Source organism: Telopea speciosissima, chromosome 1 (genome assembly GCF_018873765.1).
Source record: "Telopea speciosissima isolate NSW1024214 ecotype Mountain lineage chromosome 1, Tspe_v1, whole genome shotgun sequence".
Classification (NCBI taxonomy): domain Eukaryota; kingdom Viridiplantae; phylum Streptophyta; class Magnoliopsida; order Proteales; family Proteaceae; genus Telopea; species Telopea speciosissima.
Window position 1 is genome coordinate 12,403,657 of NC_057916.1, and position 288,358 is coordinate 12,692,014.

The following is a 288,358-nucleotide window of genomic DNA, read 5'->3' on the forward strand; positions in this document are numbered from 1 at the left end:
TCATTACAAAACCCGAAACCCTAACCCTAAATCTGCAGAATTTGAAACCTAACCAAATCCAGATATTTTTATATCATAATGACCCTCTAAACCTGCAGATTAAAACCCTATAAACCCCATTCCCAAATTCCCATCCTAAACCCTAATTTTGCCCTAAAACAGCCCCTAATCAGCCCTAAACAGCAAAGGCTTACCCTAAGCTTGGTTCTACTTGGTTCCTAGTGGGATTAATTCCTATTCTAGGATTACATTATTTTGGTATCAAAGCCATGGACGAACATGGCAACCCGGTCTTGCCACAACCAACCATGCCACTATGGCAGCCATGTTAGAGATGTTCCGCAAGTTTACAAAGAGATCGAGAAGGCTACAAGTGATGCAATCATGACTAGATTGCAACACTTGGAAGGACAGAAGAATCCCTCCCGATAGGGACAGCAACTTGCCCATAGAAGAGGACAGTACCAACCCCATTCTCGTGATACAGAGGCCGCCTGACTGAGATGGGAGCCCTAGAGATGATTATAGGGGTTATAGAGATGGACACTTAGGTAATAGGGACAGATTCAGATCACCGAGATGACAGGAATGATAGAGATTATTATGGAGATCGTCGGGACAGACCTAGATATGCCCGTGAACCTTTTCGGGAACACAGAGATCACCACCGAGGCTACAGAGACAGAGATAGAGAAGACCGGACAGAGACAGAGGTCGGCACTCTACTTTTGAGGAGCATATGAGGTCCTACTTCACCGGAGACCAGGGTACAAATCGACGACATACAGAAACCAAAAGGTAAAGCTTGAATAAAGAATTCGATGGTAACTCGACCCTGGTGTTTTATGATTGGCTTGCCGCAATAGAAGACTATTTCGACCGGTATGATCTATCTCAAGAAGGGAAAATGAAGTTAGTCCGTGCTAAGCTTATCGGACTCGCACGTGAGTGGTGGAGAATCGCCGAAGAGAGATGGACTTTAATGGTACGCACTCGCACTTGGGAAGACATGAAATATGACTCCGAGCAAGAAATACTTACCAAGGCACTTCAAGTCTTAGTTGCGGGATAAGTTCAACTCCCTCCGCCAGTGGACCCATGATCAGAATCGAGTACATGAGGCAATTCGATGCTCTTTCTTCTCGCAGACGGCATTAGGGAGGAAGGCATCTAGATGCTTTCCAGGTTGATTGGGTCTATCAAGTGAGATCACAGACAATTGGAGTGGTTGACGTGGTAGATGTTCGCGATTGTTTTGAGAAGGCCTTGAAGGCAAAGGAGTTACTAGCTTCATGTAAACAGCCGGGTTCTACTTCCAAGCCGGCCTACATCAACAATAGCACCTCCAAACAAGGTTCCTCTACAGCAACACCCTCGCCCGTTGTTCCCCACGTGTGGATGACAAGGGCAAGGCTCCTACGGGCCGAAATGACCCTTCACTTGTTACTACTGCCAAGACAAAGGGCACATTGCTAGGGACTGCCCACATAAGAAGAAGCCCATCAACGTGGCTGAAAAGGAAGAAGTTCAAGGTGAAGACGACGACCAAGGCGCAAATTGTATTCACCCACTCCCTCCGGATGATGAATATGATGTGGCTAATTATCTTGATGATGATGAGTTACGAGGTGTTCATGTGGTATGTCAAAAGGCTGCTATCCAGCCAGCATGGCAACCTTCTTCATCCTCCAAAGAGTCGTTGTCCGCATATAAGACTGCACCATCCACTCGAAGATGAACTCAAGCAACTCGATCCCGATTTGGAAGACCATTCCGTGATCTCCAGCCATTCATCGGGGATGAATGCTTTCAAGACGGGAGAGTTGATGCAGCTCCAAGAAGGAAGAAGAAGAAGAAGAAACCCGAACTTTGGGTTTGAATAGGGAGCCGTAGCCTAGGAGTTATATTTTCATACTTAGTTTATTTTTATGTTTTTTAGATTGAACCGGGTTGAAATTGGTTGCATCCAATTGGTTCAATGGGTCCAATGGGTTTAATTTAAGTGAAGAGCTCCTATTGGCTAATAGATTCTTATATCCTATTGGCTAATGGGGAATCTTCTTTTAAATTAATTGTTTTAAGTTAGAGTCTTTTAATTTAAGTTAAGTAGGGGTAGTTAGGACATTTTAAGTTTTAAATTAGTCCAATTAGATTTAAACCTCTCCCTTCCACGATTTTGTGAAGGAGAGGCCTTTAAGTTGTAATAGGATTTGGCCTTAGGCTTTTATTATAAATAAGAATATCGTGGGAGGCTCCCCACGATAGATTTGAATTAAAAACACTGATTTCGTGGCTGGTTACTGCTGCTGCACCTTGCTCTCAAGAGTTTATGCATCCTTGTGGTTCTATCAAGGTGGAAGGGTGGGTGGAATCTGCGACTCTTTACGCCGGACGGCTGGGAGGATCTTTCTTCGAAGGTGGCTTCATCCTTCAACCATTCAAACTGCTGTTAGAGGATTCGAGAGTGAGTTTGAATTTATTATTTTCTGTTTATCCTTTCTTCCCTTCCCCAATCAATTCCTTTTCTCTTCTGTCCTATTTTCATAAACCCTAGAAGACTCTAAACTCTGATTCAGATCTGCTCCTCCATTGGAATCTGATCAGATTTGGACCATAACTTCCCCTCATCACCATCTCCACTCGACCTAGCTGCTGCCCATTCTGTCCATCCAAACCCTAAGATCCCTCTTCTCCATTGACCCTAAAAACCCTAATTTTCTGCTGGGACACATTCAGCCATCAGAAACCTTCCATATTGCAACCGAATCTTCCCCTAGCCCCTCTTACAGTCGACCTTAACCCCTGCCCCTAAATCCTACTTTAAACCATAATTTTAGTTGTTTTTCCTCATTACAAAACCCGAAACCCTAACCCTAAATCTGCAGAATTTTGAAACCTAACCAAATCCAGATATTTTTATATCATAATGACCCTCTAAACCTGCAGATTAAAACCCTATAAACCCCATTCCCAAATTCCCATCCTAAACCCTAATTTTGCCCTAAAACAGCCCCTAATCAGCCCTAAACAGCAGGCTTACCCTAAGCTTGGTTCTACTTGGTTCCTAGTGGGATTAATTCCTATTCTAGGACTACATTACTTAGCTTCAAGTATTAATATCTTCATAGAACTTAATATAAATAACGGTAGACATGGCAGTTGATTTTATATCGTAACAAGTATGAATATTAAATTACCTGTACTGACAAAAAGATAGCTCTACTTATAGTCAATACTTGATATTCTATTTCAGTGTGCAAGGATGAAAGAAATTTGCACTAGATAGGCTGTTGTTTGGTTAGTTCACTGTGCCTCCAATTTGGACTTTTTTAAGGGTGTCATTTCAGATGTCATGGTGAAGAAGTGATCTCTGATTGGGCAGGTGTCCTACAGTTATTATAGTCCCATCGTGTTCCCTCGGAGAAAAGAGGGTGGGGCCTTGGTGCAACAGTTAAGGTTGCTCCATTGTGACCAAGAGGTCACGGGTTCAAGTCTGAACACGGCCTCTCTGCGAAAGCAGCAGGGGTAAGGCTGCGTATACTATGACCCTCCCCAGACCCTGTAGTGGCGGGAGCCTTTTGCACTGGGTATGCCCTTTTTTTAGTGTTCCATCGGAGTAACTGCATAAAAGTTTGAAGGTTGATTGATTGGTAATCCTAAGACATTAGGTATATGGGATTTTATGAGTGCATACAGGCAATGGTATATGGTTTTTTGGTTCTGGCTTGCTGAGGTGAGATTATATTTGGAAAGGGATGCTAGCCATTTTAGAAGCAAGGTTTTAATAACTGTTGGTGATCTTGAAACTCTGATGCTTCATTTGGGTTTTGACTTTCGAGTCTAACTAGAACAAAATCTATAAATCTAGAACTTCAGATAAGATAGTACAGAATAGTAAAAGTAGAGAAATCAGAGAATACAGAGGATTAACATTTGTTTTCCACAAGAATCTTTTTCTTTAAATCCTGATGGAGATCAAACTTTGTTGAAATTTTGACCAAAATTTCAGTTTTAAACCAGTGTTAAACCATACCTGAGCGATCTTCTGCATGAGAGCTTAGTTGTCTTTCAGGGGTTTTTGGTTGGAGGGATGTGTTGGGAGTTGCAGATTTTTCTCTTGGGAAATGGGTCTAGCCCATATGGTCTCATTAAAATAAAGATGAGGGGCATTGTTTTCATATTGAACATCTTGTTCAGGTGGAGCTGTAGACCTGTTACCCCCCTTCCCAACAGTGTAGCAGACTTGTGATTGGCTGTGGGGAGACTGTTCCACTATGAGATCCTTTGATATATCTGTATCTGGTTTGACCCACCTTGTTGCCATCCCTACCAAATTTCTGTTTATTGTAGTGTTTCTGCAGTTCTGTGCATTGTACCTATTGGTTCCTACCAATTATATTCTTTGTTATCCATTAGGGGGGGGGGGGGGAGGACATCCAAGAAATGAAAGCAGTAAACCGCAAATAATAGACATCAAAATGGTTAGTATGAGAGGTTTCTTAATTGTTACATGCTATATATGTTAAATTGTTTGCTTGGGGGATGGGTTGTTGGGTGTGAAACTATAATTGCATTTAATTCCGGCACACATCTCAGATGTTTCATTCCTTGGTTTAGATATGTCCTAATAATAGGTTGAGAGCTTCTATCTGAATTTGAAAATTCTGAACTCTTACTATCATGGATACTTTTTCAGATTAGAGTGCTGTTCTGCTGAGAAAGGAAACCTTCAAAAGTGAATACTCTTTTGTCAAGCCACAATCAGGACTAGGGAGGGCTGCTGCTTGGCAAAGAATGGTTTCCTGCAGATGTTTTTGATATCTCTGCAATGTCTGGGCTACTTAATGTACATTTCCTTCTTTATACTATTCTTTAAATATTCTATGGTATTGGAAATTATGTTCATCTATTGGCTGGGTTGTAACTTTAAGGCTGCTGTACTTTTTTGAATGGATGATTTGATTGGATTCATGTGGGCTAGCTCAATTGCCTTATACACAATTATTAGAATTTATTTCTGCTAATGTTTTGTTATTTACATATTTTTGAATGTTCTCATCCTTGCTAAAATATATACAATCAACTAGGGGTGGCAATTTCCTACATAACCTGCCTACCTGATGTGAACAAGGCTGGAAGTTGGAGAGTTTGGGTTAAGGGAAATTCAATACTATAGGAATTTGACATGACAGACACAGCACATTATTAATAATAAGCGTTATGTCAGGGTTGAGGGTGTGTAACCCTCCCTGCCCTCTTGACATGAGAGCTATTTGATGATGGAAATTAAAAAATATTGTACACATTATACCTTGACATTTATGGATTTTGTGGCTTGGTGCTTTGACTTATGCCTCTCAATGCATGAGGGTTGAAGCTCGAGTCTTTTTATTGGTTTTTTAATTTAAAAGATATTTAGATTACATACAATAGTTCACATTGCTTGGAACTAACACAATTTTGACATGACAAGCTGGGGGGCAGGGGGGCTAAACATGACCCATTTATCAACAGATTATGTTATGGATGGGATCTTATGACATGATTAGTAGACTGATGATCCGCACATTATCTGATACAATCATACAACCCATTAAAAAAGAGCGTCCCGGTGCATGAGGCTCCCGCTACTGCAGGGTCTGGGAAGGGCAAATCTAAGCAGCCTTACCCCTGCTTCGCAGAGAGGCTGTTTCCAAGTTTTGAACTCGCAACCTGATGGTTGCAATAGTGTGCCAAGACTCGCCCTATCTGCTACAACCCATTACTACTCCTATTATGAATTAACAACAACAACAACTGAACCTTATCCCAACTAAATGGGGTTGTCTACATGGATCCTTGCCCTCCAATTAGTTGTATTTGAGGTCATGCTTGATATAAGGCCTAAGCTATGTATGTCTTTCCTCACCACTTCTCCTAAGGTCATTTTAGGTCTTGCCCCTGGCTCTTTTGGTTCCTTCAATCCGAATCAAATCACTCCTCCATACTAGAGCATCCAAAGGCCTCCATTGAACATGGCCATGCCACCTCAAACAACTTTCTTGTAGCTTATCATGTATCAAAGCTACTCCCAAATCAACTCTAATATGATCACTCTTTACTTTATCCTTTCTAGTTTTGCCACACATCCATCTCAACATCCTCATCCCCGTTACACTTATCTTATCTACATGATGCTTCTTAACTGCCAACATTTCGCACCATACATCATAGCTGGCCGATTACACAATACTCCAGACACACCTCTCTCTTTCATCCATCCTATTTTAATTCTCTATGAAACATCATCCTCTATATCACCTTCTATATTTATGATTGAGCCCATATACCTAAAATAATCACTTTGCGGAATCTCCCTCTTTAATTTTCAACACCTCATTATTTGTCCTAAGTATAATTAAATTTACACACCATATACTCTATCTTTGTTCTACTTATCTTAAAACCTTTTAATTCCAAGGTTGATCTCCACAACTCCAAGTTGGTGTTAATCCCTGCTTTTGTCTCATCCACCAAAACAATATCATCAACAAAAAGTATACACCAAGGAAACTCATCTTGAATGTCTCTGGTTAAATCATCCATGATAAGCACAAACAAATAAAGGCTTAAATCTGATCCTTGATGTATTTCAATTGTAATTGGAAATTAACTACCTTAACCCCCTACAGTTTTTACACTAGTCACCACACCATCATATATATATATCTTTAACTATGTCCACATATTTAATTGAAACGTTTCTTCTCTAGTAATTGTCAGATTAACTCTCTAGGGACTCTGCCATAAGCTTTTTCTAGATCAATAAAGACTATATGGAGATCCTTCTTGCAATCTCGAAATCTTTCCATGAGTCTCCCAAGTAAATAACTTCTGTCTTGGATCTTCTTGGCATAAAACCAAATTGGTTCTCCATAATAGTAGTTTCTTGTCTCAGGTGTCTCCATAGTTATTGCAGCTATGAATATCACCTTTATTTTTTTAAATCGGAATCACAATACTTCTCCTTCATTCATTTGCCATTTTCCTTGTGTGCATAATCTTAAACAGCTTGGTTAGCCAAGATAACCATAAATTCCTAAGATCTTCCATACTTCTATTAGGACCTAATATGGGCCTAATGCCTTGCCTACTTTCATCCTCCTTAAAGCTTTTTTTACTTCAGATACCTTAATTTTTTGTACATATCTATGGCATGTGATGTCTTGATGGGTAATGTAGTCTTTCGGGCCACTATTACTCGAAATGTCTTCATTTAGTAGGCTGTAGAAATTATCTTTCCATCTCTCCTCAATATCCTCATCCCTTAGCAATATTTTACCATCTTCACTTTTAATACATCTAACATAGTCGAGATATCTACTCTTCCTTTTCCTTATTTTAGCTATCTTATAGGTAGCATTTTTCCCTTCCTTTGTGCTCAGATTGTTATAAAGATCTTCATATTTCTTTGCCTTTGTTTTTCCCACAATCTTCTTAGCTTCATTTCTGACAAATATATTCCTTTTTAGATTCTCTGCATCCTTAGTCCTTTGCCATGTCTTAAAACTAGCTTTTTTTTAGTCTTAATGGCTGCTTGAACCTCATCATCCCACTACCAAGTCTCCCTAGAAGAATGACTTTTTCCTATCGATTCACGTAGGGTGTCTTTAGTAACCTTCTTAATACGAGTAGTCATCTTGTTTTTCATTGTATTAGTGTCTCCCTCAAAGTTCCACTTTCCTATTATGAATTATCAATACATGATACATGCCCTGTCTTGTTTACTTTTGCTCAGCTGCAGAATCCAAGTTACACCACTCCACTTCATCTACAGCCACTGCCATGCATATTAGCTCACCTAGGTCCAGTTGTACGGATCAATGGGTGTTCTGTTGTAGGATATAAGAGCTTTATTATCACAAAATTTTATCTTCTTTTTCCCTATATTTTTTTTTGATTATATAATTAAGGTAGATGTTCAATAATTCACATATTCTTTTATTAGTTGATGTAGACATGTTCTCTGGGGGGAATACCGGAGTTGTATGTGACTTCCAAGTATGGGCAACTTTATTACTCCATTACAGCAGTCACATAAGAAGAATTACATGGGTCTCACTCCCATTTGGAGACCCACTTAAAGTTGTTTGGTTCCTATTAATATTTTTTGTTGGTTTGTTTTATTTTCTCATTAAAAAGATTTGAGTTGTAAGAGTAATTTGATTTTTTATTTTATTTAGAAAAATAGTAGTAATATTTAATTATTATTTGATGACAGAGTTAAAGTTAGGCTTAGTTCATTGGTTAAAATTTCAATTTTAGTTGTTAGATTTTAATTTTTCCTCTTTTTTCATGTGGGATTGGGGTGGGGAGGAGAGGGTGTTTTGGGTGTAGCATGTGGGAGGGCATGATGAAGGTTTTTGGACATTTTTAAGGGAGGACAAAGGGTCAATATAGGAAAGAGCGGTGGAGTGAAAATTCTAATCTTTGGTGTGTGAAGTAAACTTCAAGCAATATTCCCAGATCTCTTTATTTAGCTAATTTTAAAAATGAATATGTAGCATTTCTATGAATACTTGGGTTTCCATTATAATTTTAATGGTTGGGAAATCAATCTGTTGCCATCCTTCTGGAGGTGCTACAATTTTCAGGTATCAACTCTAATGTCCTTAGACTCTTAGAGAAGCTAGCTGGGTTCTAATGAGAGAGTCTATTCTGTAAATCCACGTTCAGCATGCTGATGGGACAGGTTAAAGCAACAACCTGTTTAAAATGATTTGGGAGTTGATGATTCCCCAGAAAGCTACAGTTCTTCATTTGGACAGTCATAAAAGGCAACTCTGACTGTTGATATAACTCATTCAAAGAGGTTGGGACATTTCAAATGCAAGATGTTTCTGTGACAAGGAGCCTGTTCCCCATGTGCTGTTTTGTTGTCCCTATTCAAGGTCCATTTGGTGTCATGTTGAGTTCTTTGACACCTATTCTGCCTGTCCTTTTAGTTTATCATCTGTGTTCGAAGCTGCAAAGGTGGGGCTCTGAACATCATCTGCTTGTCCTCCAAGTTTGTGGAGTATCTGTTTAGTAGTTATGTGGTTTTTATGGAATACAAACTCTAGACTCTTGATAGTGTGGTGATCAAAGCTGAGGAAGGCATTGAAATGTACAGAAGGTGCTAAAGGCACAGAAAGGCTTGTGGTTTGGTGAGAAGTGCAATGTGCATGCATGAGGCCAATCCCTTATTAACATTGTTGTTGCTGCTTCTCTCTCTCTCTCTCCATATTAGGGATTTGGATTATCATGCATCTTCTTATTTCATCTTTTGTTTTTTCATCTAAATACATTGCACTTATGGTCACAGTCAGCTCTGAACGGATCTTCAAATCTTCCAGACACGACAGGTAGATCTTTTGCGGCATCTTTCTCTTCCCAGTCTGCAGCGGCATCCCCTGTTTATCATCAAGCCGGTGTGTACCTTTGCTGGATCGTTTAATTATATTTCTTATAGATGTACTGTGAATAATTTCATTTCTTGTTGATAGGAACCATACAAGGGCTGCATAACATCCATGGGAGCTTCAATTTTCCCAACATGCTAGGCACGCTAGCATCAAGAAATACAACGCTAAATGGTGTCCCTTCAAGTGGCATTCAGCAACCTACGGGAAGCCTCTTTAGTGGACGATTTGCATCGCACAATCTTCCTGTTGCTCTTTCACAGGTATTGATACTGGCATTTCGCATGCTACGAGATGCTTTGATCTATTCACATCATTTGTAATATTATAAATAATTCTGTTGGAATAGGATTCTTGTACCCAACCCCATTTAGTTGGGATAAGGCTTTGTTGAGTTGAGTTGTTTTGTTGGGTAAGTTAAGTTTTGATCTTTGGTTCTATGCCCTTTGATGCAGATATCTCAAGGCAACTCACATGGACATTCAGGGGTCACAAACAGAGGAGGTACAGGTGTTGTAGGGAATCCTGTATTTAGTAGTAGCATGAATGGAGCTAGTGTTTATATTCCTGGGTTTTTCCCAACTTCAATTGGTAAGCAAAGTACTGTTCCAGGATTGGGAGTCTCTCCAATTTTGGGAAATGCAGGTCCTCGAATGACAAGTTCAATGGGAATTGTTGGCGGGGGGAACATTGGAAGGAGCATAAGCTCTGGTGGAGGATTGTCGGTCCCTGGTCTTGCTTCACGCCTCAACTTGAATGCTAATAGTGGATCTGGAGGTCTGGGTGTGCAAGGACCCAACAGATTAATGAGTGGTGTGCTTCAACCAGGTAGTGGCTTTAGCCTTTAGTCTTATTGGAGTCTCTCATTTTTTTTTTTGGGGGTTTCATTTTGATGAATGCCCCCATTGAATTTTCTAGCTTCTTTATAAGTCCATTTATTCGTATTTGAGGGATCAGATAAGCTATTGAGATCCTACTGATGCATCTTTGTTAGAAAAGGTTAGAACTTAATGTAAAACCTAACACGATGCAGAGAAGAATGGAAATCGCAAACACAATCACACAATGCGGACAAAGATTTACGTGGTTCGGCAAGGTTGCCTATGTCCACGGTGAGATGAGATCTGTTTCACTATCAATGGAGAATAGGATTACAGTCGCTCGTTCCTCACACCTCTCTCAGATTTACAATACAGAGAAAGAACTCTCGCTACAGATTTAGTGAAACCCTATATAGGAAATTTACCGAAATACCCATATTTTCCTTAAAAAACCTCAAGTCCATCATCAGAAGTCAAGACACCAAAACCTCAACACTTAAAGGATTTTCATTGGATTCCAAGCCCCTTCTCTTTATAGTCAGGAAATATGGGTTGGATTTCATAGGATCAACTCTTTAAGAATTAATATGCTATTTTTTACTTTTGCTTCCATTATTCTCTGTTTCTTAAGCATTACCCTAAAGACCTATAATGATTTATCTGGATGTCTGGATTTTATATGCTTTTCAGAACAATTGTCGTTAAGTTTCAAGAAACAATGATAATTTGCTTCATCAGAGAGAAAAAAATTTAAATTTATAATGCCATTTTTTGTTTAATTACTCAGCAGAACCGCAGGGCCATCTCTAATTATTCTTTTGATGGTTTGAACTTTGAAGTTCTAGAAATATGACTAAGAATGTATATAGTAGTTTTTCTTCTCAATCTGATGACAATTAATTAGAGAATGGCATGATAACAAAATACATCCACCAAAATATGAATCAAGAATTGATTATTTGACTTCAATAACCTGAATTAGGTCCATAATGGAGCCAGTAGATCATCAATGTCATCAAATTTGAACCATATCTTTCTTGAAGCATTACTTTTCAATATTTTATCACTACTTGAACATTCACTGTACAACTACTTGTTGCTTTCATTTTTTTTCTTCACGTGAACAGACCATTTTGGTCCTATGATTTATAGGAAGCTTTCTCTTTGTAGATTTCTTCATTTGCACACAAATTTTTGTTGGACCCTCATGTGGACATTGTTAGACACTTGTTTGGACACAGCTGTTGCATCCCACACAAGCACTCTCCTGACATGTCTTTGTAGGATTCTATGTTTTTACTCCTAGTTTGATGTTTCCATTCTGTTCTAAATTCTTTTCGATTTCCTTCTAATTTACTTTACTAAAATGCATTATAATAATTGTGAATATATATTCATATGTATGTGTTGCCCTTTGTCAAACTTACTATTGACTTGCTTAATATTAAGATATATACAAGGAGGCACGAGTAAAAGTACTCGTTCCCCACTTTTCAAATTTCTTTCGGTACTACTTAATTTTTATTACAAACAAAAGTATGGAAGACCCGTGCGTTTATTAGTGTACCTTTGTTCTAGTAGTCTAGTACTCACTGTTTGTGGTGTCATATGAAAACAATTTGTTGAGATAATATGGTTTGAGTTCATTATTTATCTTTTGTAGTTTTTTTTTTTTTTTTTGGTTTTTTATTTTCTCTTCTTAATGTTATTTAGGATTTTATCTTTGAGGTAAGTTTATTCATTTTGTTAAGTGGATGCTTATATTTTGAACTTCTATTTGTAGTACTCACTACTCAGTTCATTATGAATCTGTTTTGGACCAACTTTCTGGTTGGATACCATGTTTACGAAAAATTTTCTTGTAATATTTTTCGTTATGTTCCTTTGTATGCAAAATTTATTTTTCTATTATCTAATTGAAGTGGTCCACTTGAAAGGTTATGTCTCCAAAATGAAAGATGAATTATTTCTATTGCTTTCCCAGCTGATTTCTGCTATGAAAATAACATACACTCTATTCAGCATCACCACAGATGATTTCGATGCTTGGAAATTCATATCCTTCAGCTGGAGGCTCACTACATCAAAGCCAAGTCCAATTAGGGAATAATTTAAGCTCAATGGGAATGTTAAATGATGTGAACTCCAATGACAGTTCTCCTTTTGACCTGAATGATTTCCCTCAGTTGACTAGGCGCCCTAGTTCTGCTGGAGGGCCACAAGGACAATTGGGTAATAAAAATTTAATTTAATATTACTGACTTATTATTTAGGTGCTTATTTCTTGCCAGTGGGATATTATTTGAGACATGAATTTGCAGGTTCTCTTCGGAAGCAAAATGTTGGTGTTAGTTCTATCGTCCAACAGAACCAGGAGTTCAGCATCCAAAATGAAGATTTCCCAGCTTTACCTGGATTTAAAGGTGCTAATTTATTCTTTAGACCTAGGTTATGGGAGGCTGCACTATTAGTCAAGTATTCCTACAATTTGTCTTTTCACAATCTTATATTTCAAGTTTTGTCTGGTGACATCAGTAGCTGAACTTATTGTCGCTGACATTTGCTATGTTCAGTGCAAGTTTTATTTCTACAAAAAAAAAAAAAAAAGTGGACGTTCTGGATGCTAAAATCTATTGTAGGTTAAAATAATTTTTTTGTGCAAAATAATTTCTAGGGAGGTGTTAAGGTTCCTATTCTAGTTAATTTTTTATTTTGGTGGAACTTAGATTGAAAATGAAGACAATAAGAGTAATAGTGTTCAAGAAGGTTGCAATAACTATCAAGAAACCACAAAGTCTTAGATATATACAAAAATTAGGTTGCCCTAAGTAATAGAAGCTTTAAGGAGGATGCAAATAGGCTTAGGCAACAGTTCCAGATGAGGTTTCAATAGAGGTGTGGAAGAGCGTAGGAATCTGTGGATTATCTTGGCTAACTTAGTTGTTTAATAAGATTATGAGCGCAAGAAAAATGCCAGATGAATGGAGGAGAATTCTGATTTATAAAAATAAGGGTTATATTTAAAGGGTGCATCTGTTTGTAACCGGATTTCTTTACCCATCAACTGATGATGTGTCATTAGGATAAAGTGACTATTATTGTAAATTTACAACCTAATCCAACTTCTCTTCTCCCTCTCCCTTCCCATCCGGCACTCCTCCCTCCCTCTGTATTTCCCTAACCCACACCCTTCTCTTTTCTCGAACCCATCTCCTCCTCCAACCTTTGCCCTGCCCCTGAACATGGTTACTATATGGTAGGCAGTGAAGGAGGTTCATACTCCAAACAAGAAACAACAAAAATTGAATGTTTTCTTTTAGAATGATGCAGGGATGGTTTTTCTAATGCTGAAGTCACACCTAATCTAAAGAAGATTTAAGAAAGACATTGGCAGAATTCTATCTCTCTCTCGAAATGGTTTGTCACTTCCAGCTGCCTTTACATTAACATCAGCTTCTACTTCCAGAATAATGACTGGATCGTCCTATTTTCCTGTTGATCAGCGTCATTACCGCCACTTGAGGGTCTCATTTGACCTCTGTTCAAAGCCAAATCTTTGAATTTCCACCAATAGTCAAAGAATTACATGAAATCATTCCACTGTGGTTATGGCTTAATCAGAAAATGTTTCTGTCGATGGATCCTGAAGTGCCGTAGCAACTCTAGCAACCAAATCTAAAGTACTGGCATCGATCGAAGGAAAAGAATGCTAAGCTAGTAAAAGAGCCTTCTCATTTAGTCGTTGTCTCTCACCTAATGTCACCAATATCCTTGCCACTGCAAGTTTTGACCAGCAAGGATCGACGGAGGAGACTGAAACCCTCATTGAACGGGTTAAGTTAGTGAATCAAATGGGGACCAAGCTCTGCAACTCCTCCCTCTAAGGCAAGGAAGAAACATAGTGGGGAAAAAAATCGTGGGGGAATCTTTTAGGAATTTACACAAATCCACAAGCTAACAAGGAGAAGGAGAGGAAGAAGGAGTAGGCCTAAAATTACTAAACAACACATTATCTAAAAAGAATTGGTTAGTGGTGTGGGTGGGAAAATAAGTCCGGTTACAACAAATGTTACTAGTTAACTAATTTGGTTTTATGCCAGGAAGATCAACTACAGAAGGTATTTATTTACTTAGGAGACTCATGGAAAGATGTAGAGAATGTAAAAAGGATCTCCATATGGTCTTTATTAACCTGGAAAAAGCTTATGATAGTGTCCTTAGAGAGTTAATTTGGCAATTAATAGAGAAGGGAAGTGTTTCAAGCAAATACGTGGACATAGTTAAAGATATGTATAATGGTGTAGTGACTAGTGTGAGAGCTATAAGGGGACAACATATTGAATTCCCAATTACAATTGGGTTACGTCAAGGATCAACTTTAAGCCCATATTTATTTGAGCTAATCCTAGATGAATTGACTAGAGACATTCAAGATCAGATCCCTTGGTGTATGCTTTTTGCTGATGATATTGTTTTGGTGGATGAAACAAAAGTAGGGATAAATGCCAAGTTGGAATTATGGAGATAAACCTTGGAATCAAAAGGTTTTAAGATAAGTAGAACAAAAACAAAATATTTAGTGTGTAACTAGCAAGACTGATAAGGAGGTGGTGAAATTTGATGATTGGGAGATACCTCAAATTGAATATTTTATGTACCTGGGCTCAATCATAAATAAAGGAGAAATAGAGGATGATGTTGCATAAAAAAAATAGGATGGATGAAGTGGAGAGGTGTGTCTGGAGTGTTGTGTAATTGACGAATTCCTTCAAAACTAATGTAGTCCTAGATTGGTAGGAGACCAACTAGGAACCAATACACCAATTTCTGATATGAATTAGTAGTCCGATTGGGGCAAAATGTGATTTTAGGTCAGAATTAGGGTTAGGGTTTGAGGTATTGGTTATGCTAGGCAGGTGTAGGGGACTCTGTTAGTGAAGATCCTGAGATTTTTTTATGGCTGGAAATGAGTAGACTTGAATGAGCAGTAAGTTAGGGTTTCGGGTTTTGGAAAAGAGGAAAAGATGGATTTCTAGGGTTTGGCTGGACAGAAGTTAACCAAACTTGAATGGTTTTCTTAGGAGGGTATGATAGATAATCGATCAGATTTGTAGATTGTTCTGACGGTTGGTTTGGGCTGGGCAGAAATTAGGGTTTATGGGGTTTTAATAGAAGTATGGTTTTCTAGGGTTTGAGTGGGAGGATGGGGCTAATCTTTGGATCAAGTTTCCTAATATGGCAGGGGAGTAATCGATCAAAATGTAACAGGTTTTGGCAGGTTGGTTAGGTCTAGGGAGATTTTAGGCTATGGGAAATTGAAAATAGAAAAGAGGGAAAGCTAGGGTTTGGGGCTGTAGAGGATTAGAAATAGAATTGGGGGATGGGGAATGTTTCAGACTAAGTTGTAATGGCAGAATGTAATCGGCAGCAGCTTGTTGATGGAGGAACATGAATAAAAATCAAATCTTTGACTGAAACTAGAAAGTAGAACTTGAAGAGAACCACTCGGGCTTCACACCGCAAGGTGTTGATTGGATCAAACACCAATCCCACCAGCTTTGATCACACACAAAGCAGATCTTCAATAGAAGAAAGGTTGCAGCAACTTGCAAGAGCAGATTTCATAAAACAGTGAGGTAAAGAGAAGCTCCACGGTTGTTATTTATTTATATTGGCCAAAAGCGTAAATTCCTATGCAGCCTAGGAATAAAAAATCTCAGGCTGAGTCTAAATACAAAACACTGCCTCTCAAAAATTCATGCAAAGGTGTGGACCCTTAACTTAAGTTAAAAAGTTTATATTCTAAAAGAATATGCTAAAAGCACTTGAATTGGACCAGTGGTTCAACCGGTTCAATTTAAAACACTAAAACATGAAAATAAACCAAGTATTGGGCTAATCCCGTATGCAACTTATGTACCCTTACTTTAGGTCCATAAAAGTGACCTATTACATTGAAAACACATGGGATTAAAGGTCCAACATGTCTATAACCCAACTCTAGATTTATTTCCAAGGAAAGAAGCCCAATTTGGTGATAAGCCTTCATAAAAACTAAAAGGAAAATTTTATAGGACAGTTATACGACCGACAATGATGTATTGAACTAAATGTTTGGAAATAAAGAAATAACAAATAGATAAACTTAGTGTTGCTGAGATGAAGATGTTGAGATTGATGAGTGGTAAAACTAGAAAGGATAAAAATAAGGATGAACAAATTAGAGCTAAATTAGGAGTAACTTTGAGCCTCTGATACATGATAAGCTACAAGAAAGTTTTTTGAGGTGGCATGGACATGTACACCGGAGGCATTTAGATGGCTCGAATATGAAGAAGTGATTGATTCAGATTGAAGGAGCTAAAAGAGCCAAGGGTAGGCCTAAATTGATTCTGGAGAAGTGGTGAGTAAAGACATGTATAGGATAGGCCTTGTAACAAGTATGCCTTTGAATAGAGCTGACTGGAGGGAAAGGATCCATGTAGCCAAGCCCATTTAGTTGGGATAAGGTCGAGTTGAATTGTAGATTGGAAATAATTTTGCCTCCACTGAGTGGGGAAATATTAGAAATGTAACCTTAAGGTGAGTTTAGATGGTTTCCAAACAAAAATTATCTTGTCCCAAGACAGAATTAACCTTATTCAATTTATTTAACACCTATATTATTATTTCCAGTGGAATTGAAATTGCCGTAGTTGTATTCGAAAGGTAAGGAAATAAGCAAGGAACTAAAACTCGGAACTCGACCCCAACTCGACCTTGGAAAAAATTGAGTTGACTCAAGATCTCGCGAGATCTATGTCAAGTTGGTGTATTTTTTTTTTTCTACTCAAAGGCTGGTTTCGGTGGGGTTTAGACCTAGTTTGGGTCTGAAACTTGGTACTTAGCCTATTTTAGGCCATTTAAACACAATGTCACTATCAGATTTTGCAAAAACAAAATCCAAATAGGAGTTTCATTTAGTGAGCAGCCTGCGATTTTAAAAACTACAATATCTCGTCAAGATCTCGGGTTGACCCAGATCTTGACCCAACTTACGTTATAAAAGTGCCAAATCTCAAGATAACTTGAGCTATCTCAACCGAGTGGCTGCTCCTCTGCTGCAGCCACTGGTTTTTCACGATTTTTGAGCTGGATTTCGTCGGAGAAGCTGCTGCCGGCATCATTCAGCTACACCAAAGAAAGATTAGTGCATGATTTGTGGTTCTTTACATCAATTTTGAAGAACTTTTGAAAGGTAACCATTTTTTCCCCAAATCGTTTTTTTTTTCCAAAAAAATTTGTTCATACCCTAGGATAGGGGACTTGGCATATGCTGATGACAACTCTTATATGACTGTTGTGGCAAATTATATGCAAAATACAACAACACTATGACATGGGAAGACTATGTGGCACAAGTGGGGACTGAATGCGTGATTCAATCACATTTTATGTGATGATAGTTGTAACATTGTTAAACAGATTGATGTATTGTACACTTTAACATTTCTAATGCTTATTTATGTTGTTTTACATTAATTGAATGTTTTGATTGCTTTCTATTACTAAATTATGTGTAGAGTAGGGTATTTTAGTATGTCGTCGCCTACCAACCTAGGGTGCGAAGTGAAACTCCTATTTGGACTTTGTTTTTGCAAAATCTGATAGTGCCATTGTGTTTAAATGGCCTAAAATAGGTTGAGTACCAAGCTTCAGACCCAAAATAGGTCTAAAACCCACCGAAATCAGGTTTCGAGTTAAAAAAAAAAAATGCACCAACTCGACTGAGATCTCGAGATATCTCAAGTCAACTCGGTTTTTCCCAAGGTCGAAACCTGGTCGAGTTCCGAGTTTTAGTTCCTTGATTGGTTGTTGCAATGCATCTCATTGCTCGTGTGTTTTCTACCATGTCACCTCACAAACATGGGCAGTGCTAGTCTTCTCATAGTTTGCTGACTTGGTAATTGACTTGGTCTGTCCCTAAATAGGGGAGTCAAGTCTTGTTGACTCTAATTGTGTTAGTTGGATGAATCAAATGGCTGGCTTGGCTGATTCTGTAACTTGGTGGGAGTCATTGGCAACTTCTACCTACTTCAATATTCCTTCTTCTGGAACAAATGGCAATTTTATCACAGAAAGAGAAAAGAGGAGTATTGTGAAAGCCAGAGTGCTACAAACATAAAGTAGTAAGAAGCTACATTCCTTTAGTATCCGAAAGACTACAAAATGCTACAACCATCACCATTTATCTCATTTACTAGTCGTCATATATTTCCATGTCTACCCTGCAAGAGAGATTCCAAAGCAATGGTTTAGATTGCTGTCTTTGATCCTCACGATTGCCTATGAAAGGATCATTTATGTTGCATACTTACTCATGGAGAAGTTGCAGCCATTAGAACCTTTTATTTTTATGGTCAAATGATGAATTTATGATCATAACAATGTATCTATCAAATTTGACCTTGGGTTTTATGATGATATTGTCTGGCCTCAATCAAACCCTCCAACTCATTTCATGTAAGCATGTGATTTCTTGACCAAGTCATGAAGATCAAGCAGAGGAGTTTTGATAATCATGTCTGATGTCAGTTATCTTGGTTTTCGGATGATCGTGCTCTCAAACAAGATCAGGTTTGATGGATCACCAACCGATTGTTCCAAAGGAATCCAACAGCCAGACTACTGTTTTTTAATATGATGGGTTGTCCCAAAAGCTTAAATCTTGATTTTGGATACTTCATTTAACAAAATGTTCTGATAATTTTTTTTTTTGGGTCAATGGGGTTGGGGTTATGAAAAGGTTAAGAAGATTGCAATGAATATTGTGATGGTAACAAGGGTTTTTGGGCACCAATGAACTCAGTGGCGATGGCTTTTGCGTCAAAGTCCATGGTCCCCTACTGAAATTTGGTAACAAGATGGCCCTAAGAGTTTCAACTTAAATCTGTCATTTTAGAATCTCCCCATTTCATTTTCAGCATGCTTTAGAATCTCACATTTGGGTGGACCAACAATGATGTACTAACAAAAGAAATAGGCATGTAAGTGGAAGGGGGTAATAAGCAGACCTATCCTTGGGGGACACAGAAATATTGAAATATAAGTATTTAACTCAGAGATTTCGTAAAATTGTTTGGGGACCTAATAGCTTGCAATGCCGTTTAACAATTACACAACACATTGACATGTTTGCTTTATGATCTATTGTTACATCTCTTGAAAACCACAGCTTTCTCATTGGTTCCTAATGTATTAGTAATATTGTAGATTATATCTTTCAGATGTCAAAACTGGTTGCATATTTCTTTGGCTTAGCTTCTGCTTTTTCATTGCTGTACAGGAAATTCTGATTATGCAATGGATTTGCATCAGAAAGAGCAGCTTCATGAAAATGCTGTGTCCATGATGCAGTCCCAACACTACCCAGTAAGTATTGGCTTCTATGTGTAAGATTGAGTCATTGAGATGCCTGGTCCATTCTTAGAATACCATGCAATGGTTTGCACTTTTTTTTTCTAAAGAATAAATCGGAAACAAAAAGTAAATACTGTGTTGGCTGACTTGGCTCTTCGCCTCTTCCCAGGAACTACACAAGTATGATATCTCTTGTGCTTTTTAATTTAGCCGCACTTGTTTCGCATGCAGTAAATTTTGTATTGGTTTTTACTTGCTTCAAAATATAGATTGGTCGGTCTGCTGGATTCAGCTTTGGGGGAACATATTCATCTCATCGTCCACAGCAACAGCAGCAACATGCTCCTTCAGTCAGTGGCAGTGGGGTTTCCTTTACTACTGCTAACAGTCAGGACATGATCCATTTACATAACTCTGATCATTGGGTCCCATCTTCCCATGCGGCCTATCACTCACAGGTGATCATTGAAATCTTGTGGAAAGTATTACAGCATTTGGTGCATGACTGCATACATTCACCTCTAACTTTTCAATTTTTGGACCCCTTAATAGGTTCAGGCAAGTGGTCAACCTGGAATTGGATTGAGACCTTTGAACTCTCCAAATTCAGTATCTGGTATAGGCTCATATGATCAGCTTATTCAACAGTATCAACAGCACCAAAATCAGTCACAGTTTCGGCTGCAGCATATGTCAGCTGTTAATCAGTCTTCTGTGGATCAAAGCATGAAGTCAATGCAGGTGCCACAAGCTGTGCCTGATCGATTTGGTTTGCTTGGTTTATTGAGTGTGATAAAATTGAGTGATCCCATCCTGACATCCCTTGCACTTGGAATCGATCTGACGACTCTTGGGCTAAATTTGAACTCAACGGATAACCTTCACAAAACATTTGATTCCCCATGGTCTGATGAGCCTGCCAAGGGAGATCCAGAGTACAATGTGCCTGAATGTTATTATGCTAAACCACCACCTGCTCTACATGTGAGCTGATCTTGACTCTTAATTTCAAGTTGCCTTTGAGATCTTCCCTCTTTTTTTATTCCAACCTTTGTTTGATGGATGCAGCAAGGGTATTTTTCAAAGTTCCAGTTGGAAACGTTGTTTTATATCTTTTACAGGTATATTGCTTTTAATGTCTTAATTTTCGCAACGATTTGTTTGATGATTAAAATGACCCTACTTTTTTTTTGGGGTGCAGCATGCCAAAAGATGAGGCTCAGTTGTATGCGGCTAAGGAACTGTATGACTTCCCAACCAATAATTTCTGCAGTAGTGCATTTGTTTTATGTTACCACTAGTCATTTGAAGGGATGGTATGCATACATGGAGCCCTGTTGCCATCCAAGGGTTTGATGGTTTTTAGTACTTTAGAAAGGGCGTACCCAGTGCACAAGGCTCCCACCACTGCGGGGTCTGGAGAGGGTCATAATGTATGCAGCCTTACCCTTGCTTTCGCAGAGAGGCTGTTTCCAGATGGTTTTTAGTACTTTGTCCTCTCAAAATATTCCGCTTCCTCTTGTGCACTTACAGTCTGTAGAAATATTTGCTCGCTTGTCTCTAAAGGTATAAAATGATGTCTTTAGCCTCCATGACCACCTGCTTCTCTGTAAATGAAAAGCCCTCCACAGTTATTCTACTGTTACGATCAATCATTATCCTTGCATTAGCAAAGGCATGGAAGAAATCTAAATTCTTGTTGCTGACTTTTAACCATAAAGCCCGAAAGTTTGTTCCCCATAATCTCTCCTCTTTGAACAATCATCCTCAACTTCTAGTCAACTTCCTTTTCCACATGTAAAGATGGTTTCACTTCCTCTTCCGTTTTTTTGCAGTTTTTCTAATTCACGCTTTAGCTCTTGCGGTTCTTTTCCTTGCGTTGATATTTCCCATGTTCTTCTTACTCCAGATCTTAATCCTTTCTATGTGTTGTAGCTTTTGATGGATCTAGTGCTTAATCTGCGATAACTGAATGATAGGTCTCATTTTGGTTAGAATTAGATCAATGACCACTTTTGGTTCCTTGGATTTATTTGATCCCCCTTTTTCGTTTTTTGACTTGTGTTTATTCATGGTTTATTAGTTTGTGTTAGGCTTTTCATGGAATGCTTTTCTTTCTTTCGGGTTCTCTCGAGTCTTCTACCAATTTTCTATAATTCCAATCACTTGGGGCAATGCTCTATTGTTTTGCAGGAATAATAGAGGGTGGTTTTACCACAGAGAACACCGTCTGTGGTTCATAAGGGTTGCAAACATGGAGCCACTTGTTAAGACAAACACTTATGAGAGGGGATCCTACATATGTTTCGATCCAAACACATGGGAAACAGTTCACAAGGTTTTGAGATAACACATCCCTTATACTTCCTCGTACAAAATTTAAATAATTCATTGTTTGAAGTTAGCTGCTCCATTGATGAGAAGTTTTTTGGTGCAGGATAACTGTGTTCTTCATTATGAGTTGTTGGAGAAGAGACCAGTGCTACCTCAACATTAACGGAACATTTTTTTCATGTAAATGAAGTTTCAGTTCATTTTTCAACCCCCTTACTCCTTTACCCCAACCCCAATTTTCTTTTTTAAGTACATCGTGGCCATGTGAATATTTGAATTTCCTTTCCTTTCACTGGGCAATTATAACCAGTTGTTGCATTTGTTTTGCTGCTCGTAGCTGTAGTTTGTCTGCCTTGTTTGTCCACAGTTCCTTAACTATCAGCCTGCAAGTATTGCTCTTAGATATTAATATGAAGCCAATTGGAATTGGATATTATTAGCTTATACTAAGTATAAGGATCTCACCCTAACAGCAAGCATAGCTCCTGCCTAAGCTGTAATGACTATGTTACACAGCATCAAACCCAACAGGGCAAGGAATCTGTGAAAAATCAAAACTCTAGGTAGTCTCCAATGTAGACACTAGTGGAGCTCGTGCTTCTGGCCAAAATCATTCTCTCACAGCCTCGGCTTCAACAAGTATTGAAGTTACAGTTTCTCATCTTGCTTTTGCAGCTATATCTTCTCTTGATCTTCCTAAAACCACCAGTTTGTCTGATATTTTCATCTTGTTTAGGGCATCTTGAAATTGTTTTCACAGCAGTGTCTGCTGGGAAAGGCTGTCTTTAAGATACAGATCTATGCTGCTGTTCGAGAGGATTCATTAGCCTTGAACTCCCTTGAAGAACATATCCAATACAAAGTCGTTGACATAAAATAAAATAAAAGAGTTCTGACATTTTCTGAATGAGCAATTGATTGAGCTAGGATGTTGAGTGTTGCCTTTTAACACTAGTCTGTTCCTTGTCTAGGAGATTGACCGAGTTAGAAGTGCGTAGGAAGGAAGTCCCTCCACTGGATTCATCAATAACCTTCTTAGAAAGGATAAGAACAGTTATGGTATTAACTATTTTCTTAGAAATATCTTGAACTGAATCGAGCATGCTGCGCATGATGCCTGATTGCACAGAAACAAAGCACGGGTCACTGTTCCCTCTTCTCAGAACTTTATTGAAACGTTTAGTCAGGTATTATTTGAGTCACAGGGATTTGTGCGATTCTTGAATTTCACGTTCTGACATTAACCCCGTTGAAGTAGAGGAATGTTGGTAATTTTATTGAGGGAAGAAAAGTAGAAAACCCAACACAGATCTTTAGTTTGGGGGGGGGGGGGGGGGGAGATAATCGGTAGTTTGATGAGGAATCTGCACGTCATATCAATGGTGGTTCTGAAAAAGGTTTCATCCATGTGGGGGCACACACTCAATGTAATATAGAAAATAGTAACAAATTTCATGTGAGGAACAATAGTAAACCATGGTCAAGTACAAAGCCCTACCTTCTCATGACATTCCTATTCTCATTTGAGATAGTTTGTGTCGAGTGTCTAACTACTCTCATGGATGGGCTGTGATTTTGTTATCCAATTCTAAATTTCTCTGTCTCTCTAAGTTGTAGTGTTTTAGGGAACGTGTTAGCATCAAAATCCAGTGGAATCATGCAGTGTTTGTACCACGTCATAGAACAATTCAGGCAAATAGAAGTTTGGGTAGAACTTCTATGATTGTATATCGAAAGTTCAAGAAGTCTCTGTAGTTTGTAATGATGAACATTTGGTATTTGTTGCCACTAGGGCATGCTATGGTAGGTAATCTCACTATAACCTTTCATCAGGATGTAGAAACATTTTTACTTATTAAGGTTTTTTTTGCCACCCAAAAAAAATTCCATACAAGGAAAATTGTACTCCAACATTGTGGAGAAGTTCCAACCCCCTCCCCCCACCAACAACGAAAAAAAAACCTTCTATTCAGTCAAGCCAACAGAACGTCAGAACATGGGAAACTCTTGCTGTCAATACGGCCTATTAAACCTCTCTGGTACAATCTTATATCTGTCATTCAGGTGGTTGATTCCACATCGGTTCAATAAAGAACTTGGTTGGGGGGGGGGGGGGGGGGTGGTTGGTATGGCTTTACTTGACGTTACAAGCCATGTTTTAGGGTTGAGTTACCTAGAGGTTTGTATTTATCAGATGGGGTGCTGTTCTCTGTGCCACAGCGCAGGCTGTGCCTAGGAACATGGGGGTGGGCACAATGACCACCCTGCCCCCCTAAGTGACAGGCCCATGTGCCTGGGCATAGCCTGCGCTGCGGCACAGAGAACATTCTCCCTATAAATTGCATCAATTCAAATTTATTTTTTCTTCTTTGATGATTGTACCAATATGGCTTTACTTGACCTTACAAGCCATGTTTTAGGGTTGAGTTACCTAGAGGTTTGTATTTATCAGATGGGGTGCTGTTCTCTGTGCCACAGCACAGGCTGTGCCTAGGAACATGGGGGTAGGCACAATGACCACCCTGCCCCCCTAAGTGACAGGCCCATGTGCCTAGGCACAGCCTGCGCTGCGGCACAGAGAACATTCTCCCTATAAATTGCATCAATTCAAATCTATTTTTTCTTCTTTGATGATTGTACCAATAAGACAATCCCAAGCCTATACAGTATATACACTTTTCTCATGGCAGCATCTACATTCTACAGGCCAAGTGAGGATTCTTCGATCTTTGCTAGATCACCCATTGCCCTAGCATCCTTCCGCTCTCCCTTCCATTCACTTTTTTTCGGACATCTGATACGGCCAAGAGCCAAAGATTCCCCTCACTTAGAGACCATCATTGTCCACAACATTCTCTTCTCTGAAGTGGTGTCTCACTTCTCTTAGGCCGAGTCGGAACAAAATGTTCCAGAATCTCTTCACCGATCGTGTGGTTAATGGGTGATGTCAATGAATCACATTCTTTAGGGATTGTTCAATAACAGCTTTAGAGGTGTATTTAGAATGGAAGAGGGTTATCTGAGCAAGAGGCATAGCAACATCATTTGATGTGAGGAAAGAGAAACACAGAGGTGCCAATGTACCAGGGCCTGCCCAGATAACTATTCTTTTTATACGTACAACCTTCTTTGGATTGCCCCTTGTTTTATTTCAAAAAAAAAAAAATAAATCCAAAATAAACATCAATATATTGGATCTGCAAAATATCAAACAGCAATTATAGCATAAAACCTAACTAATCAGAACCCACCTAAAACTTTGCAAGTCTTTTAACCACAGCAGCAGCAGCTAATCTGGCAGCTATTATACATGTTTCTCTACTAAATCTAGCATAACATGGCTTTCCTTTACACAACCCCCCCAACCAAAAAAAAAAATGCAAAAGTTAACAAACCATCGTAACGAGCCATCAGTGGGAGCACTAGATAACCACCTTCATAGTCATGCAATGACAAAGGCTTGACAATGTTTCTCTGTAATTTTTTACTAGCCATGCAATCTGGTCCATCCAGTTCTTCTACATTCTAATCCTACCTCAAGTATTGGGATGAGCTGAGTGCTGATCCCATTGACTATTAAGTTTGGACAAGATGAAAGGGTCAAGAGGTTGGGAGTGACTTTAGCCAATTTACACCAGCAGCAACAAAGCAGGAACTCAGTGAATGTTGTAGTAATTTCATCCCTACCCTAATCATGTTGATCAACCTCTTCTGACTGGAATTATGTGTCTATGAGAGCTAAGTATTTGGTTTCCAGTTTCTGCCGTGCAAGTGATGACACCTCATCCATTTGAAGGATAAAATAGTTATCAAGGGATTTACTGCACCTAAAACGAGTTATCTCCACTTCCGTCCATGTGATTATTCCTATTTAATGTGCCAAAACCCATTAGAACCCCTAGGATACAAAGAGCTTTTTCTTGGTAACAGACCAAAATTTCATAGGATGGACTTGAAGGAAAACACAAACACACACACTAATAGCAGGGTGCCTCTCCTATCTGCAAAAGCCCCATGAATGTTGCAACCATAGATAAAGAATAATGAAAGGGGAGGAGGATCTAACATCAAAGTCCACAGCCCCAATCCTCAAGAAAAAAACAACTGATATGCCTCAAAACACATCCGAGGTTCCAGCCTAACTAGCCATCACTGCCATGACAATGTTAATCAACTCAACCATATCAAATCTTGGCCAACCTCTAAAATTTCTCCTGCTACATTCCTGTCTAATGTTATCAGTACAAATGTATCAGAACATGCATTTCTATCTTTTGCCAAAACGCATAGAAAATCATGAATTGTCATCAAGATTAGCACAACAAACTCCACAAAAGGCTCAAGAACTCAAAAATAATCTTTGTAAAATTGGATCACATAAAAATGTAGCTAGCTGAACCCTGTCAACCACACTACAAACCTAGGAAAATAATCGTTGTTCTCCTTTGCAGCTTATGACAAAAATATTTTGCCCTTTTGTGACCGATTCCCAAGACCAAGGCCTTGAACTGTGGTTGAGTGGGAGCCTGTAAATCAATTTGGTATCATAAACGAGTTGAGGAGAGGTCCAAAGAAGCCAAGCCAGGATTATATGAATTTGGAGAATACACTCCATTGTCTGAAAAGGTTCAAACTCATGTGTCCCTGCTCAGTTTAAATTGAATACATCCTAAACAGCTGATTAAGCAAGTTATCTTCAACTTCCTGAACCCAAACAGTCGCTCAACTTTCAACAAGTCCAAACTCATTTGGAGAACTTCAGCAATCTGTTTGACTGAGAAAATTGAGGGAGCTGGAAAGCTATGCGTGTTTGGAATCCGATTAAACAGTGTTTATTGAGACCAGCCCAGTCCTTGGTACCAACTACCATGTATAGCATAGACATGTGGGAACCTCAAGTAAACATGTCAACCAACAAAAAATGCTTCCAAATTCTAATTATATACTCATTTTCAGCAGAAAATTGAATGAATTGTGATAATTGAGTAAGCATTCTCCAAATGCCTTCGGAGGACAAGCAAGGGTAGTCTAATCAACCATAAACAAGCCACAGTCATTCACAAATTCATATTTGATCTGATAAACAATGCCATATATGCCCATTTTCTTTCCTTAATGCCAGCCCAGAAGTACCTGAAACCCTCTGGCTAAGAAGGCCACACTCTTCCTCTAAATATTCCATAAACCAAGACCCTTCTCTTGGATAGAAAAAATTAACTGCCAACTGTTGAGTATGTCTTGTATTCCAAGGATCCGAGTGCGATGCGGATCCGCCCCGACCCAAAGGGAGGAAAAAATGAGATTTAGTTCGTGACGCGGAGGGTAGGCCCAACCTGTAGCAAGCAAACAAATCTCTTTGAGGGTTCAGGGGCGTAGTCCCGAGAAATTTTTTTGTAGCTGTATATATAAGGCACTTTTCTCTCATTCTAGGGTTAGACGAAATAACTTATATCTTCATTTTTGCTTAGTGAAAAGTTTGCCGCTGCTCTTCCCGTGAACGTAGGTTTCTCGCGAAACCGAACCACGTAAATCTGTTTGTGTTTGCGATTGTCTTGATTGTTGTTTTCTTCGATCCCATATTTGACTGTCTTGTGTGATTCTGTTATAACACCAACTAGCTAAATATTGTCTTCGGGGTTTTTTTTCCCGCGGGGGGAGGGGGGAGGTTGAGACTATCTTTAGATGTTACCCAAGTTCTGTGAGGAGTTTCTATGCAGTTTCTTCAATTTCTTGCATATTTTTTTAGGGACCTTAGAGAAAGCCTTAATAGAAGAGGTCAGCAATGGAGACTTAACTCAAGGTCATTATACCTCCCGAAAGAAAAGGTAATTCCAACTCTAGTCCCTTTGGAAATTTCCCTTGGTTGGGTGTTAGAAATACCAGGCATTTTTTTATATATAAAAAAGAATAAAAGATAGTGTTGTTTGGTGTCTAACTAGGGGGGGGGGTCCATGTCATTTGATCATTGATGCTCTTTCAAGAGTAGGTAACTACATCCTCCTCCCTCATGTTAACCAGCTTCCAATCATGGAACAAGAACTCGCCGAGATCTTGGTAATATCTCGTTTTTTTGCACAACCGATACAAGATTAGAGGCAAAATAGAAGGAATGCATTGTCTCGGCTGAGATCCCGATCGAGATCGAGATCTTGGAACCGAGAATGAACCAAACCTTTATATAAGATGGACTTAAACTCAACCGAGACCAGTCAAGATCTTGACTGCTCTCGGTCGTCTCGCTGGTTTAGGCAGAGAAGCTCAAGAAAACACCAAAAACTTGGTTTTGATCCCATTTTTTGACGGAAAAAACGTTGGACTGCACGGAGATACTTCAGCAAATGTCGAACTTGCAAGATCTACAACAAATCCAAAGAACTTGGAAGAATATTTGAACATTCCAAGATAACATTTTGTTGATGACTCCATTTTTATGTATTGTATGGAAGAGTACGTGCGATTCTTCAGCAGCACTATGACATGGGAAGCTTATGTGTCACTAACATAGGCTAACTTGCTTCGGCAGAGTCAACCGAGGTCTTGAGGTTTTGATTCAGCACGGCACTCATTTGCATGATAGAATTGGAAATTTGAAATGATGTATTAGTATTTGATGTATAACTATATAGGTGAGAAGTGATTCAAGTGAGATCGAAAGAAGAGTTGTCAGAGGTCTATGTCAAGATTGATGTATTTTACATTTTAACATTTATAATGCTTATTTAAGTTATTTTACATTAACTGTATGCTTTGATTGCTTTCTGTTACTAAATTATGTGCAGAATTGGGCCTATTATTACCAAGGGTCCGAAGTTACACTCCTACTTGGACTTTGATTTTGAAAAATCTGATAGTGTCATTGTGTTTAAACGGCCCAAAACAGGCTGTATACCAAGTTTTATGACCAAACTAGGTCAAAAACCCACCGAAACTATCAAATGAGTTCAAAAAAAAAAAAAAAAAAGGTGCACCAACTTGCCGAGATCTCACCTCAGTCCAACTCTGTTTTTAGCCTGAGCGAAACCAGGTCTGAAAACCGAGTTCTCGAACCATGCTTCCAATATTGACTTTCAGTCCTTTGATTTTTTCAAAGAACTTACAACAGTCCTCCAAGAATTCTACATCCTCCTTCCTCATGTTCACCCCCTGCCATCCTACTGCTTCCAATATTGACTTTCAGTCCATTGACCTTTTCAAAGCACTTACAACAGTCCTCCAAGAATTTATTTGTAATTTATTAAGAAGCCAAAAAAAAGTCCTCACAATTCTTACTGACTCTTTCCTGTTCAGCCATTCCTATCTTCACAAAATACCATTGTATCATCAGCCAACTGAAGCAGGGATACTTCCATATTTTCTTTCAAGACCCAAAATCCTTGAATGAGCTTAATTTCTTCAGCTCTTTTACAAATCTGACTAAAGATATATCTACAACCAAAGCAAAGAATAGAGGAATAGAAATATGCTTACCCAAGTCCCCCCCCCCCCCCTTTGGCTTGGAAAAAAAAAAAATCCATTATAATCTGAAAATATTATGAGGACTTTGAATGTGAAATTAAATTCACATGAGTTGGACTAGTAACACAAAAAAAAGATTTGTACAATGGTCTAATTGCAATCACTTAAGAATCTGGGAGATGAATGACACTCAAGACAAAAGAGTGCTTTGAAGGCAAACAAAAATAGGAACACTTCAGGAAGCCAGACAGATATCTGTGCACAAAACCTGTATCTCAGCATACATCTTAATTTTCTAAATCACATTTCCAAAAGAGAAACAATTCCCAGCTAAGTAAAAGCAATCACAGAATTAAACACATAACGTTATGACAAGTAGCTCCTTTAAAACGAGATCAGAGGTAACTACTAAAATGAAATACAAAACTTACTCGTACTTGAAGATTAGCATGGAGGTAAGACGACAAAAACAGTAATTCCATTTTCAACAGCCAGATCATACCAGAAGATTTTGAGAAGTCGCAACTAGGAACATAAACTCCTCTTCAACAGTAAAGCCGGCAACCCAATTCTCAAGATGTTAACTTGAAGAGCACAAAAGGACATGACAATGAACAAAAACTCCTCTCCGATATCAATTTTAAAGCTCAAACTCTTCATCCCGAAGAGCTGCCTCCGCAGCCTCTTCTTCCTCCTCATCAATGACAAAGTACTCGTTCTTCTCAATCGGCCGAAACATATAAAACATTACCAAATAGAAAGCAAGACTCGCAGTCTCCTCTGCGGCATTGCTTACCCACTGATAATTGTAAGAAGAAATAGTCCTGAGCGCAAACACGACAATCCTGGTGAAGTACAAGTAACCAATCACAACTATGTAGAACTGCCGGAAAAGGGTCAACTTGGCCAAATTCCGGGCAGCCTTCCCATCAGTCTTAGAGGTCTCCCTCAGCGACCTAATGGACCACACGATCGGGAAGATAATGGCGCAACAACACACGATATCGACCAACAAAAACACTTGATTCCAAGTGACCCAATCCTTGATGAAGGGCCCAGTCTCCCCAATCACAACAGAAGCCAAGTTGGCGAGAACCTGGAGAGGGATCACGATCATCAAAACCTTCTTCTCTCTCTCCTGCAAGAAGGGCTTAAGGAAAGACCAACCCGTCCCAATCAAGACGATCACAGTGAAGAGCAAGACAACCCTGAGAAACTGGAATATGTAGAAGAGAACATCCCAACCGTGAGGGGTCCCAGTGACCTTAACGTAATGCTTATCCTCGGCGGCGCAGATCAGATTCAAGGCTTTCATGAGGAGGAGACTGGCCATGAGGATATGGATCCGGTGAAGGGAGAGCCTGTTACTGTAGCAGACGTAGATCCAAAACCCTAGGAAAGCGAAATACGCGAGTGAGAAGAGGAAATAAAGCATGGGCAGCTGTGTCTGGCCGGCCGGCAGGTAGTCCTTGACGCCGTTGTCGGTGTTGAAGGTCTCTGTGTGTACGGTCATGGTGACCTGGCTCTCTGGGACGCAGTTGGCGAAGTAAAGGCTGTATTCACTGGGGGTAGAGACGGGGTAAGAATGGTTGAAGTTCCGCTGGGACAAGGAGAGGTCCTTGAAGGTGAAGAGGGGAATGGTGTAGCGGCTGTCAAGGATGCAGAAATTAGGGTTCGGTTCGGCTTCCAGAACGACCTGAATGAGGGCTTCTTCGGATAGGAGGAAGAAGCCAAAGCGGGAGAGGTCGGTTTGGGAGGGCGAGGAGTATGAGACATCGGTGACAGAAACCATGACGTGGCCGGTGTGGGTGAAGCCAAATTTCTCGAAGAGGATCATGCCTCGGGAGTCGGCCGTGATCTTCAGGTTTGTAATCTCTGCGGAGGCAAAGGTGAGGAGGAGAGAGAGGAAGAAGATTTGCAGGCTAAGGCCATTTTTGTTCATGATGTTCAATTATGAACCCTGCAAATGAAACGATCCACGATCCCAATCGGCACCCTTTCTTACTAACTGATTGAAGTGGTGGTGGTGGCGGTGACGCTGTTGCAGCTTTGGCGGTGGTTTTCTTATTTGCCTTCGGCGTTAAGAATACGACTGGAGGACCGAGCAGGCGAGTATAAGATGATGGTGGACTGAAACCGAAGCTTCCTGTGATATACCAGGAATACCCCCTAAACATCATTTTCTCTCTCTAGTCATCTTCGTTCTGCTGTGTGGAATAATAGTTGGGCATTTCCTTTCGTTGGATTAGAACCTTTAATTTACTTGGAAGATAAGTCCTACGATCAGTATCGTGACACTTGCTCACTGGGATAATACACTTTCAATTCAACTATATATTTCTTTTTCGTGTACCTTTTGATGTTTGATTCCTCCTCCCTTTGGGGTGTTAAAATTCACCGGTCAGACCATCTGCAAGGGTTTTTTTTTTTTTTTTTTTGAAATTGATATGTACTTGATTAAAGATTTCAATTTAAAACATGAATTGAGTTTCCTAATCAGGGTTTCAATAATCAAGATTTGATGGATGATGATTGGTCAAGAGGCGTATCACTGTAGGCGCTCACATTTTCTGGCTTTGCTGGTTAGGGGTTTTCTTCGCTCCCTCTTTTATCAAGAATTCATGTGCTGCTCGAAAAAAGTCTTCCATTTCTGTCAAATGACCTTGAGTCGATCCTGAATCTGTTCAATTCAGTTTAGCTGGTCTTTGCCTATTTTGATTGATTCTGACCGATTGCTTATCAATTCTAGTTTCCTTTCACCCATGGCATGGTGAAGATGTAGCTTTTAATTCATGGGAATTGATTATCTTGGATTGAACTAAAAATAAACGTTGCGGTGGGAGTTAACAATGATATTCACTGGATAATGATAAATCTAATCATAACATTAAATCACCTTGATAATGAGATTCTCTCTTCACCCTATATTTAAATCATGTGATCAAGTTATTCGCATCATCTTTTTCATCAAAAAAAGTTGCATTGTATGCGATGGGTGGGTGGGTTTCATCCCACATCGGGTGTGTGTGTGGTGGGTGTTGTATATATCCGTCATTCCACGAACTTAAAAGTCTATTAACCTTTAGGGATTGGTATGTGGTTTGTGTGATTACACTTTCATTAAAAAAAAAGTTATTTGTATCATCTCGAGGCTCGACTGAGATAGTAGTTTATAATTTTTTTTTTTATTCCCAAGGAAGGACAAATGGGGTAAAGGTGGGGGATACTACGTGAGGAGCAGGGGTCTTGAAACCAATAACACTTGGGGGGTAAGGCTCTAGTGCGTTATCCACCAACCGTTTACTAACGCAATTGTATTCAATGGTTTATAAGATATACCACATGCGAGTGTTTGAATGACACCATTTAAAACTTTACACATTCTTTTAATTGCCACTATTGTCTTATTCTCTTACTCTCAAAAGTTTAATAAAGTAAGACTATAAAAGAGTTTTTCAAAATAATTTGAAAGTGACATATCATTATGTCATTTTCAAAAACTATCATTGCCATGCATATATTTGAGTATATATGTGAAATAACAATATTTTTCATCTCATTGAAAAAAAATTTGGCGTACCCTCCCCTACGGAAATGGCTCCCCTTGCCCTCCCCTTCCCTCATTTTCCATTGGGTATTGCTACTAGCTCCAGGACTATATAAATATTGAGGGGGTCTAGAATAAAACACAATTGCATCATAGGATGTGGCGAAGTCAACAAGCTAAACTTGGTCAACATTTGAAAAACCAAAACTATGTTCAATGGATGGCGAACATATGCTAAAATTTTCATGTTCAAAAATTGACAAGTGGTTAATCAAAATGACCCTTATCGTACTAAATTATCACTTAGCCCCTAGTAAACTGAAAATTTTCATGCAATCAAATACTCTTGCATGCGCTCTTATTGATCCCCCACACTCATGCAAGGGCTACACGATTATACAACAATCTCTCGTCCTAATAATTATTTCCAAATATGCAACTATTTTCTTACGTAAAAAGGATGGTGGAACCCTAGTTTTGGGTGATTTGACAAGTCAAAACATGGTTAGTGAATTTTATTTTATTTTTTAAATCCATTCATTAAAAAAATTATTAATGTCCTCACTCTTTGGAGTGTTGATTAGTATCTGCTTTAATATAAGCTTGGTCGTTAGCTCAGACTTGCTTTTCACACAAAACAAATGGATATTTTTAGTGGACAGTTTCGAACAATTTTTTTAAATCATATTATTTTGACATCGATTTTTTGGTTAAGATGGTCCTTGTAACGGAAAAAAAGTGACCGGATCAGATTATACCACAAGTTTGATCATATTTTCAAAATTGTGGAAGTAACACAACCAATAATTAGTATAATGCAAGTAAGGAAACCCAAAGAAAATGCAAGGTTTCTTAAAAATAACTTGTAAAATTGAGACAGAAATGAGAGATAGGAAAAGCAATTTGGCTCTCCTTCAGCCGTGGTGGGAGCCGGACTCCCACCTATGAAATGATCAAAACACCACCTTATTTTGCTGGGTTGGACCCTCCAGCTCCCGCCACAGCGGGAAGAGAGCTAGATCTTAGGAAAAGACATTTTCTCCATCTATGGGGTAGGACATCCATCCACAGTGAATATTTCTATCCCATGGTTTTATGCCTTTCTTTTTAATAAAAAGATATTTCCAATTGCTTTCTTGACCAAAAAATATCATACATATATGTGCTAAGGCAATGTGATTTTATAATTGAAACTATGTATGTTGTGTACATTCCGGTCATTGCCCTCTACTTATTATCATGCTTTATAAATAAATTAAGGTCCTCATGCATTAAAATAACTAGTTGATAAGTTATACCAACCTTTGATTTGTTGTGTAGCAACGACCATTGCCATCAATTGATCATCACCACCATCATCTTTTTCCATCAATATTTTGTTTTATTTTTCTTTTTCTTTCCACCCAGCTAGCCCTACTCTCTCTTTCACGCACACACATGGGAGTGTCTGAATGACACATCTATAAGTGTATTTATAGGATTTATTCGAGTATACATGTGAAATGACACTATTAACCTCATTGAAAAAAAATGTAAATCATACTAAAAAAACAAAAAAAAAAAAGTTACAAATTATTTGGCACATTGAGGGGGTGTCAATAAGAAAATCTACTTATGTATGGGATTGTCTAAATGACACCTCCATAGAGGCGTCTGCATTACTTGTTTAACAAATAGTAACAAAAATGAGCCTGTGGTCTGAAACACCAGAATTGAGAAAGTCAGCTTCTGCATTGACAAATTGACGGACCCAATGCCGATTCACCAAAGCTCTATCGAGCAACCTTCCAATGAGGATGTCTACCTGCCGGTTAAACCAATTGAACAACCAACCAACTACTTCATATCCATGAGCTCCGCATCAGTTATGCAGTCATTTCTCTTTTCCCATAGGACCAAGGCCTCTTCTACTTAAGTGTTTGCTGAAGCGGGGGGTGGGAAAGGATAAGCAGGGAAGATGGGGAAGGGAAAAGGAAGGTGTGTTTAGAATTGGACATCTTCTTTTGATTGCCCATTGTCTTATTCTTAAAACCTTTTTAAATCAAAGATAAATAATAATAATAATTTTAAAATGACTTATCATTATGTCACTAGCACATTTTTGTAATATACATTCTAAAACTAGTTAATAATTGAATTTTAGCATTTTCATTTAAAAAAATATGAATTTTAGCAACCTAGTATTGAAAAGAACCCCATTTGGTGGACAAGAGAGAAATAAAAAGATAAAAACAAAATCATTGTAAGGCAAAAATAATGGTGAAAGCAATGATGAATTTACGTGTCTTTTTTTGTTTTTTGGGGTATCAAACAAACATTGTCTAACACCTCATCACATACCACATTATTGAAATAAAATTCCAAATTCAGTACGTTACTATAGTATATAATGAGATATCTACAATTCATACAATAATTTGTCAAAATCAGCTTACCATGTGATCATGTGATGACTCCATTTTCTTAATTGAGGACCATTATTAGATTGCTTGCTTATGATCTATAAATCAATTGGCTCGTACTTGGAACATTAAATAACAACTGTACGTGTACCATGCATGGTTGGTGGTGGTCCCCATAGGTTTTAACGGCGTAGATGCGTTGATTATTTTTGTGGAGCTTGTTCCTAGAAAGAGTTAAAGGTATGTTTTGTTTTGTAAGAAGAAAAAAAAAGGAGAAAAATGAAAAAACTTGAATATCCATTTCTTGAAACCAAACTTGTGCTAAATAGGAAGGAAAGAGTTGAAATTGACAATTCCCGATTCCCGAGTTACCTACTACCCTCCCAGAACTGAGATGAGATATACAACACGTGCACGTTATATAGTCCTCTTTTTAATTTTTTTTAAAAAAAAAAATCTTCGATGACTGAGGTATTTCTGTAATTTAACGCAACGTTATGGGTATTTAAATAGATGTACTCGGCGGATAACAATTTATTTTCGTGACTCGTGTGCCAACTCCGCTCGTTGTCCTGTCCACCCCAACTCCCAAACGCCATTTTTAACTTCTGCGAGCGTTTGCAGGAAGAAATGGAGAAATAGCTGCAGAAAGAAGGGAAAAGTTGAAAAGGAGAGAAAAAAAGAAGAAAAATGCTAAAGCTGTGTCAGTCGGCAGCTCCCAGATAGGTATTTCTTCTTGTTGCGATTGTTCGCACAGGACTTTCTCCATTTTTGATTTCCTGTTTTGAGTTGTGAATTGCGAGTTGCGATATCAATCTGAAAGATCTCTTGCCCTCATTTCTTGATTTCTAGATTTATTGTTTCTTTCGATTATGTTTTGGTCTTTCCCGCTCAAATGGTGGTAGAAAATAGGATTCGCTGGTTCAAAATATCTTCCAAAATCATAACTTTTGGTTCTTTTTTGTTCGTTTTACGTGATTACGTTGATTACTGATTTCTGGTTTCAAGAATGTCTTATTTCTTGTAAATTGTCTTCGTTACGTTGAGTATTTGAGTTTCGTGTTTCATGCAGAAATTGGAATCTTTACTGAAGGATATGTTGGAAACAAATAGAAAACGAAAGGCTCTTCTCTTCGTCTGGTTGTTTCAGATATCGTTTATTTTAATTTTTCTGGATTTCATTCTTGAAGACGAAGGATTAAGGTCCTAGGTAGTTGCTTAGGCCTTTGCTCGACCTTCCCTCCTCCACCAACAAAATAATGTTGGGTTATTAGCTTGGCTGGGAGGATGAATGTGGTAGGTAAGGTCGGGAGCATCATTTCTCAGGGTGTTTACTCTGTTGCTACCCCATTCCATCCCTTTGGTGGGGCTGTTGATGTTATTGTTGTGGAGCAGCAGGATGGGACCTACCGGAGCACCCCTTGGTATGTGCGATTTGGTAAATTTCAAGGTGTCCTTAAAGGTTCTGAGAAGATTGTTCGCATCTCTGTAAATGGAGTAGAAGCTGGTTTCCATATGTACCTTGATAATTCTGGTGAAGCGTATTTAATTGCAGAGGTTCTGCCCAGTAAAGATCAGAAGATTGACGGGCTTCAGAAGAATCCTGAGGATCCAGAAGTTCCACAGCTAGAAAGTAATGGCAGCTGTAGCATTGGTAACGACAGTAGTAATGATAATTGCGTAAGTCTTAGTCGAGATGAAAATGCTGTATCCAGTACAGAGGAATTTTTTATTTCCAATGAATGTCTTTCCTTAAATATAGACCAAATTGAGAATGTTGAAGCAGCTAACGAAAGACAGCTATATACATTTCAAAGCGACAAATCTCATGGAGCGGATTCCATTGGGTCATCAGAGTTTGAGGCTTATCGTTATGAGAGCTTAGATCATGTTGAGAATGTTGTGGAATCTCAGGGTCAAGACTCAGAGGTGGTGTTGGTGAGTGTGGATGGGCACATACTGACAGCACCAATCTCTTCATTGGAACAAAACACGGATAATCTGCAGTTAAGTACGCCACAATTTCATCTGGGTCCAGGTGACGGAACCGACTATACTGGAGGCAATGAGGAGTTTTGTACTGGTGAAGATGGATGGGCTGCTGATTATTTGAGTGATATTGATGTATCTGCACCTAATAGTACCTCAGAAGGCATACCCATATGTGATGTTGACAAGGCTGATCAGAATCCTTCTGAAGTTTGTGAAATTGCCAACAAAGTTATCCCACAAACTCAAGATGCTCAGACCATTGAAAGCATCAAAAGAGATCATGGTCACTCAAAGAAAGAGATCTTTGGGAGTCGCTCAGATTTCTCAGATTTACGCATTGGAGTTGCAGATGCTCAAAACATTGGTTCTCCATGCATGGAGGTGACCACAAAACAAGGCACTGAAGATCCACTTGCTGTTTCTCCTTCCAGTCTTCCAGCAAAGGAGCAAACTGAAGCCACAAATGATCCCGTATTCAATGCTGGTATTGGGTTATCCCTACCTCCTAGTCCAGGTTCTGCCGGCAACAGTATATCTGCAGGTTTAAGCATTGATGTTGAGGCTTTTGAGAACAATAATTTGATAGATGAGAGATCTGATAATGATGATTCTGACAGCATGTCTGTCCATTCTGTAAGCAATGATCCAGGATGGAAGGATGAACAATTTGGTGTAGCACCAGAAGCTCTTGGGTTACACCGTAGTCCAGGAGGACCTTCGCTTGAAGAAGAATGCAGTCGCAATGAGATAGCAGAAATTCAGAAAGGAGCTTTAGGTGGAGGAATGGGTAAGTACCCTCAGCAGTTTTTAACCCTGAAAATGGACTAAGACTTTTATGCGTGACTCGTTAATTATTATTCATAATATTTCATCAATCCTTTTTATGGCTTGTAGGATTTGAGATTTCTCTATGTGCAAATCTTCTTTATGCTGGAATGGGGATGGGTCCTGCTGGTGTAGCCTTTGATGCACATTGCATATCTGAAGAGGAGTTCAAAGCTTCTGCGGCATTGATTACTAAGAATGAAAACCTTATTGTTAGATTTAAAGAGAGGTACTTAACATGGGATAAAGCTGCTCCTGTGATTCTCGGAATGGCTGCATTTGGTTTAGATTTACCTGTTGAGCCAAAAGATGCAATTCCTGTCGAACAGGATGAGTCACCAAAGCCCCAGGAAGATGATTCTGGAGCCACTTCCTCACCTTCTAGCCGCAGATGGAGGCTTTGGCCAATACCATTTAGAAGAGTTAAAACTCTCCAGCACACCACCAGTAACTTATCAACTGAGGAGGTGTTTGTTGATTCAGAACCTGGCTCACAAAACCCACCTCTGGAACCATCTCCAACATCCGGGGGTGACAGTGAGTCTCGTCATAAGCAGATAGTAAGAACAATTGTTCCCACTACTGAGCAGATTGCTTCTTTGAATCTTAAAGAAGGTCAGAATATGGTAACCTTCAGTTTTTCTACCAGGGTCCTAGGAACTCAAAAGGTTTGTCACTCACATCTATAATTGATACTTATTACTGAAAATGTTATCAGTTGAATTGCCATCGGAGGTGCTTTTTAATTGATATATGTTGCGATTTTTTCAACAGGTTGATGCCCATATCTACCTGTGGAAGTGGAATGCACGGATTGTCATCTCTGATGTTGATGGGACCATTACCAAGTAAGTTTACATGGATTGCTCTGCTAATTTATTGGGTGTCAAATCATGCTTAAGTATTCTGTGTCTCTCTCTGTACCATTTTGGTTTCTTTCCCCGTTAGTTGAACTTGTTTGAGGTTCAGATTGGTGAATGGACCGACTTGCGCTAACTCTGCATTCCTTTTCTACAATCATTGATTGAACTGAATTTTTTTAAGTTGGAATTGGCTGCAAAGAAATAATTTTTTGTAAGAGATGCTTTTGTTGTTACCCTGTTGTGGGATCACCGATGAGATTTACGTTTCTTGAGAACACATTTCCGTTGATTTCAAGCATTTGTTGATTCCTTATAAATCCTCCATTAGGACCATTACTGAGAGAAGTATGAGATTGAAAAATCTGTCCTATCAACTTTCTCCTGGTCTTGGATACTCTTTGTTTTGTTATTTAAGGCTCTGTTTGTTTCCAGATAAAAACCATGTAAAAGGAAAATTTTCAGGTAAAAACTAGAAATAGGATTTACCTTAAAAATGTTCTTTAGAGGGGCAGATATAGTAAGTAAATTCAGTTTGAGAGACATGCTAAAAAATTTTGAAGTTTCGGACTGTCAAAGTGGGGAAGCATACTGGCTGAAGCGCTTGGAAGGATGAGCAACAAAAGATGGAGATGTGGATGCAACGGCGGGTTGCAACGGCTGGGCATACCCGATCGTGGTGGCGGAGCTTGCAGCGATGGGTAAGATGCACAGGCACTGGTGTTCGTACAACTACCCCATCAAACAAACAGGTTTAGAGTTGATTGGGAAAGAAGATGGGTGATGGGAGATTTTTTTCACCTACTATATGGGCTTTGAGCCCATTTGTTCAAAAATGTTATAAAAATTATTTACACATAGATAGTTACCAAACTTATTTTTCATTCTACAATCTATTGTGTTTAGCATTTACCAAACAGTTTTTATTTTTTGATCAAAAAGGTTTTTAGTAATGATTTTTTTTTTTATAAAAAAAATAGGCCAAAAACAAAATGAAAAATGATACCAAAAAGACCCTTAGGCAAGATATGTTCCTTGTGAATTGAAACAGTATCAATCCTTGATAACCAGAAGAAAAGAGAGATGGGAAGAAGAGAATGGAGAGAAGGAAGAGGGAGAGAAAACTGGACGATGGAGTGTGAATAATCTCCTATCGTACCAGCAGCTTTATTGATAATAAAAGTCGATGAATTACAGAAGGAATGAAACACTTAAGCCAGCTATTCCTGAGGTCTAAACACAATAGGAAACTAACACCTACTTACAATCAAGGTTCTAAAACTCGGGTTTCGACTAGGTTTCTACCATCCAGAAAACAAGTTCGTCTCGGTTTCGACCGAGGGACTTTCTCCAGGCTAACTCGAACCTTGGTTTCGAGGCCCAAAAGTTGTTTTTTTTTGGCCTGATTCTTATTGTGTTGCCTATTTTTGACATTTTAAACTCAATCCATGCATTAGTTTCACATAGAGAATACTAAAAATATTACTTGTGGTTTTGATCCAAGTTTGATATTGTATATTATTCTTGGACATGATATCGAATAAGGTTTAACCGGAACATAACTCCTTCAATATAAATGAGAATTAAGCAATCTTGGATTTGTTAGAAAGCTTTGTTTTGATAGTTTTCCAACAATTCCAAGATTGCTTAAATCTGATTTATATTGAAGGAGTTATGTACCGATCAAACTTAATTTGGTGTGCGCGAATGCTGTCAAAATCGCTCTGAATGAAGAAAAAAAAATTTGGACATCAAAACAAATGAATATTTTACCACACTCTTGGTTTTTAGCAATGTTTTACCATATTAAGATTTATGAAATTTTTAGATTTGAGAAAAACCCCAGCATTAGAAAGTTGAAAATTGCACCTACCGTCGAAAATCCAATTTTTGTTATTGAACTGGGGGGTTGACTTTTTTTTCTTTTTGGAATTTTATTTTTTCACTATTTTTTGGATTTAAATAGGGGATATTTGCTTATTTATGAATAATATCTTAAGTAAATGAAATACAAATACATTTACTTAAATGATATTAGACATAACTAAGTGTCTGGCCTGGTTTCTAGCATAAATACCTGCCTGTCCTAGTTTCGATGGGCATATGTGTCAAAACCACCGAAATTTGGTCTAAACTAGTCGAAATCATCGAAACCCGGTCGAATCCAGAGATTTTATAAAATCCCCCTTCAACTAGTCTCGGAAACCTGCGAAACCGAGTTTATTCAGTGGTTTCGACAGGTTTCAGTCAAGTTTTTCTTCCATGCTTACAATAGGTATCAATAATAAGGAAATATAACGAATATCTAAACTACTTAGACAATGAAAACATTCCCACGGTTCTGAGGTCCATGGACACCCATGGACCTCCAACAGAGACTAACATGAATAAGATGATGTCCTGTTACAATTCTATCCTTACAATCTGTGCACATAAAAAAAAACTGAAGTTTTGAGGATATCCTTTAGTCCAAACCAACTGAAAGGTTTGGTGGCAGGAGAGAACCTGCGACAAAATATGTACCATACACATAGAATATTCATTACAAAACCATCATAATTATTCAGACCATAATATGATCTTATCAAGTAATTTGCAACAAATCCAACAATAAAGGTAAGGAAGATAAATTGTTTGGAGCCAAACTCATTAATCTGCCATAAATATAATATTCCTTGTGAAATACATTAAAAAAATCAAGATTTTTTTTAAAATTGTTGGATTCACAAAGAAAAAATACAAAGCCGAAAATGGTATCCCTGATGAAGGAGCATCTCAAGCTTGTGATGATGATGTTTCTTATTTGGGAAGCCCATATTCAACTCAAGGGAGATCACCTTGTGACTTGTGTGGAATAATCTAGCTGAGGTTACTTTTGAATTTCTGGTCATCATATGGGTTATTTCTTTCACTTCTCTTCAGATTTATTTTTGGAGAATCAAGGTTTCTCTGGTTAGTTTTATTTTGTCGCTTAAAAGCTTATTCAGTTACCTTTTCAAAGAGCGAAGATCTGGCTATTGGAGTTGTATTAGGAAAGTTATGACCATTAAATGGCAGTGGATGGTGTCAGTCTGATGGATTTCTAGTTAATGAAGTAAATTTAGGTTAGGGATTTTATTTAGTCTATTTCGTAAGTCAATATTTCTATTCATTGGAAAGCATTTAGCATTCATGGAGTTTCTAGGTTGTAATTGCAGTCACAGTAGGAATCTTAGTTTTATTGGGACCTAAGTAAAGATACCTAATGACATTATTGAACTGAAGTAGGAAAGGCTGGGAGTCTATAAATATATCATTTCCGGAGTTCTTGCATTTGTTGGTTATGGAATGATAGACTACTGGGTTGTTGCAGGAATTCTTTGGTTCCTGATTATGGTTAAGCTATCACTGTTGTTTAGTTGTTTTTGTTTTTATTGATCTTTTCTTCTTGATTACTTTGCCTGGGTTAGTTTCTCGATGTTTTTAATATTCTTCTTTAAATATCAGATTTACTTTCATTACGTTTCCAATTTCATTAAGAGTGGGGTTTGTTTTGATTTCCCTCCAAGTCACTGGGACTGAGTAGTAGCATTATCATGGTTGGACCATTATGGACCACTCTGGAAACGTAGGCCAAGGAAAACTGGGTGTAAACCTGGATTTCGGTCCAATAGGGGTATTTATGGATATACTTATACAGTTATACGTTGTGGACCTGTGGTTTTTTTTTATTATTTATCATTATTAAATGTTTCTCACTTCTCATCTCTTTTGTCTTCATTTCTTCATTCGTCTTACTTTCAGTCAGTTTTCCCTACTTTGTTTTGCAAGGATCCCTATAGCCGACCCCATTCAGTTGGGATAAAGCTGAGTTTGTTGTTGTTGTATTAAATGTTTCTTAACCACCAGTCATCAGTAGGAGTTTGATGACTTGAAAGCTCTAAATTGATTTCAAATCTGATCGTGTTCTTACCGCCAGATTCAGTTTCAGCAATTAATATTTATTTTTGCTGGTTATTTTGAGTGCTGGTTGATTGGATAATATTCCCAATTAAAAGAAAGAATCCCTAACTAACCCAGTGTATTACCTCATCAATATTCCTGTTATTTACAACTAAGGCCACATCCTTCCTGTTATTATCTAAAAGCCCCCTATTCATATATTGATTCTGTTTTACTCCCGGCTTGATTGACAATTCTAGAGAAGTCCTGTTCTCTTAAATTTATTTACCCCTCTTTCCCCGGGTCCTTTATATCTTCCAAAAGGGTCCAGAACTTCAATATTTGCAGAATTGCCATTGTCTCTTATATTTGTCACCTGTGGCCCATAGCAACCCAAAATTAGGGTCTTGGAATTGCATTAGAGACCTAACTAAAGATTTTCTTTGTATTCCTATTGTCATATAAGGTCCACTTATTGATTAACATTGAGTAGATTTTTGAGAGCAAGAGGCATCTTTGCAATGACTAAAATGGCCAAAGGAGGCCTTTTTTTCATTTCTCTTAGTCTTGGATCAAGAATTACTGCCAAGTCAATGTTGAATCAGATTGTCAGGATCGGCTGATCCTTGAATTATTTCCTGATCCCACCCCAATAGATTTGGTCGACCTCGTTCATTGCAATCCAAATCAGGAGATGCCACCATACATTGGATCAACCTTTCGATTGACCTCATTTTTTGCAATCCAATTTAAGGGATGCCACCATTGTACGTTGGCGCCCCTTCTGTTACCAACTCAGATCATGTGGCATGCTATATTTAGTATCTCTACGGTTTCCTAAACTAGAAATTTTAGGAATAAACACTAAGGGAGCATGGTAGTGGCATGGGTTTATAGCACAGGAAACTCTTGTCATTCTTATTCCTTTATATATCTAATTAGTGTTGTTAGGTCACAACCCATATCAGGCAGTGCCACCCAGATGCATTGGATCTTCCTGTCTCATCCCAATCTGAGTGGGGACATTTTGCTCTATGACCTCTAAGGTTATTAATGTTGAGAATCCGCCTCATTTTTTTTTTCTGCTGGTGAATCTATGACTTGTTTCACAGGGAAGGGAACAGGAGTGTCCACTGAACGGGGCATGGGCTGTAGGGAGTAGCCCCACAGTGAGAGGTTCAACTCTTACCAATCTTCTTCCTGTTGTGTCTGCTGTGTGTTGAGAGCTTCTTTTGGCGGAGGGGGTTAGTTTGGGTAGAATTGAATTTGGTAGATGGGTTTGTTTTGGTTCACCGAAGGATGTAGGAACGAGTATGGTGAAGTTTTCTTTGTTGTCTTTATGTTTGTGGGTTGATCCTTGACTCCTTCAAAATTGTATAACCAAGAATTTGAGTCTAATATTTTCTGTTGATGATCAAATATGTACAACAATATGTGTAATCAGTATGCTGTTGTTTATAGGCAGCAGTCTGCATGATGCATGTGTTTTGGTGAGTTCTGGTGTAACTCATGTTCTAACAGCATGGACAGAGTGGTCAGCATGTGTCTGATCTACTTGTGATTAATAAATTTGGATATGGTAACTATGGTTGAAATGTTGCACCATGCTAACTTCATAAGATAATAGTTGTATGTTCTCACAGACTACTACTTTTCTCCCTGTTCTTTCTTTTCTATCTCAACAACATTCTTAATTTTGTGGTTGTAGTGGTCAGATAAGGGTGAAACCTTTTACTTAGAATTAATGCCTTCTTTTCTAATATAGTTGACGCATGCTTTTAAGGTCGGATGTCCTTGGTCAATTCATGCCACTAGTGGGGAAGGATTGGACGCAATCTGGAGTAGCACGGCTTTTCTCTGCCATTAAGGTATGTTTTCTTTTATATTTCAACATCAATATTTTCCATAGAATTTGTTCATTTCAAAACACAAACTTATATTCCTGAAAATAATTGGATGTTGGATGTGTTTTTTTATTGATAACAAGTGAAAATATGAAGGTATTGGAGCCCCACAACCTAATGTGAGACCAAGTCACAGACTCACAGTGACCTAGTCTCTAGCAGGATCTCAATAATTATACCAACGGGTTCTAAGTTCAGACTTACAGTCAATTATAGACACCAAAATCAGATCTGTAAACAGTAGGTTTAACTCGGGGAAAACAGTAGGTATTCAAACCCTAAATAATGGTGTCACTAGATGGGGTTTAATCACCAACCGAAAGTAGACCTCTAAGGGCTGATCAAACCCTGGAAGTCTCAGACCAAAGGGGTTACAAGCTGCTGAGATATTGCAAACTAATGAAATTAGAAACTAGGTTCAGAATTAGAAGGATAAGAAATAGGACTCAAACCAGCTAGCAGATCTAACCCAAATTGGGATCGAATGGAGGGGATATAGATAGAAGTTTGTCCTCCAAATATTACTGAAAACAATGGTAGGAACTCAAGTTCCACAGGGTTGAAGTTGCAGCAGGAAAATAGAAACAAAGCCCAGCCACAGGTGTGATTTGACTGTCAAATCAACAATTTTGGTAGCAGCACTTGAGGACTTCAATATAGACTTGAGTAGATGATCTCAGCAGCACTTCTGGGAATCGGATGATCTCAGTTGTGAACAGGAAATAAACTCAGAGTAGGGATTAGAAATCGATGGAGAACATATAAGAATGGGGATAGGGATAGGAGGGGTTGGCTATCTCAGCCTATCTCAGGACAATGCATTGCAAACAGCAACATAACTTTATTCATTAAATCGTGGGCTCTCAAGAGCTGATTACAATGTTTATATAACCTAATGACACAGACAAAAATAGAAACTAAACTCTATAAAGGATTCCCAACAAAAAATAGAAACTAGAGTCTAACTAGGATTCCCAACAAAAATAAAAACTAGAGAACTATACTAGGATTCCCAATTAGGATTACAACTCAAATAGGAAACTAAATAAAAGTCTAATAAAATAAAACCTAACATCAACTCCTCTAAGCCAGCTGTCCAGGTGGGGCCCATATCACTGTTCATGTGAACAGTAGTTTCGTGAACAGTGTTTTTGCCCTTTTCTTCATGTTTTGATCTACATCATAACCTTCAACAATGCCAAGGAGATCAAACCCAGGAAAGTGCTTGAAAAAAAAAATATCAGACTATGATTTTTCTTGAAATATCCTGTACTTATATCCCTAAGAGGTGTTTAAGAAGGATTATTTTTGAATTTAAAAATAAATAGCAATTATATCTGTGATAATTTCAGACTTGGAACAACCAACCATAACAAGAAGAAAGAGAGAAGAAGAGAATAGGGAGAGAAAACTAGAGCTACCTATTGGAGAGAATAGGTTAATCTCCGTAGCAGTGTATTATATAACCAAAACAGAATATAAAAATTACAAGTATGCGCCCCATAACTTACATAACACATAGAAGATCCAAACCAGCAAAAATATTACAAAAACACCCTAGCGATAATAGTACTAATGTTTTAACACTCCCCCTTAAGTTGGAGCATAAATATCAATCATGCCTAACTTGGAACAGCCTTGAAGCACACTTTTAAATAATGCTTTAGTAAAACTAAACAGATCACCAATCTGTTGACTAGAGCTAACAAACGTTGTGGAGGTCTACTTCCTTATCACAGCATCATGAACAAAATGGCAATCAACCATAGTTTTCACGGCTTCTAGGCGGCCCAAGCATTGGAGTGGGGCCTGAACGCAAGGCAACCAAGGCTCGCCTAGGCGATGCCTTGACAACTATGCAATCAACTTCAATATGCTTAGTCCTTTCATCTGCAGCGTATTCTTCGGGAAGACAGTGCTGGTTTGCCCGTCCTCAGAAAGTAGAGTCTTGTTTTCCTGGTCTTGCTTGTATGGGTTTGGGCCCAGTGTTTGTTGAGGGTTATGCTCCTTGGGTTGGGGTAAGGCGTCCCTTGTATTCTTTTTCCAAATTTTGACATTAATAAAATTCTAAGGGCTGGCCCGGGTCCCAGGTAATATTCGGGATTTTTAAAAAAAAAATTTAATTACTAGCAATATAGATGGCATCCTGATTATCATGGTACATGTGAATAGGCTTGCTAGTCAAAAAACCAAGTCATAGAAGAGAAGATTTAAATCACATCAACTCAGCTGCAGTATGAGCTATAGCTCTATACATGGCTTCAACACCAGACCTCACCATTGTGATTTGTTTCTTATTCCTCACCACTAACAAATGTACAATAACCAGTGGTAGACCTCCTATCACCTTAAGCACTAGCCGAATCAGCATCTGAATAACCAATAAGATCGACATGGCCATTGGGTTTATAAACAAAACCTTTCCCCGGAGCATCCTTTAAGATAGTGAATAATGCGACATGCAGCCTCCCAATAAACCTGCTTAGGTGATTCCATGAACTAGCTAATAACACACTAAAAAAAAAAAAGAAAAAAAAAGCCGGGTCTAGTCACGGTAGGATAAATAAGTTCACCAACCAGCCGTCGATACTGATGCTTATTTGCAAACTCCTTGTCGTCACAGGTTGCGAGCTTTTGATGAGGATCTATGGGAGTATCAACAAGTTTAGAGGCTAACATACCAGTCTCAGACAATAAATCAAGAACATCCTTCCTCTGAGAAAGATTAATATCCTTTTTTATTTTGAACAACCTCAATGCTCAGAAAATACCTGAGATCACATAGATCCTTCATTTGAAAATGTTGCTGTAAATAAGTTTTGACATTTTCAATTCTAGACAAATTATTTACAGAAAGAATAATATCAACATAAACCACCAAAATAGTCACCCTGGAATCCTGATGAAGAACAAACATGGAGTGATTAGAGTAGCAATGTGCAAAACCACAACCATGGCAATTTTGCTAAACTTGTCAAACCAAACCCTTGGAAACTGTTTCAAACTATAGATTGCCTTGTGAAGCCTGCACACTTTCCTTTTATCCTCTCCCTGAGAAACATACCCAAGAGGTTGCTCCATATGGACATACTCACATAAATCACCATATCGAAAAACATTCTTTATATCTAGTTGATTCAAAGGCCAGTCAAGATTAACAGCCAATGAGATAAAAACACACACAGAGTCCAGCCAGACGACAAGAGAAAAAGTCTCAAAATAGTCAACACCATAAGTTTGAGTGTAGCCCTTGGCCACCAAGTGAGCTTTAAGCCTCTCAACAGATCCATCATGGTGATACTTAATGGTATAGACCCAACAACATTCATCTAGCTCCTTAACTGGAGGCAACTCAACTAAAGTCCGTGTTTTACGACTTAGCAAAGCATCCATTTCTACATCCATAGTCGATTTCCAACTAGGATGAGATAGCGCCTCTCGGTAAGATTTAGGTATAGAGTGGGCAGATAAGGATAAAGCAAAAAAGCCATGAATAGGAGATGGAAGATGGGAGATAAAAACATACGTTCAATAGGATAGGTGACCAAAGAACGTTGAGTGCACGAATGAATAACTTGGCGAAGAGTAGCTTTTAAGTCAGTAGTGGTTGATGACGAAGCAAGACCTGCAGATAAAGTATCGGACTGTGTGGCGGGCGGCAAAGAAGGAGCAGCAGCATCTGAAACAGATGTCTTAGGATGACATTGATAAAGTTTTAGTGGTTGTGATGAAGATGAAGAAACTGTAAGAGGAAGCAACACAGGGATAGGTGGAGAACTGACAAGATCAGGTTCCAAAACATGACTCTCAGCAAAGAAATAAGGAGTACCTTCAAAAAAGGTAACATCATCATTGACAAACTGTTTCCTGGTTACTGGGTCGTAACACTTATAGCATTTCTGAATATGAGAGTATCCAAGAATGACACATTTGGCAGCCCGAGGAGCAATTTATTAATGCTAGGGCTCAAATTATAAACAAAACAAGTACAACAAAAAATTTGGGTTGGCAGGGAAAACAATGGGGTGTTAGGAAAGACAACCCACATAGGAGACTAATTTTGAAGAACAGATGATGGCATTCAGTTAATCTAATAACATGCAGTCAAAGCAACATCTCCTAAAAAGTCTTAGGAAAATTATATTGGAATAAGAATGAATGAGCACTTTCTAGCAGTTTCTGATTCTTTCATTTGGCCATACCATTCTCTTGAGGAGTGTAGGAACAGTTAGTCTGATGAATAATACCATACTCAGAACAGATGGATGGAATTTCATGTTGTGTATTCAAGAGCATTATCAAAGTGAAAAACTTTAAAGGTTTTATTTATAAAATCATTGAAGACAGACAAGAATTGTGAACGATCTTCAATAAATACAACCTAGTCAAACAAGAATGATCATGCACAAGAATAACAAAATACAAAAAACTAGACCAATTTTTTACACGACACGGACCCTATATACCTGAATGAACCAAAGAAAGTAAGGATTGACTGCTAACTACATCACGAGAAGGAAGCATTGTACGATGATGCTTGCCCAGCTCACAAGCTTTCCACTTAATAAGGGAAATGGATTTGCAACTAAGAATCATCTGTTGAAGCATGGAGAGAGAAACATCCATATCCGATAATGCCATTGAAGAGGGAAATTACTATTGGAAGAAGCAGAAGCGGTTGTAGAAGACAAAACATCATCATGATAGTAGAGACCATCCTTCTCATGCCTTCCATCAATTGTCTTCCTTGTTTACAGATCTTGAAACATAATATGATGGAAAAAAGCATAACTGAACAGTTTAAAGATTAATTAATTTGACCCATAGAAAGAATATTTAAAGGTTATTGAGGGCTTGAGGCACATGGAGTAGGAGAAACAATACCATGACAAGATATGGGAGTAGAAGTTTTGTTAGTAAGAATAACTTGAGAATGATGACTAATTTTATGAAAGGAGGATAACACATTTGACTTACCAGTCATATGAGAAGTAGCCCCAAAATCAATACCAAGGAGGAGGAGACGAAGAAGCAAGTAGCGTTGTAGTACCTGTATGAGCTAAAGTAGTAGTGGAATAACTCAAGAATGATGACTAATTTTATGAAAGGAGGATAACACATTTGACTTACCAGTCATATGAGAAGTAGCCCCAAAATCAATACCAAGGAGGAGGAGACGAAGAAGCAAGTAGCGTTATACTACCTGTATGAGCTAAAGTAGTAGTGGATGAGGAGGTGGATGACTCAAGCTGTTGGGCACGTTTTTGTAATTGAGTGACCAAATCTTCACGAGAGACAGATGCAGATTGACCACCTCTAGATGAAGAAGAAACATTAGTGTCATTTAATAACCCCACATCAGAAGTTACCTCCATCACTGAAGTATTAGCTAGTTGTTGCGCCCACTGAGGTTAGCCATATTTAACCCAACACTTGTCAACTGTATGATTGACCTTGCCACAATGCGAATATTGATGCAATGCTTGGTCAATTTACTGTCCTTTACCTCCACCAGTGCCATGTCCTCGACCTCCCCTTGACCCAAAACTTACAAGAAAAGCAGAACCACAACCACCTGCAACAAAGGTGGGAGTTGTCCTTGAAAGAGGAAGATGAATCAGACTTAGTAAGAAAGAGAGATACAAATCTATTAAATATGATAGAATGCTTCATTCATAGAGGAGAATCTTTCACCGCCAAGCATTTAAACCAGCTAGAAACTTGGCTACTTGAAATTCTACATGTTGGGTTTTCAATAAATATAAGTCAGTTGTGAGGGGCTGATAGACATTAAGTTATTCCCACATACCCTTGAGGGTACTGCACTATTCATCTATGGACTTATCACCTTGCTTGAAAGAGAAGATTTTCTCATAGAGATCATATACACGGGACATTTGTGTCTTGGGAAAACCTTTATTTTTGAATCATCCCATTCACCTAACATTGGCAGCGATTGACGAATCCATATTGTTCCACTGCCATACAAGAATTGTATCATTTTCACACATCCACTCCTAATAATCCTTAGAGTCAGTGGAGGGAGATTCTGACATTAAGTATTTTAATTTCCCTTCAGCATTGATATAACATTTACCGCTTGTGACCATAGAAGAAAATGGTTGGAGGCACCATTAAGCCATATGGCAGTGATTTGGACATTCACAGAGTCCACAGAAGACTTTGAATCACCCATTGAATATATAACAGAAGCACAATCAATAAGAGGCTAACATCAGCCGTGCTAAGATAATAGAATCAACTATTGACTAGTGAGAAATTCACAGAACCAATTGCAAGTGATAAAAAAACTCCAATAAGAAAAACCGCAAATAGTAGTAGCAACCAACAGTAGAAGAAATTGTTACCAATTGTGCTGGTAGAAAGCAAGGCACAAAGGTGAAAGACTAGACAAAACAACAGCAAGAACACCGGCCGCAGGCAGCAGGCTACTAAAAACTCCAAAAACCAAAACCGCGGAAGACGACAGTTCAGCATTAAGAGAATTCAAATAGCTAACTAGCTACTAATCAGCACGTCGGATGTGGCAAAAAAATAGGTTGAGTATAGGGCAGGAGCAGGTAGTTTAACAGCCCAAAACCTTGGACCAATCCAATGGCTGCATGCGTAGTTACAAAGATTGATCAGAAAATAGAAACTCACAATTCCAGAATTTAGAAAGTACCAGGAAATACCAACCCATTTATCTGATCAGCACCATCTTCGGATCAATAGAGGAGTCTAGTGCATAGGGATAAACCCTAAAATATCTCATCCATCCAACGGTTAGATTGCGAGACATGCCCAATATCAAGTTGTCAGCCAAAAGGGAGAAAGACAGAGGAACCGCAGGCTATATTTGACTTCAATATCTGTTGTAAACCTCAACAATAGTGTAGAAACTCCATGTGCAAGGTGCTAGCAGTACTCCATGTAAATATCCACCATCAACATCATAAGAGTTTTTAATGTTATATCAACTAGGGTTTCACACACAAGGAAAACAACATAAGTTGATATCATCAAGGCCCTTCAGAGTTTCTTCTACAATCCCAGACAGATTAAAAGAATCAACCAAACATTTCTGTCTCATCCCTAAGAAAGAAGGTACTTCCTCCATGTCAGACTTCAGCCCCATCTCCATGTGCAATCTATTATATAAGTTTATTGCCAAAGTGCTCGCCAATCGTCTCAAGATGGTAGTGGATTCCCTTGTTAGTGACAACCAATCGGCCTTCATCGCTGAAAGAATTTTTTCAGATAACATTCTCCTTTGTAATGAGCTGGTCCGAGGTTTTGATAGAAAAGGCCATTCCCCTGCTGCCCTCACAAAGCTAGATATTCATAAAGCCTTCGATTCCTTAAGATGGGACTACATTGTCAGCGTCATGATCAAGATGGGCTTCCCCCTGGTGTTTGTAATTTGGGTTTATCATTGCATCTCCTCACCTATCCTCAGATCTCGGTGCTTGTTAATGGTAACCCTGCAGGTTTTTTTCTACTTTTCGGTTGGGATTCAACAAGGCTGCCCCCCTATCTCCCTTTATCTTTACCCTAGCCCTTGAGGTCCTATCTAGTAGCATCTAATCTAGCACAGACCAGCAGCTCAAGATCTCCCACCTGGCATTCGCTGATGATCTCATGATCTTCTCCAAGGCAAATCTCCTCTCGATTGAATCTATTATGTTGTGATTGAGGAAATTTAAAGGGTTGTCGGACCTCTGGATCAATCTCTCAAAATCCTTCCTTTTTTTGGTGGGGATCTCAGATGCTGATAAGACTATTCTACATGAGAAGACTGGCCTCTCTTTGGGTCGTTGTCCTATCAAATACTTGGGTTTACCTTTTATTCCTGTTAGGTTGACTGCTCACCAATGCACTCCTATTCTAGATCTCATGCGCAAAAGGCTCTAGCTTTTTGTCACCTAGAATTGATTAGATTGGTCCTTCAATCCTTTTACATCTATTGGTCTGGTATCTTTGGGCTGCCTCAATCTGGCTTCTTAAACTGCAGAACCACATCTAAGTTATTTAACTCAATTAATTTTTATCTTTCAAGTCCAGCCCATAGAGCTGCACTGGATCAGCCCATCCTTTAGTTGAGGTTTCAAAAATTATTAGCATTTCTGTCACCATTTTGAATGAAAAACAAAAATGGTGCTTAGTGTGATCTAATAGGGTCAATTTTAGTTCTATAATATTTCAGTTTTGAGTCTGTTGACATGAAACACCTTTTGTTATGTGAAAATGGAATTGATTCCAATCTGCATTTTATTGCAGGAAAATGGTTATCAACTACTTTTTCTGAGTGCACGTGCAATTGTTCAGGCATATCTAACCAGAAGTTTTCTTCTCAACATCAAGCAGGTACTAAGATGTGCTGGTTTATGGTATTTTTTATTCTGCTAATTTACTCTCAGGGCTATGGTAATTGTCGAGTTTATGCTTTGCCCCTTTTAATTTGATTTCCTGATGACTGAGGATCAAGGAGGCAGAATCTGTGAGGTTAGGCCCCTTGTTGGAACAGAAACTGCTTAAATTAGAATGGCTTCATGCCATCAAAAATAATTTGTCCAGGTGTCCAACGCGGCTTTGTGACCTAACTCTGTCTATGGAATAGTGATCTAGCTGTGTCGCACTAGTTTGATTTTCGCATGCCTGTACCAATCGAAGGAAATTTAGTGGCATTTATGTCTTCTCTAGACTGTGACAGTCCCAGGTAGAGCTCAACTCAACTCAGCTAAGTCTTGTGTTAACTAATTGAGTTCAGTTGAAAGAATCTTATTCCTCCATCCATTTTACATAGGACCATGATGCACAGTACCAACGAGGAATAAGTAGAGGAAGACCTAGCTAGACCAAGTCAGTCCAAATCGTGGGTCAGTTTTGAGTCCAGTTTGCTTTCTTATTTTCTGATTTGAAGTATTAGTAGTACTCCTAGCTATTGTGGGAGTTCTGTTCCTAAGCTGATAATGCAAGTCCTAGCTCTAGTAGGGCTGTAGGAGTGCCAATTTGGCCATGGCATCAAGTCTTTTCCCAGTTTTACTTTGTTACTTTTAATTCCTAGTTAGTATAGGATTATTATGGGTCATTACTGAATTCTATTAATAGGTTGTAAAGGCCACACTCCTCTGGTCAGTGATTCTAGCAATACAATTTCCAGTTTTTCTGCAACTTTCTATTATGGATTCAGTGGTTCAACTTAGGTGGTTTCTCAAAGGAATTTGGTGGATTCTAAAGCCACCGCAGGTGGATTCCTGCACCTTTTTCTCTCCCGTATTCTTCCACTATCTTCCTTCTAGTTTTCCCAAGTTTCCAAGTCAGTTTTGTGACCCAAGTTCTAGCTGGCAGCACCCTTGGCTTATATTTCTGCTTGCTTAATTTGACTATGTCTTATAAAATATAAGTCAGTTTTGCAGTTGGACTTTCTGGTCTCATTCCCTGTGATTTCCTTTTCTTTCTTTTTTTCCCCTTCCAATTTATCTTCTCACTTGTTGGCCATTCTTCTTACCTGCCCTGTTTTTGATATTCTACTTAGCAGGGTTTCTTTTGTAGATCAGTTGGCCTCATTACAAAGGTCACTTGACCAGAGTTAGAAGCCAAGGAGATTGTCCTTGTGAAAGTTGCTAAATTCCACCTTTTCCGCCTAAACTGGTTTAATTGTTCTGATATTCTGATTTCTTTATTTCTCACATTTAATTCCAGTTTTTATTGCTTTACAGTTCCTATCCGTAGTTTATGCCGTAATTCCATATCTGTCCTATTCCCATATCAAACCCTATTGTGCTTGGAATTTCACCCCTTTGCAAATTCTATCACTAAAGAGCCTATTTTAGGTTTTTCGAGTACATGTTTTTTCCTTAAATAAGCACCATTTTTCCCCTCAAAACATCAATCCAAGTTTTTTTTGGGTTTAATTTTCCTTCTTGTAACGCGCCAAAAAAACGGCACAGTACCGGCCCGCCTGGGAGATCGGTGAGGTGTCCCCACTAAGAGACGGCCTAGTACCAGCGGGTTTGGGAGATCGGTAAAGGGGTGCAAACTTAGTCCCACATCGGCTAGGGAGGGAGATCTTGAGCTATTAATAAAGGGTGGCCTCCTCTACTTGGTAAGATGCGTTTTAAAGCCTCGAGGCCCATTGGGTCAAAGAGGACAATATCATGCCAAAAGAGGGGTTGGGTTGTTATAGTGGTATCAGAGCAAACTCTCAACACCGGTGGTGGGGCCACAGCGGGGACGCTGTGCCCGTAATGGGGGAGAATGTAACGCCTTAAGAAAACGGCATAGTACCGGCCCGCCTAGGAGATCCGTGAGGTGTCCCCACCAAGAGATGGCCTAGTACCAGTGGGTTTGGGAGAACAGTGAGGGGGTGCAAACTTAGTCCCATATCAACTAGGGAGGGAGATCCTGAGTTATTAATAAAGGGTGGCCTCCTCTACTTGGTATGACGCGTTTTAAAGCCTTGAGGCCCATCGGGCCAAAGAAGACAATATCATGCTAAAAGAGGGGTTGGGTCGTTATACTTCTATTGTCTTCAACTTTCAGCTTATCAGTCCACACACATGCAGTTATTTGTCTTTGTTATTCATGGCTCAACAATTTCAGGTGAATTTTTTTTTCATTACTCTCCTTCCTAATTCTACCCTTTCTATTCCTGCAAATCATCCATTGCAATATCGAGATCTTGGCTATCCTCTCTTCTTTTTTTCCCCCTGCCTGGTTTGCCCAACACTCTATTCCACTAAGTGTGTCTGGTCTTATAGCAATCCCATTAGAATTTTCCCCCAATTTTAATAGTATATGATGATTACATTGCTCTAAGAAAGCACCTCTCAATTTCAATATTTCATACATCCAACTTAATTCCAGGGCCAACTTCCCCTTTGATCTTCCCCTTTTTGTGGATGACTAAACCGAGATATAGGGAAACTGGAAGGGATTTTTGTTATCTCTTAGCCACCAATCTTTACTAACATCTGAGCCTTTTCTATGTTGACTTGCACTAGGCATGTTTTCTTTTAGACAAGCTTATGTAAAGTCCTTTTGATTGTCAAACTTCCATAGGTCACCCCCTTTCTAATCTTATCAATCAATGCTACTGTTAAAGTCTACCGGTATAAGGTAGTAAGGGGTACATGACCATATGTACCATTGGGATAAATATGTGTCATGTACACACACTTATGTAGCTGACGGTATATGCTGTTAATTTTTTTATTAGTAGTTTCTAGATAGTTTAGTTTCCTATTTCTAGTCTGATTCAGTTTCCTACTCTTAAGTTGTAATCTTAAAACCTTATACCGGTTGACTTTAACAGATACATCACCAGGAACAACATAAACCATGGACCTCCTGGTATAGCTTTGACAAATTGCCCATAAAACAACTCAGGGTAGGGCTACTAGGAATATAATTGAAACATCTATTCCCTTTAATTAATAACTCTTATGGTTGCAGGATGGAAAAACATTACCAAATGGGCCTGTTGTCATTTCACCTGATGGATTATTTCCTTCATTGTACCGAGAAGGTGCGATCACAATCATCATATATTCATATCACAAAGTGAATAGTTTTGTATGCTTTGAAATTGGTTTATTGTATTTGTTAATCTATTTATTTTTTTATAAGAACTGTATAATCGATTAAGTTAATATTGGTTAGAGGGGAAAAAAATAACAATGATCATAATACATGCATGTATTGTGTAAATTCACTCTTTCCATTTGTACTATTTCAGCTACTTAAACTTTCACCAACAAAATGATATGTTCAAGTAGACAAATTACTTGTGTTTCTCGCTTGAAAAAGCTTGCAAAGGAGGGGTTTGAATCATTCGGTAATGTTGCTTATCAAGGAAAAGGAAACCATGTTATAATGTTGATATAGTGATTCACTGCAAATTTGACTGTTAACTAATTTCACCTAAAATGAAGGTTATTCTTGTAAGTTGCTACCTATTGCCATATGAGATTATGCTCATTAATCTGTTTCCCTGCTGCTCTGTTTGGTTGGAAGTGGAAGGAACTGAAGGGAAATGTAATTAAAACAAAACAAAAATGAAAACAGTTTTAATCGCTACCAACAATGATTGCATAACTAACCTAAAACATTCTCAAATCTAGTAATTAAATTTTACATTAATTTGCAACCAAATTCTTAGTATTTGGAAAAGTTTAACTACCATATTTAGTAACATTTTTAGTTACAAAATAATGAGTACAATTTTCTTTTTTTAAACTAATTTTACTTCCCTTCCCTCCCTTTTACTTGCAACCAGACAGAACTTGCATGTTTTATTCAGACGGAACGATATTTGATAAAGAAACAGTAGAGACTACGTACAGGATATGCTGTGGTTGACATTGTGATGGGCTTTTGATAAATCTGGGTAAAGTTACAGTTGATTAGATGATCTTGACACTTTGGTGATAAGGTGATTACACTCAGTCTGGAAGTGGAAGATTGGAGGCACCGTAAATATTTTATACAATTTGAAGTAGAACTAGAATGAACAAATTTTAGGAACAACTTGGCACTTCCTGTAGTAATTTGGTTTATTTATGTAATATTTTTTTATAAATATTCAATAAGTTTATGAAATTTAATTTTTAGAGTTTTTACTCCAACTTATTGGAAACTAGAGTTCATATTTAATACTTGGTTAGAAACTTAAAAATTAAATTATTCTGAACTCAAAAGGTTTCTAAAATCAGCATAGTGGTTGATTGCAAAATTGAACTGATATTGTAAGGATGAAAGCCCTCTCATGAAGAGCAACACCAAGCTCCCCAGAAGAAAAGATGAAATCTGAGGCCTTTGGCATGCTGTTCAACTGATCAGTCTTGAGGCTTAAAATTTTGTTGTTGGAGACATGCATAGAAGGCAGTGATGTGCCTGCAGGAGGATATTTTCCGTCACTAGGCTCTGGATACTTTTTAAGTCATTATTGGTGTTAAGAACTTTCATGTTTTATAATTTTATCAACGTAGACCATGATTCTTTCCTGTCATTTGATTTAACTGCCGCAAAACCAGTAGCTTGGGAGCCTATGAATGAAGGATTGTATCCAAATCACTAGTCCTTAAATTGTTTTTATTGGGCTTTGGCTATCTTCTGTAATGTTGTTGTTTTTGTTGCTGCTACTGTTGCCTATTATGTGTTGCACTTTTGTTTATTTTTCGGCAATAATTTTCTTCTGTTCTTTTTATCAAAAGGGGAAAAAAACTGTTGCAAAACCAAAGGCATAACTCTGTATTAATATTTTTTGTATGTTAGCATATGGAGCATAATAGTCTTGTGCTCTCCAACATGCAACATTTGATATGCTGCCTGCTGCCTGTCAATGTATATATGAAAATACTGATAGACCATGAAAATTTCTTTCTCAAGGTGTCTAAGTATCTGTGTTTTCTAACATGCGATATTTGTTATGCTATGTCTTGCAATGTATATGTTAACGTATACGCACACACCCAAACATACCTCCCCCCCCCCCCCCCCCAACTAAAAAAATATATATGCTTCTGATCATTGCACTTAATTTTTCCTTATTGTTGACAGTAATAAGAAGAGCACCTCATGAGTTCAAGATTGCATGTTTAGAGGTAATATCATAACCAGTAAAAGACGCCTTGCTAGGGACTATCAAATTTTTCTATCTTATAAGATTGAATAAAACTTTACATTATGCAATTTTGGTTGCTGATAATCCTTCTACTGATTGACTCATTACACTTTGTGTTTAGGATATTAAAGCACTTTTTCCTAAAGATTACAATCCATTCTATGCGGGCTTCGGGAATAGAGACACTGATGAGCTCAGCTACCGGAAAATTGGGATCCCAAAAGGCAAAATATTCATTATCAATCCTAAGGTATTTTTTCCTTCATTTTCTTGTTAGATTTTTCAAATTACACTGCATTTTTGCCAACTTGAATTCCTTCACCAAACTTGGCAGGGTGAAGTAGCCATCAATCACAGCATTGATGTGAAGTCATACACCTCTTTGCACACGCTAGTCAATGACATGTTCCCACCCACTTCATTAGTTGAGCAGGTGAGGAATTTTCAATCCATAGGAATGAAACACGAGTAAAAAGTGTTTGTCATTTGTCTTGCATTTAATTATTTATTTAACCTATAGGTATATGTGAATCTTAAATATATGTGCAGGAGGATTTCAACTCATGGAATTATTGGAAAATGCCACTGCCTAACACTGATTGACAATATACGTTATTGAGAGTTTTTTTTTGTAAAATCAATTGGGGCAACCAAGAAGGTGGGAGGGTCGGGATTATTTTCACGGCCTGCACTCCAATTTGAGAAAAAGAGAAGAATCCTGGTATGCTTGTTCTTTATTCATTAATCATTTCAGGTGACGATGATGTCATAATCTGTATACCATTTTCTTCCTAATGGAAATTTTAGGTGCCAGGTTGGATTAAAAGGCCTCAAATACGATAAAGATTTTGTCACTATGATAAGTGCACCCATGTTAACATTCTCTCATGTATTGTTCTTTTTAATAGAAGATTTATTTATTCAAACAGTCTGGGTATTCTGGCCTTGCATCACCAAACCTCAGAGTATATAATACAGTATCCGGATGGTTGCTGTCCACGCCAAATAGCATACTTGAGTTGAACCACAAAATTTGCTAAGCCTTTTTGGATCAGCATTCCCGTTTTCTGCATCTGTCCTTATAGGTTGGGTGAGTTGCTTTTGGAAGAGGATGGCTTGGTTACTTATCAAAGAGTTCCCAGATGATTCACCAAGATGATAAATTAACCATCTGATGCTACAAAGAATTGGTCATCAGAGGTTATCTTCCTAATTTAGTATCTGGGAGCCTGTTTGGGCTCAAGGGTATACAAACTGCTACTGGTGTTATGTTGAAAGAGTTGTCTGATAATAGTCTTCCATTTACATTTAAATCGATTCAACGCTTGTGGTTATGTTAGTTTCCAACTACCGATGTCTCGCTATTGCCTCTTTGTTGCTAGTGTCTGAAACTCTACCTGCTTCATTATCACGTATTATTTGGTCGATGACCAGGGCTGCTTGCAATTTTCTGAGTTAATCATGATCTAGTACTCTGTTTTCATTCAAAGAAAGAAGAAAATCAAAATTTCAGGCAAGAAAAGGTGGGGCTCTCTCTAGTCTCCCCATCCTGCATCCGCTAAGAACAAATGGGTAACTGATTAGAATGAAAATCCATATCCAACTTACTAGAATATTGGATATTGAAGCTACAATATTCAGTATTCCTTACTAATTGTCTAATCTATGGAAAAGAAATTGGAAGCAATCTGCACCAATTTACTCTGAGCGACCTTCAAGCACAAGCAGGAAATGCACTTAGTGTCATGGAAAGAACTTACAATTTAAAGGTAGATGTGGAGTTGGAGCAGCTGGGAGCAATCGACACTGTCCTTTTGGGTAGATGATCATGGAGACTCGAGGAGGATGGTAGCTTGTGGTAGAGCATCATTAAAGCTAAATACGGTATCGTAAGGGGATGGAGCACAGGAAAAGTAACTACTCCTATGGAGATGTGATACGTGCAAGGACGGAAAGACTAGAGAAACATGAGAGAGGAAGCGCGTCTCTTGGCTTTAAGGAGGAAGCCATACTACAACTTACACTATAACTAACCACACTTTAACTTGCACAATAATCATGAAGCCGCTTATGCTCTCCTTGGATGTCACTACAAGCCCATACAAGCTATGCACATAACAAGTTGCAGTTTGCAAGGAATAAGGGACGTGTTTCCTCATCAGTATGGCCAATTGCTCGTAGGGATGAGTGACAGAGTCCTGTTCTGGTTCGATTCTTGGAGAGGTGACAGTTCTCTTAAAGATGAATTCCCCAGCATTGTTACGTCCCAACACTTGCGATATTTCCACTAACCAGTTAGTGTGTACTCCAGCTTTTGAAACAGGTATTACCAATCCTGAACTAGTAACTCTTCTTCAACGTCTATTTGCCTGTTAAACTTGTTACGTTCCAGCATGATAGACGAGTACAAACATTGGCAAGGAACGACTACTTCTCAGTCAAGTAATTTTTCTGAAGCTCTCTTGCCCCCTAGAGAACCTCATTTTCCCTAAAAAGAGATCTGGCAGGTTTAAAGCCCCATAAGAATTGGTTTTTTCACTTGGACGGCAACCAGAGGATCCAATCTGATTCTTTTCTTCGGTTTAGAGGCTGAGTTGGCAGAGTTCCCCGTGTTAAATCAAACCCTTTAACCTATCCTATACTAGGCTGGCCCAATCTAGCATCCATACACTAGAGTGGGCTCCATTAGACACACAACAAACTACCACGCTTCCGTAGCCGTCATCCTCAGCGGCTCTCACTCAGATAGCCCTTTCTTGACAGTTTTCACTCTACTCCATGTAATCCTCCTAGGTAGCCCTTTCCATGACTCGAACCCATGATATAGTGTTCTACTTTGATACCAAATATTAGGTACTTGCCCGATACACCAAAAGTTTCAGAGCAGAGTGGCATTGGTTGATCTCTTGTTTGTTCTCCTATGGCTTATCATTACTCTTCACGCAGTCATTCCATAATTTTGGGCTGATCCCTGGATATTCAGAGGTATTCTTGCAGCTTGCAGAGTGATGAACCTCAGCCGGAGAGGGAAATGTGTGTTTTAGATTGGTCCTCCTATGGAGTCAGAGTTCTAAGAATCCAAATCGGATCAGTGAAATCCAACGATTCGGATCAGAATCAACTGAACCCAATTCCGACTAATCCCCGACTGATACGGCTGAATCAGAATTGCTGATTCCTCGTAACCTTGGATGGAGCGGACAGCCTGAGTTTTTCAAGCGATATTTAGAGATTCGTCTGATATTTTATCTTCAGTATGAAAGAGATTCGCTTACTGGTGTCAGCTCAGTAATCCGTTTACAAGTTGTTCTACCAAGCACCCAAGGTTATGTTTGAAAGTCAAGAAAAGATGAGAAAAAACATAAGGGATAATTGTCATTCGCCGATTCGGACTTAGCTTGTCTTTTATTTTCCTTTTAGGCTTTTCCTTGGTCATGGATTTAGGCCCTCTGCTATCGTAGCCTTTGTGGCTTTTCTTCAAAATAAATCTGTTCTCAGAAAATGTACTGAGAGGGGAAAATCATAGATTTTCTCAAATCTTTGATTTTTTGAGGGTTTTTTTTTCTTTCAAAATATTGTCAATCCAACCATAATCGGTAAGTTTAATTGATTTCTGCAATTTAGCAACTACAAGAAGTATAGACTCTGCAAAAACTGAGATCCACATACATTTGTGTCCGATCGTGGTAAACCAAAACCAGGGTTGATCCAATTCCAAATTGAATCACCCAATTTCACCAATTCAGATATGGTTTTTAAAACTTTGGGGGGTGAGGGGGCGGCGGGGTGCGCAGGGAAATACAAGGAACCACTAAATTAAGTGAACTGCACACCACAAAGTATCACAATGCTACAACTGAATATTAGAAGGTAGAGCTGACCAGTAGTTGCTTAAGAACACAAGTGAGAATTTCGTAATTCACAAAATGCATTCTTAAAAGCAAAAGACAAGCATTGCTGTCCACGCAGAATAGTTGTAGGTCCACTGCTGCAGCATGTCAGTGCCATCCCACCCTCATTATGCCTCTTCGAATTGAAGGGATTCTCTGTTGATCTCTCAAGGTAGAACTCAAGAACCCCGATAATATTTAAAAAAAAAATGTTTCGTTAAAGAATCTGTTAGCTCATTGCTTTAGTTACAATTATACACGAGGAGATGAAAATGCTGGTAGTGAGCTTGGAATAAGTCCAGAGCTCAACTTGTTCTGGTCAAATCCAATCACAGACCATGGCAGCTTTATCTATAACAAACCATAAAAACAAGAAATGGTGGGAAAGGAGATACTAGAGAAAAGGGAAAACTGAAAAAGAAAGAAAAATACGGCAGCACTAGGCCAGTCTTATTCAGTAGCCGATGGACAATTGGTCGTATCAACTGTAACACCTGAATCCAACTAAAAAAGTTTCAAAGATTATCACAAACTGCTTTTGTAAAATCTGAGGTTGAGGAGGTGCCTCCAAGGTCAACTGTTCGATACTTCCCCTCTGCTATTGTCTTGATGATGGCACCGTGGATTTGTTCAGCTTGATCAGTCAGTTCCAAATGCCGTAACATCATAACACCACTCAACAGCAAAGCCGTAGGATTTGCAAGGTTCTGGAATTATTAAACAGTCGGATGAGAATCTATTTCAGATCAGAGAACCACTATGTCAAACCAGATATCCAAGAACAGCTCTAAGCCTCTAACTAATACAAAACACCCATGCAATGCACGTTGACAGCTGTAGACATTCCAATGCCCTTTCATAAGCAACACACAAGACCATTATGTGCAAATAATACAACTATGGACGAACAGGCTAATGGTTTGTAGAGAGTAATGCATGCTAATATGCAATTATGCATGTAAGCAGGAGCAAAGCATATAGCAGAGGCAAGGGAGGGAAAATCATAGTTGCATCCATGTTATAAAATCTATCATCACAATCTTATCACAAGATGGACAATCTTTAAAAAAATGAACATTTGGACTAAGCATCGGGCCATTATGGCATAGCAATTGACGGTTCCAAAATCGAACTATCCAAAAACCCTGATAAGTAACATAAGATAAGCTCAGGTCTATTATATTTAAAATTTATGTTTGGAACCTAAGAAATGGTGATAAACTAATGACTACGGCATTGATATGTGGTGTTAGAGGTCTTTAGTTTGCATCTCTTAATAAGCATATTCTAAAATTGAGATTTTAAAACGAAACATATGACTAACTACTAATATCTTAATAAAGCATATTTCTAAAATTAAATTTTTAAAATGACATACATGGTTAACTACCTCATGGCCCAAAGGGGTACAACCATCAAGCTCGAACAATTTGAGTGATCAGATTGTTTGAACTGAAGATCTGGTATGTCAGTCAACAATTTCCAAGGCTTGGCATTCCAAATAGCTCAACCATGGTCTAGTTGACAGTCAAAGAGAACACTGGGATAAATCACAGTTTAGCTGCCCAAACAGTCAATGAAATGCTGAGATTAGTGTGGTAATGTACCGTATACCTTAGGGAAAGTAGATTTCCTTCCAAGAGGTTATCAATAACATACAACTGGTTGCCTAACTTGTTAGGAGATTATTATTAATACCTTATACGGTACGAAAATGTACCACCTAAATTGAGTGGAATCATTGAGTGGAATTATCATTTGTCCTGAAAGGTTTGCAAAAGATTACAGTCTGATACAAATCTGTGTGTAGAGAGGAGAAAACCATAATGGATCTGTTGTAACCAAAATAATCTTGGGTAAATTACATGACACCCCCTGAAAATCGAATGATACTCAACTCACCCCCTGTTTTTTTAAAATACTCAACCGTCCCCCTCTACAGTAACGGTGTTAACTTAAATCAAACCAAAAGGTGAAATGACATATTTACCCTTTAGATTTAAACAAATAAAACAAATGAAAATTGATTTCCTCTCTCTTCCATCTTCTTCTCTGCTAGGGCATTCTAAGCCTTTCTCTGCTACGGTAAGTAGGTAAGTCCTATCCTCTCTCTTCCATCTTCTTCTCTGCTAGGGCATTTTCAGCTGCAATCTCTCCTTCTTCTCCCCCTATTCTCTCTATTATCTCCTGCTATAAGCCCATGGCTATTCCCATTGTTGGGCAGTTTTTCAAAGATTTGAATGCAATTTTATGGAAGTTCTTTGTCTTTTCTTTCTATGTTTATTATCTTCTATTTTCTTCTTTTCCTGCTACTGTTTCCTTACCGGATTGTAAAAGGCTTAATTGATCTCTCGTGTAACTGATCGTTTTGGTCTGAAATTGCGGGAATCAGTTCATCCACTTGGGGCGACTAATCCACTTGCATTTCGTCTCCTCAAACTTCCTCTCCTGCAAGAACCAGACCTCTGACTATTCTGAACCTGCAACTACTGCCAGTTCTGATTTCAGAATTTTCCTGAATATATTACCTGTTTTCTGGTCAGATTTCAGTCGGGATTAAGAGTTTAGGGGATTGCAAATCCTATCCTTAAGTTTCATGTTGGATGAACTGGAACATCCATGTTTGTTCGAATAGTCTGTAGATTCATAGTTTTCTTGAGATGCTAACTGAACTTATGCTTATCCATGGCTACAGAGATGGAAACTTCATGCAGGAAAGCTTTCAAAGGTTCAAGATTCTACCAAGCAGTTCTTAATTCATGTCATCAAAGAGTAATGAATTATGTTAATTTTGTTAATCTCTATATAGGGTACCCGCTAACCAAGTGGTACCTGTACCCTCATAGTGAAAATTGAAAATTTTGGATGGCATTGACAAGGGGGAAACTTTGACTTCAATTTCAAGAATATATGGGCTATCGATAAAGGTAATTGCAAAAGTTAATGCAACAATTCTTGATGTTGACCTTGTTTTCGAAGGACACTGCCTCAACATTCCTTTCCCTGTTTGTAAGGAGAGTCTAATGGTAGGCTTTCTTCCATGTATATTTTAATTTGGTTTATCTTCTCCTTTCATATCCATTGTTTAATTTGGACTTGATTTGTGGTTGAAGAAGAAGGTGAAGTTTTAGTTCAACCGAGCAACCAACCCAAGACTTCTTCTCCGATGCATTGCTCGACTGGACTGGCGGAGAATGAGTTGCAGGTCATGTGAGGAAGAGAATCTATTTTGGGGTTATTAGAATCAAGGGTAAAATAGTAACTCTACACTGGTCAAGGGTAGTTTAGGGATTTAAATATATTTAGCTTGCTGACTTCATAAGTTAACCGTATAAAACTAACGGTAGGGACTAAAATGTAATATAGGGCTCTAATACAGGGGGACGGTTGAGTATTTTCAAAAAACAGGGGGTGAGTTGAGTATCATTCGATTTTCGGGGGGTGTCGTGTAATTTACCCAATAATCTTTGTAGTTGAGTGAATTTCATAATTTGGTATTTATCATTTCAAAGAACCTGTAACAATAAAGGCCCAACTATTTCTGTTACTGGGACAAAGATGACCTATCCTATGTAATTTAAACTTGTCAAGAAAGTAAGCAAGACAATTTAAAAATTGTCCTTAGTCCTAGAGTTTATCATGTTCACTTTCTACATGCATAGTTCCTGCTGAATATGCTTTGTTCATACACGATACATACTTGGTCTGTTAGAAAGCATCACACATGTCCCATGATCAAATCTTGCCACTATAGATCAGATAGAAATCGAGTGTGCTATATAAACTAAACTACAAAGGGCATATTATTTTCTGGGTTAGCAAGTTTGACCCTTTAAACCAAGGCCAGAGTCCAGACAAACCTAAAGAGAGAGAAGGTGAGAGAAACACAGTAGTGATGCACTGATGCTAGTTACCTAGTGTAGACTTTACTAGCCATCACTTTTTTGTCTCATTGGTCATGTTTATGGTCTATAATTGACATACACAAAGTGCAAATGAGACGGAGCATCCAGCCATTTACTATATCCACTAAGGTGATTTCAAATTTAAAAGGACAGTTAAAATTGTTGGGGAATCACCTGATGCAAATAGCTTTTCTCCTAGAATATTCCATTGCTTTCTAAACATCTAAAACAGTTTGACAGAACATATTGGTAGAACAATTAAAATTGAAAATTTGAGCGAATATGATGTGTTCTAGGGTAGATAAGATAGGGATTAATAGAATACAATGCCCAAAGGACAGAAACACAGCAAAATCCCGACAGTACACAATATGACAGAATTAGAAAAAGTCAAATAAAACAAGATCCACCAGTGGGATGGAGCTGATATTTGGACCGAAGAGGCCATCTAATATGACAGCAACACCATCCAAAGGAAAAACTGATCCAAGGGCTGGATCTGTTGCAATGAAGTGTAACAGAAATAGAAACTTAAGGACCAACAGAAATTATAACTAGAACGAAATGTCATAACTCCACATCAACAGAACAGATGGTCATCAAATTTAAGGCACACAAAGTACTAACTGAAAAGAACAACATACTAAAACAAGGGATCAATCCAAGGGCTGGATAGTCCAGAATAGAACGTTAGTTCCCTGCAGTCAGAATAGCAAGTTAACAGAAACAGTGACAAAAGACCTGCAAACAGGGAGCCTCAGTGAACATTCGATGGGCAGGTCAGCAGGGAAAGATATATGGAATATCAAATATCACACTAAAATCGTGGACTGACAAGAGGACCAACAGAACAGTAAAAGAAAGTGAACTGTTTGGTGACTGGACAGCATGGGAAACCTGCAGAAGCAATATAGAAGTGATAACTCAGTCCATAAAACCCAAGATAAAAGTGGGAATAAAAACCTAAGAAAATAACCAATGATTTGCTTTGCTGGAAAGGAATTGACAGAAAGTAGCAAAGAAGACTAAAAGAGAGAAGATGGAGGAAGAAAGAGGGAAAGGGAAATATGACCTAGCTTCTACACCAAGGCCTGTGGTAGGGTTCACCACCACCCAACCTACGTTTCAGCACCTATGGTTGCTGCTCCATTGAAGACAATTTTTTTCAATATTCCAAAAACCGTGGGCCCTTGTGGCCCTTCCTCTTTATTTATAATGAGCATAACACCATTACAAGAATACAAACTCCCTATGTGGGGAGTAGCTTGGTTGCCAAGCAAGTTTAAAAAAACTAAACAATGAAAATAGAAACTCCTACTTAAACCTAGCTATTAATTAATTAACATTAGAAAGCTATAGAAACTAATGGAAATAGCAACTAGATAATTAGAAACTCTAAGATCTTGGCAGCTTCATCTTTCCTACGCCACCTGTCCATATGGGGCCCACAAATCTGTTTAAAGATCTCCCTTTAGTGCTGCTGGGTAATGGCTATATGGCCAGAACATGGGCTAAGTTGTAACTTGATAGATGGGCCTGATATGGGCCTAAGTGACTCAACACACATGGGCCAAAACAGGTTGAAAATAAAAGAACTTAAGGACCTATCGTGGGGCTGTTTAAAACCATTGATTGTGGGCCTGATTTTAGCCAAGACATGGGGCTAGTTGGGCTGGCCCTTTCTCTATTGAAGCTGGTCTTGCACTGCATCAGAATATCCAGTACATTAATTTACATAACACACCAGAATATACTGAGAAGCCATAAACATGGAATAAAGATAACTCATTGAGTAGAGTTCCCTATGTAGAAGGAAAAGAAGAACGCAACCCCAAGCTAAGCCAGTGAAGCAAGCAAACTAGCCATCGCATCTACTCAAAAAAAGGTCAAACTTGACCGTAATCACCAAATGATTCTACATTTTCCCTTTAGTGACGAGCCTCTTTCATACTTAAAAGAATTAGACGGTCGAATCTATGGTGAGTTCTCATCTACCAAGGGGCACATGGTGGCAAGGCAATCCCATTTTTGGAACCAAAGAATGCACCCATTATTCTAACTTGCAGAAGTTATGCTTGTTTTCCGTAACCTATCTCATTTTCCTGGACAGTTTCTCCGATATGGGTCTTTCTGATCCCCATGCACACACATGAGCCTGCACTCAAGCATGGCAAGGGTACAGGGGAACACGGCATCCTTTCCCTTGATAAAAAACAGTTAATTTTATCGGCAAGGACTTGCTGCATGAGGGATGTGCAGACGGGATTGTATGTGTGCATACCGCACATGCTAGCACTAACAATCATCAGAGATTCAGAGCCATAAATTTGTGAAACATGATATGAAAGTAAGAGAGATAGGTAGATACTAATTAATGATTGCATGACTCACCTTCCCAGCAATATCGGGTGCTGAACCATGGACAGCCTCAGCAAGAGCAATGCCTCCCTCGCCAATGTTACAGCTACACAAGGTTGAATAGATGATAAATGATATATTTAACTATTTGTATAGTGCAGAAGAGACAAAAGGAAAGATTGATACCTAGGAGTCAAACCTAAACCCCCAACCAAGCCAGCGCAGAGGTCACTGATGATGTCTCCATACAAGTTAGGCATCACCAATACATCAAAAAGTGCAGGGTTTTTAACAAGCTGTTCAGAGAGAGACAAAATTAGCAGCAAGAGTGACAAAGCAGGACCACTAACTTAATGATATAAGTTGCTACAGTAACCAAACATCAGGAAAGAATCAGTGATCGGAAAAAGGTAGGCATTTCAATAATGCGTGCTTCGAACTCTTTAGTTCTAAATTCACTACTCGTTATCTAGATTTTATTTTTAGGGAGACCTTCCCACAAGGGCAGTGTAAGAAGGAATCTGCACGCTACACCAATGAGGGTCTGGAGAATGGTACCATCATAGGGTCCACATGAGGCCCAAATGGTCAGAATAGGAGAGAGTGTCAGTGTAGGGCACACTGTTTATTATGTGAGAGGGGTCTATTGGAATCAGCACAAGGACAGCGTATGCTTCCTTTTCCCTTTATTTTTGTACCTCAACATAGGACTCAGACACAAAACCTGTGGCACAGAAGAGAACTACATGCCGCTACTGAGCCCCAAACCTTTGGCACATAACAGAATTCCATGCCAGCTGTTGTGCCTGATTTCCCAGTTTATGGGTTCAACTTGGGCATTAGCAAATGCAAACAATACCATCATACAACAGTTGTCGATAATGACTTCCTCATAGTCTATCTCCGGGTACTTCTCCGCAACCTCACGACAGCACTGCACATAAACATTAAAGATAAACGAATAAGCACAAACCACCAGCAGCCAACCAGGTCGGGGGAAGATGGAACCGACCAGAGGTTGAGTTTGTGTATCAAATGTCAACATACCTTAAGAAAAAGACCGTCCGTCTTCCTCATGATGTTGGCTTTATGGATGGCAGACACCCTCTGCCTTCCATTAGTCTTGGCATAGTGAAAAGCATACTCTGCCACCCTCAGACTTGCTTGGCGGGTTATAATTTTGAGACTCTCAACGACACCTCTCACCACCTAGTGTACCACAGATGTAAATAATTCGAGTGGTTTTGAAAGAAACTGTACAATCAATTTATATGAGGAAAGGGTAAAAATAATAAATAAATAAATAAAATGCATTTGCCAGAGTAGAACTTACCTGATGTTCAAGACCACTATATTCTCCTTCGGTGTTCTCCCGGATTGTGACAAGATTGACATCATCGTACCGAGTTTTGTAGCCAGGGAGGCTGTAGCAAGGTCTGACATTAGCATAGAGACCAAGTTCTTTCCTTAGAGTAAGGTTCAAAGACCTATGGCCTTTCCCAATTGGAGTAGCCATGGGCCCTTTTAACCCAACTTTATTTCTACGCACAGATTCTAGACTTTCCCATGTCAGAAAACTCTCTGTTCTTGGGTCTACCTTGTCTCCCACAAAATGTTCTTCCCATTCTATGGGTACTCCAGCAGCATTAAACACCTACAACACACCAAGAAAATAATTTGGTATGGTTTAAACCACAAAACATTCTAAAATAAATCACTTGCAATTGAAAAGATGAACGTTACAGCCAAAGTAAATACAGGGACACAGAATGAGAGTAAGCAAAGGATAATAAGCATCTGCCCTGACAGATAAATCCAATCTTCAGCTGAGCAATTAGTGGAATGTAGAGCTGTCAACAGGGAGGTGCAGAGCAATTAGTAGCATGTGAAGCCGTCAACAGGCAGGTTTGGAAAGAACCCAGTTAATATTAAACCTATCCGATAACAAATATATCAGAACAGAGCCAAATGAACCTGGATTGTAGAGCCCATTGAGTTGGGATAAGCTGAGTGTGTTGTTGTTGTAGAGCCAAATGAACCTGGATTGATGTATCTAAATCGGTACAATAAAGCGCAAGACCTAGTGTAGTAACCTATTAGATCTGGTTAATTTTCATAATGTATATTTCACACAGAAGTGAGAGAACTCCTTGAGATTGGCATCTCTAGGCAAAGGGACAGCTTTGGAAGGAAGGAAGGAGCAGGATTCAAGACTCTTCAGGGACAGCTTTAGCCATGTGCGAGTTGATCAACAGGATTACCATGCCAGTAGCTAAGCAGGCCTCAACAAGGAAATATGATCAGTATTACCAACAACAACCATGTTATGTATGTCTCACCGCTCCGACATTTTTGGTGGCGACCCGAATGGGATTTTTTCTAAGGTCTATGATGGTAGCAGAGGGCCCGCTTGGAGGAGTATTACCCTATTTTTGTGTCTTGTTGTGTAAGCAAGTTAGAAGTCGATTTTAGGGGTTTTCATGTTAGGGTTTTGAGGAGAGCATAGTTGTCAAGGCGTCGCGTCCAGGCGCCTTGTTTGCCTACGTGGGCGCCTTGAACGCCTTGCTCGCCTAATTGGTGTCGCCTTTCTTTTGGACCCTCTACAGCGCCTTGGGTTGCTTAGACGCCGTGACAACTATGGAGGAGAGAGTTATTGCTGCCGTTTGTAGGCGTAGCACATCACATTGGTGTGTGAACCACGTTAAATCTGTGTGTCATCTTTGCTCTGCTTTGTTTTCTATTCATGTTGCTTTGGTATTTGTTTTAACAAACCAGCATACTCTTTTAATCACATAACTCAACTGACTGAGCCTCATCCCAACTAATGGAATCAGAGATACTTCTACTAGGGGCTCAATATGTTGATCCCTCCTGCAGGATGAGTGAAGCTGAATTTGTTTCTCCAACTGGAATCCAATATCTTCTGAGATAGGCAGGGTAAAACTTGTACGGCCATACTTCGGTCCAATTGGAAAAGAAAAGTTGTCTAGATACAGCTTTTAATCATCTTTCACCATGCTGTGGCATTGCATTTAATATATTTCAGCCAGGTTGTACATGGTAGTACAAGGGGACTCATCCTACGTCATTAGATCAATGAGGAAAGGAGGATAGATGCCCATGAAAATTCTCACATCTCATCACACATCAAGTCTTTGCCCACCTCCAGGAACTTCCCGTTTTACTGAATACTGATGTCCTCAAAAAAGGGTGCAGTTGGTCAACCAGGTATTTGCCATGGGTTATCTATTCCATTCCAGCCGAGTTTCATCGTCTTTAACCTTATCATGTATCATGTAGTCTGTCTAAAGTCAACCTACTCCATGTAACCATTGAGGTTACCCACATACTTTGTGCGGGCCTGTATATTCTTATCTCTAGTCACAGATCAGAGTTTTGACCTCGTGTCTGGCACTCGCCAACAAGTGGTTCTTTTACAACGAAAATTCGAATGGCTTCCCCAAATTTTACCCGGAGCATCGAATGACCGAGCAAATTAATTCACGAGTACAGTTAGAAAATAAAGAAAGAAATAGAAAGAGCAGAAAACAGCATCCGATGATCTGGATCATCGTCATCATAATACCAATAATACGGTATAAAGTCAATAGTGACGAAAAGAAAGAGCGGTGTTTGGGTGCCGTATATACACAGAAAGTCCACGGAGGTGAAGAATTTGAACGAACTGATGAATCGGAAAGAATAATAAGAAAACAAACATGTTTACGTACTGGTAGATTGGGAAGTCGGAAGTGAAACCAACCTGCTTAACGGATTCAGCGATCTCAGGTCCGATTCCGTCGCCGGGGAAAATAGTAGCCTGGATTGACTCTGAGGCATCAGACGATAGTGCTCGAACAGGGGATGAAATAAGCCTCAATGAAGAAGGATTTTCGATCAACGCAGTCGATATCTGCCCGGATTGACGGCCACATAGAACGCGTCTGAGGATTTGCGACGCCATGGCCCTCTCTTGGGTCGGAAAAGAAACCCAGAGAAGATAGGAAAGAGTATACAGGCCCCCCAAAAAAGAGGAATAGTCAGAGTGAGAGAGAGAGAGAGAGAGCGCGGAAAGCCTTAGAATAAAGGACAGCACCGATATCATTTATAAAAATAAAAAGTAAAGCACTGATTAAAATAATAGATTAATTTGATGAAGGAAAAACAGAGAGAAAAGCTCGATATGGTGAAGGCGCGGTGCTGCGCAACAATTAAAAACTGCTTCTCAATGAAGCCATGAGATGCTGTCACAATTCACAATTCACAATTCACAATTCACAACCCTTTGGCCGCCTGAATATGGTTGAGGTCAAACGTGAATAAAGACTTATTAGATTCCATTATTTACAAAAAAATAAAAAAAAATGCCAAGTGGCATGTTAAATGGAGTTTAAATTTTAAGAACATGTAGATGCCTAATCCCTTCTCACTAAAGTTTTAATCAAACAAAGTTTGTCAAGTAGCAAAGTAAAACTTTGAAAATTCAATACCATGGGAGAGCGCATAGCAATGGTCAGAAATAATAAATGTGCATGAACATGCCCATACAAAAGGAGTATGGTTGAATTTGAGTCTAAATTTTGTTTTCTTTGTGTATTATCAATATATGTTTTCTAATAAAAAAATTTATATTTTTATTGAAAATTAATAATAAGAGAAGATCTTGTTATAACCAAGGGTAGTGAAAAAAATAATTATAACCTTGCTTTTTCTTTTATAATCAAAAATAAATAAAAAACTAAATGTTCATAAATACATTGTTATCATGGAAAACAGAGCAATACTGATCTCTCATGGCTACATAAACAAAAATATTGCAAAAAGGTTAAAATGTTAGCATTAGTCAGAGCTTTAAACTGAATTCCAATGGAATTAATGGAGATATATAAAAGTGTAGGAGTTAGAAGCCAAGGCCATGGTATTGCTTCTGGCAAGGAAAGGAGACGAGGACTTCTTTACTATCACTCCAAACTTCTTTAATCTTGAATTTCAATTGAAGAGCATGATTCAAACCCTTGGTAATGCTTGTGATATTGGTTTCCAAAATCTGTTCTCTATCAAGAAAACCTGCAGTCACCAAAATTATAACGTTACTTGTTTGCCCTTTTAGTATATCACACTTCCTTTTTCTATGGGGTAAATCCTATCATTTCATATGCACAATGATAACTTGCTTACCCTTTTAGTAATAATAAGGGCTCTCTTTGAAATCATACTAGAGAGAACCCTTATTATTATTTTGTTATTGTTATTATTTCTATCATTATTATTGTTTTTTTGTTATTATTACTATTATTATTTTTCAGGGGTAGGGCAGCATTGCGAAAGGAGGTATGTTGAGAGAGAGAGAAGGCTTGTTTTGTTTTATTCTTATTACAAATATCAAATGACAATTTTACCCTTGTTATAAATGCATGTTCATTAAAGTGTTAAATGTGAATACTTGGAATGCAATTCTTCCGAAACAGGTGAAGTAGCTCCTCAACTATTTCAAGATTCATACTGAAATTGATTTCAATTTCATCAAAAAATAACGAGCAAAAATCATACCAAACAACCTTTCAAAATCGGATTCACCCTCTGAAATAATCCTTGAAATCATACCCAATAGAGCTTATCTTCGAACATAATCAATAAATTTATTCTTAATAAACTCTCCCTCGCTGTCGAATTGCAAAACCTTGTTCTGATAGTCAAAATGACATGCCACGCATTTATAATAAAGCATATAACTTTTGAAAATTTTAGACTTCAACTTTTATTTTTTGGTGCAGAAACCCCTCAAGAGTTATATTTTAGACTTCAACTTTAAAGTATATATTCATGAAAACCGATATTAATCATCCACAAAACAAACATAATAACAATAGCCAATAATTTTTCTATCCAACAAAAAAAAAAAACAATAGCCTTTAACTGAAACCACTGAGATTGGTGTCCGGCTCCTCTCCTACGACCTGCCCCACCTCCCTCCCTCTTACCACACACAAATGGGGGTGGACCCCCTACCCGAATAACCTGCCCAGGTGGGATCTGGATCCTTTAGATTGGTCTACACAAATCACAATGATTCACTGGCACAAATCACAATTCTCATAAGCTGAAAAAAATGTAACAAGCAGAGTTCTCTTAATTGAAAACTATTACAAATTGATTTATTTTTTGAAAAAATGACAACAATTTTAATCAATCATTAATTGAACTGTAGGAAATTATAAATGTCCCAAACGTTGATGCCATAAGTGTAGTGAAGTTGATAATAAACAAAATCATTTATTTGTTTATTATCTCCCATAACAAATAGGCCACCTCTACATGGCATCGGGCTCGTCTCCAACGGGCCTCTAGCCCCTGGGCTTGCATGATCTGCAACAACATTTGTGTTCGAATGCGGATCATGCCAACCTAGTCGTTGGATGCTCACTGGGCACTTCCTGGGCTGGGTGCTTGCCGGAGAGGAGCTCTATACATAGTCCCATCATGATCAATTGTCTTTTTTTTTTTTTTTTTGGGTGAAACATGATCACTTGTCTTGTTGCCCTATCCTTTATAGAGAAACCATTTGCAGATAATTCTCTATGAGTTGTCCAATAAATAGAAGAATTTTTTTGTCATTCTTGGAACGTATAGAACATTATCCAACTTAAAGAAATGTTGCCAGAAGACATAACAGTGTACCGAGTATGACAAATATCTAGTAATGGGCCATTCCCAATCATAATAGTAACCGATCCATTATAAGGCTTAATATCAAAAAGCTTACCCAAATCGATTTATTGTATGAGTCATGTAAAGTTATACCTAAAAAAAAAAAAGCTCTAGAATTGATGTAACGGGTTAAATTAAGTTTTTTAACCTATCACATATTAAGTTGGTTAAATCTAACGCTCATACACTAGATCGAACCCCATTACACATATTTGGCCAATTGGATTGATTATATTGAGAGGATCTGCAACATAGGGAATTGAATATGTTGCTACCTCCACCAATACCATCAGATTACAGTGCTACTATTACCCCCTTCTTTTGTTATGGTCATGCTTGCCATTGTTTTGTTGGCCATTAAAGGTCATGGATTGCAATCCATCATATTGTTCATTCAAGCGGAGATCATATATTCGAAGTCTGGAAATTACAAATTCATAAAGGAAAACAGGATGACTCAAATAGACCTTGATGAACCAACCATATTATGTGCCTACATAGGAAAAAAGAACCATAAGAGGCAATGTGACCCCTACGCTCAAACACAGAGGGGCGTGAAATGATCGCCCAATCCCATAAAAGATCAAAATTCCACCCCTATTGATGCTTAAGCATATGCTCCCATTGGAACTCTCCTACTGGTGCAGAGGCCACACTGCTTTTTAGGGACCCTCTCCCTTATTTATATTCATTGTACTGTAAGACAATATATAACCACTTGCATTATCCTAGTAAGATTAAAAAATGTTTAGGAAGAAAGTTTTTTTGTGGGGGAATATATCATCCATGCGAAACCAGAAGGAGCGAAATGATCACCCCATCCTATGATGTCAACCACTCAATACGTGCTCTCATTGGCTACCACAGGTGCCGGGGCTACACTCCCCTTTCCCCCCACAAAGAACACCGACCCAAAATGACCCATTTGTCATTCTTTCTAATCTCCCCTTGAAAATTTGCCACATATGATTAATAAAATAGCAAAGGATATGCGTCAAATTGATGTTGACCCCCACGGTGGGAGATCTGGAACAGGAGCTTTGCACCCGGAATGGGAGGGGAAGACGGACCCAAAAATCCAAACTACCGGACAGCTGAAAAGATATCGGGGGAGATACCGAGACGATGACAGCCGGAGTCCCTGAACCCTTTCACACCATTATTAAAGATGGTAAAATCCCAATTGCAAAGGTCCCTTTCTCTATTTTTTTCGCCGTAGTACTCCTCACATGCATGTAAGTTATAGTCTCTGAGAGATACCCAAAGCTAAACCTCGAAACTGGGTCGTTGTCGTCACCGTTTCTTATTCAGTCTCCTTGTCTGTCACTTCCTCTGCAAATAAATAAATTAGGAGCGAAGAGATTAAAGTGTCAAGGCGAAGCCACTGACACAGCCACAGATATAGACGGATTGACACGCAGTCTCTCTCTCTATCCGCTGGTTTGCCCTAATAAGAGGTGCTAATGTCGTGGTTGAGATCCGTGGTGAGCAAAGCCGTCGAGGTCGGTGGCAAGAACGACCTCACTCGCACCGTCAGGAGCTATGCCGATTCCGTAGTCCAACACGCCGGTCAAGCTGTTGTTGAGGGCGCTAAGATTCTACAGGATCGCATTGTAATTTCCAGCACACTCTCTCTATTCAATGAAGAAGTTTTTTTTTATGTTCCCTCCCTGGGTTTGTTCGAGCTGGACTATAGATGAATCAACATTTGAAGTCGTGCAAAGTTAATATTTTGTTTCCATGAATATAAATATACTTGTTATGGTTTAGATCACTATGCCTGCCGATATTAGCTGCCATTGTTCCTTAGCAGCATTCACTGGTTAATTGTTTACATCTTTTGTCATTAATTCTAGGCCTTAATCTCCATATTGTCTTTATTTTCACTTTACTTTGCATTTTATAAAGGATTTTAGATGGATATTTCGTCATTTTTCTCCTTCCGTTTCTGATAACAACTTAATCTTAACTTCACCAGCTCTTCGTCCCCTCTAGACAAATGAATTTAGTTTACCATTATCAGCTCAGCTAAATTTTGCTTATTTTTAATTTTGTTTCACTCATAAACCGGTCAATAACATTGGTCCTTGCCGGAAGAACTTATCAGAAAAAAGAAAAAAAGAAAAAAAAAAGGCCCTTGCATGTCGCCGGTTGATAGGTTAAAATGTCAGTTTCTGCGCAGTATGCGCTTCTCTCACCTCTCTTGTAGCTAACTCCTTCTGGTTTGTGGATCACCCATGATGATTGTGAAAAGAAAATTACATCCCGGAAAACTCTCCCCTCTCTTGTAGCTAACCCCTTCTGGTTTGTGGATCACCCATGATGCTTATGAAAAACTAATTACATCCCGGAAAAGAAATGGCATGCTTATGAAGAAAAACCAGACCGCAACAATGTTGGAGGATGTTACATGCATATTTTTTTTTGGATGAATAAAAATTCATTACTAAAAGGAGAAACAAGAGGCCCCCCTCCCCCAGGGTGGGAAAGGATGCCCAAAGAAAGAAAAAGGGATACAACCCTGCACTAGAACGAGTGCGAGAGACTCCAAGATTTAACAATAAGGCGATTACGGGGAGAGTCAATACATTTGAAGAGCAAAGATGGAAGCTTGCTTTTGACATCAAAAGAGATGGAGTCCCAAATCTGCTGAAAAGATCTAGAGTTGGAAGTCCATCTTTTGACATTGCATTTCTGCCAATTATGGTGGATTGCGGCGCCAAACACAAGTTTACCCACTAAATCACAAACTGAAGAGCTACCGAAAGTCATGTCATCCTAGATCCACTCAAGCTGAAGAGGCAAGACCTGACGCCTAGACAACCATAAACGTGAAAGGAGGCCCATCAAAATCTTGAAGGAGAAAGGGAAGTTGAAGACGAGGTTCTCAACGTCTTCAATGGTATTCCAACAGAGGATACATGAAGTAGGCACTGAAATGTGTTTGTGGAGAAGAAAACATGCGTTGGGAGGCAGTAAGAGAAGGCACACCAAGTGGTGAAGTTGTGGCACGGGATGTGAGCTTTAAAGCAGACCAATTTACTCCAACGGGCTAGAAGGCCTTGAGTTTTGATGAGATTCCAAGCCAACTTAAAACTAAAGAGGCCCGAGGGAGAGGCTTTCCAAGTAACCAAGTCACCTGATCCAACTGGCCTTTTGGGAATGCTGATGAGAGAAGACCAAATAAGAGCCAAATGGGGAGAAAAAGCCATCGGGGGAGACCAATCACCATCCAAGGTAATACCGGCGACCATAATAGTCCTAGAGGACCCCATGTTGTATATGGTTTGGTCACTCACCAAGTGGAGGAGAATGCCTAGAGGGTGCCAAGGATCAAGCCAAAGATTGGTGGAGGAGCCATCACCAATCGAGTAAGAAATAGACCTAAGAGCAAGAGGCCTCAGTTTCAAAATCCTTTTCCAAACCCAGGAAGCATCTGAGGGGATGAGGACCGTCCAGATAGAGTCATTTCGGAGGTGCCGAGAGTACACCCAATTGACCCAGGTACTCTTATTCTTTTCAGCTAGCTTCCAAACCAATTTGATAATACTTGCAGGGTTAACATCTCTAAAGTGCCTTAAGCCAAGGCCGCCCTCCTTTTTGGGGAGGCAAATGGAAGCCCAAGAGATGGGATGGAGAAACCTGGTGCAATCAGATCCTTTCCAAAGGAATGAGCACATGAGGGATTCAAGCTTCACAATGTCTGTCTTATGGAGGCCGAAAATGCCTGTCCAATAGATGTAGGTGGATTGGAGAGTTGATTTATCAATTCAAGGCGGCCAGCATAGGAAAGTAATTTACCTTTCCAAAGTTGGAGTTTCTTGCGCATGAGGTCAAGCATGGGGGTACAATGGTGAGTAGTTAGTCTGGAGGGGATCAAAGGCAGCCCAAGGTATTTGACTGGGAGGAATCCTAAAGGGAAACCAGTCAGGTTTATGAGAGAAGCTTTAATTTCATTAGAAACCCCAGATAAGAAGAGAAGAGATTTAGAGAAGTTGATGCGGAGGCTGGACAGACACTCGAACTATCTCAAACAGGATAAAGAGTAGCTGATAGAAAGGGGGTCAGCCTTGGAGAACAACATGAGGTCATCGGCGAAGGCAAGATGGGTGAGATTGAAAGCTTTGCAACGGGGAAGGGGTTAATGAGGTGAAGGTTTGGATGCTGCGGGAGAGAACTTCAAGGGCAAGGGTGAAGATATACGGGGAGAGGGGACAGCCTTGGCGGATGCCAGTAGTGGGGGCAAAGTAGCCAGCAAGAGGTGGGGAGAAGAGAGGCTGTGAAAGACCCAGTTGGTGAAAGAAGGGGGGAAAGGACATTTTGTTGAAGACATTGACAATGAAGTCCCAACATAGGGAATCAAAAGTTTTGTGGATATCAATCTTCATCAGAGCAAAAGGGGGGGGGGTTTGTTTTCCTTTCAAAGCCTTTAACAATTTTGTGGTAGAGGAGGATGTTATCAGTAATAGAATGACCAGGGATGAAAGCTGATTGGTTATTGCTAACAAGGGAGTCCACGACCATTTTTAGCCTATTAGCAAGGACTTTGGCAATGAATTTGTAGAGCAGATTGCTGCGGGCAATGGGGTGGAAATCAGAAATGGGCGAGGCACCTTCTTTCTTAGGGATGAGACAAATGAAGGCGTGGTTTATCCTAGAGATTTTATTCGGGAGAAGAAGAAGCTTTGGATGGCTTTGACAAGGTCTACTTTAATGATATCTAATGCAAGAATGTCGACCTCGAACCAGTGAGAGATCGATTGCAGCCAGGATCAACATGATAACGATCTATTAATGGTGTGCTATGGCAGCAACCCTTGAAGATGATTGGGAATTGAATTTGGTCTTCAAAGGGTATCTTCACAATAGTTTATTCCAGTCACAGAAACAGCACAGCAGTGTATATCAAACAGGGAAGGGAGGAGAAGAGAAGATAGAAGAAGGGGGTAGGGGGATGGGCTATTTCAGCCCTCGGTCTCTCACTCACAGCTATCCCAGCTGTTGAACAGGGGTTTTACTCCCATAATCGAGTGCAAGAATGCCTCAAAACTTCATTCATTAATTCTATCCCAATCAATTACCATAGCTGCCTTTATGTAGACTAGGCTACAAAAATAGAAAGTAAGTAAAACTTAGCAAATTTTTGGAAAATAGAAACTGAATGAAATTAGAAACTACTAAAGGCTATATAAATCAGCCTTCTAAACATGCAATGATAACCAAATTAGAAACTACTTAATATAAACTGAAAATATAAACTAAACTATGGCATCATTAGGATAGAATCTTCCTCCACTTGATGGGCCCACAAGATCTTCTAAAAATCAATCCCAAACAAGACAATTTTTGGCTTTGACACTGTTCACGTGAACAGTGAAGTGAATAGTGTTTTAGTTTTCAACTTGGGTCTTCTAGAAGGATTCCCATCAAGGCAATATGGGCTGTGACACTATTCATGTGAACAGTACCACGTGAACAGTAATTATCGACTCTTCTCTTCTTCATGCTTCGAGCTACATCAATATCCCACCAAGCAGTGTGAAACCCCTTGCAGAAACCATCTGGACCGAGAGCTCTATTGGCCTTGTGGGAGATGACAACAGCTAGGATTTCTGGCTCAGAGGGGATGGCCTGGAGGGAGGCAAGCAAGGGATAGTTTTGTTGAGGAGACCATCCGGGATGGGAGTAGAGGGTTAGCAGATGGAGGGGCTGAAGAGGTGAGAGAAGTAGCCCACAATTTCAGCTTTAATGTCCTCCACTTTTGAGAGGGTTGAGCCATTTGAGGAAACAAGAGACACAATATAGTTGATGTTTTGTCTAGCCTTCAAAGATTTGTGAAAATAGGCCGTGTTATAGTCTCCAAGCTCCAACCATTTGATGCGGGATTTCTGTCTCAAGAAGCTCTCCTCTGGGGCAATCAAGGATTGGAAATCCAAGGAGGCTGATTTCTCTTCTTCAGCTATGGAGGCATTTTGGAAATCAGATTGGAGTCTGGATTGGATGTTAGTCAACTTAGACTTGCAGTCAGAGACAAGGGAAGAGATGTTAGCAAAAGTGGAGTAGTTCCAAGCCTTAAGAGCAATTTTGACGTTCCGGAGTGGGCAAAGGAGACGAGGGGTGAGATGGGGAGGGATAGGTTTAGCCCAAACATCAGAGACAAAGGGGAGGAAATCTAGATGGGAGGATCACATGCCAAAATATTTGAAGGGTTTATTGTTGGATGAGGAAAGTAATGGGGTTATGGTCAGAGATGCCAGGAGGGTTAAAGGTGGCTTGGGAGGAAGGGGAAGTGGTTCACCGTGGTTCATTGACCAAAACTTTGTCCAGCTTACAAGCAATTCTGGCAGCACCAACTCTCCTATTATGCCAAGTATATTTAATGTAGTTCTAGATTGGAGGGGGTCCAACTAGAAGCCAATAACCAGGATCTGAACTGAACATGTAGTTTGGTTAGGTCAAAAATCAAAATAGGTGATTTTGGTCAAATTAGGGTTAGGGTTTAATGGGACCTAGTGTTTGAAGGTAGGGTTATACTAAGTTGGTGTAGGGGAGTCTTCCAGTGAAGGTCTTGTTAAGTTTAACAGGTCTAGGCCTTTTAATTAGAATCGGCAGCAAGGTTAGGGTTTCGGGTTTTTGAAAAGAGGAAAAGATAGGCTTTTAGGGTTTATGATGGTCAGATGAGGGAGCAACTTGGATCGAGTTTTCCCTAGAATGAGAGGAGAATTCCATCAAAGTTTGGTGTGATTTGGCTGGCTGGTTTGGTCTAGGCAGAATTTAAATATTGGAAAAATCGAAAACAAAAGGGGCAATCTTAGGGTTTGGGTTATGAGAGGATTAGAAGAAGAATTGTTGGGGATGGGGATGATTCAAACTCACTGTTGTTGCAGAAAATCTGTGGCAGCAGCTTGTTTGATTGGAGAACTTGAATAAAAATTGAATCTTGCACTAAGAATACCAAAAAAAAGATTCAAAAGAACCGCCCGGGCATCACACCGCAAGGTGTTGATCGGATCAAACACCAATCCCATCAGCCTCGATCAAACACAAGACATTCTTCAAAGGAAGAAGACAAAGTTGCAGAGCAGCTTCAAGAGTTAATTTCTTTTTAAACATTGAATGAGGGAAAGAGGAGCCCCATGAATGGCTTTTATTAAAGCCTTAAAGCCAAATTACTAATCAGACTAGGGGATTAATAAGCCCCTAGCCGACTCTATTACAAATCACAGCCTCTAAAATTCATGGAGAGGTGTGGACCCAAAATTATAATTTAAAACAAATAAAAGAAAGGTGCTCAAGTCACTTAAATTGAACCGCTGGTTCCAAAACTATTTTGGACCAGTTCAATTTAAAACTCTAAAACATGAAAATAAACTAAGTATAGATGCTAATCCCGTATGCAACTTAATTACTCATACTTTAGTTCCATAAAAGTGACCTATTACATTGAAAACCCTTGGGATCAAAGGCCCAACATGTATATAACCCAACCCTAGACTTATTCCTAATGGAACAAACTTATTTTGGTGATGAATCTGCGTCAATATTTCAGCTCCGTCCATCTAAGGTCATTTATCCCAATACTTTCAAGGCAATCATTGAATGCTTCAACGGAGGATTCTAAAATGTGGTCTCCACCTAGTTTCTCGTGACTAAAGCAGATGACATTAAAGTCACCTCCCAAGGCCCAGGGAAGGGGGTTAACTTGGGGGGCAATGCAACGAAGGGCTGACCAAAGAGAGGTTCTTTCTTTAGGGCAGTTGGCTGCATATATAGCACTGAAGAAAAAAAGGTTGTTACCAAGGTGGTCAGTGATTTTAAGGTGGAGAAATTGGGAAGAGGAGGAAATGGGATGGATGCGGACAATGGAGGGGTCCCAAAGACACTAGAGACGACCATTAGGATGGTGGGACTAGTTAGAAATGAGGGACCAAGTTGGGGCAATTGCTAAAGCCATCCTCTAGGCATTAGGCTTTTTGATTCTAGTTTCCAAGAGGTAACCAAAACCCGAATGAAGGGCTTTAATACGGGAACGAACTTCTGCTTATTTGGAAGAGGATTTCAAGCCTTTGGTATTCCAAATAACACAATGATTCATTTAGAAGGAGGGAAGGGGGCCAACAAGCTATGTTCAGAGTTGAGGGAAGCAGGGGCAAGGGTGACGATGTGACGACGTTTGTATTCCTGAAGGGGAGGGGAAGAGGTCGCAGGGCCGGGGGGGAGGATTTCGAGTGGAAGAGGATCTAGTGCAGGGACCAGAAGTAGGGGGTCGAGATTAAGAGAAGGGGTGGAGTTGCAGGTGGCGGGTTGGAGAGACAGAGTTTGAAGGAACAATTGGGTTAACCCGAAAGATATGGGTCGGGTGGGTTGAGGAGGATGGGGTGGACTAGAAGAAAGGGGGCAGGCGGTTATTTGCTGAGGATGTTCGAGTAGTGTTAGGCCGATAAATGGGCCCAAAGGAGTGAGAAGTGAGAACTAAAAATGGGGCGGCACATGAGAGACTTGGGGGTAGGCTTCGCGAGGGGATATGACGAGATAAAGAAGGGGGAGAAGGTAATAACGGGGGGAGAGGAGAGGGAATCGACAGTCTCTTGTCTGGCAGAAGAGAGAGAGTTGAAGGGAAAGGGAGAGGAAGAGGATTGGAGATCGCAGGAGGTGCGACAGACTGGGATATCAGGTTAAGATCAACGACAACAAGGGGGCAGGGGGCAGCAAGGAGTCTGCAGAGGGTTGGTGGGAGGGTTGGCAAGGGTATTAGGGCTTGCAGGGTTTGCAGATAGTTCGACTTTAGAGCATAACGTTAGAAAGCAGTTGTGACCAGAGAGGTCTGTTGGGACGAAGGGACCAGCAGTAGGGAGAGAGTTGGAGCATTTTGGCCACGAGGGGAGGTGGATTTTGAAGCACACCGGTGGTCAATTTTTCTAGGATGGTGGTAACGACGACCACATGATGCAGAAGCCGAATCAGTTGAGGGGTTGCTAGAGAGTGGCAATAGGTAAAGGGATGAAATGCCTTTTTGGGAGCCAAAAGAGGGGTTGCCGGGAAAGCAGGGAGTGGCGGAAAGGGTTGTAGCGACAAGTTGGGTTCCAGAGGTTTCAAGGCAATGCAAGGAGGGTTGGTGGAAGAGGATAAGGGGTCACCTGTGATTGGGGCATTTGTTGGGTGAGAGGCACATTTGCCAGGGTAATGGCCAAAGACTTTGCAATCGTGCAAAGGGGAGGAGACCAGCCGAAGATGACTTTCTGTTGGAAGGTGAATCCCATGTCATCGACAACCATGATAGAGGAGGGGAGAGGAGCATCAACAACAACTTTTGCACATATTATAGCATAAACCAGTCTATCCTTCTTCTTTGTCCTTCCGTCTGAGTATAGGGGTTTCCCCCAGTACAAAGCACCCAATGTTTAGGCCATCCTCACACTAGAAATGGAGCAAGAGACCTGGGAGAGAAATCCAGAGGAGGATGGAGGTCAGGTCGAGTTTGTTTAGCTAGAGATAGTGGTCACATTGACGGAGAAGGATTGGGTTCCGGCCAACGTTCCAAGGGCCTCCTTCAAGAGCACAGGTTTTGTCCCCATCGTCTGAGAACTTGAAGCTAAAGAACCCATTGTCAAGGAGGAAAGTCTCAATCGAGCCCTGTAACTTCCATCGTTTTGTTAGGGAGGTTTTGACTATGTGGAAGGGTGGGTGAGTGCCTATGAAATGGCCTACAAGGCAATTTTCGCATTTACAAGCTTCATTGAGCAGGTGCTCAGAGTCATAACGAGCATCCTTGATGGAGTAGATGAGGGTGGGAGGGACGAAATGCAAGGGGAGACCTTCTTCTAACAACGTTTTGGTCTGATCAAAGAGGGAAGACCAGGCCAAACCGAGGGGGTAGAAGAGGGGCAAGAGAGCTGAGGGAGGGGGTGGTAGGCTGAGGGAGGTGGTCCCCGGGTGGCGGCTGCTCCCCCACCGGACGGACGACATGGGAGGTCAGGCAAGAATTTTGACTGTCCAAGTGAGAATTTTATCGCAACATGCGTAGTATTCGTAGTTGTCGGGGGCTTCCCTGTCTATGTTTATTTCTTGACCCAATATAAGGGGAATGCGCTGCGTGGAGCCATGGATCTTTATTGGACATAACTATAATTGTGCAGCAGTTATTTGTAATTTTGTATGAAATTGTATTGTTTTCTAAACACTCTCAAGACCCATGAAAATGTTTCTGAGGGTCCATATCGATGCAGACTGACAAGATGTTCCAAGTGATTTATAAATCCACTTAAGATGTATACAATTGGGCATTGGCCTGATAAATTTAGAAGATTATGACATAAAAGGAGTTCCTTGACCTAATGGTGGTGTAGTCGCCTCCCTTTTGGTCTTTGAGCTGAGTGTCCACATGCTGCACAAGCTGAAAAGAGTGAGTTATTGTTGATGGAGTAATGAGTAGGCACTATTAGTAATCGATGCAGACTGACAAGATTTTCCAAGTGATTTATAAATCCACTTTAGATGTATACAATTGGGCATTGGCCTGATACATTTAGAGGATTATGACATAAAAGGAGTTCCTTGACTAAGGTTGGTGTAGTCACCTCCCTTTTGGTCTTTGAGCTGAGTGTCCACCTGCTGCACAAGCTGAAAAGAGTGAGTTATTATTGCTGATGGAGTAATGGGTAGGCACTATTAGTAATGGAGGTCTAATTGGACAGGGAAATGAGCTTAAACCAGTGGATCATTGGTATATGCAGCAGTGTATTGACATTGAAAGGTATTTTGTCCATAAGTGAGTTATACTATACATCGTATTGATGAGTCATTTCCTGAAACCTACTCTATGAATGGATACAACAGAATGAAATTGTAATGCAGTTCAAGGTTCTAGAAGGATTCTCGAAGCAAGTTCTAAGATTATAAGAATCCTAATCTAACTCACTCTTATAACTTAGCAAGCTAAGACACTGACTCCTACTAACCTCGTACTCAGACCTCACCCACCTTATGGGCTTATAATTAAGGCCCGTCATATATATATATATATACCCTCCAGGCCTTCTTGTGTATTTGTATTTCCTCTCTCCCTCCTTCGGCGGCTGTTGAATATATATTGGGAGTGAATAAATAATTCATTAGCAAAGAGAACGAGGACTCCAACAGCCCCCGAAGGAGGGGAAGTGGAAATACAAATACACAAGAAGGCCTAGAGGGAGGAGAGAGGGAGACCCCAGGAGACAACAATATGCTTGTTCTTTGGAGAATCATTACAAGAAAGGGGGATAGTTGAAAGCTTGGCTTTAATGTCGAAAGAAATGGAATTCCAAATTTGGCAAAAAGACCGAGAGTTGGAGGTCCATTTCTTGATATTACGCTCCATCCATATATGATTAACAACAACACAAAAAGCTAGCTTCCCTACAGTATCACCAAAGGATGACCCTGCAAAGGACATGTCCACCCAGATCCACTCCCTGGCAAAAGAAAGGATTTTGTGCCTTCTGAGCCAGCACTTTGCAAGAATGCCTTTCCACACAGAAGAGGAGAAGGGGCACTCAAAAAAAAGATGACTGATATTTTCGACCGTGTTCTAGCAAAAGCAACGTGAGGAGGAGATAGCCATTTGCCGGTGAAGAAGGAAGGACTTCGTTGGGAGCCAGTTAGAGAAGACTTACCAAGCTGTGAAATAGTGACGAGGGATATGGTGCTTGAACCAAAGGAGCTTCCACCAAGGAGATAAGGAGCCTCTGGATCGAATGAAATCCCGAGCCGCCTTGGAATTGAATATACCAGAGGAAGATGGAGCCCAGACAACTCAATCTCTCCTTCCTGATGGTCTTCTATGAATAGAGGGCAAAGCATTCCACACATCATTAAGCGTCAGGAGAGATGAGGTTGGAGGGGCTTAACCATCAAGATGGATGATGTCAACAACCATGACCTGCCTAGAAAGACCGGAGTTGTAGATAGCTCTGGAGGTGACATAGTGAAGAAGAACTCCCATGGGATGCCAGTGGTCCAGCCAAAGCTTGGTGGAGGCCCCATCATCTATATGGGATTGGATGGCTCTTAAGGGGAAATATGTTGAAGAGCCGGGATCTTATGCCAAACTCAAGAAGCATTGGACGAAACTGAGACCGTCCAGATAGAACCAGAACAAAGCAGCCAAGAGTAAACCCAATCCACCCAAATACTTTCCTCCTTATTAACAAGCTTTCATATCAACTTGGTAATGCCAGCTGAATTGACATCTTTGATCCTTCTTAGGCCCAGGCCTCCCTCCTCCTTTGGAAGGCAAACAGAAGCCCATTTGATGGGTTGAAGGAATTTGGAGGAGTCATTTCCTTTCCAAAGAAAAGCAGCCATGAGAGTCTCAATAGATTTGATGGTAGTTTGAGGAAGCCCAAAGATGCCCGACCAGTAAATATAAGAGGATTGCAGAACTGATTTGATAAAGACTAGCCGACCTGCATAAGATAAGAGTTTGCCTTTCCATAGATGGAGTCTCTTTCAGATGGCATCAAGCATAGGGCCATAGGGGTGCATTGGTGGGCAGAGAGCCGAACTGGGATCAACGGAAGGCCCAGATATTTGACGAGGAGGAGACCAATGGAGAAACCTGAATTTTCCGCCAAAGCTGCTTTTTCCACTTCAGTAACCCCTGCCAATAAGAGAGATTTCCTAGTGTTGATACCGAGGCCTGAAAGAACTTCAAATTGGTGAAGACAATCCATAATAGTCTCAATGGAAGACAAAGAGGCCTTGGAGAAGATCATGAGGTCGTGACTGCACTGCTGGACGTGTCTAGCATGCGGGTGTGCCTGTCCTTGGCTTGCCTAGTTTTGGCTTGTTTGGGCATGTCTGTGTGGTGCTAGCTACTAGCCAATGCTAGGCGACAATGGTGGCATTACATGGGCGAGTATGCTGTAGGTTTGGCAAGCCTTCGGTATTCTTTGTGCATCAAGTCCCTTGTTCACATGTTAAGTTTCAGCCAAAACAGAGTTGGCCAAGTGGCAAAGTAAAGCTCTTAAAATCTTGTGAAAAAAATGAAACTTTTCTGAAAAGAAATGGATGGCTAACAATACAAGGGAATCCGCCAATAAATGGGAGGGTATATGGATGAATCTGAGTCTGAAATTTGACATGTGGCCAATATAGACCATTTGCTAGATATCCATGTGGTTGAAATTGCCACATCAACACATAACCCCCTTCCATATGGGAAAACTTTGTGCTAGATTAGAGATACCCTCTAGTCTTGCCAGACTAGAAAACTTGATTAAATTTTTTAATTCTGTTTTTTTTTGGCTGCTGTTGTTGGGTTTTCCTTTCTTCTTCAACAAATATGTCACCTTGTTGATGAAAAAAAGGTAATTTATATTAAATCATAATTTGCCCCCTTTTAATCAATCTCTTTGTAGAAGTTATATTGCCCATTCTGAGTTTTTCTCTGTAAAGCATTCTGTCTTCTGCATTTAGCTTTGGCTAGTTTTTCAATATCCTATGTAATTCCTAAAATATTGCAGGGCGTAAGGAATTTCAAGAATCTTAGTCATACTATGAAGAGATTGGAAGAAGTTTCTATATCTTGCAGGGGACTAGAAAGAATTCAGTTGTTGAGAAGATGGTTAGTTGCATTGAAAGAATGTGATAGACAATCTGGAAGCTCTCATAATGATAAAGAAAAAGTTCATGAACAACATCAGGATTCGGTTGAACCTATAGATTCTGCAAGAAGTCCTTTGGTGAGCTAACCCACTTGCTCTTTGTTATTACTCTTTCCATTTAATGTTGTTTGTATGCTGTAGGTGGTTTCCTAGTAAGTCACTAGATCTTTGTACAATCATACTCCACTTGTATTATTGGATCGAAATGTTGTAACGCACACAGTTGGTTAATGCCAAATTCATCATCTAGGTTTGGTAATTTTTGTGTAACTGAGGGATCAAACCTTTGGTCAATAGCTGGATGTACTGTTACTGAACAAATTCATGACAATTTATTTTTAAATTTAGTATCTGTTGAGTCATTTAAACTCATGTTCTTTATTTACCAAAAAAGAAGAAGAAAGGGGGTAGGGACTCATGTTTTCTCCTAGAAAGTTAGGTGCTCTGTTGTGGACGGACTACCATGCTACACATAAACTAAGATAGTAAAATCGTAGTTATCAGGCTTGGACCAGGCTAGATGGTTGAACCTTCACTTGCTCATTAGGACATTTCGAGGATCTTTGACTCACTTTCACAGGCTAGGTTGTTTAAACCAGATGGTTTTCATTGGTTTGGATTAACTGGGTAAGTCGGTCTAAACTTCGTTTTATCTAATTATGTCCTCCTTACCCGCCAAACCTCGTCAATCAAAACCTCAACCTGTGGTTTGTTGAGAATGGACCCTAGTACCATGGGGGTACAAGGGTAGTTTGGGTACAAAAGTGTTATGTGTGTGGTTGCCATGAATAGGAGGATTGTCCCTATCTTGGTATCTTAGTATTAGTGTTCTATAAGTTTAGGTTTCTATTATTAAGGAGTTTAGTTTAGTTAGTTTGCTTTATTCTCTAATTTAGATCTCCTAATTATAGTAGGAGAATTTCTTGTAGTCTTTATTGGTTATTGTTATAAATACAAAACTGTGGGAGAGGAGCTCAGTACATTGAGTTCTCTTCTTTTCTTCCCCATCTCTTCTTCTTCTATCGTTCTCTGGTTTTTCTCTTTCTTCTCAGAATTCTAACATGGTTTTCTGGGGAAGGATCTACTGCAACCAGCACCTGTGTTGCCTGTCAACCTTGATTTGGTTGCTGCCATTGAGAAAGGGGTGGGATCTGAAGAGAGATCTGCATTAACTGGCATCATCACCTTTCTATGTTACCATGGTTTCCTCTGTTGCCTGCAGTAAGAGTAGTTGGACTTTTTATAGTGTGGGATGACATGAAAGGACATAATCCGAAGGCAAAGTGATGCAGATCTTGGGCAGAGGGTTCATAGATCTTTTATGGTCTGGGTGGGTTAATACTGAACCAGTTTTGACCCACATCAGCCTTTATGATTGGAGAATTCAACTTCCTAGAATCTAGCATGGTGGAGTCCAATATGGAGAGAATTGGTTTTGCGATACGGAAGTTATTCCATGGGAGCTATTTTAGGAAATTTTATATTCCAATTTAATGCCAGCATGAAGATCTTCTGGTGTGGCCCATTCTTTAGAGTTTTTATGAAGTGCAGTTGCTGGTTTCCTATAAGAAATTGAATCGTGAGCCAGAACCTAGCTTGCGTGGCAGAAATTTCCTGATTAGCTTGTAATCTTTTGTTTCCTGTTATAGTATGTTACTGCCCTGTAAATTAAGTGCAAGGCCACAGAGCCGATAGGATGACGAAATAGAGTTTGAGATGTTAGTTTGGTAGTGAAGCTGGACGGGTTGCAGTCTTGTAGAGTCCCACTGTGGGAAGCAGTGTTGCTGGGTGAGATGCCTTGCAAGTATGATCAGTGGGATGCTGATTGAGGCTTAGGTGGGATTCCTAAGTCATATCCTTTTTATTTTTGCTTGCATTTAAAAAAAAAAGGAAGATAAGAAATGGTTCTGTTATTGGTTTTGTTCGTCCCTATATCATTGATCGTGTTGCAATTGATCTCTCACTGGCTCTCTCATACAAAGAGATATGGTTATATACGAAAGGCAGAAGGGAAAAGGCTAGTGTATGTAAACATCATACTACACTGTTGGAAATGTAGATGAACTGGGCTGGTCCTAGTTTATCTGCTGGTTTGAACCATTGACCTGGGAACTGGTCCCTTGTCCAGATTGATTTCCTTTCTGGGTTAAATGATTGACAATAACACTCATTCAGTTTGAAAATTCAAGGTTTGACCTGCTTCTCTAATAGGTTTAAGATAGCTGCTTCAGAAACTTAAAATGATATCAAATAGAACATTAGGTTCAAGGTTTGAAGGGTTTTTAGGGGTTTTTGTTGGGTTTATGTGTTAGGAGGTGGCCATAGCTTTGTTTCCTTTTTATTTCTGTCCCCTTTATCCTTTGGTTGTTTATCTCTATATTTCTGTTGTTGCTGATTAAAAAGAAAGAGAGAGAGAGAGACAGTAGATCATGTTTGATGTGGAAATGCATGAGCACTGGGAGCAATGTTATTATATGAATTTGTTATATACATAGTTCAAAATCTCATTTCATTTGTTGAGGTATTGATAGTAGGGGCAGTTTAGTCTTTTTCCTGTGTTTTCTGTCAGTACTTAAGTCTTATTTACTGTTGGTTAGTAGTAGGGGCATTATTGTCCTTACCTTTATTTTGTTTTGATTATAAATATAATAGGGACAGACCTGCGGTAGAACATTCTGTTCTAGCCGCAGGTTCTCTCCCATCTCTTGAGGCTTGCGTGCATCTTCTCTCTTTCTCTTCACCTTTTCTGTTTCTTCTTCTTTCTTTGATCCCTCTAATCTGGTTATAAACTTACTTATAATATTCTGATGTTCTAACATCATTTCGGTCGAAATTTCGAATATTTCGAGTATTTCGGTTGAGTCGAAACGAAATGTAACATCGAATTGAAAAATGCAATATTTTGAAAAATTTGGAATTTTTTCGGAAATTTCGGTCATTTTGGCACTTTACACCCACAAATGGCCAAGCGAAACTCGAAGAAAAAATACCATATTTTGACGAAATTTCGACAAAATTTCGGTATCTCGGAAATTTTGGTCAGACTGAAACACCGAAACGAAACGAGATTTTAAACCTTGGTTATATAAATGTAGACCATTGAATTACTTGTCCTCTATTTTTCACTTTCTTTGGGTTAATGAATGATAAATCAGGATGAGCTCCTCACATTTTTATCATTGAAGCAAATTATAGGGTGGTCTTGTAAAGACAATTTGATTGTAACCCTGGCTGTAAATCACATGAAATTTAATTTGATGATTCCTCTTAAGTAGGATTGTTAAGTCTTGACCCATGACCAAACTGATTAATTTGTCCATGTTGAGGTTTGGCACAATCCATACCATTTAAAATTGGGCGAGGTTCATTGAGTGTGTTCTAACTGGACTTTGAATTCTGTACCACCTAACTTGTTGCTGCCCATGCTCTTAAGAAAGATGGGACTTCAGCCACTTTACATCCCAGGATATTTCTTTCTTTCATTTTCCATTTTTACTTTTCTAATGTCAAATTTGTTCCTTTTATTTAATTGTTGTGTTTCACACCATTAGTGTATTATGTTTTGTTGTTTATTCAGACTTTGGAATTAAAGGACTTGAATTTTTTTACACTTCTATATTCACGTTCCTTTTCCCCTTCGTTGTATATAGGTTATGTATTATGATTCTGATTTGGGAGGTGAACCACTGAACTTCCGTGATGTATTCCTTCATTGTCAAGCTCTTGAAGGCATAACATTGTCTATGGTGAGTTAGATAGGTGCTAATGATTTATGTCAGCATACTTTGCAGTTTATTTTATCCATTTTTAAACTTGGGATGAATTGTGTTAGCATGCATTAAACGTTTACTCTGCATTATCTGTGAAACTCGCATTGATATTAAGCAAGGGTTTTGTCTTGGATATTGGGACAAAGTGTTACAAATAATTTATTCTCTTGGATTTTCTTTCTTCTAGTTGAAGAAGATCTTCTCTCTCATTAGACGTAGAGGTTGAGCTAGAGAAATTGTAATTTGAGAATTAGAATAGCCATATGAGGTTTCTAACATGGCGAAAGCTTGAACAGATCATGATAGGCAGTTGAGCCCTTGATTTTCTATGGCTGAAATTTAAGCTAAAGCCAAGAATAAACCGTAAAAAAGAGAGAGAAAAATAGCACCAACAGATTTGCTTCTCTTAGAAAAATGTGTAGGTTCTACAATGAATAAATAATATATAAAGATAACTCTACTCGTAAGATGAATGATTCAAATACCCCAACTTAAACTTTTAAAATAGGGGTATACTCTGTCTAAGTAACAAATAACTTAAAGAATCACTAAAGGACAGAAAACAACTTACATCACTTTACATAAGAGAAATAGATAAATAAACTAAGCTCTAAAAATAATTGCCCGAAAAGGAGACAACTTGGCTTTCAGGAAGTCTATACGGACTAGACTAGCTATTGATTTGGACAGAATCTGGTCCTATAGACCAAAATGGCAGCTGAGGGAGAGATATACGGAGGAGAGAGCTACAGTTGCCACCAGCTGCTGTCAGCTGAATGCTCTGGATAGAGAAGGCTGCTGGTGCAGCTTTTATATCAGTGTTTGTTAGAGCTCTACATTTTCTTTACTCTTCTTTTTAGGAGGGGCTCATGTTAATGTGTGTCATGTGTCTAGGTTCAATGCATCTCATGTGTATGTCCATAGTCATCTTTACCTAACATACCTTATTTGTTTCCTTTCTTATCTATAAATAAAGTGGGCCTCTGTCAATTACAGACTAGCCAAATCATTCTGATATTCAACTGGTATCAGACCCCCAAAATCCTAAAAAGGTTTTTTGGTTTTTTAAGTTGAGCCACTAGCAGGGTTACCACCGCCAGTTCTCGAGGCTTAGGCCTCTCCAGTCAAGCATGGGAGACTAAACATGCGCCAACGCGTGTTGCACCACGCGTGACCAACTGACATCACCACTGACAGCTGCATGTTGCACCACCACCGCTGCCCGTACTTCACTGCCGGGCTCTCACCACCAGTTGTTAGTGTCTCTACCACCTCCCTCCGGCTCTAGTGGCATCCTCCCTCGCTACCAGGACCCTAGCGGCCCAGCCTTCACTACCGGGCCTCCTAGCTGCCCCCGTCTTTGCTGCAAGGCTCCCTAGCGGCCCCGCCCTTGCTGTCGGGCCTCTAGCTGCCCTCACCCTTTGCTACCGTCTGTCCTGTGGCCCTTTGGCCTTGCTGCAGGCTCTTCCCGCGGCCCTCACCCATGCTGACAGGCCCCTTTTGTGTCCCGTGCTCTCACTGCCAGGCCCCTGTGGCTGCTGTCGCCTTTGCCAGTGCCTAGCAGCCCTTGCCACCCCACGCTAGTGCTGCCTGGCCTCTCAGCCACCACTGCCGCTTCCCGCTAGTGTCACCTGGACTCCAGGGCCCTCGCCATGCTTCATTGTTCACTGACAGCCCCGTTGCCTTGCTGTCATTCATGATACGGTAGCCCTTTCCTTATTTTTTCCAATCTCCATTTTTTAGAACCCATTACTTGTTTGCGTATGACCCTATGGCAGAAGAAAGTAGTACCACCTTGGGGGCAATTGGGGGTAGTGTGGTGAGTCGTGTTGGGACTCATGGCCATTTCCCCTCTCTCTAGCCAGGTCCGACGAAGCTGAATAGGCCTAATTACCTTGCCTGGTCCTGAGCATGTCTTCTGACTATTTGAGGAAATTATTTTGTCAGGGTATTTAACTGGTGACACCCCTATGCCTATTGAAGGCATTAAGGATGTCAATCGGTACGGTACACTGCACATATACCCCATATCGATACCGTACTGAATACCGATTCGGTACAGGTATCTCATACCGAAAACGTACCGAATCGGTTCGGTATTATTCGGTACAAATTAAAACAGGTATTTTAGTATGGTATCAGTTTGGTATGATGTTTTTAGTATTATGGCCCATACTGATACCGTACAGAATACCGACTCAGTACATATATCCCATATCGATAAATTCGGTACGGAAATGGTTTTGGTATTCGGTGGTACACATTGATACCCTTTGAAGGCATTGCACAAAATACTTGTTTGGCCAGTGATGCACTCATCATGTCCTTTCTCCTCAATTCCATGGAGCCAACAATTAGTTCTAGCTTCGTCCTTATGAATTCTGCAAAGGAATTATGGGATGCTGTATAATAGACATATGCCTAGACCAGTAACTATGCACATATCTTCGAGCTCCGCTGACAGGTTCGTGAGACTACTTAGAAGGATTTGTCTCTTACATCATATTATGCTGCTTTGAATGCTCTCTAGCAATAACTGGATTTCTATCACCTTGTTCCCATGGCATGTACTACTGATGCCGCTACTTTTCAGAAAGAGCGTGTAATGGAACAGGTCTATGACTTTCTTACTGGCCTGAATCCAGAGCATGGCCAGATTCACGTTTAGATTCTTGGTCGGGATAAGTTTCCCACCCTTCTTCAGGCATATAACTTGCTTCAACATGGGGATTGGCACCGTTCTATCATGATGCCATCTGTTGTGCCACGTCACTCGCCTCTGGTTTAACACTTGCAAGTGGGGAACCTTTTGCTCCTAAGGCTGCATCCAGTACTAGAGAACCAGTCAAATGCAACTATTTGTGGATTGTGGCAGACCTCGGCATACCTGTGAGACATGTTGGAAACTACACGGTCATCCTAAAGGGGGTAGTGATGGGAAACAAAGTTCTACTCGCTAGCAGCCACATCTCACTGAGCCTACTGATACTTCTCAGCTTGGACGGCCCACTTTGCAGTTGCTTCTACAACACCCTTTTCTTTGGACCAGTTACTTGCACTTCAGCGCATGATGTCTCAGCTTGGGACCACTCCTTTTGCGCCTAGCCCTGCCTCTACTTCCAATCTTGCCTAGTAAGCTATTTTTCATGTCTCTTCTGGTTCTTGTCCATCATGCTCCTTGATTCTAGAGCTTCTGATCATATAACTAGTTCCTCTGACCATTTTTGTTCATACCTCCCTACCTGATCACACCTTGTTCATCAAACATGGAGATGGTAAGGTCACCGCTCTCATTGTATATGTTGATGATATAATAGTGAGTGACAGTGATGTAGATCAAGTATGAAGAAAAAGATGCCAAAACAGTGTTCATGTGAACAGTATCACAACCCCTTATTTTGCATTAGTGTGAATGCTACTAGAAGATCTTGTGGGGCCCAAGACCAGATCATGTGAAGACTATATTAGAAGACTCAATTTTGCCTCTGTATGGGAATTATAAGTTTAGTTTAGTTTCTATTTTTAGAATTATTCTTTTAAATATTTTGTGGTTGTCTATTAAGCAACCTTAGCTCTTTAGTTTCTAATTCCAGATTTAGAAAGTAGGCTTAGCTTTTATTTAGAAGTTTCTATTTTCCTTAAGTTTCTATTTTCAGTTTGTTTCCTTTTCTTGCAAGTTTCTAATTTTCTCTTACTTGTAAGGCAAGCATAGCTGCTCATAATTATGTAATGCCCTTAGAGGCCCCTCGACCAACGATTTAGTGAATGATTGAGTATTGCTTCAAGCAAGTTTCTTAACCCATTGTGAGGATGAAGGGCAGGGAGCCTGGCTGGTGAGAGCCGAAACCCATGAAGGACTGAGAAAGCCTGGCTGGTGAGAGCCAAATCTCCTTATCCCTGTTCCTTTCTTCTCCTATCTTCTCTTCTTATCCCAATCGATTCCCTTGAGTTGCTGTTATATTGTGATTACTGCCACTGCAATGAAGATCCTTGAAAGCTCCAATTATCTCCAATCAATTCCAGAGGCTGCTGTTGCGGTTACCCATCGATTGAAGTCTGCTGCTACTCCCTGCAATCTGATTTAGTGTTGCAGCTTCTGTGTCTCATGTCTCCACATCCAGTGATCAGAACAGGCTAAGAATTGGAGGACTTCTTCACTGCTGTTGAGGCTCCACTCAATCCCGATTCCACCCCCTGCTGTTGGCTGGATTGCTCTGCAGGCCATCACCTTCTAATTCTGAGTCCTACCTTCTATTTTCAAGATCAACTCTGATCTCTACTTCTGTCCATCGGAATAGGACCAAACTTGGAGCAAACATTCACCTCATCAAGACTGAAACTCAATCCTCTTTGGAGCTTATTTTCACTGCTGGTTTGCCTAGTATTTGCTATCTTCTATTTTTGGTATTTTCTTTCTAAATTCATTTGCTTCTATTATTGATGATCTGCTGCAACTATTAACGATCCTACTGTAGAGTGGTTCTTAGCTGAACCCCTTCTACATTAGACAGGTAGTGATGATGCTGAAATCTTCAAGATAAAGGCCCAATTAGCAAAAGAGTTCGAGATTAAAGATTTGGGACCTCTCTGAATTTTTTTGGACTAGAAGTTGCCTGATCTAGCAGGGTGCTTCTGTAGCGTATAATGTAAATCCTGTAGTGGATCAATTCCAATGAGCCTTTCAAACTAGTACGTTTTTTTAATCGACTCTATAGCTTATTCAATAAACGCTGGTTCTTCGATCAAGTTTTGAATGACTTTCTAGTCAGATCGTTTCCAAAACAGCCCTTTATTTTGAAAAGGTTGATGCAGGGGCCCACTTAGGACACATTGTTGGTGGGGGGACAACCCGATATTGAGACAAATGGGAGTGATTGCGCCATGGGCGCGGTCTCGCTTCCTGCGGAAGAGGCTAATCTTCTTTGATGAGAAATTCAGTGGTGTAGTTCTCAATCGTCCCACTTATGAGAAAGAGCTCTATGCATTGGTGCGGTGTGTGGGGAAGAGATGACTTGGTGGGCGAGGAAACAATTGTGCATAATTCTCATCGGCCAACTGGCCTTCCAAACTACAACAATCACGAAACGTCCGTTGGATGGGATGCAGCAGTTCCATCTGATTATGAGGTGTGGTAAAGGTGCTCAAAACAAGATAGCAGATATGTTATCCCGTCCTCCAGTTGCTACAGCTGGTGTTATCTCGCAAAGCCCCAACAAGAAAATAAAAACTCAACAGGGGCGCCAACGGTAAATCAGCTCGACCACCGGGGGAGAGTGGTCTACGATCAGCAACAAGAAAAGGCTGGTCATAGGTCACTAACGCGCAATGGTGCTCTACGATCAGCTTACTAATAATTGGGCACAAAAGCCTTGTCTTGTTGTTCTAGCATGCTAGCGCGCTCTGGAGTTGCTTGGTTGAGGGGGTATCTTTATTTCCCTAAGAAAGTTTGTCCTAAATCTTCTCATTGAGACAAGAATGCTTGGATGTAAGCCTGCTGGCTCTCCTATTGAGCTCAATCATCATTCAACAGCAAGGGTGTTGACCCTATAGATAGAGAAAGTTATCAAAGATTAGTTGGGAGCTTGATATACCTCTCTCATACCTGGCCAGATATTGCATACACAGTAGGGATTGTCAGCCAATTCTTACACGATCCATCATAGTTATCAAGGCGTTGCCTAGGTGTCCAGGCTCCTTGGTCACCTAGGCGGGCGCCTTGCCGTCTTATTGGTGTCGCCTTAATTTTGGACCCTCTCCAATGCTTTGGCCACCTTGCTGCCTTGATAACTATGCGATCCACAGACTACACATCTCGAGTCAGTATACAAAATTCTGAGATATTTAAAATCAGCCACTGGAAAAGGTCTCTTATTTTCCAACAATGGTAATCTGAAGTTAGAAGCTTTTATGGATGTTGACTGCTGGTTCTATTGATGGTTGGCGTTCTGCCTCAGGGTACAGTACTTTCCTTGGAGGGAATCTAGTCACCTAGAGAAGCAAGAAGCAATCAGTAACAAGGATTTAAGTATCGGTATCGGGTATTGTATCGGTCAGGCGATTTTAAGAGACGTATCGTATCGGAGATACATATCGATCGGTGCAGAAATGCATGAAAATGATCAAAATACACATGAAAATACACTTTTGGACACAAAAAACAATATAAACAAGCAATTTGTGTCATATATCATGCATATATACTAAGAATTGTGAATAATCAATAACCAGACAAGTGCGGCACTTTGAAATTGTTATAAAAGATTAAAAGATGAAATTCCTTACATGTAGAGTCACTCTATTGCCATGAAGAATGTCGGGGTGGATCAAAGTCATGTCTGTAAGGGTCTTCAACAATAGGAGTGACTAGGATGATGTTGTGTACTGTCCGAACATAAACACAATACTGAGCCCAGTCAAAATACTGATGGTAGTGACTCTCCCATTCATAGTAGAATCGTGTACTGCTTTGGAGTGGCTAATGTCATGAAAGCACGAGGTTTTGCTTGTGCTTGATTCTCTCGTATCCATAACTTCCATACCCTACAGAAGCCCCATGTCCATAGCCTGAAGAAGAACCTGATGCATAATGCCCATGGCCTGATGAAGCACCAGCATAATCAGAATTAATGCTAAGTGACTCCATGCCACTCATAAGTACATCACTATCATATGGATTGTGGGAGTGCTTGGCAGACTTGCCCTTATGCGGCTTCCGCGAGTAAGTCTTATGGCCAGCAGGCTCAGGACCATGATCCATATCTTGGGTAGTATGTGTGTATCCTACATCACATGTGAACTGAACCCCAGCACGATGTTGTGAAGCCTCATGGCTACCACCACTACCTCCAGCACCACCACTACCTCCAGCACCATGGCCACCACCACCACCACCACCACCACCACCACCACCACCACCACTACCATCATCATCATCATCATCATCATCGTCATCATCATCATCATCAGCAGCAGCAGCAGTAGTAGCAGCAACAGAACCACCACCACCACCACCATCACCATCACCATCACCATCACCATCACCATCATCATCACCATCGTCGTCTTCATCCTCATCATCAACATGTTGTTGAGTTCCTCCATACGGATGACCTGACCTCGTCCTCCTGACTAAACCTTCTTCAGAGCTACTTTCATTTTCTTCAACATTAGGACAAGGCTCTTGTGATGGTGGCTATGTTACATCCTCATCCATCTGTTGAATGATGCTCTCTATCACTGCATCAGGTTTGGTTGTCTGGCGATCCTCACTTAATTGATCCATCACCAATACCTTATCGGTATCCTCTATCCATGCTCTAACTGGATCTTCATCGTCAAGTAGGTGGTTGATGTTGATTGGGTTGACATCTACATCATCTCCTTCTCTTTCCAACTCTAAATATTTAAGCTTCAGCTTCATGTTGTAATGGACATACACTAGCTTCTCCAACTTTGAATAACTGAGACGATTCCGGGGTTTGGTGTGTATCAACCCGAATGTACTCCAGTTACGTTCGCAGCCACTAGAGGATGCCGTCAGGGATAACAGTCGAATTGCAATTCGGGTTAAGTGTGGAGCACTAGTACCCCCATAATTGAGCCACCAATCAGTTGCATAATAATAAATGAAATATTAAAAGATAAAACCTTAAAACAAATTTTAAATGATATAATAAATTAGGTAAACCTAACTTACCTGGGCGTTGTGTGCTCCTAGCATGGATAACCATTCTATCAACAAAACCACGAGTGGCCTCCCGAAAATACTTAGCCTAGAGAGGTATTAAAAAAAAAAAAATATTAGTTCCACTTCCACCAATCACTCTATTCTTGGTTTCAATCATTTATACAACTAATTTAGCTCTAACCTCATCCTTGACAAGTGTGGCCTTCGCTACATCTGGCTCCATTCTGTTCACAACATTCCTTAGGGCACGCAATAGATCCGGTCTACACCCTATATCATTGGAGTGTTGGATATCCGGATTCAAATAATATGCTGCACATGGCTTGTAATGGATGGTTAGAAATCTAGAAATTCTAATAATAAATAAATAAATAGTAACTTACTAACTAATAAGTGTTTAAAATGAAACCAAAGTCATATACTTATAAGATTACCTGCCCAATGAACATCTTAAACCAACATATTTTCCAATCGATCGGATATAATCTTCAAATACTTCTTGTTTGATGTTGGGTTATTCTCATGTATTTTTCTCTTCACACATCCCATGGCCTCTACCATCTTACCCATGGTTTGCTCTTTATCCCCATCAACCTCTCGAAGCAGACAAAAGAGCGGCATTATAACATTATAAAGTCGGCCCATCGCAGCCCAAAACTTTGAGGAGGTGACAAGATCTTGAACAAATCTCCCAATTTCAGACCTTGCATAATTGCTAGTCAACCACTCAGTAGAGGTGAACATCTGTAGCAGCCCATGCTTTCGGGAAATGAGGCTATCAATTGCAATGTAATTTGTTGCAAATCTTGTTGTTGCAGGCCTCACTAAATCCCCTTGTGTGTAACTCCTCATCAATGCCAAAACCCAACTATGGTTGTAAATAAAGTTGGTGATTTTCCTTGCATTACCAACCAACTTTTGGACCTTGGGCAATTCTCCTATATCCTTGAACATCAAATCTATGCAATGAGCTGCACATGGTGTCCAAAATAGATGTTGCCTCTTTAACATAAGCAACTGACCAGCCTTCTTGAAATTTGCTGCATTGTCAGTTACTGCTTGGACAACATTTTCTTCTCCTATGTCCTCCACAACTTCATCCATTAACTTGTACAACTAATTGACATTTTTGATTTCACTAGATGCATTGACCGACTTGTGGAAGATCGTCCTTCCATCACAGTAGATAAGAAAATTGATGATGGATAATCTTGTTGGTCTACTCTATCCATTACACATGGTTGTTACTCCATATAGTGGCCACTTCTCCTTGAACCTCTCCACATACTCATGCACCTCTTTGACAATATCATCCAAGTAAGGCCCAACAATCTCATTAGGTGTGGGTGGCTTAACATTTTTCCCACACCGTTGAATCTCCTTTACCATTGCCTTGAAGTGGGGATCTTTGGCCTTATGTGGTGGAATCATAGAACTGTGGAACCATCTGGAGATTGCTCTGCCTATCCTTTTATTAAGTGTTTTGGGTTGAAAGCTTTCTTCAATCCTCTGTTGGCCAGCATCCCTTGGTCTATAGACATTAGGATCCATGTCTCTGATATCTGGGCTCTTCTTTCTCTTACCCTTACCACTCTTTGTAAACCGGTCAAACATCCCCTTCACACTGGTTGCTCTACTAAAGCCAACAGGTTGCTTACCCTTACTTAGAGATGGACGACAAGAGGAGCCAACACCAATATCTACAGGGCCCTGGCTGGGTCGAGCTGATTGACTTCTAATCAATTGCTCAGCTCTCCATTGTTGCTCTTTTGCTTCATGTCTTGATTGTTTCATCGCCAATGCCAACTCTGGGTCCTCCTCTGCTTCCATATCCGATCCTTCATAATTTTCAAAATCTTCCATCAAATTTTCCACCAAGGCATCAACATCATCATGTGCTTGCTTGGATTTTTTTTTGGAATCTCTAAGGCGTTTTTGCATTGCCCTGCTTAACAGAGTTAACTCTACAGGGCACTTTGTACACTTGGAAACATTTCCATATCCTCCTGCCATGTGCTCTTTTTGCCGAGTTACCCCACCTCCAAGATGTTGGGTGTCACAGAAGTTGCACTATGTATGCAATCTATTATTTTTATTATTTTGGTACAATAAGACCACCCAATGTCTTGTTGTCGCGGCATCGTCCTAAATACCAAACAAAAATAGATAACTATATAAGATATATATTAAACAATATTCAAATCCACACATCAATAATTTATTATTTATACAAGTATAGACAGACATTATGATGCATGTCATGCATTGCATCATTTTCATGTATTTACTACCTAGCAAAGTTGCCCTAAACAATATTTAAACATTTTTATATTTTCTACAACTAGTTACACATTATTTAATTTTTTAAATAATGAAAAAAAATGACATAATGTACTACATATATGAATCTAAGTCTTTGATTCTATTTCAGCCAATTATATATTTTATCAAACTATAATGAAAGAGTATAGATGGAAAAATCAGATTTTTTACATTTTTTTAAAGTATTTTATAAATTCAGAAAATACCCAAAAAAAAAAAAAAAAAAAAAAAGATTTTAGGGTAAATGTATAATCTTCTTGGGATGTCATACATCTATACATAATGTACTCCATATCTTATAAACATTACCATTTGTTTTAAAGTTAAGAAGGAAAAAAAAAAAAAAAAAAAATCATTTTAAAGAAGGAATTTTCGCTTTTGGGTAAAAATGGTCAAAGAAACATGGATTTGAAACAAAATCTTTGTAAATGCATACAAAGAATGCAATTTCTATGTCTGTTTAACATATTCTCTTTGATTCATACCAAAAAACATACCAATAATCAAAGATTAAAGCAAAAGATTCAAGTTTTTTTCAAAAAACTTACCTAACCCTTCAAGAACAGCTTTTGAATTCGAATGTGGGCTGTTAGATCCACCAAATGATGTGATTTCAGCTCCTCTAAGTTCGTTTTTGGCAAAGAATTGAAAGCCCTCAAGAAATCTTACCCAAAAAGCAAGTTTAAATGTGTTTTTGGAAGGGTTTCTCAAAGCTGGGAAGAGCTTTTTTCCTCCAGGACTGCTAGAAATCAAGTTTCAAGTGACAAGAATGAAATGGCCATGTGTTTTTTAAGTTAACGATACATATCGAGACGACTCGATACGTCTCGATATGTATCGTTTTTTAAATATAATAAAATAATATTTTTAAAAACTCTCGGCTGTATCGTATCGGTACGTCTCGGTCGATACGTCTTGATACAGTCGAGACATTTGCATTTTTTTTAAAAAAAGATACGTCTTGGCCTGTATCGTATCGACCACGACCGATACCGAGACGTATCGGCCGAGATGATACGATACGGTCCGAGACTTAAATCCTTGATCAGTAGTGTCTAGATCAAGTGTAAAAGCAGAGTACCGGGCAATGGGACATGGAGTCTGTGAGCTTGTGTGGCTTAAGGTGTTATTTAGTGATTTGGGTGTAACTGTTACAGAAGCTATGAGACTGGATTGTAATAACAAGGCAGCAAATAATCAATATAGCTTACATTCCGGTCCAGTATGGCATGATCAAGCATATTGAGATTAACCAACAATTCATCAAAGATAAACTCGAACAAGGCACCATCTGTATTCCTTTTGTACCATGGAGAATCAATTGGCTGATGTGTTCACAAAGGGTTTACATTGTAAGTTGCTTCATCCCATTGTATGCAAGTTGGGCATGAGAGACATATATGCACCAACTTGAGGGGAGTGTTAATGTATGTCATGTGTCTACGTTCAATGTATCTGGTGTTAATGTTAGGATGAGTCATCTCTACCTAATATATCTTATTTGTTTTCCTTTTCTTATCTATAAATAAAGTGGGCCTCTGTCAATTATAGACAAGACAAATTATTATGATATTCAACTTCTCATTTGTTTATTGATGATAAATTAGTTGGGGGTTGCATTTATAATGATTTTAATATTTTGATTCGTTTGAGCCCACAGCTAAAATTTGACCTTCAGTTCTTCAGTGAATCTCTCTTTCTCTCCAATCCACCAATATTCACTGACTCCATTTAAGCCACCACCACTGGTTCGCAGTCTTACAAATTTTGTTTATTCTCTTTGACAACCGCCACTGAAACAGGCAAAAACACCCAAACTCCATTTTTCCCACTCTACTCTCATTAAGACATTAGAGGTTTTTCTTTGCAAAATTAAAAAAATGCTTGGAAGTCTTCGTACTATTCTGTCTCGCTCCTTGCTAAATTCTTAAGATGCTAGAAAGCCAAATGTTAAAATTCTCCAAGTGGCCACACCCAAGAGACGGCATAGTATCAGCCTGCCTGGGAGATCGTTGAGGTGTCCCTACCAAGAGATGGCTTAGTACCAGGGGTTTGGGAGATCGGTGAGGGGGGTACAAACTTAGTCCCACATCGGCTAGGGAGGGAGTTCCTGAGTGATGCAGATAAGTTACTTAGAGGATTTATTTTATTGAAAATAAGCCTTGAGTTGGGTTATGTATATGTTGGGTCTTTGATCCTATAGGTTTTCAATGTAATAGGTCAATTTATGGACCTAAAGTATGGGTAATTAGGTTGCATGCGGGATTAGTCTCTATACTTAGTTTATTTTCATGTTTTAGTGTTTAAAATTGAATTGGTCCAAAACTGGTTTGGGTTCAATTTAAGTAATTTTAGTAGTTTTTCTTTTAAGTGTTTAGTTGGGCTGGATTAGGACTCTGTTTTGAGTCTATTTCAGTTTCCTCGTCAATTTAAGTTATCTAATAGGTTGAGGATTGGGTTAGGCTTTTCCTTTTTAGTGTAGGAGTCTATTTTTGAGTCCTTTATATAAGATTGTAAGGGAGGCAAGTATTGAACACGAATTTTGATATTAATGAAAAGCTTTTTGCAGCTTTGCTGCTCTTCTTCTCCATCGAAGATTTTTTGCCTTGTGTTTGATCAAGGCTGGTGGGATTGGTGTTTGATCCAATCGACACCTTGCGGTGTGAAACCCGGGTGGATCGGTTGAAGGAATCGGTGTTTGATCCGATTGACACCTTACGATGAGAAGCCCGGGTGGATCTCTTGAATCTCTACATTCAAGTTCTAGTTCAAGTTTGGATTTTTATTCTAGAATCTCATTTAAACAAGCTGCTATCTAGGAAATTTTGCAACTATAGTAAGTTTAAATCATCCCCAACCCCTACCATTCTTCTTCTAACCTTTTATACACCCAAACCCTAGAAACCATCACTTTCCTCTTTTCAAAAGCCCAAACCCTAACCCCCCAAACCTGCTGCCGATTCTGATTACCCATCCTAAAATTGCTAAAACTTAACAAGACCTTCATTGATAGACTCCCCTACCTCAACTTGACATAACCCACACATCAAACTCTAACCCTAATTTCACCAAAAACACCTATTTTAGCCTAGCCGATTTAGTGTTCATAGCAGATCCTGGTTTACTGGCTTCTAGTTGGTCTCCTACCAATCTAAGTCTACATTACTGAGCTATTGATAAAGAGTAGCCTCCTATACTTGGTATGACGCATTTTAAAGCCGTGAGGTCCATTGGGCAAAAGTGGACAATATCATGCCAATGGAGGGCTGGATTGTTATAGTGGTATCAGAGCAAACTCCCGACACTAGTGGTGGGGCCACTTCGGGGATGCTGTGCCTGTAAGGGGGGAAGAATGTGACACCCAAAAGACGGCATAGTACCGGCCTGCCTGGGAGATTGTTGAGGTGTCCCCACCAAGAGACTGCTTAGTATCAGGGGGTTTGGGAGATCGGTGAGGGGGTGCAAACTTACACCCACATCGACTCGGGAGGGAGATCCTGAGCTATTGATAAAGAGTAGCCTCCTCTACTTGGTATGACGCGTTTTAAAGCCATGAGGCCAATGGGCCAAAGCGGACAATATCATGCCAATGGAGGGGCTGCGTCGTTACACTCTACTGCGATTTCGCATCATCAGAACTATGTTGCCAATAATGACAGCACATCCACACATTGTACACACTGGCAACTGCCAGTACTGCCTGCCAAACTGCCAATATGTCAAACAGTGATCTGATCCCAGTGTAGTACTAAATCATTATGTTTCAGTTCTTATTCTAGGTTATATGATTATACTGTCAACTGTTGTTGTTTGTAAATTATAATTTTAAACTTTTTATACAAAACTTAGATGTTAATTTGTTATTCTTTTGCCATGGTTTCCAGTGCCACTATTTAATTTTAATTTGGGCTTTGAACTTGCTGATCGTGGGGGTTAACCACAGGTTGAATCTTTTCTGTGTCTCAGATTCTTGAAACACCAAACGAGGAAGAGGTTTCTCTACTTCTGGAGATATTTAGGTGAACCTGTTACCCTTTTATTTGTGTTTGAATGATTTATCTTGCCCTTGATTGCCAGTTTAATTATTGCATAATAAATGGACATGGAAGAAAGATTGCTATTGATCATTCTTTCCTGTATTTTTTCCCTTGCATGTGATGCGAAATTCATCCACTTTTTACTTAGTGAACAGTTGGCTGATTACTTGGTGGTTTCATTAGCTCTTGATTTCCTTCATTGAGATTAATAGAGCTGCAGAAGAGGTAGTAGGTGATCAGATAGAAGCAAATACATGTTATGCTGGGGGTGGGGAGGGTGAGGGTGAGGGTGAGGGTGAGGGTGGGGAGGAGTGGGAGTAGGAGTGGTAGGAGGATGGAGGGGACATTGCCATGCAATTATATTTTACAATTAATACCAAACTGGTGTGATGTGGATCCAAGGTTCGCGGTCTCGGTGTCTCAGCTGGTTTCGATCAGCCAAAAACCGAGTTGTCTCGGTAACTCGGTGAGATCTCGACTGAGTTGGTGCATTTTTTATGTCAAATTTTGGCCCTTGGTTTCGGTGGCCATATGACCTAATTAGGTCATGAAACTTGTAAGACAGCCTATTTTAGGTCCTATAAACATGGTGGAACCCCTAGTTTTTTAAATCACACCCAAAATGGTAGTTTGACTTAGGATTGAAGTTGATGAAGATACATCACCAAAAGAGGCTTATTTTATGGGAATAAGTCTCGGGTTGGGTTGTATACATGTTGGACCTATTTTCCCATGGCTTTCTAATGTAATAGGTCACTTTTATGGATCTAAAGTTTGGGTAATAGAGTTGCATACGGGATTAGCTGTTTTAATTCCTTAGTTTTATTTTTATATAATTAGTGGTCATGTGATCACTTAAGTGATCATGTGACTTAGTTAAGTGGTCATGTGACTATTTAATTGTTATGTAAGTTGGACTGGATTAGGACTCTACAAGTCCAACCATGTTTTGAGTCTATTTCCTTCAGTATTTCAGTTTCCTAGTCAGTTTAGGTTACCTAATAGGTTAAAGATTGGGTTAGGCCTTTCCTTTTTAGTGTAGGAGTCTATTTTTGAGTCTTTTATATAAGGTTGTAAGGGGGGGCAAACATTGGACACGAATTTTGATTAATGAAAAAGTTTTTGATGCTCTTCTTCTCCATTGAAGATTTTTGTCTCGTGTTTGATCAAGGCTGGTGGGATTGGTGTTTGATCCAGTCGACAGGTGTGAAGCCCGGGTGGTTCTTTTTAGATGTCTTTCTTCTTCAACATTGTTTAAGTTCTGATTTTTCAAGGATCTTTCATTCAAACAAGCTGCTGTCCAAGTACTGCTTCAATAACTAGTAAGTTTGAATCATCTCAAACCCTAGCCTTTTTCTTCATCTAATCCTCTAAACATCCAAACCCTAGAATCCCCTCCATCTTTTAATCTTTTTTCCACACTCCACTCACTGCCCAGATCTATCAAGCCATAGAAACAGCCCCATAATTGGATCGAGCTCTCCCTTCACCCTGTAGGAAACTTGATCCAAGTTGCAGCCCATTCTGACCAATCAAACCTTAAAACATCCACATAGTTCCCTTGTCAAAACTCAAAACCCTAACCACATTAATCACCATAGAACCTTGCTGCCGAACCTGTTACAGCCCCTGGTTTTGAGTTTTTCTTAACGTAACCTTCACTGGGACACTCATACCTAACTCCTAACCCTAGACACTGTCAAACTCTAACTCTAATTAGCATATTTCACCTATTTTAACCCTAGCCGATCACCTTTGGAAGCAGATCCTGGTTTTGGCTTCTAGTAGGATTACATCCAATCTAGAACTATGTTAAGGACCGTATGTTGGTAGTATACGCTGTATATATATATATATACATTTTTTTTTACGTCTCTGCCTTGAGTAACCCAGATCTTCCTCCCCCTAGCGGATACAATTCACTCTCAATCCATATCTTGTAGATCATGATTCTCTTTTCCTCATATTCTAGAACCTGTTGAATCATCAAAAACTCTCAAGATCATTATTTACTTAATTTTTTATTGTTAAGTATTCAAATTATTTTTCGGACAGATTTTTATCGGAGTATTCGGATTTTTTTCTTCCGTATATCTCTAAACGAATACGGATGTCCCTAAACGGATACGGATGCGGATCAGATTCGGATTTTCGATTATCCATTTACAACCCTACTCCCAAGTCTCTATTTGATGTCTTTTATAATATTATATTATTGAGGATGCAGAAAATTCTAGGTACCCTTTCCCTTGCAAGGTCCTTTGAATAGCTAAAAGTGCCCTGAAATGATTAGGGTGGGAAATTTCTTATAGAAAGGTGCTTGCTGTTGTTATCTATTACAGTGGATGACTGAGGTGCTACTTCCTACCTGATATCTGTCTGATGTGCAAGATAGATTGGGAGCGCCTAAAAGACCAGAACTTTGGTTTTAATTCAAAATTGTGTGCTAGTTTTGAGAGAAATTTATTCATAAAAGAAAGGGAAAGAAATCCAGTTGAATTTTGGAAAGGGGGAAGTTCCAAAAATAGTGAAGAGGAAGTTCCAAAAATGGTGATGGCATTCAGAGAAACTTGGCACTCTTGACCCATTGATTGGCTGGTGAACCAAATTGGCACATTTATCGTTTTGAGTTTGAACCTGCTTGTCAATCAATTGGTACAGAAAATGTCTGATATGGTGCTCTATAACTAAATAATAGCTACAGCCAATTTGTTTGGACAGTAGTTGATCAAAAGGTCTTTCAATGCCACTTAAGGGATATAGAATTAATATTATCTAAACTATTATGGATTTAGATGAAATATAATGACAGGATTATTTTTTTTCAAAATTATTTTGGATTTTTCTAAAATATAATGACATAAGGGTGCAACAGTAAAGGTTGAGGGCGGGCCTTGGTGCAACAGTAAAGGTTGCTCCATTGTGACCAAGTGGTCATGGGTTCGAGTTTGGAAACAGCCTCTCTGTGAAAGTAGGGGTAAGTGGTGGGAGCCTTGTGCACTGGGTATGCCCTTTATAATGACATAAGAGTATTATTCTAAGTTTACAAAACTGGGATTTCGACCAAATTTGTGACTTAACTGGGTTATCTGGGGGAACTTTGGGAACCCAGGGATCATTCTAAGCCTTCAGGTGAGTAAAGTTGAAACCCACTACCATCTATACTCTTGGGAACATTATCTGTCATTCGAGAACAATGCAAGCTGAACTATGAAAATCAGTCCTTATCAAAATGGGTATTCTAAACTATTATATGTTGTGAAAAGCATGAGCTGTGTTCTCTCCTATATGCCAGCTTTAAAACGATGAAGTAATTTTCTTATTTATCATTTAGTTTACCTGTATTTACTGGTACTTAACCCACTATAGCTCACAGCAAAGAGGCAAGATTTTGAAGTGGTCATGAATCAGTGCTGGGTTCTTTTTGACATAACTAAGTTGCTTGTGGTCCATTAATTGTTGCAGTTATGGGCAAATATGCTTTTATTCATAGAGACCTATTCTCCTGAATGCAAAAAGGTTGTGCTTCTTGTTGTCAATAGGAATTCTATCTAATTCTCCTTCTATTCTGATTGCTTTCAGCCTGTGTCTCACTGGAGAAAAGGAAGTTCACAAAGCAGTAGTGAGTAGCATACAGGATTTAGCAAAAGTTTTCTCAGGCTACCAAGATGAAGCATTGGTATATACAATAAGACAAGACTACCTTTTAGAATTTAATGAACATGTTTTGATACTATTATGATGGTTCTGACGATTGTTTCTTCCATTGCACTTGCCTGAAAAAAAGAATAACAGAGTTAAAAAAATTCACTTTAATTGGGGCAGTCTGTGGAAAGAATTTAAGGGGATTCCTTCTGTGTGTCCCTTTGGTTGGTTATGGTTTAATGTTGTATTTGCATATGCGTTTTGCCTTTTCTTATCCTGGGCTAGTGTTTAATGTGGCCTTTGGCACTGCAGATAGAACATGCATTCTGATCTTTGGAGACCTGGTACTTACTCATTGATAGGCCTCAAAGTGTGCCTCCATTTGTATATGCTTATGTTTTCCTGATTGACTACTCATTTTCCTAGATCCTTAGTTGGGCCAACTCCCAAGCATGTTGCTTGCTTAGTGGGGTCTATAGGGCTTCACTCAACTCACTAAGCCTTAACCCAAATAAATGTTCTACCAAAAAAAAAAACCATAATAAATGGGGTCTTAGGATGATCTGTAATTCTTTTATAAGTCTAGCATGATGGCATCTATTATTTGGGTGGGTTGTTTTCCCTTACCCTTGTACTTTGCTCCTGTATTTTTCTTAATGATTGTTATTGATAATAATAAAAATGGAAAAACAGTATCCCACCTTTGTGAAACACATATGCTCCTATTTAAATTGTAGGAATTTGCTTGACCTTCATTTATGAAAACCCTCAGTTATTGTCCTTAAATTTATTCATTGAAACATCTCTTGACCAACACATTATGATGATTTTAAGGCTTTAATTTCCCACTTTGTTTTTATTATACTGTCTTGTTGGAAGATTCTCTGATTTTTGGGCCTGTCTGTCTCTCTCTCTCTAAATATAACCTTACATGTTTTGTTGCTCAATTGCTAGTCAGCATCTAACAAGCACCTCCACCTTACTGAAGAACTTGGGATAACAATTTAATTTCTTTGTTTTTTTTTTTGGGTGAGGGATCAGTTAAGTAGAAAAGGAGCATGGAGACTTAGGTACTCCCATTTTCATTGGGGGGGGGGGGGGAGGTGTGAAACTTGGTTTGCAGATATAGATTTGGCAGAGGAGATGGGGCCACAGGGGCATGAAAAGAAACATGCATTAGTGGGGGGTTGGAGCTGTCAGTAAACGATATGACTACATTTTGTTCGTTGAGGAAGTTCTCAACCTTGGTTGTCTAGGTGGAAAAATCTGAAAAAGTGGATTTGAGGTTTCTCCCCTGATTGAAGTGCTTGGCTTTGCTGGTTTTGCCGGTATCAAATTGTGTTTACTTGGATTTTTCGTATTCACAAATGCTTGAGTCCCCCCCCCCCCCTTTTTTTTGAATTGACTTTTTTGAGTTGTTTTATTTTACTTTGTTGATATGCTTAGTCATTGTAGGCTTGTAAGTTGTAACCAAACTTGTATGTAATACTTTGTTTATGCACTCAAAAGGCTGAGATTCAGTATTCTTGTGCAATGTTTGGAGGAATGAAAATTGTCTGTTTGTTAATAGGTATGCACTTCTGTCAGGTAAAACGTGAAGAATTGCTTCAATTTGCACAAGGTGCTATTTCAGGGTTGAAAATTAATGCTGACCTTGCAAGGTAGTGAATGAACAGTTCTCTTTCCATCGTTGCATGCAATTACCTGTGTAATGCTAGTTCTATTCTGTTATTTTAGCTTTCTGTATGCTATTGGAAATATCATGTGGTGTGGCAAATCCAATGGAGCAGAATTGAAATTGCTTATTTCTTTGTACATTGTGTTTCTTTTTGAATTATCGATTTGACTCTTAATGTTGTCAAATATTGTTCTCCTTATTTTGAGTCTTTTCAGGATTGAATTATACTGTATATTAAGTTTTCAAATCTTATACTTGTTTTTATTTGACTGTTGTGATTCAGATGCCTATTAAATTGTCATGCTTCTTGAGCATAACAATGTTGGAATTTCTTCCGTTTGTACATTATCTTTTTGTAGAATACAAGTTTCAAGCCTTATAATAGGCTTAAAATTGGAAATGCAAGGAGAAAGTTTCTCTTTACTTTCTGAATGTTACATGTACCAAGTGCATAATGTTAATAGGCCAGTACCTATTCACCCAAAAAAAAAAAAGAAAAAAAAAAGGGCCAGTACCTGTTGCTTGCATAAATCTGCAAGCTGCCCCTTCAGCAGCTGATGTTCAAAATTGAGACTAGATAAGAACTATGCATTGTGGAACTCTTCTTGTTGCTTCCTTTGAAGCATCAGGTTGTTCATAATTAGTTCTTCCAACATCCCTTATTTTGTGCCAGAATACTTTGACCTTTGCAGTAGCAAAAAGATATTTTCATTTGGCTGATATATGCATGATATGCTCTTGTTTTGAGAAAGCATTTCATGTATTGCCCCTCCCACTCTTTAGCAGTATTTAAAAACATAACAGTGGCACAAATGTTAGGTTTCATGCTATTCCACAACCATGTCATCAAGAGGTATATTCTTCCAACCATTCATAATACTCTTTTATTGTCGGCTCTGGGGGATCAGCATTTTTTAAATTGCAACTTCCTTGTAGTGTAAACAAACCATCCCGTTTAATAGATGTAGTTTGCATGTGTTGACAGTACTAAATGCCGATTTACATGATATAGACTTGCTCAGAATTTTAAAAGACAGCCAGGAAGAGGACCTCCAGCAGGCATAGTTGTCAAGGCGGCAAGCCGACCTAAGGCGGTGGAGGGATGCCTAAGCGCTTAGGCGACAAGGAGCCTGCCTAGGCGACCAAGGCACCCAAGTCTTATTTTTTATTTCCCCTCTTTACTAACATTATTTAGTATGCTACAATATGTACCTTATATCATCAAAAATCAACATTAAGCCACATCAAGTCATAAAAAATCAATATTAAGCAACATCAAGTCATAAAAAATCAACATTAAGTCACATCAAGTAATAAAAAATCAATATTAAGCCACATAAAGTTATCAAAAATCAAGAACTAAAGAAGCAAGCTATTGGAAGTTTAAAACAATCAAAACATACATTTGGTTTATCTTGTTCTTAGAAAATATGATCTTATCAATAAGTAATTAAACTGCTAACGATTTAGAGAAATGTTCTTGTTCTCTACGAAGTTTGAATGATCAAATGATTTTATTTTTACATGAGACTTTTTTTTTTTGGTGAATAAAAATTGTATTACCAAAGCCCGAGGGGGGCGGGGGAAAAAGGGGGGCAGGGGGAATATACAATAAGAAAGGAAGAAAAGGGGGGGGGGGAGCAAAACAAACCCCAGACCTAGTTAAGGGGGGGGGGGAATGGGGCTGTAAAATAGATACATCTAAGCCCCAGGAAGTAACAATATGCCTATTCCTTGGGAAGTCAATAATGGACCTATGGGGGAGAAAACTGAGCTTCGAGGAGACATCAAAGAAGATGGCTTTTCAAATCATATCGAAAGACCAAGAGTTGGAGGTCCATCTCCTAAGGTTCCTCTCCATCCAAATGTGGTAAAGGGCGGCACCAAACACTAGCTTACCAAAAGTGTCGTAGATAGAGCATCCAGGGAAAGTCATGACCAGCCAGAGCCACTCTCTAGCAAAGGGGAGGGGTCTCATGCAGCGAGGCCAAATAAACGAAAGGGCTTTTTGCCAAATGGTAGATGAAAAGGGGCAAGCAAAGAAGAGGTGGTTTATGTCTTCGGAACCATTCCAACAGAAGATACAAGAAAGGGGGACAATAATTCTACGGTGAAGGAGGAAGGCTTGGGTGGGAAGGCAGAGACTGAGGGTTCGCCAGGCAATGAAACTGTGGCGAGGGATGTGACCTTTGAATTGTATTAGGTAAAACACCAAACCAGCTTTCCAACAAATCCAAGATTGCTTACATCTGATTTATATTGAAGGAGTTATGTTTCGGTCAAACCTTATTTGTTGTGCGCGAATGCTGTCAAAATCGTTTTGAATGAAAATATTTTTTAAATATCAAAATAAATGAAAATTTTACCGTACTTTGGGTTTTTAGCAATGTTTTACTATATTAAGATTTATAGAATTTTTGGATTTGAGAAAAAAACCTAGCATTAGAAAGTTGAAAATTTCACCTACCGCCAAATCTCCAGTTTTTGTTCTTGAACTGGGGGGTTGACTTTTTATCCTTTTGGAATTTTATTTTTTAACTATTTTTATTGGATTCAAATAGGGGGGCTATTTGCTTATTTATGAATAATATCTTAAGCAAATGAAATATAATTTTTTTTTTTTTCCGGTAAATAAATATATTACCGAACCCCAAGAGGGGGCAGGGAAGAGAGAAACAAAGAGCCAATGTACAAGAAGGAGAAGAAGGAAAAGGAGGGGGGGGAGGGGAGAAGAGGGGGGGCGATCAACATGCCTACGCAGAGGAGGCGGACCGCATAAGGGCATAATCAAGGCCCCAAAAAGTCAAGATATGCCTATTCCTGGGGCTGTCCGAAAAGGGCCTCTGACGGATAGTATTGAGCTTGGTGGACACATTGAAGGAGATGGCTTTCCAAATCACATCAAATGATCTAGAGTTGGAAGTCCATCTCCTGAGGTTCCTTTCCATCCAGATATGATGAATAGCGGTGCTGAAAACAAGCTTCCCTAAATAAAAATATTTACTTCAATGATATTTGGCAGAAATAAGTGCCAGAACCTGAGCTGATACCAATTAAACCAGTGCAAGGCGCCCTGCAATTAGGCGGCAGTCGCCTAGGCCCCTAGATGCCTGGATGCCTAGGCAACGACTAGGCGACAGTTTGACAACTATGCCTGTAGGTAGAGGTCATTTCAAATAATTATATGCAACAGAACCGAAGTTTTACACCAAAAAAGGGCGTACCCAGTGTGTGGCTCCCGCAACTGCGGGGTCTGGGGAGGGTCATATTGTACACATCCTTATTCGCGGAGAGGCTGTTTCCAGAGACTCGAACCCGTGACCACTTGGTCACACTGGAGCAACCTTACTGTTTCACCAAGGTCCACAAATGATCCAAAAATAATAGAGCTCAACTATTACAGTCATTATTCTAGTGTGTCCACGTTCTCTCATGGACCTCATGGTGTAACATCACATGAACAGATGCACTGGCAATTTGTTATTAATTCCCGATGATTTTTAGTGCTCTAGGAAATACGAATGGCCAGAAACTAATTTCACATGAACCGAGACACATGCTTACACCCACAATCACCCATATCTTTGTTTTGAATTGCATATTAACAAGGAGGTTACACAGTAATGTGTATTTCAGTTTAGTATAGTCTCAGATAACTGAACTGGTTGTGGCTCATACTGAGGAAAAGAAAATAGATTTTTGTGAATGTGAAGAAGGGTGGAACCGATCCCTTAGAAAAGTTGAACACAGGAATGAAGGGAAGAAATAAAAGCAGATCGATAAGGAGTTAGATTGCAGGTTCAAACATGTTTTCTATCATCATGAAAATAATGAAAGGCTAGAGAACGAAACAGATATGTAGATGAGAAGATAAAATGGTTAGATAAAGTAAGATCTAGCATATGCTCTTGACTCCTCAACTGTTATACTAATAAATGCAAAGGATAGCTTATGGTAAGAGTATAGCTTTCTCACACTGAAGAAAGTTTCTAATTGTCTTTGGCTTGACGTTGACTCCAAAAAGTTTTCAGTGTCAACATGAGGGAAAGATTCTGGTCTTTGTTGGATTCAGATCTTATTGCTTATTTTTTTGGTGAATAAAAAAAAAAAAAAAAAAAAAAAAAAAAAAAAAAAAAAAAATATATATATATATATATATATATATATATATATATATATATATATATATATATATATATATATATATATATTACCAAAGCCCAAGAGGGGCGAAAGGGAGAGAGGAGGGGGGGGGGAATATACAAAGGGGGGGAAAAAAGGGGGGGGGGAGGCAGACCCCAGTCCCAATTAAGGGGGGGAGTGGGGACGTATAAGAGCACTATCTAAACCCCAGGATACAACAATATGCCTGTTCCTTGGGGAATCCAAAAAAGCCTTGCGAGGCAGAAAACTAAGCTTTGTGGAGACATCCCAGAAGATGGCTTTCCAAATCAAGTCGAAAGAGCGAGATTTGGAGGTCCATCTCCTAAGGTTCCTCTCCATCCAAATGTGATAAAGAGTAGCGCCAAACACAAGCTTGCCAATAGTGTCACAGATCGTGCAGCCAGGGTAAGTCATGACCAGCCAAAACCACTCTCGAGCGAATGGGAGATGTCTCCTGCTACGAGGCCAGATAAACGAAAGGGCTTTTTTCCAAATGGTAGAGGTAAAGGGGCAAGCAAAAAAAAGGTGGTCGATGTCTTCTGAACCATTCCAACAGAAAATGCAAGAAGGGGGGATAGGGATTCTGCGGTGAGAGAGGAAGGCTTGGGTTGGGAGGTAAAGGTTAAGGGTTCTCCAAGAAAGGAAGCTATGACAGGGGATGTGGCCTTTGAACCAGACTAACTTATGCCATAGGATAGTAGGGGTTTGGGATCTAACTAGGTTCCAGGCAGATCTAAAGCTGAAGAGGCCGTTAGTGGTGGGGAGCCAAATAACCTTGTCCGCATGAGCAGGGGGGGAGGGGAGGGGAGGGGAGAGAATTCCAGATCAGGGAGAGGGAGAGGGGGATAGGGGAGGAGGGGAACCAAGATCCATGAGAGATGATGGATGAAAGGGGGGTAGATTTGGGAATGCTAGAGGAGTTAATTGCTCTGGCTTCAAAGAAGTTGTAGAGAACACCATTGGGATGCCAGGGGTTGAGCCAAAGGGAGATGGAGGACCCATCGGTGATAGAAGAGGAAATGGTTGTAAGAGCCAGAGGGTGGAGGAGAAGGATCTTGCGCCAGATCCAAGATGAATCCGCAGGGATGGAGACTGTCCAAATGGAGTCATTCTTGAGGAAGTGGGAGTAAACCCAATGGACCCAAATGGAGTCGTGCTTAGAGGAGATTTTCAAATAAGCTTCAAAATGCCCATGGTATTGGAGTCACGGATCCGGCGAATGCCAAGGCCTCTTTCAGATTTTGGGAGGCAGATGGATTTCCAGTTGAGAGGGTAGAGGAATTTGGAGGATTCTTTCCCTTTCCAGAGGAAAGCACAAAAAGGGGCTTCTATAGCTTTGATGGTGGCTTTAGGAAGGGCAAAGATGCCGCACCAATAGATGTAAGAAGATTGGAGCACCGATTTAATGCAATCAAGCCTACCAGCATAGGATAGAAGTCTACCCTTCCAGAGTTGGAGACACTTGCGCATATTGTCAAGTATGGGGGTGCAATGATGACTAGAGAGCCTACCAGGGATAAGGGGAAGACCCAGGTATTTCACTGGAAGGGAGCCAAGAGAAAAGCCTGTGAGAAAGAGGAGGTAGTCTCTATCGAGGGTCGAGACACCAGAGAGGAGGAGTTTGGATTTAAAGAGGTTAATGCGGAGGCCAGAGAGACTCTCGAAGAGGTTAAGGGAAGACATGATCGCAGAGGGAAGAGGGGGAAGCTTTGGAGAAGATCATAAGATCGTCTACAAAGGCTAGATGGGTGAGGTTAAGATGCTTGCATTTGGGAATCGTGGAGATAAGGTGAAGATCGGTTTTGGCTTGGATGCTTTTCGAAAGGACTTCCAGGGCCAGAGAGAAGAGAAAGGGAGAGAGAGGGCATCCCTGGCGAATTCCAACTTTGGATTGGAAAAAGCCGGTGGGGGAGCCATTCACAATAACTGAGAAAGAGGGGGTGGATATGCAGGCATGGATCCAACGAATGAAAGCGGGGGGAAAACCCATCTGGGAGAGCACATCACAGATGAAGTCCCATATGAGGGAATCAAAAGCTTTGTGAAGGTCAATCTTCATTAGGGCTGCGGGAGAGTGGGATTTTCGGTCAAAGCCACGCACAATCTCAGAGCAAAGGATAATGTTATCTGCAATGCTTCTGCCAACAATGAAAGCAGATTGGTTGGGACTAACCAAGGAAGGGATGACAAGCTTGATTCTATTTGCCAGGATTTTGGCAATGAACTTGTAGAGGAGATTGCAGAGAGAAATACGTCTAAAGTCAGAAAGAGAGGAAGCTCCATCTTGTTTAGGGATGAGGCAGAGAAAGGTTTGGTTGACCTGGGCAAGCTGGCTGGGGTTGAAGAAAAAACTGCAGATGACTTTGATGAGATCATCCTTGAGATGGTCCCAACAGCTAAGAAAAAATCCCATGCTGAAGCCATCGGGGCCGGGGGCCTTATTAGATTTATGGGACATGATAGCCTTAGTGATCTCATCATCAGAAGGGATGGCAAGAAGAGAGTTAGCCAAGGAGGAAGGGACAAATTTGTTAATGAGGCCGGGAGGGAGGGGAGAGGAAGGGGGGAGGTGGGGGTTGAAGAGAGAGGTGAAAAAGGAAGCGGCCTCAGTATTGATATCAAGGACAGAGGAAAGAGGGGATCCATCTCGAGCAATGAGCAGGGATTTGGAGTTGTAGCTCAACCTGGCTTTCAGCGAACGGTGGAAGAAAGCTGAGTTGGAGTCACCAAGCTCTAGCCATTTGGTACGGGATTTCTGGCGGAGAAAGCTTTCTTCCAAGGAGGAAAGGGAAGAGAGCTCATCAGAAAGCTTTCTCTCCTCCTCAGCCAGCAGAAGGCTAAGCGGATCCAGCTGTAGACGAGATTGCACGGAGGCAAGGTCGGAACGGCAGGAAGAGACCCAGGAGGGGAGATTGCCAAAGGTGGCAGAGCTGCAGATTTTGAGGCCAGATTTGGTGAGCCGGAGCTTCTTGGCGAAGGCCACAAGAGGAAGGGAGGGGCAATGGACGGGGGAGCTCCAAGCTTTAAGGATGGTAGGGAGATAGAGATGATGGGATGACCACATGTCGAAGAACTTAAAGGGTTTGGGGCCAAAGGAGGAATATTGCTGGATGAGGAGATGACAAGGACTATGGTCGGAGAGACCTTGGAGGAGAAAATTGGCATGGGAGTGAGGGAAGGTGGTGAGCCAGGCTTCATTGGTGAGGAAGCGATCCAGCTTGCAAGCAATTCTGTCGATGCCTCCCCTCCGATTGTGCCAGGTAAGGATTGAACCTGACCATTGAAGATCATCAATTCCAATATCCTCAATGCAGTCATTAAATGCCTTGACAGACTGGAAGTCAATGGGGCGACCTCTAATTTTCTTAGATTGGAATCTGACAGCATTGAAATCTCCTCCCACCCCCCAAGGGAGAGGACCAATCCCAGCTTTAATGAGAGCCAAGTCGTCCCAAAGGGAGGTGCGGTCAACAACCCTATTGAAGGCATAGGCAATCGTGATAAAGAAGGAGATGGAGGAATTAGGGAGAGAGAGAAGTAACTAGTAAGTGAATAAGCTGGGGGGAGGAGTGAGAGATGGAGATGTTAATTTTGGAGGGGTCCCACAGGATCCAAATCTGGCCATTTGGAGAATGGTTGTAATTGGAGATGAAAGACCAAGAAGGGGCAATAGATGCCGCAATGTGAGAGGCATTCTCTTGCAGGACATGAGTTTCTAGGAGGGCGCAGAAGGAGGAAGAGAAGATTTAATGAGGGCTCTAATGTCATGGTGCTTGGCCAGGGAGTTTAGGCCCCGGACATTCCAAAAAAAGCCGGCAGACATGGGAAACTAGAGGGAGTAGGGCATCGACGTCCTAGGGGGAACACTTTTGTACCTCCTACGGAAGTAAGCTAGGGTGGGGCGATGGCGGGCAATAACAGAAGCAGCCAGGGAACAATCGGTTCCACAAATGGAAGTCAAGGGGGAGGGGGAGGGGGAGGGGGAGGGGGGAGGGGGCACTCAACGGACAAGGAAAGGGTGTAAAAGGAGTTAGAGCAAAGGGGAGTGGTAGGGGGGTTGGTGGAATGATATACGGTTAAGGCTAGGCTGGCGTGGTGGTGAGCAGAGTCAGTAAGGGGGGTGGAAGTGAGATTGGGTGCGGTGGGCCTGGTAGTGGGTCGGGTTGTGGGGGAAATGGGTCGAGAATGAAGGGTGGAGGTGGAAGGAACGTGAATTGTGGGTGAGGTGGGCTGGGAAGCGGGTCGGGTTGTGGGGGAAATGGGTCGGGAATGAAGGGTGGAGGTGGAAAGGTCATGATTAGTGGTAAGGTTGGGGTTTAAGTGGGCTGGAGGGGGTAGAATCGGGAGATTATAGTTAAAAAAGGATGGAATCTGGTTTAAAGCAGATGGTTTGGTTGGATGGTGGGCCGGGTTGGGCCTGTGGTGGTGTTGGTTTAAAGAAAGCAAGGGTAAAGTGGGAACAAGGTTGGAGGTGAGACCAGGGGGTTTGGTAGAATGGGGGTAGGATGGATCTAGAAAGTGAAAAAATGGGGGAAGCAAGAGAAAAGGTGGAAAAAAGGTCATTCGTACTACCTCGCAACGCAAAGGAGTAAGACACCCAGCGAGATAGGAGCTCCTGGGGGTCAGATTTCTGGTCTGACGTGCGACAGAGGAAGGTAGCAATTGCAGGGCTCTAATCTTCGACGCATCCAGAATTGCAGAGGGACTGTCAAGGAATTCCGTTGCCAAATTGGTGAAACCAGCACTGTGCGAACAGTTTTGCAGCGAGCTCAGGGCAAAAGCTGAAGTTGAATTTGTCGCAACAATCGTAGACGAACCAATGGGAGCATCCTCGATCGAAGCAACCGGAGAAGCCAGCCTTAGGGGGCCAAGGATCGAGGATACTGAGTTGGTTGCAGGCGACAGAGGAGCGCCGGAGGAAGTCAGTGGAGCCACAAGCACAGGAACCGAGGGGGCTTCCCTGCGTGACGGAGAAGCAGAGACATGGTGGACGTGGCGAAGTCGTCGATGGCGGTGGCACACTTTTACCCTTCCTCTGCTGGGAGACCTGGAAAGGCTTGAGGGCAGAGGAGGAGCAGGGTGGCCAGCGGCGACAGGTTGACGACTAGAAGAGGTGGGGACAGGAGCCGAAGGACCAATGTGTTCGTTTGGAGGAGACGAAATGCTTGAGACATTGGCAGCTTGAACTGGAGAAGTTGGAACATCTTCAGGGGCAGCGACGGCAACTTGGACAAGAGAAGACAGGCCCTCATCATGGACGACTACAGGAGCTTTGCCGGAGCAGTCACGAGAGTGATGCCCAAAAACTTTGCAGTGTAAGCAGTGGGGGGGGGATCCAATCGAACTTGACAGGTTGTTCGTAGCTAAACCCATTTTCTTCGACGATGGTGATGGAGGAAGGCGGAGGGCGATTTGCTGGGACATCGATGCAAATTCTTTACGAAAGATAATCGGTCCATTTTGAGAGTACGAGTGTCTGAAAAAAGAGAGTATCCCAAGACCGAACCAATTCTGCTTAAGCATTCTTTACTCCAATAATGGAAGGGAAGACCTGGCAGGGCAATCCACAAGGGAATGGAGCTGAAGTCGACCTTGTGGGGCTGGATGTAGGGATCCCACTGGCGAAGGAAGATTGGTATGGGGCCAACAAGCCAAGGAGCACCGTCTAGAGCTCTGGCCTTGGTTTCATCAGAAAAGAACTTGAAGACGAAGACACCACTGTCGAGCAGGAAGATATCTACAGAACCTTGAGCTCTCCATTGCTTAGTGAGGGATGCTTTGACAGTGTTGAACGATGGTCTCGAACCAAGGAAGTGACCTACTAGGCGTGACTGCCATTTAGAAATTTCTGGAGAGAGGAGATTGCTGGGGCATAGGGCGAATGAAACACCATCTTCAAAAGATGGTTTAACATAATGGAGGGAGAGATCAGAACTAGAGGAAGAGGAAGGATGAGATAGCAGGGACGACCATGAAATTGGTCCAGGGAAGGGGATGGTTTCGAAGGTGGCAGGGGGCGTGGGGATGGTGGTTGTTTGGGTGCTGGAGGTGGTCATGGTGGAGGTGTTGGCTGTAGAAGTGATAGGAGGTCTGGAGTTGGTGGTGTTGGTGGAGGTGGTGGGGGAGGGGGAGATGGCCGGAGTAGGGAGGTGGAGGGAGCTCATCCTTGAAAAACAATCGGGTCTAATTTGAACTTGTGATGATGATCTTATTGCTTATTAGGTACATGCTTCCACTATTTTTCTAATTTTGGGCATACAAATTTCCTTTTAGATGCCTTTTTTTTTTTTGTTAAAAAAAGAAGTTAATTGCAGATATTAGTATGGTTTCTCTCTTGCTCATATTTCCTGTGTTTCTTTTTGATCAGTGTGTTTGTTTGCCTCTTTGTTGTTGTGCTCCACTTTGTTGTGGTCGCAGGATAGATACTGAAACTTCGAGTCTGCAGCAAAAAGTTAATGGAATGAGAGAATCTCAGGTGTCCTCAACTGAAGGCCATGCAGAGACACCTGAGAGAACAACCATTGCTATGTTAGGGGTGAGTTGATTTTAGTGTTATCGTATTTTGTTGTTGTAAGATTCCATAGACAGTGATTGAACAAGTTTATGGTTCTGGTCACTCTTTGTTGCTCCAACATAGTTTTAATTATGGGGTTGAATGTAAAATGCTTGTTATTTGTTTGGGAGATGCTATGTCTTCTACGTTATCACAATTACATTTGGTAGTAAGTGCTTCTTCATCTTGTACTTGACATTTCTGATAAATAATATCTATGCCATCTGCTGCATAACTATTATGTTTCAATAGTGAATGAATTCAGTGGGCGAGCCGTGGCGCAATGATTAAGTTGCGCTATTGCAACCTGTTGGCATTGGGTTCAAAACTTGGAAACAGCCTCTCCTACGATGCAGGAGGTAAGGCTGCTTACATTCCCTTCCAGACCCTGCAGTTGCAGGAGCGTCGTGCACTGGGATGCTCTTTTTTTTGGGTAATGAATCCTATCAAACATGATAAGTTAGCTTTTATGAAACGAGAAAAGAAAAAAGATCATGGCCAGGGTGACGGATTTCTAGAAGCCTTGGGGATTAGGTTCAGAAACTCGTTTGAAAACCAGAATCGCAGTGAATAGAAGAAATTCAATAAGTACTAGTCAACAACTCAAATGGGAATAAATTTCTGGTCGGATGTCACTTTAATGGTCTAGAATAACTCCTCAAAATGTGATTGAAATCAGGTGGTCAGATTTGGAGTTATGGAGTAATCCTGTTGACTTGAACCGAGAATGGGAGAATGGCTTGAATGATCTATCAGTCAAGCTCTCTATTTATAATAATAAAAGAGATAACAAGGGAAAAACACGAGGGTCACATCCCTAATTACATTTCTACCCTTGCTCATAAATACATAAATAAAGAATAAATAAAACACCCAAAAGACCAGAATACCCCCACGGTATTCTGGATTACATATTCCAACACTCCCCCTCAAGCTGGATTATACAAATAAGAGAAGAAAGAAAAACCAGCTTGAACTAAAAAGGAAAAAATAACTCCATAATAATGCTAACAAATCCTATTGGCAATAGGACTTTAAAAGAATCCCACTTTAAGTACGACTCTAAGAAATCAACACCAAAATAAAAAATTGAAACCGTGGGTGTGTTCACAATACCATACACTTGTCAAATATGAAATCGGATTTGGAATTGCAGACGGAAACAATGCAGAAATTGAAATCCCAGCAAGTAGGGTATGCACAAGAAGAAAATAGAAAACCAAAATATTGAACTGATTTGATGTGAAGAAAAATGGAAGAAGTAGAAGGATATGGACCAAGCATCTAATTTGGAACTAAATTGTAATCCCACTAATCCTACCTTAGCATCTCACCAACACTATTCTGACTCACACTGAACACAGGAGCATGGCCCAGATTTATTCATCATAAAATTCGTATGCCTTGATGGCTGGGTACCAAAGTAAATTTAGACTCTTCAAATATGACTCATAACATGACTAGAAACAGTCTAAACCTACTAGTTATCAAACTGGCTACTTAATTGACCAATAAAAGTCTTAAAACAACTCCTAAACTGACTCAAGAACCTCCAATTGTGTTTGGAAGTCCTTAATCAACTAGGACTTGATATTATGAAAGAAAATCAACTCATAACAGGACTGGACTTATAGATCCCTAATCCAGCCTGAACTAGGACACATAAACCTAATCAAAATAGGAAAAGAAACTAAAAATAGAACTCAAACAGAACTCTTTATAGTAGAGTAGGAATAGGATTCCTAGAGAAACTAGGAATTCTGAAATTCCTGAAGTCCCAGATTCTTCTTCTCTTGGCACTGCTGCTGGGGCCCAAATACTGCATCACAGGGTTGCTTGTGAATACTGACATCAAAAGCATCATTGAGTTTCTTACTGCCAATAAATGTCTTGATAGACCATCCCTTGACAATTAATTAGCAAACAATAGCCTTTGAATTAACATGGAGGACTTTTCATCTAGGTTCCATGTGCTAATAAGTTTGCATAAGTATGTTTTCCATGTTTTCTAATGTCTTTCCCATTCCCCAAGTTTACTGTGGGTTGTGCTTGAACTCACAGGCTCTAAAAGAAGCACTTGCTGAAGTTCGACTTTGTTCTCGATTGGAAGCACTCTTGCTGAAGAAAAAATCACTGAACAATGGGGACTCACCTGAGATCCATGCTCAGAAGGCATGCTTTCTGCTTCTTACTATATATTTGTTTATTTTTTCCAATTGTTCATGCGACTCTTCATGTTGTTGGTGTCCTATTGTCAATCTTCTTATTTTTGGTGTTGACATTTGAAATTGTGCTCAGGTCATCCATGTGATATGCCCTTGTCAAAACATACAGCAGATGCTTGGTTTAAATCTGTTGTAGACTATAAGATGATCTAGTGGTCTTCTAGTACAAATGCCAGTTATAGTATCTGTAATTTGAGTGCAACCGAGGGTGATTATTGTTCTTGTGGTGTGATTGACCACCTATCCATGCTTTCAGTGTGCTTTTTTTTGGCGCCTCTAATTAGCTATTGCAAATGACGGTAGTTTCTATGCCTGTGAATCTTAAATGAGAATTTAAATCTGATCTTGGGTTTCCCCTGAAATTCAAAAATTTCCGGCAAATTAAGTTTTTGCATAGTACCTAATTTAGTACATTGTGTGTAGCTACCAAGCCTACCATTACCACCGCAAGGAAAAGTGGTAACTGGAACTTTATATATTTATTATAAAAATAAAATCATCTGTGAGCCATGCCTGAAATCATGTTCATTGCTACATTGCTCTGATCGCGTTGCAGCATAAGAATGTCATGTGACAATTGGCAATGAAAACTAATAACTCCAACTATGTTACCTGGTTTCAGAGAATGACTAGGGTCTGACATTGTTTACTTTTAATGTGAAGAGTTGGATGCATATCTGGCTCCTTTTTGGAGTTCCCAGGTAACAAAGCTTCCAAGTGTGTTACATTTTTCTCTATTTTGTCAATGTAATACAGTGTTCTTCTCCAGGTATCAACAGGCCCTTAGTTTTGAGGCTTTATTATAATGTGTCTGGTGTATGTGTGCTTGAGAATTTCATACCCATTTCCTGGGTGATGTTCCTACTGGAACCTTGCCGGTCATGGCTGAAGCTGCCGAACCTTCTATCTCTGTGAATACATGTCGTTTGAAACTCCCTTTCTGAATCCAGCAATTCTATATAAAAAAGATACTTTATTTTCTGAAATCTGATCCATTGTTACTATGGACAGGGTAGACAGCCAACTACTAAGCTGTTAGCAAGCTACAATCAACGGAAATGGCAGCAAATCATACAGATATGTAAATAGTAGCATATACATGTTGGTATATATCAACAAATAAAATATATATATATATGATAATGTTGGATTATATGGGACAGAATACCGTGGGGGGGGGGTATTCTGGTCCTTTTCCCTTTTATTATGATTTGTATTGACTCTATAATAGAGTCGGTTTTGAGGGACAATTCTGTCCATGTAAGTTGTGATTATTCATTATAAATACAAAGCTTGGGATCAGTATTTGATCATCCAAGCATTCTACTCTAATTCTGATCCTGTTAACATGGCATCAGAGCAGGTTTCGAATTAGGGTTCTCCACTCCATTCTCGATCTCATCTTTCTTTTCTCTCTTTCTTGATCTCACTTTCCTCTTCTTTTTTCTCTTTTGTTCTTTATTCTTACATAGGGCAGCACTGATGAGGTGATCCATAGATCCAGTTGCTGCCCTCCATCACCTCATTCCATGCTACAACAATTCTGATCGATAGGGGCTTGCACTCTGCCTACGAAATTTGAAGACTTCAAGTTTTTTGGATTGATTCAATCTCTATTACAAGGAATCTCTCCACCTTATTGAAGATCAAGACCTGCAGCAGTTTATTAGCCAACCCTTTGTCTCCAGCCATTCTGAAGACCTCCCCCTAGATCGATTTTTTTTTCTCATCTCAGGTTTTCTCAAAACCCTGCAAATATCGATCTTGGAGGTACTGCTTTCTGTTGGTGCTGATTTTTGGAAGAGTGATTCAGCAATCATACAAGCTCACTCGATCCAAATTTCAGCTTGATCCAGTGATTTTTTGACAGCCTTCTCCCCTACATTGATCTCACCAAAATCAGGGTTTTCTCAAAACCCTGAAAAAATCGATCCAAGGGATTGACCTGTTTGTTGCTGCTGATTTTTGGAGACATATTCTTATCTTTCAGAGAGTCTCCCCTCCTAATTCTGGACATTATCTTGGAGTATTTACTGGGTATCTCATCATATCAGCCTTGCTCTGTGATTTGGGTTTGTCTCTGCCACATTTATGGGTGACTTTGATATTTCTACTGGTACTTCGAGTATGGATGGACATGGTAAGACTGAGTATCATACTTTTCCACCTAATCCTATTAAATTGGATGGCTCCAATACCTGCTATGGTCTCGATTTGCATCCTTTGCCATTGCTGGCCGTGGCCTTATTGGCCATATTAATGGCACCACTATTATGCCGACTACTCTTGGCCCTCTTTAAGACAGGTGGCTCTCCAATAATGATGTACTTGTGTCTTATCTGATTGGTTCCATGCTGCCAGACCTTGTCGATGGTTTTCTGCTCCTTGATACAGCCTCTCAAATATGGGCTGCCTGCAAGGAAATATATGGACAGCTTGGTAATGATGCTTAGGTTTATGAACTCCGGAAAAAGGTCCTTCACACTATTCAGGGAGAATTATTTGTCTCCAAATATTATGTTACCTTGCGCAGTCTCTGGCAACAATTGGACTATTTTTCTAATTTCCACCCCACTATAGTTGTCGAAATTGCTGCATATAAGAAGCATGTGGACAAGATAAGGGCTTATGATTTTTTGGCTGGATTGAATGTGAAGTATGACTAGATTCGTGTCCAAGTGTTGGGCCATTCCCCTTTTCCCACACTTGAATAGTCCTATGCTTTGGTCTCCTCTGAAGAGAACCGTAGGGTTGCTATGTTGCACCCTCCTATTACGGACAGATCAGTCCTACAGACTGCTGCCCTGGCTACTCCTGTACCTAGTTGGAAATCTTTCTCTTGGTGATTCCCCTAAAGGCATTGTCTCTTGTGAGCACTGTAACAAGCCCTACCACACCAAAGAGAAATGTTGGAAGCTTCATGGAAAACCAGCAAACTTTGAAGCAAAACGGGCTGCCAAGAAAAAAACAAAGAACAAGGCTCATCACACTGAGGCTGTTACCACAGCCGTTGCTATTGACATTGGTCTACCCAGGATGATCTACAGGCATTCCTACGTGTGCTCAAGATTTCTGCTGCTACCACTTCTGCTACATCAGCTACTGCCAATTCCTCTTCTCCTTCAGGTTCATATTTTGCTCGGTCAGGTATTCCATTTGGTGGTCACTGTGATTCGGTAGCATCCCATCCTTGGATCATAGATTTTGGTGCTATAGACCACATGACTGGTTCTTCTAGTCTTTTTCATCGTTATTCTCCCACTTCTGGTAAAGACAAAGTCAAGGTAGCTGATGGTTTCCTTTCTTCCATCCCTGGAAAAGGGTCCATTAATTGCACCTCTTCTCTTACCTTGTCTTCGGTTTTACACATTCGTAATTTTACTACTAACCTTCTATCCATTAGTAGTCTTACTTGTGATCTTAATTGCAAAGTAACCTTTTTGCCTTCTGACTGTGTTTTTCAGGATCTGATGACAGGGAAGATGATTGGATGTGGTAAAGTGCAAGGTGGATTGTACCTACTTGATGATGGTCGTCCTTCTCCACCAACCTTAACTTCTCCACTTCACCAAAACTCATTGGTCTCTTCTGAACTTTACCAATGGCACTCTAGATTAGGTCACCCCCATTAGGAACTTTATCTCATTTGTTTCCTGTTTTAGTCAAGGGTTGTAATAAAGATAAATTTTTTTGTGAGGCTTGTGTTCTGGCCAAACAGACACATTCAACTTATTGTTGTTCAAATAAAAGAAGTTCTTTTTCCCATGTGGTTTATTCTGATGTTTGGGGTCCTAGTCGTAAGACTACTATTTCTAGACATCGTTGGTTTGTGTCATTTATTGACTGTCACTCTAGAAACACATGGGTATACCTTATGCACACAAAAAATCAGGTTTTTTTATGTTTTCAGCATTTCCATAAGATGATTCAAACTCAATTCCAGGCCACTCAAAGTTTTGAGAAGTAACAATGGAACAGAGTATAAGGAAGGTCACTTCCAAAAATATCTTGCTGATCATGGTATTATTCACCAGACTAGTTGTGTTGATACCCCAGCCCAAAATGGTGTGGCTGAAAGGAAGAACCGTCACTTACTAGAGGTGGTCGGGCATTGATGTTTGCTCGACATGTTCCCTCCCAATATTGGGGAGATGTTGTTCTTACTGCAGCCGCCTATCTCATTAACCGGTTGCCTACTAGGGTTCTTGACTCCCGTAGTCCGGCTGAGGTTTTACTTGAAAATTCCTCCTTTGTGGTTTCACCGAAAGTGTTTGGCTGTGTATGTTATGCTAGGGATACAAAGTCCCCAGGCAAACTTGAACCATATGGGTTACGGTGTATTTTTTTGGGTTATTCTCCAACCCAGAAGGGTTATAAGTGTTACCATCCCCCTTCCCGTCGTAGTTTGGTCAGTATGGATGTTGTTTTTCATGAAGGCCTTTCTTATTATTCTTCACCACCTCTTCAGGGGGAGAGTTCTAGTGAAGATGTGTTTCCTTCGCTTGAGCCTACTCTTGAGATTTCTCCTCCTTTGGCTGCTGTCCCTACTGCTGCCCCTACTCTTTTGGCTCTTGCTCCTTTAGCCAAAGAGAATCCTATACAGGGGGAGACTATGGACAATGGTGATGGTGAAGTTCCTACTCAGGGGGAGCTGACTCCAGTCCAGAGAACCATTGGTGAATTTCAGGAGAGGATTGACGACTCTTAACATTTTAACCTTTCAAAGAGGATGTTCTAGAAAAGGGCAGCTTCAATCCATTAGCACTAGTACCCATCCAATTGTTGACTTTGGGATCCAGACCCGATTTCTCCTGGCAAGATCTCTCCTTCCGACCTACCTATTGCTCATCATAAAGGTATTAGGACTTGCACTCAGCATCCCATTTTTCGTTTTGTTTCTTATAGTTCTCTTTCTCCTTCCTTTCGTGCATTTGTGTCCTCTCTTTCTTCTGTTTCCATTCCTAAAAATTGGCATGAAGCTTATACAAATAGAAAGTGGAAGGCAACAATGTTGGAAGAAATGAGAGCATTGAAAAAAAATAATAATAATACTTGGGATCTTGTGGCTCTTCCTCCGGGGAAAAAACCAGTGGGATGTAATGGGTGTTTGTAGTCAAATAGAAGGTTGATGGGACTGTGGATCGATATAAGGCACGTCTGGTTGTAAAGGGCTTCACTCAGACATATGGGGTTGATTATCAGGAGATCTTCGCACCAGTGGCGAAACTCAACACTGTAAGAGTGTTATTATCTTGTGCTGTTAATCTTGGATGGGATCTTCAACAACTAGATGTGAAAAATGCCTTCCACCATGGAGAGCTAGAGGAAGAGGTATATATGGACATTCCACCAGGCTTTTCTGATGACCAGACCAGGGGAAAGGTTTGTAAATTGAAGCGTGTTTTTTATGGGTTGAAGCAGTCACCTAGAGTTTGGTTCGACAAGTTCCACAAGGCAATGATTTGTGTTGGATACATGCAAAGCAATACTGATCATACCTTGTTCGTCAAATGAGTTAGTGATCGGATAACCATTCTTATAGTCTATGTGGACGATATTGTGGTAACTGGAAATGATGGTGATGAGATCAACAAATTGAAGCACTTTCTCGGCCGAGAATTCAAAATAAAGGATCTGGGAACTCTAAAATATTTTTTGGGAATAGAAGTTGCTCGATCTTCAAATGACATCTTCCTTTCTTAAAGAAAATATATCCTAGATCTGTTGTCCGAGACTGGGTTATTAGGGTTTTATCCTGCAGACACTCTTATGGAAGCTACTGCAAAGCTCAAGGAGAAAGAAGGTGAACCAGTTGACAAAGGTCGCTATCAGCGATTGGTTGGCAAACTTATACCTTTGCAGTGAGTTTGGTAAGCCAGTTTATGTATGATCCTTATTCCTCTCATATGGAGGCAGTTATTTGCATCCTATGATATTTGAAGTCTGCTTCAGGAAAAGGAATACTTTTATCTCCCAACGGTCATCTAAAGGTTGAGGCTTACATTGATCCTGATTGGGCTAGCTCTACCGACAGAAAGTCCATTAGGTGGGAATCTTGTCACATGGCGTAGCAAGAAGCAGAATGTTGTGGCAAGATCCAATGCTAAAGCAGAGTTCCGTGCCATGGCACAAGGAATATGTGAATTGTTATGGCTTAGACGGTTGTTGCAAGACATTGGTGTTGTTGTCTATCTTCCCATGCTGCTATATTGTGATGATAAGGCTGCCATTAGCATTGCTCATAACCTGTCTAACATGATCGCACCAAGCACGTTGAAGTTGATCGACATTTCATCAAGGAGAACATTGAAGCTGGCCTCATTTGTGTTCCCTTTGTGAAGTCTTTTGATCAGTTAGCTGATGTTTTCACTAAGGGGTTGAGTGGCAAAGTGTTTCATCCTATTTTAGTTAAGTTGGGCATGTGTGACACATATGCACCAACTTGAGGGGGAGTGTTGGATTGTAGGGGACAGAATACCGTGGGGGGTATTCTGGTCCTTTTCCCTTTTATTATGATTTGTATTGACTCTATAATAGAATTGGTCATGAGGGACAATTCTGTCCATGTAAGTTGTGATTATTCATTATAAATACAAAGCTTGGGATCAGTATTTGACCATCCAAGCATTCTATTCGAATTCTGATCCTGTAAACTTATAAAAATATGATTAATATAATCAACCAATTGTAAAACCAGCCATAAAGGTAGTAATCAATGCATAAACCCATTCTTATATTTAGGCTAATGCCATTGCTGATGCAGGGAAGGGATTCTCCACAGCTAGTTGGTGTTAAGAAACAGGACTCAAGTGAACAGTGAAAAGAAAATGACAGTTTAGGATCTGAAAACTAATTGATGTGGAAACCGAGGTTCAATAACCCTAATTGGATTCACTAATGGACCCCACAAGTATCAAACAGCTTAAATATAAGATGCGATGGCAATTCTGTAAATATGTGGAAGTTTAGGTACCCAATGGTAGAATTGTAAATCAACAGAAGTTTATAATTGGATGGCAGAATTGTAATTATTCAGAACTCCCAAACAAAGCAATAGATTTGTAATGTGCTACTGGAAAGGGTAAACTAGGAAATAAAATAAAATTAAGGACAAAGGGGAATAAGGGAGAAAGAGAGGGGTATTAAGGAAAACTAAAAATAATAAAATAAAAGGAACAAAGAATCGTGGAAAAAGGAGGGTTGGAGAAGTCATCTTCTACCTCTAGCGCAATCCGGAGGCAAAAAAACCCAAATACGATGGGTCTTCCTCCACAGCACCCTGATGGGGGCCAGATTTTGGGAGGTCACTCTACTTCAGTCCTATGAAACCCAAGTAACAATCTGGTGAAACAGCAGTCGTTGCATCAGATTTACACACCTGAAACTGCTTCTGGCGGTAAAGCTGAAATCAGGCCTGCAACTGGTACACTTGCTAACAAAAAAGGATGGCATGGGGGAAAGAAACTCCAGGGTTCTGATTGCCTATGAAAGCCCCACCTTGGATCTAGGTATTGAACCAGACAGAGCTCTGCCGAAGGAGTTCCGTCAAACTCTCTGTTACTCACTATTCTGCTAGCACAAAACCTGAGATTGGGAATATGATAGGAAGAATGGAAGGAGAAGAAGATATCAGAATAGGGGAGAAGAAAAGCACGCAAGGCTCATGGCAACCATCGGTTAACCTAAACAAAATTTCATTCCAAAACTCTCCATCTCTAATTGTGGGTCCAGCCAAGTATTTAAAAGGAAATCAACTCCTAATCCTAATTCTATCTTGAAACTAAAATAGAGTTCGACTCTATATGGGACTCAAACTGAACAGACTTCGACTCAACTCTACTTCTATCAACGGCTGAAATAAAGAAAATAAAATGATTTCTAATTTCTCCAATCCCTATCTGCATCACTAATCATATCAAAAGGATGTTTTACCAAACTTTAACGGAGCGGTCTATAGGTGTTAATGAGAGCTGCAATTGAATGAAGAATGATCCCAAGTCCTCAGTGATGCAGTGCTGCTCCTAATGGGTTAAGGGGCTGTAATGTAGGTCTCTTAGATGTCAATAGTGAGAAGTATGGAGAATTAACTTAATTACCAACAAAGGTTAATGAATGGACTAGAACAGAAACAAAATTTGGCCAATCTATTGGGGCGTATTTATGGTGGATTGCGATAAAATAGAATAGCAATGGAAGAATTTTGAGAACTGAACTGAACCAGACAAACTGACCTGATCAATTGAGATGGTAGAAGCTGAAATCATTTTTATACTTGAATGAGATTGAGAGAAAGAAAAATGTTAGGTTTTGACTACCAAACCATGGCAGGACACCCACTTTCTAGTCCCATACCACCATATTCCCTTAATAATAGAAACTTCTGATTAAAGGTGTGCATACCCTGCTGCTTAAGCTCTAGGTACATTATAAACCTAACTTAATTTCCTATTCGTAACAGGGTTAAGCCCAGTAGAATATCCTAATTGAAACTAAAAGACAACAAAATCCTAATGTGACTTTTCTCTCAACTCCTATTCTGATTGCAAGTGAAACCAATAGATTTTACTCTCTAGTGTGATACATACAACAGCAGTTCAGCTTGTGTTTTCTTGGTTTTCCATGCAGTTAGAAAATCCTTAAGTTCTTCCCTTTGTTAACTAAAAAAACTAACAACCAGAAAAGATATGAATGGGGTACGTCGAACATTTGCTACCAAATCATGGTTGGACAGAAATTTCCAGCTTTCATTGATAGAATCCTAATAACAAAAAACTGTTTCCAAGTTTCAGACTGAATAATAACAAAAAAGTTTTCCAAATTTTGTCAACTATTTGGGCATTAAACTTTTTTTTCTTCTTTTGTTAACTATTTGGACATTAAACTTTTGTCGCTCGTAAGTTTTAGCACTGATTTATCTCTAACAAATCAGACCTAAGGTTGTAAGGGGGGATTCCTTGTTGGTGATGCGAGTCAGATTTGTCAAAATGTGAACTGAGCAGGTTGGATTAGTTGTTGGACTATTTCTCTGAGGTTCACTGAGTCCTGCCCACCACTCAAGGGTGTACCCTCCAACAAATGTTGTTGGGGCTTGATAGGATTTTGTGGGACATTGTGAGGGAAAAATTCCTGGAGAATAGGAGTAGAAAGTCTTAAGGTGGTGTTTGTATGACTTTTGTTGGTTTCAACAGACATGGAAATCGAAAGGGCTTTTTGAATACTCACCTCACTCATCTTAACTTGACAAACACCCATCCCAACTACTTAGGTGGGCTGCACACTTCTGTTCCACCATTGCACTATATGTAGGGCCATAGTTGTCAAGGTGTTGCGTAGGCGCCTTGGGTCGCCTAGCCGCCTTGGGTCGCCTAGCCGCCTTGTCAACTACTATGTCTAGGGCCATATCTTTTGCCAAATCGTGAACGCTCACCTCTTCTTTCTCTTCCACTCAAGTTTGTTTTGGACTTGTTAAACAGTGAACAATAATAGAAGGGCTTTAACCTGGTATCAGTCCCCCTCTCATGGGGTCCTGACATGGGTGGGCTAGAGACACTCCTAATCTATATTTTGCATGAAATGACTGCTCTCAGACTTGAACACATGCCTTGCCACTTACTGTTGCATAAATTATGACCCCTTTGTTAAACTGGGAACGATGGCATCATAAAAACATTCAGAACTCTGACATCTTTTTTTGTCTGTTTTCTACATTACTTGATTAAATCCTTGAGCCTAGCTGTCAAGTTGTCTAGTGTTTTACTGTGAGCTGTTTCTTGTAACGTCAAAAAGAATTCTTGAGTACTTCCTGAGTTTCCATGACTTTAGCAAAACACAAGAATCTTTGGTTTCTGGAGAAATGTCTTTTGTGAGCAGCACCAGAATAGAGCCACAGATAACAAAGGTCGGGGCCTAAACAACAGGTTGCAACATATCTTAACCCATTGGGTTGCCCCATTTTTCTATTGTTCCTGTGCCTATTCTCCTATGGCCTAAATGGTTACTTGATGCTTCTATGGTTGAAAACTCAGATCTAGAAGTACTTATCTTGGGGGTGGGGGTGGGGGTGGGGGTGGGGGGGGTGAAACTTGAGTTCCTGCAGCTGCATGGTGACATCTTTTGCTGGTCTATTTGTACAACATGCTGCATTTGTTAATGCCGTGTTCTCTTATAAGAGTGTTGGAGGGTCCAAGCCAATACCTAAGGCTTTAAGTGGAGATAGCTCCTCAAGTGTATGAAGGCACCGAGGACCTGTACAAACCGATGTGGGACTATAACTCGATAACTCCCAACATCTCAACACTCCCCCTCATGTGTAGCTTTGGCCTTCTTGGCTCTACATGTGTATAGACTACTTAGGGAGGATAAAAGGGACCTGTGCTCTGATATCAACCCAAAACCTTGAGGCTTTAAGTGGAGATAGCTCCTCAAGTATATGAAGGCACCAAGCACTTGAACAAACCGATGTGGGAATATAACTCTATAGCTCCCAACATCTCAACAAAGGGATTTGTGAATTTTGTTTACTTATTTGATCTCTTTAAATAATATGCAGGTTGATAAATTGAAAATATTAGCAGAATCTCTTGCTAACTCCATCTTGAAGGATGAAAAGCGCAGTTCAGATCACAGGTCTGAAATAGTATCTGACACTTTGTTGAATGTGTGTGTCTTCTCTCTTCTATTGAATCATGATCTTGTATTAGTCAAAGAGTAATGCTGTATTTAGCAAAAAGCACATTATGTAGGATGCATCCATATTCCTGATTTGTACAAAATTTCCTTTATCATGTAATTTGTAACTGAAAATTTGTTTTTGTTTTACTTTTTCCTATGGTTACCAATTATATTCTTGATTTGTCCTAATAGCTTTGATTTGGGTTTCCCCTCATGTGATTGATACCTTCCAGTGTCTTGCATATTAATCACTAAGATCATTAAAATGACTAGATTGGCCTCATTTCTAGGTAAGGTTTGAAGTTTTGGTCAAAACCTAGCTGAAACCCGGTTAAGTTTCGGCTGCAGGTTTCGACTATAATTTTGAGATCCAAATGGCCAAATTAGGTCCTGCAACTTATGGGAAACCCTATTTTGGCGCTCTAAACATAGTGAAACCCTAAGATTGTAAAAAATTAAAAACACACACACACACCCAAAATGGCATTTTGGCTTCGGACCCTAGGTTGGTAGTGTACGTTGTACGTTCTCTAATATAACCTATTTTACACAAAATTTAGTACTGGAACACACATAATTCATCTGAATCTACTAAAAAATGCTTTAGGAATGGATAAATATAAAATTAGAAACTATTTCATAATTATCAAATGTTTTACATGGTTCATTACAACCTTTCTGAAAAGTAAAGAATACAAGCAAGTTAGTTTGGACCCCTCTGACCATCCTAGATTCCTAGTACCATAGTTATCAAGGCGGGAAGGCGATCATTGTTTTTTAGAGGGAAAAAAGCAAGGCAACACTGCCATGGTGGCAAGGCGCCCGCCATGGCGCTCAAGGCGTCGAAGGCGATGCCTTGATAACTATGCCTAGTACTACATCGAGTTCCTGGTAGGATCAAAACCACTAGCAGATTGTTGTTGCTGCTGAAGAAAGTTATCGTTCGACTGTATCACAAATGCTGGCCATGTCATAGTATGCCAGAAGAAACAGCCAAAGTCCTCAACAGCAGCTCTATTAAATCTGACTCTGTGAGCTAGATCGGCCTACAATGTCTAACATATCAAAAACTGAAGGCGTTGCACTACTTATTTATCCTATTTTTTGCAAAACTTCATTTTTGGGAAAACTGATATACCTTCAACTTTGAATCTTGCAAAAAATTCCACAAATGCAACAAATCGTCGCTTTAGATGTTGCAATACTATCCAACATATTGTTCCACAAAGATATGGGAGTGATTTGGCAAAAAATTCAAAAACTGAGATTTTCTAGGAAGTTTCCCTCTTTGGATCGAAAGTTTGAAACTATTGAAACTAGCTTATTCGGCCCATTTTGATCGAAACCATGGATTTTGTACAAAGGGTTTGTATAATTTCGGCCAAAACAATACGAAAACCAGAAAAATGGTTGAAAATTTTGCCAGAACTACGAAATTTTGACCAAAACTTGGTATTGGTATCGCTCCTGGTTTCATTTTGATCTTTGTTGAAACTGAAAAATGTTGCGAAATTGTTCTAGGTTAATCATGCTTAACTTTGTATGTGGAGATAATTACCATTATATGTGAGATGCATAATTTTCTTACTATAGATAAGCTTATAGCATGTCTTCAGTGTTACCTTTGTCCCCTGTTTTTATTGCCTTTATCTGCAATTTATCTAAGAGATGCAATTTCTAGAGGGACATGGAAACTTCTAGGTACAGATGAGAAATAAGTATATATATCTATAACAAGATGTTCCAGCAGTAGAGCTTCCACCACAATAACTCAAACAGTGAAGATAAATCTATCCCAAGTGGAAAGGTTAAGGGTATTCTTTTCATATTCTTGTAATGGCTGCTGAAAGGATCTCTCCTTCTCATCTCCATCTACCTACACATGGTGTAGAAAGGCATCCAAGCCTAACGTAACCTGACCCCATGTTCTAGTTTTGTCAATGCAAGTTGAGTGAGTTATATTCAAGTTTGGAATTGTCATAGTTGGCAAGGTGTCGCCTAGGCAATAAGGCACCCAGACCAGGAAAAGGGGAAAAGGGGAAAAGGGGGGAAGAAGAAGAAAAGTGAAAAAGGGGAAAAAAAAATTAGAAAACATACTAGGAACTACAATCAACGTACAGAAGGGTGCATATTAATGGTGCTCGATTCCTTGGTCTTACCTAAGCTCCTGGAATCGCAATGGCTCACCTTGGTGTCAAGATGACTTTGGTGTCTATGCACCGGTCCTGATCTGCTGTGGTCGGAGGTGTTGGCAGGCTCTTTGCTTTGTCCTTTCTTCATTTCTTTTGGAAAGCATGCCATCTCGTATCTCTTTTGGGAAACGTGGAATTGAGGTACATGCTTCTGTTTTTTTAAATAACTTGTTACTCTTACTCTCTTCTAAAATGTGAAAGAAAACAAAGATGATGGGCATCTGGCTCCCTTTTTGCCATTATTTTTATCTTTTATATAGTGTTGAGAAGTATACCATGATAGGGGGAGTGCCCCTATTGTGGTTGAGTCCATTATAGTTTCCTTTATTGTTTTATGTCTTTTATTGTTAGGAGTTACGAGTCAGTTTCCTAGTCTAAGTTAAGTGTTCTATTTTAGACTAGGTTTAGTTTCCTGTTCCTTTAATGGTTGTAATGGTTTTATTATAAATAACATACCTGAGGGAAGAAGCGAACTAATACAAACGGCTCCTCCCCTTGCAGCCACTCTTCTCCTCTTCACCTTCTCGTTTGATTCTGGTTTCTTAGTTTCTAACATGGTATCAGAGCTAGGCAACCAGTGACTGATTCTCTCCAAGATTTGCAGTTTTGAGAGTCGTTTCAAGCAGAAACCCTAGTTCATTGAAAGAAAAGAAGAACTAGGGTTTCCTGCTCGTTTTATCCTTGTTTATTTATTTATCTGGAAAATTTTCTGCAGTTATGTTGCTGTTTTTTCCTTCAATGAAGGTTGGAGAATGACAACTGCTGCCTTCATGAAGACTACTGCTGCCCTGGTTTTGAGATTGAGTCTGCCTGCTAGTGGAGATCGAAGTTCTTCCATCTTTGTTGAAGAGTCGAATCTGCTACTCTGGAGATCAGTTTGTTCTTTGGTTATATATTGGACTTCAAATCTATTCAGATTTGTGAAGTTTTTTCTACAGGTTTATATCCTGCTTATTCTTGGAGATTGATCCAAATTTTATAGAGGTTATTGCATCGATTCTACCCAGAATTTTGAATCAGTTCTGTCCAGCATCTGGGAGATTGGAGATTCTGCACACTGGTTCTCCTTTTTTTGAAGATCGATCAAGTCTCTTCTTCCTTTGGAAATCACAGCTTAGTTCTGCCCCAAGTCTTGAAGATTGAAGCCTTTCTTTTATTCCAAATCAGATCTGTTTTTTTTCCCTACTTATTTCAGATCTGATCATTGGAGTTTGTTGATCGATTGAAGACGGTTGAAGATTGATATGTTGCATTGGTTTTCTCCAAGTGCTGCTGTTATCGATTGATTTGTTTGCAATCGATTTGCTCCTGCTGTTGCATCTTGGAATCGATTTGTTAGTCTCCTATTGGTTGAAGGAGAAGGTTGAAGAAGATAGCGATTTGTTCTTGGAGTTCAGCGAGGGTTGAAGAAGATTTCCGCGAGCTACCATTTCCTATTGGATGCTTGATTTCCGCTGGATTTTCTCCTCTTGTTGACTTCCCCTTCTCCACGACTTTCTTATTTTTCCTTTAATTCACATATTTTCTCATATGCCCCTCTCTTTTTCTCTTATCAACCCAAGTTTACCCTTTGGCTTGGATGGTGTTTAAAAGTGGATTTCAACCAAATTCCGGCTTTGCCCTTACCTTTTGAAATTATTTACTCCTTGACCCTATGGCCCTTTTTGTTTCTTTCAAGGAATCTTATAATGTTCACCATATTTACCAAAATGCCATCCCTTTTCAACTTTGTGTTATTTACAATTCTGCCATTCCCCTTGCAATAATTCTAATTCCCTTCATATCCCATACCCTTGGTATTTACCCATAACACCTTTGGAAATTTCTATTAAATTATAGTTTTGCAATTCCTTCCTTTTTATTTACCCATAGCACCTTTGGAAAATTGTGGAAAATTACACTTTGCCATTATCCCTTACATCATCTCCATTATTTGTCCCTATCTACATTATTTGTCCCTACGGGCTACTGTTCAAGACTGGTGTAGCATTTATTTTTTTCTATTCTTAAAGGTCCAAGCTGGAGCCTTTCTTTTGATATCTGTATACTCTAGCTTGAGGGGGAGTGTCCCTATTGTGGTTGAGTCCATTGTGGTTTCCTTTATTGTTTTATGTCTTTTATTGTTAGGAGTTACGAGTCAGTTTCCTAGTCTAAGTTAACTTTCCTATTTTGGACTAGGTTTAGTTTCCTTTTCCTTTTATGGTTGTAATGGTTTTATTATAAATAACATACTTGAGGGAGGAAACGAACTAATACAAACGGCTCCTCCCCTTGCAGTCACTCTTCTACTCTTCACCTTCTCATTTGATTCTGGTTTCTTAGTTTCTAACATATAGTTTTTGTATTTTCCAGAATCTGTTGTAATGACATAAATGCCCTTGAAGCTTATTATATATCTGTATGTCTATGTACACTTGCTGCTCCAAAGTTAAAACTTCTCTCCGTGCTCCTACTCCAACTCACGCTATAGTTACTAAGACTAATCTGCCATGTTGCAGCCATGTATTCTTGAACTTTCGAATAATTTTATTGTCTATATATTTGATCGGTTGCAATTTTGAAAAATTCCTCACTACTATCAAGATAATTTTTCTATCCTCTATATCCTCTCCTTGAAAACGATGGATGGTCTTTCATCACCTGGAGGTTTCTTATGATTTTACTCCATATTCTAAACAGGCACCAGAAAGAAGAGGCTCTTAACTTTCGTGTGGCAAAAGCCAATGAAGTTAGTGAACTTGAGAAGGTATGGTACTTCCAGATTTCTTGTTCTTTGCTCAATTGCTCTTGTTGGATAACTGTTGCAGGACTACTTGAAAGTTGAAACCAGTTGAGGTTTGCCTTTAGAAAGTGATTTTAAGAAACAGAAGTCAGCTGTGGTGTTCTTTAAAAAACTCAAATAAATCAAGGGCATGTCTCTATGCCATGATGGCTGATGCCACCTAGATTACACCATGAAAAACTGCCAAAATATTTAGAAAAACAGAGTACCACAGCTTTTAGTTGTAGCAGGCCATTAGTTGGTGATGTAGATAACACTTCAAGCAGTAGGAAACCCTAGTTCTTCATTGTATCATCAGCTAGGGTTTCAGTAAGAATAGATGCAACATTGGTTGTTATTGACCAAACAAAAGAGAATACCAAAGAGGACTCTCAAAACCGAAAATCTATAATGCCACCAGATGTTTAATGCTCTGATACCATGAAACAATATCAATACATTAAAGATCATCAGTAACAATAGGGAAGAAGAAGAAGAGACACTGATAGAGAGAAGGAAGTGGAGAGAACTTGCCCACGATTTGTGTTTAAACAATACTAAAACCGTGGGCCTCATATTGTATTTATAATAACTAAGCAATACAATAATCGAATTAAAGAATAAAGTACCAAGAGTGCCCCTCACTAACTAAGCTAACAATTAACAATAGAAAAAAAATAAACTGTGGGCCTAATACATAGACTAGCACTTAACAAAACCCACTGAAAATTCACAGGGATGCTCCTGCACCACCTGGTCACCAAAATAGTTGAGGGCTTTGTTTTTTTTCATTAGACATTTTGTCCAACTACTTTTAGTAATTTAGTCAAGTATTTATTCATGGATTGAGTGGACGGACCTTGGCGCAACGGTAAGGTTGCTCCATAGTGACCTAGTGGTCGAAGGTTCGAGTTGGGATTCAGGAAACTGCCTCTCCGCAAAGTGGGGGTAAGGTTGCATACATTATGACCCTCCCCAGATCTCGCAGTGGCGGGAGCCTCGTGCATTGGGTCCGCCCTTTTATTCATGGATTTGATAGCGTTGCTTTTATGAAGGGTATTAATCAAATTAACTGGACATAAATGTGTTAGTCGTAAGTATATGTATGTATGTCAGTATGTATGTGTAGAATGATGGATATATTTCTTCAAAAAAGATGCCTTTCTTATGGCTAATAATAGATATAAATTCTCTTGAAAATTTATTAGCTCGAATATCTAAGAATTATTACTTGCAATCCGGGAACCAATATAGTTTCTCAAAATATTATAAAATGTACAAGATTACTTGTTTATAGAATATTGATTATAGGGGGGCATGTGGTAAAAGGGATATATAAACTATCACCGTCTGAGAATCCAACATGTATTATGTGGCAATCATTGATTTCTCAGCTGAAAATTTTAGGTAAGCCTTTATTTTTCGTCTCCCTTTTCCAGGAATTAGCGGTTGAGATTGCAAAACTTGAGAAGCAAAGAGATGACCTTGAAGCTGAATTGAAGAAGGTAAATTTCTGGTCTTCACTTCATTTATTTTCAATTGTTTACCTTTTTTAGTACAACTGTACAAGAGTTATTTTGGAGACTGGTTTCTATTATTCAGTGTTCCATTTAAACCATATCTAGTTACGTTCGCTCTGATTGTTGTCTTGACTGCTTTCAACTTTGACATTCGATTAGGCTCATCAAATAACTTCTTTTGATATCCCATTAGTGTTATGATAGTTCTGCTATTACCCCCTTTTTAATTAGCTTACCGCTGCAGGCTGCACCACCTATACTTGTGGCCCAAGAGGGTACAGATTTACAGGGTGTTAAACAGTCTGGTTTCAGTTAAACGGTCCGGTTTGGTTCGGTTTGCTTCAGCATGCTTAGGGGTAGAAACCGAAACCAAACTGTTCAACTAAACAGTTTCAAAAACAAAACCTGAATCGTTTACTAAACGGTTTCGGATTAAACGGTTTTATTAGGTTTATTGTAATTTTTATTCAAATGGCTTCTTTCCCTTTTAATTTTCTATTAGATGGATGTAAACTTAACATTGAATTGAATTGTTTATTGTTATATGTTTTCTTTTAATAATTGTAAGGTTGTAGCTGTTTCTATGTTTTAATGATTGTAAGGTTGGAGTTGTTTATTCTAATCATGAATGACTTAACTCACTATGTATCTATTAATCAGTTTTAAAAGGTTTACCGTTGGTTTTGGTTTAAACGGCTCGATTTCGGTTTGGTTTTGACACCCTTCATTTACTACCATGGGAGTGAGGGATACACCTTAGCTCTTACATGAGAAGGGGAGAGGGGTAAGGATAAACCCGCCAGCACAAATGGTTTCATTATGAATCATTGCTTCATTTGATATCTGAAACTGTTTATCAACTCTTATCCAGCACAAATGGATTCATTATTAGTTGTGTAACAGATTCATTGATTGTGCTATTCCAAAATGAGGGACTCTAATGCTACTATTCCTTAAGGTGGTTTACCTTGTACGAGGACAAAGTGGCTCTAAAATTCCAGGTTAATGAGAAAATATGTTAAAGCTTAAAAGTGTTGAAAAATATTAGAACTGGGTAGATATTGAAATTCTTAGAGAGTGAAAAATAAAAAGCTATGTTCAGCACATTGGATCAGACTGTGAATCTGATGATCCAAGTATTCGGTCAGAAATTGCTTTTACAATATCCAAATCTTGATGATCTTGCAACAAAGAAAGGAAATGAGACATCTATGCATAAGTTGAACATTAAGAGTAAAACAACCATGACGAGTGGCAGTGCTGGTGTTCACTCTGGCAGAGTGATGCAGAAGCCAAGCTGTTTGGCCAGAATTACAAGAAGGGGACTCATGGGAGAAGAGCTGGTTCACTTCACCAACTGGTGGACCAACCCACTAGGCCATGGGGCCAACCAACTTTAAGTTGGGCCAGCCCAATAGGGCTGGGAGTTGCTGGGTCTCTCAAACCTAGAATCGTGGGGGTATACTTGTCAATTTATTGACAAGAATTTTGTAACTTCAAGTGGGGCCGAATTACACTTATAGTGGTCCCCACTTGAAGGTATGTGTATCTTTTATGTTCCTAAATTAGATCAGTCAAGTAATTAGGATAGTTTCTATTTTCTTCTTTCTTGAGGAGCAAGCTTTGCCTTCTATATATTTGTAATGGTTTTTAGAAGCCCCCACGATTTATGAAGATGAATAAAAATTTACTGTGCTTTGCCGCAAGTGAATTTTCTTTCTCAAGTTGAGTGTTTGACTTGAAGGGCTGAAGGAGCCTGGCTGGGAGAGCCTAATCCATCTATCCCCCCAACCTTCTATTTCTTATTTTCTCCATTCTCCTCCATCTAGCCTGGTTTGCTGTGAAGCTTCTCCACTGCACAGAAAGCCATCTGAGATCTGTTACTGCTGCTCCAAGTTGTTCTAAGTTGCTGCTACTGCTGCTGGAGATCCATTCTCAGGGTTGAAGACACTTTCCATCAATTGAAGCTGCTGTTACACTTCTGCAATTCGTCTGGACTGAACCTTCTAATTCCATATCACCCTCCATTCACACTAACCTTGCTGGGTTTGGAGACTCAGTTTCCACCATCCATTCCCCCCACTCGATACTCACCTCCACCTCCATTCCAGGGCCTGAAACTTCCATCTTCCCATTACTTTCTATTTTCATCTTCAACCTTCCATCTCCCATTCTAACCATCAGAATTGGTTCGAAGTTGCAGAACAGGTTCTACATACCAAGTTTCACAATCGATTGCTGCTGGAGACCAACACAGCCTGATTTGGAAGGTTTTCCCTTAACCTTCTATTTTGGTGGTTCCTTGATAACTTCACATCGAGCCATCAGAAGTGAAAAAATCTTGAAGACAGCCTCTCCCTAGCATTCTCTACCTTCTATCCAAAGGAGGTGCCCATCAGTTGGCTGGTTTGGCCAAAACCCTAACCTTCTATTTTCTGGTTCTATTTCTATTTTGAGTTTGTGGTTTGTTTTTTTTAAGACTGGTAATCCAGTTTTACATTACAGAGTTTTGTAAATCTTGGTACTTGTAGTGGTGAGGATATGAGTGCTGAAAGAGTCTTGTAGAGGGGTGGAAGTTACAGCAGTCAAAGACAAGTGGTTCTGATGGATGAGATGTTTGTGCATGAGCAAGTTTAGTCTATGTCTGGGAGGGACAAATGGAGTCAAAGCAAGTACTGATGTCATCAAGTGCTTTCATGTATTGGACACTGCTTTGATGCTTGCCTCTAGTCTTCTATTCCAAATTCCAATTGCCACTGTTGCCATTGGTGACAGATCAATGGCTTTTATGGGGTGGGGTGACAAAAATGGGTTTAGATTAAATCAGTCAATGTTTGGTACACTGGAATTTAGTTCATTCTTCAGATATGGGAAGTCATGCACACGGCCTAGAGTCCACATAAATTTTTTCCTAGTAACATAATTTTTTTTTTTTTTTGGGGCATATTTTGTAGCTTTTGAGGGATTCAACCGAATGCTGGTAACCTGGAATACCATTGCCACATGTCCTACGAGGGTAGTCATTGGCCACAAGTCCTATGAGGGCAGTCATAGTGATTTCGATCCCGGGGTTAAGATACCTATTTGGGTTCACTATGGGCCACCTAAATAATAGAAGACTCGAATCAAAAGATTACTGGCAAAACAGTAAATAAATTGAAATTTATAATAGTGCCATGTAATTAACCAGAATCTTAAAGGGTAACTTAGTAGTTAGATGGGGAAGGGATTAGAAGGGAATTAAAATAAAAAGGCGAGGACAAACTTGGAAGTAAAGTTAATTGAAGGATAAAACAGAATAAAAAAAAAGAGAAAGAGGGACAATTTTGGAAACACAAGGAAAAAAGACTAAGGCTGTGTCTGGATGCCATGAAAAGAAAAGAAAAGAAAACCGTACAGATTTTCTTGCTTCTCTAAATTTTCATGACGTTGAGATGACTTGCGAGATGAAGGAAGATTCTGTAATTTAATTTTAAAGAAAACTTTCTCGCTCCCAGTTTTCACGAGAAAACCTCAGGGGGTTGCAGGTGAGCTCTGTGAGGGAGGGGCAGAGATGACGAAGGGGGGTTATGAGGGGCTGCAGAGCTGTGGGAGCTGTGTGTTAATGAAGCAGATGGGGGGAGAAAGATGCTCAGAAGAGAGGGTGGGGGAAACGATTACTAATGCAGCATCGCCACTGCCACCACCTTGTTAGCAGCATTGCCACCACCATGTTCGCACTCAAATAGTTGACTCGATACACATTTTTTCCTTTTTTTTTCTGAAGAACCCATGAAACCCACTCACGAGCTCCTCTGGGTTGTGCTCCCTGAAACAGAAAAGCTCTTCGCCAAAGCCCTCAACTGAAACTTCTGAATCTTCCTGCGGCGTCTTTGGGAGCTCATCATGATGCTAACCTTCTTAGGAGCCATGAAACGTAGCAGATTCTTTGTACAATATGAGATAATTTGTCCTTCCTTTGCCTCTCCCTTTCCTCCTGTCTCTCCTCTCTTCAGTGTTATGAAAGCCCAAGGGGTCTCTTCATGAAACCCATGCACGGAACCCACACCGATATGCTCCTTACTTCTCTCTCTGATTTCTGGGTTTTTTTTTGTTATTAGTTTTCTTCTTTTCTTTTCAACTGCAAAAATGGTAAGAACGAGGGATTAAAGTATCGGTCTCGTGTATCGTATTGGCAGGGTGATTTTAAGAGACGTATCATATATAACTTGTATCATGTATAACCACTAAAACGGAGAACAATGTATAACGAGACAAGTGCATTCAATTGAAATTGTTGTAAAAGATTTTGTTTCTTGCCTGTACTAATATAGTCTATTGCCATGAAGAATGTCGGGGTGGTTCAAACTCATCTCAACCACTTGAATGATCGAATGAAAGGTTTGTTGGTTGAATCTGATTGGTATAAGATGCTTGAATGTAAACCCCAAGTCAAAAAATTGTAAAAAAAGAGAGGTTGAGAGCAAGGATTTGGAGTCTTGGGTGGTTATTTTTGGCTTCAAAACTCGTTTCAAACTCTGTTTTGAGTTCTGGAATGTGAACACGAGGCTTTTATGGCTTGACGAGCCGTATCACACCATATCTATTGTATTGCATAGTATTGAGTCGTATCGGCCGGTACGTTAATGATACATACTGATATTTTATATTTATTTTTCAAACCCCTAAATTGATGTATCGTTGAGTATCTGTACGTATCAATAGTATCGTGCCATATCGGCCGATACAATGCGATACTTTTTGATACACAATATTTTCAAAAAGAATAGATATTTATTGCACCATATTGTATCGATACCTTGTGATACCGATACGATATTGGCCGATACGATATGATACAGTTCAATACTTTAAACCATGGGTAAGAATTTTTTGATTTCTTTTCTTTTCTGTTCTTTTCTTTTATTATTAAGATTCTTTTTTCTTTTCTTTTCTATCCATTTCTTGACATCCAAACACAGCCTAGAGGAAAAGTATCGAGAAAGGGGGGAGATAGATCGTCTTCAACCTTGGACGACCTGCAATGGTGGAAATCCAGCACCTTTTGAAGGGGAGAACTCCTTTGTTAGAGGGCTGCTGACTCTGCAAATTTGACGCAAGTGTCGAAACCCCAAGTCCTATCACATGCAAGTGATAGCAGCAGTAACTGATCCCCTTACAATCGATTATTTTATTCTGCAACTCAAACCAGCACAAGAACAGGACTACAGTTGAGTTTCAATTTGAAACCCTTAGTCCAGGCGGAATCCAGGGCTGGGGATTTGCATAGAGAATTGTCCTGAGGTGTTGATTTAAATCTCTAAAGCTTGGACTGACCGATAAGGAACTGAGAGAGTACAATGCCTCTCTTGCAGAATCCAATTCACGCCAGGGCAGGACAGAGTGATGATGGCAGATGGAAAGGTTAACAGGGAAGCAGGATGGGGAGGGCAAAGAAGAAGAGTAAAGGAGGAGGAAGATGAATCACACCTGAGACGGAAAGTTCAGTAAGGGAGAAGAGAAAAAGAGAGGAATAGGAAGAGAACAAGAGGGAAAGAAGGGAGAAGACAGCCACCTGGCTGTTCAGCCACACAGACACCACTCTAATAACAACTCAATTCATTCTTTTAATCTACTTCCACGGTGGGGATTACAAGCATCTAAAGAAAAATAAAAGACTCCAACAAATAGAAACTAACTCTCTACTAGGAAACTTACTCAACAAGGACATTAAAGCAACTACGAAAATTGAAATAGGGAAACTATATCCTAGTATCTAATTCTATCTAAAACTCCAATATAAAAGATAACAAGATAATTCAAATAAATTTCTAATATCCTACTGAACCACAACCAAACTTGGATCCGGTTATTGGTCGGGCCTCTCTAACAGGTTTGGTCCAGACCAAGGAAGTGGTCCTGCATCACATAGTGTCACATGACCTATGCAGTCATAGTGCTGGCCTTTCCTCTTATAAAATTATTTCATTGTCTGACACTGTATTCTTGAGTTCATGTGAAAGTCTGTATCTGTATCTGTGAAAATAATTGACTATCGATGACTAGATGTAGAGGTGTATATTGTAGGTTAACATCTCTTTGGATGCGGCATGGGCACGCCTTCGCAACACTAGGGAAGAGAGAGATCAGTTTGATGATGCAAGTAATCAAATTGTTGCACACTTGCAAACGAAGGTCTGGTATTTGCAAATATTTTAATTTCCAACTGCCAAACAATAGATGTGCAGAAGACATATTCATCATTCAGAAACATGAAACTTATGTCTTGGTTCTAACATTTATTTAAACTGTAGGAAGATGAGCTGTTTAGATCCATTGCTTCATGTAGATTAGAAGCAAACGTTTTAAATACATGGATCAATTTCCTGGAGGATACCTGGGTTCTCCAGTCGTCATACACAGAGCAGAAAGAGAAGCAGGTCAAGTACGTACACCCTTATTTTCCTCTAGCTTCCATCCTTCTGGCTATATGGTTCTCTTCTAGCATGTAATCTATTATGCAATCTTTGTTGGATCATGAGACACTTAATTGGATCAATTTCTCAAATTCCTTGTGCCAATATTTGATTCACTAATAATCTAATGAATCTTGCATAATTTATTAGAATACACCAATCTCTTTGGACTTATAATATGTTTCTCTTACATGTTCAAGCGACGAGTTGGAGAGATATGGAGACTATTTTATTAATTTAGTCACCCGTTACCTATCTGTTTATGAGGTACATCCAGCAGAGAAAAAATATTTTTTGCATGGGAATTTTTCCTCCCCACCTGCCATATCTTCATTATTAATGTGAATTTTATTACCTCTTTTCTACTGGCGTACTAAATTTTATTTTTTAACCAGGATGAGTTGGGCCATTCTATCAGCCGCATCAGGAAATTTGTGGACAACTTGAAGATTTTGACTGGGGGGTAATGTGGCTTGTTGTATTGAAGCATTCCTTAGTTGGCCTCGGATACTCATTTCTTTTTCCATGATATAGCAGGTCCGAGATGCTGTCTGGTGTAGATGGTGAGAGTGTAAAGGCTATAGACCCACGAAAGAATCTTGAAGAGGAATATCTAGACTATGAAGCAAAGGTATAAATGTACTTTCTTGTTCCTTGAACTATTTGTTTTTCCCACCTGTTGCAATTGCCATTTTACTTAGAATTTTTTAAAAATGATCCGGCTTCGGATAGAAGCTTTTTAGTTTGACTAGTTTTGCCTCATTCTATTATTTGTTCAGAGTCTCTCACTTTGTTTTGGTTAACGTCTACTCTGGCTTTTGATTAGGCCTCGGGTTGTAAGATGATTTAGATCTGTTTGTTTTTTTGGAGAGAAAATCTGTGTGTCTTAGTAATCTTTGATGTGGTTTTTGTTTTTTCCCTCAGATAGTAACTACCTTCAGTGTGGTGGATAAAATGAAAGAACAGTTTTATGCTCTACTTGGAAAAAGTTGCAGGTACAATCTTTAACTCTCCCAACTTGCCAGCTTTCTCAATGTTGTCTTGATCTCCAAAATGTGTACATTTGAATCATTGAATTATCCCTGCTTCTGTGTGTTCTCATCCATGTGAGTGCAGGAAAGATGATCGAAAAGTCAAAGAGTTGCTTGGTTCCATTGAAAAACTAAGAGAGGAGTTTGACTCCATTGAGCGACCAATCCTGGAGATCGAGACTCCATCCCCTAGGGAAGAGGAACCACCTAATGAGAGGCTGGAGAAGACTCTATCTCCTTCCCCTGCGCAGACCATTCATACAACTCCTCCTTTCCCTGTAGTGACTATTGAGTCACTGCTATCTAAGAATGATGAGCCTCCAAAATCAGCCACAGTCAAAGCAGAGGAGCCATTGGACCCTGAAGCTGAACTGGCAAAGCTGGAGTCAGAAATTGGGAATGTTAGCAGAGATTATACAGAGGAGATTGGTGGTTGGGAATTTGAAGAGCCGGAAAAAGAACTGAGATCAGGTGACTCGGGAGCGAGCAAATAAGACTAGGTTTCTCTGCTGAAATGAGCACGTATGGTATTCAATGCATCTTCTGTATACTGTATGTAGAAATTATCCATCTATCACAAACCCCCCAAACGGTTGCTTTTGGACTGGGTATATTCATTTGAAATGATGACCCACATCAGCTGATATCTATATAATCAGGTGTAAATAATTTAACTTGTAATCATGTAATATTTGTAAGTTATTTGAAAAAAAAAATGTAATGTTGATTGTTTGCATTGGAGTGGACTATGATTTGATATCTTTTCCATTTTGTCCATGGGTGGAGGGCTTCTGGTTGTTGTGTGGCCTCATTGTGGGTTCAAGGGTAATCCATCTTTCAGGACAAGAAATTTTTTTTTTTTTTTTTGGCTTAGGGATCAGTTTGAGATAAATCCGGATGGATTATTAGATTGGGGTCTGTAAATGCTTCATTTCTACCGATAAGTACTCGGGCACGACTATTGGGCAGATTGGACAAATCCCTGCCTCTACCAAAGGTTACACACATGATCAGAAAACCATATGGACTGCAATCTTTTACCACATTTATATATTTCACTTGATTTCCTTCCTAATTGAGGGTTGATACTGAACCCATTTATTTGTGCTATACAGGATTGAAAAGGCGCTGGAGGCTTGAATTAGGTTAGTTCTTATGCATAGGCCATTATCTAGGAATCACCTTATCTACAAAGATCTAAGCAGATCTACAGTAATTTGCTCAATTCATGGGGGATATAATTCATAACATGTGGTAAAAGAAGTTTGCAGTCTACTACTATGATTAGAGATCCGTTCTCTCTTATTGACAATCATTACATGATAAAAGCAAGTAAACAAATGAGTTCATGTGTTACACTGTTCAAAGAAAATAATTGCAAAAAATCAAGCCTTTGATAGGTTTTTGGCCCGGCTTAAAATCAACCCTGAGAAGTTGACATTCCAATAGAGATACAGGTGAAGGTCTCATGGTCCGAGTGCTTTTATTTATTTATTTATTTTATTGGGAGCTGACTCAGTTGTTGTTCTAGGCACGACAGAGTTCATGTCTGGGTGCTTGGTATCACTATCAGGAACTGGGAATAAATAGACTATAAAGCATGGCAACTATAGTTTTATATGATTTCATTAAGGTAAAAAAAGGGAGAATGTTCTCTGTGCCGCAGCGCAGCCTGCGTCCAAGTACATGGGCAGCCTGTGCAGGGGGGCAAGGTGGTCATAGCGCCCACCCCCATATGCCTGGGTGCAGGCTGCGTTGCGGCACAGAGAACAGTGCCCAAAAAAAAAATAACGTAGTTTTTATATGAAAGATCTTATTCTATGTCTGGAATCTGGATACCCTCCTAGTTTTTGAAGTTTGAAGAGGGTATGTGCTGGTTTGTACCAAAGGGGGGAGTACCACATAATGCTGAGGAGGGACCCCTGCTGCTCTTCTTACAGAGGTATGGAGGAAGCTAAATGAAGAGGTGGGAGTGAAGATATTGATTTTTATGTTGATGGGTGGAAAAGCTTTGCAGCCTTGCAGGTTTGGTAGTTGGGATAATATCTCCTTTTGGCTTTTGAAAGGCACCATCATAGTGGTCGGCTCCCACAGGCTACAAGGTGTAGTGGGTTGGAACTCCTAGCCCATTTTTGCCGTTTAAGGCAGCTCCCTCAATGGACTCCACTGGACATACTTGGAACTGTTATGCTGCAATGGAACCCCACTTGCCAGAACCTGAAGGTCTCTACTTGTGGTCCTTCAATGGTTCAATTTCTAACCTTCTGATATCTGGGTTGGAAGCTCAGATACATGGCTTCATTGATGGGTTTTCTTACTTCAAGGCTGTGTTTGGTATGTATTTTCGGAATAGAGCATTCTGAAATGAGAAATAGAATCGGGTTTCAGAATGCAGACCTAGAATCTACTCTGAGAATGCATACCAAACAAAGCTCAAATTTTCCTGATTTGGTTTGTACTCCATCCAGTTACCCCAACTGAGCATTCTGAAATGAGAAATAGAATCGGGTTTCAGAATGCAGACCTAGAATCTACTCCGAGAATGTATACCAAACAAAGCTCAAACTTTCCTGATTTGGTTTATACTCCATCCAGTTACCCCAACTGCGGAAAGAATCTCTCTCTCTCAACAGTGTTGAAAGTTAAAAGAGAAGACAAAACAAGCCTTGAGCTTCTATACAACCCTTCCTTCAATTTTAAAACCCCACCATAAATGTCGGATTACATGTTTTTCTCAGTCAATAATTGCGAGAGTGACTCAAATGGAAAAGGACATTTATAGATCCCATCAATTAAAGATGCTCAAGAAACCCAGGAAGCTTTTACTGTCACTTCCCCCATTTGATTAGCAAGATTGGAAGTCACTAATAGAACAGTTCTTAAAGAAAAACAAAGAAAAACCAAACCCAGAAACCCAGTAAAAGTATAAAGCCAGTTTTGAAGTGACTGCTTAGCTCTTCTAAACTTATATGTAATTCAATACAGAGACCAATTAAAGGAAAGATTAGTGAGGTTGTGTTTTTTTTTTTTTTTTTTTTTTCCCCTCCTTTTCAATGAAGAGTGAGGTTTACTTACTGTAAAAGGTGCCTAGTCTCTCTCTCTCTCTTTCACACACATATAATATGATAATAATTTTGAAAGTTTTGGTACATGGGCTTAGGAATTCAAATTCGAATTATTCTTGCATAGTAGTAATGGGTAGGGATGTAAACGGATCGGATACGGATCGAATGTGATCGGAGCCGGATATTCCCTGGCCGAATACGGATACCTAAACGGATTCGGATGCGGATCGGATTCGGATTTTTGACCATCCGTTTATATCGCCTTGTGTAACCCGGACCTTCCTCCGCGGATACAATTCTCTCTCAATCCATATCTCTTAGATCAGATTCTCTTTTCATCATATTCTAGAACTTGTTTAATCTTCAAAAACCTAAAAATCATTATTTACTTAATTTTTATTATTAAGTATTCGGATTTTTTCGGACGGATTTTAATCGGAGTATTCGGATTATTTTTCGGATATCTCTAAACGAATACGGATGCCCCTAAACGAATACGGATGCGAATTCGGATTCGGATTTCGGTTTTCGATTATCCATTTACATCCGTGTAGCAGAAGATTCAGAAATATATAAGTTGTTTTTGTTCTAGGTAAATGGATTTGTTGAATATTTAAAGAATAATGTAAAGAGAAAAAGAAGAAGACACTTGACAGGAGTGGGGGGCTCTATCCTTTTAGGATTCCCACATAGATACCCTGATCCTTATCCACGTTTTTCTTAAATTCTGTCGCTGAGTTCTGCTACTGTAGCACCCATCGTTCACCTTTTCCTAGTTTTCCGATCCACTAACCCATTTTTACTTTAAAAAATTAACCAATCATCAAGTCTGAAAATATAAAGTACGCCAATGAACAGTTGATTGTTACACTATTTCTTTTCTTGCCATCCAAACATACCCTTAATGCCGATGGACTAACACAAACAGACTAGTTAAGCTCCATGTCCATACACAATATCCAATATCTCGGCATAGGTTGATCGACCAAGTCTTTCCCGGTATAGGGAGGGTGATAGTGTAATGATGATCCAAGAGTCTAATTATATGGTCGCATCATTGGTGAGGAAGAGATTTTTCTACTCCAAAGTTTAAGGGTGTAAGTTTGGCCCTATCAGTCCGAGACCATCCTAACCAATCATGAACCCAAACAAGGCCAAGGTTGCGATACCCTGACCATGAGGGCAGGTCAAAACTGAGAATTTTTACCCTGAGTCAGGCCAGGGTTGAGGGCTTGGGCTAAGCCCGGCCTAGCCCTGTCTTCTTCTCCCCGGCCTAGCTCAGTCCCGACATCTCCCTTCCCCCTCCCCATGATCAAGTCCAATCAAGGTCAACCTGGCTCTGCCCTAAGAACAAGTCAAGGTTGATTTTTTTTGGACCCTGATTCAAGGCTAGGCCAAGCCTGGGCATAGCTAAGGAGAATCAGGGTTGGGCACTAGGGTTTCAAAAAGATAGGCCCAACCCGACCCTGTTGCAAACCTACTTAGGTTGAAAGAAAACTTAAGATTTGTTTGGTATGCATTTTCGGATCTGATTCTGAATCGAGAAAATAGAAAAAGAAAATTATGTTTTAAAATGCATTTTAAACCCCAAATTAATTCCAAGAATTCACACCAAACACATCCTTAGACCTTAGTATTGAGGAAATGCCAACTCTTTGTTCAAGAATTGTGGTCCGATAATTTATTTCCAGGTAAATTCCACTGGGAGGAAGTTTTCCACTAACTGAGGTCAAGAAATAATTTCTTTATTCAAGGTGATTTGACATTGTAATTGGACTCCTAGAGAATCTTCCTCAAACCATTTTCGCAGATCATAGGGGTCAGAGATTTAGATATTCCAATCCGACGTACCATCCTTTCCATGGGGACGTAAAATCCAGTCCCTACATCGATCCAGCAGTACCTAGCTAGAAGGAGTCCTCGTGATTGTCTTTGTTTTTTTGTGTTCATCATCACTGTAAATTCAAACCTTCCATAAAATAGAATTCCCCAAGGACCCCCACAACACTTCGATTTTTCCTCCCCTCTTAAAATTTTTCTAGTTTGGCACCATCCACACTTTAATGGATGCTCTGCGCTTCCTCTCCCTGCAGTGCACACATAGAGATAGTAGCTGATACTTCAGCTCAGCTCCCCATAAGCATCTCCACAGCACAGTTGATCAGAAAAGAGGAAAAATCATAAAGATGGCCATTAGCTTCTCTTCATGTGAACATGCAGAGGAAGAAGAAGAAGAAGAAGACTACATAGACATGGAAGTGAGTTCCTCAACTGCATTCTTAAGCTACAACATCAACTCTCCTCCTCAGAACAGAGAGTTTGAGTTCCAGAAGTCATTAGCTTCTCTTGAAAGGGAACGTTCAACATCTCCAGCTGATGAACTCTTCTACAAAGGGAAGCTCCTACCTCTTCACCTCCCTCCTCGTCTTCAAATGGTTGAAAAACTCCTCGACCACAAGCAGCAGAATTCCAACTCTTCTTCTACTGATGTCAGGACAAGAACAGAGCTCATCTCCAAAGAGAACTATTCCACTTTCTTCACCACTACCCCCACCACAACCACTTGCAGTACCCCCTTTGAGTCCTGCAGCGTTTCTCCCTCCCAGTCTTGCCGGGTCAGTGGTGAACTGAGCCCTGCGGGGTACTTCAGTGGTTTCATAGGTGAGCAGCCAAAGAAGTCTTGGTCCAAAAAGCTCAAATTGATCAAGCAGTCTTCATTGGGTCTCAAATTGAAGGCTTCACGGGCTTATCTCAAGTCTCTGTTCAGCAAATCTGGGTGTTCTGATGGGACCTCTGCAGAGGCTGCAAGGAATGGGGACGAATTGACCATTTCCAAAGCCAAAGAGTGTTTGAACAGGTACATGAAGGTGACGAAGAAGAACCCATTTGGCCAAATTCAAAGAGAGAGGCACGACGAAATGGCAGTTAATGTCATGGCTGGGAAAGAGAAATTGATAGATGAGAGTGGTGGTGATGGCCACAGGAGGTCATTCTCAGGGGTCATCAAACGTCACTCAGCAATCAAATCATCCCCATCTTCATCCTCATTCTCAAGTAATCCAAATGGGTTTTATGAGTTGCAGTTCCTTAAGAGAAGTAGCAGTGCGAATTCAGAGATTGAGAGCTCAATTCAGGGAGCAATTGCTCACTGTAAACAGTCTCAGCAGTTTAGTTCGAGAAAGACAGTGAATGAAGTTGGGTTTTGTTCGTTCTCTACTTCAAGGATTGCACTTTGTGAGAATCAAGAAAGGCCAGGACACTGTAGGGGATGATGATGATTTCAAATTAAAAATTGACTGGTCACATGATAGTGGAAGGAGATTCCTTAGTTATTATTCATTGGTTCCAGTCCTTGGAGATACGTGTATCTTATCAAGAGAGCTATGACTCTTTACTCTATCAAGAAATCTGTCCTCTTAGAGAATCAGGTCTGCAAACTCTATTGCAGATGAGTTGGGTAGGGATGGAGTAAGTAGGCAATTTCTGTATATGGGCTGTTATCCTGTGACTGTAGTTCCCTTGTAGTGGGGTTCTGGCCTTTGGCCTTTACTGCTGCTGTTGATGTTCTATATATATATATTTTACTCTCTATCTCTCTAATTTTCTGATAACATCAATGGGTTATTTATCAGAAAATTTCACCCCTTTTAATTATGCAAACCTTTTCAGGGAAGTTTACCTGTCATAGTGTGATGGGTATCTTGAAAAATTAATAAGAAGGGAAATTTTCCTAGTCCCACCACTGACTTACTCTCATATTTCTTGTCTCCCTTGAGATAGATTCCATGACATTAGGTTTCTGGCTTTCTCTGTCGATCATTTTTGCTAATGAAGGTCAGATTCTCCTTCTCATAATGAGATAAAAAGTTGAAAAGTAACAAAATCTTTTGGGTTTTCTGCTTTTCTTTTTTCCTGATACACAAGTAGCAAAGCACCGACTCTTTGTGTGTCATTTATCTGTGTTTGAGAGAGAGAGAGAGCAGGGGGGGTGTGGGGATTAAACTTACGCAATGATAAACGTCATTAGGTTGTTTTATCAAAGACACCATTTTTATAACAACTGTGATTAGAAGAAAAAAAAAAGCTACTTATCTGCATCTGACTCTTAAAGAGCACTCAAAAGACATACATTAATGGCAAAAGTTTTTCTGCACCCACCTAGGAAAAGTACACCCATCAAGAATCATAAAAATTCAGTCTCTTAATAGTATAAAGTTGATAACACCCCCATTGTTTCTCGGAACCCTTAGTCAAGAGATTTTGATATTTTCCCTTAACATAAATTTAGCCCTTACTGAACAATGATAGATTCTTTTTTGTTTTCAAAAAAGAATCATACATAAAAACAAAGGAGACCGAGTTTTCCTTCACCCCTTCACCTTGGGCATTGCTACCCTTAGATGGCCACAGAAGAAGATAGTTTTGGTTAATGTCAATAGGGAGTGGGAGTGTAATGTTGACCCAAGAGTACTCAATTCACTGAGGGCACTTCATCCGTGATGTAGGGATTCTTCCTTTCTCTATGTGTAGAGAAATACTTTCGCTAAGGCAATATGATTTCTTTATTGCTGATAAAAAACTAAAAAAACAGAAAAGAGGAAATCTTCAAGTGCTAGAGTAATGGCAAACAGCCTTTCAGGTAACCACTCTCTTTTTTCTTTCTTTTGCTTTGATTGGAGTTGGGGGTACAAAACCCTAATTGAATCAACATGTCAACAAATTTTTTGAGAGGATTAGAGCTCAAGAAAGTAGCTAACTCATCCATTAAAATTTGTTGAGCACTTTGGAATGTTGTGCTAATTAATATATAACATGGGGTTACTTTGAATTAATAATAGGGTTTTGCTCTATACAATTACGATTGGTTACGTTTAAGACTGTAAAGGGGGTTCTTCTATACTATGGAACGAGAAGGCAAAAGGGCATTACACACCTAATTAAAAAAATTTATGTAATCAAATTAATTATAATTTTTTTGTCTTATTTGATTCACATCGGATAAATACAATTTTGTATGATCAACCATAACAACACAGAGAATACCCTTTATTAATAATAATTGAAATTTAGATTAATTAAAAAAAAAAACTGTTAACAAACGAAGTTGGTAGGAAAACAATAAGGAGAGAAGTTCATGAGTATGGGTTCATTGGAGATGAAGAAAGTGAAAGTTTTGGTCTAGTAACAAGCTACCTCACTTCACTTGATTGTAGGGTGCCTCTAATCAAGGGGTTAGGAAATAAATATGTGTTTAGACTTTAAAACGTCAAATGCCCCAATTTTGCTGACTAGATTAGATGCCACGTCTGCAAATTTCTTTACTTGTCCTAACTAATCTCATAACTGAATCCCTTTAGTTGGTATAGTGTCGTGTAGCCTATAACTAAACCATAATTCTTCCCTTAGTTGGTATAACGTAGTGTAGCCTGAAACTTGACTATGTTTCAAGGAAATAGGTGTGTGGTTTGTCCACTTGACTACAAGTTCTAAACCCAATTTTCTAATGGTTTTACTTGGAAAGTATACCCATGGAATATTTAAATTGGAAAAAACTTCTCTAAACCTAAGGCGTTTACTATGCCGTGACACATAGAAATTGTATATAATTTTTGGAAGAATATTCTCTGTGCCACAGCACAGACTGCGCCCAGGCACATGGGTCTGCCACTTAGGGGGGCAGAATGGTTATTGCACCCAACCCCATGTGCCTGGGCACAGCCTACGCTACGACACAGAGAACAGCATCCCATAATTTTTTTTTCTTTCTAAAATGAATAAAATATTACAATGTATCTTTCTTTTTTTTTTGGTAAATATTCCAATGTATCTTGATGCAAGATAAACCTAAGGCTCAAAAAGCCCTTTCACATTTAAGTTTTATAGAAAAGGGGTCTATATATTCTTGTTGGAGGAACCTTTACTACACCATCACTACATGGATGATTAATTAGATAGAGAGATCATTCTTTGAATTAGTCACGGATCAAATTTTAGAGCCTTATTCAATCAAATAACCTTCCATGTATTGGCATGCATTCCATATATATCAATGAATGCTTACGAAACTCGGACTACTGTTATGCATTCTCCCATAACCCTGGATTTTTAAAACTCTATTTTGTCACATGGCAAAATCTAACACGGCTGAAATTTAACATTTGAATAGGAGACCTAAGGGTCTACCTATCTACAAAATTTGAACTCCATTTGATCTATGTATGGCAATTGTTACTATTTAAATTTGCATGTAGTAGGAAAGATTCCTACTCCGAGCATGTAAGAACTGCACTCTCTAATTTTATATAAGAATCTCATAAAATCAATGTTTGGTTTGTGAAGAGAGCTCTTGAAAGTGACGGGGAAAACAAAAGGTAAAAGAGAGTGTAGAGAATTAAAGTGTAAGAAAATGAGAAATTTTCAATGGGCATCTGGTTATGGTAAGAAAGTGAAAGAGAAATAAAACTAAAGTGGATAAGACCCACCACCTAAGAAGTGTTATAAAGCTGAAAGACTAGCTAGAGGTGTAAATTCTCAGACGACCAAATGTTTACTGAACCAAGAAAACTAATATATATTATATACTTTTCCTAAATTCTTTCTCTTTCCTTTAATTTTCATACCTTCTTTTGACAACAAACATATCTTATAAAGGAAAAAGTTTTTTTTTTTTTTTTTTTTTCAAATAAAATCCTTTTGCTAGTGGCTAATGCTTTCTCTTTTTTTTTTTTTTTTTTTTTTTTTTTTTTGGATAAGAACATGCTACTGCAATTGGTAATGATCTAGAGCAGAATTTTTTATTTTCTCCATTGGATGGAATGCCCCTAATGTGCCAAATGTGAACTTTAGTAAAAATCTCAATTATTTGCCATGTTTTTTCAAAACTCAAATTTCTTAATCATTTTTAATATATTAATATACAAGTAATGATCGATTATCATGAGTGGTGTTAATGTGGACAACATGTCTGTTAAATTTTAAAACCAATTGATTACTTGTTAAGTTGGATCAACAATTATAGTTAGCAATTCTGAAGCCATTAATTTGTTAGAATCTCATTTTGCAAACTAAGGCCTAGCTTGACAACATTTCTATTCTATTAAGAATAATTCTGAACGAAAAGTATTTTTTGAGATTCTGCTTTAACTTTTATCATTTCTATAATAACCCTACTTCAATACTGTAGGGTACTTTATAAAAATATTATTGCACCAACAATACTGCCACATATCAAGTTTTAAATACCTTATATTACAAAAAAAGCCATCACTAAACAGTATTAATTATACTGGCCAAACGTCTAGTATTAAAATAGGGTAAATTATACATCATCCCCTAGTTTTCAAACAAAACTCAAATCACCCCTGTATTAGATCCCAATATGAAAAATTAGTCCCTACAGTTAGTTGTATGTTGTTAAGTGAAGATGTCATCCAGTTAAATTAATTTAAATCCCTAAACTACCCTTGACCAGTGTTTTATGCTGTTAAGTAATGATTTAATTTCGATATTTTAGTACAAGGGTAAAATAGTCCTTTCACACCAATAACTAACAGCAGACTAGCACTGTAACTGTAGAGGGGGACGGATGAGTATTTTCAAAAACCTGGGGGTGACGTGTAATCTGCCTATTAAAATATAACTTCAAGTGCAACCAAGGATTAAAAAAACCCAGGATTGGTGAAGAATCGGTCCTAATTAAACCTAACCGCGATTTTCGCATAAGGATTGGCCGATCCGGATGAGTCAGAATCGAGATATATCGGCCTTGGTCTGGCCAATTCGATCCGATTTTCAAAACAATGAGTGCAATGATTCACAGTCCATCGGAGGGAATGCCGAAGCCATTAGTAGCTAGTTCGTGGAGTGCCTCAATGCCCTGATTGCTTAGAATTGGAGTTGGTTAAATGGAAACCTTAATTTGGGGTTACAATGGGTTTTGGATCACGAGTAGGTGAGAGTGTGAGACAACAATTTGAATCCACTGAAAATAACTTGTGGCTGTAGTTTAGTGGTAAGAATTCTACGTTGTGGCCGTAGAGACCTGGGCTCGAATCCCAGCAGCCACATCTATTGAATTTTTTATATTTCTGAGCTTTTTATACACTGAGGTCCCTTGGTCCTCGGCTAGTCGGCTACATCAATTCTTTTTTTTTTTTGTTTTTTTGGGTTGGGTGTTAGGCAAGCCAGACTAGGACCCATTGGGACCAAACTGGAACCCACTAGGGGTCTGACAAGGACCCACAAGGGGCCAGATGGGGGCCGACTGGGCCACACTTTACTACTACAACTACAACACTACTACCTTTTGAGTTTATAGTACATTCGAAACAATTATTACTTACAAAATATCATTCATAGCTTAGGCAAAAGATGGCTGCAATCTGAATATGATCTGCCACAAATAGGTTTTAGAAGATTAGGAAGCCAATTACTATTGCTCAGGTAACTTGTACAAGACCCAGCTGGTATGGTTTGAGGTATCAGTATCGAGATCCTTCAATTCCGTCCATGTGGTATATCCACGTACTCATCTAGAAGAAGTGAAGAACCCAACCCATTAATCTTTTTTATTTTTAGATTTTTCTGTTGTTATTTGTTATTTTCCTGTTGCATTTGATTGAAGAAAAATTCCAACCATGTGATGGGTTGGAGTCTTTCATGAGTGCCAATTTAATGTATCAAAAACTACCACTGGACATGACAGTGAATCACATTTGGAACATGGTTGAGAGAAAAATCCAGAAATATGATGGGTTTGGAGTCTTCCATGGGTACGCAATGTATCAATTACCACATTTTTAGAAAAAATATCTTGGATATTAAAATTAAAATTATTTTCCAAATTTGTTGTTGCATTTCTATAGAATGTATTTTTCTTTCTTAATTAGTTTTTATGCTAGTAAGAGAAAAAAAAAAAAAAAAAAAAAAAAAGGCTGAAGATTCTTTACTTATTCATGCAAAGGTGATCTATCAATTTTGTCACATGGCAAGGTGATCTATCAATTTTGATCATCCTATTTGGCTAGTGAAATAGTTGACCGAAGACCCTCATTATTCATTGGGTTCTGGTTGATTCACCAAGACAAGTCAAGAAAAGTAATAAGAAAGAAAAGCGGAATGATGACTCATAATGAAGGACAACGAAAAGGTACCACAAATCAAGTGCAAAAAGATGATGAAGGAAATGAGAATCGGAGAGTACATATAGGGAATCATCTCCGGACCATTTTCCTTACTCCTTTAGGATGGCCACTATCTTAAAACCGTCCACTCCTTTTCACGGCTTTAGCAAAGCGATCCAAAACGTCGGTTTTTAAGGGCAGAGGGTGCTGCTTCACTGAAGATGAAGCTGCTGGTGAGGCTTTAGTTTCAATTGCAAATCCAACATCATATGAATAAGCAAGCGAGGATACATTTGATCCTAGTGAAAGGCCAAAGAAGGAAGGGAATGAATGGGAGGGAGTCTGGGAGCTATGAGTCGACGAGAAGGTTCTATTCCCTCTGTGTCCCAATACCTTAAACTTCCCTCCGAAAGAAAATGCTAATGCCAACTATACTTTCTAGCTAATGTGGCTGAATGAGAAAGCCTCTCTGTTAGGGCTCGCCCGGGATCTAAGCGGATTGAAGTGTTGACACGACTCCCTGCAGGCCAACGAAAGCTGTCAGTTGTGGACCTTGACTTGGAAGCTAGTATTGGATAAACATAGCATGGATGCATTTTTAAATTATGCATGAATGCAATCATTTCCCTACAAAGTGCTATCTTGTTACTTGTATCAGATTTGTTTTACCTATGGTTTCATTATTTGCATTTGATTATCAAAGTATTCCTAAATTAAACGGTGTACAGAATGGATCTCCATAGAACATGGAATACCATAAGAATACATGTCCATTCAATCAGTTACATTTGTCCTCACGAAAGAACTCCCACCACTTTTTTGGAGGTCGGGGTGAGGGGGAGGATTCCATTTCCATTTTCACATTGATGGATCACACTATTCACTTATAAGTAAAAATTTTTTAATGAACAATGAATTCGTAACATTTACAACAGCAGCTTCAAGAAATTTCCATCAAACTTTTTTACGAAGAACAGATTTATTGATGTATTTTTTCCCATATTTTTTTTGCCATTTTTACTAATTTATTGTTTTTAAAAATAAGAAAAACGTAACTCAGCATCACCAGGTTTGATCGGCCGAGTAAGCAGGTTTTCTGAGAGAGTCTGAAAAACCTGATTTTCCAACTATGATTACAACTAGTAAATGGAACGAAAAATATCTAACATTGAAAGGGCGCTTCATTAGAATTGGTGTATTAAACTTAACATGCTGCGTTCCAAGGATCTATTCAAGCCTCCTTCCAATGGTTGGATTTGGCAAAATAGTTCCACCACAAAACCGTCTTTTTTTTTTTGGTTGAACACAACCGTCTTTGCCAAATGCAAATTTGAGAACATCAGGGGAAAACAATTAAAAGTTTCTATGAAAAATAAGAGGACAAGGGTTAGGTGTAGGGGTGTAAATGATAGCCGAAATCCATTTCCGTATCCGTTTAGCACTATCCGAATCCGTCCGAAGCTAAACGGATGCAAATACGGATAGATTATAGCTATCCAAAAAGCTATATTTACATATAAACGGATAAAATATCCGATCCGTATCCATGTCCATATCCGTTTAGCACTATCCAAATCCGTCTGATAGCTAATCGGATGCGGATATTGCACTATCCAAGCCGAATCCAATCCGTTTACAGCCCTAGTTTGGTGGGAGAGGCAGATATTGAAAATTATGGATTGGAAAACTACTGTAAATTGGTTTAACTTATTGGTCAGATCTTGAACTAGGAGATTATGATAAAAATGATGGGTCAGACAGAAAAGCCTTCATTTTTGTGCCTAAAGTGACTGCATACCGCTTTAAGTTGTTTGAACCGACTGTATTAAGAAGATGGACACAGTTTATTAGCATGGCCCATAATTTAGCAACCACAGCTAGAAGTCGAAAGATGAAGGGTTTTTTTATGAACATTGTAGACCTTTTGTTCTCTTAGTTTAATGCATTTTTTGTTTCAACAATAAAAAAAAAGGTGACTAAATACTTGCAGATATGAACATATTTTAAGCTTCAGGTCGTTCATACACATTATATCCTAGCATCAACCTAGAAGAAAAAAATTAAAAACAAAGAATTAAAGATAAGAGAATAAATCAAAATCTCTTCAAAAATTCTCTCTATCTCAATATTTTTGCTGTGTACAGGCTTTGCTCATGGACTTTCTTGTAGAAAACAGGTGCCCGGTCCTTTTGACTGTTTGTTGAGTCCAGACTGATTGGTGCCCAACGCCAAGCTTTTCAATTCCGGCATTAAGCTCTCCAGAAACTCCTTTTTAGTCATAATTCTATCAGCGGAACAGTCATGTTCCTGCAAAACATTAAAAAACAGAGGTAAATAACAAGCACTGAACGATCAGAGGTAATGAATTAAGGTAGACCCATGCATGCCCTGGTGATTGTATCTATATTTCCAATACCAATCCAAGTCGAATCAACTTTTTATGGAAAAATGTTATTGTAACACATATGCACAAGTAACTCAAGCGAGTAGTGAAATCAAAAGTAATATCACCAAATCAGAAAGGGCAGTTTGCAGATTCTGAATTCCAATGGGAAAACATATTAAAAACATCCGTTTTCTGCCCTCTTAACACTCTACAGTTGGGATGATGACCCTAGAGGGCCTAGACCAACATCCACTATATAGAATTATTGCTTACATCTTTGTCTTAAATAAGATAGAAAGTTCTTATATGGGACTGGATAAAATACTAATTGTTGGTCAAATCTCTGTATGTTAAAGTAGGGGGAAAAGAATGCTGCTAGGCTGCGTAGAGTATGCTAGCTCTTCTTTGTCTCTCTCTTCTCCCCATGGTTCGTAATGTCGGGATCAGTCTCAGTACCATGCCGAATTGGACCGAATTGCCCCTGCTCTTTAATATAAAAATCAATTTTTATTACCTTTTTACCCTTGGCCATACCAAGGGATAGGTATCATCAGATTGGGATCAGTCTCAGCTGTACCCATCCAATCCGAGCAAATCCACTGATCTGAGGCCAATATTACAAACCCTGCTACCTAAAGTAACAGGAAAAAAGGTCTTGGAGCTGGCAGTGTAGCCTACGCCGCCAGCTCCTCTCTCTCCATCTCTCCTGACACACTCTACTCCCCATTCCCCCTCCACAATTGATGAAACCATACCGTGCCCTCTGACTGATGCGTTCCTCCCGCCGCCAGCTCAGAGATCATTAGCGAAAATAAGAAACACAGAAATTCACAAGTAGTTCTTAACAATTTAGTACGTATGGTCTCTCATGGAACCACAAGGAAAGAGAGAAAACTACTCACATTTAACTTCAAAAAAAGAAAAGGAGAGAGGTATAACCACTCACATCCTCAGTTGCAGCTGCTTGAAGGGCTAAGAGAGTCACTGTTGCACTGTGGTAATCCATTAAGATCTTATACGCTGAATCTTCCAATTTATCCTGGAAATAGCACACATATATCTCTTTTTCAAGGCAAAATCAAGATACAGAAACTCAAGAAAGAAAGAAGCCAAAAAGAATATATCATTGAAATAAACTTGTTCACTCAATGCCAGTTCATTTTTATTTTATCTGTGTCAGGTGGTAATTAATTCTGGAGCTGGAGTCTTAATAGAGTTTTTAACGGGGATTTGAGTAATTGTGATGAGTCATGATATGATTTAGATTAGTAAGTGCATGTAAGAATAGACGACCAGCATAAGTATTTAATTTTTACACGATCCTTATTTTAACAGATCTGCCGCAATTAGTCAAATTCTGGTAGTGGGTTACTAATTCGGTTTTATTTGGAGCCCCTTGTAGCTTGACTACCCGCATAGGCCTTTAGCCTTTGTTTGAATCATAGCTTGATTAGAAGTCAAGAACAAGTAGAATTTATTACTTTGAGAAGGACTAGATCCCATCCCATTTTGGCATCAATTGATGACTTATTTGCAGTTCAACAGCTTTCTCCAGCCATGTAGATTTAGGGTATGTAGCTTGACAACCTCCAGATAGATCCGTAAGTGTTTTCTTTCTTCTATATTATTTCCTTATTTATGGGCAGCAATGCATCACCATATTGAGCAACCCAGAATTGCTCATTTTCTTCATTAAAACCGCAAACCAATACCAACTCGTCAACCCCGTCAACCTTTCATCAAATCTCCACCACCAAACATTATCCATGACCACAAACCCTAGCCGTCAGCCTGATAAACATCCAATCCTTTTCTCTTGCAACAAAAACTCAACCACCTAAAAACCAAGAGAACTCATTTTTTCTTGACTGCATAGTTAAACCTTTTCATTTCATGCTTCTGAAATTTCCCTACAATAACTAAACCAGAATTTTTTGAATTTCTGTGCTAACCTTATTTTGGCATTCAATGTATATATTATACAACCCTTTCCAGGTCCCAATTCCCTAAGGACTAGAACCAACCATTACTAGCAACAACCTAGTTGAGTCCACAAGTTACCTATCTTGCACCATTTGAGCAACCAACCATGCAGCCACCTTTTAACAGATTGGATGTGATAAGTTCATGGCAATAAATGCCAAAACTTTTTCGCTCTCTTTCACCTTCCAACCTATGGTGTTCTATTAATTTGGTTCTCTCCTTCACCTTTTAACCAATGGGCATTGTCAGTAATGTTGTGTGCACATGCATGAGTGTGCACACATTCTCTCTTAAGATGAAGGCATCTTATCACTGGTCACAATGTTCTAGGATAAGGGCATCTTATCTCACTGAAAATGCCTTTATTTCTGTTCTGCCTACAGTTCAAGCATGAGGGCAACTTCTCACACTTTTTTCCTTCCCCTTCCCTGTGAGGGCCTTTTCCCATTGATTGATACTTAACCTAGACTGCGAATGGAACATAACATTTGGATAGCAGTGAAATCATATCCGTCACTGAACTCTAGTATATACAACAAACACACGAGAAGTTGTGTTTGGGTCTCCAAATCCTATCATGTTGGTCCAACCAGCCAAGTGATATTGCATCAATTCTCCTCCTCTAAAAATGACCCGACTCCGTCGAGTTTGGAAAAGGACCAAGGAGGCCGTTTGAAGCAACACGCTGGAGGAGGAACGATCCCACTACTTTCTTGAGTTGCTGGCAGAACCCTAGAGAGGGTTTCAATTGAGGTCAGCGGGTATTTTTGTTGCAGGAATGGGATGGGTTTAGGGTTTCAGTAGTCGATGGGGTTGGGATAGGGTTTCAGAGGGAAAACGAAGGGATGGGGCTGGCATTGATAATGCAGGGGGTGTTCGGTGTTAATTCGACTGCTCTGTTCTAAATAGAGTCGGGGGTTTTTTTTTAACTGCTGGTATATACGGCAGACTGGTAATGGGAAAAGGGGTTACGGAAGGAGAATGAGAGAGGTTGATGGGGGAAGGAGATAGATCCTTTGGCTCTGATACCAAATTGGTGGAGGGCCGGATAGGAGACAAGAATAGTTGCAGGGGAAGGGGAAAGAGATCACACAATCACACACTCTAAAAGAGTAAGCTCAGCAAACTTCTATTCAATTCACTATCCTCATTGTTGGGTTACATGCAAAGTATTTAAGGAAAGAAATAACAAGACTCCTAGTTAGACTATGAAACTAAAATAACTTGCAAACTCTAACTCTAACTCCCTCCTACGTAGTCAACCCAAAACAAATAAATAAAAAACTTAAATAAATAACCTACTAAATAACTAATTCCAATCCTTGTTGGACCAAAAACCATTGGACCGGTTCTGTTTGGGTTTGGGTCTCCAAATCCTATCATGCTGGTCCAACCAGCCATCACACACACACACACACATACTCTCACGCATGCGTTCAAGAGAGAGAGAGAGAAGAAGGTTTTAGGAGGGATAATTCGCATTGCTATCCACAAGTTTTCTTCTCTCAAGACTCCCAGAGTTTAAATACGAGTTATTTTACTTTACAAGTTACAGGATATTCCAGTAAATTAGAAAAGATAGGTGCCATTTATCTCTTTAGACTTGGATGTTCAAAACAACACAAATTGAAATATCCATATACAAACAAAGTCCAATAAATAAATACATACAAATAGAATAGTACCCCTTTTTGTTTGTCAAGTTGCCAACCAATGACTAACAATTGATTATTTGGCACATGTGTTTAGCCTTGGGCAATTTGTATTTCTACAAGCAATCTCTTGTCTATCAAGGGTTAACTTTTCCTGTGCCACTTGGTTTCTCTACCACTGAATGCTTTTCTTTTTGACAAAATGAGGATGCTAAAACTCCTGATATGTATTGCTGCCCAATTTAAGAAGGGGGGAATCCTATCATTTATATATAACCGTAAAAAGAAGAGAGTGCATTTAACCACTTTCTAAGAAAGCACATTTAAGAAACATTACAAAGTATCTATCAAAAATCAAAAAACAAAATATCTATAACAAAGTACATTCCATACCCTCAACCGAGAAACAGCAGCAGAAATGGCCCTTCCTGGGGCTTGTAGAGCTTTATTGTGCATCTGGAAGAAACAGAAAAAGGAAATGTAGAAAGAAGAGGATTATTTCATATGAGGCAGCATAAATTAATAAAAAGCAAGATAGCAATTTGAATTAACCAACCTGCAAATAGAGTAGAGAAACAACTTTGGGCAGGATTGCAACTGGATCAGTTTCAGAAGAAACATGTGATGTCAAGTCCTGAAAATTAAAAACCAAATGAAAATGATGCATTTGTGTAAGAAGAGCTACAGATTATGGAACCAATATCACAATCTATCATTAATTATGACCATCATAACAAAAGAATGCATCTCTCACTCCCTCTTTAATGTAATGTCAAGTTTTATTCAGAAAAGAAGAAGAGGCTGGTGACACATTGAACCAGCTGATTCTGTGCTAGAAATTTAACAAAAAAATGGACATTCAGAATAGAAAAAAATCAGCAACTATACATATTTTCTGAAGCTTAAAACTGCCAAAAAAAAAAAAAAAAACACACAAACAAACAAAGGAATTGGCAGATATAACACATATTCCCCCTGTGCAGCAGAGGCACCCTTTCATATTAAGTTGTATGGACTCATCTCAATAGTAGTTAACATAGCTAGATAGGATAACATTGAAATAGCTACCAAGAACAATCTGTGCAAGGAAAAAAAATATATATTCTTCTCATCTTTCACTAGCTAGAATTTGCCAGATTTGCTCAAAGCAGGATTACCTTGCGATAGGAATGCAACAGTGTTCTCTCCAATTTCTTATCAAGCTTCTTTAAGAGTATGCCACTACACCACAAAATTTTTTTAAAAAAATGAAATGTAGAACATTAAGTGCAAAAGCAACAGTAGATTCTCTACTTAGTCAGCACATAAGCAAAAGAAAAATAATAGATACCTTTCCTCTGCTAATGCTCTTAATGCAGTCATGAATGTTTCAACCCGCTGCAACATATTCAGTTAGTCATTGAAATTATTTAACAAAAAAGAATCTCCATAAGATTCATGAGTGACTTGGCGAGCAGCACAACAAATGAATTATTTCAAGGTGCTTTAGAGGAAACTGAATCTCAAAATCTTTCTTCACGCACAAGTAACTATGTTTCTAGGTAATGATATTATATAACGACAAGGAAAAGGTTTACCAGGCCATTCAACAGCAACAACCAGCAAATGTTATGTTATACAAGTAAGTTGCCCAAAAAGCTGCCATAGGCTGTATGCATCAATGGGCTACTTCATGGAACCATCTGTGGACCATATATATTTATATGATCACCAACAGTAACTTCCCTGGAATTATATCTATGTAAGGCGCACAAGAGGATGAACATTTCCGTTAGCATATCATCTTTGATGCAGGGCACTAAAATGCCCCAGTTCTTCCAATTCAAGTTGATTATGTTTATTGGGACCCATGCAAAAAACTTACCTCTCTGACGAGGACCCTCTACATGTTACAACAAGTATTTTGGGTTCAACTTTAAATAGTTCTTCCAGGAAGAACTCTGGTATTTGATGATTGCAATATGTGAGTTGTGTTGGAGTACCAACCATCATGAAACCCTACATAAAAATGTAGATATCTTTTTGTGAACAAGAAATATAAAATAATGCTGTAGGTAGGGTTCCTATACAACCTATGTGAGACCCCTTCCTGCATGCTGTTTATGACTACCACTTGACAGCTCAATAGCGAGCAAATTCAGTGGACATATTGTCCACATAATCACCTAGTCTTGTGTTAAATTTCAGACCAATCTGGCCTCTTCAAAAGTCATTATAATTATTATGAAAATTATTTGGAAATTTCAAAATCTGATTGAATAACAGAACAGCCTCACACATGGTTTCATCATTTTTATTTTTTTTTTAAAAAAAAAAAGAAGAAAGGGCACTCAAACATGGTAGTTCATAGGATGGCCACCAATTCGACATGTGGTTTAAACTAGGGAGGTACCCATACATCCAACAAACAGACTTGCAGGTGCCCATAATGATTTAGACTTTTTTTTTAAAAAGTACCATATTCTCAATCAACTATTAGGATAGAAATTGTTTTGACTTTGTGAAATTAAATCTTAAGAAGAGAAGAGTAGTTTGTCATCCTGTAAATACTTGCCTTTCCTTCCAAAGCCTCAACAACTGCAAGAGCCCTAACCGAAAGAGATCCATCCAAACTCTTTGCCTATCAAAGAAAAACAATTAAATGAAAATTTGACAGCCATGAATAGCACTCTTTATACAGAAATCCTGAAACTCTTTAACCAGAAAGAAGCATTACATCTAGAAAACTAGAACTAAAAATTATCAAACCTATAAGTAAGTGAGTGAAAATTGCATACAAGGGACACTCTATCACCAGAACTTAGTGATTTGGAGTCTGGATTTTGAGATTCATCCACTTCAATTCCATTCTTCAGTTTATTATGCATTTCCTACATGAGACAGTTATAGACTATAAGACCCCTGAGTCATCTTAAACAAAAAATTATGTATCCAATGTAGCCATGGAAAACTTGGGCTAAAAAGGGGAAACGTGTCCATGAAAAATAATTTCTACCAAGTCAAGTAAAAGCATGTCCACCATAGAATTAGCTGTTGTTCTTAGCAGGTGCCTGTGTAAAATAACCTGCGAATAAGAGAGTAACCAATTTAATCATTTGCATCTTTACCATCAATTAATTAGAACATACTCTATAACTATTTAACTTACTGAGGTTGATTGATCATCTTCAAACAGATCTAACGCTTTCTCATGGAGCTGCAAATTTAAGAAAGCCTGAAAGAGAATGAATAGAACACTGAGGATGTATTCCAGCAGATAGAGAAATTTTTTCAAGCAGAATAGCATAGTACAAAAGTAGTAAAATTAGGAAGATTGACTGTAATTATATGTTGAAGAGAATACTCCCAACAGGAGCAAGAAAACAATTACAGCAGGAAAGACTGGAGAAAAATTAAAGAACCAAGAGGAGGCTAACCTCATCTAGTTTCTTCTGTAAATTATCGAGCAACCGCTTCATTTTCTCTGTATTTTCCATAACCAATGATTTTCTTCTCTCTTTCCATGAAGTGAGCAGCATAGGTCTCAAAATGCTCACCAAGGGTGTAAGGAACGTGCATGAATCATCCAGGTCTATGAAACCAACAAATGTGTGTCAAAGTTATTCATTTTTTTTTAATGATAGAAATAAAGCTCCATCTTGTCATTGCTCATAAAGAAATTAGAGAGAGAGAGAGAGATTGCCAAGCAGATACATAAACCAACATCTACATCCATTTAAACAACAGACCTCTTTGTTCTTCAAATTCTGGGACCAGCATCAAGATCTTTTGCATTATCCAATCTTCAGAAGGAACATTATGATTGTCTTCTTTCATTTTATCCAAATCCTTTCTGGCACCTGATTTTCCATCTGATACTTGTAAGGAACCTGAATCCTTACTGTTTCGCTGGTTCTTCTTAGATTTTGTAGGAAGGTTTTCCTGGTTATCAAGACCACTTTCAGCAGCTCCTGTTTTCGTGTTTCCTGTTGCTTTTCCTTTCTTCTTCTTTGATCCTTTCTCCACTGCATGTTTACTACCTCCACCCTCATTACCTGGCTCAGTCAACTCACCTCTTCGTAAGTTATCAATTCCAACTTTAGCTTCACCAACTAAACATAAATCACCAGTTTGCCCTTGACCAGCAAGGCTTGAATGACAAAAGGATTCGATCTCTTTTTCCAGTTGATCAAACACATTCTGTCCATTGAAGCATGAAAAAATTGCAAAGCATCAGAGTCTAAAATGAAGCTAATGATGATGACGACAATAATAATGGATGCAACCTGATCCAAAACCAGAAGCTACAAATAGTTGAGTCACACTTACGAAATTTAAGTTCAAAACCAGTGATAGCTCAAACATTAAAATTTCTTTAAAAAACAACGCGCACACTCACACACACACTACTTTGTTCTAAACAAAACATCCCACACATCCAGACCACACCATTCAAGTGAATTTGCTTATCCTTCACTAGACATCATATCCAACTACTTTAATCAAATACCAATAAGATCTCCCCCCCCCCAACACACACACACAAAGGGGTACTGTGACAATAACAGAACCTGAATCAACACCTGGACATAAGGAAGAGCGAAGACAAGAGAGGAGAACAGAGAAGTTGAAGAGAAGATGCAAGTGTTGAGTCATGAGTTACATCAATATGTTTTTGGTGATTACTAACAGTGTTACTTGTAGGGAAAAAATTAAGCTTGAATCTCTAACCACTCTTTGTAAGCGAGCAGGTTGTTTTGAACCAATGGTCTCTTGGTTGGTGAAGTCTCTCGTTGAGCTTGGCCTTCCAACATGTGGCAGCAAGTGGCAATCAATTTGATTATCATAAGCCCTTGTGTAAGCCCACCCTTATGGCTTTGTGACAATATATCAAATCCGTAAACCAACACCTACAAGAGAAAGAGGAGGAAGAAGAAGAATGTGACCATGATGGATTCAGAATACCCTATTATGGTCAAGTCTCACACCTTCATTATATCAAGTAGTTGACCCTTTGATGCAGACGATTCCATGATCTCAAGTACTCTTGCAGAGACCATGAAAAGAGCAGCCCATCACCAAAATTAGTGGGCCAGCCCAATGGACCATAGATCCAACCGGCTACTAGCTGGGCCAGCCTCCTGCAGCTGGGAGTTTTCTAGTTCTCTCAAAACCACTTCGTGGGGTTGTTTCTTAGGCAGCAAGTTAATATTTTTAAGTTAAATTTGTTTCCTATTTTAGCTTAAGTCAATTTTATCTTCTTGTGTTAGCTTAGGGTCTCTTTGGTATGATTTGTATTTGCATTTATCTTATTAATTTCTATTTTTACATGTGTTTGGTATAATTTATAATGCTCATTTATATTTATGACAAATTAGAATAAATCAAAAATCACAAATAGGTCGAGACGTATTTTTGATTTGTAACTGCAAATCATTTATTCTTATTTTTATGTTTATCGGGAATTTTAACTCTTAAGTCCCAAATCTGTCTCTCTATCGCTGTCGCTCTCGCGTTCGTGACTCTCGCTCTGCCTCCCGCGCTCGCGAAGAAGGCTCTTGCTTGCTCGTGATCTAGAGTGTTTGTGACTCTCGCTCTCCCTCGCACTCTGCCTCACTTGCCCGCGTAAAGGCTCTTGCTTGGTCGTGATCCTGAGTGAAGGTAAGCTCTCTCTCTCTCGAACCTTGTTCTGGAGATTTACGAACCTTAGTTCTATTCCATTAAAACCCTGTTTCTCACCTTCCATACCTACTTCTTCCACCGGTTAAATCCATTAAAACCCTAACTCGATTGAGCCTGAAACCCTAAATTTCCAGCATTCCTAGTACTATTAAGATCCTGGAAGAAGGTTGACAGCTCCCTGATGGTTATGAGCAATTGATTGTGATGCCTTTTCTATTTTTGTTTTGCTAGTTCATCTTATTTGTTCTGTGGATAAAATAGAAATTAGTTTTTTTCTTGTTGTTTCACAACAGTTCAGCCTACTAGTATGGACATGGCAAGGTAGCACTTCTTTTTAAGCTCTTTTCCTCTGATTGAGAGAATGATGAAATGTTGTTGCTTTTTTTTTTTTTTGGCTTCAATTTCTGATCAATTTTGTGTCAGTTTCCCATTTTCCATTCTCTTTTTAATATTTCCCAGTTTTCGTTAGGGGCTCTATTCATATAATGTATGCATTGTACCTACAAGCTACATGTCCAAACGGGTCTTTCTCAGTTTTTGTGATGCAGATTCATTACCAAATAGGGCTTGTTTCATTGGGAATAAGTCTAGGGTTGGGTTACATTCATATTGGGCCTTTGATCCCATGGGTTTTTAATGTAATAGGCCACTTTTATGGGCCTAAATTATGGGTATATAGGTTGCATACGGGATTAGTCCAATACTTAGTTTATTTTTATGTTTTTTAATTGAACCAGTTCAAATTGGTTGCATCCAATTGGTTCAATTTAAGTGATCATGTGACTTGGTTAAGTGGTCATGTGACAACTTAAGTGGTCATGTGATCTAAGTTGGGCTGGACTAGGACACTATAAGTCCAGCCATGTTTTGAGTCTATTTCCTTTAGTATTCTAGTTTCCTAGTCAGTTTAAGTTACCTAATAGGTTAGAGATAGGATTAGGCCATTCCTTTTTAGTGTCTAAGTCTATTTTTGAGTCTTCTATATAAGTTTGTAGGGGAGGCCAACATTAGATACGAATTTGATTAATAAAAATTAGCTTTATGCTTGCTGCCTTTGCTGCTGCTCTTTGTGAGTGTATATCCTTGTGGATCTGAAGGTGGTGAAGGGTAGGTGGACTCCGGCGACTCCTTGCATTGTGAAGATCGGGAGGCTCTATCAAATCATCAAGCTGCTGCCATTGTCCTGCAACACAGTGAGTTTGAATCTGTTTTTTATTTAAACCTTCTTCCCTTATACCTAATCCACATTCCCCTCCATCCATCAAACCCTAAATCTCCATTAAACCTGCAACTCCTACCTCAACTAGGACTCCCTCATAACTCTAGATTTAGCCATCAATTTCGAAACCCACTTCCAGCCTATATTCCCCACACCTCTACCTACACTCGACCTTAAACCTAGGCCTTAGTCTCGTCTACAACCCCTCCATTCTTCCACTCCATTAAACCTAAAACCTGCAACTCAATTCTGTCCAGAATTGCAGAATTTTAAAACCTTCCCAAATCCAATTATTTTTATCCCATAATAATCCCCTAGACCTGCATATTAAAGTCATATAAGACCCATTCCCAAATTCCCATCCTAAACCCTAGAATTAGCCTAAAACCTAGAGCTGTCCATTCGAACCAGCAACCCCTTTTGCTATTGATCTTGTTGTTTAGCTCCTAGTAGGTCTCCTACCTATCTAGGACTACATTATTTGGTATCAGAGCAATGGCGGAGGGAAGCTCCAACCAAGCCTCGAAAGATCCACCTCCCTTCATTTTCAAGACCCGAATTTGTCTACCCAATGGGAGCACAACCATATTAGTTGTTGATGAGAGGCGACGTAACAACATTATTTCACAATCCATAGTGGATATGTTGTCCCAATCAGAAGAGATTTGCATCAAGCCTACAGGTAAAGTCTTTGTTGAATTCGGGTGTTCTTCATACCATGATGGTGCTTGGTGTCAGCCGGTACCACATCCAAAGAGCTTTATTGCAGTAGGTGATGATTGGTTGGACACGCGACAAGGTTGGATTAAACCTGAAAACAACTCCTGTGTCCTACCTGATCGACAGCGTCTATACCATTGTTTTATTCTAAAAGGGTTACAACCAAAGGTGACCACATCGACTGTACAGCCACAGGGACTGCTGAACATGTCAACTCAAACGCAAGTGGCATCGACTGTGTTTGAAGTTTCACCAATGGTGGATGCACCAACAGAAGATTCTACTAAGGCAGTTTGTGTTGAAGAGATTTAAGAACCTATAGCTAAAGAAACTCAAGTAAACCAAGCTGCACCAGTAGTTAAGATCATGGTTGAGAAGCTCAGCCATCAAATTGATGTGGAGGTCCAAAACACAATGGTAGAAGAAACTACTGAAGAGAGCAAAGTATACAAGGCTGAGGACATGGAAGATGAAGTGGTGGTTGAGAGCACTCCACAAGAAATTATTGGCATTCAAGATGCTGTTTTTGAAGAGGTGGAGCTTGTGTCTCAAGTATTAGATGCGAAGGTTGCTAACACTGAAGATTCTATGGACAGGACATTCACAGTTGCTGCTGATTCAGAAAACAAACACATAGAGTTTGTAATGCCACCATGGTTCTTCGAAGAGAAAGCTCCACGCCTTGGAGATTTTATCCCCAATGTTCCTGTTTCACCGGAATTCTGTTTGGGGATGGTCAAAGCTGGTGATCACATATTGATTCCTCCTCATCACTACAAAATTCGAGGACGAATTTTTTCAAGTTGAGGAGAGTTGATGCAGATTCATCACCAAATAGGGCTTGTTTCATTGGGAATAAGTCTAGGGTTGGGTTACATACATGTTGGGCCTTTGATCCCACGGGTTTCTAATGTAATAGGCCACTTTTATGGGCCTAAATTATGGGTATATAGGTTGCATACGGGATTAGCCCAATACTCAGTTTATTTTTATGTTTTTTAATTGAACCGGTTCAAATTGGTTGCATCCAATTGGTTCAATTTAAGTGATCATGTGACTTGGTTAAGTGGTCATGTGATCTAAGTTGGGCTGGACTAGGACTCTATAAGTCCAACCATGTTTTGAGTCTATTTCCTTTAGTATTCTAGTTTCCTAGTTAGTTTAAGTTATCTAATAGGTTAGGGATAGGATTAGGCCATTCCTTTTTAGTGTCTAAGTCTATTTTTGAGTCTTCTATATAAATTTGTAAGGGAGGCCAACATTAGATACGAATTTGATTAATAAAAATTAGCTTTATGCTTACTGCCATTGCTGCTGCTCTTTGTGAGTGTATATCCTTGTGGATCTGAAGGTGGTGAAGGGTAGGTGGACTCCGGCGACTCCTTGCATTGTGAAGATCGGGAGGCTCTATCAAATCATCAAGCTGTTGCCATTGTCCTGCAATACAGTGAGTTTGAATCTGTTTTTTATTTAAACCTTCTTCCCTTAGACCTAATCCACAGTCCCCTCCATCCATCAAACCCTAAATCTCCATTAAACCTGCAACTCCTACCTCAACTAGGACTCCCTCATAACTCTAGATTTAGCCATCAATTTCGAAACCCACTTCCAGCCTATATTCCCCACACCTCTACCTACACTCGGCCTTAAACCTAGCCCTTAGTCTCCTCTACAACCCCTCCATTCCTCCACTCCATTAAACCTAAAACCTACAACTCAATTCTGTCCAGAATTGCAGAGTTTTAAAACCTTCCCAAATCCAATTATTTTTATCCCATAATAACCCCATAGACCTGCATATTTAAGTCATATAAGACCCATTCCCAAATTCCCATTCTAAACCCTAGAATTAGCCTAAAACCTAGAGCTGTCCATTCGAACCAGCAACCCCTTTTGCCATTGATCATGTTGTCTGGCTCCTAGTAGGTCTCCTACCTATCTAGGACTACATTATTTTGTTTTTTTTTTGTTTTTTTTTGTTTTTTTTTGGGTCAGCATATACACAACCTCTTGAATTAAAGGACCCATAAACCAAATTAGTCACAGATATATCTATAGTCTAAACTACCTATGAATTCGTAGAACTTGGCTTCTCTCCTTTGCTTATTCCATGACCATAAGTATATAAATCCATTTCAATAAGTCAGAGAGCTTAGTTGTTGCAGTACTGTTTGAACCAAACATATTTGCATGCAATATCGCTTTGCTCCACAACCAGCATGAGTGATACTTGCCAATGGCCCAAGAGTCTTCTGTGTAGTGAATCTTTCATAAGGCTAAGATTCTGAAGGAGAATTTCGCAGTATCTTCTAACAAAAAAAGTTTTCATCCAGTTTTATGATTGTAAAGAGAAGTAACGGGTGCAAGAGAGAGGAAGGGAGGGGACAGATCTGGTAGCTACAAATTCAGAACCTAACTTGGGTTGAATTAGTGTAATTTTTGTCACTCAACCAAATCATCTTGTTTAATGTCAGGGTAGTTTTCATTAAATCATAGGAGAAACTTGAACATATTCTCTCCATGTTTAATGTCGGGGAAGTTTTTAATAAGTCCAAAACTTTCCAGTCATTACAATAGATATCTAAACCTGGGTTTTGGCCTTTTTCTGATCTCTCTGTGAATTACAATGTCTCCTATTTCTGGTTTATATACTCTTCTGGTTATGTGATCTTGCCTATGCTAGTCTCTTGCTGGACTTTTTGGTTTGGGATTAATTTACATTAGGGAGAGGAAGGCACACCATCCCTGTGAAAGTCTCTGTTTATTGGAAGTGAAAAAATGTATTCCTTTTGTAAGGAAAAAATTATACATGAAGTGGCCAGCTTTGTGGAGACATGTCTTGGTGACTGATACACATGGATACACAAGCCAAAAAAACTGAAAAATAAGCATCTCCTTTTCCTATATGTTAGAAAAACTATGTAGACATGTACAAAGAGATTAAGTATCAAAACAACCTTTTTTCAATATGTTATTCACTTCTGGAAAATTAAAGTTTTGAACTATCACACAATACACAAACCTGAACAATAACTAATCGAATTGAGTTAACAAAAATTCCTGGTGAAGGATTGGCAAACGGCGAAAGCATTTACAAGCTGAATTTAAAAATGGATACATTATTAGCATTATGCCACCAAACATAAAGTCCAACCCACCCCATCATAGAACAAACTGTAATTTCACTGCTATACAAAATCATTGAAAGTCCAATTTAAAAACTAGGGTAAGAAATGGAGAGCTATAGCAAGGGACTTCTTTGAAAAAATAGAAACCAGAAAAATTTTGGAAGAGTAATTACAGGCAGAAAATTTTTATTTTCTATGGACTTCTCTGCCAATATACAAACAGGGTGTACATAACCCTTCCCAGATTTCTCACATTTTTATTTAATAGCAATGGATAAATTTCAGAAGCCTAAGAACTTCATCGCTGAAAGGACTATCATTTTCTTTTTCCCATATACACCCCCCAAGAAAAATAGTTGTATTTCCAAAATAAGGTAAGAAATTGAACTGGATTCTAAAGAAACTCAGCAATAAGCAATTGCCAATAGCCCTTTCCCACGAGTGGATTATCCATTTTTTTAATAGATCCTAATTATTCTCCATTATGGAGTGGAGACAAATGTGTAGAAGAAACGGTATATTTAAAAAGGGCAAACCCAGTGCATGAGGATGCTGCCACTGCGGGGTCTGGGGAAGAAATGGTATATTGATAAAGATAATTTATTCCAAAATCAAAAAGAGCGATCGGGTTGCAAAAATAAAGGATTTCTAGTCCTCTCGGTATCCTAAATGAAGACAAACCAATTTGATGGGAAAGAGAGGATAGAGGGCCCATAGCCATACCTTGATAAATGCATTGCTAAACACACATGACTCTCCCAAGATGACTGCTTTGGATGACTGAAAGGAAACACGTAAAGGTCAATAAATAAACTGCAGAACATAATAACAGCTTAACAGAATATCACCTTAAGGGCCCTCTGAACGGATGGACAGTGCAACAGAAGCTTAAAAGCATCTTGGGATCCAAAAGATGCAGATAAAACTGAAAGAGAATCGATCCTGCAATAGTCCAGAAACAATATAAGTTCCTATGCTCCAATAACAAAATGAGAAACACTATAAGTTCCTATGCTCCAATAACAAAATGATACAAAAAATAACTAGACTAAAGAGAAGGCTGAATACACATCACTTGCAACTATGATGGTTTAGAATGGTTTAGAAAGAGCATTCTTTGACCCCCCCCCCCAAGAAACATAGTTGCCAATGGCACGTAGGCAATCCTAGGTGTTGGAGGAGGGAAAAAAATCAAGGCAACACCAACAAGGCATTAAGGCGTTGGTGCGTCGCGTAGGCGACCAAGGTGCCCTTCCAGGTGTGGCACCTTTCCAGCAAAGGATTCCTGGACGCCTAGGCAACGCCTTAACAACTTTGCTTAGAAATATGATAGTTTCACCTGCATGAGGCGAATAAAACACTAAGATGGTTTATAACAAAAGGTTTAACGGATTTTAACGGATTTGTGATGAACCAAGTGAAGTTTAGGTGGATGGCACTGCCAAATAACCTTAAATACCAAGCATGCAAACCCAACCATTACCCTCACAAACAGCCTCCTGAATCCAAGTATAACCCCATGTATACAGTCATAAATTTCTGTTATGTAAAATCTTACTCTCAGACTATTACTGGCTCCTTCAGCAAAAAATATTGCCCCTGCTACAAATGAAAACTTTCCAGGACTAACTGATGTAGATCGAAGCATGAAGAAGAAAAGGACCAAAACACAGTTCACGTTGCTGTTCACATGAACATTTGTGCTGTTCACATGAATAGTGGTGTGGGACCCATATGGATTGCTGGAGTGGTGGTTTCCTTGATGGAGATATTAGTTGCTATTTCTTTTGTTTAAGTTTCAACTTTTATAGTTTCGATTTTGGAGTTTCTATTCCCGTGTAATCCTTAGTAATTTTTTTAGATTTTATTTATTAGTCTTAATAGTATCTTCTATTTTGTTAATAGCTAAGATCTTATTTAGCTTTTTGTACAAGTCTCAATACTGCCTTGTAAGAGATTTTATAGAGGCTTTTTAATTTGTTACTTTCTATTTTCTGAGTAGCAGCAGTAGCTACATGTAAGCGAGACCTTAGAATAAAGCTTGAATTCTGGTTTTTAGGCGTCCAGGCACCTTTCTCTCACCTTGATTTTTGGTGTCGCCTAGGCGACGCCTTGACACCTTGAAGCAAGGACAAAACATGAAGAAGAGGCTCCAACACTGTTCACGTGAACAGTGTCACAGCCCATATTTTCCTTGTGTGGGGATATTTTTGAGAAGATTTTGTGGGCCCATCAAGTGGAGAAAGATTCTATCCTAATGCTGCCATAGTTTAGTTTCTATTTCCAGTTTTAGAAAGTATATTAGGTAGTTTCTAATTTCAGTTTGTCAATTTTTTTGTTTTGTTCTCTAAAATAGGAATTTCTATTTTGAAATAAGGCCAGCTAGATTTTTTAGGAAGTTTCTATTTTGGTTGCAAGCTCCTTGGTAGCAAGTTACTTTCTATTTTCTATTTACTTGAGGGGCAAGGTATTGCTGCCTATATATGTAATGGTTCTTAGTAGCCTCCAAACAAATTAATGAAATTGCTTAGATTGCTCGGTGCAAGTTTTGATTATCCTATTGTGAGGATGAAGGGCAGGGAGGCTTGGCTGAGAGAGCCGAATCTCCTTATCCCTTTCCCCTGCTTCTCCTATCTTCTCTTCTTATCCCAATCGATTACCTTGTGTTGCTGTTACATTGTGATTACTGCAACTGCTGTGAAGATCCTTGAAGGCTCCAATCATCTCTAATCAATTCCAAATGCTGATGTTGTTGTTACCATAGTACTATATCTCGCGATATATTGGTATCTCGGGCCTACCGAGACACCCGAAATATCCGAAATTTTGCCAAATTTCGCCGAAATATTGCATTTTTTCTGCAATATTTCGGGGGTCCATCTCGGTGAGTATTTGGCCATATCTAAGCCTGATACTTCATGGACACCCTTATTTAAGCGAAATAAACACATTTAAACCATAAAATTGCAAAAAAATGAACTCAAAGTGGTGTTTTGGTTGACAGTATACGGTCGCCGACCCTAATGTATATAAATAGTTAAATACACATTGATTAGGCAGTTAAAGGCATAAAAGAAATTTAAACAAACTAATTAAAACTCATTAGACATAATTCATAAATTATATTCTCATAAACTCCATAATAGTCAATACTCAATAGCTCAATAGTCAATACTTTAATAGGCAATACACAAAGTCACAACTCACAAGTTCACAAATCAGTGAAATCACAACTTACAACTTACAAGTTACAAGAGACAAGACTCATAAGTCACAACTCACAAGTGCTAATAATAGTTGTTGTACCTTCCTAGATCAACCCCACTCATGGCCCACTGGAGTCAACGTCCATTGCTCTCTATTTGAAGGACATATGTGGACCACGGTATAGTTTCGGAGAAGAAACGAGTGTAGCTGGCCTAAAACAGCTTCCGCCCAGCTCTCGGTTGATATTTCGACTGTTAGCTGGCAAAATATGGTATTTATAACCATGGTTTAATGAGTCACGTGAGGTGTTTTGTAACATTTCGGCGATATTTCGGTATATCACCGAAATGTCCCGAAATGTTACGAAATATCGTCGAAATTTTGTCTTTTTTGGTTTCGCCTTCACATCTCATCTCGGCCCTATCGAAATTACCGAAATTTCGCGATATACCGGCAATATATCGCGAAATTTTGTACCATGGTTGTTACCCATTGTCTCATATCTCCACATCCAGCGATCAGAACAGGCTAAGAATTGGAGTTCTTCACTACCCAAACCCAGATACAGGTAAAGGTACAGCCCTCACAGGCACTGATCAAACGATCGCTAAAATCATGCGGAATCATTTACTGTTAAGAGTTACTGGTATTTATATAATTATATTACTGGGAATTGAAGTAATAAGTGCTGTCGTTAGCATTGAACAATCCTACTGTGGAATTAGTTCCTAGGTGTCTAATTGGGGACTGGTTCTACATTATTAACCCCCAAAACCCTAAGCATACTTTTTCTAGTATTTCTGAACACCTTCAAAAACAGGCAATTGGAATTTCAGATAAACTTTTGTAAAAGACATAGGTGAAGGAACATTATTCTCTGACAATGACCTATAAGACTAGCTGGTCTTTATCCCGTTTGGTAAGCTCATCTTTGTGACTTAAGGTGTCTCCTCTAACATATTAATGAATAAAACTTTTATTAAGTACTGTGAACAACTAAAATAGTTTCATGGAAATTTACAATGCTTCTCACACTTCTTGCATCTATGGCCAATATATTCAAAATTATAGTAAAACTTGTCCATGGAGAGTTTCATTGGATGTGATTTCTGATCAAATAATAGGGTCCTATCAGAGAATTATTATTCGATTGAGTAAAATATTTCAAAGATTAGTATCTGCTCCAGTAACTGGAACTAAGTTATGTTAAAGGAGGCTGTTCCTCCAAGCAAATGGTAACTTCCTTATATTCTGGTATGTGAATAACATATTTAATTCATTGCAGGAGTGAAGTACTTGTCAACTAAATGATAATGATCAGAGATGGAACAAAAGTAATATTGTCAGAAAAAAAGAGCACAGTATGTCGTGATCCTTACCAGCTAGAATGTTCAATGGCATCCTCGGTAGCAGCATCCAACATTTCAATCATTGAGGGGTGAACAAAAACAGTATCTAGCAGAATGCCTTCAGGATATCTGGACTAAATTGGAGTTACAGACATAATTTGATTACACAAGAATCAAGAAATCAGCAGGAATTTCACTTTTTGAAATTTCAAAGATATTGATTAATTACTGCAAAAATAAAATAATGTGCACTTAAATACCTGCAAGTACTGTTTAGGCTGTGGTACTGCAAGTTTTTGAAGAACTTCATAGCTGATAAAAGAGTTCTGTTAACACATAAGAAAATAAAGAATCAAGAACTACAAGAACTTTGCAATAGAAGATGTTCTAAGAGTATTGTCAGATGCAATAAGTTATTAATAAGAAAGAAAAAAAAAATTGATAGTTTTTCATAAGTCAGTTGCTCCTCACACAGCCAATAGAGATCTGCTCTTTCCTCTAGCTCTTATAGAGATTGACGTAGTGGAGGAAGAGGCTAAGGGCCAAACCATGGGGATGACAAAGACAGACTCCAATTTGACCATTGTGGCAGGCCCAGGCACACTAGGGAGACTTGTTGCAGTGGTGGAGGTCATGGGTGATGCGGCAATAGCGGCAACAAATAGATTAGATGCCGTTCGCCCCATCCAACAGCCAATAAGGTGCTAACGTGTGAGATTCCATTACACCCCGCCAATATGTACTGTTGTACATCACTTTCCCTAATTTAATAATTTCACAACAAACATAAAGAACATAAAAAATATATGGTGCAATAAAAGAAGTTATTATTGCAGGTATTAAGTAATAGTAATAAAATTAACCCCCCTCTCTTCCCCACAAACAGACACCACCCACCCTCCTCTCTCCAACACAACCAAAAAAGGGAAAACAAGACCAAACCTAATACTTATTGCCCTTTTGCTCAAGACGATTTGGGTACCATCTCAGGGGCTATAGGACAGATGGGCAGACATTAAAGTATATTGTGACTCAGCATTCCATGTTGGGGTGAGGGCAAGTTAAAAATAATTTACGACCCCAGCAGCTACTAGAAGAACCTTTTGACAACCATCATGAACCAGCTCAAAGGTATGCAACAAGGCCTAAGGATCTGTTACCATTCTAGGTAGCTCATAGTTCAAAGAGTTGGGTGTAGAGCTTTTCAAGTTTCTGTAGTACTCTCTAACTCTCTCTGTATATAAGATCCTAAACTTCAAGATCAGGAAACAATTCCTATTTTGTATAAACTAAAAAGTACTCACAAGAGGGGGGGAAATGGAAAAATCAAGGGCAACAAATGGTAGTCTAGCAGTGAGCCACCATTCATAGAAAAGAATTCCCACCGTAACTAAACCTAGTTAATTTTAATATCACTACTAGTTTTGGGTTGTGAGTTTTTAAATACTCCTTAGACAAGTTGTTTTATTTTATTTTAAGAAGTTTAAAATGTCAGGATACGATTTGCGTCATCTCTAGGTTACTTTTTCAAGGGTCAAATCTTTTCTACAATGAGATTTCTATTTTAAAGTCATAGATTAGTGTATATAACTTGATTTTTAAATAGAAATGGGACATTTTGTTATCAGTTGGGAGAATTTTTCCCAATTTGGAAGTGCCTTTGATTTCAACTTATAGGTGTGAATTGTCATAAACCTGAAGAGTAATTCCTTATGTTCTAATTTCTTCTTTCCCTTTATTTCTTCCAATTCTTACAGAGATTTGTGGCTGTTATTATAAGAAATAGTTCCTTACAATCAGAACCCTGGATGCTACCACTGTCAGATGATTATGATACTTCCTACAGATTGAAGGAAGGAAACATGCCCTCTGTCTCCATACCAAAAGGATTTTAAATAAAGCCCATCCTTCTGCCTCTCTTGTTCTCCCACAGTCGTGAAAAATGAGAGAGGAGTAAGGATTTCTTTTCTTGTTTTTTAATTCCCTTGTGATAGATAACAGAAAATTTTATTGTCAAAGGAAAAAAAGGTTGTTTAGGAGTAGAAAACAACAAGAAGAGAAGAGGTCGAAGCCAATAAATACAATGAAATCCTATCCAAAATTGTCAAGGAGTCCAGGCGCCTTGGACCAGGCTTTTAGTTCATGGAATCGGTATCATATCGATCACCACCAATGTCAATATCGAAACAGATATGCCGATATCAAAACAGATATCAATACCAATACCAATCCATATCAGGTCAATACAGGATCAAATGGTCACTTTTTTCACCAAAAATCTAAGGTTCAAGCCGAATCACCGATACCGTATCAGTTAGGTATTGGACCTATTGGTATTAGGATTTAGGCATGGCCGATACCGATACACCCGATCCAATACCAATTCCTAAAACCCTGCCTTGGACACCTTGGTCGCCTTGTGTCCAGGCCCCCTCCAACGCCTTGGGTCACCTAGACACCGCGACAACTATAGTCTTATCACCCCCTCCCCTCTCCCCAAGTCATCAGGAAGGGAGTTAGCAAATCACTTTTTATGACAAAATGCATTTTATATATTTGCTTGTTTATTTGTGCGTACAATCCCACCATGTGGCATCTATTAGTCTTAATGATTTTGAGAGAGGACGTTTCCAGAAATTGAAAATGTCATGATCAAACCAACCCAACATTTTTCCTTGTTATTATAAACCATAGTACCTGGAGGAATGGATATCACCTGTTGAGTTGGATTTTTATTTTTTTTTTTTTGGTTCTACACATTGAAATTTTATTTATTTAAATGCATTGGGTCAAACTGCTTCATGCTGTCATGCATTGGCTGTACAGAATAAGCTAAAAGACAAAGGTGGCGGATGAATCCACCAAACGATCCAAACCTTTGAAAAACAAAACCTAGAAGCTTCTGAAACTAAAAATTGAGCTTCCTTAACACGCTCTTGATTTACATCCAGTGGTTAAGGGAAATACAAAACTTGTGAGATCTACACAAAAGTAGCACGAGTTTTTATCCACCCATCACCACATTCAAGGAGTTCAGTTTGAATCACTAATAACTCTAGCTTGGAACCAACAAGAAGATCACATATTTTTAAGCTTCTTGCCATTCACGAATATTTATAAACGATCCAATTTCACATGTTCCCAAGGCAGTGTTGCATAAATATCAGCAAATGAAATGGTTAGGATTTGGGAACTCATTATATTGATAAATTTAAATTTAAATTACATGAAAGAGACATTGAATTGTTGCATACAAAAATAATACTAAAATGAAATGAGGAAGTCTCCTAACCGAATGTAGCAACCCAAAGGTATACAAAAGAAAATGGAAACAAACCTGTGAGAAGAAAGAATCTACACTTTCCTTTTGAGCGTGAGCGAACACCTATTTTCATTCAATTTGACAAATAATGACAGTTAAAGATCAAACCCAGGGCACGCAAAAGACGGCAAACAAACTAAACAATAAAGAGAGGAAGTATCAGGTTTCTTACAGCAGGTGTCCAATGAACTCCAGCACGAAGTGATCCAAGGATCTCTCCACTCTTCACCAGACCATTGAAAAGAGACTGGAAAAATGGACCCTCAACAGTCACGCCATTCGCTCCATTCATTTCGAGCAGTAGTTGCTGCAATGAGCTCCAAACCGTCGATAAATTTGTTGGAACTGTGATACCCCTGGTGGCTCCACGAACCATCGCATTAACCCGGGCAACATATACAGGCGTATACAATTGCCCACCTTCCATTCTCCCTTTCACCTAGATGTAGTGAAAAATAGAAGTCACATAAAATCCGATATACAATTCTGTAGGCAGGCATCAGATAATCACAGCGAATAACAACAGAAAAGGTACAATGGTCCCGAGGCGTGGCTCCAACACAGTCGCCAACAACTCTGAACCGACATGCAACTGTGCAGCGAGCTCTGCCAGAGCAATCTGACTACACTCCTGAAGCCGCTCGTTAATTTCTTCCGCGACAGAATCCCAATAAGACTGGGATATGATCTCGCCTTGAATCAGCATAAGCCCCACTTCATCTGCCACTATCTGTCGCGCTTGCATCTCAACGTAATACAAATCCACCCCAATGGTGTCAGCAAGATCAATCAGAGAAACACGCCCGGATTTAGTAATCTCTGCCAACATTTCAAGCCTCAATTCATCCTATCGCATCAGAGAATTACATTAATATCGCTCGAATCGTTAATCAAGTTAAAGTAAGTACCCCAAAAAAAAAAAAAAAAAACTCTGCCGAATTCGCTAACGAAAGAAACACCTGAAGCAATAACATCCTAATCGACGCAAATTTGGATAGAGCATAAAAGAAACAGAGGACATAAAACCCTAGAAAGAAAGGAACAAAAAAAAAAAAATAAGGAAGGATGAGAAAGTACATGCGTGATGTATTCTTTGCCGGAGACGGTGTGGAGAAGTTCGAAATCGATAATTTGAAGCTCTTGGAGCTTTCGAACTAATTCGACTACATTTCTTTCTGACAATCTAATACTCGACTTCGCTTGTTGAGCAAACTCGAACTGTCTCTGCAATTCCAGCAATTCGTCGTCCATCTTTTCGGATCGTTCACGTTCGAGTTTTCGGAGCGAAGGAGAGGAATAGGAGGGCAGACGGGGACTATGCTGTATATAAAATGGGAAAAAGAACTATGGCCTATATATATTCCTCTCTTTTGTCTCGGCCTTCCTTGCCTATTCCGAGCGATTTATCTTTTCCCCGAAATAGGAAGTAGGAACAAGGGTCCGGAACCGGTATTTGGTTCGGTTCCAGATATTGTTGGGTTGATCCGGAACCAAATCGATTTAAATATCGAAAATTAAATCAAATCTGTTCGGTTTGGTTTTTATTTGGTTCTGGTCATGTGCTTGGTTCATATATTATAGGGGCGCTGTTAAGCACATGGGGGTGGGCGCAATGACCACCCTGCCCCCTGCACAGGCTGCCCATGTGCCTGGGCGCAGTCTGCGCTCTGTGGCACATAGAACATTCTCCTTATATTATAATATAATAGTAAGGAGAAAAAATGCCACATGGTCGTGTATTGTGGCTAGTATATGCGCCCAGACACAATCGGGTATGAAATGACCAGTATACCCTTGCCTTTCCATGGGGGTGGGGGCAATCATTTTGCGTCCAACTGTATCTAAGCGCAAGTACACGCCATAGTGCACGATCGGGTGGCGTTCCCTTTCTCATAATAGTATTATAAAATAGGAGAGTTTTTGTCTAGTAATGTGGCCATTGCGCTAGTGCAAGGACCAATGTGAGTGTGTTTGAAAGCATCAATAGGAGGCAGGCTTTTCGCCCTTTAATGGGGGCCAGGACAATCATTTCACAGGGGCTTGTGTCTAGGTGCAAGCCATACTCCGAGACTAACTCATTTTTCCCTAAAAATATTAATGGGTGAGGGGTTGAGCATGTCGCCCCTTGCTCTAGGTAAGCTAGTAAGTGGCAAACAAAGGGGGGGGGTGTCCAGTGGGGATAGCCATCAAGCCATGGCAGGAGGGTCATTTCATTGGGAGGGGGAGAGAGTGGCAAGCACATGCCGGACAGTCTGACCGCTTACCTTGCCTTTTTCCCCATATTAATATATTAATTACTATATTATATTATAATATAATAGTATTGTAAATTTAATATTAATATTAGTAGTATATAGTATATTATATTATTTAATATTAATATTAGTATTATATAGTATAATATATTAGTATTATAATGTGCTGATATACTATAATATATCACTACAAAAAAAAAAAAAACTATAATATGTTAGTATTATAATATATTAATGGGAAAAAGATCTCTACTTGGTGGTGTTTCCTACGCCCTCTCACAGGTCACCGTGAGATGATAATTATGCCCCCTGGGTAGATACCCAAACGTGCTCACTCATTGGTCCAAACACTTGTGTAAAGACCATGTGACCAAGTAGAGATCTCTAATTGCCCTATATTAATATAGTATAATAAATTAGTAGTCAAATTCACTTCAGTTTTGGTTCGAACCGACATGGCAATTCCTATGTTAGAACCAGAACCGAAACAAATTCCACTACTACATTTCAAATCTAGATTGAAACCAAAGTTTATTCAATCCAACTAGCTTATTCGGTTCGATTCTGGTTTTGATTCCAATTTAACACCCTTAATTGAGATGCTCATTGATGTATGATATAAAATTGCTCTGCATGATTTCAATCTTTGTGATGGACGTATATGATTAATGGAGGCCAAGGAAGCGTGTGTGCGCACAAGCATCTAACCAAGGGCGGAGTGATCATTTCATGATGCCTTGTATCTTGGCGGAGGGGGCGGTGCCGAGTAGCATTCTCTTTCTCTCTCCCCCTCAAGAATAAGTTGGCAGCAAATACGTATATTACCACCACCCACCATATGTCCATATTTGCCTAGTACCAACCGATTGGGTCTGGTAGGGACAAAATGTACATAACCTCTTGCTTCGTAGGATAAGCTGTTTCCAAGTTTTGAACTCGCAACCAATAGGTTGCAGTAGTGCAACTTAACTGTTATGCCAACGCTCGCCCATTATCCATTTCCGATTATATTCTTGATAATTATCCATAATTTGATTAATGAACACAGGTGACTCGAGTTCATATCCGATTATTACTATTTTTTTTTTTGGGTAGAACATATCCGATAATTAATTGAATGATTAGATAATAATTCATTGGAATTCTGGAAATCAATTAAATTTCTTACGAATTATTGCATACAGATGCACCTTATATTTGTATCTCTTTTAGACCCAGATCCATATCAGGATCCGATGTTGATAAATGCTTTAATAGTTATTCCAATCCTATTAAAAGGGTTCCAGGGTTAAATCATTTATTAAAAAGGATTGAGAGAACACTGCATAGAGAGAGGAAAACATTTGCATTGAAAGATTGTTAAAAACGTTTTGAATTGGTTGAATTTAGTAAGTGTCAAATAAGTTTGTCATCTATCCAACCAACTCTTTGGCTCAAGGCACCTTGCAAACCAACAATCTAAGGTGACACCCTTGGCATTAGAGGTGTCAACAGTCAACCAGTTGGTCGCGGTCGATTTCAGTTGGTTGGTTATCGGTCCATAATCATGCTCATGCTAATTGGGCTAAGCGGGTTATAAACAGCCTAATCTATCTATAAAACAAGTTAATCGAATTATAAATAGTCGGTTACCGGTTTCAATCGGCCCCCTATCGATCTACCATAAAAAACCGAGTCTATTTGAATGATGATCATGCTAGACCCAAGACTAGGACATTTACTAACCGTTTGAGTCCAGTTGGTTTAACCGTTGTGGTCCATACCTTGACACCCCTACTTGGCATGGCGGTAAAGTCTCCATATATTGATAGCAAAGACTTGGGATAAATTCTACCCTCAAAATGGGGTTGGGCTTGGGGGCTTATGAGGTGGGGGGTTGTTTACCAAAAAAAAAAGTGGGGGTTTTCCTCTTAATACAACCCTCCCCCTTACAAAAAATAATTCTATGGATGGTTTACCGTTTTGGATGTTTAGGGACTGATCTAGATTTGTGAGATTTGCTTATTTTGTCTATGACCCTAATCTAGATGGCGACTCCCTATTCGTTTCCCTCTCTTTTCCCAAAGAGGTGTGGTGGAGAAGAATCCCAAATCTCTTCTCCCGCCACCAGGAGGATGTAGGTTCACTGTTTTAACAGTAGGTTACAATTTTTCTATGAAACCATTCATTGATGTACAAAATGTCAACCTGAACTGTAAAAGTTTTATTTTTTATCCTTCAAATATTTGTGCCAGCCATACCACAGTAACCAACCTTAATTTCTCTTGGCTTCTTAGCTGATCCTAGGTTAAAAACCCTAGATTCGTCAAGAATTGCCTGTGCTTTCGTCTCTTTACTTTGTTAGATTAGCATAAGGAAATCTAGCAAAGGGTCATCATCATTTCCATCCTCGAGCGAGGGTGGCTGAGAAGAAGAAGAAAGAGGAGTGGAAGAGGAAGAGGCAATATAAATTTATTACAGGGAAGGATGACATTCATCATGGGTGGTAAGATCTAAGGAGGTTGATAGTGTCACAATGCTACCAGCTACCAAAAGAGACGATGTTGAAACTGATATATTGATTGACCAAAATTTATACATCTTTAACAGTGTTTTAGTTTGGGCAATTGAAAGCTGACCATGAGCCAGCTTTTGCTTCAATGTAGTAGAAGGGAGAAACTATTCTTACAAGTTCACATTCAGAAATATACATCTAAGAAGAACAAAAATTACACAGAGGTCAGAGAAGAGAACCTGAGAGGCCAGATACAGCAGATCTCAAATTGCATACATGGTCTTACTGTTCATAAGCTCTGTATCTGATAACACAGACATGGACCACGACCGTGACCTGCTTCCCAATGATGATCTCCGAATGCACCTCAAATTTGAGGCACGAATCCGGTGCATAATTACCCAATAACACAAGGTGCCCAATGTCGTCGCCATGATTGTTGTCCCTATGATTGTCACCCCAATTGCCAACCACCTCTCATGATCACCGACCACAACAAATGCCAATGCCAAGAATGCTACAGACACAAGAACACAAGCCAACCACATAAGCTTGTTTATAATTGCCATCATCTGTTTCTTGGCTTTGCTTTCTATTACTATAACTGAAGTCTGTACTACCACAACAGCCAAGGATATAAAGAGGGCAATGGAATCAAAGATGAAGAAGATCATAAAAGATGCTTTATGAGCAATGTTTGCTTCCCCGAGGGAGAACCCAGGAGGTATGTCTTCAGGATCATCGACATACTGGCCAGGGACAGTGAAGATGGCAGCAAAAGCTACGGTGGCAATAAGGACGGCAACAATTGTTGTAGAGTTGATAGCATTGTTGAGGCCCTCTGTGTGCATTTCATTGATCCTGTGGGCTATCCCCTGCACATGTTTTCTTGTGCTGCGAGTTTTCTCTAGCTGGTAGTGGACCTCATGTTTTATGTCGCTCACAGTCTGTTTCAGTTCTCGAGCTGTGCTTGTCTGTGATGGCCTGATGGCCCTGGCACTCTGGACACCATTCGCCTGTAGGATCAGCATCAGTTCTGAGCTTCCCATATTCTCAGCAGTGTCAAGGGCTGTTTCCCCTAACCTATTGACCGCCTTTTTGTTGGTAACATTGTGGTTTAATATCTTCCTTACAATCTGCATCAACAGTAGGAGTGTTACATCATTGGTCCTCTTCCAACTTATTGTAACACATTGGTTTCCACCATATTTCAGGAAATCAAACCATTGATGCATCAATCAAGACAACCCCATAAAATGATCAAAGTAAACTACATAAACTTCTCCAAGAGGAATATTAAACTGATTCAACCAAGTCACTCAACCCCATCTCTGTTTTTTTATTCTTCATGAGCTTTAGCCTTTAAATATCAGCAACTTCTAGATCAGTTCTGATTGCTGTCAAGTTCATACCTGCACAGGACCATCTAGCTCATATTTTGATTTCTATCTTTTTATTGTTTATATATTTATATATTAGGACATTTTCTTGTTTTGTTTTATTTTATTATAGGGTAATTCAGGCCATAGATTCACAGGCTTTCCTCTCAAAGATTTTGAGAGCTTTTACAAACCTGAGTTCACCAATTCATCATTCTAAAGGCCATATTTGAATGGATTAAATCTCAAGGGCTGGCCTTACATGCTGCTGACCTGCTCCTCAGGATTGGCCTACCAAAATTTGAATAGAATAGGCTATTCCATAGCAAGAATTCAAATATATTCTCAATCAAAACTAATAAAGATGTGCTATAGCTTAATTGGCCAAGCTTTACAACAATCATGGCATGAACATGGTGAGATAGAACAACAGCTTCTTGATTCCAGTAAATAAGGCACCATCTCGGGACATTCCACACTCATGCCTCTATCCTGAAGTTACAATTTATCACTTATCCACTCCATTGAGTGGCAAGCAATAAATCATAGTACCAATACAAATAATAATAATAAAAAATGAGTAGCATCATAGCTATGCCTGCATCCATAGATGAGGATGTTAAGCTCATAGCATCTGAAAGTTGAAGCAGATTAAATCAAAATAATAACCTACTCTGGAGACTCAAAATTGAGAAGAATCTATAAACCATGAGAGGGTACTAGGCAACTTGAGAATGATGTAAATTGAAGAAACGATGCTACTTGAAAGTAACCAAAAAGATCTAGAGTCAGATGGAGTGCTGGGAAATCTACAATGGAGATACCAGATTCAGATGAAGCCATACATTTGCCCGCTTCCAGTCCTAACTTTACGAGGTACTGACTCCAATAACTTCTTAAGATAACTCATAATTGTGTAAAATTGAAACATTAGATGAAGTAGAATTACTTGAAAGTAACCAAAAAGATCTAGAGTCAGATGGAGTGCTGGGAAATCTACAACGGAGATACCAGATTCAGATAAAGCCATACATTTGCCTGCTTCCAGTCCTAACTTTACGAGGTACTGACTCCTATAACTTCTTAAGATAACCTATAATTGTGTAAAATTGAAACATTAGATGAAGTAGAAAAATAAATGTTGCTATGTGGATGTAGAATCCGTAGCATGAACAACACCACATACAGATCTTGGGACCAAGGAGAGCCCTTTCTCAATCTTTTGAGAGAGAGAGAGACAGAAAGACCTGAATAGAAAACAGAAACTAATTGGCACATGTTTATGCCAATGGGTAAATAGACATTCATATGAACAAACATTCTACAGAGGGTCTTCTTACTACTAGTATTTAAAGAAACTTAATAACAGCATGGATTTTGGCCTTTTTGTTCATTAATTTTTTAATTCAATAGATTTGATCTCTTCTTGATATTCAGGAATTGAGGGACAGATGAATTCAAATTTTATAGGAACTGTATCAGGAAAGAAAAGAAAATTACGGTCTCTTGGTAGAGATCCCTGTAACATGTAAAAATCAAGATTACAATCCTTGAAGATAGATACCAGATGCTATTTCTGAACAAACCAAACATAGCAATTCCAATTGTAGCACATGAATAGTTCTTGAACAACAGAGAGCTACTCCATCAAAAGGTGGCATAAATATTTGTAGATAAAAGGAGAAGCTCCTGAACTTGTGAGCCCATAACCTCACTTTTTTTTGGCAAAAAAACAATCAAATTTAAACAAAATGCATTAAAGACTCAATTGCAAAAAGCATTAGACCTTCGTGAAGCAAAACAAAAGAAAATAGCAATAATTAAAGCAAACCTAATTATTGAGTTATATGGAAATAACAAATTGGATTAAAGGTGGAATAACTTTTTAACCTAAGGGAATGTCTCAAGAGAAAGATGAGCCAAACCAGGCCTCCTTTTTTCCTCTTAGGATTCATCATCATCATCATCATTAGCGACGTCATGGCATGACCATAAATTTTTTAAAGCTTTCTTTTCTCTTATTGCTTCTCAGAGTACCTTCTTACCCCGGACACCTCATCATATGCTACATTCAGAGCAAAAACATTCTTCCACAGAAAGAAAAGTAAGCCAAAGTACATAAGCAATTCACCTGAGTCCGACCCTTCCTGCATGCTATATGAAGTGCTGTGTTGCCCTTGGTATCAACCATGTTGATCAAAGAAGGGTCTAACTTGATAAGCTCCTCCACCACCTCAATTTTCTGTCCTTTCACAGCCATGTGGAGAGCCGTCTGGCCCTTCTTGTCATTCCTCCCAGCAATCCCAGGTTCTTTGCTTAGAAGGGCCTTAACAACCTCCAAATGCCCATTCCTCGCCGCAGAATGCAGGGCCGTTTTCCCATTGCTTCTGGCTATGGCGACCAAGCTGCTACCTTGCTCCAAGAGGATATTTACCACCTCAATATGGCCTTGCGTTGCAGCCGTATGCAAAGCTGTAGTGTTCGAGAGATCAACTGTCATGGATAGCTCTGGTAGGGCCTCCAACAACACCTTCACCACCTCTGCAATGGGTCCAAATCCAATGTATTTAATCCCGGCGACTAGAAACAAAGGAAGACATAAGAAGAAACAGATAGAAATGAATGGAAAATGTACCCAGATCCCCTTGCTTTGCTGCAATGAGAAAGGCATCATAGCCATTCCTGGCTTTGACGCTTGCAGATACAATATCATAGTACTTGACCATCTCTTTCACGACATCAACATAACCGTATTCAGCAGCCACATAAAAGGCTGTTTCTCCTGATTGGTTCTGCTTCAATAACAATTCTTTCAGCTCTTCTTCTGTGGTCTGGGTAAGGATTTCCATGACCACAGGTAGGTTTCCTGCTCTTGCCACCGAATGCAGGGGAGTATCCTCACGTTTCCCAGTCAATTGTTTTGTCATCTTCTTCCTTCGGGGTGTCAGGGGCGTCTGGGGCGTTTGGGGAGTTTGGGGCGTCTCCATCGGATCAATTGCAGAATAATTGCTACCTTCTGCTAATTTTGGCCACTAGACAAGAATCATTTCACCTTTGAAAACCCAGATCAACAGTCACCCTTTGTATCCAATATATCATTTGTATTTCCACCCAGAAGAGAAAATTCGAAACAGGTCAGAAACTGAGCTCCCGGTGTTCGATTTCTGTAATCGTTTTTCGCTTCTGACAACAATTGCAAACAAATTAATGTTCTTGTAACTCAAAACAACGATATGGATTTTAATGTTAAACAAATAAATTCCCAGTTGAGTTCTTCCATTCATCTCCTTGATCATCATCCCCATCATGCAGACAAAAAACAGACAACTTTAAGAAAGAGTTGGCATTTGAGACCCCTTCATCACATTACAATTCGAAAAATATAAAACCAACAAGAAAAACATGGGTTTGAAGGAGATAAATGTTCACCTGGGATTGGAAGAACAGGGCTTTTCAATATCCTCGTCGGCTTGAGAATCTACAGAACCCACGAAAAATCTATCACAGAGCAACAGGCTCTACTGAATCATGCGGGATCCTAAAAGGTGAGCGGAGAACAATCCAGAATGGAAGAAATCCTACTTTCAAAATGCCATCCAATTGAGAGAGGAAAGGACAGCAAAATGAAATAAAGGACACGGAAAGAAACACCACTCGCAGAGGCATATGTATTATGTATGAATGATTGAATGCAGCTTATTTATCAGTGAAGGAGAAGGAATCTAGAAGACTAGAACACACACATAATTCAAACTTCAAAGCAACAATTAAAAGAGAGACTTTTGTAAAGTTACGATTACAGAAACAGACAAAGGTGGATGCTTGGGATGGATTAGTCAAGGGAAAAGATTAGATCCCACATTGTAACTACATTCTATTCTTGCTGGTTCAAAGGATTTAAAGGATTTGACAATTAGACACTTTTGTTGAAAAGTTTGAATCGGTTTAAAATTTTATAATCCATAGTTTTAAGAAGACTAAATTTCTAAACAGAAAGATATTGGGCAAATCAATCTATTGTTGAATTTACAGTATGTGAAAATAAAATAAAATAAAATGGGGAATTTTCAGAAACTAGTTATTTGAGCACATTAGCCCACAATGGTGGTTTTGGGCTCCATTGGATCATCTGTATTCACTTAATTGGTTTCCTTTTTTAGAAGATTTGAATTGCAGTGAGAACTGGTTAACAGTTCGGGTGGGAAGAAGAGGTGGAAAAGGCTGTAGAACCGCATGTTGTTCGTCGTGCATAAATAGCTTTCAGTGTTGGATAATATAACGTCCATTCATAGAAACCTAGCTAACAGCTTGGCTTAGTTGTTCGGTTGGGGAAGATGAGGTGAGCTTCCATCATTTACGTACTACTACATTTTAGGATCTATCCTAGAAGGTTTGGCTAAAGTTTTTAGAATGTTGCAACCGAAACCGAATTTTGTATTGATACCAGTATAGTCAACCGATATGGATTGATCGATATGATACATTTATTTTTTATTGAAAAAATACTGTTTTGATCCCATATCATATCATATGTATCCGCTATGGATACTGATACATTGAACTAAAACACCTAAAAATGCATGTCCAAATCCTTCCCGTTACTGTTGGATGGGTGGTTGGAGAGAAGTTGGAGTTGAAGAGGATCTTAAAACAGTTTTCCTTCACCAGTCTAATTCATGGGTTTTGATGATTAGATGAAACTTTTAGAATAGCCTCGATGACATTATGGACTTTGTAGTTTGTACAAAAGAGAGAGAAAAAAAGAAGAAGGAATAATGACACCCTAATTTTTTTTTTAAAAACACCATTGGAAATATGTGTCTTTCGGGTGACCAACCAAACATGGTCTAGAGTAAATATACAACTTAGACAAGAAAATCGATCAAAATGATTGGTTCAGATTTATTTTGTGATTTTTCAGAAACATCATCTTCCATTGGTACTTGGATAACTACTTAATTTCGTGCATGGGCGTGCATGTTACACAGTTACACACGAATATGGGGTCGAAATGAACAATTCCCCTTGTACGAATCATCGTTCGCCACCTTTATACAGTCGACAAGAAATCCTCTTCCATTAAAATTTTAATAAACCACGTGACAGATCGTCCCAGCGTTGACTTAGCCAACTAGTCAAGAGGTCAGCCTCACAAGGTGGGTCCACTTGGTTGGTGGTATGTGCTCTACGAGTTTTTCAATTTGTTCTTTCTTCTTCCATCATAATCACTTGATGTTTCTTCGTCTGTCATACTCACTTGATGTTTTCTTGTGTCGGGGTCAATCCCAATTGTAATTGGTCAAAGTAGATCTCAATTATGGTCTATCTTGCTTGGCCACTCCTCTAAAATTTTGAGTCAAGAGTACATACTATATGGGAGAGGCCCGGAAGACGACTGAAAGTAAGGGAAGATGAGAACCAAGAGACTTGAACCCAAGAGCTTCTGATAGTGTGGGCTTTTATGCTCCACCTATGCTAGACAGTCTCTCTCTACGGCTGAGGTTTTCCACATGGTCTGAGTGGAAAATCACATTAAACTGTTAAAAATTAAAGAAGACAAAGAGATGGACACTCTAGATCTCAACCATGATAACGGTCTGAAGTCCACACTAACATGTCCCCAAATTAAATGGAAAATGAAAAATATTTTTGTCCCCCCTTGATTGACGGAAATAAATGCCCTTATAACTTCTCTGATGTTCTACTTCACCCATAAACACGTCGTGTCATTTTTTTTGGGTAAGAAACACGTGCTAACACACAAACTTAAAAGCGAAAAACTAAACAAGATTAGTAACAATCCAATTAATCTGATGTTAAAGTCAAAGGTCAATAACAACCCAAAAACAAAATGAAGAAAAACATTTTTTTAGTAAAAATTTGAATTTTATTAATAAACAACCCTAACCTTACTTGGCTAATAGAGAAAAATTTCAACACGACTCAAATCTTGCACTTATCTTCTGAAATTTTTTTTGGGTAAACAAACTTAATTATCATTTATATTCATACATTACCTTAGCTTTGTCTCTGCTTTTAGCAATCGACACATCTTTGTCAACCATGCACAAATGTGATACTAATAAGCATCCAATGCCCCCATTATTGTCAAGCAGCTTGAAAGTCCGGCGTTGACATGTCAACACTCAAGCTACAGCCAATGGTTTGTCGTCGAGGGCTAATGAAGAAAAAAACGAAAGATAGACCATAATAAGTGTACTTCTAGAAGGTGCCAATTAGTTCAGCCGATAAGATTATTTCTCAATTGTAACATGTGATTTGGGATCGAATCTCACCTTTACATAAGGAGTTGGAATTAATGAGATGGGGGTATGCTTATACCAAGGATAAGAAAAAACCTATTGTGTTTCAAGGCACTATATAATCATCCACAGGGTTAAGAAAAAAAGAATCAAGATCTAGATCAAAATCGGCCAAGATCGGTCCCAAGATCAGTATTTTGGTACCCTAATGGCTTCGATGGACAACTAGTAATCAGTTGTGATAAATGATAACAGTAAATAAATAGGTTAAGAGACTAGTATATCAATAGTCTAATCAAAATAAACAAATCACTGATTGATAAGATGAGAATGAAGGCTCCATTTGTAGTACAACTTGAATTGTGAATCGTTACTGCAACAGGTAATAAAGGATATCAAAATGATGGTGAAACTAAATCATGCCACCTGTCACTATCCTTAAAATTGTATTCACCCCAGATGGTGCAGAGGATCCTTGTAAATCAATTCCCAAGATGTAACAGCTTCAAGAAGGTCTTCTAGTTTTGTTGTACTTAATAATTGAGTGTTGTTGGAACTTCCAATGTTGTGCTCAACAACACAAGGAAACACTTTCAATTAAAAGCAAAATGGTAAAGGAAGTCTTGAGGAAGGAAGAAGAGAACTTGAGACCAGATAGCAACTTTAGCAAGAGAGTGATTCAAAAGATATCTCTAACAACTAAATTTATCCCCTATTTATAGAGGGAAGTGTCTCTTGAATATACACGTCCAATACACCCCAAGGGAGATGACTCCCTCCATTAGTTTTTATTCGACGCCAAGGCAAGACAGTTGATCAGGCTCCTCCAACAGTCATATAACAGTAATTTTGACTGATAAACATTGCTCTCAAAAAACACCAATCGGCACATGCCGGTCGATCGAGTGGTTGAACACCCATCGTGATTGGTCAATTGATAGACGAAATCATGCATGAAAAAACAAAAAATAAGACATACATGCATCAATTGGGAATTGAAAAAAAATGAGGTGTTTTGAATCTTAAATCTATTTTAAACTCTTTAAAATACACTCTTAGTTTTCTCTTCTTTTCAAATAAAGGGTTTACAGAATTACAATATTGAGATAAGAAGAACAGAAAATACAGGAGGAATCAGAACACAGTATGTGAGAAGAAATAAATTATTAAATAAAACAATATAGGTCGTTGGGGAAGGACAAAAACGGATGGTGGTTTTCTTTGGGCTAGAATAGTGAAAAATAAAAATCAATAGATTAGGTTAAGAAATATGATCTTCCACTAACTCCTTAATGACTCCTTATAATGGAGAAATTGACCTTTTTCTTGGTAGAAGGAGAATTTGACCTTCGAACCATCAATTGTAATCTTGTTTCGTTTATATTAGAATATGGTCTCACTGTCTGTTTTTCACCCTCCTCATCATGGAGATCTGAAGCCTTTGATTATATAGGAAATGATATTTTTGTTTAAGAAATAAATCTTTTACAGCGTGTGTAAGTTAATGGATATTATACGCAAAACAAACCAACCAGGCCAAAACACAAATTTGTGAAAATAAATAGCCACCTCATAAAACCCATGGATTTAAAGATCGAATCCAATTTGGCAGAATTGGCCGATTCGAATCAAAATCAGTTGACCCCATTCAAATGAATCAGTAAGGTCAAAGGTGGATTCCTCATACCCCTTTCACTCTTCTTAGGAGCCAAAGTCAAGAACAGTGAGGCTCCATTGGATGGATCTCACATGTAATGGGGGTCAGGGATTAAAAAATCGAATCGAAAGAATCAGCCGATTCCAACTGATTCTGATTTTAGATGATTCTAACTGAATCGGTACAGTTAGGGATCTACAAGTGTGGCAATGCTACTCTTCGTCGTGCGACCCCCCCCCCCCCCCTCAACCGTTGCTCTGTCAACGGCTGCTCGCTTGTAAGTTCTGACCGTTGCAACTTTCCCTCTACTTGCCCTCATGAACCCCTCCAAAATTGACAGTATTTTGAGAGGAATGGAGTGGAGAAGACAATACTCCGACAAGGAAAACCCAACATCCTAAATTTGTCTGACCATTTTCCCATCCAGACATCCAAACAACATAAAATACCAAGCTTCATTTAAATAAAATAAAAAAACCCCCATGAAATACCATTCTTTAAGTATTAAACTGATAAAAAAAATCTTATTAAAAGCAGGTCCAATAATAAATAACAAAAATATCCTCAATGAACCCAAGTTGGAGAATTAAGCTTCCCTATGCGTCAAGGGATTCCATTCCAATTCATCCATGTGGAAAAGTTTAGGGTAAGAACCTCCAAGATCTTCTAAAATTATGGTCAAAAGCTGAAATTCTGAATTATAACATGGTCTATTTCTCTTCAAATTATCCTATAAACAATATATAAAGAAGTACAAGGGAGTAAATTCACAACCTTGACAGCCAAAAATTTTTTAGCTAGAAATTTATGACATCAAAAGACTGTTAACAGGTGCTATGATCCATGCTCTATACATTTTCTCGAACAGTTTGAATAATTAAGATCATAGAACTGGACTTCTGGATGGAGAATCTAAGGAGGGAAGCAGTCACAATGCGTGTGATGCTGCCACAACTAACATAGAATGATGCTTTCTTGTCCTCCCAATACACAAAGGAAATAAATGAAACAATTCACCCTTATAACCTCATATCTATATAAAATTATAGGCTCCACAAAAGAAAAAGGTCAAATAGTTCCATTGGAAACCATACCAATAGGGGTGAGAACCTTGATAGAAGCAGCAGCTCTGGACTTCTATTTTCAATCAGATGCCGTTCAAAGCTTCTAGCATCAACGCGTAGAGAGCATATCCACCAGCATGGCAGCCAGGCATTTTAGATGTCAGGTTCTCTAACTCACCCTGATATTAAGAAAGCATTATCAGTAAAGATAAAATATACAACAACAACAACAACAAACTCAGCCTTATCCCAACTTAATGGGGTCGGCTACATGGATCAAGGAAAAAAAAAAACACTAACAAATGAAAAGTGGCAAATGCAAACAAAAAGAAAGATAGAAGTGAGAGGAACTATGCACAGCCCAAGAAGTTAGGAGAATCTTAGCTAAATGGGGTATGCTGCATGGATTCTTGCCCCTCCAATAGGCTCTATCCGAAGTCATACTTGGCACAAGACCTAGACTATGCATGTCCTTCCTTACAACTTCTTCCATGGTCATTTTAGGTCTGCCCTACCTCTTTTAACTCCTTCGATCATGATCATATCACTCATCCTTACTGGGGCATCCCTTGGCCTCCGTAGAACATGACCATACACCTCAAACGACTCTCTCGAAGCTTATCATCGATCGGGGCAACTCCCAAGTCAGCTCTAATACGTTTCATTCCTTATTTTATCCTTCCTAGTTTTTCCACACATCCATCTTAACATTCTCATCTCTGCTACACAACTTCTCAATATGACATTTCTTAACTGCCCAACATTCTGCCCCATACATCATAGTCGGTCGTACAATAGTCCTATAGAACTTTCCTTTAAGCTTTAATGGAATACGTCGGTCACACAGTACTCCGGATGCACCTCTCCACTTCATCCATCCCACTTTAATTCTTTGTAAGACATCATCCTCTATGTCACCTTCCTTATTTATGATTGACCCCAAATATCTAAAATAGTCACTTTGCGGTATCTCCCTTTCCCCAATACGCACCATGTCAGTATCCATCATAGCATGACTAAAATTACGTCATATACTCCGTCTTCGTTCTACTAATCTTAAATCCCTTTGTTTCCAAGGTTGATCTCCATTGCTCTGATTTAGCGTTAATCCTTGCTTTTGTCTCATCCACCAAAACGATATTATCGGCGAATAGCATACCCCACAAGACCTCTCCTTGAATGCTCTTGGTTAGGTCGTCCATGATAAGCGCGAAGAGGTAAGGGCTTAATGCAGAACCCTGATGTAACCCAATCGTGATTAGGAATTCCTTGCCCTGGCCTCCCACAGATCTCACACTCGTCACCACACCCTCATACATATCTCTAATTACATCAACATATTTACTCGACACCCCTTTCTTTACTAGAACATGTCGGATTAAATCTCTAGGCACTCGATCATAGGCTTTTTCTAGGTCAATAAAAACCATATGGAGATCCTTCTTGCTATCTTTATATCTTTCCATGAGCCTCCTTAATAAGTAGATGGCTTCTGTCATGGAACTAAAAGCCAAATCGATTCACCGAGATAAGAGTCTTTCTTCTCAAACAGGCTTCAATAACCTTCTCCCAAAGTTTCATTGTGACTCGTTAGCTTTATGCTTCTATAGTTATTGTAGTTTTGGAAATGACCTTTATTTTTGTAGATCGGGACTACACTGCTTCTTCTCCATTCATCTGGCATCTTCCTTGTGTGCATAATCCTGTTAAACAGCTTGGTTAACCAAAAAACCCCACACCTTCCTATGGTTTTCCACACTTCTATTGGAATCTCATCTGGGCCTAGAGTCTTGGCTACTTTCATCTTTTTTAAGGCTTCTTTAACTTCCGTCACACTAACCTTTCGCACATATATATGGTGTGTGATATCATGTTGAATAATGTAATCGTCCAAGTCATTTCTACTCGAACTATCTCCATTTAGTAGGTCACAAATATACTCATCCCATCTCTTTATAATGTCCTCATCCCTTACCAACACTCTTCCATCATCTCCCCTGATACAACTCACCTGATCAACATCTCTATACTTCCTTTCTCTCATCTTAGCTATCTTATAAATAGCTTTTTCCCCTTCTTTTGTCTTTAGGTTGATATAGAGATCCTCATACTTCTTTGCCCTAGCCGTCCCCTCAATCTTCCTAGCTTCGTTTCTGGAAACATAATACCTCTTCTTATCCTCTGGGTCATTAGTCCTTTGTCATGTCTTAAAACACATTTTCTTGGTCTTAATGGCTGGTTGGGTGAATAAAATCATGTTTTGTGTGGAGAACACACATATGGGAATCTTGCTTAACGGATCTCCTCTTCCTTTCTCCCGCCTGTCAAGAGGTATTAGACAAGGGGATCCCCTCTCATCATACCTATGTCTTGTGCACTGAAGTTCTTTCTACCAAACTGGCAATTGCGATGCAAGATAGACAGATTCAAGGGATCCAAATCAATAGACGTGGGGAAAGAATTTCCCACATGGCATTTGCGGATGATCTCATTCTGTTTGGGGAGGCTACAATGGCTGAAGCTCGAGTGTTGAATGGGATCCTGGAGGAATACTGTAGATACTCAAGGCAAGCCATTAACATCAACAAAACAAGAGCTCACTTTAGTCACAATGTGGATGCTTCGATTAAAAGGCAAATAAGGGAATTTTTTCAAATCTGCCCAACTTCTTCAATTGATAAATATCTGGGGATTCCATATGTGGGAGGTAAGCTATCTAAAAATCATTGCTCGGATCTAATTGCGAGAGTCAACAAAAAACTTCTTCATTGGAAAGCGCAATTTCTCAATCCAGCAGGAAAGCTAGTGTTGGTTCAGTCAACATTGTCAGCCATGTCATTATATGTGATGTCTTGTTTTAAGATTCCTGCTTCGATCCACAAGTCATTGGATGCTTCTAGCAAGAATTTCTTCTGGTAAAACGGCAGCAAGAGGATGGTTCCTACCATATCATGAGCTACTATATGCGAACCTAAGAGGTATGGTGGTCTAAATATAAAACAATCCGCTAGTATGAATCAATCCCTTCTCGTGAAGAAGGCATGGGAACTGCTCTCCTCCCAGTCTTCGTTGTGGGGGAGATTGATGAAATCCAAATACTTTCCAAATTCCTCATTTCTCAATGCTCAATGTCCTGCTACCGCATCATGGGGATGGAAATCTGTATGTTCTGCAAGAGATCTCATTCGAAAGGGTCTGTTTATCCAGTTAGGGAATGGACAATCTATTGATCCATGGTTAGACTATTGGATCCCCTCTCATCCGCCTTCTGTCGATCCATACCCTTTGCTTTTTGGTGCGCCAAAGAGGGTCGCGGACTTGATTGATTTTCAAAATGGCATTTGGAAGAGAGAAATGGCTTTTCATTGGTGGCCTCCTGATGTGGCGTGTTGCATCTTATCGATTCCTATACTGATCTTCCCTGTTCAAGATAAATTCATATGGGCAGCAACGTCCAATGGTATCTTCTCTGTAGCTTCTACATACAGTAGTATCGCATCAAATGGCTTTTCTTGTTCAACTGATCCTTTATGGCTCAAGATATGGCATCTCCCTGCTGTCCACAAAGTGCAACATCTAATATGGAAAGTGCTTCCTAACAAGCTTCCCCTTCCGGACATTCTTATTAGTAGAGGACTGAACTTGACTCCTACTTGTTCTCTTTGTCTTGAGCATAACCAATCTATGGAGGACCTGTTCGGAGGTTGCAGACTGGTTCGTCAAGTATGGCACCACGCGGGGCTACTTCACCTCTTCACAAATCAGCCTATCACTACTGCAATTCGTAATCTCATTAAAGGTCAGAATAACGGTGATAAGGATTGTATCTTGTTGATCTCATATTGCTGCAGTATCTTATGGAACATATGGATTGGTTATTGGGATTGGACATTCCGTCAACAAATATTCGAACCAAGAGAGGTGGTACTAAGATCAATTAGAGGGGCTAAGGAGGTCGTTAATCAGTTTCATTTCACTTTGGTAAGAGCAAGAAGATTCGTGAGTTGGAACCAACCTCATCATCCGTTTGTAAAGTTCAACATAGATGGAGCAAGCTTGGGAAACCCGGGCAACGCCGGTATAGGTGGAGAGTGTACCAAGATTCGAATTCTAACTTCATTTGCAGTTTTTCAGATGGTATCGGTTGGAAATTTGCCTTAGTGGCTGAAGCCTTGGCTGTTAGGAGGGGATTGAAGTTAGCTCAGTCACTCAACATAAGGAAGGTTATTTTTGAAACTGACAATCTCATTGTCATGCGAATTCTAAGCAGACAATCTGATGCTATCCCTTGGAGAATTAGAACTATCAATAATGACTGCTTCAACATGGTTCCTTTCTTTGATGATGGTAGGTTCTCTTATTCCTTAAGGGAGGCTAATGCGGTTGCTGACTCACTAGCTTCGCTTGCTGCGTCTTCCCAGCAATCTTTGTGTTGGTTATCCCCCCCCCCCCCCCCCTCTCTATTTCTCTTCTCTTGTATGCTGACTATATTGGAACTTTGTTCCCTTGGTAATAATGTCTTCTTATCAAAAAAAAAAAAAAAGCTGCTTGGATCTCAACGTTCCACCACCAAGTCTCCCTAGGGGGTTGCTGACTACCCTTCGCTCCCCTAGTAAAGATGAAATATGCAAAACTTAAATGCCCAGAACTATACTAAATCTGTAAAATGTAAATAAGCAATAAATAGCCAAGGGTATATTATAATTTTGACACTTCCAGAAAATGTGACACTAACCCTTGTAACAAAGTAGAGCTGTGTTGACTCATAGCCATCTTGTGCATTGCAATATAGTTGTTGAATTTCCCCCGACTCAAGATTACATCTAATAAAGAAAAAAGCAGTAGGTCTGACATTCAACTCCCTACGAGATATACCAATAAAGACAGGATTGCTCTGCAAAATCCAACAAAATCGACATCAGAGATGAGCAGAGGCAATTAAACATTAATCACAATTACTAGACTTAAAATAAAAAGAAAAATGAAGCCAATGACAATCTCAGATCACTACTATCCCTTCCCAAAGGATGCAATAATAACATATCACATTCATAGTTCCACATGCAGAATAAAGCATAAAGTTAGATTATATTTTCACAAGATATAATAACAAGCATGGGCTGCCAACTGCTTGCCGCAGAACAATTAACATTTTCTTTTCAGCAAAAAAGAAGTCTAGCTGGACTCCCATGCATGGACACCCACTACTCCGCTAGAAAGATCCATCCCAACACACAGAAACTCTAGAAAACTTTTATTAAGCTAAATCATCCGCAATGCAATTCGCCACTAGTCATCCAAAGGAACAAAAAGTCATGGAGTTCTAAAGATCGGGCATCCCTGATAAGACGAGATATATGCTCCAGCCTCCAAGGCGACGCCTTGATAACTATGCTCATGCCTAACTAATGAGTTTCTCCCTACCAGAATAGAGTATTAGAAATCCCGAAAAGTTCAAGATATCAGGAAAAAGGAACAAACCAGAATAATAGAAATTTCAATAATTTGAGTAAAGCAGGTCAGATGAATCTGAAACCTTAATTGTACGGTTATCTCAACAGGAATTAAGACCTGCAAAGTTTGATTCAAATCTAACGGCTAGATCTCAAGTTATGGAACAATCCTACTTCAACTGGGAAAGTTCCAGAACTGCAGAATTGATTCAGATGTTTTAAGAAATCAAACAGGATTCAATTAAAGGTTCAAAGTCATGATTCAGAAGTACCTTGTATTCAGTTCAGAACAGCAAATCAGAAACTTGAAAACATACAGAGTTTTCCAGAACTTGGAAAGACAGAAAGAACAACTAGAAAGCAAACTAAAATCAGAATAAGGCAGAATTCTAACCAGTAATCAGGCTTTAGGTGAAGAACCAAATATGAAATTGAAATAAAACAGAAAAATAAAGCCGCAGGTGGAAGTTGAGATATTCTATCCTAAATTCGATAGATTGTAGAACAGCAAACAAAATTAGGAATCCACCCAATCTTCAGGCTTGGAATTCACCAGAGCCTCACCTGGAATCCACCAAGGACACCCAGAATCCCAGGCAACTACTGAGTCCACAGCAGCATAAGTTTCAGAAAACTCAACTCAGTATATTGCTAAAATCAAAGAGGGGGGGGGGGGATTGTAGCCTTTACATGTATCCATAATATTGAGTAAAGGCTGAATCATGATTGACTTGTGAAAGGTACAGTTAATCGTGTTCAGAATAGGAAACAAAAACATAAACCAAACTGATTCCACCTCTTCTAATAGACCAGCTGTGGGTGAGTAATAATCTGAATAGGAAGCTCAAATAATAAACAAAACTTAACTCAAACAGGAGTAGAAATATGTAAACCTAATCCAGCTTGACTAATTACACCCAAAAAAAAAGAAAATAAGACTGATAATAAGGCCCCACGATTGGATTGTTCAAATCTGTAAAAGAATCTGGAGTCACAGGCCTTTTCTTCTTCTTCCTTTGATACTGCTGTGGGTGCACGTGAAGCAGATGTTTGAATTGAATTTGACCCACCTATAATGGTACACGTTGCCAGCTAAATGGTTGACATGGAGCAGTTCACCATGATGCAGTGAAACATTGAGTGCACATACAACATGTTGAAAGAAGTAAAAGTGCACAAACAGAAAAGTCAAGATCCTAGAGCTTAGTAACAGAGAAATCATCCGAGTCTCAGGTAACATAAAAACAGAAAGAACATTTTATGTGAAAGCATAATATATGGAAGGGTGATCCCCAGTTCAATTAAGTCATTGTAACTTAACCAGAGAAGGTGCAGGCACTCCAGTTTCTTCAACTACTTCACGGATAATGCTGTCAAACATTTCCTGAGAAACCCGCTGGTTTATATGGCTCAAGTCTGTTGAGTCCTTTTCATGTTGATGGGCTAATATCCCAATTTCATGGGGCTGCAAACAATGGAACACATTTTGTAAGCAACTGGAATGCATTAAACAAAACAGCCTGTACAGCCAAGCACCAAGGCCAGTGCTGCCAGCAACTGCTACCATAGCCATCTAGGCAACCCATGCTGCTAAATGGGTTGAGAGAGAGAGGGATGTGGCATATTTCTTAGAGGTAATTCAGAAAGAAAAAAAAAGAAAGTTACCTCTGGATGGCCTCCTGGGAAAACAAAATGTCCAGGAAATTCCCCTACATTATTGCTTCTTTGCAATACAATGATCTTTTTATCAGCTGTCTCTACAACTGCACCATTACCCAAGGGACTTGAGGTGTGTTGACAACGAATAGAGTCATCTGCAGGGCAGTAGAGCTAATGTAATAAAAAAAAATGAACATGGTACCAAACTCAATGTAGACTTCTAAAGACAAAGATAGTACTAAACTTGACTATCTCAAAACCAACTTAAAATAGAATAATTATGACCAAAAGTACCCTTCTGAAGATACTTTAAGATTACACAAGTAACCCAGAAAAAGAAAGTTCTTTGGCTCAAAATACGTATATCAATTCTCAGCACAGCCAGCCTAGCCTGTTCTGCTGGCCCAATTCATTATCAGGTGGTCATCGAATTTGGCCCTATAGTCGGATTGTTAAATGGGTTGGGCTCAAGCAGGGGCTCCAGACTCATGGGTAAGTGTACCCTCTCACTCCCAGCTTAAACTCGCTTAGCCTACTTGATTGCCCTCTCAAACTCATCCAAATCTGATTGAACAAGCCCAAGTGCCCAAACAGCATATTTCTATCATAATGAAATAATTAAATTTAAAAGTTTTCATTTCTTATTCAACATTTTAGTTTTTAAACAAAATGCCTGAACCCGCTTAACTATAAATGGGCTGGGTTTGGGCATGCATACCCAATACAATTTAATAATCGGGTGGGCTTTGAACAGGCAAATTGTGCAATGACACACTTGCCAAACCTGCTTCCATCCAGTTGCCACCCTTAGCCCAAACAGTCCAACCATCCCATACAACTTTGACTTTCTTCAATGCTATAAGGTTTCATGGCCTAAAGAAGCCCCAACATGAGACACATAATAAACCAACTCTTTTCCACTGTTCCTACTCCGCACTGAAACAACAACAATAACAAAAACTCAGCCTCATCCCAACTTAATGGGGTCGGCTACATGGATCCAAGACAAAACAAAATAGAGAAATCATAGTTATACTCAAAAAATATAAGGTGAAGAAAAGATGGGAGAAGAGGGATGGGAAAAGAGATGATAAATGACGAAGGAAAAGGAGAAATGGGAGATGGGAAATAAAAGAAATAAACGAAAGATGGAAGGTAGCAAGAGGAAAGAGGCACAGCCCAACACGCAGGCTAAACTCAGCTAGATGGGGTTTGCGACATGGATCCTTGCCCTCCAAAAGGTTCTGTCCGAGGTCATACTTGCGACCAGACCTAGACTATGCATGTCCTTCCTCACCACTTCTCTTATGGTCATTTTAGGTCTACCCCTAGCTCTTTTAGCTCCTTCAATTGGGATCATATCACTCCGCACTGAAACAACTACTTTGAAAATGGATTTTTAAAAATCATGTTGGATAATCATGTCGAGGAATGATAATATTATAGGCATATGTAAAAACATGTTAAAAGTGCCATTTAGTTCCTTGATTCCCGGAGAAATTTTAAACATATCAAACCAGGCTTAACAAATGCAAAAACAAGATTCGTGTAGCTCCTACATATAAAACATTGCAAAACAATTTTTTCCCTTGTCAATGAATTATTAATCTCACAAAATACACATATGGCAAAGGATGTATCTTTAGCCTTAATGTATTGCCATACCTAAGAGGAATCAGTAATGTTTCTCAGGAAGTGTTGGGGCAAGAAAAGACTTCAGTGTGAATTGAAATTTCTTGAAACAGAAAGCATCACCAACTGCTAGTGTAGGTACTGGTCTGCTGCTAATCAGCTAGGAAATCCAAAGTCCAAGAACCAAGATGGAGGAAAATAACAGGATACGATGCATATCTTATTCAATCTATGTGCTAATTGCTTGCAACATTACCTTCTGAAGGAACAAGAAATTTCTCCCATAGAGGATTTAAATTTGTGCCGACAAAAGTCCTAAATGACAAGTAGAGCATACATGAATCATTAACTGTGCAAAAGAAATTAAAATAATACAGAGAGTCCAAACATTTCAAGCAAAACCATGTCACACTGAAATTTCTAGACATTATAACACTTTAAGGACAAGGTGGAAAGAGGAATAAAATAAAATAAAATATGTGCAAATGGTACTCCTGGATAGAGTGGATAACAGGGAAGTGGCTCCACGGTATAGGAGAAACTGGATGATTGGTCTCGACTAAAGAACCTAACAAGTTGAAGAACTCTCCATGGATCACGTATGTAATGATAAAAAAATCTCAAAAATGGGATCTATGAAAGAAATTTCTTCGCTCTGCTCCAGTTAGCAAGGAGATCCCTGAAGTCTAATAAGGCTCCTTTGAGACACACCAACCCACAGAAAATTTGCCTTCTTTTGCCAAACAGCATTGCCTGAGAACAGCTTAGAAATGAAATTTTGATCAATTAGGAAGAAAATAAGAAATATATCCTTTACAGAGGATGGTGAGAAGACAGTAAGTTTTTGCTAGGCCATTTGTCAGAACTTTCATCTATTTGGAGTATTTCAAAAGCCCAGAACCCAGCTTGAACATATCCAAGATTGGGATATATGGTTCTTTCCATCAAAGAATGACATGCATTGCCATTTGCTGGGACTTTTGTAGGTAAGGACCAGGCACTGTTTGAGAATAAGGTTGGTTCAATCATCAATGGAATTGGTGGAAAGGAGAAGACACTTTTTTTCCCTTGGTTGTATATAAAGGAGTTCAAAGGCCTCAAGAGTCAAGATTGTTACTTTCCTCTCCCACGCACGGTTCATGCAGCAATTAATTTTCCTTGCTATGTCCTCAAATGCTATTAGTACTTACTAAGAGGCATAATGTTCTCCTAATACAACATCAATATAGCAAATAGATTCATGTTTGTTTTGATCATTAACAAATTATAGTCTCACAGTTTAACTTATCAACGGGGGAGGCAGATGCATATGGTTTGAAATTAGAGTTGAAGTGTACAAGAAATACATTCATCTCATCTCCCTATCAAATCCACCACTTCAAACCAAGTGAAAATTTTATTCAAAAGGAAAAGAAAAGGGGGGGGGGGGGGGGAGAGAGGGAAGAACCAAATAAAAACCTGAAGATTATGTATGTCCAGGGAATATAATTAAATATTCAAACAAAAACTGGATTTCTTTTGGGTCTATGAATTAACTGTGCAATCTTAGAAGAGAACATCATTCCCCCAGCAATGATCATGATTCTTCAGAAAGCCATTTGAAAATTAAAAAGTAACAGGTTTAGGTTTATTACTGATAAAACAAGAGAGTTTCCTCTTTCATATTCATTTAGAAAAAAAAAAAAGAGCAACCTTGTACCGCATCAGAATTGCATAACCCAGTGCCAACCAATATTTTCATCCATTGATTACATGAAGGGGCTTTCTAACAATGGGTTGTCCTTGCATTGAACCATCTACCCATTGTGGTCCCCCCGAACCCAAAAACAAAAAAAAAAAGGTGTTAGACCAATAATATAGTAATTCCATCTTAGAACTTATGATCCTAGAAAATTCACACATGACTTAGTTGGATTCATAGGCGTCCAGGTGCCTTGTTGGTGTAGCCTTGCATCCAGACCCCCTCCAACGCCTTGGATCTCCTAGACATTGTGACAACTATGATTGGATTCTCTGTTAAATTGTGAACGAATAACACAGACCCCCTGATTATCCAGAGTTAAGACAGTACCGTAAACTAATATTATTGAAATATTTTAGTTTCTCCAGCCAATGCATGAGAGTCCAAGTGCTCTGCAAGTCACAAGAAAGCTAACACCAACAGTATATATATGAAAAAAGTGAACATAACTTATATGGGATTCAAGTAAATTGATCAATGCACAATTTAACTGATACTGACCCAGGAGGGGGGGGGGGGAGGGAGGAGAACCGTTGCATTTATGAGAACCAGACCTTATGCTCATGCTTACAAAAATTCCTTTTGGAAAATAGACTAAATAGCAGAAGCTAGACTTTTAGATTCTTCGAAAGTGCAGTAGAGATTTGCAGGAAATGACATCTGCCCCAAATAATCAATATGAGTCCACAAAGTTCCAATTGAATTATTTACATCTGCCCTAAATAATCGATGCGAGTCCACAAAGTTCCAATTGAATATTTACATCTGCCCTAAATAATCAATAAGAGTTCTCAAAGTTCCAAAAGAATATAATTCAAGAGAGAGAGAGACCTGTAATCTGTCAAACCAAGTTGAAGACATACATGGGACACTTGGTTAGAATCACCATGTTTATACAATACAAGCCCTCTATGCTGTAGAATTTACAAACAAATATAACAGGAGTTATTCATGCCCAAAAAAGTCCACCAAGAAATTCAGAGTACTTCAAGCACTAACAAACAGAAGTTAAATTGGAGCTACTTTTTGAATGTAGAAAATATTTTTCAATAAGAAAAGATGAAAATTGTTCTTCAAAAAAGCCATGCAGGGTCCAATCTCAATTATTCATCAATTAGAGTTCTTCACACTATTTTCAACATTTCTTGATACAGGACAACATTTAAAAAAAAATTGTACATTGCCCAAAACACATCCATATTCCCCCCACCATATTCATTTTGTTGATGGATTATAGTGTGTTAACTTGGCACACTATATCCATAGTGACTGGGGAGTCAGGAAAGACTTCAATTCCTACAAAACAAAAAAAAATCTCAAATCTATCGTCTAGTTAAACATTAAAGACCCACTTTTTTTTTTTTCCAAGCAATTTCTTTAAACTCCATATCCATACATACTTGGACTTCTGCTCTGGTTTCCCTTGATTCCACACCTAACCTAAGTAGAACTGTAAATGACAGTTGCCAGGAATTGAAAATTTTTACAACCCAGATAATCTAAACCAAAATTAGAAGACTGAACAAATGACAAATAAAAAGAATTGAATTGGACCATACCAAGACCCAAAACTAAAATACCAGAATACCCTTACAACCCAAATTAAGTAGAACTAAAAAAAATAAAAATAAATAAATAAATAAACCCAAAGTAGCGATTGGAGACCCATCCCACCCTCACTGCTCCCCGTAGCTTGAGATGCCCTTCAACCTGAACTGTTGACCAGACATTAAGGTGGTCCCTTGTAAGCCCAACTTACAGATAAACCAAAGTAATACAAATTAGTTGCTCGCTTGCTATGTATTGGATTAAGGTACCATGTGCTTTTCCTCCAGTCGTGCATATTCTCCCTTCTAATGGAGTTGCTGAATAACTCAAAAAAGCTGGTCTAGCCAGATAGAACATCGTTTCCCATGCATTTCCATACGTCAATTTGAAAATCATTTAATCCTAAAGCTTTTAATATTACTTCAAATATCTTCGATCAACAAAAGTACCAATTATCTTTGATCTCATCAGCATTAACGAGTTTTCTCTACAACTCCATTTGTTAATTTTATGTAAAAATAAAATTTGTAGTTATAAAATATGCTTTTTATTTTCTCTGTCATTTGTCCTCCTCCCGGTTACACATGACAGGAAGCATATTAAGCTTGGTTCATCTAAAAGAATCCAACCATATAACGTGTTGACTAGTGTCCTCCATGGATGATAAATTTATGACTGAATGAAGACACCATCCCTCCTTTGATAAGTATCCTTGACCCCATGGTGTAGGCGTTTATGTTTCCTCCATTATTGTAGCAAGTCTATGTAGACCTTTCTCAAATCCCACAATTCTCGTATTCACATAATGAATCATTTACAATTTATCGCCAGTTCAGACCATGATGCAGTAGTATTGTATTACACAGAAACTCCAAGCAATTAAAGAATGAAATCAGATTTCTGTGAATTACACATTCAAATACGAAAGATTATAGCAAAAAGGAACAAAATTCTACAAAATGAAATCACAGAAAGAGGAAACATACCCTAAACTTTTGGCCATCGTACAGAGATGGATTCTCACTAATCCGTCGTTCCCATATCTAACCCCGAAAAAAAGTTTGACAAACGCTACAAGTTAAGGTAAATAGCAGACAGTAACCATATGTGCCTAGAGCAGGGTCAAGAAGAGAAGAATAGTGAGATAAGGAAACAACCTACCTCAGAAATGGTGTTCTCCAAGTCAGTGTCCGGGTGCGGAATCCTATCGTAAGATTCACTAAAGTCCACGGAAACCTTAAATCCAGCAAAAGATTATTGATCAATTTAATGAAATTGAGAAAAGCGAATACCATCAAATTACCAGACAGATTCAAGCCATATCGCATATGGCTTTGGATCAAATACAGTAAAAACTTTTTTCTTGAAAGGACAAATAAGAGGAGTGGAAAGAGAGTAGAGTAGAGCTCAGAGAGGCGAACCTGTGCAGGGGAGAGACCAGAGGGGCACTTCAACAGAAGTTTGTATGAAGGAGGAGAGGAGGGAGAACGAGGCACCGCATTCTCCATCGATATTAAGGTATCAAAGCTACGGCTAACGACTGCTTGGAACCTTCACACTTAAATGTGTTTCCGTGAACCCGGGAAGAAGAAGCCGTTTCCCTACTGAACCAGATCCCACACAGTCCCTTGGTGCGTTCGCGTGTGTAAATATGTGCTTGGCCTTGGCCGTGGAGTTGCTCTGGGACGTGACATGTCGCCATTTCGCCATTTCGGAGTGCCAGCAGCCCTCGTGGAATCATGGAATCGAAAACAAGGGAATCATTATCTTCTACGGTTTGCTGACCGATGCGGTTCCTAGTTCCTCTCACAAGAGGGTGGTGGAATCCACCTAGGGCAGCTGACCAATACTCTGCCCGAATGGGGTCCACTCCCCTCTTGTGAGAGGAACTAAAGAACCACATCGGTCAGCAAACCGTAAAGGAAAAAAATTCAATACTACAAGGCCAAGGGTAAAATCTGCTTCTAGAGCTTAATAATTCACCTAGCCGTGCGACATTAGAGGCTGAGTGGTAATTCTAATTGTAGGAACGGGAATAACAAATAACCTATATTCGTCACTTGTCAAATTTCAAAATCTTGCATAACCATCTATTCACACACCTTCCTTAGTTCCCCTCCAAGCATGGTATTAGTGCATGGTATCAGATTGGGTATTAGTCACCTGCAAAATCGATATGATATTGGCACGAATCAGACAAGTTTACATCTGATTTTTCATAAAAAAAAGTTAATTGTTTTTACTATTTTACCCCTTGTTCATACCATTATGGTATCGACCAGGTAGCGATATCTCGGTCACCTTCAAAACCGTGTAGTATCAGCCCTATCCGGCGAACCAATACCGATGCGAGACATTCTAAAACCTGCACTCAACGGGAGAGAGGGGGAGAGAATTGCTGAATGATGGAAATCAAGGCCTAGACAGGAACATGAGAATTACATCGTGAAAGCTTTTGAGATATAAAGATGTCACTTCCACTCCTGCAGTGGCCTCTCTGGCTCTAGAGTTCCACCTTTGCTTCCGATGACAATTCTTTGGTTTTAAATTTCTCTTCTTTTATCTTCTTACACTCTGTTCTCCAAAAGACTTCATTCATTCTTGCTTCCAAGAAGCTAGCAGCTGTACCTCTGCTTTCTTGTGTGCACTTGGTGAAATTCTAGCATCTCATTTGAATCTGTATAGTTTTTCTTCATATTTATACATTTAGATAACTTCTTCTGATCTGATTATAAATGCAGGACTCTACCAAAAAAAAAATTATAAATGCAGGAAGTTCCAAAGGTGCTTCTCCAGGAGCTCTTGGGTGCCTAACAATCTCAAGGATCTAATGGTTTTAAGTTCCTTTGCTTTCTATAAGTTTGCCATTTGTTTTACTTGACATTGCTAGAGCAAAACTATTTGGTTTTGTTAGGAGTTAGGGTTATTGACGGATCTTTATCCCCTCAATTTTCATGTCCCTCAATTTCCTCAATTCCATCTAATAGGAAGGCATAAATGACCACCCTACCCCCTGCCCGAACACACTGCCCGGAGTGGGGTCCACCTCACTCTATTAAAGTGAATTGAGGAAATTGACGGATAGGCAAATTGAGGTGATATTTTTCGTGGTCACTTCCATGTTGAAGAAAATTGTCACTTCCTTGTTGAAAGAACTCCAGATTTTATATCACCAATCTCTATCAAATCAGTTCAGTGATACGAAATGTTCTTGTCCCCAGTTTTTTCCTACATATACAGAGTGTCAAAAACCTTACACCAGATATTCCCCCTTTTTTTTTGGTTGGGAGGAGAGAGGGGGGGGGGGGGGCGGAGAGGGGTGTTCAGACATTACACACACATAAAACAGTGCCACTCATGTCCATTCCAGGGACCCGTCTTACAGGGCATAAATTGTATTGACCTCTGAATCAGATAGCTCGGACTGATAACAAGAGTCGCTCCTCCTTGAAGACTTGTCCCTCTTTCTGATAGATCGCCTTCGCTTAAACTTCAACACATAGTATGTCATGGTGCCAATAACTCCAGCCATTATGACTCCCCCAATGACAGTAACCAGAATTGCTGCCCACTGATTACATCGGCCCACCACTATATATGAGGAAGCAATAAACGCAACTGATGTGCACACAGATGCCAACCACATCAACTTGTTAATCACCTTCACAACCCTCCTCTCCGATTTTGTCTCCCCTCTAACCAGTGTGATCTGTACGACGACGACCGCTAAGGATGTAAAGAGTGCAACTGCATTAAATAAGAAGAAGATCTTGAATGAAGGACGGCTCACCGTCACTGCCAACCCGTTGTTATCAGCCCCACCAGGTACAGTGAAGATAGCTGCAAATGCTACTGTAGCAAAGAGCACTGCTACCACAGTCACAGAATTGGTGGCATTGTTGATCCCTTCCCTATGCAGCTTCCTGAGATCCTTGGCAATCCCATGGACATTCTTGTTGGTTCTTCTGGCCTGTTCAAGCTGGCTATGGATGTCTTTCTTAATCTCTGTTACAGTCTTCCTCAGCTCATCCCTTGGCTGGTTTAGCTCATTTGCCCTGACAGCACCGCAGTGGGCCAAGCATTCCTTTATTTCAGCAGATTCTTCCGAGAGAGGCAGACCTTCAGCTATGTCAAAGGCCGTCTTGAGGTCTCTGGTTAGGGCGTTGACATTCATGTCAGGAAGAAGCAAAAGCTGATTCACTATCTGCAAGAAACAAGAGTAACCTTAATTCATTCCATTTGAAAACCTCCACCGCCCAAACATGTCATACGAATACTAACTGGACTACCATTTACATGTGCAACAAATCAATAAAAACTCAGTGATCCTCTTCAAAATGGACGGAGAAATCCATGACATAGTTTGATTCCAAAGGCAAGCATGAAGAAGCTGGAACCTTTCCCAGAAAACCTGAAGCAATTTTTAATAGGAATTAAATCAATAGTCACAATTTCTTTCTCCATTTTTTTGGGGGTGGGGATATTCACCGATTTCTTATCTATTGATTCTCAATCATGCTTTCCAGAAGAAATTTCATTCATTTAAACCTACATATACATCATTCCACTTACCCCAAAACTAGACAAAACCTAAAGAACCAGATTTTCTTAGAACCTAAGCCCTAATTTATATGGCCTGATACTTGGTTGTTTATCAGACATGAGAGCAACTCAGGGATGAGAAGGGGAAAAAAACTTAATGATCAGCAACTGGAACTTATTACTAGCAATCACAAAAGTACAGGTAGGAGGACTAGAAAGGAGTAATCCCCACATAGACATGAGAAAAAGACCAAGAGAAAGAAAAACCAAATTACTTAAACAGCCCACCACACCAAAGGAAATAGGGAAAATTCTTGGATCTACTAGATAAGAACGAAAATTACAAGATAAGTAGGTTTCAAAGTTGTTTTACATCCACTACTTTCCATCTTGAAAAGATTTAATCAATCCCCAAAGTTGGTTAGTACTCATGCCACGCAAGAATAAAATAGAAGCAACTTCCAAATTTGCCCCAAAAATCTGTTTTAAACTACGATGGAAAAAATAGGAGGGAAGGGGCGCGCAACTTTCTCTACCTGTTTTTTTTTTTTTTTTTTTTTCTCTCATGTTTTTTTTCAATTATTGTTTCTCTCACTCTTGTTTTTTGTTTTGTTGTTGCTGTTTTTTGTTTTTTAACTGAGTTTCCTTCCACCCACGGTGAATGGGATCCCATTCCCATTCACCGTGGGGCAGGAGAGGGCGGGAATAGGTATCAGGAGGGAATTTTGGAACATACTAAAAGTCTAAAACCCTAGGAGGGGTTTGTGAACCCTAGGATGGTGGGTGAACCATCCTTTTTTATTTTTTATTTTTTTAATACATTTCTATTGTTTTCTATTCCAACAGTTAAGGTGTACTACCCTTTGGACTCGTTGCCATAGCTTTGTTTTTCATTTTTTTTTTTGGAGGGGATAATAGGAGCTTTGATTTTTACTCCTACAATTAAGGTGCACTTTCATCGGATTTCACAGTTTTTAAAACAGTTAAATTAGGTTGGGGCAATTTTGGAAGTTTGCTTTTATTTTATTCTTGCGTGGCATGAGTACTAACCAACTTTGGGGATTAAGTAAATCTTTTTTAAATTGAAAGTAGTGGATATAAACAAATTTAAAACCTACTTATCTTGAAATTTCCGTTCTTATCTAGAGGATCTAAGAACTCTTCCCAAGGAAGTAAGGGTAAGAGCCATGTCTGTCAATTCTTATAAAAGAATGATCAAGAGAACAACCACTTTCCCACACCACCAATATCCAATTGTTCTGATTGGATGATTCTCCTCTTTACGTAAGAGAATTGTTTTTTTCTGAAATAAAGATTATTTCCTGAATCCAAAATTTCTATTGGATTGTGGCTGAGTTCCTCATTATCTTGAGTAAACTCACTGATGAAAAATGATAAATCTCTTGGATTAATCAACCTTGGTTGTATTGCAGCAGTGAATTCAACCAAACCTAATTTCTAAGGATTTATTTCGGACAGATGTTTGAGTAGTTTAGTTAGCTCATGGATCGTCTTCCAATGAACTGCACCATCAAAAGAATCAGACTTTATATCTAATCCTTTAGTCATAATTTTAAACCAACCAACCTGATCTATGTTGGGATCATCAATTGACACGAATTAATCTGATCTAATATTAAACCAAACCACTCCTGTAACTAGATTGAATTCTACTCCGCCAATTAATGCTCTAACTGGATCTTTTTTGAAGCTTTTGTCTAATGTGACAGCTAAGAATGGACTGTCAATGCCTTGTCTAAACAAAGCAGTCAATGTCCAAGTCTAGTCAAAATTTTTGAAAACCTGGCCAAGAGTCATGTAGACTAAGCCAGGGTAAAATGAATTCATTTCTAACCTGGTCAACAGACATTGAGCAATCCTACTTGCTGTAGGATTCCTCCATATCTTGGAATCTGTCCATCAGATTCAAACCAAACTTTGCAGGACTGATCATCTTTCCAAACTGAACATTTGACCTCAATTTCAGGCAATCGGAGGAATTCAATTTAAGTTATTAATTTCCCTTATCTAGAGTTGTTCCTCATCCTTGCGGTTCTGGAATTTTCTTGGTTTTTCTTAACCCCAACCTATTAGGGGATAAAAAAATCCCATTAAATGGGAATAATATATATATATATATATTTATTTTTATTTTTTTATTTTTTTTGGGGGGGGGGGGTGGTTTGGGGCGGGGGGGCAGGGGGATAATAGGATGGAGTAAACGGATTAAGAAATGCAAGATGAATGAGTTAAACCCCAATGGTATTTCTAGGAAAAGACCAATAAATCAATCTTCTCATAAGAAATAATGATGATCGTGTAGAACTCCCAACTTGAAAGAGACCTCATATCTTCCAAGAAACAATCTCATAATCCAGAAAACAAGCAAAGATAGTAAGGAAATCTAAAGGCAAGGAGTTCAAAAGGAAAAAAAAACTTCACCAAAGATACAATTTCATATAAAGTTAGAATGCATAAAGCAAGAAGCAGCCAAAATAATGGTATACATGCAAGGATGCATGTAACAGGCATATAAGGAAAAGAGGGTCACATGTCTTAAAGAATGGCACAAACGTCTGATATGACAAAGTCAGTTTCAAAGAGAGAGCTAACCTCTCTTTTTTTATGCATAAAAAGTCAATTGTCCCACCCCCCCCCCCTCACCCCCCACCCCCCGGTTGTGAGAGCAACTGTTCAAACTGGTCTTTAGAAAGAACCAAATTATCAGAAAGACCAGAGTATCTTTTTCCAATGAAGAGGAAGACCAGAAAATCAAGGTTTGGGAGGAGACGATGCAAACTTTTTACAGTTTTTCTGAATGGCACTTCAGCTAAAAGTGACCAATTAGAATTATATAACAGTAAAAAAGGCACCAACTATTACTTCTAGTGGAGTTGTAAATTTGTTCACATGTTTTCTAAGATGGACCCTTTTCAGATTTCTGAGAATGTGCTACCTATGTCCTAACAGTAAAATGTATGAATTACACGCTGATGTTAATATTCCATGGTATTAACTGATTTTTTCTTCGTTCCATAAGGGATGGCAGATTTTAATTTAGTAGCTGAAAATGATAATCCTCTCCTTCGTTGAAGAAGAGATTTTTCAAAGTTCCTACAGAAATCTGAAAAATAAACAAATTGGTCCATTACATCAAGCATGATCACCAGAATAGATCTATTAAATATCAAGTGGGCAGAAAAAGCAGTAATTCACAAACTCTGACTGTCTAAAATATCTAGAGATAGCTTAATTGTACACCACTTAGAAATTAGGTTTGCAGGCATCAAGAAAATATTCTAAAGAAAAAGTGTAGCACCACCAAGAAATACCTCTGCTCGCTTTTTTCTGGTGGCAACATGCAATGCTGTGTTACAAGACTTGTCAGGGAGCATAACTATGGCTGCATCTGCGTCAATAAGCAGTTTCACAACCTCACAACTATGCCCTTTTACAGCCATGTGCAAAGCTGTCTGCCCTTTCTTGTCAATCCTCCGTGCCAACTGTGGATCCCTGTCTAGTAGTGCTTTTACAATTTCGACATGCCCTTGTCGGGCAGCCAAATGTAATGCATTTTTCCCATTGGAACGAGATATCTCTAGCAGGCTAGAATCTTTCAAAAGCAATTCGTTGACTACTGCCGTATAACCTCTATCTGCAGCAGATATAAGAGGGGTAGAATTTGAAGGGGGGCCAAGTGTCTTGCTGAGTTCTGGATCATGTTCAAGTAGCACCTGGACAACAGCTGCAAGAGAAATGTTATCAAAACATTTTCAAAAACAAAACTGGTGCAGGACAAATTGCACCAATAATCCAAACTGCAATACAATTCAATCAATTACTCCTAATCACAGCAGTTCGAATTATTGAGGAAGTCTGTAAATTGCTTAAGAATCATAGCAAACAAAATCCAGTCTTGAGGAAACTTCCAAACACCATAAATCACATAACTACATACGCAAATAAAGTTTCAGAACAAATGAATCACTTTTAAGTATCTCAAACAACCCCATCAAGACAATTTGTCAGGTTCAGAACCACTAAACCAGCGGATCAATTTTGCATGAAAAAAAAATGTAGACAAATTTAACCATGATATCCAAATTTCCTAGATTTGATACTCTCAACAAATCACCTAATGCCACATGAAGACAAAGAGGACCAATATAACCAGATTATCTAACTAACAGACCTTGAAGTAAAAGTAACCTAACAGCCTCTAGAAGCCAAGTTAAAATAGGAAATCTGTAGTACCTAACAGCCTCTTGAAGTAAAAGTTGCGCAAATCGATCCAGAAGGGTGAAAAGAAAGAATTGATTACCTTGTAAAAGAATAAATTTCCATTTTTAATATCTGCAGTCACAGAGCCTATGAAACTAAACACGTTTTCTATTTCCTCAGAGCAATCCCCACCCTTTCTTGAGCTGATTTAGAACTAGCACACTCCATAGTTACAAAAAATTGTACACGGTTGAAAAATAATAATAATAAGAAGCATACACAGTTCATTGAAAATGATTACCGTGGTGTCCTTGGTTGACAGCTATATGCAAGGCATTGAAGCCAGAGCGGTTCTTCCTGGAAATACTCTCCTTGGTGGAATACTTGAGGAGCTCCTTCAACACATCGAGATGTCCCTTCTCGGCTGCAGTAAACAACGCAGTTTCCTCTAGCTCGTTGACCTCATTTACGACGGCAGACCGAATCTCTGCCACCTCAGCATCGAAATCCGCCCCGCTCATCGTACCATCCATTTGGGCGTCGATATCAACAAGAATCTGCTTCACAGCCATCAGATCACCTCGCTGCGCCGCCAAATGAAGCTCTGTGTCATTATGCCGACCGGTCACCTGCTTTACGTACTTCTTCTTTCCTGCTTGGTCGATCTTTTTCCCGGAATTTGACAGGACCAGAGCCGGAGCCGTAGCCGTCGCCGTCGGTGAAGGAGAAGGCGAAGGCAGAGGGTCGGCTGAAGTAGACAGACTCTTCTCCAAATCCCTCTCCACTCCTTCACAGTCCATGAAGAACAAAGACGATTAGGTGCAGAAATGCAAATCAACAAACATATGTTGCTAAACGTTCAAGAACCAAGACGAAGGGGGAAGAGAATTGGGACAAACGGAGACGTACCTTCTTCAATTTCTAAACCCATGTTTGCTGTCCGACCAAACCCTAAAATTTCATCTCAGTTATAAACCATGAGCTGCGATTTCTAGTGTTCTGTGAAGTGAAGACTGGAGAGGAAGGAAGTTGCTATCTGCTCTTTGAAACGAAACTTCTCCCCAACTTCTCCTCCACTTCCACCCTCACTCCCGCGGTCCCACCCCTCGACCATAGAAGTATAAAACATTGGGATGAAAAACTTTAATGCCAATGTCACACTAAATCGGAGGAATCTCTGCGTTGGTGATTGTCGTGAGACTCGTGAGGCTACCTTCTCGCTTGCGGCGCGTGGTCACTGCACCTAAACAGAGGACCGCATAAAATGACTATCACACCCTCAGAGGTCAACTTAAATTTGAAAGGCTAGGCTACACCCACTGGAAATAGTATAATTGTATAACTCCAAGCATTGAGGGTTCGACTCCTACTCCTTACTTCGTGCACCTTTTCTCACGTTTCAAGAGAGATTAACAACATTATCAGGAAAAAATAAAATAAAAAATTAATAATACTGTTGACTCTTGGCTCGGAAGACCTTGTCCATTGCGTGTAGGACACAATGGCCCATCTCTACTCTTTAATTATCTGATCTTTAAAACTCGAAAACCTTGTGTTAGTTACATTTTAATACGTAAACCTCTTTTTACCAAAAAAAACAAAACCTGCTAACCCACCCTTTTTGACATGTTGTAGTACTATTAGCTACAATAAGTGGCCTTGTACCCCCTTACTGACGCTAGTGGACTTGTATAATTCCATCAAACAAAAAAGTTTACAAACAAACATAACAAAGTTATATGGACCAATAGATCTCTACTTGGTCTCGTACAAAAAAAAAAAGATCTCTACTTGATCGTATGATATCTATGCAAGTGTTTGGGCCAATGGGAGAACACACCTAGGTATCTACCTAGGGGTAGATGCATCATTTCTTGATGTCTTGTGAGAAGGCATAAAAAACACCACCAAGTAGAGATCTTTTTCCCTTTTTTTATTAATTGCATTTTAATAACTGTAGACTTGTTTTGGGTATTAACAAAACGGCAAAACGTCAATTGCATGGTGTGTATGCATACGTCTATTACTTCAGTTATTAGATAGACATAAAGTAATCATGTGTAGTACTATATTTGTACCCTAAGTCTGCATATGAAAAATCAAACCCCTAATAAAACACCAAAGTTTTTACTAATTGGAAGGTGATGTGATAATTTTGATCATATGAATATCTAGGTAATAGTGTGAATTTGTCACATTCTAAAATTTTGAACTCAAAAATTCAATAATAAACCTTCCTATGTATGTTAATGCGTTTTATTTACACACTTTGGATGGTTTTGAATTTTTTCGATGCTCTGTTTTGTTATTTGGCAAACTCCACTTCAATTGAAAATGTGACATGTGTGATGAGGCATAAAACACCCCACCTATCAGAGGCTGCCACGTGGCCGACCCCATCTCCGATAAGTCACCTGACAAAGCCTGGTTTGAGCGAGTTGGCCGGTGGCTGAGGCCGAGATTATACGGGTCAGCCATAGACTCCTAGCCGAGCTCGCGGCCGAGACCTCCTCCCGGGCCGACCTCCATTGTCGACCCCACGGGCCGACCTCGTAGGCCGAGCCCTCCTCCATTGAGGCTCTCATAGCACCCCACCGGGGATCTCCGGGCCACGTCAGCACATCCCGAGAATCATGGGATAAGGACCGAGCCACGATCCCAGCGCAACACGGAATCACACTCTACATGGACTCTTACCTTAATAAAAGTCCGACCCCGAAAATAACTCTCCACTCCGCTCCACGCGAGAGAACCTTCCGAAAGAAGGACTCCTACCATACTAGGACTCTTCCAACCGTCTCATCTCCTCCTTACTCTATAAATACCCAGGTATGGAGCACTATTCCTCATCTTGCTTTTTACTACGCGATTCTGTTGTCGCGTTGGAGACCGACTTGAGCATCGAAGAGTCCTAGGCCGAGCCACAGCCCTCTTGCGCTCATTGCTGGTTTTTGCAGGTTCATCCAGGCGAACCAAGTACCGGAGGTTTTCACACGCAATAGATTTGGCGCGTGCGTGCGGGGCGACATCGGCAAGCATCGTCGTTTCGCCAGTTCCCGAACAATAATAATGGTGCATACGAGGTCGAGGCGATGGCTCTACTTCCGCATCGGAGGAGCCGCAACCCGTTGTGCCGACGAGACGATCACCGCCCCAAGCATCTCGGCGGGGATAAGCAGAAGACCCCTAGGGCGGTGGTGCGCAGCCCATCACGGGCACCATTCCCCCTCCAGAGAGCGAAAATGGGGAGGTGCACTAACCACGGCGCGCTAGCCGGCACAGTGAGCCAAGTTTGGACGGGAATGTCCTACCGCACCGCCACCCTTGCTAGGAGAGTTTGGACCCGTAAGCCCCGCAAATAATCGACAGTTATGGATTTGCAGTGCAGATGCTCCACACCAACGAGATGCCGCGCGCCTTCATGAACCCGGATGGCCCGAGGCGGGCCGATGGGCAGCCGCCTGGCCGAGCCCCCTCCAGCTCCGGTTCACGCCGAAAGAAACCGCAAGCAAAATGGCGGCCGCGTAGGGCCGAGCCGAGTCAGCTCGCGTCCTCGCACCCGTCTCGTCGAAGACTCCACCTCCGCGCCCAGAGAGGCGCTCGGCGGGTGAACAAGAACATCGCCAAAGCCCGCGAAGCAGGGCAGAAATTGAACCGGCCGGCTCGGTAGCGAGGAGGTCGGTATTTTCGGACGGATCGGAGAGGACGAACGCCGAGGAGATTCCGAGAACAAAGAAAAGACCAGGTTGAAAGCGCGCGCCGAGATAAGGAGAAGGATCGCGTCATACCCCAGGGGTCGAGCTCACCTCCCGAGAAGAGCAACAGGGAGCCCAGCAGCGTCCAACTTCCAAGAAGAAAAAGAACAAGGAAGGGTGGTGAGGACCGAGCTGACGCGGAATGGCCGACTACAATGGGATGACGACCCTATCGGCCCCGGCCGAGGAGCCGCTGGCCGAGCACCGAAACCGAGTGGAGAAGCGGCTACGAGACTTGGCCGAGCGGTGGAGGGGTTGAAGAAAACAGCGACCCGGACGCCTACTCTTTGGTGGGCGTCACCCTTATCCTCCCGAGATCATGACCGTGCCGCTACCACACGGTTTCAAACCTCCCCGTTCGACCGGTATGACGGGACGACCGACCCGACGATCACATCAACTACTTTAATGCGATGATGACCATGTACGGGGAACCGAGATCGTTTCTTGCCGAGCCTTCCCCGCATCCCTCAAGGGCGCGGCGACCTCATGGTTTTCCTGGTTGCCGCCGAATTCCATAAAAGCCGCTCAACTCGTCGAGCCTTTGTCACGCGCTCTGCAGTAGTATGAAACATAAGAAGACCACGGTCAACCTCCTCAACGTGAAGCAAAGGCCCGACGAGTCGATCCGAGCATTCGTCTCCCGCTTCAACAAGGAATCCTTAGATATCAAGGATTTGGATGAGGCCACGGCCCATACGGCTATGAGCAACGGATTGGCCGACATGGACCTTATCAAGGACTTGGGGAAGCCGACAAGAAACCTGGCCGAGCTCTTGGAGAGGTGCAACGAGTTCGCAAATATGGCCGAGGTCCTCCAAGCCCGGAAGGGCAACGAAGGTCGACCGATAAAAAAGGCCGACAACAGCGACGACAAGAGAAGACAAAAGGCCAAGGACGGATCGCCGAGCGACAGGTCGGATCGAGCTCGAGCCCCGACTACATGCCATTGAATGCATCTCGCAAGGAGATCTGATGCAAATACAAGATGGGGTACATCCGCCGACCCCGACCGATGCAAGCGGGTCATCTCGGAATCCCAACAAATATTGCCAATTCCACAAGGACATCGGTCACGACATCGAAGATTGTTATCACCAAAAGAGAAATCGAAGAGCCGATAAAAGCGGGCCACTTGAAGCGATATGTCAAAGGAGGCCGAGAAGATCGTGGAAGTCGGCGGCCCGATGACCGAGATCAAAGAAGAGCCGAGCCTAGGGCCGAAAATAGGCGAGTTGAAAGAGATGATGACAAGGTCCGAGCGAGAAGAAGGAGGACGGATCCGGCGAGCAATGACAAGGGAGCCCCCATATACACTATCCTTGGAGGGCCCGGCAAGAGAGTACTCGAAAGGCTAAGGCAACGCCGCTCGTCGGAGTAGCCGAGATGCCCGCCAAGAAACTCAAGCCGGCGGTGACGATCTCCTTCACGAGCCGACCTCGAAGGTATAAGTTTACCTCATGACGATGCTTTAGTGGTGCAGGTAGAAATTGCGACGACCGTACACCGTGTATTGGTCGATACCGGCGCATCCGTGGACCTTATGTCACTGGAAGCGACCGATAATTTGGCTTCGGCGACGAAGCGCTTAAGCCCGAAGGCACCCGCTTCACGGGTTCTCGGAGCGGCCGCGACCATCAAGGGCTCGATCGATCTACTAGTCATAATTGGGCAAGCTCCATGCCAGGCGATGATCCAAGTCAAATTCATGGTGGTACGGTCGGTAGTGGCTTTCAACGCCATACTCGGCCGTCCTTCATTGACCGCCCTCCAAGCCATCATCTCCCGACTCACTTGAAGATGAAGTTCCCCATCGAGAACGGTGTCGGCGAGGTCCGAGGCGACCAAATGAAGGCACGAGAGTGCTATGCTACTTTCGTCAAGCAAAACAAGGGTAATGTTCGAGGAATGGCCATGTGCGTCGTACATCTCCCCGAAGATCAACGGGATGAGCTTATCGAGAGAAGAGGGCGACCCGTGGAAGACCGACCCCACTTCATCTCGCGAAGATGACCCACCAAGGTGGTCCCTCGGATCACTACTAAATGAAGATCAAAGGAGGCGGCTCGGAGTTTTCTTAAAGCTAACGCCGATGTCTTCACCTGGTCGGGCCCCGACATGTCGGGCATACCTGGACATATAGTCGCGCACCGACTCCATGTGGATCCGGGTGAAACCAATCCGCGTAAGAGAAGGAACTACGCACTTGATCGACAAACCGCAATCAAAGAAGAGGTGGAGAAGCTTCGCCGATCGGGATTCATCCGAGAAGAGAAATTCCCGACCTGGTTGGCTAACGTCGTCATGGTCCCTAAATCGAACGGGAAGTGGAGAATGTGTGTCGACTACACCGACCTCAACAAGGCCTCGCCTAAAAGATGAGTACCCACTACCTCGGATCGACCTCTTGATCGACGCCACGGCAGTCACGAGATCCGAGTTTCATGGACGCGTACTCTCGGCTATAACCAAATCATGATGCATGAGGAGGGACGAGTCGCATACACGGCCTTCCGAATCGACCAAGAGAATTTACGCTACAAGGTCATGCCGTTCGGATTGAAGAACGCCGGAACGACATACCAGCGCCTCGTGAACTATATATTCCACGAGCAGATCGGAAAGAATATGGAAGTCTACGTGGACGACATGTTGGTGAAAAGTTTGAAGGCCGAGCACCACTTGGCTGACTGGAAGAAGCCTTCGGCGTATTGAGGAAGAACCGGATGAAGCTGAATCCCGCCAAGTGTGCATTCGGCGTAACCTCGGGAAAGTTCCTCGGCTTCATGGTCTCTATCGAGGCATCGAAGCCAATCCGCAAAAATCGAGCCATCCAAGAGATGAGTCCTCCAAGGACGATCCGAGAAGTACAAAGGCTAAACGGACGTGTGGCGGCGTTTGCGCGATTCATGTCGAGATCGGGCGACAAGTGCCTACCGCTTCTTTAAGGCCCTAAAGAATATCCGGAACCCAAAAGATTTTATCGGTCATCCGAATGCCAAGAAGCTTTTGAAGAGTCAAGAAATATTTGGAGAACCCGCCTCTTCTCACGACCTGAACCAAAAGAGGATCTTCAAGTCTACTTAGCCGCCACTCCCGTAGCGGTCGGTGCGGTGTTGATCGGGAAGAGAGTCGAACTCAAAGGCCGATATACTATATCAGCCACGTTCTTGTTGATCCGAGACAAGGTACTCCGGGTTCGAGAAAGTAGCATTCGCTCTAATCACGATCGCAAGGAAACTAAGGCCGTACTTCCAAGCTCATCCGATCGTGGTAATCGACCGACCAGCCACTCAAAAAGATATTACACAAACCCGACGTTTGGGACGGCTGATTTCGGGCGTTGAGCTAAGTGAATACGATATAAGCTATCGGCCGAGGACGGCGATAAAAGGACAAGCCCTGGCCGACTTCATCGCCAAATGCACAGGGCCGAACATGAGGTTGGAGAAGAAAAGACAATCGAGGAGGTCGGGGCTACACCGACCCAATTTGGACCATGAATGTTGGCGGCTCAAGCAATTCCGGAGGAAGCGGGGCCGGCCTAATACTTGTAAGCCCCGAAGGCTTTCGGTCCAATATGCCCTAAGGTTCAAGTTTCCCGCCTCAAACAACGAGGTGAGTATGAAGCCCTTCTATGGACTTGAGTCGGCAAAGCTATGGGCATAAAGCGGTTGAAGGTGCGAGGAGACTCCCAACTCGTGGTCAACCAGGACAACGGAGACTACGAGGCAAAAGACGAAAGGATGATAGCATACCTGGGTCGAGCCCGAGATCTGATCTCCGAGCTCGAACACTTTGAGATGACTGGAATACCAAGAAAAGAGAATGCCGCGGCGGACTCCTTATCTAGGTTGGCCGAGGCCGACCTCCAATACTGAGCGGTCAGTATACATAGAAATATTAGAGAAGCCATCCTTACAAGAAGAAAGCGTAAAGCACATTGAAGAGGATGGGCCGACCTGGTTGGACCCCATTGTCAACTACTTGGAGAATGACCTGCTCCCGGGGAACCAAGACGAAGCAAGGAAGGTCAAGATCCGAGCTTCCAAGTACTCGATGATCGACGGAGTACTCTACAAAAGGGCAATCTCGGCCCCTCTTCTCCGTTGTCTGGGACCGAAGGGGGCCAAGTATGCACTAGCCGAGGTGCATGAGGGAATACGCGGGAGTCACATGGGCGGCCTAGCTCTTGCATACAAGATACTTCGGCAAGGATTCTATTGGCCAAGAATGCAAGAAGAGGCCATGAGATACGTGAAGACGTGTGAGAAGTGCCAACTGTTCGCGCCAATCCCAAGCCGAAGCAACCAAGTTAAGCTCAATCCGAGCCCAATCCCATTCGCTATGTGGGGAATGGACATTCTCGGAGATTTCACCCGGATCGGAAAGAAAATACGTAGTAGTGGCGATCGATTACTTCACCAAGTGGGTCGAGGCGAGCCCCTGCCACCATCACGAGAAGAACACGGAAAAAATTTTCCGAGATAAGGTCATCTACCGGTTCGGACCGAAAGTTCTCATCACCGATAATGGCGCGTAATTCAATAACCGGCCTTCGAGAATTGCGAGCACTTCCACATTGACTTCGACCCATCTCTGTAGCTCATCCATAAGCAAATGGACAAGTAGAAGTGTCCAACCGAACATTACTTTCCGGCATTAAGAGGAGGTTGGATGAGGCCAAGGGGAGATGGGTGGAAGAACTCCCAAGCGTCCTATGGGCATATCGGACATGTAAGAACTCCAACCAGGAGAGTCCATTTCGCCTCGCTTATGGGACCAAGCCCTCGCACAGGTTGAAGTTATGGCTTCATCATACCGAGTGCTCAACTTCGATGAGAAGACCTATGAAGATGGTGAGAGCCAATCTGGACTTCCTCGATGAAGTCGAGAAAATGCCCTACTCCAAAGCGGCGTACCAATGAAGACGGCAAGCTACTATGATTCAAGAGTCAAAGAGCGGCATTTTCGTCAAGGGGACCTTGTTCTCAGAAAACTCAGCGCATCTCGTAGAGGCAACAAGGAAAATTAGCACCAAATTGGGAAGGCCAGTACATAGTCTCCAAGCAAATTCGCCCTGGCACATATCGCTTGCAGACTGGGCAAGAAGGTACCGAGACCTTGGAACTCGGAAAATTTGAAAAAGTTTTTTCAATAATTGAGCATGCTTGTATTCGGCTTGATTCAGACATTTGATTCAATAAAGACTTTTCTCCAACACTCAACGTATTGGCAAGCTCCCAAGTCGAAGTCATAAGACCGGTCCTCATAGACCAGGCCGACATCAAAGACCGACCCTCATAGGTCGCGGCAGCCAAGTCATAAGACCGGTCCTCATAGACCAGGCCGACATCAAAGACCGACCCTCATAGGTCGGCGCCAAGCCATAAGACCGCTCCTCATAGACCAGGCCGACATCAAAGACCGACCCTCGTCGGAGTCGCGAGTCGTAAGACCTGTCCCACATAGACATGGCCGACCTCTCAAGGGCCGACATCCCTATTTGGCCAAGCCTAACAAAGTACAAAACCAAGCTAAGGCATTAGGCTCGCCAAGAAGGATATTCGGCCACGCGTCCGCTTATATGATAGCCTCTCCAATCGTGGATGAAGGGAAAGGCGAATTAACCAACCAAAGCGAAGATCACATTGACCTCGGGCGTTGCATGGCCGAAACCGCCAACAACGTTGGGCATGGATAAAAAAGAGACGAGTTCCCAAGCACGGCTAGTGAAACGACTCGGCAGCTTGGCCACAAACAAAATAGAATACGCAAGGAAAAGAATACTGAGGGCGCCGAGTTCAAATACTTAGACAAATTCTGGCAAAAATAAGTTGTTTTATTCATTGTAAGCCGACTGATCGGCACGGTTACAAAATTGGGCAGTTCGGCCTCACAAATAAAAAAAAAAAATAAAAAAAATTACATCTCCGTCTTCTTGGCGTGGGACTTGGAGGCGCCCTGGAGGCGTCCACGGATTGGGCTCGCGGCAGGTCTGGGGTCCGGCTCCCAGAGAAGGAAGACGCTCGGTCCGAGCAGTGCCTCAAGGGGTGAGCTTGGGTGACCTCGGCTCCCTCCTCATCTCCCATCTCCCCTGCAAAAGTAGTCGCATCATCGTCAAAGCGGGAGAGATTGAGATCGAGGGCGCGCTTGATCTCGGCCAAAAGCTCGCTGGCTGCTTAAAACCTTCGGCGAAGGGAGGCTTCCGATCTCATGGCGAGATATCGGCGTACTCCTCCAATTGGAGATAGTCGCCGATCGCCGCGCCCGAGCCGTGGCCAGATCTTCCTTGGCCTTCTCCTTCACCTCGCGAGCCGAGCCTGCAGAGTCTTGGACTTTCTCTCTGCCGACCACCTCGCCTCGAGAGCTCCACCCGGCCTCGGCAGCGGTGAGCTTCTCTTGGGTCTCCGACGCCTCGAGCGGCATCCTGGGCGTCCGATAAGCCTTCTTGCCTGGACGTCCAAGGAATAGTTCTCATCAGAGCGCTCGAGCGGAGCATGGTCTCCCTTGCTTTGGCGAACCCCTACAAAAAAGCATGAGAACAAAAATCGGGATAAACTACACACATCGGATCATATGCAAGAGCCGACAAGGAAACTTACCATATTGAAGTCTTGAAATAGGGTGGAGAGGAGCTCAGTGGACGACGCCTCGAGCTTCTCCTTGCTCACGGGAGCCGACCTGCATCTAGCCATTCCTTGGTGTGAGCGGCCGAGTCCCAGGAAGAGGCGCCAGTCGGCCTCACAGGACGTTGTTGGCGAAGCCCTCCCAGGATGTATCGGGAGATGTTGGTGGGAGAAGCCACGGGCGGAAGGCCGCCACTCGTCGAGTTTCCGAGAGCTTTTGGCGTTTGATGTCTCTCGGACTCCTCTCGCCTTTTCGGCCTTTCCCCTTCCTCGGAGACCCAGCTTGACCGTGTTCTTCTCGGCCTCCGAGGCCGACCACCGCGTCCGATGGTCCCGACATCACCCCTTGCCCTTGGAGGCCTTGGAGGACTCGCCGGGGTCTCTTCTGGCATTCTTCTTCTTCCTATCGCGATAATCTCGGCCTTGATAGCTGTGTCCATTGGAGGAATGTGGCCGACCTTGCAAGAGAAACCGAAAACATAAAAACAAGTCAGAAAAGGAAAAGAAAACTAAGTAAAGGGGTCGGCGGACAAGCGAGATAAGCTCGGCAAGGATTCCTACCAGGGGTCATATGCCAACTACGAAGAAACCCCTCGATCCAAGTGGAGAACATCGAAGGGCGGACGCTGAGAATCGGTCGAGCGAGGTCATCTCGTTCTCGGTCGGGGTAGTACTCTATTTACATAGTTCAGATTCATCTCCTTCCACTCGGTTCGGAGAGGGTGTTGGGAATGGAAGCAAAGAAAAATGGGGCTTCCAATACTTGTTGAAGGTCGGCGTGCGACGAAATTTGTGACCGCCTAGAGCCTCACTCTTCCACGATCGGCGATAATACCACCCCTTCTCGGAGACTTCTTCGGAAGAAGAGCCGAGAGAAAAGCGCCACGCTCGCACCTCGGCCCATCTCGCAGCAGGCGTAGAAGCGTGACACGGCCAGCCAAGATTCGGCACCCGGTGACCGAGGAGACAGTGGAAGTGGTCCAAGATCCGGTCCACCAGTGAGAACGGGAGCCAACGCATACTTGAAGGGCGTCTCGTGCAGGCCACCTCGCCGGCTGATGAAGCAGGCCATCTCCTCGGGATTAGGAACTCGGAGTGAATGTCCTCGGGGATGGCGTAGGTCGTCTCTCGGATAGTCGAGGTCGGCCTCGTGATCGTGCTCGGAGCAGTCCGAGCTCTTGCCTTCCTCGGGCTCAGGCGTCGGTGAGCAGCTTACCGAGCCAACCCCATCTCGGACGAATCTCCCTCACTTGATTCCTCATCGGATGAGGACGACCTGGAGTTCTCGGCCCGATCTGCGGTGTGGATTGGGCCGCGTGGTCAAACTCCATGGGTAATGGGGGCTCGGCCACCTCGGCCGACGAAGCTCCACTACATCGGGCTCGTGAGGTCGAGCCCAACAGTCTATGGTGGGAGAGCGAGTGGGGAGTTCTCGGCTTGGACTAGCGCCCTCTGCCGCCACGGCGGCCGATTCGCCCATAGGACTACTACCAAGCGACATCCGGGCGGAGAAGACTTACTGGTTGAAGAAGAGCGGCGGGAGCGAAGCGATGGCCGAGTCGATCACGAACGAAGCTTGACCGAGTCGATCACGAGCAAGCAAACGCGAGATCTACCGAGTTGACGGTTCCAAACTTGCCGAGAAGTCAATAACTTAGAGCGATGAAGAATGAATAGTTAGGAGTCGCCTATTTATAATCCTTGGGTTTTCTTGATCCAACGGCCGACCGAGCTCAAGCATGATCAATGGCCCGAGATCAAAGGGCGTTTGAATTCCGAGCCCGCCATAATGACTCTGGCGGCGTGGCACGGACACCCAACCGTCGGATCGTGCAACGTCAAATCAAGCAATAAATAATCTCGCCCAACCGCAAGAATCTTCCGGACAAGCGCCAGGAAACTTCACTCATCAAGCCGAGCCGACACCGATGAGTGGGGGCCCGTGATGAGGCATAAAACACCCCACCTATCGAGGTCGCCACGTGGCCGACCCCATCTCCAGATAAGTCACCTGACAAAGCCTGGTTTGAGCGAGTTGGCCGGTGGTCGAGGCCGAGATTATACGGGTCAGCCATAGACTCCTAGCGAGCTCATGGCGAGACCTCTTCCGGGCCGACCTCCATTGCCACCCCACGGGCCCACCTCGTAGGCCGAGCCCTCCTCCATTGAGGCTCTCATAGCACCCCGGGATCTCAGGCCACGTCGGCACATCCCGAGAATCATGGGATAAGGACCGAGCCACGATCCCAACGCAACACGGAATCACACTCTACATGGACTCTTACCTTAATAAGAGTCAGGCCAAAAATAACTCTCCACTCCGCTCCACGCGAGAGAACCTTCCGAAAGAAGGACTCCTACCATACTAGGACTCTTCCAACCAGTCTCATCTCCTCCTTACTCTATAAATACCCAGGTATGGAGCACTATTCCTCATCTTGCTTTTTACTACGCAGTTACGCTGTCGCGTTGGAGACCTGACTTGAGCATCGGAGAGTCCTAGGCCGGAGCCACACCGGCCCTCTTGCGCTCATTTCCTGGTTTTTGCAGGTTCATCCACGGGCGAACCAAGTACCGGAGGTTTTCACACGCAACAATGTGAACATAGGACATTTGGGTCTACCTTTTTTAAATCTACAATATTTTTCTCATATGTCATAGGGCAGACATTTCTATGCCAATTGGTGCAGAAAACCGGCCCCATATAATTTATTTTGAATATATAAAAAAGAAACTTAAATATACTATAATTTATAACCTAAAGTTTATTTTTAGGGAAGTAGTTTTCTGTCCGGGAGTGTGGCCTATGCCTACGTCAACACTCCCATGTGTCTATCTCTCTCTTTCTCAAAACAATGAGGTAGATGTATTTTTTCATGAGCAGAAGAGATAGACTCATGGGAGTGCTGATGTAGGCCACACTCTCGGACATAGTTCTTTTTTCCTTTATTTTTGTTACAAATTTATGTAAAAATTGAATTGGTGCCTAAGTGGGCCACCTACTTGAGCTTTGGCCGGGTGGCTAACCAATCATATCGTATGGCTTATCATTTGGGGTTGAAAATTGATGAACAAGTAGAAATTGATCCCAATGTCCCATTGTTGCCTGTGGTTTTTTTTTTTTTTTTTTTTGCTATAAACCATTGTCACATGTGGTTTCAAGTCAAATGAGTTGTTTGGTGGCATTGAAAAATCAAGACCATTAAAGGGGTTCGTGGACCCCTAAAGAGGTAGACGAGTATGCATGAGAAATGCCATTAAATGCATTGTTTGAATAATCGAAATTGGATGGACCGTTCCCGAGCTAGAATGGTGTCACTCATCGTGTGGCCTGGGCCGATCCAATCGATCCCATTAAAATCTTATTAAAAACTATATCACTTTGATGGACACGTGGCCAACATGCAACAGCATGATGGACACGTGTCATCATCATTTGACTTTTAAAAAATATCAGCCGGAGAAGAAGGAGGGAATGGAAGGAAGGGATTTTTTAGATCTCGCTGCACCTGGCACCTATTCGTTGTTCTTGGAAATCGACCTGTACCTTCCCCAATGTATAAATCACCATAGGAGGCGTGGGGAAGCCTTCAGTAGGCAAGGTTCTAAATTTCTGTTTATAGAGTAGTTTCAGTCAGCCCTGAAACTGTGATATGAAATATTTTTTATAGGTGAATTCGAAACTTTGGTTTCAAGGTCTAGAAAGTGGTTTTTGTCACCATTCTTCCTTATTTTTTTAATCTATTTTTGATATTTTAAATCTAATTCATAAATTAGTTGCATAAAAAGAACACTCACAATGATACTTAGTAGTTTTGACTCAAATTTTCTAGTGTAAATTGTTCTTGGAAATAATATCAAATAATGTTTGACATTAATTTATGCCAAAAATCTTTTGAGTAATGATTTTGTAATTATTTATCTATTTACTTGAGATATTATTCACAAATAAGCAAACATCAACAAATTAATTTAATACAATAGTTAAAAATTCAGATTCCAAAAGATAAAAAATCAACTTCCCAATTCAAAAAACAAAAAAAAAAAAACTAAACATTTTTTGTATAAGGATGATTTTCAATATTTAAATATAAAATTTTCATAAATCATGTTATGATAGAACATCACTAAAGATTTTCAAAAAAAATAAAAAATAGCAAGATAATATTTTATCTAAATGTCTAATCTTTTTTATCCATTTGAAACAATTTTAATCAACATTCATACAAACGAAATAAGGGTTCTTAGACATGAGCCTATCCATGCTCTCTTGTCTTTAGGGCCTTGGTTTTTTTTTTTTTCCCCACACTGAGTCGGTGCCTATGAGCTAATTTAATTGTCCCACAAAAAGACCTTATAAATGGTCTTCCTTCTCTCTTTTTGATTTAACAATTAATTTTGAATTTTCACTTCAAAAATTAAACGGTCTGCATGATAACATTTTTGTTTTTGGTTCATGTTTCTATTATCGAAATGATTTTTTGTATTTTTTGTTACTGGGCCAAATTTTGGGACAAAAAAATTTGTTGGGTAAGACATAGTAATTTTTATTTATAGGCTAGAAAAGAAATAAAAACACGTTTGTTATGCACAATTGTTTTTATTTCTAAAACTTCTATAGATTTTTTAAAATACTTTTTAATACCCAAAATTTTGCGAAAATGGTGATGGAAGAGGTGGTGGCGGGGGGTGATGGAAGTGGTAGTGGTGGTAATAGTGGAGGTGATGGTACGATGGAGGTGTTGGTGATGACCGTAGTAGTGGTGGTGGTGGTTGAAGTTGCATTGGAGGTGTGTGTTTTATTTAAACATAAAATTATTGTTTTGCCATTAAACTAACCATGTGCTTATTAAAGAACAATTCCCCTCTTATTTTCAAAAAATAGGTGTTTTTTCTCAACAACTATTTTTGTCCCAAGTCATTCCAGAAACAAAATAAAAAAATAAAAAAATAAAAAAATGAACATGTGTTAATAAATGAATTTCTATTTTTTTCAGGTTACAGCCTCCAATAAAAAAAAAAAAAGAAATAGAGAACCATAACTGTAAGCATACAAGTCCCAAAATGCCCCATGAGCCACGCAGGGGAAGATAACTTTTGCTTCCCATCCTGGGCCAAAAAAAATAAAAGATCCGGTTCGTAGTTCTGTGTGTGATAGTTTCGTTAGCAAAGAACTTATGCCATAGGAGTTGGGTAGAGAGGGGAAAGATACGATACAAGAAGATAATCTTACAGAAAAAAAAAAAAACCCGTTGATGGAGATTGCCTTTAAGATTCGAGTAATCTTAATTTTGTTCACTTTTCCTGTGATGTGTCAAAATGTTGGTGATCGGTCACCATAAGGGGAGGTTGAAAGGTATTTTTATCTTTTTCATTTCTTCAAGTTCCTCTAACACAGTAGTAGAGGGGGGTGGATCCCACCCAGGCAGTGTGTTCAGGTAAGGGATAGAATGGTCCTCTACTAAAAGAACTTGGGGAAATGAAACTGCCTAGGATATGGAGGTCCAGCTGGAAGCGATCGTTCAGTCATAATTTTTCAATAAAGATAAATTTATTTTTTTTAGAAGGTAAAAACACAAACGATAATTAACTTAGTAGTATTATGGTAGAAAACAAGAAAAAATATTGTGGAGAAGCAATCAAGCAAAGAGGAGTACGGCTTACGATGTATATGGAGGAAATTTTGCTGCTACTGTAGCAAGAGTATTCCTGCTACCCTGCTGGCAGCCTTGTAGCCAAGGAAATTAATCAATTTTGATTCAATTTCTAAAACTATAATGTGGCTATTCACAAATTTTTGATAAAACTTGATATGTTTAACTTCCAAAATTTGAGTCCCACCTGAATTCTTGATTGTCATGTCATTTAAATAGCAAAAACCATAACAATGAGAAGGTGGGGAAATATAGGATTAAACAAAGACATTAAAGATTGAAGACTTATTTTTTAAAAACAAAAAATAAAATAAAATTGAGGATATGTTTGGATGTCAAGAAAAGAAAAAATAAAAATTGAATTTAACAAGAAAGTTAAAAACATAAATCAATCATTGTGTCATCATGATTTTTGTCACATTATATTTTTTTATTTTCTTGGCATCCAAGCATAGCCTGAAGGCTTCTTGGTATGATGCCATAGGATTTGTATCCAACAATATGACTGACTCTATTTTCTCTCTTCGATCCTTTCTCTAATGTCATATGCATTTTATGGTAAAATATATATCTTTGCACTTGTCGTCTTGTTTTTTTGGTTTTTGGTAAAGCTTGTCGTCTTGTTTTTAATGTAAAATTGAATTGTTTACTGCTTGATGGCCTTTCAACGAAAATGGGTTTTATAAAAGGTTGGGGAGCCATGTTTTGCAAACCCACCAAACGGTTAGTAAAACTGGGAGAGTGTTCTACAGGACCTACATTAGGATTTTATTTTTCTTCGTGTGGATTTAGTTGGACACAGGGACAAGTGGAAAATTTATTGTTGTTATGTTCTTGTTCTGCCCATTCAGATGATTGACGTTCAACTCCGGCAATGGGCGATGGAGAAGATGACAGTTTGTTTAACAGTCAAGATGATCTTAATGTTGCACCACGTGTTTCCCATAATGCCTATCCACAAATGGGTTCTCAACTACTGCCTTATCATGCTGGTAACCGCAAATCTATCTACAAACCGATGACAAAAATTGATGATCTGGCAGCATCAACTGCAATGCAAACTGAAAGTCAATCTTCATACTTTATTGCTTGTAATTTTAACTTTGTTTCAAGGGAAATTAACAGTGTGGCTGTCTCCTTGGCTTGGAGGGCTCTGTTGGTGACATGTAGGACGATTTGGCCCATTTTCATTCCATGGATTCTGGAGATGTGTTCTTCTCTTTCCATGTCTTTTACATGTTGACTATGAATAAAATGTTTTTGTATTAAAAAAACCTATGCAAGTATCTCTTTTTTATCAACGTTTTATAACCTTGGATCGGAGATTAAATCGGCCATTGGCAATTCAGATCTTAATCGATTGGAATCGTCGAAATCAATCGAAAATGGATTAAAATTGGTGGGAATCGGCTGAATCAAATCATCCGATCCACTGATCAAATCGACTATTCACCAATCTGATTACCAATTCACCGATCCGATCCAATTCTAGTGTTGGAGATGGTAAAGATTCCAAACTTAAATTATTTATTAGATGTACCTCCTAGCCTATTAGAAGTGGGCTTCTAAAAGCCCAGAAGTTGAGGCCCTATAAGATGTCCCAAACTGATTTTGTGAGCCTTGTGTGATCAATAAAAATTCATTTAAAATTATTTATCTTTTTTCAAATAATTTCCAAATCATGCTCTTGCCATATTGCAAAGTCATATTTGTACAATTAGATGATGACATAGATATTTAACTTATGGGAAAACGAACCCTAAAAAGCCGTGTGGTCCCATCACCACACACATAGATGCATGAAATGATCATCCGCCTCCATGAAAGATGGAAATTCCACCCCTATTGATGGTTTCATGCATGCTTTCATTGGCCCCATGTTGGCATAGGGGCCACACTGCCTTTTAGGGAACCCTCTCACATAAATTATCCATTAAATTAGAGAGTTTATGAATAACTATACAACATCAATAACAACAATAACAATGCAATCTTATTCCAATCAGCTCTATTTGAGGTCATACTTGATACAAAGTCAAAGCTATGCATGTCTTCCCTCACCATTTTTCCTATGGTCAGTTTAAGTCGAACCTTATCCCTTTAATTCTTTCACTTTGAATCAAAATCACTCCTTCATACTGGAGCATCCAAAGGCCTTGATCCATTGAATATGACCATACCATTTTAAACAATTTTCTTATAGTTTATCATGAATCGAAATAGTGCTTGTCCCTTCAAAAAATTTATTTACAGAGAAGCATCAAATCTTGTAATTTTATACACTATAAAAATGATGTTATCATACGAAAACATTTTCACTGTACATTTTTACTTCTATTGTACATCTCCTTGCCGTAATACACTTTGATCCCAAGGAAATAGAGTTCCTAAACGTACAGTATTGTACATTTTTTTGACTTGAGACACCTTTTTTTTTTTCCTTTCTAAAACAGGAATATATCATTATGAGCTCTAGCTACCCTTGTAAAAACCTAAACCAACTAAAACAAGTGACGAATAATAAAACTGCCGAGCTGTCCGGTAGGACCGTGCTGTCCAGACACGGTGCTGCGTGCAAAGATCGTCTTACCCCCACTCGGGCAAGGAGTTTGGGTAGGGGTAAGGCGAACATTGTGCGCAACACCGTGTCTGGGCAGCTCGGCAGTAGAGGATCCAAATTGTAATTATAGCGTATGGAACCAATCACTGCGATGAAAGTTGTCATGGGTAGTGAGGACCTCCCAATCACAGCCTTCTGCCATAAAGGCATTACCCTCAGCAGGTAACTGATCAAGAAGCTCCATACCATCAAACCAAGAGCTATTGCCAATTAGGGGTTGCTGCTTCACCACCACCTCTTCTGTGTCTCCAGGGACAACTATGTTATCTGCTTCCTCTTCGTTGCTAATCAAACTGTCCCAACGCCTCACAGGCTTGTCTGTAAACCTTGGAGGTGTCATCAATAACATGCCCACTTCATTCTCTGGATGACACTGTATATTCTTGGGCGGAAGCCAAGGTTTTGGCTTTATGACTTGATGAACCTTCTCATTATGGATTTCATTTTTATTTACTACATTAGAAACAACAATTTTTTTCACCAAATGGCAGTTCCAGTGATTCTTTATGTCGTTGGCTGTCCTACCTGGGAGTCTTCCAGCAATCAAAGACCATCTACACATGTAGAAATTAACATCACTTATGAGTGAGGGAGGGAGAGCATATCATAGTAGATGTGATTTGTGAACACCAGTGTCAATCAAAGACCCAGACACTGTGGGGTCTAAGGAGGATCATAATGTACCCGAACAATAGTGGCGGTTTCTAAACTTGAACCCGTGACCACTTGATCACAATGAAATAACTTAACCGTGACACCAAGACCCGTTGGGACACAATACAAAAAGCAGAAAGAGTCCCGTAACAACACGATATCACTACTAATTCGTGGAAATTTTCAATGACAATTGAAAATCTTCGTGAAGAAGGTAACGAACAAGAGCTTGGCAATGAGACAAAAAAAAATAAAAAAGGTAATCTTGTTGATTCCAGCAGCCTTTGCCATCTGATAGCAAGTGCCTTGCCGACAATAACTGAGGAAGGGTACATGTGGTCAAATGCAACCCAATCTAGCTTAATTACCAATATCATTCAAAGAAAATTATCCCCAACCCCATGAGTGCAGGGAATGTTCACGTACGCTTACGTACGTGAACAACTCATAATCGTTTAGATGGAATCTATTCTGTGAGAATGTTCCATCTGAACGGCTGTGAATCGTTTGAGTACGCTCAGGTACGTGAACATTCACCACCTTCCAACCCCATGGCCTTAGGCTTAGATGTTAGAATGATTAAAATAATTAAAATAATAATAATAATTAAAAATATATATATGGAGAGAACAACAGACCTGTTGCCTAAGAGCTTATGAAGCCTGAAGATAAGGTCATCTTCGTCGTCAGTGAATTCCCCTCGCTTGATGTTCGGACACAAATAGTTCAACCATCTCAGTCTACAACTCTTTCGGCACCTCTCTATGCCTGTGATGAAAAATAAAGTTCGAGTGATTCTCTTCTTGTTTCAAAGGGCGGGACTTGGTGTAACGGTAAGGTAAGGTTGCTCTATTGTGACAAAACAGTCTCACTGTGAAAGCAGGGGTAAGGCTGCCTACATTATGACCATCCCCAGAGCTCGTGCACTAGGGGAAGAAAGAAAAAGAGATTTATTTTTCTCACAGTTATTTATCCCATTTGATTTTTGTTATTTTGACATTGCATGAATGAGAATTCTCTAAATAATCCACAGATTTGATTGTCATCCTGACCTTATAGTTTATGTGCCAAGAGTTCACTGTGGGAGCGGGTGACCCTTACACGCATGAGGGGGCCAATGGGAGTGCGTGGCACGACATCAACAGGACGGGCATTACCATCTTTTATGAGAGGCAGGGCGGTCATATCATTCCTTTGTGTTTGGACACAAGGCGTACACTCCCTCATAAAGAAATTTCTCTTTATTTTATGGAGAAAGGTTTTCTTCACCCACAATGAATAGAATTGAAAAATCAACCTTGCCTATGAATCTCATTCAACTAACAAAAAAGTTGTGTGCGAAGAAATTCTTGGTACATAGTGGGTGAAAAAAGCTTGGTCTATAGTTTACAACTTTTCATGGGACCACAAAATAGATCTAATTTTCTTCACTATTAATGATGATGGTGACTTGATTGAACTCTAAGAGTGAATGTCGTCATTAACTCCTGCCCTTATTGTCGTTTCACTCAAATGGTCAATCCTAGAGACAAAAAAAATTATTTCTTCGCTATGGATAAAGAGAAACTGTCTCATATAAGGGAAGTAGTTTCCTGCCCGAGTAGGTGAGAACCAATTGGGGCTAGTGGGCAAAGAAGCCATTTCTGGGAAATTGAGTGAAAGAGAAAGGGGTGCTAACAGAGACTACGTGTAGCCATCAAGTGTAGGGCAGGAGACATTCTCTCCAATATAACTGCTTCTAGTTGAGTTCAAACTCACTAAAGAAGATCATGATTAGATAATTATGTAGGCAGATTGCTATACAATTTGTGCAAACTCTCCAAGACAAACCATGATTAAATAACGATATAAACATTGTTAGATGATTGGGGCAAACCCACACGTACGGACGAAATTTTGTTGCTACACTTATAGCGAAAATGTTCCTAGTACACTGGTGGCAGCAAGGAAATGGGATCTTAAATGGTATTTTAGAGAATACAAAAACTTAGGAGGGTATTTATGAACCCAAAGGAGAAGCTAGTGAATTATTCCATTTCCTTACTGCCAGCAGTGTAGCTGGAAACTTCTTCCTGCTTGGCGAGTGTAGCAGCCAAATTTTTTCCCACACGCACCCTCGTCTTCCCTTTCTAGTTTAGGAATGCTACTCCCTTGCCTTTCTCGGTCTCTCCCACCCGCACCCGTCATGGCCTGAAGGCCCTCGAACTTCAAGGCCCACAAAAAACCCATCTTGACCCCCCCGCCCCCCACCCCCCACCACCACCACCAAAAGAAAAATAAAAGCCAAGGGAGGCAATAATCTAGAGTGAGTAAACAAAAAAGAAAATTAAAGACATGCCTGCCCTGGAAGGAACAAGATGCCAGCAGCATTGGCCATGCTTCTCGACACATTTCTTGAGCTGCAAATCTTCTTCAGGAGTCCATGGGCGTCTTCTTTTAGCAGAGGAATAATTACCCTTCTTCATCTCCGTTTGCACTCCAAGTATTCACCTCAATCAACCCTTCTTTATGTGATCTCCAATCTTCATGTATTACTGAGTAGTGACCACTGAACAGAGCTCAAGATCTGGTATTTTTCTATTGGCGTTTATGGCGTTCTGGGGACTCAGAGCTGCTTCCCGAAACTGAACTTATAAGCGAATGACTCATAGCATCTTTTTCTATGGATTCTAGAGATTAGAACATCAAATTGTCTATTTTAGCCTCCTATGCACAACGGTTCTGATTCCATTGAAAGCGCTAGTTAAAAATGGATATGACTTTTTGAGGTCTTCGTTTTCTTTCTTTTTTGTTTTTAAAGAGATCATAAAGTCAGGATATGATATGATTAGGAATATGAAATAGTGAATGTGATATCCCACCATTAGCGCTCCAAGACGAGACGGCAGTTTCCCCAACTTCTAGTTTTGATTTTTGGATTGACAAGTGAGGGCGGCCAAGCAGAAGAAGAAGAGGAGTAAGACTTAACCACTGCCTCTTCTCTCAGTCTCTGTTTCGATCTGTTTTACTTCGCAAGGAAGGAATTGAACCACAGATGAACACAAACATTACAATAGAAACGCACGCCACGAATGCCCTTTGTTTGTTTTTATCTGGATAGGAACCTGGTCACGACAATTCTTAGCCGCTAAGGAACCAAACTATGCCCCTTCATAGATAGCCAACATAAAACCAGCACCACAAACTGAAAATCTGTGTATATCTTTGTGACTTTTGCTAAGGTGTCTCTCTTCGGTTAGCCAGTAGCGGACAAGAAGGTTGAAAAAGTCAAAAAAGTCATTCTCGGTTTCCCATTCAATTGGTTAACCCAAAGTACCAGGTTTTGTCTGTACCGGCCACTTGGTTCGAAGAATCGGGGATTAGATCGGTGAATGGTCTGATTTTGATCGAATTGATGGATACCAAACTTAATTTCTTCGATCCTAAGCATCTTCTTCATCTTTTCAGTTGGATCGGATCGATTCTTGGTTCAATTCCCAATTCCAAAGCCAATCTTGTTTTCACTGTCAGATCGATTTAGCTGATTCTGATCTGATTTGGATCGAAATCGGCACTGATAAATTCAATCTCCGACAGCGTTTTTTTAAACTCTGTTTGTATCTCTGGACATGTTTGGTTGGGCAGTCTGGAGAGTTATTTTCTATTCACTAATCTTAATTATATTATGGGAGAGGGAATGCTACGAGAATCGAGTGCAGTTTCGCACCAATGAGAGTGGGAAATTGAATCATCCAGTAATAAGAGTTTAATTTAGGGTAGGGGGGGGGAGAGAGAGAGAGAGAGTCCACCGGTGGAATGTACGAGAGTGTGTGCAAGAATCTGCATATTGGTATCTATAGATTTGATTACCGAATCGATAATTACAACTGGTTTCAAATCCTATCGCAGGCCATAGGCCACTAAGGTGGTTGCACCCATGGGATGGCAATCTAGGGATGCAAACGGATTGAATTCGATCGGATAGTGGCATTATCATATTCGTATCCGATTATATTCGGACGGCTTCGAATAATATCCTATCGGTTTTTGGACGGATTCAGATAATTTCCGGATAGTGATTTTTTGAATGCAGGTTCTCTTAAATGGATATGAATACAGATCGAATACGATTTTTCGGCTATCCGTTAACATATTTACTGTTTTTATGATGAGGGTTAGGGTTGAGATTTGAGCGTTCAGTAATTACCCTTTCTTCTACTCTTCTTAGTCTTTTATTCTCTTATGTTTTTTACTTTTGATTTTTTAATAGATATGTAATTCCATGTATCACATTGCATAAAACAATATATATAAACTAATAGCAAATCTAGAAAAAGAATCACATTATCTTAACTTATAAATTTATAAAAATAAGATAACAAAATCCAATAAGGTAACTTAAAAAGATAGACAAACATAGAGTTATATTTTAGATATTTTATTACCGTCGGACTACTAAACGAATCGGATAATAATCGGTCGGATAGGAGGATTATCATATTCGTATCCGATTAGTTTCGAACAGATTCGGATTCTCCTAAACGGATACGAACGTGGATCGAATATGGATTTACGAATATCCATTTACATCCCTAGATGGCATCCCAGCTCCAAGAGGAGATGGCGGCAAGGGCGAAGGGGGGGAGAATCGAGAGTCGAACAAACGATATCCCAAGGGTGAAAATAGCATTGACATTTAATTCTTTTGGTTTTTATGGATTGCTAGGAATGATTTCATTTTTCGAAAGCGAAATTGGACACCGATGGAGGTTTTTCAAGCAGATCAACATGCTTTCGAAGAATTTCATAATGCAAATCAATCGACAAACCATTTGGACAACCAAGGAAGCTTGCAGCAAGTTGAACCCCACCTCTGGACTCCCCGAGGCAAACAATTGCAAAACTAACTGTGATGCAACTTTCGACGCCAACTCAGGAAGAGGAGGCCTTGTGGTTATTGCCAGATGCAACAAGGGTGCTCAGATTTTCACTTTTGACGTCGACTCAGGAAGAGGAGGCCTTGTGGTTATTGCCAGATCCAGGGGGGGTGCTCAGATTTTTGCTTTCTCAGCTCCAGTTTCCTTCACAGAAGTCAGCGTTGGAGAGGCAATTGCAATCAGATTCGATTTTTTTCAAGCCCTGGAGAAGCATATCTCAAGGATCAGAGTTGAATCTGATTCTAGTGAAGTCATACAATGCATCAAGAATAATCTTAAGAATATTTTCTTTCAAGTCATCCCCATCATGGATCAGAGTTGAATATGATTCTAGTGAAGTCATACAATGCATCAAGAATAATCTTAAGAATGCTTTCTTTCAAGTCATCCCCATCATCCAGGATATTCAATACCTTGCTACCAAGTTTATATGCTGTAATTTCTACTATGTTCCAAGAGAACCTAACCATGTAGCTCACAACTTAGCTAAGTAAGTCCTGTCGTTGAGTGTTGTGACAGAATGACCAAATTTCACTCCTTGACTTCATCAATTTTGTGCAAATGAAGCTTTGTGTGAATTTATGTCTCACTCATCAATAAAATCTTTTTTCACCTAAAAATGAAAAACCTTTGTTTGTTGGAAAGATTATTCTACTGTGCCTTTGCCCAAAAGTAGATCAGCACGACTTCTTTTTTCCTAAGAAAATGATGTGAAACCGTCAATTGTCAAATTTTACTTTGTAAGTCTCCCTTGATTTTTCTATGTAAAGACACCATCATGATCATACGTAGGGAACCACCGACGGTTCCATATCATACGTACAGTTATTGTCGTTTTTTATTCGGAACCTTCTTGGGTAAGTAATAACATAGCGTATAGACTCTTCTTTCCTTATTAGATTTCTCCTCAATCACTCAAATAATTCGATCTAGGACCTACCAACTGATTTTTCTTTCCCCTTAATCTCCTTGAATTTTGTTTGGGCCTATAAGCCCATTTGTTCTTCATTAGGATTAGGCGATTAGCCACCGATCATGAGTCATGATCTCATCTTGTTGGGTGTTGTTTGGACCCATTTTTTTCTTCATAAGAGTTTTATTGATTTGGGTATTGATTGGGGTGGTGCATGGTGGAGGGATGAGCGGCGGTGGGCCGACGGTTGATGCAACGCCAGTGGCATCCCTAGTTGAGATGCAGATCATCCCATCCTATAGTCTTATTCCGTCTCTACGAGCACATGCTTGTAGTGTGAGGGGGAAGGGGGGAGGGGGGGGGGGTGGTGTAACTACAACTACGGACCTTTGGGATTGGATTTCTTTTTAATAAAATTTTCCAAATGATAATAGGTTGCCCGGGATTCGAACATGGAACTAGTTAGATGGAGTAGTGTTACAATTGGAAGAACTAAGCCTCATAAAACGGTCTGCAAGGGGAGGGAACCCAATATCATATATGCCCACATCCAATCCCTTATGGGATCGATGTGGGACTATTGAACATAACATTACCCCACCCTTTAACGGCTAACGTCCTCGTCGGCCCACTCCGGATCAGGTAGTCCTTTCTAGGCGGCTCCACTCTGCTCCAGGACCCTTCCCGGGGGCAGGTAGCCCTTTTCTAGGGGCTCTCACTCTAGCACCAGGTCGCCCCTCCCAAGTAGCCAACCGCAAAGGATGGGGCAATGAAAGCACCAATGTTACGATTGGAAGAACTCACCCTCATAAACCGGTCTACAAGAGGAGGGAACCCAATATCATATATGCCCACATCCAATCCCTTATGGGACCGATGTGGGACTACTGCACATAACAAGTAGATACCCTGTTTTTGAATATTTCTTCCCAAACTAGCAACGTGGTAAACATTTTTCTTCAAATATTTGAATGGGGGAATTTTTAGTTTTTATTGGAACACATGAGAAGGTACTTATATTTCCCAAGTTCTATTTAGTTGCAAGTAAGGGAAAGTGAAATCACTTTTGAAAAGAAAAAGGAAGATAAGTGAAATCACTCTTGAAAATGAAAAGGAAGATTTTGTAATTATGATTGTGTTACCTGCATAAAACTCTTATTATATTTGATAATTATATATATCTTTTAAGGGAAGTAGTTCTCTGTTCGGGAGTGTGGCCTACGCCAACACTCCCATGTGTCTATCTCTCTCCTCCTCAAAATAAGGGGACAGAGATGTCTTTTCACATGGGGAGGAGAGAGATAGACTCATGGGAGTGCTGGCGTAGGCCACACTCTTGGACAGAAAACTTTTTCCCATTTTTTAAATATAAGATTTATATTCCCTTTTAAATTAAAGGAATTTGATTACATAGTAAAGTGGAATTTAATATCTAAATTTGGTATGTTTTGAAGTTAATTTTATCCAAAAATTTTTTTTTTGGGGGGGAGGGGGGGAGCGGAGGGGGTTAAACAAGTTAGTTCTATAGTCATGTGATATAATAATTACAAAATTCTCTATTTTTGTATTGATTTCCCTTTCTTATGTTTATTTCCATCCCAACCAAACGGAGCCTGGCAAATATAGGTAACTTCTAATGTAAGGATATGTTTGGAAGATAAAAAAAAATTTTGATTTAAAAAAAAAAAGAAAAAAGAAGAGAAATAGACACAATAAGTTATCTTAATGTCACCATTTCTTTTGTCCTATAACGTTTTTTGAGAACATTAACTTTGTTCGAGAGCATTGATGGTCCTCTCATGTGAAAAGACATCTTTACTCTTTGTTTGAGGAGAAGAGAGATAAACACAAGAAGGCCTTTTGAGGTGGTATGGTCATAGTCAATGGAGACCCATGGATGCACCAGTGATGAGTGACCAGATTCAGTTTGAAGGAGCTATAAGAGGTAGGGGCATGCCTAAAATGATTATTGGAGAAATGGTAAGAAAAGATATGCAGTTAGCAGGGCTAGACCCTAGTATGACCGCGGATAGAATTGTTTGGAGGATAAGGATACGTATAGCCGACCCCTTATAGGGGATGTTCCTAGGATGCTGCTTTGACTACTGCTTAGACTTTTCCGTTAATAACTTTATTTTATCTTTTCACTTTCCTTTACTCGTTTTATTACTGTCACAACCTCTTAGGATCCATGTAGCCAACCTATTTAGTTGGGATAGGGTTATGATTTTTGTTGTTTGTTTGTTGTAGAAATAAACACAAGAAACTTTAGTGTTGGTTGTGCTCCTATACAAAGAAACATTCTCCATTTTTTTTATGAAAATAAAAAATAAAATTAAAACAAACCATCAATAGAAACAAGTCCCCTATACGTCCTACTACAAGCATGGAAAAAGGATTATTTTTATACATTTTTAAATTTAAAGATAACTCTAAACTAACAAAAATCAAATGCCAAATGAAGTTATTTCAAAACCAACACCGTAGCCCCATCCAACTAAAGAAGACAGGGAGATGATATTAAAAATTGATAATTAGGGTCTTTAGGGATAATAGACCACGAGGACTAACTAGAGATGTTTTTTATTTGGATAAATTACATGTTACCCCTTGATATTCAATCGAAACATAAATCATCCCTTAGTTTTTTTAAAAACTCATCTATCCCCTTCTACAATAACAGTGTTAATCTACTATTAATTATTGATGTGAAAGAACTTTTTTAGTCTTGTACTAAAATATTAGAATTAAATTTATAATACTATCATTTAAAATTTATGTTTGAATGCCAAGAAAGTTGAGGCTTCCTCACCACAAAATTTTGCAAGGAGAGGGCTGTCTAGTCGGTGCTGGACAGTTTGGCCTAACTAGAGATGTAGATAATGAAAGATCAAGCAAATCAACATTTGTGACAACTTATTATATTTTTCTTTCTTTTCTTAGCTTGTACAGAGACAGGTGACCCTGCCTGACCATCATCTCCTCCGGCATTCCCCTCATATGTCAGATCAGCTCCGTTTCCAAAGACACTACGGTAACGGAGGATTAATAAGAGGTCGTTGAGGCACATGGGTAACGGCCATGGCCGTTCCGGGAATGACAGGTACACCCGCAAATGTCGAGATAACGGCTCCCCAGCATCGACCCATTTAAATATGCCTACAGCTCAGCCTCAGCCTCAGCCTCAGCCTCAGAGCCAGAGTTCAACTTTAACGTCAATGGGTTCTCTTCCCTACTCCGACGTCGATTGCAGCTTGAGGGCCTTGGCCGGACGGGCCGAGGGTTTCGGCCGTTTCTCTGTCGGTGGCCTTGATGGACCACTCTATCACGTCACCACTTTAGCAGGTTCTCTTACCTCTCTTTCTCCCCTTTGCTTTGGCGTCTCCTTAGAGTTCCTTTCGGAGTTTAATCTCTTTTCCTTTCGAATACGTTCTTATATAAGTTAACACTGGGGTTTGTTTTGGTTTGCTGTGCTTCATATGCCATCTCTTTTTTGGTTGTATTCACTCTCTTATTGTCATTTGCATTTGCTATGCTGGTTTGCTCTTCTGCAATGCGGAATCCCCCCCCCCCCCCTCTGAAACTCTTCCTTTTTCCCTAATTTATACTTGTCTATAGAGATTGTGTATAGAAGGGTCTATGGATTGGCCTACTGCAATTAGCAATTCTACATGGAAAGTATATGATGAAATTGCTGTGGAGGCATATTCTATCCGCTTCATGTGCACTTTTATGCAAAATATAGAGATTGGGATTAAGATATAGCATCATTTCTCTCCAAGCTCATGAGAACCCATTAAGGGTTTAGTGATCCTGGTGGACTCAAATGAGAATGGTAGATCATAGGGGGCATCTAGAGACTTCTTTTGGTATTGTTATTGTTATCACAATTTCCTCGATTTTTATTCTTATCACTATGGTTTCTGTTAGGTTTTCTTAGTTTTCATGTATTGTTTGTCTGCTTCACGTGCATTTGTATGCAAAATATAGAGAGTGGGGTTGAGGCATACCATCTTTGGTCTCCAAGCTGATGGGACATTAGGGGTTTAGTGCAACTGGTGGACTCAAATGCGAATGGTAGACCATAGGAGGCATCTAGAGATTCAACTTGTCATGGTTATCAACATTTCCTCAATTTTTTTTTTATTCTTATGGTTTTTGCTAGGTTTTCTAGGTTTTGAGGCAATTTGGATCCAGTGTAACCCTTTGGATGGGTACAGTTTACAATTAGCAGGGTTGCCTAGAAAGAATTTTTTATTTGAAATTGGCTTATCAAATTCCACTGGGAAATTTTAGCTGTGTATAATAACACTACTTGTCTTTCCAGTGGGTGAGGTAACGCTTTGTATAACACTACTTGGCTTATCAAATTTTCTTTCCTATTTGTTGTGGGTTCAAATCTTGGAAACAGTCTCTCCTGCAAAGCAGGGGGAATGCTGCGTACATTTGCCCCTCCCAGATCCTGCAGTAGAGGGATCCTTGTGCACTGGGACACTCTTTAAAACATTATTTGTCTCTGTTATTTTGATTTGTGGTAAATGTTATAGTTACTTTGTGTAGATTTTCATAACTGGCAGTAGAAAACTGCTTATTGTACTAATACTGGGAAATTTTAGTTGTGTATAACCTTACTTGTCTCTATTATTTTGATTTGTGGTGAATTTTATAGTTGCTTTGTGTAGATTTTCATTACTGGCAGTAGAATACTGCTTGTTGTACTATTTAAAACTTTCTCCTTCTCTGTTAATCCAGATGATGGTCCTGGATCACTTCGTGATGGATGTCGTCGAAAAGAACCACTTTGGATTGTTTTTGAAGTTTCAGGCACCATTGAGCTCTCAGCTTACTTGAATGTATCTTCATACAAGACAATTGATGGCCGGGGCCAAAGGATAAAATTTACCGGCAAAGGTTTAAGGCTGAAAGAGTGTGAACATGTAATTATATGCAATCTGGAATTTGAGGGTGGTAGGGGACATGATGTTGATGGTATTCAAATAAAACCTAAGTCAAGGCACATATGGATAGACCGTTGCAGCTTGCAGGATTATGACGATGGACTGATTGATATCACACGTGAAAGTACAGATATAACTGTTTCAAGGTGAGGATCTTGCCTGCCCACATTACAAATTGAGAATATTTTACGAGTTGAGTGGAGGTTTCTAATATAGCTCTTTACTTTGTGCCATCAGATGTCATTTTTCACGGCATGACAAGACTATGCTTATTGGTGCAGACCCCAGTCACACTGGAGACAGATGCATACGAGTGACCATTCACCATTGCTTTTTTGATGGGACCCGACAGCGTCATCCTCGTCTTAGATTTGGCAAGGTTCATCTGTACAACAACTACACGAGAGATTGGGGCATATATGCTGTTTGTGCCAGCGTAGAATCACAGGTACTGATGACTTTAACACCTGCAACTTAATTAACTAAGGATGCACCCAGATCTGTGGGATGGTTTGTTAGACTTATTCTCTAGGTGGGCAGGTTTTTTGTGCATAAGTCATGTGAGAATGGCCTAAAGTGTCTATATGTTACGAATCTTATCCTCTCTGTATCTTCCACTTCAATGCATTTGACATTCCCCATGTGGCTAAAAGGGATCACCATTTCTTGTCCCTTTATAATTTAAATAAAATTTAAAATTTGAATCCTGTCTTTCATGGGTGACTAGTCTAAGTAGGGGGTAGTGGTTAGTGGTTTATGTGATCGGTCACCTACCAGTACAATTATCCCCTCTTATCATACAAAAACTTGTTCAATTTGAAAGGGGAGGCTGGGGACTTCATTCTAATTCCACTATTATTGGTGCATACCTGCTGTTGGTGGGAACCCGAACATGCAGCGGAGATAATGGATCGGGTATCTCTTGCATCCGAAATCACCGTTCAAAAGCCATACATTAATTGGGAAGGGAAACAGGTTACCTTAGAACCGTAAGTGTTATTCTTCCTCCTGATAATAGCTCTTTCTCACCTGAGCAACGCAAGTAATTGATGCCTTTAACTCTTGAATGGATCGGAAACGCCAAAAGATGCATACACACTTTTTCTCTCACTTAGGGTTTCACAAACCCTGAATCTCATAACCACAAGAAGAAGGGAGGAGAGAGTACGATGGAAGGAAGGAGGGGGCTGCCTTGGTGTGTGTCCGCGCCACCCTCTCTCCCGCTTATTTAAATAAATAAACCCACTTAGTGGGTTGCCAAGATTGGGATTCCAAATTCCAACTTGCCTTCTGTGTATGAAGTTTCATAGGGATAAGGCTGAGTTTGTTGTTGTTGTTGGTAATTATCTTGTCACATCTTTAATCCAATTAAAATTGTTGTGTGACAATAACTCATTTGATAAATTAAGTCGTTTACTCTCCATAAAAGTATATATTCACAATTATTCTAATTAATTACAAATCAGCCCCTCCACCAAACAATATCACATAGTGAACCTCAGTTCACTGTACATGTCCATAACAAAATTCTGTGATCTTGGTTGGACCCAAAGCATTTTGAAAAAATAAATAAAATAATTTATTAATAAATTATATTATACAAAATAAATTTGTAAACATTTTACAAAACAGTACACTGGATCTTGGTTTATGTTCAATCATACACAAACTCTCTCCTCGATATTCCACAAGAGGGCAATGTATTCCTTGTCGAGCTTCTCTTCGTACATGACACCACATATCCAGTACACCGATATGTAATCCGGGAGACATCAACCATTGGTGCACCAAAACCCGTGATGCATTATCGCAACTGCAAGGAGCTCTCAGGTCAAAGGGCCAACCAAATTCTCCAATAGAGAATATAATTTCTAGCAGTAACATATGTGAGACTCTCATGTGATTCAGTTCAATACACATACCTTATGTGTACTCACATCTTTACCCTAGAATCACCATTCCTAGAAAAGCACATGATGCGACGACTGTCTGAGTAGGGTGTCCAGCTATCCCTAATCGAGAACATTTTAAGTAAAAACCTAAGGGTAACAATAGCTTGTTAATTATATGTCATGCATAAAAATAATCAAATTAATTCAACTAAATAAAAATCTGGGTTTGATGGATACATAATTCCAACACCTGCTCCAACCTAACCTGTAGGCATACCAAGTCCAATACGTGGTGAGGTTATAACTTATGAGCCCTAGGTGGAGACACTGCTAGTCTGCTACAATTGGATTGTGTAGTTTCTCTACATAACTTCACTTATGTTGTAGAAAATTTACTGGTTTTCCTGCGAGGAAGTCTGGTTTTCTGTGTAGCCGACCCCAGTTAGTTTGTTTTAGACATTCATAGTTGTGGCTGTTGTGTTCCCTTTCCTTCATTCTTATTATTACTCTTTTTTTTTGTCCTTGTAAGAATCCGTGTAGCCGACCCCATTTAGTTGGGATAAGGCTGAGTTGTTGTTGTTGTTGCATAAAGACATTTCACTCATTGCAGACTTTGTTATTATTTATTTATTTATGTGCCAGATATACTCCCAGTGCAACATATATGAAGCAGGGCAGAAGAAGGTGGCTTTTAAATACTATACGGAGAAGGTATTGTGTTTATCTCTTAACCTTTCTAGCATACATGTAAGTGTAATTTAGTATGCTTTCTTGGCAAGCTCTTTGATTGTCCAAAATTTAAAGTGGAATTTTTTCTCCTTGCACAATAATATGGCTTTCAGCGTAATCCTAGGAGAAAATGAAACAAGAAATATAAGTTGAAAAAAAAGGGGAGGGGAAGGTGGCTTACAATGCAGTACTATACACACTCTAAATTAGGATTTATTTCACCCCTTATACATTAAGCCCACATTGTTGCGTTATCGACTGTGATGATTTATACCCTGTTGGATATTTATTATATAGTGTTCAGGAGGCATGGCAGTGTGTTAATCGAGCAACCGATCCAAATCAGGTTTTTTTTATCAGTGGTGATGCCATAGAATCATAGACCATGCTTTTGTAGTCTGAAGGGAAATTCAATGGGTGAAATTATTATTATTATTTTTTTGGGGGGAGGGGGGGTTATATATTTTGTTACTTTAAAAAGATGTAACATACTGCCATGGATATTTCTGAGTTAGGTGTTACTGGTTTAATCAAATCCCGAGTGTGTGGGATCATTGGACCAGGATTAAGGGGATCGGTACATTCCCTGTTTTCTGTAGGGGTGTCAAAAGGTTCAGGCCTGATTTAGGTTGTATTCATACACATAGGCCAAGCACCTTATATGTATCAAGTCTTCTAAAGTCTGGATCAATACACTGAAGATGTTTCCGAACCCTAGTTGCCAAATGTAAAATACTTGACAGAGTATTTTACTCCTAATATTTAAGAGATAAAAACAATTTATATACCTTCACTTGACCTGAATCCTAATTTAGTATCAGTACATGGACATGGACCCAACCTGATTATGAATCAGGTCAATAATTTGGGCCTAGAGCTTCATAAATCAGGGCTGGGTCCCGAGTCTCCAGACCCTTAGTTTTGTGTATTAAGAGGATTTTTTTCGTTTTGTAAACAAGTGAGTGGATGGACAGTTTCGGTCTATAGGTGTTAGGAGAGGGTTGAAATAGGATCCAAAGCAAAATGTGGCCCTTTGTGATCTTGTGTGTTTAGTCTTACTTTTATGTACAGGTCTGATAGAGATCCCCAAAGAATTCTTTTTGTTTTTTGTGGGCAGTTACCCTTAGTCCCTCCCCTGTTTGGCATGAACCTGCACCAAATCTGAAACTCAAACCCTATCTGAAAAAGCAGTTACTTTCAATCCATCAGATTCTCCAGACACATTACCCTATTATGTAACGCCTGTTACAGTATTTTGGTTGATAAAGGATATAAGATGACCAACAACACCAATAATAGTGCCCCTCTAAGCTGATATTTTTTCAGTGTGTTGTTGTCAACAATATGCTATCATAGCCCAAATATCATAAGAAAGCACAATACATAGACTTTTTAAGGGTATTTCTAACTCCTTGTTTGTGATTTTTGGGATACTTTCATCTGATGACTTAAAAATGAGAGGCACCAGGCACTCTCCCCCTCGAAAAAATGCTTTGATCGAGGAACCTCTTCTTCCCCCCCCCCAAAACAAATTTCTATTCTCACTCCCATTTGAACACAGATTCACAATTCACTCCCTCCCTCTCTCTCTCCAATAGGTCTTCTTCCTTCCCGTTGCCCAAAACATAAAATCTCGACAGGAACCTCTTCTTGGGTCTTTTGAAAGAAGAAATCCATAAAACCTGGATCTGTAAAAAACCTTAACCTTCACCATGAAGCCTTAAATCATGAAACTGAAATCTAAATTGCACCTAAGATGTGCAAACACTCTGCAACAGGAAACTCAGAGAGAAAGAGCTGCCAGAAAACACAGTGACACAGATCACCGGTGAAATAGAAGAAGAGATAGTTGGAGGATGTGAATGAGAAGAGAGAGTAATGTAAAACTGTATTTGAAGATTCAAAACAGTACCAAATAACAAGATCTTTTATCAAAGAATAAGTTCAGATATGGGAGATTTTATATAACAGCAAATCAGATGGTCAGAACAGACTGATATTCAAATCGAGTTCAATAAATAAGGGCAGAATATATGTAAGAATGATCTGATGGTTAGATACAGCAAATATGGACTAATCCTAGTTGTACTAGGATAAGGGTAAAACAGTAATTTGGCTTATCAAAAGAAATCTTAGAAATTAGGGTTGAACTTGTTAATCAATTCTGCATATGGGTTAGAAAGCATTAGAAAAATAGATCATGAAATCAGATTCGAGTTTATCTTGCATGAAGAACAATGTTCTAATAAAGGGCAGAATTGTAAATTTTAAATAACTCAAGATCAGAATGTCAGAATGTCACCAAACTGGAATCGAGTTTATGATTAGGGTTGATGAACGCTAGGTCAAAATATGGAAAGATTCTAACGGTCGGATTGCTCTAATCAGAATTCATACAAAAAAGTCTTGCATATGAACTCCTATTCAGATTAGGAATTGCAGAAGATTCAGAACTCAAACTTAATTGTCAATGGCAGAAAGTGAATACAGATTAATCGGCAAACCCAGCAATAGATCAGTAGCTCAAGAGAATAGGCAAAGAGCAATCCACCCAAGCTTCCCGCTGCAAGGTGTTCGATTGAATCAAACACCAATCTAAACCTTGATCACACACAAGGAGTTCTTTGATCAGATGGATTCTTCAATGAAGAAGAAAGCAACAACAGAAACATTATTATTATTGAATGAGTCACTTTATTGTAGTTGGCTGCTTCAATAGTGAAGATTTGCAATATATCTTTTAATATTTAGATAGAAAATACCATATGGAAAAAAGAAAGCAAGAAATCAATGAGATGCAAACTCGAGGTAAGAAAGTATTATTCAAGGAGCTAAAAGATTTGAAAAGCAAAAAGAAGTTTTGTTTTCTGAATACAAAAACAATTACTCAGGCACTTGAGATGAACTAAGAATGTTGAATTTCAAATTAGTTGTGACTTGCGATCTATTTGAGTGGCTCGCTGGATAAGCTGGATCGATTAGTCCCTCTCCATCAAAGTTTTCATTCATAATATGTTCAATCCATAATGAGACTGGAATGGTGGCTGTGCAGGCAGCAGATCAAGAAGAAAGTCGGTCTGGTTGCATAAGGTCTGAAGGGGATCTGTTCATTAATGGAGCTCAAGCATGTCTATTGACAGGGGTGGACGGGGAAAGCATGTTTCATCCAAGTGAATACTACCCGACATGGACCATGGAAGCTCCTTCAGATGCCCTAAAAGAAATTCTCCAAATTTGTACCGGATGGAAATCCATTCCAAGGCCACCAGAACAAGCAGTTATCCCGTAGCATGTCTATTGACAGGGGTGGACGGGGAAAGTATGTTCAATAATAAAGATGAGATTTAAAATTATGGTAACTTCTTGATTTCTTCTCTTCTTAGGTCGCAGAGTGTAAATTCCTGTTATTTGGGTTGAGTACATAATACTTGAAAAGTATGGATTCAGTAATAATTTGTATGGTAGCTGTATTATCTGAGATGATGATGAGTCTGAACTTGATAGGTTGTGGAACTCATAAAATTGCTTTTGATAATTAGCATTGCTTGACATAGCTTGAGTGCATCCATCATGACTTATGGAGGGACATTTACAACATTGCAGGATTTGCATTTCCTTGTACTACTGTCATTGCCAATTAGTCAAATAATAAGCATATTCTATTGAGGCATTAGTTTCTAATAAAGGGTGTACCCAGTGCACAAGGTTACCGCCATTGCGGGGTCTGGGGAGGGTTAGTGTGTACACAGCTTTACACGTTTCTCCGAGATGCCGTTTCCCAAGTCAAACCCGCGACCACTAGGTCGCAATGGAGCAACCTTACCATTGTGCTAGTCCACCCTCTTGAGGCATTAGTTTTTAATGTGAAAAGGAAAACATGTCATTGCTATGAGCTATACTTTAGGTTGATTGAGCACCACTCGTAGTCCCCTGTGGTGATGGGAAAACTGTGGTAGTCTCACAAGTCCGTGAACTAATGTTTCTTGCAGTGCAGAGATTGCATCTATCTGGACAACTGAACCATTAGGGCTCCATAATTGTGTGCTACACAGGGTTTAAAATGTTGAGGGTTGGTGTCTTGACTTCTGATGATTGGACTGCTGTGTGGAGCCTCCGTGGGCCATTTCCTGATTCAGTTTTGAATTGGTGAATCAGCTTATTCGAGCCAATTTTTGAATCCCTGGTGCTACCTTAATAGAAAGCTTTGAGACTCTCAGTCCTCGGCGAAGAGCTAGGCAACATGACAGAGTCGTCTATAAGTTAAAAGGCCTCTTGGGAGAAGTGGAATTTTAGTATTCCTCTAACCACTTCATAGATAAGTAAAACCAGAAAATTAGAGGTTTTTATTATCGTGTAGGAATTATAGGGTAAGAGGAGAAACACTAACAATGTTTCAATGCATTGAGACCCAAGCAAATGTGACGAGACAAATTGTCAAGTCGGCTCTACCAATTGTTAAGGAGATATTTGATAATGAATATATCTTATTGTTTGGTTAGTTGAACTTCCAACTTCCGATCTAGGGATATGTTATGTGTCTAATGGGGCCCATTATAGTGTATGGGCACTAGATTGGGCCAGCCTAGTATGGGATAGGTTAAATGGCTTGATTTAACGCGTTTCATCAGCTTCGGAGCTTTTAGCGTATTGGTTAAGTACCTAACATTTGGTATCAAAGCTGGGCACCAGGTCAAGGGTTCGAGTCACAGAAAGGGCTACCTAGGAGAAGGGCTACTTGGAGTAGAGTGAAAGCCGTCAAGAAAGGGCTACCTGTCGTCAAGCAAAAAACCTTGGAGCAGAGTGAAGCCGCTTGAAAAGGGTTACCTACCGCCAGAGTGAAAACTATCTAGAGTGAGAGCCGTCGAGGACGAGGACTACGGAAGCGTGGTGGTCTGTTATGTGTCTAATGGGGCCCACTATAGTGTATGGGCACTAGATTGGGCCAGCCTAGTATGGGATAGGTTAAAGGACTTGATTTAACGCGTTCCATCAGCTTCGGAGCTTTTGGCATATTGGTCAAGTACCTAACAGGATATTAATGGTTATATTGAATGTCATATTGTAACTTTTATTTTTCTACAGATTTTGTAAAGCTATCTCCCTCCCTCCCTCCCTCCTCCCTCCGCGTTTGAAGTCAAACTTGAGATGTGAACTGAGGGAGCATTTGGGACTAAGCATACACCAAATTTTGTCATGCTTAAGACATTTGGGTCATACACCAAATTTTATCGTGGGGCAGTCATTTTGCCCTTCCTATGTCTAGGCAGAGACGTCATGTAGCTTTGACAACCTTCTTTTTTTTCAAAATAAAATTAGAAATAAAAGAAATCAAGTTGAGATTTCATATGAAATAGCTATCAATTAAAAGTGGTCAGAGAAAGTAGAGTCTTATCAATCCTCTACCAAAACTTGTACGGTACTAATCAAATGAGATTAGTCTCCTATATTTTTTAATGGAAAGATTAATCTCCTATATGACTGATATGAGATCGTGGCACATACATTTATAATTGCTTGTTTGAACAAAAGTTGGGTGCAAGGGCTTTCTCATTTGTGTGAAATAGACTAGTTAGTTACCACCTTGCATCTCCGATTTCTCCTTCGTCTCTGGTGCAACAATTGTGGCCATAATCTATTAGCCAAAATTTCTTAATTTCGAGTCCAGTTCCTTTGCAGATACGTGCAGGTGCACTTCAGACGAATATATTATGGCCATAATTACCTTCTTAATTTTAAGTTCAGTTCCTCTCCACGTATGCGTGCAAGACAACCTCCTCTCCCATTATTACCAATACAAGGTGGGGAGGGATATTTATGAAAATAAAAGGGACGAGTGGTTGCCTCTCACATGTACATGTACATACTTGCACCGTTGCACAAAATGCAGATGATCCCACCTCCTAGTGGAATCTGATCCACTGCAAGTATGTGCACATTGCTAGTACACTACTTTTAGGCACAAAAGAAAAATCTTCAAAAAAAAAAAGTTTTTTTTTTTTTGGAACTGGAGGTGTCCGGTCTTCAACCGACTAATTCCCCCACGACCCTGCAACACACACACGAACCAAGAGATACTGGCTTACTTGGGCCCCTATGTTCACCGGGGAGTTTTCTTTCAAACGGGTGGCCCCAAGGGGGGAGGCGAAGTCGAACTCAAGACCTTCGACTTCCTTAGGGGAAAAAAAAACATGTGTCTTGTAACATCGGAGCCACACTTCAATAATATGAAACTTGGATTCTTGTATCAACGTTAATTCTCATTCCCTATTTTTCCACGGTTCAAAAATACTTTTTCAATTTTAATTAAAAGTTTTAGGTCTCTGTAGATGAAAAGAAACTGGATCCATTTGGAAATATTTTGACTTCTAAATTATTTACCATTATTATTTTTTACATTATTTAACAAATAATTCTTAAACTAATTACAAGTTAGGAGTCTTAGGATGACTCATGATGATACATTGAGCTTCTCCCCCCAGACTCCAGAAATTACAAAAAGAAACCAAGGAATCTACTCTCTCTGTATATATTCTCGTATAGAATCTTTCCGCCGTTTTTTTTTTTTTTTTTTCCTTTCTTCTTTCAAATCACCATTCCTTCGTGTCTCCTTGTGTGTCTCACTCTCATCGTCTACAATGCTTTCCTCGCGATTGCGCTGGAGAAGAACACACCAACGACGAAGCACTCCCCGAAGCTCCGGTCCCGTAGAACAGATCCGATAAGTAATTCCCCAGATCATCAGGAGCAAATCTGACAACTGACTCCGTATCGTTATCGCTTCTTAGCATACCCCGATACTTGCGGTAGAATTTCCCGTACGCCGGCACAAGTTTCTTGGCGATGGATAACTTAATCTCTTCCCTAAGCTTTCTGTCCGTCACGACCCACGACGACTGAGTTGTGTATGTCTGCTCGAACGCCGAATTGAAGTTGTTGAAACACTGCTTCGCCTCCTCTAATGTCATCGTCGGATTTTCTGGTATAGACGATAGCACCTTGCTCCATCCCACCCGCTCGTAACTGGCTGCGTACTGGTTCACCGTTGCCTTGTGCTTCGATATCCAATCCTCTCCCAACAGAAACTTCAGATTGGAGGTTTGGACCTTCTGCACTACATACTCGAGATTATTGGTGAGGAATAGATAAGCCAAGGCTGCTGAGTCTTTGTATAGTCTCGCCTTTCCGTCGATCTTGCAGAGGAGCATCAGTATGATCCAAGCCATCCTAGTGGCCAAAGCCGACGATGGATTGTCGATAGGGTCAGGGCTGTCAAAGTAAAATTCTGGGAGAGATGTATTCTCCGGCAATGGGCTATTGGCAATTATATCGGAGAGGATTCCACTGTAATCGGTGAGGAAACACAGATAATTCATTACGTATCGAGTCAGAGGATGAAGACCACCTCCGGATATAGGGGTTTTCGATGAGTCCTTCTGAATAGCGGAATCGAAGTCCGATAGCATAGATCGAACAGTGTCTCCCAGCATCATGAGTGAATTCAGAGCTTGAGAGCGGACGACAGAGGTGGAGTCGTCGGAGAAGATGGAATCGATGTCTGACCAGAGTTCAGAGATGGCATCATAGAGGTCGAGCATTCTGAATATCTTCTCCGGTGATTTGTGGCACTTGGCCACGTATTCGGGGAACCGGAAGAGAAAGACGGCTCCTTCTTTGGTGATTTCGGAGAAACAAGCCTCCCGGACAAAGTCGGAGGTAGTGGAGAAGACGTTATCACAGACGATTCTTTCGCCGTGGAAGAGAGATTTCACTGCAATTTTGACGGCGTTAAGCCAGTTCTTGATCTTGAGTTCGACGACATCCCATTCCATCTTACGGATCTGCGAAGAGGTGAGACGCTCGACTCCGAGCTTGTAGAGAGCCTCGTCGACGATGGACTTTCTCATAATCTTGTAGATCTTGATGCACTCTTTGCCGTAGCCGGACGAGATCATGCACTCGGCGATGGAGCTGAGATCGGACATGGCGAGAGTGGAAAACTTCTCGACTTCGGAGATGGATTTGCCGGCAAGCTGAATCTCATCATCGGAACCGGTGTCGTCTTCGTATTCAGAGACGCTGGATCTAGCGGAGACAGATTCGGGGTCGAGGTGGTCGCGATTGGAAGAGAGAATCTGGTAAAATTCCTTCTGGAGACGCTTCATGGCGATCTGCATGAGGTTCTGAGCATGGACGAGCTTGTGAGAGGAGGAGGAGTTGTGGGAGGCAAAGAAATGCATGGCCTGCTGCAATTGATTGACGGATTTGAGGAATTCCTTGGCTTCGAATCGGCTCTCGTAGAAGAGAGAGGTGACTTTGGCGATGGTGGAGGAATTGGGATCCCACTTGGTGATGATGGACTTGGCTTGTTCCACCTTCTCATCTATCATTGATTCCGAGAAGTGGTGGAGGGGAGTGGAAGGTGTGCTTGTCAGAGGAGAAGGGGTGTGTGGTGATCGGGAAGACGAAGTAGAAGTAGAAGAAGTAATTGTAGAGTCGTCCCTGGAGGGATGGAAGAAGACGGTTCTCAACCCTTTAAACGGCATATCTGATCTGACACTCACCCGGGGCCAAATCTTGTCTGTGAGAGATGTGAATGATTAATCTCTTTGATGCTAATTGCAGAGTTCTTTAGGGGAGACAAGGTTTGAGAGTTAATTAGTTCGTTAGAGAGCTGAGAGGGGTCGCAATAGAACAGTTGCTCTTTTTGATTTCCCTCTTTCACTCGGTCCGTTCCTTTTTGGAGAATGGGAAGAATTGTATCGTTGTGGAGCGCTTTAAATAGACAGACAGAAAGAGAGAGAGAGAGAGAAAAAATGGGAGCCACAGTTTCCCAGGTGGGGCCGCGGAGTGGGAAGGTTGTGGATACTAGAGAGAGGAAAAAGGGGGGAAGAGAGGAAGGTGGGTCACACGCTCATCCATGGCAGTCGATGATGCTGAGTGGTGACACACAACACACAGAAAGTCAGGAACTTGAAAAGTACAGTCATAAACACACATGTAGAAACAAGGACTTGATAGAAAGAGAGCTGAGAGGCAATGGTTCCATGGAAGTTCAGTTTTTTTATTTGTGGTGGGGGAGTGAAGTTGTTGAATCTGCAAACACGGGACTTTTGGACAATTTTGTTTTTGGAAGTGCTTACGTAAAACATAGTCAAATGTATATAACGGAATCAAATTTCTTTTCTTTTCTTTTTTTTTTTTGGGGGTGGGGTTTTGTTTTTTGACGCAAGGGATTACTTATGATTGATTGACGAAATCAATAATAAGACTGAGTGAAATACAAGGAGGAACGTAACGATAATTTGGAGCCAAAAAAGGCGGCAGAGAGTCAAAGACAACCCATAGCTGTCTTATAAAATCAGAGAAAAATCATCAGTTTTCAAACCGTTGGATCCTTCTCATTTCTTCAAATGCACGCCAAGAACGACGGATAGTTTTTCTCTCAGGTTTCTTGTCGGTCAGGTGCACACTTCCTCTCTTTGGAGGGGTAAAAAATGACGACCTCATCCTTGTTTAAACACATTGCCCGGGTGGGATGAGATCATCATTTTCGCCCCTCCTATGAGAGGAACCTGCACATCTGACCAAACAGAAACGTGAGAGACGAAAAATTCATGAAAGACCCCAAACAATTATTCTAATTTCCACATTAGTCCAAAACCTACTGATGTTTTTTTTTTTTTTCTCGTTTTGGGTAAGCAAATCCACTGATGTTAATTCGTATTGTAATGTTCGTTCAAGGTTTCTGGTTTATTTAGAATATTTTTTTTAATCCACTCAGGATGGAGAGAGAATCCCTTCATCACCACATGTGATCCCCTCCTATTAATTGGATTCCCTGACATTGTTTTCTAACGTTAAACTCCCACTCGCTATTCCTTTCACACCGTTGGCAAATTCAACCATTTCTTTAGCATGAATCTCGTTCAATCCATAAACACGTGTAATCCCATCTCCAATTGAGACCACTTTTTTCCCTTCTTCCGGTCTATTAATATAATGCCTAAGATTTTACCACAAAAAAAAAAAAAAAAAATAATGCCTAAGAGGTTATCTCTCTTCATTGTAGATGAAGGCAACCTTAGTCATATTTTTATTTTTCAATTGTTCAAAACAAAGCTTCATTCCTTAAAATCCAAAGAAAAAACTACAATTTGGTTGAGTGCAGCTTTCACACTTCTCCTCTCCTTCCATCTTAACCTACTCCCTCCTTCAAGTGATTTTAGGCGCGCAGAAAATACACTAATTAATTAATAGTATGAAATAAGTGATAAATAATGGAGCTAGGGTCCGATCCCCACACCATGACCAATGTTAGCATAGGAAACATTATCCTCAACAAAGGTTGCCTACATGGTTAGGAAGGAGAGAGTGTATTAGTATGATAAAGGTTCCCCATACTGTCGGCATGGGGATATAATATGGACAAACACCTACTTTGGTAAGTCATATGCAATCGATAATTTATGGATAAATAGACCTCAAGATCCGTGCTTATATGCCAAGCATCAACCCAAACAAAGTTGACCAAGTCACAAAGCAAAACATTGAAAATATACATGGCATGAATTACTAAAAATATTCATGAAAAATATGAAATGCTTATCAAAATTAGAGAATAATAAATCTATGAATTTTAATTATTCGATTCATATCCATTACATGTAAATGGTTATAAACTATAAGTATTAATGTTTAAGGACAAGAAATGAGGGGAGGAAAAATGACCAATCTCTATGAGTTTTTGATGGACTCGTCCACATAAACAACTGGTATTTCAACAATACTACAAAATAGGGTACGTGCATTCCAATGGCTTTGATTATAATGCATGGGAGGGCAGGTGATTTGGTATGACTTTGAAATTTGACCACACTTTATGCCAATATAATACATTTTCTATAGAACCATATTGAATTAAGAATTAGACATTTTCAAATGGAATATTAATAAATAAAAAAAAAAAGAAAAAAAGACAGGCACACGACTGTTTTATAAATACCTTGTCATATAATCTCTCTCCTCAGTAAATGATATGGGTCCTCATATATGGTGAGTCACCCACTGAAACTACTTTCTCCATCTCTAAGCGTGTATGATGCACATATAAGAAGGTTAGGTGCTATCTCTTTGTCTAATATTTATTTTTTTGCAAAATATTCCTCATAATGATTTTTATGTTTTTTTAAAAACTCACAAGACACCATTACTTAAAGGAGGCATGGAACATGTTTGCAAATAAATTGTATGGTTGACTAATAGCCCCCACTCACCACCTGCTTTCTTGAGTCCAATTGGATGCTGTGAGATTGATTCCGGTGGTTAACATCATTGAAGAGGAATTAAACTCCGTTATCTCTTTATTTCAAAATAGATGAATATAAAATCGAGTGGAATAAAAATTTTAATTAAATTTTTTTTTTGGTTATCATAAGAAATTGTCACATTTATTCAAACAAAATCAAAGTTTCCCTAAAAAATTGACAAGTGGCCTTTCAATTAGCTAGCCAATTCACCATTCCACGAGCTTGAAAGTGGTGGAGATGATGGATTTAAGGAAGTATTCCCATTAATTTATTGGATTCCAATTAAAGAATTAGATTCCATGAGAGGGTGGTCAATTCAAGCAACTTACACTTTATTAAAGATTTCATTATTATTAATTAAGGTGCTACGAGTTTAGCTCGTCTCTACGGAGCCCAGTTCGCCCAAGGTGCTGCTAGTTGTTGGGCTGTGTTACACACATCCCTAAGCGTGTGTCGAGATGTGTCCAGTAAACCAGTAAGATATCAAATTAAGATAATAATAATAAACTATTGATCTCAGAATTAAAAAAACGATGATATATAATTAATTTGTTGTATCGTAGTGAGTCATATACGGCATACTGCGTATGGGGATCTGGAAGCAATATGGACTCTCTTGTGCATCAAGCTTCAACGTTCATTCCTTATATTTCGGTCATGCAGATAAGGGTGGAGGGCTTGCATGGGAGTTGACGAGAGGAGAGGAGATGAGATGAGAGGACTCAGAGATCAAACACGTTTCTCAATTTGTTAATTCATAACCTAAATTGTCTCCACAATTCCTGTCATCCATCATTCATCAAATTAATAAGCTGATGAAAGAGTTTACTTTCTGAGAAAAAGCTTCGCGCTTTACCGTAATAAACTATGACTATTTTTTTTTTTTTTGGTGTTTCAAAAACCAAGGGGAGAGAGAGAGAGAGAGAGGTATTGACGCATTTGAGTTGAAAAAATTTATCTGAATTTGTTTTCAGATGTAAACGGTTTCCCAAGTTTTGATCCTTAGCAAAAAATTATTAGTAATTAGTTTGGAAATTAAAGCAGGTGAAATTTTCAAACGTCACGGGTGAAAATGTAATTAAGACAAATTTTAGGGAGGTACGTGAAAATCCTTAGTCCCTATGATAGAAAAGCTAAGTAATACCAGCTAATGGCTTTCTATTCCACAGTTCTAAAAATCGATTAACCTTTTGGGACTGATGTGTGGTTTGTTTGATTAAACCTACGTCAAAAAAAGAAGAAAAAGAAATGGCTTTCTAGGCATTCTTCCAACATTTACCCAAAGTCAAATAATAATTACTACACTTTTTCTATTAAAGTGCCTAATCAAAAACTTGAATTATAAGGTGAAGAGACTCAACTAGTATATACAGTCATGCATCTAAGATTTCAGAGTAATTAGTTGATGTGGTATTATTCCCAACACTTCACCTCATGGGTTTCCCCTCGATCTTTTGGGGGACAGTATACATAACATATGCAATGCCATTTTTTATTTCATTGGGGTTGAACGATCTTTTCGCTCACAAAAGCATTGATTTGTATCTAGCCAGAGAAATCAACCACGCTAACAACGTGGCTGACTAACGTTCTTTCTCCCATGTATTATATTGCTTATTTGATCATGTAGTGTCTTACATGAAGCTGTTTAGGTTAACAGAAACTTAATTCGCTTTTTCAAACTTGTAGCTACGTATGATTTTGGAGAACAAAGACCCATGAACGTTACTTCTACCTCCTACGTATGATTTTGGGGAACAAAGACCCAGCCATGAACGTTTCCATATTGTAGACTTTGCCTTTTGAACGGACAACGAATAGGTATCATTTAGTTGTCCTTCACAATCTCCTCAAAACCTTATTTTCAAAAACCTGATTTTAAAAGAGAGAGAGAGAGAGAGATATGGTTAAATTTTTATTCTTTTTATGAAAGAGAGTTGCTAACTTAAATCTCTAATAATAGTTAAGTGGTGTTAAACGGTTTATAAATGGTTATACGGTTTGGTCTAATTCGGTAAAGAGAAAAATAGACAAAAAATCGTTATTAAATCATTTTTTTTTTTTAATCAATTTCAGATTATGAAATCAAAACCATTTATAAACGGGTTCAATTTAAATGGTTTTAAATGATTTTTAATTGTTTTATATATATTACTATTCATTCTCCTAACGGGTTGTATTTGTATATTATAAATTGTTAGGGTTTAGGGTTTAAGCACAAGGTTGCATAAAGCATTACATCTTGAGTATCTAGTTTGGAATACCCAGACTGTTGCCTCGAGCTAGTATTTATAGGAAAACTAGGATTTAGGTCAGATGGACTAATTACTAGATTGTCCCTCACAACCTGAATATTAATACAAGTAGGATTATATTAGAACATAAGAAAGGATATTACATAAATACCCTTACATAAATTATGTAACTTATACTATGGGGGAATATTTTCTACGAGGGTGTTGATATCTTGAAGGTTAGATTTTCACCTTTCATTGGAGGCGGGGTTATCATTTCACCCCCACTGTCCTGTCTGGGGGTGGCCCTTGTGTCCCCCATAGAAAGCTTTTCACCTTATAGTATAGACACTATCTTTTTCACCTTATATTATAGACATTATCTTTTTCACCCTATGTCTAGCGCAGGAGTGATCTTTCTCTTAAAGTTTTTATATTAAGCTGGTTCTCAATGAATCGAATCGAAGTGTGAATGGGAGGACCATCAGTAAGTACTCCTGGATTACTTATCTTACATGTGCTCAAGAAAATAGGAGGTACACCCCATACACACTATGAAAGGGCTTAAATTGCTGATACGGTGGTGAATGGAGGGTCATGCAACAAAACAAAAAACAATGTTAATCCAAAAAATACAAAACAAAACAAAACAAAACAATGCAAGTTATTGGACAGTTTACAGTCAATGTCAGATTGGATCAGATAATATTGTGGTCCACTGAGTTATATGAGAATAGATAGAAAATCGATACGCACGTGTTTGAAACTTCGATTTGATCTATTACACGATTTTATATTCTTTGGAGATAAAGAGATTCTGTAGCTTTTGCATTTTTAGAAGTAGGAAGGAAGGAAGGGCGGGTCGTCGTTTTTTTTTTTTTGTAAGACTTCTAGTCTTTCTATTATTAGTAATAAGTAATTTGGATTGACTTGTGTGAGAGTCAAAAGCGGTTATTGGTCTCTCCTTCCGCGTCACCAGTTACGTTTCTGGCCAGATTCAGTTATAGGGCAATGAAAAAGTTGGGAAAAATATTTCCATGCAACACATGGACTTATCCTTTTTACACTTGCAACCAAACGGAGCGCGGGGTTGGGAGTTGTGGGGGGTTTTGGCCTTTTTCCTTTTTCCAGTCACAAGCCTTCACTTTATTCTGGAATCTTAAAATAAATAATAAACTCTGTGTATACCTTTTTCAATTTCTCCAGATGATTGTTGAATCATGAAAATTTGTTAGAACCTGTCTCTCAGATCGGTCTAACTTTGCAAATTTGCAAATTATTGAAACTTTATAATTAATTAATGGTGAAAGAAATGTATTCTATTGGTGGTGAGTAGAATTGGATATTCGACATGCTTTCCTTTCAGTCATTACTATTAAACAAAAATCCACAATGTGAGAACATGCTAGAGCATCATGGGGGCTAGATTTTTGCTTTTTACATAGGGTGAGATGGTCATTTCCCCTATATTGTCTAGACATGGGTAATACACTCTCTTGTAGAAAACTTTTTTCCCAATAATACCAAGACTTAATTTATGAGAGGGGTAAGGGTTTTTTTGGCCGCCTTTTTTGGCTTCGAATTGTCGTTGATTCTCGCCTTTCTTTCAGTCTTTATATTGATTTCGTCTTTCAGCTCCCTTGCGGCTTCCGAAAACAAAAAGAAAAAAGTCCGTGCCAGTAAAACACACCTCCTACTGAACCGAAGAGCAGACCGCGTTTGAGAGTCAATTTTTCACTCGTGTCCACACGCAATCTAAAATTTCCATTTTGGTCTTGGTTTTTTTTTTTTTTTGATAAAATCATTTTGGTCTTGTTTGTCTCAGGAAGGAGGAGGAGTCTTCCCTTCCGTGGGACTGTGGGTTCCTAAGTACTTTCTTAGTTCAGACTCACATGTGTCAGCAGTCTCTCCCTCAGCATCAGCCCAAGTGACATGGGGTGGGGCCACCGCTTTGTCTATCTACCCCAGCCTCCTTCAAGCTGGCAAACTGCGGCTCCCTTTCTTTCTATCTATTTAAAGCGCTCCACAACGATACAACTCCTCCCACCATTCTTCAAGCGTTCCCATTTACCAAACATCCAAAGTTGAGGGATCGATAGACGGAGAGAAAAAACAGAAAAAGAGCCGCAGCTGTTCTGCTTACTGTCTCTCGCCTCTCTATCCAACTCCCAAACGTAAGTAAGTCTTCCCTGAAGGAGAAATCACCGGAACATACTCTGCATTTAGAGTCAGAGACATTAAGAGAGACAAGAATTAGTAGGAGAGTAGTTAAGGAAGCTACCGCCGTGAGAGTCAGATATGCCGTTCAAAGGATTGAGAACCGTCTTCTTCAATCCCTCCAGGGACGACTTCTACTTCTACTTCTACTTCTACTTCGTCTTCCCCATCACTCCACAGCCCTTCTCCTCTGACAACCACACCTTCCACTCCCCTCCACGCCTTCTCGGAATCAATGATAGATGAGAAGGTGGAGCAAGCCAAGTCCATCGTCACAAAGTGGGATCCTAACTCCTCCACCTTCGCCAAAGTCACTTCTCTCTTCTACGAGAGCCGATTGGAAGCCATGGAATTCCTCAAGTCCGTCAACCAATTGCAGCAAGCCATGCATTTCTTTGCCTCCCACAACTCTTCCTCTCACAAGCTAGTCCATGCTCAGAACCTCATGCAGGTCGCCATGAAGCGTCTCCAGAAGGAGTTCTACCAGATTCTTTCCTCCAATCGCGATCACCTCGACCCCGAATCCGTCTCCGCTCGATCCAGCGTCTCTGAGTATGAAGAAGAGGCCAGTTCCGAGGATGAGATTCAGATTGCCGGCGAATCCATCTCCGAAGTCGAAAATTTTTCCACTCTCGCCATGTCCGACCTCAGCTCCATCGCCGAGTGCATGATCTCGTCCGGCTACGGCAAAGAGTGCATCAAGATCTACAAGATCATGAGAAAGTCCATCGTCGACGAGGCTCTCTACAAGCTCGGAGTCGAGGGTCTCTCCTCTTCACAAATCCGTAAGATGGAATGGGATGTCCTCGAGCTCAAGATCAAGAACTGGCTCAACGCCGTCAAAATTGCAGTGAAATCTCTCTTCCACGGCGAAAGAATCGTCTGCGATCACGTCTTCTCCACCACCTCCGATTTCATCCGGGAGGCTTGTTTCTCCGAAATCACCAAAGAAGGAGCCGTCTTTCTCTTCCGGTTCCCCGAATACGTTGCCAAGTGCCATAAATCACCGGAGAAGATGTTCAGAATGCTCGACCTCTATGATGCCATTTCTGAACTCTGGTCAGAAATTGATTCCATCTTCTCCGACGACTCCACCTCTGTCGTCCGATCTCAAGCTCTGAATTCACTCATGAGAGTGGGAGACACTGTTCGATCTATGCTATCGGACTTCGAATCCGCCATTCAGAAGGACTCATCGAAAACCCCTATATCCGGAGGTGGTCTTCATCCTCTCAGTCGATACGTAATGAATTACCTGTGTTTCCTCACCGATTACAGTGGAATCCTATCCGATATAATTGCCAATAGCCCATTGCCGGAGAACACATCTCTCCCAGAATCTTACTTTGACAGCTCTGACCCTAACGACAATCCGTCGTCGGCTTTGGGCAATAGGATGGCTTGGATCATACTGATGCTCCTCTGCAAGATCGACGGAAAGGCGAGACTATACAAAGACTCAGCAGCCTTGGCTTATCTCTTCCTCACCAATAATCTCGAGTACGTGGTGCAGAAGGTCCAAACCTCCAATCTGAAGTTTCTGTTGGGAGAGGATTGGATATCGAAGCACAAAGCAACGGTGAAACAGTACGCCGCCAGCTACGAGCGGCTGGGATGGAGCAAAGTCCTATCAGCCATACCAGAAAATCCGAGGACGGCAAAGGCGATGACAGTAGAGGAGGTGAAGCAGTGTTTCAACAACTTCAATACGGCATTCGAGCAGACATACAGAACTCAGTCGTCGTGGGTTGTGACGGACAGAAAACTTAGGGAAGAGATTAAGTTGTCCATTGCCAAGAAACTCGGGCCGAGATACGGGGAATTCTATGGCAAGTATCGGGGCATGATGCTGAGAAGCGAGAACGATATGGAGTCAGTAGTCAGGTTTTCTCCTGATGATCTGGGGAATTACTTATCAGATTTGTTCTACGGAACCGGTGCTTCCGGGAGTGCTTCATCGTCGGTGTGTTCTTCTCCGGCGCAATCGGTAGGGAAGCACTCCAAACGTAGATGAGACACAGAGAGACTGTGAGTGTGTGTGTGTGTGTGTGTGAGAGAGAGAGAGTAATTAGGAGAAAACGGCGGAAAGATTCTGAGCCATGGATTTGATCAGTCGGATTTGTAGGCAATTCGCTGAGAGCCTCCAAAGTATCCAAACGATTATTATTTCTGCATGTACATGAATGAGTAAACTATAATAGAAAGCTTGGATCAAAATTTTGTCGATATTCTTTAATTTGTTTTAGTCGATATTCACATATGATGGGCTGGTGGTAGAGAACTATCCATTCCATAATCAATAATTGCATTGGTGCTTGATTTTCTCTATTAAACTATTAAAAAGTTGGGAACTGTCTTATGTAGAATTTATGCCCTTGGTTCTTGAGAATTGAATATCAAATCAGATGAAAAGTTCCCACTAAAATTTCAGCCTTGTCTTATTTATGATATGGCAGTAAATGTGTGCAGAGTAGATGTATTTATCTATTCTTTTGTTTTTTTTAGCAGAAAATGTGAAAATTACAATTATAGGATTATTGTGACAAGATAACAGTTAAAAAAAAATAATAAACAACACTAAAGCTGGTTTTCTTATACTTTCTTCATCCCTCTTTGGACAAAACAAATGTAATTTAATGGCAATGGATTCTAAAAATAAATTTATCCTTCCTGTTTTATAATTGGAATATATATACAACCATAGACAAAGGTTTGTTATAATTAATAATTAATAAGTAACAATATGTAATTAATTTATCAAACCCTTACTACTTATAATTAATAATTTATTATCATTTTTGAAACTATTGGATCCTCCTCAATTCTTCTGATGCACGCCATCCAGGACCGCAAAGAAATATTCAAATTTCCTATTTAGTTCTAACCTAGCTACTAATGTTGTTGACTTGTTGATTCCTTCTCCTATTGCATTATAGCATGCGATTTGTTCTTTTCTTTTTTATTTCTTTTTTTTTTTTAGAAAGTACATATAAAAATCATTTTTTGGATTTTTTTTTTTATTTTAATTTTAATTGTTGTCACTGAGGGCGGAGAGAAAATCTCTTCATCACCATGATGTGATGCTAGGTTCTAGACATTTGAGTTCAATCGGTACCTGCCCCATATTATATGTGGTCGAAATTAATGATCAATCCAATGATCAAATGTAGTGTTTAAGAGGTTCTTTCTTCATGTGGGTGAAGGGAAACTCAGTTGTTTTTTAGTCTCCCAAAAGAAAACTCGTTCACTAAATTTTAGAGAAAAAATTACAATGCGGTGTAATGCTACATTACACCCTTCTTCTCTCCTTCCCTCTTACCCTACTCATTCTTTCAAGTGATCGTTTACAATATCAATTTCATTAGGCATGAAAAAAAATACACTAATAGTATGAAATAAATATATTAAAAAATAGAGATAGCCACCCTAATTGGAGCGTGGGAAACAGTTTCATCAAACAAGGAGACCTACATGGTTAATGAGAAGTGAGAGTGTCAATGTGAGTCTCACATGGTCTATATCCATGAGGCATGAGAAGAATCCCCATAGCGTTGGTATGAGGATGTGTGGACAAACACTTGGTTTGGCAAGTCATACGTGACTCATATTTTATGGATACATAGACCTCAAGATTGTTGCTTAATTATATGTCAAACATCAACCCAAACAAAATTGACCAAGTAGCAAAACAAAACATTGAAAAAGTTAAACCTCCCAAGCAAAACTTGGCTACTCAATGGAATCAAACCTGGTTTGGGAAAGTCACAATTTTCACATTTTTTAATATAGTAAATATACAAAGAATTATTTAAAATAAAAAATAAAAAATATTAAAATGTTCATAGAAAATTAGAGAATCACAATCTAGGAATTTTTTTAACTTATTCACTTGATGGAAAAAAATAATTCCAATACATAGTTGTGGTTATAGACCATAATTATTGTTTAAGAACAAAAAATGAGGGGAGGAAAAATGACCAAACTCTAAGAGTTTTGATCGATTTTGGGTAAAAATACCAAGTGACTCATGAAGACTAAGACTGAGTCTTGTCACTTTTCAACATTGGGCAAATCTTTACACTCTTAATTCAATTTTTTATTAATTATTTTTTAACTTTCATTGGGAGACTCGCCGGAATCAAAACTTGGTTTTCAACTATGCTACCAAGACGGTGCATGCCAATATTTTTTATATTATACGAGGGAAGAAGACATTTGATTTTACAATGATTATGAAATTTGACTGCTGTTTATGCCTAGATATAAAATACATTTCCTATATAACGAATGGTTACAATTTCATTTGACACTCTTCCATTGGGTAGAAGTAGTCATTCTGAAATGGAGCATTAATAAAAAAGGGAAAAAGGTAGACACAAGACCGCCTTGTACATGTCCTGTCACTTAGTCGTTCTTCTCATTAAATTATAACATGTGTCCCATATATAATTGGACACTCATTGAAATTCTTTTCTCTCTCTCTAAGTGTGTATGATGACTCTTTTACAAGTGGATTGTATATCCATTATTTTTTTTAATATTAATTAACAAAATATTCTCTAAAATGATTTTTATTTTCTTAAAAACACTCAAAAGACACTATAACTTAACAGAGGCATGAAGCATATTTGAAAATAAATTATAGGATAAGAAGGGTTATATGATATGGTCATCAGGTGGATATTGCTTTTTAAATCCTTATTCAAACTTCAAGGTCGAGGTTCAATCTAAGATCAAAGGCTTAGTAGTCGTCTCTCAATTTGTTAATTCATATCCAAATAAGTTACTTAGTTGTCAAATCATTCATAGTCAAAATAATCTGATTTGAAAAAGCTAATAACTTCCTGAGAAAAAGCAATTCCATTAACCGTTATAAACCAGTGTAACTCCACTCTATGCCCTAGCCCTGACAGCCCGAACCCACCCTGGGCCTGAACAGGGACTGGGCTAAGAATTCTGGCCCTGAGGGCGGGTTAGGGTAAAAAATTCCTGACTTTGAGTCAGGGTCGAGTCGGGTCAGGGTTGAGACCTAGGGTCGGCCCGACCCTAATTTTAGCCCTGATTTTTTGTCCTGATTTTGACCTTGATTTTGACCCTGATTTTGACCCTGATTTTGGCCCTTGTTTTGACCCTGAATTTGACCCTAACTTTTGGCCCTGATTTTGACCCTGATTTTGATCCTGGCCTTGGCCTTGATTATATAATGAATTAATGATAATATTATATTACAAAATATGATACTATGATACCAAGTCACCAATGAATCTTTTTCTATTATTTTGATTTTTAAAAAATAAAAAATAGAATTCATAAATTTGACCTCTAAGTACATTATATATATATATATATATATATATTTATTTATTTATTTATTTATTTATTTATTTATTTATTTATTATAACCGGGTTGTGAAGGATTAATATACAAATTCATTAAACAAATAAAACTATAAAATGCCAAATTTAGGTATTGGGGGCCAGAGGGGGATACAAAAGAAAAAAATATGACCTCTAAGTACATATGCAAAGCAACATAAAATGCACGTACAAATAATATCTACAGTAAAATCAAATCATGTCAATAGAGTATTGAATTAGTAAAATTGCAACTTAGGTCGATTCAGAACCATATTTGGTTTAGCTCTAGACCTCTAGTGCTCTACTATAGTATTATACGTCTATACTCTATAGTCTATAGTTCTATACCCATCAAGGCATCAATACTGCTCCACAGCATTAGGGTAAATCGAGGAAAGTAAGACATTGATGTTACTAATGTTAGTATGTCATAGAAGCAAAGAGCAACAGTAACAGAGAACGAAACATAGATTGACTGCAATCAGAGGTCAATTAATCATAAATGACCTAACTCAGTAATTTTTTTTTCTGGATTAGGATAAAATCACCGATTCAAGGGAAAATTAGACTGACCAACACCGGGTCTGATCATTTTCTAAGATTGACAACTGATGAATGTCCATGAGTCCATATGACTCTTGAGCAGATTTTATGAATTTTTAATCAACTTGGGTGAATCGTCTTGACCGAGTCAAAATCTAGTTCAATTGTCCAAGTATGATTTAAATGTCAAATTATAAAATGACCTGACCGATCCAAAACTCTTTTTGTTTTTTGGGTGGAAAACGGTCCAAAACTCAAGTTAATAATTTATTTAAAAAACCCCAAAGCAAGTGTGGTTTTTTTTTTTTTTTTTTTTTGGGCTTAAGCAAGTGAAGTCTTAAAACGAGTGAATCTCATTCCCTTAGTCTCTCTGTTTCTCATTCTATTCGAACCCTAGCAGTCGCAGTCCGCCCCCAAACCCTAATCATCTTCTGATTCTTTTGTCTTCTCCATCTCCGATCTACGACCGCCGGCGAATCTACCTACAAGACTCAAAGCCTCAACTCCTCAACGGTGACGGCGACGGCGACAACTCTTTTCCTCCTCTTCTCCATCTCTATTCGGTTGCAGTGGCGATGACCCGGTTCCTCCTCTTCTTCTCCATCTCCGTTCGGTTGCAGCGACGACGACTCTGTTCCTCCTCTTCTTCTCCGTCTCTGTTCGGTTACAGCGGCGACAGATCTGTTCCACCTCTTCTTCTACATCTTTGTTGTAACTTGTAAGCTCACAACAACAAAAATAAAGTAAAGATAAATTCACAGAACCAGGAACCACCACAACACAGCTCCACCGTCTATTCATCCCTCCCCTGTATTTATTGTCTGCTGTCTAGAGATCTCAATTCCCCCACAAGCCCTTACTCGGTTACTCTAGTTTGTTGTAGTTATCTTGGCCATGACTAGTTACTCAAGTAAGTTTTTAGATTATTTGTTTTTTTATTATCTTTTTAATATGGGTTTGAGAGTCCTAAATTTGTTACCCTACATTTTTCAGTGAGTGGCTTTTTCTCTTGTGATTTATCTTCCCTTGCTTCTACAATTTGATGACTAAATAGTCTTTAGAATCCTTAAAACGTTTCTTATTATTCCTTCTTTGAACATGGGTTTTCCTCTTCTCCAATTCTTCTCTCCTTTTATCAGTGCTTTTTTTTTTTTTTTTTTTTTTGTTTGTGTGACGTTGCTGTTTCTGTACAACTTTATATAGTTGAAAATGGTTTTAATGGTGTTCTAGATTTTTTTATTTTCTGTAATTATTTATTAATTCTTTTTTTTTTTTTATTTCTTCAATCTTTAGATGGAAGGCTGAGCATGGTTTTGAGACTGTGAAGGAAGCTCTTGTGGTCAAAGTGAGAAACCCAACCAGTTGTTCATGGAAGCAGGGTCAGGGTCAGGGTCAATAGGCCAAGCCCGGCCCAATTAGGGCAGGTTTGGGCTAGGCTTGGCCCATCAGGGTCAGGGTTTTTAGGTCCTGAGTCAAGGCCAGGGTGGGTCTGGGCTGAGCTAAGGAGATTCAGGGTTGGGTTAGGATTTTAAAAAGCTTGACCCAGCCCGACCTGTTGCAGCCCTAGTATTTTATATGTTTTATGAAAACCTCATTTTCATTTCTCTCAAAAATCAAAATAAAGGGCTTATATCTTTTAACCTTTCATACTTGGTTTTTATGTAACTGTGAATTTCTGTTCACCCAAGTAATTTTTATGGTGAAAGGTCACTCAAGTATTTTAATAACCACAAGAGAGAGAGAGAGATTTCACATCTTTCACAGGATTTCATATTATTAGACGACAAAAAGGAGGAGAGAAAGAGATTTAGAAGCATTTAGAAGTTGTAAAAGACAGGGAAAGAGATCTTTTATTTCTACCGAGAGAGAGAGAGAGATTTCATATCACACGATTTCAAAGTTTTCACGTGTTTGAAACTTTGATTTGATCTTTCACAGGATTTCATATTATTAGAAGACAAAAAAGAGGAAAAAAAGAGATTTTGAAGCATTTAGAAGTTGTAAAAGACAAAAGAGAGAGAGAGAGAGAGATTGATTTTACATCACACGGTTTCATAAAGTTTTCACTGTGTTTGAAACTTTGATTTGATCTTTCACAGGATTTAGAAAGAGATTTAGAAACATTTAGAAGTTGTAAATGAGAGAGAGAGATCTTTTATTTCTACAGGAGAGAGCGAGATTTCACATCAGACGGTTTCATAAAGTTTTCACGTGCTTGAAACTTTGATTTGATCTTTCACAGGATTTCATATTATTAGAGGACAAAAAGGAGGAGAGAAAGAGATTTAGAAGCATTTAGAAATTGTAAAAGACAGAGAAAGAGAGATCTTTTATTTCTATATATAGAGTGAGAGAGATTTCACATCACACGGTTTCATAAAATTTTCACGTGTTTGAAATTTTGATTTGATCTTTCATAGGATTTCATATTATTAGAGGACAAAAAAGAAGAGAGAAAGAGATTTAAAAGCACTTAGAAGTTGTAGGAAGGAAGGAAGGAAAGGTTAATTGGGTGGTCGTGGGTCGTCTCATTGTATAAGCCACATTTTCTAATTGTGTTTCAATTTATTAAGTAATTTGGACTTTAGGATAAGAGTCAAAGCCGATCGATCCTTCCTTAGTCACCAATTTACGTGTTCTAGGCCAAGATACAGCCGTAGCAAAGAAACAAAGAAACAAAGAAAGAAAAAAAGAAAGAAAGTACAGAGAGGGAAGGAACAATATTCATCATGCCTGCCTGCCTGCCTGCGTTGAGTGAGACACCTGACCTTCACCCCCATGGATTGAAATATTTCCGCATAGTTTTCGAATCCTATCAGAAAATTTCAGCTCTTTCAATATACATACACACGTTTTTTTTTGTTTTGTTTTTAAAAGTATGATTGGAGGAGGAATTCCAGAAGTAAAAGAAAAAGAAGAGTGAAAGTATAAATAAAGAGAAAAATAAAAACCCTGCTAAAATAGAAATAAAAATCATACAAAGACAGCCTTAACGGGGACCCATCGGCCACTAGGTTGGTGTCCCTAGAGGGTGGCCAGGGTGGGGGAGATTTTATTTATTTATTTATTTTTTTGTGAAATAAGAAAGTTATATTACTAGGTAGATGAAAAATTAGTACATTGTTCATATATACAAGGAGGAGACTATCTAGCAGCTACATTAGCTTTTGATCATAGTCAGATTAAAATCCTCTCATTAGTGATATGTCATCCCTTTTCATGTTTGAAATCTACAAAAAAAAAAAAATGTTAGAAACTCGTATGGCCAAGGAGATTGGGATGGAGCTGGAAGAAATCCAATCAGAGAATTATTCGAAACCCAAACTTCTTTCAGTTTCACACCTCTCTTGAAGCAAAATTTAACCCATGAATAATCCCAGTCAACTCTGTTTCCAGAGTATGGTTGCTCCTAATGGAACCTGCATTCACCAAAATTAATTTGCCATCTAATAAATTACTAAAGGCCCAACTAGAAGTGTTTAGGTCAGAGTCAATCCCTGCACATAACAAAACAGGAAATTCTAAAATAGGTAAATCAGACATAGAAAATAGGAATAAATCTTCCTCATTAGAATCATTTACAAAAAGGGATGAAATTGGGTTAGGAAAAATATGAAGATCTTGCAACCATTTAGTAACCTTTCGCAATAAGATGTGAGGGTTAGGTTTAACAGATTTAAAATATAGATCGTTTCTAGTATCCCAAATAAAGTAGCAAGTTATAATGAGCACAGAGAAAAACCAATGGAGGGTGGATTTGTCAAGCCTTTGAGAGAGAAGAGTCGATATGCAAAACTATTCCATTGAAGGGTGGGTGACAAACTCGGTTCTCAAACCCAAAGGACCAGTTGCCCAGATATGTTTAACCCAATCACATGAGAAGAGGATATGCCAGAGGGTTTCATTATAAGTGCTACAGAGAGCACAAGTGGGATCGGTCTGAATCCACTTAAATCAACTTAGAAACAGTATCTTTGACTGAAATCCCTGCATTTAATTCACGCCAGAAAAACATTAATTTTAAACTTAGGATGTAGATTAAGTTTCCAAAAAAAATTCAACCAATTGAAAGTAGCAAAATCACATGTAGTAAACATAGAGTTAAAAAAATTAACCGCTCTTTTAGTACCGAACCGGCCATCCTTAGCCAGAGTACACCACCATGAATCATGAGAATTAGAGATAGGAATGAGTGAAATAATCTCTACAAGGGCAGGGACAGATTGTTTGAGCCGATCACGATTCCAATTGAGGTCGTTAGAAAAAAAATAGACAAACTTTTTCTGAGTAGGGGAGATGTGACTAGCATTGCAAATGCAGTGGGGAGAACTCGAAATTTAGACCAAAGCCCCTGGGCCCACTTACAACAAGTCAGGCACTAACCAATTGAGCAACTCCGTTGCCCGTTAGACACCAAATTTTGACACATGAAAATTTTATCTCTTTGATATGAACCCTTAAGACTAAAATTGAGCACACAAACTAGGGCTGCAATAGGGTTGGGTTGTGCCGGGCTTTTTAAAGCCTTAACCAAACCCTGAGTCCCCTTAGTTGGAACTAGGCCCAGTCCGACCTTGACTCAGGGCTTGGAAAATCCAACCCTGACCCGCCCTCAAGGATGGACTGGCTGACCTTGATTGGTCCTAATCATGGAGTGGGGGACGGGAGAGATGCATGGACAGGACTGAGTTGGGGGAAAAATTATCAATTTTACATAAAATAACACTATAATAAAATATATTACCGTTTATTATATAACAAAATATGTGTGACATTTAAAGTTTATAATATATATATATATATATATATATATATATATATATATATATTTTTTTTTTTATAGTATATTAATATATATTTTATAGTCAAACTTAAAACATGGTCTAGCTAGGTCAGGCTCAGCTCTAGGCCTTAACCCTGGCCCGACCCAACCCTGACTCAAGGTCAGAAGTTTTTAGCTCTGACTCGCCCTCAGGGCCAGGTATCTCAGCCTAGGCCCTGTTCAGGCTCAGGGCGGGTTTGGACCGGCAGGGATAAACTTACACCCCAACACAAATGTCATTTTGTTTTTAATTTAATGGAACACTACTAACACAACATATTTTAATGTGTACTTAAGGAAAATCAAATAAATATGAGGTGGGGATAAAGTCCATCATAGATGAAGAAGTGGTCGTTGTAGCAAGATAATACTAGCTTAATTTAACTTTGCAGGAGTTCGGTTCGTCTGCACATACAAACAGGTGAATTTACATGTGAGAGCCAACCATTTGTCCTATTTTTGCCATTTTTGCCAACCAGTTAAGATAGGTGACAATTAACTCACAAATCAATCGTGTCATATTGGCCGGCCATTATTAAAATCTGAGAGATAGTAATCAGATAGAATCTGGATTCATCTTACTATTGATCTAAGTATTTACATTTAACTAATAATCACACATGAAGGGATTTTAATCCTCTCCAATTCCCTAAATTGTGTAGTACAACAGTTCGGGATGGAGATTTCGACACGTCTTTGGGGTAGCTCGGACATTCAATGATTTGAGCTCATTGACTTCCATTTTTTTTTTCCTTTTGTTGAGCTCGGTACGATTGGATGTCCAACCTGCCAAGTATCAACATCTCCACCCCGAACTGCCGTCCTGCATAATTTTAGGAAATTGAAGAAGATTGTTTTCCTGCATTAAGCAAGTTGGACAAGAAATTCATCTTATTATACTGATCTACAATTGCTATTTACCTGATGTTATAAGATAGGCTTTACAAGAAACTTATTTAAAGAAGAAAATGAAGAATCATGAGCATCACATTGACAATTAAAGTTTTGTTACGGATGTCTCTTATGAAAAACTGGGACAAGAAAAAAATATATTTAGGAATCCGTTTCCTGATAATTAATAATGGCGACTTGATCATATAGAATTTAAGCTCCCTAGCTTTAACTCTAAGAATGAATATTGTTGTATATATGGAATTGTCAAATTAATTAGAGTATATAATCCAAGATTTTGGCAGAATCTATTTGTTATTTTTTAAATAAGATGTGGGGCACAAAAAAAACACCCAAAACTTTGTAATTTCTTTCGGCTGTACTGTACAATAGGATTGATTATATATACTCCTCCTCCATCTACAAATATATATATATATATTTGTTTGTTTGGAGACTCATTCATCCATCCATCCATCCATCCAGCCATCCATGAGCCACCTGTTCATTATTATTCGAATTGGCTTTTTCTCTCTCAGTGTGTGTCTCACCGTCTGGAGTGCTTCCCTCGCGATTGCGCCGGAGAAGAAGACACCGACGATGAAGCACTCCCCGAAGCTGCTCCCGTTCCGTAGAACAGATCCGATAAGTAATTTCCCAGATCATCAGGAGCAAACCTTACAACTGATTTCATATCGTTCTCGGCTCTCAGTAAGGGCCGATAAGTTCCATAGAAATCCCGGTACGCCGGCACGAGTTTCATGGCGATGGACACCTTAATCTCTTCCCTAATCTTGCTGTCCGTCACGACCCACGACGACTGATTTCTGTAAGTCTGCTCGAACGCCGAATTGAAGTTGTTGAAGCACTCCTCGGCCTCCTCTAAACTCATCTTAGTCGTGGTCACCTCAGGTATTGCCGATATCACCTTGCTCCATCCCAACCTCTCGTACCTCACCGAGTATTGTTTTGCCGTCCCTTTGTGCTTCCATATCCAATCTTCTCCCAACAGAAATCTCAGACTGGAGGTTTGGACCTTCTGCACCATGTACTGAAGATTATTGGTGAGGAAGAGATAGGTCAAGGCCGAGTCATTGTATAGCTCTGCCTTGCCATCCAGCTTGCAGAGGAGCATCAGTACGATCCAAGCCATCCTAGTGGCTAACGCCGACGATGGGTTGTCGTTAGGGTTAGGGCTCTCAAAGTAAGACTCTGGCAGAGACATGTTCTCCGGTAATGGGCAATTAGCGAAAATATCGGAGAGGATTCCTCTGTAATCTGTGAGGAAGGACAGGTAATTCATCACGTATCGAGTGAGAGGGTGCAGACCACCTCCCGGGATAGGGGTTTTCGATGATTCCTTCTGAATGGCTGATTCGAAGTCCGATAGCATAGATCGAACGGTGTCGCCTAGCCTCGTGAGTGAATTATGAGCTTGAGATCGGACGACAGAGGTGGAGTCGTAGGAGAAGATGGCATCGATGTCTGACCAGAGTTCAGAGATGGCATCATAGAGGTCCAGCATTCTGAACATCTTCTCCGGTGACTTATGACACTTTGCCACGTATTCCGGGAACTGGAATAGATGGACGGCTCCTTCTTTGGTTATATCTGAGAAACAGGTCTCCCGGATAAACTCGGAGTTGGAGAAGACGTTATCACAGACGATTCTTTCGCCGAGGAAGAGAGATTTCACGGCGATCTTGACCGCGTTGAGCCAGTTCTTGATCTTGATCTCGAGGACCTCCCAGTCCATCTTATTGATATGCGAGAAGGTGATCTGATTCTCGACTCCGAGCTTGTAGAGACCCTCATCGACGATGGACTTACGGATGATCTTGTAGATCTTGACGCACTCTTTGCCGTAGCCGGACGAGATCATGCAGTCGGCGATGGAGCTGAGGTCGGACATGGCAAGGGTGGAGAACTGCTCGACCTCGGAGATGGATTCGCCGGCGAGCTGAATCTCGTCCTCGGGACCGGCTTCTTCGTCTTCGGAGATGCTGGATCGAGCGGAGACGGATTCGGGGTCGAGGTGGTCGCGATTGGAGGAAAGAATCTGGTAGAATTCCTTCTGGAGACGCTTCATGGCGATCTGCATGAGGGTCTGGGCGTGGACGAGATTGGGAGAGGAGGAGTTGTGGGAAGAAGCGAAGAAATGCATGGCTTGCTGCAATTGGTTGACGGAGTTGAGGAATTCCATGGCTTCGAAATGGCTATGGTGGAAGAGAGAAGTGACTTTGGTGAAGGTGGAGGAGTTAAGATCCCACTTGGTGATGATTGATTTGGCTTGTTCCATGTTCTCTTCCATCATGGATTCCGAGAAGGTGTGAAGGGGAGACGGGGAAGGTCTGTTTCTCATCGGAGAAGGGCTGTATGGTGGGGTGAGAGACGGAGGAAGAAGAAGTAATTGAAGAGTCCTTGGAAGGAGCTGTGAGTAAGAAGATAGTGAGTGAGTTCTCTTTCAGGAGCTGCTGTTAGCTTCTGTTTTCAACTTCTCGCTCTCTGTTTGGTAATGCGTTTGGAGACTGGATCGGATGGGGAGAGTAGGAGCTTTAAATAAAGAGAGAGAGAGAGAGAGAGAAGAGAGATTGGTTGTTGATGTTGACCAATACTAAGTCTTGGGAAGTATTAAGAAGCAAGACACACACCCCCACCCACCCACAGACGCTAAAGGGATAGTTGACTCTTTATGAAAGCGAGAAGGAACTTGACGGTACTGTTACGCGGTCTGGTAATCGATTTTGTTATTTTTATGTGTTTTTTGCTACTCCCTACTCAGTCAATATTAAGACAGAACCACGATAAGAAGCCAAAAGCTTTTTTTTGGTAATATTAACCGCAAAGTCAAATCTACACTTCTCTTCCGTCTTACAGTAATGGAAAAATTACTAAATCAATATTTTTCTTTACATACATTTTAGACAATTTTACCTATGCCCTTGCCTTCTCTTCCCTTAATCCCTTCCCTACGGATCAAGATCGTCTCCAGGGATCTCAACGCCCAGGGTGCTTCCAGGGGGGATACAGTGGTTGAGCTATGTTGCACATATTTTGATGCACGTCCAGGGATATGTGCGGCACAGCCCAACGGCTAGCAGCACCCTGGACCTACTGGGTTCCCTAGAGACGAGCTAAATCCCTTCCCTACAACTCCACCGGCCCATCCTTGAACTTTTATCTGTTCTTATCACTATGTCCAACTCACCCAACCCGATGTTTGTTCCAATCGCAGTTGAGGAGCGAAACCTCCTCTTTGTCCGTCGAGTATTAAATTCCTTTGTAGTATCAGCGGGGCAGCAATGCACATCTGGCGGCACAGCAAAGGCCATGTGTCCCATGTGTGCCACCTGGCCTCTGCAATGTCGTCAGATGTGCACCCCCAACCCATCGGTATTGCAAGGGATCCTGGTCCTTTGTCGGGAGCGGGGGGAGAGTGTACCACCGATGTCCAGTCCAGACACAATAGGAGTGAAATGACCGCCTCACCCCTATGAAAATTGAAATCCTGCCCCCAAGATGCTTCTCTAGTGTGCGTTCTCAATTTCTCATTGGTCACCACATGTCCAGAGACCAAGCTCCCCCATAAAGAACTTTTCCATTAATTAATAGAGGAGAAAAGAACATCATTTGTCAAAACCGTTGGATCCTTTTCATTTCTTGAGATTCACACTATCCAGTTCCTGGCCTCAAAAGAAATGTTCAAATTTTCCCCCAAAATTCTCAACCATCGATCTTGACCTGTTGACCCCATCACAATGCATTATGGCATGGAACTTGCAGTTTGGTTTTGGTCAGTTCTTTTTGTTTTGGTAAAAATGTTTTTTCATCATGGGTGAAATGAAACCTATTATTTACCAAAAAAACGGAAATGAAACCCATTATTACATTGAAACACCTATAATCCATACCACGTATATATATTCCTAGCATATATATATATATATATATATTTTTTTTTTATATTGGCTACTAAGTCAGACAGATCAGGGTGCTTAATATCTTCATCGGAACGTATACCCAATCTAAGTTTGACCAATCCCTATTGATTTTATAAATGAAATCATATTGACCTACTAAGTCAGATGGATTAGGGTACCTAACATCTCCATTGGATCGTATCTTGACGTATATCCAATCTTTGGCTTGATCAATTCTTATTGATTTCATATATAAAATAATAGGAAAAAAGGTCGTTGCTTGGTTGTATGATGCGTGTGGCTCCTATGTTTAGAGATAGAAATGCGCAAAAGAACCCTGTTGTCCCCATAGAAAAATAAAAATCCTATCCAATCTCTATCCCTATATTTTATTATGAGTTTTAGACACTAATTTAGATGACGATTCAATCCATATAAAATAAAGATACGAACAAAACATTTTTTTTTGGAATTTGAAGCTTTTATATACATCTTACTATTTTAAGGTGGGGGGAGGGGGGAATAGGGAGGGGGAAGTTAGCAGTCAATAGACTCGAACTCGAGCCCTCGATTTCTCCCTTTGTATCATAGATGAAGAAAAAGTCAATCTATTTTTTTTTAATTTCATAGGAGAAAGCAGATCTGAAACACCCCTCCTTTTTGTGTTTTGCATTTGGGTGATCCGTTCTATATTATTTCTCTTTTTTATTAAAAAACATTTTTTTTCCATCAAAGTGAATCACACTATTGAACGGTACGTATCGTTTCCCCATTATAGTTTGTGATTCAAGAACACAATTGACAAGATCTGTTTTGTATTTGTGTGTCCAGGGAGTTAATCCTATTAGTTCATTGGAGTGTGTGGAATGTTGTTGTCATTGTTGGCAACGTATTTGGTCATAGTAGTGTTGTGGCAGTAGCTATTGGTGGTTTGGAAGAGCTGAAATGGTCAAACAGTCACCTGCACAGTTATAAGGGTATTTTGATCATTTGACAGGGTTACAAGGGTACCCGCACTTGAAGAACACCATTTAATAGCATATTAAATCATTCTATAGTGTTTGGCAAAGGGGCGAAGTAGCAGGTGAAGGTTTCATATTGATAAAATTGTGATTTCATAAGTTCATGCAATGGTAGTGATTTTAAGGTCATTTTTGAAAGGTTTAGTGGCATTTATATGTAAAGTGGTCTTCATGAGAAATGAAGTTTTCGTCAAGTCATGGTTCCAACGCAACTGGTCTCACATCATTTCAGTGTCGGATGAGAAAGTTATAGTTGTTTCCGTGTTGACACGAAAAAACGGAGCAAATCTGAAATAGGCAAAAAGTTTTATACTTAGCCAATTTTTTGATCGTTTTTTTTAAAGTGCTACTAGAGATAGAGGTTTCCCATTGTTTTGTTAAAGTTCCAGAATCACTACGGGCTTCGGATCGGCATCTAGTGCAAGATTCCTCTTGGACGTCGTGGATTGATGCAAGACCCTTTTTAAAACAGAAAGAAGAGAGAAAGGAAATAAGGGGTTTGATAGTAGAGTGTGACATCAGCATGACATCACATCCTATTTCTAATGAATATGGCAGTGTGAATTTCTTTGACATGTGTTCTCGTTACACATGGTTTTGTCACGAAGAATTTAGTTATTTACGATTCTACCACTGGTTACCAATTTTGGAGCATTCAACTTTAGAAGGCCATATCTTGACCATCCGATGTCCAAATGGGACGAAATATTTTTTGAAATTGGGTATTTTTTCGAGAAGAAGCCATTGGAAGGAGTTACAACATCGTTTGAGTATAGAAAGTGGCCGATATTACTATTTTATATTCGATGACTCCGTATTGAAGATGGTTTGAGCAGTGGAGCGTACATAGACACGATTTCT

General features: G+C 39.8%; 14 protein-coding genes, 1 long non-coding RNA gene, 2 other non-coding genes and 1 pseudogene across 25 annotated transcripts; 7 read left to right on the forward strand and 11 right to left on the reverse strand.

Moving 5' to 3' along the window:
- The first annotated feature begins 4,671 nt into the window (after positions 1-4,671).
- On the forward strand, positions 4,672-22,211 carry LOC122645749 (probable NOT transcription complex subunit VIP2). 3 transcript variants are annotated; one of them, XM_043839118.1, is made up of 14 exons: positions 4,673-4,846; positions 9,344-9,449; positions 9,525-9,703; positions 9,896-9,944; positions 10,053-10,268; positions 12,284-12,493; positions 12,583-12,684; positions 19,587-19,672; positions 19,930-20,118; positions 20,213-20,644; positions 20,729-20,781; positions 20,862-20,903; positions 21,854-21,998; positions 22,098-22,211. In XM_043839118.1, the coding sequence occupies exons 1-14, from the start codon at positions 4,829-4,831 to the stop codon at positions 22,155-22,157; spliced, it is 1,887 nt and encodes a 628-aa protein (XP_043695053.1). In that variant the 5' UTR covers positions 4,673-4,828; the 3' UTR covers positions 22,158-22,211. The 3 variants fall into 3 exon arrangements, with proteins under 3 accessions (XP_043695044.1, XP_043695036.1, XP_043695053.1); XM_043839109.1 differs by having other exon boundaries at positions 4,672-4,846; positions 9,896-10,268; positions 12,583-12,685; positions 19,585-19,672; positions 22,085-22,211; XM_043839101.1 differs by having other exon boundaries at positions 4,672-4,846; positions 9,896-10,268.
- On the reverse strand, positions 9,369-9,449 carry LOC122649278. Its single transcript, XR_006331244.1, has one exon. It is a non-coding gene; the product is annotated as a small nucleolar RNA snoR35 (small nucleolar RNA).
- Positions 22,212-29,720: 7,509 nt separating the features above from the next.
- Positions 29,721-31,463, reverse strand: LOC122645281 (protein CANDIDATE G-PROTEIN COUPLED RECEPTOR 7-like). The gene has a single exon (XM_043838605.1). It carries the CDS (start codon positions 31,389-31,391, stop codon positions 30,090-30,092), a length of 1,302 nt encoding a protein of 433 aa, XP_043694540.1. The 5' UTR covers positions 31,392-31,463; the 3' UTR covers positions 29,721-30,089.
- A 4,496-nt stretch (positions 31,464-35,959) lies between these two features.
- On the forward strand, positions 35,960-59,225 carry LOC122647146 (phosphatidate phosphatase PAH1-like). Its single transcript, XM_043840638.1, has 10 exons — positions 35,960-38,177; positions 38,285-38,883; positions 38,990-39,063; positions 44,780-44,864; positions 53,181-53,267; positions 56,358-56,430; positions 58,464-58,507; positions 58,649-58,777; positions 58,862-58,960; positions 59,077-59,225. The coding sequence occupies exons 1-10, from the start codon at positions 36,686-36,688 to the stop codon at positions 59,128-59,130; spliced, it is 2,736 nt and encodes a 911-aa protein (XP_043696573.1). The 5' UTR covers positions 35,960-36,685; the 3' UTR covers positions 59,131-59,225.
- Positions 59,226-62,576: 3,351 nt separating this feature from the next.
- Positions 62,577-77,898, reverse strand: LOC122647192 (isocitrate dehydrogenase [NAD] catalytic subunit 5, mitochondrial-like). Of its 2 annotated transcripts, XM_043840654.1 has the most exons (8): positions 77,888-77,898; positions 72,444-72,679; positions 70,014-70,334; positions 69,728-69,889; positions 69,540-69,614; positions 68,867-68,976; positions 68,714-68,786; positions 62,577-63,124 (listed from the first exon to the last, which is right to left on the reverse strand). In XM_043840654.1, the coding sequence occupies exons 2-8, from the start codon at positions 72,642-72,644 to the stop codon at positions 62,933-62,935; spliced, it is 1,134 nt and encodes a 377-aa protein (XP_043696589.1). In that variant the 5' UTR covers positions 72,645-72,679; positions 77,888-77,898; the 3' UTR covers positions 62,577-62,932. The 2 variants fall into 2 exon arrangements, with proteins under 2 accessions (XP_043696589.1, XP_043696586.1); XM_043840651.1 differs by lacking the exon at positions 77,888-77,898 and having other exon boundaries at positions 72,444-72,684.
- LOC122647159 lies at positions 76,734-150,447 on the forward strand. Of its 3 annotated transcripts, none has more exons than XM_043840644.1 (18): positions 76,734-76,992; positions 88,891-89,109; positions 92,682-92,777; positions 106,777-106,829; positions 110,430-110,526; positions 112,080-112,153; positions 122,752-122,869; positions 124,949-125,059; positions 135,662-135,738; positions 140,655-140,721; positions 142,176-142,241; positions 148,323-148,430; positions 148,550-148,680; positions 148,912-148,978; positions 149,107-149,174; positions 149,246-149,342; positions 149,636-149,706; positions 149,828-150,447. In XM_043840644.1, exons 1-18 carry the CDS (start codon positions 76,852-76,854, stop codon positions 150,234-150,236), a joined length of 2,070 nt encoding a protein of 689 aa, XP_043696579.1. In that variant the 5' UTR covers positions 76,734-76,851; the 3' UTR covers positions 150,237-150,447. The 3 variants fall into 3 exon arrangements, with proteins under 3 accessions (XP_043696579.1, XP_043696577.1, XP_043696578.1); XM_043840642.1 differs by having other exon boundaries at positions 76,735-77,001; XM_043840643.1 differs by having other exon boundaries at positions 76,735-77,001; positions 149,249-149,342.
- LOC122647208 lies at positions 106,097-115,714 on the reverse strand. The gene is made up of 3 exons (XR_006330823.1): positions 115,704-115,714; positions 112,595-112,597; positions 106,097-106,276 (listed from the first exon to the last, which is right to left on the reverse strand). It is a non-coding gene; the product is annotated as an uncharacterized LOC122647208 (long non-coding RNA).
- A 4,524-nt stretch (positions 150,448-154,971) lies between the features above and the next one.
- LOC122667205 (probable membrane-associated kinase regulator 4) lies at positions 154,972-156,098 on the forward strand. Its single transcript, XM_043863449.1, has one exon. The coding sequence runs from the start codon at positions 154,994-154,996 to the stop codon at positions 156,077-156,079; it is 1,086 nt and encodes a 361-aa protein (XP_043719384.1). The 5' UTR covers positions 154,972-154,993; the 3' UTR covers positions 156,080-156,098.
- Positions 156,099-160,801: 4,703 nt separating this feature from the next.
- TRNAH-GUG lies at positions 160,802-160,873 on the forward strand. Its single transcript has one exon. It is a non-coding gene; the product is annotated as a tRNA-His (tRNA).
- Positions 160,874-164,047: 3,174 nt separating this feature from the next.
- LOC122667179 (E3 UFM1-protein ligase 1 homolog) lies at positions 164,048-187,860 on the reverse strand. 2 transcript variants are annotated; one of them, XM_043863409.1, is made up of 20 exons: positions 187,634-187,860; positions 187,092-187,403; positions 186,729-186,995; positions 186,572-186,619; positions 183,495-183,560; positions 183,265-183,368; positions 179,527-179,620; positions 179,402-179,458; positions 171,679-172,129; positions 171,367-171,521; positions 171,099-171,164; positions 170,946-171,014; positions 170,728-170,820; positions 170,505-170,570; positions 169,281-169,327; positions 169,108-169,171; positions 168,507-168,584; positions 168,344-168,406; positions 165,262-165,354; positions 164,048-164,236 (listed from the first exon to the last, which is right to left on the reverse strand). In XM_043863409.1, the coding sequence occupies exons 1-20, from the start codon at positions 187,805-187,807 to the stop codon at positions 164,081-164,083; spliced, it is 2,523 nt and encodes an 840-aa protein (XP_043719344.1). In that variant the 5' UTR covers positions 187,808-187,860; the 3' UTR covers positions 164,048-164,080. The 2 variants fall into 2 exon arrangements, with proteins under 2 accessions (XP_043719344.1, XP_043719351.1); XM_043863416.1 differs by having other exon boundaries at positions 164,048-164,232; positions 165,261-165,354.
- A 3,479-nt stretch (positions 187,861-191,339) lies between these two features.
- On the reverse strand, positions 191,340-195,821 carry LOC122667192 (ankyrin repeat-containing protein At5g02620-like). 2 transcript variants are annotated; one of them, XM_043863438.1, is made up of 4 exons: positions 195,662-195,820; positions 195,320-195,625; positions 194,816-195,225; positions 191,340-192,441 (listed from the first exon to the last, which is right to left on the reverse strand). In XM_043863438.1, the coding sequence occupies exons 1-4, from the start codon at positions 195,669-195,671 to the stop codon at positions 191,569-191,571; spliced, it is 1,599 nt and encodes a 532-aa protein (XP_043719373.1). In that variant the 5' UTR covers positions 195,672-195,820; the 3' UTR covers positions 191,340-191,568. The 2 variants fall into 2 exon arrangements, with proteins under 2 accessions (XP_043719373.1, XP_043719365.1); XM_043863430.1 differs by having other exon boundaries at positions 195,320-195,821.
- A 5,729-nt stretch (positions 195,822-201,550) lies between these two features.
- Positions 201,551-215,277, reverse strand: LOC122663291 (nudix hydrolase 9). Of its 2 annotated transcripts, none has more exons than XM_043858986.1 (9): positions 215,123-215,277; positions 214,863-214,937; positions 214,688-214,744; positions 212,985-213,067; positions 210,675-210,727; positions 208,787-208,941; positions 208,443-208,586; positions 206,404-206,562; positions 201,551-201,847 (listed from the first exon to the last, which is right to left on the reverse strand). In XM_043858986.1, exons 1-9 carry the CDS (start codon positions 215,207-215,209, stop codon positions 201,752-201,754), a joined length of 909 nt encoding a protein of 302 aa, XP_043714921.1. In that variant the 5' UTR covers positions 215,210-215,277; the 3' UTR covers positions 201,551-201,751. The 2 variants fall into 2 exon arrangements, with proteins under 2 accessions (XP_043714921.1, XP_043714913.1); XM_043858978.1 differs by having other exon boundaries at positions 208,787-208,935; positions 210,669-210,727.
- A 1,735-nt stretch (positions 215,278-217,012) lies between these two features.
- LOC122663280 (ankyrin repeat-containing protein ITN1-like) lies at positions 217,013-223,492 on the reverse strand. Its single transcript, XM_043858967.1, has 4 exons — positions 223,374-223,492; positions 222,766-223,251; positions 221,576-221,988; positions 217,013-217,905 (listed from the first exon to the last, which is right to left on the reverse strand). The coding sequence occupies exons 1-4, from the start codon at positions 223,393-223,395 to the stop codon at positions 217,081-217,083; spliced, it is 1,746 nt and encodes a 581-aa protein (XP_043714902.1). The 5' UTR covers positions 223,396-223,492; the 3' UTR covers positions 217,013-217,080.
- Positions 223,493-241,186: 17,694 nt separating this feature from the next.
- On the reverse strand, positions 241,187-244,279 carry LOC122659944 (transcription factor MYB1-like). Its single transcript, XM_043855140.1, has 3 exons — positions 244,115-244,279; positions 242,415-242,544; positions 241,187-241,676 (listed from the first exon to the last, which is right to left on the reverse strand). Exons 1-3 carry the CDS (start codon positions 244,239-244,241, stop codon positions 241,187-241,189), a joined length of 747 nt encoding a protein of 248 aa, XP_043711075.1. The 5' UTR covers positions 244,242-244,279.
- Positions 244,280-250,696: 6,417 nt separating this feature from the next.
- On the forward strand, positions 250,697-258,522 carry LOC122649089 (putative pectate lyase 21). The gene is made up of 5 exons (XM_043842453.1): positions 250,697-250,950; positions 252,358-252,709; positions 252,801-253,011; positions 255,098-255,166; positions 258,237-258,522. Exons 1-5 carry the CDS (start codon positions 250,761-250,763, stop codon positions 258,471-258,473), a joined length of 1,059 nt encoding a protein of 352 aa, XP_043698388.1. The 5' UTR covers positions 250,697-250,760; the 3' UTR covers positions 258,474-258,522.
- Positions 258,523-261,792: 3,270 nt separating this feature from the next.
- LOC122649062 (exocyst complex component EXO70H1-like) lies at positions 261,793-263,727 on the reverse strand. The gene has a single exon (XM_043842422.1). It carries the CDS (start codon positions 263,725-263,727, stop codon positions 261,808-261,810), a length of 1,920 nt encoding a protein of 639 aa, XP_043698357.1. The 3' UTR covers positions 261,793-261,807.
- A 7,295-nt stretch (positions 263,728-271,022) lies between these two features.
- On the forward strand, positions 271,023-272,972 carry LOC122649061 (annotated as a pseudogene).
- Positions 272,973-283,090: 10,118 nt separating this feature from the next.
- LOC122649064 (exocyst complex component EXO70H1-like) lies at positions 283,091-284,986 on the reverse strand. Its single transcript, XM_043842424.1, has one exon. It carries the CDS (start codon positions 284,915-284,917, stop codon positions 283,103-283,105), a length of 1,815 nt encoding a protein of 604 aa, XP_043698359.1. The 5' UTR covers positions 284,918-284,986; the 3' UTR covers positions 283,091-283,102.
- Between the last annotated feature and the right edge of the window lie 3,372 nt (positions 284,987-288,358).

Coding starts and splice junctions, on each gene's coding strand:
- LOC122647146 (XM_043840638.1), top strand. CDS start 36,686: ATGAATGTGGTAGGTAAGGTCGGGAGCATCATTTCTCAGGGTGTTTAC. Junction 38,884..38,989: donor GGGTCCTAGGAACTCAAAAG/GTTTGTCACTCA, acceptor TTTTTTCAACAG/GTTGATGCCCATATCTACCT. Junction 58,961..59,076: donor CCACTTCATTAGTTGAGCAG/GTGAGGAATTTT, acceptor ATATATGTGCAG/GAGGATTTCAACTCATGGAA.
- LOC122645281 (XM_043838605.1), bottom strand. CDS start 31,391: ATGAACAAAAATGGCCTTAGCCTGCAAATCTTCTTCCTCTCTCTCCTC.
- LOC122663280 (XM_043858967.1), bottom strand. CDS start 223,395: ATGGGTTTAGAAATTGAAGAAG. Junction 221,989..222,765: donor TGTCAACCAAGGACACCACG/GTAATCATTTTC, acceptor TTTCTCTTGCAG/CTGTTGTCCAGGTGCTACTT. Junction 217,906..221,575: donor CCAGAAAAAAGCGAGCAGAG/GTATTTCTTGGT, acceptor TGTTTCTTGCAG/ATAGTGAATCAGCTTTTGCT.
- LOC122649062 (XM_043842422.1), bottom strand. CDS start 263,727: ATGCCGTTTAAAGGGTTGAGAACCGTCTTCTTCCATCCCTCCAGGGAC.
- LOC122663291 (XM_043858986.1), bottom strand. CDS start 215,209: ATGGAGAATGCGGTGCCTCGTTCTCCCTCCTCTCCTCCTTCATACAAA. Junction 214,938..215,122: donor CTGGTCTCTCCCCTGCACAG/GTTCGCCTCTCT, acceptor GCTGGATTTAAG/GTTTCCGTGGACTTTAGTGA. Junction 213,068..214,687: donor ACGATGGCCAAAAGTTTAGG/GTATGTTTCCTC, acceptor TAAATTCTACAG/CATAGAGGGCTTGTATTGTA.
- LOC122659944 (XM_043855140.1), bottom strand. CDS start 244,241: ATGAAGAAGGGTAATTATTCCTCTGCTAAAAGAAGACGCCCATGGACT. Junction 242,545..244,114: donor TCTTGTTCCTTCCAGGGCAG/GCATGTCTTTAA, acceptor TTTTCATCACAG/GCATAGAGAGGTGCCGAAAG. Junction 241,677..242,414: donor CATAAGCTCTTAGGCAACAG/GTCTGTTGTTCT, acceptor CTACATGTGTAG/ATGGTCTTTGATTGCTGGAA.
- LOC122667205 (XM_043863449.1), top strand. CDS start 154,994: ATGGCCATTAGCTTCTCTTCATGTGAACATGCAGAGGAAGAAGAAGAA.
- LOC122649089 (XM_043842453.1), top strand. CDS start 250,761: ATGCCTACAGCTCAGCCTCAGCCTCAGCCTCAGCCTCAGAGCCAGAGT. Junction 250,951..252,357: donor TCACGTCACCACTTTAGCAG/GTTCTCTTACCT, acceptor CTGTTAATCCAG/ATGATGGTCCTGGATCACTT. Junction 252,710..252,800: donor ACAGATATAACTGTTTCAAG/GTGAGGATCTTG, acceptor TTGTGCCATCAG/ATGTCATTTTTCACGGCATG.
- LOC122645749 (XM_043839101.1), top strand. Junction 9,704..9,895: donor TTCCTGTTGCTCTTTCACAG/GTATTGATACTG, acceptor CCTTTGATGCAG/ATATCTCAAGGCAACTCACA. Junction 12,685..19,586: donor AGCTTTACCTGGATTTAAAG/GTGCTAATTTAT, acceptor ATTGCTGTACAG/GAAATTCTGATTATGCAATG.
- LOC122647192 (XM_043840654.1), bottom strand. CDS start 72,644: ATGGCGTCGCAAATCCTCAGACGCGTTCTATGTGGCCGTCAATCCGGG. Junction 70,335..72,443: donor TCGCTGAATCCGTTAAGCAG/GTTGGTTTCACT, acceptor GGTGTGTTGTAG/GTGTTTAATGCTGCTGGAGT. Junction 68,787..68,866: donor GGTTTAGGTTTGACTCCTAG/GTATCAATCTTT, acceptor AACCTTGTGTAG/CTGTAACATTGGCGAGGGAG.
- LOC122647159 (XM_043840642.1), top strand. CDS start 76,852: ATGTCGTGGTTGAGATCCGTGGTGAGCAAAGCCGTCGAGGTCGGTGGC. Junction 92,778..106,776: donor AAGGCATAACATTGTCTATG/GTGAGTTAGATA, acceptor TCTGTGTCTCAG/ATTCTTGAAACACCAAACGA. Junction 112,154..122,751: donor ATTAATGCTGACCTTGCAAG/GTAGTGAATGAA, acceptor TTGTGGTCGCAG/GATAGATACTGAAACTTCGA.
- LOC122649064 (XM_043842424.1), bottom strand. CDS start 284,917: ATGAGAAACAGACCTTCCCCGTCTCCCCTTCACACCTTCTCGGAATCC.
- LOC122667179 (XM_043863409.1), bottom strand. CDS start 187,807: ATGGACGACGAATTGCTGGAATTGCAGAGACAGTTCGAGTTTGCTCAA. Junction 179,621..183,264: donor GCCATTGAACATTCTAGCTG/GTAAGGATCACG, acceptor GGACTATTGCAG/GATCGATTCTCTTTCAGTTT. Junction 170,821..170,945: donor ACATGCTTTTACTTGACTTG/GTAGAAATTATT, acceptor TGTCTCATGTAG/GAAATGCATAATAAACTGAA.
- LOC122667192 (XM_043863430.1), bottom strand. CDS start 195,671: ATGGAGACGCCCCAAACTCCCCAAACGCCCCAGACGCCCCTGACACCC. Junction 195,226..195,319: donor AGCAAAGCAAGGGGATCTGG/GTACATTTTCCA, acceptor GACCCATTGCAG/AGGTGGTGAAGGTGTTGTTG. Junction 192,442..194,815: donor GCAGGAAGGGTCGGACTCAG/GTGAATTGCTTA, acceptor CTGTTGATGCAG/ATTGTAAGGAAGATATTAAA.